We start from the raw sequence: 288,358 nt of genomic DNA, 5'->3' as shown, positions 1-288,358 counted from the left end.
ACTGGATTCTACATTGGGAAAAGTCCCGCCTCCTAAGAGTCCTCTACCTTCTTATAACACTAGCCTTGTACCTGCTGTTTAATGTTTTGCTCTCTCCTCTGCTTCTATAGATGGTGTGTGATTTAAAGGTGGATATTCTCTTTGACATTTCTCTGCATTGCAACACCCCACAGTCTTGCTGTCCAAATGGAAGAGGCTCTGTGCTGAGAGACCACAATGACCAAGATAAGCTTCACAGCACCTGTTGCTTGCAAGATCACTCTGGGAGCCAGGCAGAACAAAGGCATGGCAAGCCGGCTTCCCTGAGAGGCCCTCCCTTCTCCAAAGAAGGGCCCTCACCCTTGCTTCTTCATCACCTTGGCTTATTTTTTATTGTTTTGGGTTTTGGGGGGGATTTTGGGGGGTTTTTTGTTTGTTTTTTGAGATGAAGTTTCGCCCTGTCACTCAGGCTGGAGTGCAATGGTGCGATCTCAGCTCACTGCAATCTCACTGCAACGATTCTCCTGCCTGAACCTCCCAAGTAGATGGGATTACAGGCATGCACCACCGCATCTGGCTAATATTTGTATTTTTAGTGGAGACAGGTTTCACCATGTTGGCCAGGCTGGTCTCGAACTCCTGACTTCGTGATCTGCCCACCTCAGCCTCCCAAATTGCTGGGATTACAGGCATGAGCCACCGCACCCAACCCACCTTGGCTTACTAAGCCGTGTACACTGTGGAGCACTTCATGCTTCTTGCTCTTTCTCTATCCATGACAGAACTGCTGTTTAAAAACTCTCCTTGGATATTTAAAGCATTGTAAACATTTGGTTGTAAAGAGGTTGGCCCTTTATTTTACATTCCTGTAAGTCACAAGCAGCAGCTCTGACACTGTGTTTAACTATAACAGGGAGTAAGAAAGGATTATAAAATTGGATACTAGGTTAAATAAATCTTCTAAATGTAATTTCCTTTATTAGGAAGAGGGAGGAAGTCAAGGAAGCAAGAAGGCTACTTTCCTTTTGCTGCTATAACAAATTACCACAAACAGTGACTTTAAAAACACGCATTATCTTACAGTTCTGGAGGCCAGAAGTCTGTGGCAATGTCTCACTGGGCTAAAATCGAGGTCAGGATAGGGCTGCCTTCCTTTATGGAGGCTTCAGAGGAGAATGCTTTCTAGCCTTGCCATCTTCTAGCGGATGCCCACTCTTCTTAGATGGTGGTCTCCTTCGATTTCCATAGCCAGCAGCGGAGGGCTAAGTCCTTTTGACATCAAATGTCCTGGAGCTTCCCTGTGGTTACATTTTTCTCTGCCTCCCTCCCCTACTTTTAAGGACCCTCTGATTGCACTGAGCCCACAGGGATAATCCAGGTTGATTTCCCTATTTTAAAACCAGCTGATTAGCAACATTAATTCTATCTGCAACCCCAATTCCTCTTTGCCATGAAATCAAACTTATCCACAGGTTGCCAGGGTTAGGACATGGACATCTCTAGAGGGACCATTATTTTGCTTAGTAGAGTAGATGCAATTGCAGCTATGTCCTCCAAACTTCATGATCCTGGTATGGAGCTCTGAAATTGGGAAGACATTTTCAGAGGGATTGTATTCTGACCACTCCTCACAGCTTCCTCCATCCATAACGTATCTGCTGAGGTTCTAGACCCAAAGGCTGATCAAGACTCAGGTCCCACGGGTGTAAGCTAGAGTAGCATCCTCCATGATATGGAAAGAGCTCTGAGGACTCCAAGACAAACCTCTGTGGAATTCATTGATATGCAAGCTCTCTGAACTGCTCTGCCCATTACCAACTACTTACTTAGCAAGTATTCTCCATGTCTTTGGTAAGTCATGCTGACTGATGGCACGGCATGCTCAAAACTCTCTGCTAGTTGGCTAATCTCTGATATATACTAACGCTGTCACCTCCACCAGTTGAGTTGAATGCTCAGCCATGTCAGTTGTGATTGTATCCAAACCTATTTATGCCAGTTGTATGTACTCTTGCCATTATGTAATATAATAAAACGTCACTAAACCAATGAAAGATGAACATGAAAACAGAGTTGTTTTTATGTACACCGAACTGAACACCTTGAAAAGACTTAATTAAGATGAGTCACAGAAAAGAGACAGGAAAATTGCATGATGAAACAACACTAAAAGAAAATAAAATTATAAAAAGCAGAATTGGAACAAATAGTGGGTAACTAGCAATGGTTAAGAAACTGGAAGAACTGGAGCACAGTGGAAACCAGGTTGGGGAAAGCCCTGATTATTTATGCCAGCAATGGCAGTGTCCTAACCTTGCTTTTACTGGCTGAAGAATGGGTGAGTTAGGTATGACCAATGTGAATAACATATATAATCCACCCAAGGATGGATTTGAAGGTGTTTGGGAAGTGTCGTACAGAAATGAGAAATATTCATAAAAGACAAAACGTAAGCAAGACAGCTCTTTCTCAGTCATAGCAGGTGCCATTCCTTCAAATTCTCCCTGCCTCCCTGCCCGGAGCTAGCAGGAGTCTGGGAATCTCCATTCTGTCTGAAAAGCCTGTTACCCTGTGTGATCCCAAGATGACAGATAGGGCCATTGAGATAATGCTTCCTGAAAAACTACTTCCAGAAAATCCTGGCTTTTAGCTTGGTAACCTTTCCCCCTCCAGAGACAGCTATTAATTCAAGGAATATTGAAGAGCATCTGATGCCAGATCTTCTGAGCTGATCTTCCTTCCTGCTCACAAGTGTGTCGAAAGAAGATAGACACTTTCTATAGTCATCACTGTAAAGCCTTCATTGGCCTTGTACCCATATACTAGAAGAAGTCAGATCTGGGTCCTAAATGAATTCAAGATGCTGGAAGGCCCATCAGGAGCCCAAGCTACACATTTTCCCAACTCTGCCTTTCCTTTTGGTGTGGGTCTTCTATCAGTTGGAACACAGAGTCTGCTGCTCCAGCAGAAACAGTTGGTTCATTGAACAAGCTAGAACCCTGGCATGTACGAACAAAGCCATGCAAAGGAGAATCCATTGCCCTGTTCACCACCCCGGGCCCTAAAGGAACAAGAAATATAACAGAAACAATAGGTGTAATTGTATGTTCATGGGTCAAGAAATTGATATTTTAATATAATTTTAACATCAGAAAATAAACCAATAGATTTAAACTAAAATGTAATGATTGAAGGTTGAAAGGAAAAAGAAGTAGTATAAGTGATGGAAATTTCTCAAATACTAAGCAAATCACAAATGATACTTTAAGTTGGTAAATCATATCTAGGTTACTACTAGAAGAACTGAAAATAGAAATAGTTAAAAGAAGGTGTGGGACAGAAAAGAAACAATGTAACCTTTTTCTTTTCACTGCATACTCACATTTTTGACTTGTAAATAGTGAAAGGTCTAGAAAAATACACATTAAACTTTTTAAAATGTATCCAACCTGAGATGGAAGAATGGAAAGTGACAGAGAGTACTTTTACTTGTTGCTTTTCCTAACCTATGTATTGCTCCCCATGAACATGTGTTCCTGTTAAACTTAAAATGTAAAAATTAACAATAAATGATTTTACATTTATAAAGTAGAATATTGTAAAACTGTTTAAAAGAATGGTGCTGTAGAAGACTAATGGCATGGAAAATGTTCACAGCATGTGACCCCACTTGATAAGAAGAGCTTTAAATCCCATTCACACATTCACACATGAATCCCTGACCACATTCAAACCAAACTAGTTCAGGGCTTAAAATATTTATACATTATTTGTTTTATTAATTATAAAATTTTTTGAAACTTGCTGGAAATAATAGAGTCAAAATAGAAACATAAAAATAAATATTTCCTATTCCTTAGAGATATCATTCTATTGCATGATCTTTTTACTTTTTCCATAAATATATAGATTTTCACTCTCTATATACATACACATATACATAGATATATACGTATACACATTCTATTTTCTTAAGCAAAGATGGTATAACTCCTACTATTCTACAAGAATAACAGAAGTGGTTCAAAAATGTATGTATCATTCTTGCACTGGGGCTTTGTTAGTTTTTTTTTTAATATCCTTCTAAGGGCTTAATATGAACTGCTTTAGTGAGGATAGTGTTTAAAATATTATCAAAATTATAAAGACTTCTGAATTTAAAATGAGTTCAAAGACAATTAGCTTTAAAAGCCCAAAAGGCTTTATTGAGTTAACAGTGAGTTTAAAAAATGAAATTAATTTTAAACCATTGATTTTTTTTCTAAAAGAGTAAGACATTTAAATTGTTTTTTAATTCAGTATTTCAACTCAAAAAACTGAAATTAACTCAATTTAGCATTTCTATAGTGTTTGCAAATAGGTGTTAATATTCATATGGCCTAAACCCCACAGCATGCCAGCGTCTTGGACTGCTTGCTCTTCCCAGAAATCTGGATTGTGCAGTCAGCACTGATGCCCTGGACAGCATTGCTTGGGAGATCAGTAATAGGTTGGGAATACCATTTACTTCTAGAGACTACCAAAGCCCCATTCAGTGTGATGGTTCTATGCCACACATCCTGGAAAGAATGACATTGATGTTTTAGGCTAACCTCCATTCTAGGGGAATCTAGGCTTGGAAAAACTTCATCCACCGGCTCTAATTGTTGCCATGCCCTGGAAGCTTGCTTCCTTGACCACGGTATCAGCTCTCACCCTCTGTTGTGCTTACTCTTGATGAAGACTGACTTCACTGAGAACTGGAGAGAGAAGGCACCTCCTCTGAGTCCAGTGGCCCCTCCAGGACACTGCCATATGGCAGTCTTACATGAGAAGCAGAAGAGCAACACTGCTAAATGAGGCCATAGAGAGGAGAACCCAGGCACCTGACTGAGTTGTGTGATTCATGAAAGAATATTTTGAACCTCTCAAACATATCCATCAGTGAATCAGATTTTTGTGTTCCAACTCAAGGACTCCCCAGGAAATCATTAGATGACCTGGAGAAAACGATCTAGCCCCTATGTGACTCAACTTCCTAAATGTAAAACGAGGATAATAAATAATACTTATGTAATATAATATTTTTAAAATACTATCTTGACCTGGTTTTAGGCCCTGGCTAGAGACTGGTCAGTTCCCCTTCTTGAGCAGCCAATTAAGTCCATACTCACAACCATCATCCTTTGTTGGAATCTCACACTTCAGGCCTCTACACAGGCTCCCTAACTACACCAGGGCCACGTACCAGAGAGCCAGGAGCAGTTCTTATGCCTTAGAGCCTGGTGAAGTTATTCAAACTAGCCAACGCTAGGCCTGCTTGCAGCAGAAGCCATGAGAAAGTCGCCTGTTCACAGTTCCCCTCCCTCTCTCTGCCTTGTGACCCTTGTGCTTCTCCCCCAAGCGGCCCTGCCCGGCATGCTCTGTTCTCCCCCAGGGAAGTGTGAGATAATAAAACTGTAAGACTCTTTCTTGTTTCTCTTTCTTGATTTGTGTCTGGCTTCACTATACCTCAACCAAGGAAATATGTCTAAAACAGCCTGCATAACTCACAGATTGATTTGGAGACACATTAAGATAATGGATACAAAAGTCCTTTGAGGCCAGACACGAAGGCTCACGCCTGTAATCCCAGCACTTTGGGAGGCTGAGGTGGGCGGATTACATGATGTCAGGAGTTCAAGACCAGCCCGGGCAACATGACGAAACCCAGTCTCTACTAAAAATACAAAAATTAGCCGGGCGTGGTGGCACATGCCTGTAGTCCCAGCTATTCGAGAGAATGATGCAGGAGAATCACTTGAATCTAGGAGGTGGAGGTTGCAGTGAGTCGAGATGGTGCCACTGTACTCCAGCTTGGGTGACAGAGCGAGACTCCGTCTCAAAAAAAAAAAAAAAAAAAAAAGTCCTTTGAACAGTCAGAGGGATTACAGACTTACAATATAGTCTGAGATGCCCTCTTCAGCAGCAGAGAGAAGCATGGCCTCAGGTGACGGACACACACTGCGGTACACGTCACTAGCACTCATCAACACCAAGTTCTCACCTTCCTGGGCACCCTGGAGACTACGTCTCCTAGATCCCTTGAACCTGGGCAGAGCCAAGTAATAATTTCTGAGCAAAGGCTGTGAGAGAAAATGACAATGTTTCACTTCCAGGTTGAGGCAAGACAAACCCTGAAAGACACTCTAGTTCTCTCTTCACTTAGCAGTGGGCATGAAAATCAAGCATGGAGATTGCAGAACCACGAGTTCCAACAGCCTGGATAATTGATTCAAAGCATACTTGGGAGCCCCTGAGGGTTAATCTGACCTCCAGAAAAATTTTGCTTGGGTGAGAAATAGACTATAAGTACTGAAATTTGGGGGTACTTTTTCATAGCATAAGCCCAATCTAGCCTCTACAATACACAAACACATGCAATATTAAAATGCCCTGCAAAGCTTCTGACTTAAAGATACAAACAAATAGAACAGTTAGAACACAATTTTCCATATATAGTCTAAGTTACTAGAACTAGATAGCCAGGTGTTAAGTTGAAGAATTTTCCAAAGTAATAGCTTTACTATGGAAAGGAGAACAAGGGAGATTGAGAATCCTAGTAGAGACTTTTCTATGTTAAACAAATTAATGCTTGATCGTTCAAATCTAAACAAATATCTAAAGTAAATCACTGGAGGATTTTTATCACTGGCCATAAGGAAGTAACTGGGAGCAGACTTGCCCTCCCTCTGCAAACAATTAGAAAACTACAAAAATATGAAACAACGTATATAATTGGACAGTAAGAAGCACAGGATGGTGATCATGCAGAGAAAGGAAACAGAACAAAGACAGCCCTAGAATTGCCCCACTTGCTTCCTAGGAGCACTTTTTGGACTACAACTTAAGAAGGCAGAATGCAAACAAAATGTGGTTCTCTGTGAGTTGAAAAGTTAGTGATCAGAATTTTGGGAGGCTGAAGCAGCCAAAATTTGGTCAAAGTTTCATAAAGGAGAGAGATGTGCAGGAAAAAAAGATCCAGAAATCAGCATCGGGCCTCCTTGAGTCTTTTGCAGAATATTCAGCTGTGCATTCATGGAGGAATATCACACGGAGACAAGTGAGCTGTTCCATGCTGAGACATGGAACAACTCGCCATCTGTAAACTGAATAAATCTTAAAGCTTACATGAGACTGAGAGGCATTTTAGTCCCAAGAAGCCAGAGTTGCAAGATTTCACTGAACCTTCAGGGAACTCACTAGAGACCAGAAAAAGACCACGACTTAGAAATAAAGCTAAACTAGTCCTAGAGTAAATGTTATTCTATGCTTGCTCACAAAAGAAAAAAAAAAAAAGGAAAAGAAAAGAAAGCCACAAAAAAAAAAAACTTTAACAAAAAACATCAAAAGGATCAAGCAATTTAACCCATTTATGCTAGAGGTTGCAAATTTTTTTTTATGAAAAATCAGACCTTGGCAATGACCTTGAGCAGGATATAAATAATTCCCACAAGCTCAGCATTCCAATAATGGAACACTAGGCATAAATGGATTAACTGCTTGCCAAAAACAAACAAAAAAAATCTTAACACTCCTTAAAGAAGAAATAAAATCCATACATTCAACAATATAATAAACAATATCAGGCATCCAATCAAATATCACTGGACAAAATATGGGGAAGCAAATGTGTATGACCTAAAATCAGAAGAAAAATTAATCAGTAAAACATGCCCAGAAATCACAGAGAAAATAGAACTAGTCGAAGGAGAAATATACATAGAAGGAGGCACAAAACAGAAGATCTAAAAAGAAACAAAAGCAATTGTACTGCTGAAAAATAGAATACCTAAAAGAAAAACTCCCTACATAGGCTTTATAGCAGATTAGACACTGGGTAAGAAAAGCTTTGTGAATGTGAAGATATTGGAATTTTAAATCTACCAATATAACCACGAAGAGAAAAATTCTCCCAAAATAAATAAATAAATAAGCAGAACTTCATTGACCTGTGTACAATGACAGTAGGAGACAAACCATGGGAACGGAAAAATATTTGAGGACCTAATGCCCTAAATTATCCAAATTTGATGAAAACTACCAACCTACAGGGCTAAGAAGCTCAATGAAACCAACCAATATAAACACAAAGTAATACCAAACACATCGTAATATACTAGCTCTAAAGCAGTGATACAGAGAAAATATTCAAAAACTATTAGAGTAAAAAGACATACTAGACATAAAAGAGCAAATATAAAAATAAACACAGATTGGCCAGGCGTGGTGGCTCAAGCCTGTAATCCCAGCATTTTAAGAGACCAAGGCAGGTGGATCACAAGATCAGGAGTTCAAGACCAGCCTGGCCAATGTGGTGAAACCTGTCTCTACTAAAAATACAAAAATTAGCCAGGTGTGGTGGCACGCACCTGTAATCCCAGATACCCAGGAGGCTGAGGCAGGAGAATTGCTTGAACCCAGGAGGCAGAGGTTGCAGTGAGCCAAGATCAGGCCAGTGCACTCCAGCCTGGGCGACAGAGCAAGACTCTTTCTCAAAAAAACAATAAGTAAATAAACACAGATTTCAGGTAAAAAACAACACAAATAAGAAGAAAACGGAATAATAGCTTTGAAGAGCTCAAAAAAAGTCCACCTAGAATTATATATTCAGTGAAAATATCAATAAAAATAAAAGTAGAATAAAGATATATTCAGACTAACAAAAGCTGAGAGAATCTATTGCTAATAGAAAACTTTACTGCAAAAAGCAGTAAAGGAACTTCTTCTGTAAGCTGACCTTGACATAAAGGAAAGATGACCAACAGAAATGGTAAATACAGAAATAATTGTAAAAGATTGAATCTCATGTTTCCAATGAAATGTTTAAAGGCAAAAGTAAAATGTGTAGTAGGATTTATAATAAAGGTAGAAAAAGAAATTATGGCAATGATTGCACCAATAACAGGAGGGAGCAAATGAGAGCAAACTGTTTTAAAACTCATCTAGGCAAAGTGGTATAATTAAAGGTAGACTGTGAAGTGTTAAATATGCACATTTTAAGTGCTAGAGGAATGTTTTTCAAACTTTGGGATACATCAGATTCACCGAGATGGCTTAATGAGACAGATGGCTGGGTCATATCAACAGAGTTTTTGATTCAGTAAGACTGGAAATGGGCCTATGCCAAGGCTAGATAAACAAGGCTGATAAGAGAATATATCAGCTAATATTGACAGACTATGAACCACACTTTGAGAATCACCACCCTAGAGCAACCTCCAGTAGCAGAGATAAAATGGAATATTTCAAAATACTACATACAAATGAACAAAGAAGAGGAAGAAGAAAAGACCAAAGAAAACATGAACAAATAGAAAACAAAAGGAAGAATAGTAGACTTAACAAAGTGTTAAGTGATAACTACATTAAATATACTCAAATTAAAAGACAGGGATTTCCAGAACAGATAACAAAGCTAAACCCAATTGTATGCTCCACAAAAACTCATTTTAAATATGAAGATTCAGATAGATTAAATGTAAAAATAGACAAATAATAAAATAGATTAAAAGAAAGAAGGTGGATTAAAAGAAAAATATAGACAAATCACAGTAATATGAAAATTTTCATATTTTTATATTATCATAAGAAAATTGACCATTCTTGAGCATTCATTATCATAAATGTGTAAGCATCTAACAACAGCTTCCAAATACAAAAGCTGACAGAACAAAAGTAAAAATAGAAAACTCTATTACTATATCTTGTTTATACTATATCATAAGGATATAGAAGACTTGAATAACATTCTCAAACTACTTGACCAAAATGACATTCATAGCATATTATATTCAATAATGACAAAGTACACACTATTTTCAAATACACATGGAACAGCAACCAAAATATACTATATTCTGGGTGATACAAGTCTCAATAAATGTAAGATAATTTAAATTACATACACTATATTCTCTGACTAAAATGGAATTAAACTATAAATAACAAAAACAAAAAATATACAAATATTTGGAATTGAATGCATTTCTAAATATTTCATGGTTCAAATTATAAAGCAAAAGGAAATTTAGAAAATATTTTGAACTACATAGTAATAGAAGAACAATTTATCAAAATTTGTGAGGTACAATTAAAGTAGTAGAGTAAAATTTGTAGTTTAAATGCTACCTTAGAAATGCAAAAATGCCTGAAATCAAGAATCCAAATTTCCCCTTTGAGTCTAAATAAATGAGCAAATTAAACCCAAAGTTAGAAAAAGATAGGAAGTAATATATATAGGAACAGAAATCAATGAATTAGAAAACAAAGAATGGAGAAATATTAGTGAAATTAAAAACTGGAAATTTAAAAATCTCAATAAAATTGGTTAAAAGTAGAAGATACAAATTACCAATATCAGAAATTAATGATGGGATATTACTATTGTTATAATAGTCATTTAAAAAGGAGAGAATACTATGAACAATTACATGGCTATAAATTTGACAACTTAGATTAAATGGGCAAATTTTTTTTGAAAAATACAAATTAGCAAAACAGCACAAGAAGAAATGGAAAATCTAATAGCAATAATCCATTAAAATAAATGAATCTGTGATTTAAAGCCTTCTAATAAAGAAGACTGCCGACAGATACATATGTATTCACTAGTGAAGTCTATTAAATACTTAAGAAAGTAATTTTTTTTTTATTTTTTTATTTTTTTGAGACTGAGTCTCAGTCTGTTGCCAGGCTAGAGAGCAGTGGCACGATGATCTCAGCTCACTGCCAACTAGAAAATGGTGATTTCACACCCACTATAGGTCAGATCTTTACCATGCATTTTACATTCATTATCCCATTTAATGTACTAAGCCACCCTATAAAATAATTGTTAATTTCATCGTTTTAAGGATGGAAAAGCTGAGGATCAGAGAAATGACCTGTCTGTAAACACAGAACTAGAAGGCGGCACAGGGCCCATCAATATCTCTGTCTCGATCCTATAGCATCCTAATCACAGGTATCTCCTCTGCTACCTTGTACACTAGACTATATATATAAAGGAGTCATACATTATTCTTCTTTGTACTCATGCGGATAGCACAGTCCCTGTCACGGAGCTGCTATTTTTTTTTTTTTTTTTTCCTGAGACACAGTCTCTCTCTGTCACCAGGTTGGAGTGCAGTGGCACAATCTCAGCTCACTGCAACCTCCGACTCTCTGGTTCAAGCAATTCTCCTGCCTCAGCCTCCCCAGTAGCTGGGATTACAGACATGCACAGCCGTGCCCTGCTAATTTTGTATTTTTAGTAGAGACGGGGTTTCACCATGCTAGCCAGGATGGTCTTGATCTCCTGACCTCGTGATCCACCCTCCTCGGCCTCCCAAAGTGCTGGCATTACAGGCGTGAGCCATCACACCTGGCCGAAAATAATAATTTCTACACCAAGACACTTTCAAATGAGAAGATGTAAGAACATTTTATATTTCATGTTATGAGGTTGTCATTAATGTCATACCAAAACTAGACAAAGATATATAAGTAAAGCAAATTGAAGACCAATATATTTTATAATATAGAAACAAAGTTCCTTAACAAAATGTTAGCACATAAGATAATACAATACATGAAAGAGTAGGCCAGGTGCAGTGGCTCATGCCTGTAATCCCAGTGGTTTGGGAAGCCGAAATAGGAGGATTACTTGAGGCCAGGAGTTGCAGGCCAGCCTGCGCAACATAGTGAAGCCCCATCTCTACACAAAAATAAAAAACATTAGCTGGGCATGGTGGTGCACACCTGTAGTCCTAGCTACTCAGGAGGCTCAGGTGGGAGCATTGCCTGAGCTTAGGAATTTGAGGCTGCAGCGAGTTGAGATCATGCCACTGCATTAGAGCCTGGGCTACCCTCTAAAATAATTGAGTAATTAATTAATTTAATATACATAGAAAGTCCTAATAAATCTTTTTAATAGAGTTTAATAGAGTTACAGGAAACAAGATCAATATACAAAAATCAATTATGTACTAAAACAATTGGAAATTGAATTTTTAAAAAATATCATTTAGAATACATCAAAAATGAAATACTCAGAAATAAAATTAACAAAATACATGCAAGCTTTGTTTACTTGAAACTGTAAAATTTGGCTTTGAAAAATTAAGGAAGATGAAAATAATGGGTACACATTACATGTTTATGAATTGGAAGACTCATGATGTTAATTCTCTCCAAATTGATCTATCAATTCCAACTGAACCTAAAGTCTCAGCAGAATGCTTTAAGAAAGTGACTTGTTTCCCGAGTGTATATGAAAATTTAAGAAATATAGGATACTTAAAACAATTTTAGAAAAAATAAAAACAGAACAATTATACAACCTAATTTCAAGATTTACTATAAACTTATAGTAAGACATAGAAATAGACACATAGATCAATAAGAATTTCAAGCCTAAAATACACACACTATATATATATATATAGAGAGAGAGAGAGAGAGAGTCAATTAATTTTTAGACACCAAGGTAATTCAATTGGGAAATAATTATTTTCCCAGCAAATGATGCTGGAACAACTAGATATCCATATGGAAAAATACAAAACCCAACCAGTTACCTCACACCTTAACTATCACAAATAAAAGCTAATGTGAAGTGATCATGGGCTTAAGTATAAAAGCTTAAAACTCTGAAACTTTGGAAGAAAGCATAGGAAAAAATCTTTGTGACCTTAGATTGCTTAGATAGAATCAAAAAACTTATGGTTTTGATAGGACCAAAGATTTCTTAGATAGGACAAAAAAAAAACACATTGATAATTTGGATTTCATCCAAATTTCAAACATCTGTTCTTCAAAATGCGCGAATCAAATAGCGCTAATAGGCTATGTTCATATATTTTCAATACATATATCTAACAAATGATTTCTATCCAGAATATATACCATACTCTTATAATTCAACAATATGAAGACAAACAATGCAATTTTTTAAAAGGGCAACACATTTAAACAGAAATATAAAAGAGAGAAAGAGAAGTAAACCTGAAAAGATGCTTAAAACCCTTAGTCATAAGGAAATGTAAATTAAAACTAATACATATATTAGAATGGCCAACACCTTAAAAGGCTGGTAATACCAAGCATTGGTCAAGATGTGAAGCAACTTGCATTCTCATACATTGCTGGTAGAAGTATACCACTTTGGAAAACAATTTGTTGGTTTCCTATAAAGTTATGCATACTTTTACCATATTAACAAGTAGTACTACTCCTAGATATTTACCCAAGAGAAATGAAAACATATGTTCTCTTATGGAAACATCTGACCTGAAATACATTGAAAACCACCCAAATATCTATCAACAGGCGAATGGATAAACAAATGTATATTGTGTTGTATTTATACAATGGATAGTATTTTACCCCTCTCCTATAAAAAGAACAAACTACTGATACATGCAACAAAACAGATTTGTCTCAAAAACATATTCTGACAAAGAAAAAAAAGCCAGTCACAAAGAATATGTATTGTACGGTTCCATTTATTTAAATTCCTATCATAATGCAAATCAAATCTAAAATCACATTAAGCAGATCAATGATTGCCTGGGCCAAATATGTGGTAGTAGAGATCGACTGCAAACAAACAGGAAGGAGCTACTGCAAACAGAAAGGAACGTTCTGGAGTGACAGAAATCTCTAACTTTGTTGTGCTTGTGGTTAATGAGCATATTTATCCAAACTCATTGAATTGTATACTTAAAATGAGTTCATTTAAGTGTATGTAAATACCCTGGTATACTTTTACTTTAAAAAAGGTAACCAATTAAAGGTATAGGCTGTTTGTCAATGTGAAAATAGGAAATGTATTTGAATCTCTCTTTTATGGTAGAAATACAGACGAAAGGACTCTAGCTCAAGTTCAGATGCCTACATCCATCTCTGGTTAATATAACAATAGAAGGAAGTTAGCATGTCTGCCCAGCTGTCCCTTCAAAGGACCATCTGAAACAGAAATATCAAAGGACATCTATGAAACAAAATTTGAGCATCTTATTTTACCTAATTAACCCAGGCTTTGTGGAAGCAACAAAGAACATGAAGAAAGATTTCTCTTCTTCCACTGATGCCACTCAACTCCTTCAATAAAGACAAACAAAAGAAATGAAAGGAGAAGATAGAGGGGAAACCTAAGTTCGAATCCCAGCTCCTCTACTTACCAGCCATGTGACTTTGGTAAGGTTCTTACCTCTTTCAGACTTGCTCTTCACATTTGTGAAATGAAAACAGTGTGTAACTCTGTCTTATTTATTATTTTAATGAAATAATACATGGAAAAATACTTGGCAATATTTGAAATGTAATATGCTTATAGTAAGTGGTGGTTACGGAAAAAGAGGTGACCACATAATTCATTTTTTCTTATATCAATATATGTTACTGGGAATTCCTGGCATTTCTAAAAAGTTTACTGTATTTTTCAAATATTTCAATGCACCTTTAAAGTACTCTAACTTTTGCTATCAGAATATACTCAAAATAAAATATTTATATATTATATATACATTGGTAAATAATATATTTACGAATTAAAATAATACACAGAAGTTTTATATATTGTATTGCATTTTTCTTTTATCTTTTGTTTGTTTCTCCTATAGGAAAACTTTTAGAAATGCAAAAAGGATGCGTGGATGATGAATTTCAAGTACTTAGGGAAACCAGAGGGAACAGGTCAAGCAGTTTAAATTTAGTCTGGATTTCCTTTCTCCTGCAAAGTTTTGGAAGGAAATGATGTCACCACTTTAAATATGAGAAAATAGGAAATTCTTATCTGCCCTTGTGGATGATGAGACGTGAACAGATCCATATCTATAAGTCTTAAATAAATGTAATGGCTGACCATCCTCAATGTTTAAATCCTACAAATCATCCAGGTTTATTCAAAGATATATTTACAGTTGCTAAATTTATTGAAATCTGTTCAACTGTTGACAGGCAACAAGCAGATGGAGTTTAGGATTAGTGAATTCAAATCAAGCTCACGAATTGAAAGAATGGACTCAGTGTAAGAACAGACTGCACTGTTGAAGATAAAATGAAAGGGTAACCTTTACACACCGGCATTTTACTGCTGGAAAGTTCCAAACACTGATGAAAACAGTTGGTTGTCCATCTGGAAAAAGTATTTAAAATTAGTTTAAATGCAGACTGCTATTTGAAGGTAACAATTGTTTTGCATAGATGTCCATCCTGTTCACATGCAGTCCTAACACTGGAATCTCAGTTACCTTGATGCTGACATATCTTCTTTAACTCTAAAAGCTACCAGTGAATGACTTTAAAATTGAAACAGTCTGCAGGTAGTAACTAATGTCAGCAATTTATGTTGAATTCGGCCTATGAAATGCCAGATGTTAGGCTATAAGATATATATGACTGCATTTAACAAGTTTTTCTTTTCACATAATAATTCTAGGCTTTTAATAAAGTCTTCTAATCAATAGTAAAATGCCTGACCAAAGCTATTAGCCTTAGCATTAGAAGGCTAAAAGGTAATACTATCCCAATTATATCATAGCTGCTAAGATGGCATGGAAGCAATTAGCCTGGAAATATGGTTAAATTACTTAAGTGTTACCTTGAATAAACCAGGAAGCAGACACACCAATTTCCAGAATTAAAGTCACAATGAACCCACATACCAAGTCTATAGCTGCTTAGTAAGTCCTTTTGGATATCTTGTTCTGCCCGAGAATATGAAAATTCATAATCCTTTCCACAGACTTACTGGCCAGAAGGGTTATATCAAAGTAGTATAGTCTCTTCTCTAGCTATTAGGTTTCCTTGTACATTCATTAGCCAGGCACTCACTTTAGGAAAGGTAAGGCAGACACGTGCCCACCAAAACATCCATAGGCTCCTCTACTTTTCATAGCTTCCCTTGATTTGTGTTGCAGCCATATAACTGGGTTCTGGACAATGGAATAGGAGTGGAAGTGATAAACCACATGGCCTGACTGTGAACATCTCATCATGATGGGCTCCTCCAGCCCTTTCCCTTCTGTGGTAATGCCAGGCAATTAGACAGAAGCAGCCTAGGACTCAGAACTCACTTCTTGGAGGAAAGACATGGGAGAAATACCCAAGACACACTGAGTAGCATTGCCTCAGAAAGATATGGACATCCTCCTTTTTGTTGTTATTGTTAAGCCACTGGGATTTCAGGATGTACTTGTTATTGCAGCATAGCCCACCATATCCTGACAAATACAGAGCTAATAAAAGCGTCTTTCTGTTTTGACAATAACACAGCAGACAATACTTTTGGTTCCTTTTTATGCCTGATGCATTCCCGAGAGACTTCTGTTATGAAAGAGAACCTTGCTTAATATTCAACCAACAAGAGGATTTGGATGTGTAAGAGTAATTTCAGCCACTTTCAAAAATTAAGAATAATGTCACCTTGCATTTGTGCAGCATTTTCATTCTTTTTCATAATGCTTTCAGTACAAATCTTCTTTACAACAGCCCTAGAACGTTTTTGTGGATTTTTTAAGTATGTAAAATTCCAATTTTACGATTGAACAAAGTGTGTAACAGCAGGATTTTAAGTGAGGTGTCCAGTAACCCAGCTAGTCAGCAGCAGAGATGAGACAGGCTGCTGCCTTTAGTCCTTTTGTAATCAAGAAATGCTCCAAGCTTGCAGGCCTGTTGCAGATTTTTACAAGCTTCACTTTTAATAACCCTTCCTCATTGCATTCCTGACTTATAACCTCCCTGGCTCCCAGCGATCTTATTTATATTCAGACTCATTCCGGCTGCACATCCCTAGGTTTATGCTGTGTTTACTGTGTTGTCTCCTAACTAGAGTCCATTATCTGCTGAAACAAGAAGGATGTTCACGAATAAAACTCATCTTGCCTGTAGCTGCCAGACTAGTGGAGCCCATCACAGGGGGCAAAGATGTATCTCTGCTGCCAGGGGTAACCTGCTGTTTTCATATAAGCATCCCCTTTGGTGAAGAACTGGCTCCAACACTAGGAGAGGGACTAGAAGGCTTACTCTAGGGAAGCATGCCAAGCAACTTTTCAAAGCCTCACTTCCAGGCAAGCTTTGCCCTCTGGCCAGGAACCAGGCCTCAGGGTAGATAACCCCATTCACCACTGCTGAGTAGACCCTGCATCAGAGAGGTTGCACATGTAGTCTTGACTTAAACAGAAGAAAGCCTTTAGGAAGGTGGCTGAAAAATACTTGACCTAAATGGACTACTGGAATCTTTAACACAGCTCAAAGCCAGGTTCAAAAGCTGTCCACCACTTCCTACCTGGATCGTGATCTGGCCCATTTAAAATAAAATAACAGGGGAGAGGACTTGCTTAGGCAGTGCAGGAGGGCCTGGAGGAGGAGCTGCACACCAGGGGATCAGCTCTCACCAAGAGTCATAGGACAGGTTGAGGCCCTCCTTCCTCCTTTCTGCCAGGTATTTCTGGCCATGACAGAAGGTGGTGAAACATGGGCTGAAATGTAGGGATAATGCACACCCTCTTGGCTTTGAAGTCAGACAATCACCTTTTCAAAATCTGGCTCAGTACTTAATAGCTGGGTGAGCTGGGTTAAGTTATTTAACCTCTCTATGACTTGGTTTTCTTGTATGTAAAATAGAGAATAAGAATGACTACCTTTGCTGAGTTAAGGAATCGCTATTATATATACAAATGCATATATATATAAATGTATATACATACACACATACACATAGAATGCTTAGTGCAGCAGAAGGCCTGGCCTATGATTGGCCTTCAGTAATAAAATGATTCTGTGCTCTTGGTCTGATTTCTCCCTCCCTATCCCTGTGAAAACTCCCAATCCCTGAAACAAATAGGCCTTCTTTGAGTGGATCTGAAGCCTAGCACAGTGCCCAGCATTTAGTAAGCACTCAATATATATTCATTGAATTGAATTGAACTAAATTGTACCCAGAATTTTATATACATAGGCAATTTCCTTAGTTTATTTTACTGGTTTCCATATTCCTCTAAAAAATAAGTTTGACTTAGCCCTGCCTAGAGCTTCTGAGTATCTTCACTACATTTATGAAGTGTTCACAATTTTTTGTATATGAGTAATTTTATATATGATCCTGTGTTTTCATATTAATACATTAATACCATGGTGCAATTTTAAAAAAAGAACAAAATGGATCATATTAGTATCTAAAGCCATGCATTTTGGACTGGTATTGACAAAAAGTGGGAGAGACTTCCAAAAAGTCTTTAGCATTATAGCTCTACGTGGAGGAGGGTTGACAGTTTAATGCTGCAGAATATTAGTGTCATGTCATCTACGCCTGTCATGGGATCTTAAGATTGGAAGGGAACTTAGAGGTCATCTAGTTCTACCCCTACCCAGGCAACGTCTGCCAGCTCCTATCAGGAAACCTATGAACAGCTCTGGCTCCACAGGCTCTGGCACCAACCCCAAGTCATACCGCCAGGCCCCGGGGCAGCAGGTGCCCACAGCTAAGGGGGAGCTAATGGGTCTGTGCAGACGGTGTTGACCACTGCTCATGAAGGAGTCCTGCCGGGTCCTCTTCATCTTGCAAAATTAAACAGGAACGTTTGAGGTTTATTGAATCAGACGTACTTCTAGGGCATAGAGCCCTAGAGTGTTACATATGCACATATGTACCTCCAAAGACTGAGATGCAGTTATACCCACAGGGAGGGGACTCAGTGGGCACAAAGCACAAATCACAATGTAGTTCACAGACAACCTTGTATTCCTGGAGGTCACATACAGTCATGCATTGCTTAACAACAGGGATCTGTTCTGAGAAATGCATCCTTAGGAAATTTCATCGTCTGTGTGAATGTCATAGAGTGTACTTACACAAACCTAAGTGGTATAGCCTACTATATGCCTAGGCTATATGGTGCAGCCTATCACTCCTAGGCTACAAATTTGGACAGCATGTCACTATGTTAAATACAGTGAGTGATTGTAATACAGTGCAAGTATTTGCATATCTAAACACAGAAAAGTTACAGTAAAAATACGGTAATAACAATTAAAAAACAGCACATCTGTATAGGGCACTTAACTATAAATGGAGCTTGCAGAACTCAGAGTTCCTCTGGGTAAGTGAGTGAGTGAGTGATGAATGTGGAGGCCTAGGACACGACTGTATACCACTTTAGACTTTCTAAACACCATATATATATATATATATATATATATATATATATATAAGGCTACACTCAAGTTATACAAATTGTTTTCTTTAATACTAAATTAACCTTAGCTTTGGTAAATATGTAAATTTTTTACTTTAGAGACTTTTCACTATTTTAAAACTTTTGGACTCTTTTGTAATAACACTTGCTTAAAACATGAACACATTGTAGAGCTGTACAAAAATATTTTCTGGGCCGGGCGCAGTGGTGGCTCATGCCTGTATTCCCAGCACTTTAGGAGGCTGAGGCAGGTGGATCACCTGAGATTGGGAGTTTGAGACCAGCCTGGCCAACATGGTAAAACCCCATCTCTACTAAAACCACAAAAATTAGCCAGGCATGGTGGTGCATGCCAATAGTCGCAGCTACTTGGGAGGCTAAGGCAGGAGAATCACTTGAACCCTGGAGGTGGAGGTTGCAGTGAGCTGAGATCATGCCACTACATCCCAGCCTGGGCAACAGAGACACTCCACCTCCCAAAAAAAAAAAAAAAAAAAAAAGTTCTTTCTTTATATCCTTATTCTTTAAGTTTTTTTATTTATCTAGTTTTTTACTTTGTAAACTTTTTTGTTTAAAACTAAGACACAAACACTCATTAGCCCAGGCCTATACAGGATCAGGATCACCAATATCACTGTCTTCCACCTCCATGTCTTGTCCCATTGGAAGGACTTCAGGGGTAATAACCCATACAAAGCTGTCATCTCCAATGATAACAATGCCTTCTTCTGGAATATTTCCTGAAGGACCTGCCTCAGGCTGTTTTACAGTTAATTTTTTATATATAGAAGCAAGAGTACACCCTACAATAGTGATAAAATATATAATGTAGCAGATACATAAGCCAGTAATAGAGTCATTTATTATCATTATCAAGTATTTGTATTATATGTAATTGTATGTGCTATACTTTTATAAGGCTGGCAGCGCAATAGGTTCGTTTACACCAGCATCACCACAAACACACAAGCAATGCATTGTTCTACAATGTTCCCACAGCTAAGATATCACTAGGCGATAGGAATTTTTCAGATCCATTATCAGCCTATGGACCACTGTAGTATATGCAGTCTGTCATTGACCAAAACCTTGTTATACAGTGCATGACTGCATTACTTTTTTAAGAACATCTGCTTTGATTATTAACATAGACTTCGTGTACTGCATACTTCCTTTATGAAAATGTATCTTCAGGCAGGCATTTGTAGTACCTGCTTTACATCTTTGGGAGCCAGTGGGTGGAAGTGGCATTAAATCCTGTAAATATAGGTAGTCAAAGGCCTGGTCCAGCCAGTGACCCAGTAAGCACATGAGCCTGTCCCTTGAATGGCTAAGATTTAGCTTCTTCCTCAGAAGAACCAGGCTTGGGCCATGGCTGGTCCCTTATCTGCATGACTAAAGGTCTCATTTACATTTTAAATCACTGTTGTGTCATCGGGTTCCATTTTGATAGCTGCGAAGTACATTGAAAATTTTTCCTCTGAACAGTAAATAGTTTACTTCTCAAACAGCATAATTTTTGAAGCTTTTATTCCACGCCATGACTGTGTTTAAGAAAGCTGTCAAGTTTTGGAATTTGGTGGAGAAATGTGAAGTGGCCTTTGTAAACTCCGGAGGAACCTTCTGAGACCTGACATTTTGAAGGTGATGGCTCTATTTACATATATATTGTCCTTCCAAGGAAATGCTGTAGGTTTAGATTTGGGATTACTGTAGGAGGCCTTATCTTTCTTATGTTCATGTATGCATTCATTCATTCACTCACTCACTCATTCATGTTTTCATTCCAAAGAGTGTATGGTTTTGTCTTTGATATCCGGGGAGGGCAGGCTTGTGTCCTGTCATGGAGGAGAGAAACAGAAGTCAGGAGCCATGGCTGCCTAAAGTAGAGTCCAGGTACCCAAGTAAATAAGCAACATGTATTTTTAGCAATTATGCGTATCTGGACTCCTTCTAGAGGCCGCCTCGAGAAAACCAACTTGCATTTCTCCCCCTCGTAAGACTTTGGCTTTGACCTCTGCCTGTTGGCTCCTTGGCTTGAGTTGCTGAGGCTAGCAAAGCTCTAGGCAGTTTGTTCTTGCCCTTGGCTTGAGAAATAGGGCTAATGAGGGGAGGAGTCTGGGAGAGGAGGGAACAGGGTTTCTGTGAGCACCACTTCTAGAAAGAAAAAGTTACCCCTGCACCCAGTACCTCCCATGGCTGCCAATCCAGAGCTGCTGCAGTGACTTTAACTACCATGGTCTGAGCTGTAAGGACATCACAGACCCTGGACTAAGAGCATAGAGGTGCCATCCTATGGGACACTCACACCCACCCTGAGAGGCAAACAGCAGTGTCTCATTTTTGCAGATGATAAAACTGAGGGCACAAAGGGCACAGAGGTCACCCAAGTCCCTCTCAATTAGCAGGTGTCTGGGTTGGGATACAAATCAATTTCTGGGCCACACTGCCTCCCTCAGCCAGCTACCATATTAGAAAGAAGCCGGGAATGGGAGCCAGGACATGCCTGAAATTGTTACCCTTTTGTAATTTCAGTGGGGTTAGAGTATGTATTACTTGTTTCCCCATTCCACTTCCACATGGTGATCATCAGTAAAAGTCATCGGGCCTAGGGCATATGGTGCCTCCCACACTGAATAACCTCAAGGGATATAATGGAGCTAGGGGAAGTCAAAAGAAAAATCAAGACAAAGACTGAGTTAGTGGATCACATTTAAAGAAAAAAAAGCAGTGTTTCCTGGATTTAGGAAAAACTTCTAGGATACAGCTATCACAAAGGTTCTGTTTGGCCACAAATGCCTGAAAGTTTAAGCTTCTCACTCTCTTCACGTGAGGTCCTCCAGCACAGAGGACTTCAGGTGAAAAGAGTGAGTAGCTTAAACCTAAATATAGGTTATGGATTTGTTCATTGTTTTCCCTTATTTGACCTACTTCAGTTCCCCTTAATCATGAAGTATACATAGCCACGCACCCAAGAATGGGCATATACATTGAAACAGGGAGGAAAGCCTCTGGCCATTGTTCATTCAGTTCATTCAGTGAGCACACAGATCCCGAGTCCCATTTCCACGCTAGGGGCAGGCTCAGCACCCTCGAGGAACTACAGAGAATCTCGTATCTGGGAAGACAAAACTCCAAAGCAGAGACGCACAGAGGGCCAAAGGCTGTCACACACGGGACAGAAGGCACCGGCTTCAATGTCTGCCATCTTTGATCCTTGGTGACTGAAGAAGAGGCTCACATTTTCAACGCAGCTATGCAGATCTCTCAGGTAGGAGTGGAGAAAACCAGAATGCCAGTGCTCTGCATGAAGCAAGAGCTAGGAAGAGAGGCTCAAAGCCCACTCCTTTCTGTGACTAGTAGAAAGCAGCACGCAGGGCCATTTCCAACAGGCCACAGGTCCACAGATGGGATAAGGTTCATACTCTCAAAATAATCTGGTCATAGATGTCCCAGGAGATTATGGTAACTTTTATGTATTTTTTAGTCACATAGAGTGACAATGGAGAGATGAGATCTGGCAAAGGATTCATCAGGGTAACAATATTTAGTGTGGGTACTGAAAACTGAGAAAGAGTGTATGGAGAAAGGAAAGGAAAGGTATTCCAAGTGGAGAAAATCACGTTTGCAAAGGTCAAGGCCGTTCCCCCTCCTGACACTGGGGGACGGGGAGCTCCTTCCCTCAGGGCCACCACAGATAAAGAAAGATTCCACTAGGGGTTGGTACCTCAAGATGTGTTTCCAACAATAATACTGACAATAAAATAGATGTGATTATTTTTCTTTTGCACAGGATTGTATCTCAACCACCTAGTTCCCACAACTGGAATGTATATCATTTATTTTTAAAATGTTTCTGAAGCACCTGTTATATTCCTGGCCCTATGTAGGTAAGTACCAATGTGGGAAGGTGAGAACCTGGGGTGGGAGTGACAGACCTGATGTTCTGCGTCATAGGGCATCAAGCTAAGGGTCCAGTCATGTAGGCAGGAGGCACTCACATCTCTGCAAACAAGGCAGTGGGTAATAATGTGAAGTGATTAAAACAAACCAAATTCTGTAAGATAGCAGAAGTTAGGAGGGTGGGGGCACCCTTTCTTTACCAAATGACTTGACAGATGAAGCAAGGAAGAGGGTGTTGCACATTCCAAGATGAGAATATGTTTTATGGCAATGCAAGGAGTCACAAGTGTGGTGTAAATTCGGGAACGATGAGAATTACAAAGTGTAGATGAGGGACTGGCAGAAAAGAGAGATTAGAGCTAGATCCCAGAAGGCCTTAAAAATCAGGCTAAGCTTAACTTTTAGTAGACAAAGGGGAGCCATCGAATTTTCTTGAGCAAAGCAGTGACAAGATTAATCTGCCAGAGAGGACAGGATAAACTGGTGTGCAAAGAACAGAGAGGCAGAATTTCCAGATCAGCCACCATCATCTGAGTGTGAGATGATGAGAGCTGGACCAGGGATCTGCTTGTTGACATGGAGATTAGCGATACAAATTGAGAGATGATTAGTGGTGGTGATTTACACTGTGTGAAATATCTAATGAGATAAAATGTGTGAAGAAGGGTGTAATGTTATGGGAAAGGTGCTGAGGTGTAACAAGGAAATGGATGTTCTTAACAACGTTTACAATACTAAGCATGACTTAAACGAGTTAGGGAGAGTGTTATTTTAGAAGGAGTAGGGAAAGCACTCACAAGTGACACACGCACAACCTTGCCACAATAGCAAAGGCACCTCCAGGGGAGGTCAATACTCACTGCTTCTCTTTCCCTGGACCTAACTAGTCATCTCCTTTCCTCCACACCTCCCAAGATATAGGGCCAAAGAAAAGCAATTCCTTTCTGAGTAGCCTGTGGGATGCCATTTAATGTGTAGTTCATTCGGGGCAGTCAGGCCAGCAGGAGATGAAATATCAACTCATCCCAAACCTGTCCCTGAACATGAGAAAAGTATTTGGCAGCTACACAGGATTCTATGTGAAAGCAGGCAGGGAATGCTTTTAGATGGAGGAATGGAGAATAGTGGAATAGAACCACCTGGAACCACATCTGTTTCCTGGTGCCTCACTGTCAATATCATGGCTATTTGGAGGCCTGCTGATGACCTCAGGGATGAGAGATGATGTCCGTGCTCCAGAAAAAGTGTCTTGAAAAACCAGAAGGTATTTATGAACATGTTGCAGTTCTGTTCTTTCCGTTGTAAGAAAAGTGGTTTCCACTCTCCATAATTCGTTATCTACCTCCTTCCAGAAGGCTAACTTCCCAAAACAATAACAAACAGATGTTAAGTGCTCAGAGGAAGACTGCAGGAGCCTCTGCCTCTTCAAGCTGAGCACGCACAAAGACTTCTGCTGAATACTTGAGGTCTCTGAGCTGGCATGGAATTAAGCTCTTGCCTAGATTTTCAGCCTGAGCAGCAGACAGCTGTCTTGCAGAGGGCCCTTCTGCTGCAGACCCACAGCCCTGCAGTAGCTTCTTGACCTCTTGCAAGTCATGGAACTTTATTGACTTCAGGATGATTCATTAAAAATATTCCAAAATCAACAAACCTAGGGTTCCAAATAGTCAAATAATAGAGAAGGTTTTCTAAGTGGTTCTTTGCTCCGTGCTTCCAGTGATAATGAGGCATCGGTCTTCAAATGGTTTCTCAATCACCTGGCAGGGTTTGTCTGCAGAATCCCCATCATAAGTAAGTGCTGCCTCTCTGAAGACAAAACTGGAAAGCAAAGCTTTAAAAGATGACATCGGGAGCCACAAATTCTTGGAGGTTTGTGCTTCTTTACAGATTATTGATATTTAAATCCCACAGTTACATACTGGGCCACCTCAATTAATGACTGCCTTTGTCAACTTGTTTAGGCGTGGGTCTTCTTTAAGCTAAGACAGATTCAATTACCCCTGAGATGCACTGTTCCAAAATCAATGAGGGCCTACAACTTATATTTATATGCAACTCAGTGAGAGAGAGATTTTTGAATCCTGGTGGCCAGGATATAATATTATCTACCTTCAACTCATTAATTAATTATTGCTATTAAATAAGTGCCTACTCTCTGCAGTATGCAGAGTAGTATCTAAGTGCTGGAGAATTTTTTTAAAAAAAGAACATAGCCAATCTTCATCTCCAAGGTAAGTACAGTCTCACAGTGTATAGGAATCATACAAGGAAAACAGAGTAGTGACCCAAAAGCAACAGGAGAGGAAATTTTGAGATAATAATAATAATGTATATATATCGTATAGTATGAGCCAAGCACTAGTCTAAGTAATTTAGATATGGTAATTTTATTCATCTTCTCAATAGCCCTGTGAGGTTGGTGTGATATTTATTTTCATTTTAAAGATCAGGAAACTTAGGCTCATGGAAGTTAAGCTATTTACCTGAGGTCATAAAACTAAGTGGCAGAGCTGAGGTTTGAACTAGATTTCTACAGTCTAGCTCTGAATGTCATTCTCCAAATGACTGTGCTATTGGAGTCTGGAGCCAGTCAACTGCAGTATGGTGCAGAATGTTCAGGAAGGCTCCATGTAAGAATTAAGTTGGTCTTGAAAGAGGAGCTGGTTGACTGGGCATAGTGGCTCACACCTGTTATCCCAGCACTTTGGGAGGTTGAGGCCGGTGGATCTCCTGAGGTCAGGAGTTCGAGACCAGTGTGGCCAACACGGCAAAACCCCATCTCTACTAAAAATACAAAAATTATCCAGGCATGGTGGTGGGTGCCTGTAATCCCAGCTACTTGGGAGGCTGAGGCAGGGACAATTGCTTGAACCCAGGAGGCGGAGGTTGCAGTGAGCAGAGATTGGGCCCCTGTACTCCAGCCTGGGTGACAGAGCGAGATGCCATCTCACGATTTAAAAAAAAAAAAAAAAAAAAGAGGAGCTAGGATTTAGAAGCATGAAGAGAGGGAGAACAGACATTCTAGATAGAATAGACTGTTTGGGCCAAGTTAGAGTGGCAGGAATAACTGTGGAGGAGAGAATGAATGGTACAGTGGCCAAGTTTATCATCCCTGGAGCCAGACATCCCAACTTCAAAACGTGTGATGAGCATTTACTTGCTTCTATGACTTTGGACAAGTTTCCTAACCTCTGTTGTCCTAGGTTTCTTATTGTAAAGTGGACATAAAAAACAATGCATAAGAGCAAATTGGTAAATGTTTGTAAACCATTTAGAACAGACCCTGACACAGTAAGTGTCATAAGAGGCATTTTCAAGTGAATAAATGTAAGTTAGGGGCATTGAGAGACAGGCCTGGCTAAAAGGCTAAATGGTATTCAACTGCTTGCCAGCATGTGTCTTTCTTATCATCTTCCCCCTCAAGGGCCACCTCCTTGGCCTCCTAGTGTAGTTTTTGCTTGGGAATAGAATTAGAGACAGCTCCTGGTCAAATTCCATTATATAGGACATCAGTGCAATTGACACCAAAATAACCACAAACATTTACCCAGATCTTTCATGTGCAAAGCACTTTTAGGTTTAGTCAGTAATTTAGAAAAAAAGAAAGTGCAGTTAGAATGCCTCCAAGTGGAACCAGTTGCATTGAAAGCCTGCGGCTATATCAAACCCATGGCTGGCTGCAGTACGGTGCAGATATGGCTGGTTCCGAAGCTCAGAGCACTCCTGGGAGTGAAAGAATGAGTCAAAGGGGTCAGAAGCCCTTACTAGCTCATTAATACTATCTGGATTTAAAAGAGAGATTCCCAAATCCCAGGAGGTGGCTCACTGCTTGGAACAAAACCTGATGCATTAACATCCTAGTATTCCAAAATGATCCCTGAAGCTCTGCAGTTATGCTGCTGGAATGTGATTTATACTGAAGCTAGTGCTGCCAAGACCCAGTGTGGGGAGGCAGCCTAGCAAGGGAATAATTGAGAATGCAATGACCTTATCTAGTTTCGAACCTTTCAATTAAATAGGAGAAGTGCATCTCAAGAGTCCTGGGCCCCCAGCCCCGGGCCCCTGCTGACCTCTCTGTCACCATACACCTATGGATGGCAGACCTAACATGTTACCACATCAGATCTCACTCTGAGCAGCTCAGCAGGTTTTGGAAAGTGTCACAGAGGCCATCTACAAAGCCTACTCTCCGTGAACTTGCTGCCTTCGACCTGAGGATGAACCCAGGCAATGATCCTAGATCCAGCTCAAAAGCGGTTTCAGTTTATTTTGGGAGGTTATACTTTGGGGGATGAGATGGGAACATGCTGGTGAAAGGAGAGAAAGAATTCACCCGATGCAACAAAGGTGCCCATATGCACTGTTTAAAAATGTTCTACCAACTTAGGAGTATGATGAGTTAGGCTTTTTCCTTATGCTATCGCACAGCATCCTACGGCTACTACTATAGCCCAGAGTATTACAGAAGAAATGGATCAAGATCATGCTCTCTGGAGTCAGAGAGACCATGGTTTGCATTCATAGTTCTATGGAATTAGAAAATTGTACTATTAGTGTTCCCACATCCGGGAGCATGTTCAGTTAGAAATCAAATGACTCATTTCCAATCTGAGAGTCAATCACTTTATTCGTTCTGAGATGCTAATTGCCATAACAAGAAACCCCCAACTCTCAGTGGCTTAGCACAATAGAAGTTTCCTTCTTACTGTTGTCACCCTATCTGTCTAATGTGGGTTGGCAGCAGGGGGTTGGGGGGGCGGGTGCATGGTTCTACTCTACACAGTCACTAAGGGATCCAGGCTTTTTAGATGTAGCAGGTCTCTCCAGCTCCAAGGACCTTGACATTTCATACTAGTTCCCTCTACAACTCACAGACAAGCTAAAAGGAAAGTGTTAAGATCCAGGTTTGGAAAGGACCTACATCACTCCCACCCATGTTTCTATTGTCACGTGGCCCCATCCAGAAAGGGACATTTCTGATATGGTTTGGCTGTGTCCCCACCCAAATCTCACCTTGAATTATAATAATCCCCACATGTCAAGGGCAGGGCCAGGTGGAGATAATTGAATCATGGGGGTGGTTTCCTCCACACCGTTCTCGTGATTTTATAATGGGGAGTTCCCCTGCACACGCTATCTTTCTCTTGCCTGCCTCATGTAAGACGTGACGTTGCCCCTCCTTTGCCTTCCACCATAATTGTGAGACCTCCCTAGCCATGTGGAACTGTGAGTCAATTAAACCTCTTTCCTTTATAAATTACCCAGTTGGGAATGTCTTTATTAACAGCGTGAGAAGGGAATAACACAATTTCCATGAAGGGAGGGTAGGCAAATGTAATCTATCTCTGCATGCATGAGGAAAGGGAATGAATGGGGCTTGTTGCACATTTATGTTGCCTGCCACAGTTACAGAGGCTTCATGGAGGGAGTAATATCTAACCTCCCTGAGAACATATGTCCGTGCAGCCTGCCCTGTCTCTCAAGTTGGAAGTAACCGCAGAGGTCATTTCAGTTGCTGTCTCAGAGTTCAGCTAAGCACGGAGTTGAGTGAGCAGTAATTGCTTGGAAAACATTTGGTGGTTGATCTTAAATGGGATCTACAGAAAAACATTGCAGACAGGGAGGTTGAGGGTGGAGGGTGGGCCCAGCATCCAAAGCCAGAGTGATGATGCTGAGTGGGTGTCAGAGGGACATTGGGAGGATTCCTACAAATTAACCCTCATGGTTGGGGAAAGGAAGGCAAAAGAATCTGTCCAGCATTTTGCCACTGTCATGTGCATTAGAAGCACTTCCTGTACAGTACAAATGTCTAGACAACCCCTGTTAAACATCATGTGTATTTGACAGGTACCTAATTTGGATTCACTAAATGGTACCTGAAATATGTAATCTGAAATACAAATAGATACTTTTTACAATTACCCCACTGTTGCTTCTTTTACGTGGAGTTAAAAGATTTCTAATCTTGCAGCTTAAAAAAAATCCCAATAAAACATTTTCAGTGATAAATCTCTGTTGTTCCAGTAGGTTAGAGTCTTATGATGACAATGGCCTTGAGAGGTTATTTGATCCCTTTTCCATTTTCCTGGGGAGACTACAGCAAATAATAAGGAGTACATGTCTTGTTTTAGCACCTCAGAAAAGGATAAAACATAGAATATCAGAGTCAGGAGAGCCCATGGCTGCTCTGTTCTGCTGAGACTCACCAAGTGCAGACCACTTGCCCATATCAGAGCTGGTAACAAGAACTTGCACCCCTGGCCCTGACTCCCGCTGTACTTGTCCTGCCTGAGACTCCGGCCCTCATTGTCAGCCTCCATCCTCTGTGGCTTGGACTGCCATAACAAAATACCACAGACTGCATAGCTTAAATCACAAAAATGTATTTCTCACGGTTCCAGAGGTTAGAGTTCCAAGATTAAGGTGCCAGCAGGGTTGGTTTCTAGAGGCTTCTCTTCCCTCTTGCTTACAGCCTCTTCTTGCTGTGGCCTGTTCTCTGTGTGCTGGTACAGAGAGAAAGAACTCTGGTATCTCGTCCTTTTCTTAGAAGGAAGCCAGTCCTATCAGATTAGGGCTCACCCTATGACCTTATTTAACCATAATTACCTTAATTACCTCCTTAAAGGCTCTACCTCCAAATACAGTCATAGTGGGGGTTAGGCCTTAAAGCAATTTTGTTTGGGGACACAGTTCAGTTCACAACAGCCCCTCACTCCTAAGGACCACCCTAAATCCCCACGCCACCGTGCGAAGCTGGGTGCTGGCACATAGGGGCGTTCCTTTGTCTCAGGGCCCAGTCAGTGCCTGAGATCTGCGTGTTGCCTATCCACGATCATCCCCTCCTCTGGTCCTCCCAAAGCTAATCACAAACTCCTAGGTGTGCCAAAACAGCCTTCCATGAGACATTGACAAATATTCTGGCTGGACATACTTGGTGGCAGCCTGTGTCCTTGTCTTCTACCTTCTTCAAGGCTCTGACCCTAGAAAACAGGGACACAATGGCTTCGGGGTTCTGAGTGTTGACCCTGCCTGGACCAAACACTTCCCATGGTCACATGGAACTATATGAATTAGATTTCTGTATTCTGATCTTACTCATCACCTGGTGGAGATCATTTAGTCACTCAACACATTTTGCTGATTTTGACACATCCACTGCCTCATGAATAGCATGGCTCTTGTTTCTGTGGTGGGCAGAGAGCAAAAGCAAGAGAGGACACTGCCCCTGATCTCCCTGAGCAGTGTGAAGCCTCCTAACAGGCAGTGTAGGAATCATTGCCGCATTTCCTTTTAGATCGAGCCAGGACAGCTGAGTGGAAGGCAGAGAAGGGAGTGCTCAGAACGAATGCCAGTGTTCTGTTTCCTGCTCACCATCTATTCTGTGTCATTCTGGGTAAGTGACAGCCCCTGCCTGAGTCTCAGTCCCTGATGTATTGACTGGGAGGGCGGTCTAAATGGAAGTTCCAGCCTCCCTCAGATCTGGGGTGCCACAGAGGACCAACCTGCTGTCGCATCCCTTTTCCTTTCTGCCCTGGGATGTCCCAGAGTAGCCAATTCCAAGCACTTCGTGCACTATGCAGAGATTCCTGGGAAGTTTTGTAATCACACTAATTCCCTAGATTTCCCTGGATAGAACTGTGACCCACGCACCTTTTCGTCAAGGGCCTATCTCATTTTCCAGGTCCAAGAAGATGAATGTTCTGCATTTTCACCAAGGGAATGGAGTATTTCTTCCAGGAAGTTAATAAGATTGTATATTTTAGCCTCAGGGCACCGGAGGAGGGAAAGAAAAATTCCCTGAAACAACATGTCTCTTGTTTAATAAAGTTTTATTATTATTATATATGAGTGTGTGGGAACGAGAAATCTATATCCGTTCTTCGCCGTCACAGCTTTATTGGTTCTGAGCTTAAAAAATCAGTTTGGTGACTAACAGAATAAAGAACTGACTGACCGGTGATTTTTAATATTTTGCTCTTCCTGGAAGCAATCTAATAGAGTAAGAGCTTATTGGAAAGTGTAGATGATGTGGAAATGAGTTACACAGAGAGGTGGGCTGTCTGGGCTGGCACCTTGGGAAAGACAGGCAGATATGACAGGGGACTCTGAGTGCTGGCAGGGCCAGCTCAGTGCAGCACCCTGGCCTTGGGGAGCAAAATGAAGCTGGCAGTTTTGCTTTTTACTGATTCCTATCTCTGTTTTAAATTCTCCAGCTGAGAGCATCATTCTGTCTTCCTCCCATGGTGAAATACCTTCCTTCAGACAGGCCCGCCACCGACTTCTACCTTTGTGTGTGTGTGTGTGTGTGTGAATGTGCATGTGTGTGCATCTGTGTGCATGTGTATGTGTGCATGCACCTGTGTCTGTGTGCATTGAGCCATGGTGCCCCATCCCCTGGGGCTTGCAGTCTCAGCTGGGTTCTCTCTGAAGGAACAGTAAGCCCCGCTTCCTGCTTGGAGCTGGGCAAGGGGTCTAAACAACCTTAGCCTATCCCTGGGACTCCATAGCCTCCTACACCCCAGGTTGACAATGACAGTCTTCTCTGGTCTAGAGATGGTGGTTAATGCCTTTTTTAGGAAACATCAAAATCTGATTCTGGAACCTCCACTCTGGGGTCAGGCTGTCTCCCCTTAATTTCCTGAGCTTCTTTGTTAGGAGTCACAGCAACTGACTTTGAAAACCTTGGACTAGATGAAACGTAAAATATTTTGAAATTAGCTGTTCCAGAGTAAAGTAGCAAATATGATTTTCCTTAGATGTTAAAGTCAGCAACCATATACCCAGGAGACCATGATGACCAACGGGGTGGGTTGGAGAGTGTGCAGTGTTGAGATGATAGAAGACACGGGGTAGAGGAACAGAATTTGTATAGGATCAGCACCAGGGCTCGAGCTATGAGGTACAACAGTGTGTCTCTGTTATCTCCAGCGTTACCCTGGTGCTGTAGAGCATCTTCCCAGATCTCAGGTGCCAGGGTCCCTGTGAACCATTGGTCCTTGCCCTCTGCACATCTGATTTCAGCACATGATAGGTGTAATGATTGATGAGACGTATAAGGCAACCCACACAAGCCTCAAGGGAATACGCTTCTAATAATGGAATTATAAACATCAATTATAGAAGATGGATACTGATTTGGATAAAGGAGATCATGTAGCAAAAGCAGCCACTCTCTCTGCCTCAGCCCAAGGCTAGGGAGGATGGGCTTTATCTGGTCCCTGCATAGCTGCGTCAGCTATATATGGCCTTGCTGCTTTTTTTCTCCAGCAGAAGAGAGTGAGAAACAAGCACCTTAAAACCCAGAAATGTTAACTGGAGTCAGCAGACGCTTACTTGGAACTAGAGGCTGTTCTTCCTGCCTGGATCTCAGAGATCCAGGTTCTACTGCCCAGAAAGGGAGTAAGTATTTGGTTAGCAACATTCTAAGCTTCTTTCAGGGAAACGCTGACCTGTATTACTTTTGGTAACAACATGCAGGAACGCATCACAGTTCAGCAGGTTGAAGTGACTGTCACAACCACTCTGCTGGGTAAAGGATTTGGGTCAAGGTTTTGGATTGACCTTCTAAAGGGTGGCCTCCTTACCATCTAACACCTTCCTTCCAGACTGAGTTTCCTGTGGGGGCACCAATGAGGTGAGCGACAGTGCCATGGAGGTAGCCTCATCCCTTTCTGCTTCCACTGCCCTCTGTCCTCTGCCTTAGGGCTGTGTGTCCTGGCGATAACCATTTAAAGCCCTGAGTCTTCTAATTTTTTTGCATTGAGTTTTCATTACACTTTGAACATTGCCATGGATGGAATTACTAAGCAGAGTCCTGATGGACATCCAGCCAGAATTCTCAGAACCCCAAAGGTCTTGACTCCGAGAGTTTGGAACTACTTGTCGCTTGAATGATCTGTAATTTTGTCTCTGATTAGTACAGAGTGGTACCCTCAGTTTCTCTGGGGACCCCTCAGCCTTCTTCTTGGCCATGAGCATGTTTGACTCACTCTGCACTGTGTCTTAAAGGCAAGATTCAGGTCTAGAGGGCGGGAGGTTATGACTCCAAAGGACATGAGCAACTAAGGAGACAATTCTTTTTACAGGACCATCTTCACACAAAGGAAAGCCAACAGCTCCTTGCATGGATAACCAGAAAAAGCCTTTGGCCCCTCAAACTTTCCCCCTATGTCCTTAGTGCCCAGAATTATATTACTGGAACTTGACTCCTTTGGGATTATAAGGCATTTTGGTCTCTCAAAGTTCTTTATTAAGATGCAAAGTCATCTAGGAAGGTTGAAAACTTATATTACCAATAAGAATTTGAAGTCATTGAGGGCAGGAAAGATGGCTTAAATGCTTCTTCTTATATATTAAATTCTTAGCTGCCCGTGACTTTTAGAAGGTTAAGTCATTCTGTATAATCAAGGTACTCAGCTTGCTGAATGCTTATCTCTTCTAAGTCTAATTTGAGCAATATGAAATATTTTGGATGGAGATCTCATCTTAAATGTTTCCCTCTACCCTACTTTCTTAAATGTGCCTATCAAATGCAATGAAACATTTTCTTGATAACTCAAGGTCATTACGATGAACTCCCATGACTTCCCTCTGTATTGATTCTCTGGAGGTCCATTATGGTAGGTGGGGGTTGCTTGTAACCTGCGGTGGCACTTCTTGCCTTTGTTTTTAGGCTTTGTGTCTTCTCCCTCTCGTTCAGGCTGCTTTCAGTCTCTTCTTGCTCATGCCAAGGTATTTTCCTTAAGGATTCCTTTCTTCCTTCTAACCTATCCTTTCAGTTACCTATGGGTGAGAAATAAGATACCCAAGCTTTTGGGGGTCTGCATGAAAAACAAGAGAAGACAGGCTTTAAATAAGAATTTCTTCCATAGACAAAGGCAAAAATGTTATTACAGAAAAAAATTGATTCTTACTACACAGGTATTTTTGCTTTTCTCTGGTTCTTAATTATTTGGATAAGTGATATGGCAAGATATCCTCATGCATGATCAGGAAGGTAAGTTGCTTTAGAAAGTTAGAGACAGCCATGTCCTCCCCTAAAGCATAAGGGAGTGGGCAGCAGTTGGCAATCTCACTGCTCAATTTCTGCCCAGGGTGCAAGCTTCCTAAAAATAAGGTCCTGTCCAAAGTGGGACAATTTGGAGAATGAAAGGGCACAATATCAATAATTACTTCAAGACATCAGGCATAGACCAGGACCTTCCAGGTAAATCAGGACCTACGATCTCTGTATTTCTAGGAAAAATTTTGGTAACATCAGCTGATAGATAGAACTAAAAATGCAGTGGTCTTCTGCAAGTTGTGATTTTAGTCATGGCAGCAGTCATAGACCCAGGGTGGACAACTTCTCCAGCTGCATTTAAATTTAAGGTCACGAAGGTCATGAACTCTGGACAATGGCACAGGATGACTGACATCCCAGCAAGGCTCAAACCAAGATTTTATGGTTTCTTTTATACTTTATATGCCTACTCTTCTGCCTTTAAATACCACTTAGTATCTTGGGTTGACAAATGAAATGTGGATTATTTTTCTTGGAGTATCTGCTATAATAGTGTATGAGTCAGTGGTTTGCTTGGTATGAAGAGTTACAATCATTATATTGGACAATGTATGCAAAGCACTTAGTCTAATATCTGAAATATAGTAAGCACTCAAGGTTAGCTAAGGAAAACACATGTGCACTCATGAGTAAACACACACACACACACACAGAGAGAGAGAAAAATAGATAATTCCACTTGAAAACTAAAGTACAATCTGGCAGTATGTATCAATATTTAAGACATCCTTTGGCCCAGATATCCAGCCTCTAAGACTTTGTCCTAAGGGTAAGCATTTTTATCACAATGTTGTTTATAATAGTGAAAAATTAGAATAAATCCAAATCCATCAATAGATTAGTTAAAAGAATAGCAGGGCATCTAAAAAATAGAATGTGATATACAGCTACTAAAAATAACAAAGAAGAATTATAATTATTGATATAAAAAGTCAATGGCATCAAATTAAAATGAAACTTGCATAGTATTTATGGGGTGCTTTTTTGTCAAAAGAATGAAAGAAAAGAAAAATCAAAAAATATCTTAAATATATATTCCAATGTATTTTTAGTTATTATCTTTAATTATGGGAAAGGGGGTAATCTTTACTTTCTTCTTTTCTGAATGTTCTGAATTATACACACGCATACATATATACATTTCATAATCAGAATGAAGTTATACAGCTATTTAAAAATAACTCTTAGCTCAGATCCCAGCTCCTCTGAGAGGCGCTCCTTGGCTCTCCAGGCAGTGTTCAATGATACAGCTCTTCTGTGCTCTAATTCCCTGTGCATATAACTACTCTTGCATTTATCTCTCTGCATTATAGTTTTCCTCTTATATATCAGTCTCATCAACAAAAACATGTGAATTTGAGGGCAGAATCTTTGTCTCATTCACCTTTGATTTTCCCTTATATAGCACTTGACTTATAGTTTATGCTCAATAAGTGTTTGCTGAATGAATAGTGGAGTAAATAAATGAGCCTCCCAGAGCTTTCATTAAAAGGCTCTTATGTTGTGAATTAAATAAGTCTGCAGAGTCTAGTAAAAAAGTAAGAATAGAGGTGATGCTCAACTAGCTCTTCATGATCTGGTTGTATCACCTGAGACACATAGACTGGGATCCCCTGAACAGGTGCCCCCAAGTACACAGAAAATGCTCAATATTTGTTTGTTAACAAAAACAGTAAGGATTAAATGGATGAAAATGAGCAGAAGAGATTATAAGGAGACCAGCTCCATCCTAAGCAGAGGATTTACTAACGGCTAGTACCAAGGCCTGAGAATTGCTCTGGTATCAGAAAACAGAGATGCAAGGAAGACTTAGAGATCACATAATCTACATTCCTCGTTTCACAGATGAGAAGTCTATGGCCCAATGAGAGAGATAATTTACCAAAAACATGGGGCAAGTTAGCAGCAAAATCTAGGTTAGAACCCAGAGTTCTCACTACCCAGCCTGGGGATGCTTTCTGCGAAGATGCCCCTTGCCTGAACCACAGCCTGAGGTTTCCGTTATTTCAGCATGCTCTGGTTTTCTAGTTGGATAAATAGAAGGTGAAATCAGGATGTTCCTATTCATCTCTGTTTGCCTTTTTTTTCCATCTTCCTTCCACTCTATATGCTGTTTGAACTGTACCCCTTCCCAGAGCAACTGCCCCTCTGTCAGCAATCTGCATGTGTCTAGAGACCTCACTGCCCTGGGTGTTGAATCTCACCTACCAGGGTTTTGTTCTGTTGAATAAAAGCAAATCCTGCATCAGGCAACAAATACTTTCCAATTCTTGAATAATTGAAAGGCTGGGCCCCAAGCCGCAGCAGGCTAAGAATTGATTAGAAATGGAGAAGTGGGGAGGCTAGGAATTGATTAGAAATGGAGAAGTGGGGAGCCAGCAGCCTGCATCACCCCTGTGGGTGTGGGGCACCCTGTGGGTGTGGGGCACCCTGTGGGTGTGGGGCACTCAACCTCCTCCCTCAGGGACTGGGCATGGGCTCATGCTTATTTGTGGGACAGCAGCAAGAATTTTGCAAGGATTAGCTGCTCTCTACCTTCATAGCAAGCATGTGTTTCTGCTACCAAATTAATCTATATGGTAAAAGCAATGAAAATGCAGATTGCTTATTCTCCATCCCCAAGCCTGTGATAACTGACCAAGGGAACTGAGAGTATGACTCAAACAAAGAGCTTCTAATTTTCTCAGATGGAAAATTAGTGAGAAGTAGGCCCATTTCTCACCTTAAACATGAGGACCAAGAAAATACAAAGTTCATTTTGATGCTGTCCTTTTCCAGGTCAGATAAAGAATACAAAATGCATGTCACATTGACAGCATTTCACATCCTGCTATGGACTCTCCAGTCTCCTTTATTTCTTGTAACAACTCCACAAGGCAGACAGGATAGAGGCCTCCTTTATCGGTGGGAGGTTGGGGAGCAGGGCAGGAATTGGACCCAGGACTCTGGCCTCCCAACCAGACTTGTGTGATGCTCTGGGGTCAGCTGCCTCTAGTCAATACTGCAGCCACACCCATCCTTGCAAATTTCAAGTAGGGTCATCTCACTTCTCTGTTTAAATCTATCTTTTGTCAGTTATTTCCCATCATCCTTGGCATACAGACCAAAATCCTGACGGGGTTTCCCCACAATCCAGTCTATCCTCTATTTGTCCTGTAGTGGTCTGCCCAGCGATCGTCATGGCCCCAACCACAGCAGCTTAGGTGTTCATTCTTGGTAGAAGTACCAAGTTCTATGGCTCTGGTCTTTTCATGTGTGTCCACCAGGCCTGGAACATTTCTAGTGCGCACCTTCTCATCACTCAAGATTTTAGTAGATGCAACTTCCTCTAGGAAGTTCTCTAATCCCTAAGGAGATGAGTACCCCATGATGCACACTGCGATGGCATGCTCTACTACCCATTTATCTCCCTCATAATCACTGCTCCAGCAACGCCTTCCCATCAGCCTGTGAGCTCCATTCTAGCCGGATCATGACTGTCAAGTTCATGTCTGTAAACCAGCACCTATTATAGTGTCTGGCTACCAGGAGGGCTTAGTAAAATGAACCATGGACTAAAAACCAGAAACAGAAACAGAATCAAAACTGTGCCACTAAAAGTGCTTACTGAGTATTTTTTCATTTGTGTTTTTGTTCCAATAAATATTCATTTCTTTTGTCCACTATGTGCCAGGAACTGCTCTAGGCACAGAAGATACAACAGTGAAAAATAACAGGCAAAAATCTTTGCACTCATAGTTTGGCTTCTGTTCTAGTTAAAGGAGATAGACAATGAAGAAAATTATCAAACAAAATATATAGTTAGTTACATGGTGCCTGACATCATCGTAGGGGTGGTATAGGGAGGAACTAGGAGATGTTTAAACATAGGTGCTGACCACAGGTAGCTAGAATTAATTCTCATGCTACCTTAGAGGTCCCTGCTGTCTATATTCCACTAAATTTCTTTTTTACCCAAGTCCCCTAATGGTGTACATTTAATTAGCTTTCTATTTTAATGCTACTTTAGCTCATTCTGGGATGATATATGGGTCAGGCATCATTTTGTTCCCATCAAATTATTTCCTTTGGATAAATTCTTAAATGGAGAATTATTTAATCAAAATGTACATTTTGTAAGATCTCACAGTGTACTTCCATTTTGTTATCCCAACTAATTTTAGGAATTTATAAGGCCATTTAAGCAAAAATGGGTGTACTATTTTTATATATCATCAGCGGGACTGAAAACAAGTGTTGTTTGTTTGCTGTTATTATTTTAGTAGATTTGAAAAAAAGGTACTTCAAGGTTGCTTTCATTTTGACTTCTTTGATTATCTCATTTTTATTTTTAAAATCTGATTGCCTGAATACAAAACACTGCTTTTTTACCTTGTGGAAGGCATAACTTTATTTATTAAACCTGAGGTCTTTGTATTTTCAACCAGAGAACAGAAACTGCATCAAAGACCAAGACAGGGAAGTAAATTACACAAAACAACAAGGTTTCTCCATTTGGACAACTGAATCATGAAAGCTACTACAGTTGAAACATGAAAAAGACTGGTGGAGTCTGCAAGGCAAAATTGCCATGTTGGCACCTTATTAAATACTGGATTACAAAATACTTAAGGTAAATAAGCAATATGCACACACAATACTAAGGCCTAGAGTTGACATGATTCCCAAGGGTTCAGAGAATATCAATAATTTTTGACCAATTGAAGAGTGGCCCTAAGGTAATTTTTTTAATCCTTTATTTGCTTTTGCTGAGTAAAAATTTTGGGGTTTACATTCTGAAGGCTTGATTATTCAGATTATTTCTATATAGCTAAATAAATTTGTAAGTAAAGGCTTTCTCAGTACATTATTTCATTTTAAAAATGATAATAGCTGTTTAGACCACTTATGACTCTATTTTATTGCTATGATTAGCTTTAATATATAGCTTCTAAAATTGACTATGGGCTCTATCCCAACCATCTTCAAATTTTTACTTTCAGAAATAGTGCTTGGAAATTTCAATTACTAATTTAATTCTACTATCAAATATGAGATGCTCTGCACAATTTATGTTTTCCTTATTGTCTGCAAATTTTATATCAATTAGGTATCATGCCTTTTAGTTTCAACTAGATTTTATGTACCTGTATTATTTAAAAAAAACATAAAGCACAATTTACATATAACATCAACCATTTTTGAAGTGCATTTCTACGAGTTTGAAAATAAGATTATAAATAATGTACCAGCTTCCAGAATCAAGATGTAGAACAGTTTCATTACCTTCAAACATATTCCCATAGTCCTTTATAGTCAACCTCTCCCCGTCTTCAGCCCCTATCAGCTACTGATCTGTTTTGGCCTTTTCTAGAATATCACAGAAATGAAATTATGCAGTATACAGCCTTTTGAGTCAGCCTCTTCCAATTAGCAGAATGCATTTGAGTTTCATACAGGGTGTTCCTTTATTTTGCTAAATATTGGTAAATAGTATTCCTTTGCACGTATATACCACAATTTGTCTATTTATTTTACTTTAAGTATATTTGCATCATTTTCAGGTCAGACCAATCATGAATAAAGTTACTATAAACATTCATGTACAGGTTTTTGTGCGGTTGTAAGTTTTTATCTCTTCTGGACAAATAAAACTGACAAATTGCTTTCAAAATGGCTGAACATGTTTTATTTTCATCCTGTTGCCATCCGTGAGCATTCCAGTTGCTCTACATTCTCATCAGCACTTGGCATTGTCTGCTGTTTTTATTTTAGCTTATTTATTTGGTGTGTATCTCGTTGTGATTTTAATCTGTATTTTTTACGACTAATTAAGCTGAGTAATCTTTCATGGGCTTATTTGCCATCCATATTTTTTTAGGAAGTACCTGTTCAAATATTTTTTCATATTTAATTGGATTAGTTGTTTTCTTATTATTGAGTTTTCAGATGAATTTATATATTCCAAATACAAGTCCTTAATATTTTGCCAACGTTTTCTTTCAGTCTGTGGCTTGTCTTTTCATTTTCTTAACAGTAGTTTTTGCAAAACAGAAGTTTTCAATTGTGAAAAAGTCTAATTTATAATCATTTTTAACAGTGTGCATTTTTGTGTTTTTGTTTTTTGCCCCTATCTTTTTTTACTCCTAGTGACACCTCCACTGACCATGTTCAGCAGGAATGGTTTGGTCTGTTTCACTAGTACATCCAGTGGCTACTGAATCTCTTTAACATGAAGAAAGCAATTAAGAAGACATGGAAAGAACATCAAACTGAGAGTCAAGATGTCTACATTCTTGTTTTGCCTTTAACCTTCAGCTAATGATTTAAGTTCACTAGACTTCCATTCCTTAACCCACATTTTATTTTTATTTACTTATTTATTTAAAGATAGGATTTCTCTCTGTTGCCCATGCTGGAGTGCAATAGTGTGATCATAACTCACTGCATCCTTGACCTCCTGGGATCAAGAAATCCTCCTGCCTCAGCCTCTGAAGTAGCTGGGACTGCAGGCATGAGCCACCACACCCAGCTCTTATCTATACTTTAGAAATAAAACCTGCTTTACCCATCTCAGGAATAATGAGGATAACATTAAATAAAAGATTCAAAAGTACTTGCAAAGTACTGGAAGGATTATACTTGCATAGAACATCACTAAAGAAACATTTTCTGCTTCTAAAAGCCTCCCATCAACTTTGATGAACTTACTTGGACCCCATATTACCAAGGTATTTCTATAACTACAAACACAAAAACTCTTATATGTTAAGTACTCGGTGCATTCCTATTTTTCTCTAGAGTATTCTTTAGCAACTTCAAACTTCCTTTTCATTCTATCAAATTTCTTTTTTAAAGTTCCATATATTTAACACTGGATAGTACTAGGATTTTATTTCAAAAACTTATATTTTTTTAAAATTTTTTCAAAAAGTAATGCCCTAACCAGCAACATAATTGAGATTCCTTCCTTTGGACATTTGGCAGAAACGTCTTCTTTCATGAAATAGTGGTGTTATTCAATAATGAAGCATGATTTCTTCCCCCTGTCTCTCAAAAGCGAAAATTGAAGTATAGCAGAAGATTCAACATTCTCTAGGATATACATGTGTGCTTTTTCTAGTAAAACTAGATTTTAAAAAACAATATTTCTGTGAACAGGAATATTTGTGGTTAAGCATTTTATCTATGTGGTTCTAAATATTGAAACTAATAAAGGAATACTTTTAAAGAAAAAAGGTTTAGTCTGTATAAGCACAGAGAGTGGATAATATGCCACTTTCACAAAGTTTTTAATACATTTGCTTAATATTTTTAAGTAAACTTTTTTAATGTTAAAAAGTCTTTTTTCTAAGTTGTGTAGCTAATTATGGCAAAATTGCTATTAGCTTATTTTGGGAAATAGGTAAATCTCACATTGAACTCTTGTGATAATGAGTCAGCACAAACCTAGAATAATTATTTTTAAATGAAAATCAAATTGTGTCACCTCTCTAGTCAATGGCTTTGCCATCTCGCTCGGAGTGAAAGCCACAGTCCTCCCAAGGGCCCAATCTCGACGCCCCCTGCCATGTCCTCTCCCATCACTCTGTTCTCTTGCCTGCCTGCTCCAGTTGACTGGTCCCCTTCCTTTTTCTTGTTCATTTCAGGCCTTATGCTCTTACTAGTGTCTTCCGCCTGGAATGCTCTTCCCTGGATAACACATTCCTGGCCCAGGACCAGCTACATAACGTTTCATGCTCAGTGTAAAATGAAAAATTTTTTTTGTTAAAAATTGGTAAGAATCACAAGATGGCAACAGCAGAGCATTAAACCAAGTGTGGGGTCCTGTGCAATTGCGTGACTGGTGTATTAGTCCATTCTCCCTCTGCTATTAGGACACAGCTGAGACCGGGTAATTTCTAAAGGAAAGAAGTTTAATTGACTCACAGTTCCGCATGGCTAGGGAGGCCTCATGGAACTTACAATCATGGTGAAAGGGAAAGCCAACATGTCCTTCTTCACATGGTGGCAGCAAGGAGACGTGCAGATTGAATGTGAGGAAAAACCCCCAATAAAACTATCAGATCTCATGAGAACTCACTCACTATCACAAGAACAGCATGGAGGTAACCACCCCCATGATGCAATTACTTCCCACCAGGTTCCTACCACAATACATGGGGATTATGGGAACTACAATTCAAGATGAGATTTGGGCAGGGACACAGCCAACCACATCAGATGGTGTGCTCAGGGAAGCCTAACTGCCTGGCTTCTTACTTCCTTCATCTTTGTTCCAGTGTCACCATATATTAGAGAAGTCATTCTTCTCTCCATTCTATGTGGGACAGTTACACCTGTGGCACTTTTTGTTTCTTTCCCTTGTTTTGCAGTTCTCCTTAGCACTTGCCACCAGCTAATCTACTCTGCACTAAATCATTTACTTCTTTCTTTGGTGTCTATCTCCTCCTGTGGAAATATAAGGGCCATACATGCTTTATCACCCAGGGTGTAGAATATGCCCAGCACATAGTAGCCACTCGAATATTTGCTGATTGAATGAACAAATGAATAGATGACAAGTAGTGAAAAGCGAGGCCATATAAATAAAAAGCAAAGTTTTTTTTGTTTTGTTTTTGTTTTTAAGGATTCAAGAGTCACATAAGAATTTAAAACAGAGAATACAAAAACTCTGTTTTGTATGCATACGGGGGGTCCAAATTTAAGAATGCAAATTGGGGAATGAGGAGAATGGATTTTGCTTCAGCTCTAACACTGGCTGGCTCTGCGACTTTGGAGCGGTCTCTTGACCTCCCTGAATCCCATGTTGTCACCAGTGTAGTGAGGGGCCTTCTAGCATTCTGTGACTTTATGGAACAATCTTACATACTTGTAAGTCCAAGCTCAACATTCTAAATAAACATTGAAGTAATCTTGTCTGTTGAAGCTATTTTCTGTATGTTTGGGTCAAAACCCAAAACTGCAGACACTCTTTGTATTACCAGTCTAACATGTATACAGTCTTTTTCCTTCAATATGATAGTCTAGTTATGGCCTCAGAAAATCATTTCCCCACGGAAAAAATTAGTCTACTTTGAGGAAGAGCTAGAATTATTATAAATGGCTTGTGCATCAGAGTTTGTGGAACTTAAACCCTTAAATGGGGATATATGGATAAGCTTATTCATATCCATAGGATGTTATATGTTGGTTCCTTAGAAAGAGCTAGAAACGTAAATGTAGAGCCTGCTGACCCTCTATTTCCTTACTGCTGGTTGAGACATTCTGGGATGTCTATTGCTGAATCCATTGTAGAAAACAGAATCCTCATTTAATATGCCAAGCTCCTTTTTTGTATTATTAATTCCAAAAATCATGAAGAAATGTTCTGATCATAAATTCTCTTGGCATAGATGATATAAAAACACAAAACATTAAAATGCCTTCTGGCTCTGTATATGTCTGTGTTGAAAAATATTTGTTTTCCAAACCTCAGCCTCTCTCCTTTTTGGTCAATAATTGTGCAGAGTATTTGCTTTGTAGTTTGTTTTTCATGTCCATTTTGCTTAAGATAATGTCCTGTGTCCTTTTTTTATACTTCTAATACATTTTTCCTCTGCTCACTGTGTTATTTGCAAAGAAACAAACAGATTTTTCCCCAGAATTCACATTAATCCTTCCCACCGAAATATTTTTCCATGTGCTTTTATCATTATTTTAAAATAATCTTGTTTTATCTGATGGAATGGGAGCAAGATGGACCTCAATTACATAAAAATGGACAGAGGCAAAATGAACCAAAGTGAGACCCAATACAGATGCTGAGAGCAAGGTTATAGACTTGGTCAATTGAATAGGGAAAGGCTTGAGAGATCTATAAATCTCAGTACAAGGTCGGAATAGGAATTAAGAAAGCAGAGCAAGATAGCTGAAGAGAAGGCTCCACCCATCATCCTCCCTTACAAAGACACTTTCATGTGCATCCATGTGAAGAGACCACCAAACAGGCTTTGTGTGAGCAATAAAAGCTTTTAATCACCTGGGTGCAGGCGGGCTGAGTCCGAAGAGACTCAGCAAAGGGAGATAGGGGTGGGGCCGTTCTATAGGATTTGGGTAGGTAAAGGAAAAAGGGAGGTTGTTCTCTAGCAGGCAGGAGTGGGGGTCACAAGATGCTCAGTAGGGGAGCTTTTGAGCCAGGATGAGCCAGGAGAAGTAATTTCACAAGATAATGCCATCAGTTAAGGCAGGAACAGGCCATTTTCATTTCTCTTGTGGTGGAATGTCATCAGTTAAGGCAGGAACCGGCCATCTGGATGTGTACGTGCAGGTCACAGGGGATATGATGGCTTAGCTTGGGCTCAGAGGCCTGACAGACACCAGTTTAACAACTATCTGCATATATTTTTTAAAAACATGCTCTTAAGAACCAAAAATCAGGTGAGCAGTCGCAGTACCTGGTTCTAGCAACTTTGTATTCCTGAAAGAGGCACTCAAGAGGTAGGAAAAGCAGTCTTGAATTGCAAACACCACCCCTCCCCAACCCCAGGTAGCTGCTGCCTGCTGCAGAGAGCATCTCTGTGCACTGGGGGAGGGAGAACACAGCGATGGTGAGGCATTTAACTCAGTGCTGCCCGTTAGAGCAGAAAGAAAAACTGGACCAAATTCAGCTGACTCCTGCCCATGGAGGGAACATTTAAATCAGCCCTAGCCAGAAGGGAATCCTGGATCCCAGAGGTCAGAACTTGAGTTCTGGCAAACCTTGCCACTGGTGTCTAAAGTGCTCAGGGGCTCTAAATAAACTTGAAATGCAGTTTAGGCCACAGGATCTGCAACTTCTAGAGGAGTTCTACTGTTGAACTGAGCGCAGAGCCAGTAGACTGTTGGGGGTGCTGGGGGCAGGGGAATGCAACCTGCTGAAGATACCCGCTGGGGCAGCTAGAAGAGTGCTGGCATCACCCCTCCCCTAGCCCCAGGGAGCAAAGCTCACTGCTCCAAAAGAGAGCCCTTCTTTCTGCTTGAGAAGAGGAGAGGAAAGAGTGGGGAGGAGTTTGTCTTTTATCTTGGATACCAGCTCAGCCACAGCAGGATAGGGCACTGGTCAGAGTGTTGAGAACCCCATTCCTGGCTGTAGCTCCTGGACATTTCTAGACACAACATGGGCCAGAAGGGAACCCGCTGCCTTGAAGGGAAGGACCCAGTCCTGGCAGCATTAATCACCTGCTAACTAAAGAGCCTTTGGGCCCTGAATAACCAGCAATGATAACCAAGGTACTATGATGAGGGTCTTTCATAGGACTCTGAGACAAGGTATAGGAGGAATATACCTCAACATAATAAAAGCCATATATGACATATCTACACCTAGTATCATACTGAATGGGGAAAAACTGAAATCCTTTCCACTGAGATCTGGAAAATGACAAGGATGCCCATTTTTTTCACCACTGTTATTCCACATAATACTAGAAGTTCTAGCTAGAGCAATCAAACAAGAGAAAAAAAAGGCATCCAAATTTGAAAAGAAGAAGTCAAATTATCCTGTTTGCATATGATATGATCTTATATTTGGAAAAATATGAAGACTCCACAGATAAACTGTTAGAACTGATAAATCCAGTAAAGTTGCAGGATACAAAATCAACATACAAAAATCAGTAGCATTTCTATATGCCAACAGAGAAAAATCTGAAAAAGAAATCAAAACAGTAATCCCATTTATAATAGCCACACATAAAATTAAATACCTAGAAATTAACCAAAGAAGTGAACAATCTCTGTAATAAAAACTGTAAGACACTGATGAAAAAGAAATTGAAGAGGACACCAAAAAATAGTCCATGTTCGTGAATTGGAAGAATCAATATTGTTAAAATGTCTGTACTACCCAAAGTAGCCATCTACAGATTCAATACAATCCCTATCAAAGTACCAACGACATTCTTCACAGAAATAGAAACAACCCTAAAACTTATATGAATTCACAAAAGACCCAGGATAGCCAAAGCTATCCTACACAAAAAGAACAAAACTGGACGAATCACATTACCTGACTTCAAATTATACTGCAAAGCAATAGTAACCAAAACAGCATGGTACTGACATAAAAACAGACACACATAGATCAGTGGAATAGAATAGAGAACCCAGAGACAAAACTGCACATCTACAGTGAACTCATTTTTGGCAAAAGTGCCAAGAGCATATATTGGGGAAAAGACATTCTCTTCAATAAATGGTGCTGGGAAAACTGGATATCCATATGCAGAAAAATGAAACTAGACCCCTATCTGTTGCCATGTACAAAAATCAAATCAAAATAGATTAAATATTTACATCTAAGACCTCAAACTCTGAAACTACTGCAAGAGAACATTGGGGAAAATCCCCATGATACTGGTCACGGCAAAAATTTCTTGACTAATACCCTGCAAGCACAGGCAACCAAAGCAGAAATGAACAAAATTAACATTAAGTTAAAAAGTCCCTGCACAGCAAGGGAAAGTAAACAATTGATAAAGTCAAAAGACAACCCACAGAATGGGAGAAAATATTTTCAAACTACCCATCTGACAAGGCATTATTAAACAGAATATATAAGAAGCTCAAACAACTGTATAGGAAAAAATCTAGTAATTGATCAAAAAATGGGCAAAAGATTTGAATAAACATTTTTCAAAAGAAGACACACAAATGGCAAACAGGCACATGAAAAAGTGTTCAGTATCACTGATCATCAGAGAAATGCAAATCAAAACTACAATGGGATATAGTATCATCTCACCCAGTTAAAATGGCTTATATCCAAAAGACAGGCAGTAATAAATGCTGGGGACAAAAATGGAGAAAAAGAAACCCTCATATGCTGTGGATGGGAATGTGAATTAGTACAACCACTATGGAGAACAGTTTGGACGTTCCTCAAAAAAACTAAAAGCAGAGTGTGATGGTTAATACTAACGGTCAACTTGATTGAAGAATGCAACATATTGATCCTGGGTGTGTCTGTGAGACTGTTGCCAAAGGAAATTAACATTGGAGTCAGTGGGCTGGGATAGGCAGACCCATCCCTAATCTGGGTGGACACAATCTAATCAGCTGCCAGCACGGCTAGAATATAAAGCAGGCAGAAAAACGTTAAAAAAACTAAACTGGCCTAGCCTCCCAGCCTACATCTTTCTCCCATGTTGGACCCTTCCTGCCCTTGAACATCAAACTCCAAGTTCTTCAGTTTTAGACTCAGACTGGCTTTCCTTGCCTCTCAGCTTGCAGACAGCCTATTGTGGGACCTTGTGATTGTGTGAGTTAATACTTAATAAACTCCCCTTTATATAAATACATTAGTTATGTCCCCCTATTAGTTCTGTTCCTCTAGAAAACCCTGACTAATACCATAGAGCTACCATATGATCCAGGAATCCCACTGCTGGGTACATACCCAAAAGAAAGGAAATCAATATATCAAAGAGATATTCCATGTTTGTTGAGGCACTGTTCACAACAGCCAAATTTTGGAAGCAGCCTAAATATCCATCAACAGATGAATTGATAAAGAAAATTTGGTATTTATACACAATGAGTATTATTCAGCCATAAAAAGAATGAGATACTGCCATTTGCAACAACATGGATGGAAGTGGAGATTATTATGTTAAGTGAAATAAGCTAGACACAGAAAGACAAATGTCACATGTTCTCTGTTATTTTTGGGATCTAAAAATAACAACAGTTGGATTCATGGACATAGAGAGTAGAAGGATGGTTACCAGAGGCTGGGAAGGGTGGCAACAGGGCATGGGGAAGAGGAGTATGATTAAAGGGTACAAAGAAATGTTGCAAAGAATGAATAAGACCTGCTATTTGACAGCACAACAGAAAGATTGTAATCAATAACTTAATTGTACATTTTAAAATAACTAAAATAATATAATTGGATTGTAACACAAAGGATAAATGCTTGAGGGGAATGAATGTCCTGTTCTCCACGATGTGATTATTACACATTGCATGCCCATATCAAAACATCTCATATGTGCCACAAATATATACACCTACTATGTACCCACAAAAATTAAAAATTTTTTAAAAAGTAGGACTTAATACTGGACTCCATTCATGTCGATTCCTTGTTATCCCCTCAATTAGAAACTCTATTTCTAGAGACTAGGAATATAGGTCCTTACTTGTTATAGTTAGGAAGATGTGGATGCAGGAGGCTGGCTTGTTCATCAGAAAGACAGGTTTGGCAGAGCTTGACCTTAGTGCATTAAAGATAAGTCATAATTGAGCGCCTTGTCCCTCAGTGAAGACAAATAAGCAGAAAAAGTGCTGTATTTATATAGTATGCCTACATGTGTCACCAGCATATCAAGAGCATCAGAGAAGCATGCCAATCCAGAACAACTCTTGGGATACACATAGATTCAAGGTTAGTTGCTGGTTTATGAAGGAAACCTCCTCCTTCCTTCCCTCCTAAAAGCTTGAATAAAAGCAGAAGAAATCTTACCACAGAAAATTAAAACAGATTTGACTATCTCATGTAAAAGAAACTATGTCTTTAGTAGAAACTAGAAAACCTATGTCTAACTCCAACCATTTCACTAACCAGCCCATCTGTCAGCTAAACACCATGGTTAGGGTGACCTAGTTGATCACATAGAACAGAAGAATCACCCAGCTAAGCCCGTCTCAAATTTAAGAAGAACATTGTGAAATATAGTAATATATTTGCTGTTTTAAGCTACCAAATTTTGGGGTAATTTTTTATACCTAGATGTAGTGCTAATGAAACAGAACCCTAAAGAATGTGACATTGACTTTGAAGCCAAGACGTGGGTGAAAGATAAAGAAGCCTTGAGTAGACTATTGGCAAACTCTCAAAGGACAATGACAAAAGTGTTTTTGGAGGCTGGAGAAAAGATGTTAGTGATGGAAAGTTTAGTAAAACTGCCATCTATAGTAATGTAGAATATAGAAAACCTGTGTAACGAACTGTTAGATCTGGCCAAAGAGATGCCATGGCAAAGCGTCAAAAGTAGCAGCTGGTTTATTTAGACTATATGTGATAAAGCACTGATAGAAATGAGATTAAGCAAGAAAATGTATAGCTTCCAAGTAGAATTTAGAAGAAATCTAAGGAATCCAGTACTCGCTGATTTCAAAAACAAAAATATGTCTATTCTCAGCTTCTCTGGATGGTGAAATGATCTCAAAGTAAGAATGGTCTCAGGGCAAAGATCTTAAAGATATTGCAGTAAGACTTTTGTTGAAACCCAGAAAGATTTAAGTGTGCCTAGTATGGCTTCTAAGACTCTTAAGGATTGCCTAGCAGACTCTCTTTGATAGGCAAGAGAGCCTTTAAGAATCTTAAGGGCAAAACATTGTAAAACTCTTTCATCTAGACAAAAAGACTTTAAGAATCTTTTTTTCTCCCTGAGACATAGTCTCGCTGTGTCACCTAGGCTGGAGTGCAGTGGTGTGATCTCAACTCACTGCAACCTCTGCCTCCCGAGTTCAAGCAATTCTCTGCCCCAGCCTCCCGAGTAGCTGGGATTACAGGCGCCCACCACCACACCCAGCTAATTTTTTTTGTATTTTTTTTTTATTATTATTATTATACTTTAGGCTCTATGGTACATGTGCGCAACGTGCAGGTAAGTTACATATGTATACATGTGCCATGCTGGTGGGCTGCACCCACCAACTCGTCATCTAGCATTAGGTATATCTCCCAATGCTATCCCTCCCCACTCCCCCCACCCCACAACAGTCCCCGAAGTGTGATGTTCCCCTTCCTGTGTCCATGTGTTCTCATTGTTCAATTCCCACCTATGAGTGAGAATATGCGGTGTTTGGTTTTTTGTTCTTGCGATAGTTTACTGAGAATGATGATTTCCAATTTCATCCATGTCCCTACAAAGGACGTGAACTCATCATTTTTTATGGCTGCATAGTATTCCATGGTGTATATGTGCCACATTTTCTTAATCCAGTCTATCATTGTTGGACATTTGGGTTGGTTCCAAGTCTTTGCTATTGTGAATAATGCGGCAATAAACATACGTGTGCATGTGTCTTTAGTAGAGACAAGATTTCACCATCTTGGCCAGGCTGATCTTTAACTCCTGACCTCGTGATCCACCTGCCTCGGTCTCCCAAAGTGCTGGGATTATAGGCCTGAGTCACCGCACCAGGTTGCTTTAAGAATCTTGAAGTCTTTGTAACATAGCATCTTGTGGCACAACAAGCCAGAGAGAAGCTTTTGTGGAAAATAACTGTGAGTGACTTTTATCTAATGGAATTAACCCAAAAAAGAGTCATAGGAAGCTCACAGAGGTTTCTAAGAAAATTATATTTTGGAAGCATAGTAGCTACATAGAGACAATGCAAAATGGAAGACCCTTGTACTCACAACTTACTTAGGGCAGGAAGCCTACTGAGAAAGCTACTCAGCCTCAAACACTGGCTATTTCTGTTGTGAAAGAAAAGATGACCCACAGGGTAGAACCAAGAGCCCAAAGAGCAGAGATAGAAACCATGAAGAATCATTCCCATAGCAGAATAAGAGGCCTAACTAAGAAGTGACAACATACGTTCAATTGTATTTCAGCACTGGCTGCATTTCTGAATTGGCCTGGACCTATGACTGCTAAGTGTCTCCTACTATCACCTTTTTAAGTGGGAATGTCTATTATGTTTGTCCCATCCATGCATCACCATTGTATTTTGGCTGTGTAGGAGGAAGATAACATGTCTCTTTATTTTATATATCTTCAGACCAAGAGGAACCATACTCAAAGAATCACACCTGGGGAGCCTCTTTAGCTTACATGCTTAGATTAACAGAAACCGGGGGCCTTAGTTTAAGCTTAATGCTAGAATAGGATTAGAATTTTGAGTCTTGAAAGGCAGTGAATGTATGTGTATGTGGAAGAAATACAAAGTTTGTGGCCAAAAGGTGGACTGTGATGGGTGAAAGATGGTCACAATTCCTTTGGCACTGCTTCCCTGGAAAGGAGGAGCCCAATATACTCCTCCCTTCTAATCGGAGTTGGCCTTGTGAACTTGTATGACCAATGAAATGCAATGGAATTGACATTCTGGGACTTTTGAGATGCTTTCACCTGGGCCTCTGGAAACATTTTCCAGGAGCTGTGAGCCACTATGCAGGAGGACTCCATTCGACAGTTTCAGCATAGCTCAGCCCTCCAGCTGCCCACATCAAGGGTCAGACATGGTACAAAGCTCTCTTGAACCCTCTCTCTGAACCAGCCCACCCAGCTGTCAACTATTAAAAGTGACCTCAACCAATGCCATGTACAGTAGAATTGCCCAGGTAGGCCCTGCCTGAATCTCACCCCACAAAGTTGTGAGAATATTAAAGTAACTTTTTATGTAAGCCACTAAATATTTGGGAAAATTTGTGATGCAGCAGTAAGTAACCAGAATGAGGTCTCTTCCTCCTTCTGGGTCTCAGTTTCCTCACTGACAAAATGTGAGATTTGAATCAGACCCCTGAGTTTTCTTCCAATTTTAACAAAATTAGCAAAACAATGCTTAGTTTTATGCAATTGCCACAATCTTTCTTGTAAAATCATCTAAAGGTAGTAAGCATTACAAAATTAAGTCACTTCTAACTTAAACACCTGAACCAGAGTTAAAACGCTGGGGAACTGTTGCCAGTACATACAAACCACCATTCTGGCTGAAGATAAGCTAACAAGGTTAATGTTTTTATAGACAGACAAAGTGATTTCTCCTCAATGACTCCATAGGGGTCAGCAAAATCCACCCAAGTTACCTTAAATCTAAAATATCTAAGTCTTTCAAACAAAAATTGCCATTGAACAACACATATGAAAATTGGTCTAGAAGATTAATTCCTATCTGCAAACAAATTGGTGACTATGTATATACAAGAGCAAATGCATGGACTTCTGTCTATTCATTTGGCATAGAAGTTCTTAGCTTGCAGTTTATGTACTCTCAAGGGGTCCATGGATAAAATTCAGGGGTCCATGTACTTTCAAGGGAATACAATTATTTATTTTTTAATGTTTAATTGAATTTAGAATTTCAATTATAAATACAGACAAAAAACCCAGAAACTATTACCGGTACCTGTGATTTTTGTCACCACTAGAAATCAACAATATGTTCATATAACAGCTGTTGCAAATATCTAAAATTATTATTTATGCTCATCACAATGCTGAAATTAGGTTTATTAATCCCACTGATGCAGCTACTATATAGTACATTAATAAAAAACATATTTATGCATATATACACACATATATAATATATATCCTACTATAAAACAAATTTGCTTTTCATATGTTGATAACCATATTTTACTATAATTGTTTTGCTTTTTAATGCTATGTGTTTTAGTTTAAATGTTTAAAAACATTATTCTGAGAAAGTATTCATAGGCTGCTTGGACAACCAAAGGGGTCCATGACGCCAAAAAAGTGAAAAATCCTTGATGTTCATCCCATAGTGTAGCTCCTAGCTCACTTAACTTTCCTGCCAGTCAGTACATGTTGAGCACCTGCCATCTGTCCAAGTGGTCTCAGAGGTCAGCTGGCAGATACATCAGTTTTCTCCCATTGTGCTTCCCTTTCCCAATTCCTATAGTTGCTCTGAATATCAGCCTGTGTCTTCAGACCCTCTTCCCACTCATGGCCCCCTCATTCTTCACAGACGTTTCTGCTCCATACTTCATTACAGAAAAGGTAAAACTTCCTCGTTTTAATCATGCCCAATATTTCTATTGTTACATGTGTTCCACTATCTCTCCAATATATATTTCCAAACCCATCTCTTCTGAGCTTAACAATCTAAATTTCCCACTGCCTACTAATCTTGAATATTGTTCACATACTTCAAATTAAGTGGCATCATACATGAAAAGTTCCTGCCATCATAAATGCTGACTCACACTGACCCCTAGGCACATATGGCCACAGCAATTCTGCACGTGAGGCCCTTTGGTGTCACATCTGGATTTAACCTCCTCTCCCTCACCCCCAAATATTTCTGAAATCCACTTCTCTTGACTCAGACTCTGCTCAGCTCTTGCACTGACCATTTGACTGGCCTTTTAAAGAATCTCCCAACTTCTAGTATCTCATTTTTTTCCAATCCGACTAGAATTATCTTTCTAGAACTCAAATTTGACCATTTCACTTTTCACCTTAAAAGTTGCACTGCGTAACCTGTTAGGTCTCACCTGGGCGATTCGTCGAAACACAAATTGCTTGGCCCCAACCCCAGAGTATCTGATCCAGTACATCTGCTGTGGGGCCTGAAATTTTGCATTTCTAACCAGTTTCCAGGTGATACTGATGTTACTGGTCAGGAAACCACACTTGAGAATTCTGGCCTAGAACATCGTCCTTAAAATCTGTTTGATTTGCAGTTCTTCCAGTAAAAATTGTTTCAGACCTCCAATATAGGTATGCCTAATTATTTATAAATTACTTACAGGTTCTAATGCATTAACATTGCAGGTACATTACGAAACACATTACAAATAATCATTTTAAAAGATAAAACAAAAAAGAATAGAAAATTTAAGAATATTCTTTCTGCACCCACATGGATGTTAAACACCCCACATCAGAATATTCTGGGAGGGACAGAGATTAAGAATGAGCCTTGGGCTGAGATATTAAGTCCTATACTCTTTGTCATTCTAGTCAATCATAGTCAGTCTGTTTGCTTTCTAATCCTGGCTCCAGGCTATAGAAAGTTACAACCTTAGGGAAGGTCCTTCACCTCTCTAAGCCTCTATGTCTTCCTCTGTAAAATGGAGATAATATTAAGTAACAACCTTATAGGATTGTTTTTAAGATTAAATAAGTTAATATGCATAAATGGCTTAACAAATTCTTGGCATATAATAAATGCTTGATTAATGCTGACTATTATGATTGCTCCCGGTTAGTACCTTATGCTATAACCATGCCGCTCAGTTCTCTATTTCCTGAGTAAATATCCATAACTCGGTGTCTTTACTTCTGTTGTAGCCTCTGCCTGGAACATCTTTCCTTTATCTCAACTTGGGAACATACTTCTCATCTTTCACAATCAAGCTGAAAATGTTACGTCCCTTGTGACAGTAACTTACCTGAACGTCCTGGCATAATTAATTGCTCTCTCCTCTTTGTTCTCATAGTACTGTTACAAATCTCTAAATATTCCTTCCCACAATGTATTATGTACAGTTGTTTATATGCCATTTCTTCCAATATTGTGAGCTCCTTAGTATGGAGTTCATGGTGACCTGTGTATCCATCACATCACCGGAGAAAATGCTTGGCACATAGCAGTTGCTAGATATTGATTGTGAAAGAGAGTGAAGACATGAGGAGCTGGAGACAGAGGAAAAAAATGTAGGAAAAGAAAGAAAAAGGGAGAGAAGGAAGAAAAATGAAGGGGAAAGAAAGGAAACATTGGTCATCAGCTCTTCTCAAGAAGTTCATGCTAGTATTTGGAAAAGCGTGACAATTTAGTCCCAGCCCTATAGCCTAACCCAAATGCAGATAATGTCTTTCCCATGTGACTCCCCTCTTCAGCCTCACTTTCTTTGGTCCCTTGGACAAGAAGCCTGAGATATGATTTAAAAAAAAAAATTGTGTGTGCTCCTGGATTCTAAAAGCCTTTGAATCTTCAGAATGATGAGTATCTTTTGTATACCAGTAGGATGACTGGTGACTGGGGGCACCTATATAGCTTCAGGATGGGAATTGGACCCCCAAAAAACCAAGTCTTGACTAGAATCTTAGAACTTTCTGCTATACACCCCAGCTTTTGGGGAGGGGAGAGGGACTGGAAATTGAGTTCAATCACCAATGGCCAATAATTTAACCAATCATGTCTATGTAATAAACCTTCACAAAAATCCCCAACCAATGCGGTGAAGAGAGCTTCCAGATTGATGAACACATCCACGCGTTGGGAGTACAGTACATCCCAACTTCACCAGACAGAATCTCCCGCACCCAGGACCCTTCCAGCCTTCACCTAAGTACCTCTTCATTTGCCTGTTCATTGGTATCTCCATAACTAAAGTGTTTCCCTGAGTTTTGTGAGCTATTTTGGCAAATTAGAAGGGTGCTGTGGGAAATCCTAATTCATGATTGGTCAGAAGTACAGATGGCAATCTGAGACTTGCAACTGGCATGTAAAGTGGGAGCAGTCTCATGGGACTGAACCCGTGGGGTCTGCCTGAACTCTGGGTAGTCTAGAATTGAATTGAATTGTGGGACACCCAGTTGGTGTCCAGAAAGTTGGAGAATTGGTTAGTGCAGATAAAAACCACACACACATTTGGTGTCAGAAGTGTCTAGAGTAAAAAAAGTTCAGAGAGGCCAATCAGGTTGCCAATGGAGTCTTCAGCTGTCTTATAAAAATATGCTAGCTAACCCAACAGGCACTACACCCTGAACTATTCCCTCATGGCCCCACATCCCGTTCACCTGAATGGAAAGTCCATGCAAGGGTGACAGAGCCACTAGAACCGATACCTCAGTTCTCCTCTCTGGTTTCTGTAATTTCTTGGCCTTAGGGTATCAAAAATAAATGCCCGTTCTCAGTCTGAAAACTCTCCCAAACCCCATTAATAACATTGCTTAAGCTCACAGGCCCTGAAGGCATCTAATTATGTTTCCTTGAGTCAATCTTTAAGTCCTTTTTCACAGTACATTCCAGTACACATCCACATCCATTTGAACCCTGAGTACAATGTCTCAGAGTTCATACTCCCTGCATTATCAACAAGATTCCTGGCTGGGTGTGGTGGCTCACGCCTGTAATTCCAGCACTTTGGGAGGCTGAGGCAGGTGGATCACGAGGTCAGGAGATCGAGACCATCCTGGCTAACACAGTGAAACTCCATCTCTACTAAAAATACAAAAAATTAGCCGGGTGTGGTGGTGGGTGCCTGTAGTCCCAGCTACTCAGGAGGCTGAGGCAGGAAAATGTCATGAACCTAGGAGGCGGAGCTTGCAGTGAGCCGAGATAGCGCCACTGCACTCCAACCTGGGCAAAGGAGCAAGACTCTGTCTCAAAAAATAAAAATAAAAATAAATAAAAAAGATTCACGTGTTGTCTTCGGGACTCGACAGTTCTTGCAGAGTTACTACTCGGTTGTCTGAGTAGGCCTGCTCTGTAAATCCTTATTGCTTGCTGACTGTGTGAAAGGAAAAGTAGAATCAAATTACACTGCCATTTAATAAGCTTATCAAGGCCCTCTACCACCTGCTAACAAGGTTCACATTGTCACCCTACCTCTGCCCAGATTCCCCCTTCAATGGAGCTCCGTTTGCATGGGCTCATGATTACTAGGCTATATTACTGTGAAAGAAAAGCTGGCTTCATGTTATATAAAGTACATTCTTAAACTGTGGCACACAGCATAAGGGAGCTGGATATACCCTTGTCAGCCCTAATGAAAGAAGAATATTAGACCCATTAAAAGGCTAAAGTCCAATCACCCTTCAGTGATTTTTCTTCTCATCAGCAAAAATGCTCATTAATTCTAATATCTTTGCTTTCAGGCATGAACTATGAGATCTGAACAAAAATTTCATTTGTAATGAATACATTTTGTCAGAAGTAGACTTATGATAATTCTACTCGTGATAATAATAAGCCATTTCAAGAGAACAAGAGGATTCTGTGTTCTCAGCTGGCAGGGGGTCTGTGAGACCCTCTGTCCATGACATGGTCTTGTGATGCTCCATAGCATCTATATAAATAATGAGACTACAAAAACAGGAGGTTGATCTTCTAACCAACAGACCATAATGCAGACATCCATAACTGACTGCATCTGATGATGAGGATATGGTCTCTTCTTCTGAATAACCCTGACAGCCTATTTATGAGCCTACATTTACAGGGATGTGTTTTCTGGAATGAAAGTTTACTGTAAGGATACTTCAACAACTAGGTCGATGGCTACAGAGTCACCTTGGAACCCACAGCTTCCAAGCCTGGGTCATTCTAAACAAAGAGATCATAGCTTTCTGTGGTTTAGGAATTGACTCTCATAACCTGGATCTTCTTGTTTGACTTAGCCTGTATATTTTCCATTGCAGGAAATCTTGGAGCTCTGTATACATGTACTTAGAAAAACTTGTTTGATGAGTAAGTGAAGATGTTCAGCCTTGCCACAATCCAACACTATCCAATTGCTTTCCTGGTCCTTAAGGAATAAGGCTGTTTATAAGTCTGGACAATTGTGTCATTCTCCCCCAAACCGATCCTAATCCCACCGACATGCTGAAGGCAGGGGAAGACCTCATGGAACTGCCATGAAAGCATAGCCTACTACTTTTTTTAAGCCACTATATTTGAATCTCTGTACTAATGGTCAAGTACAGTTACTAATTGATAATGACGTATATTAATGTTCTCATTTAAAAATAAGCAAACTGGTTAAGCATGCTTAAGACACAGGCACCAAATCACACATCTAGATAGCATGAAGTCAGGCTTTTAAACCTTGGTCCCTGATAGCAAAGCCCTGTTCTTCCTAATGTGCCCATGACTATGGTAGCCATGAATCAATAGAGTAATTAGAATTGTTATGTCTATTGTAATATTGAGTTAGAAAAAGAATTTGGTTTCAATAGATCAAAGAGAAAAGAAATTAGAAAGAGAGCCTGTGGGGAAATGTGTATGTGGAGAGTTGCCAGAAGAGAGGCCAGCCAAAAGGGATTTAACACAATTGCTTATCAAATGGGCAAAGGACAGGACATGCAATTCACAAGGGAGGACACATAATTAGAAGACAAATGGGGAAAACATATTATGTTTCTAGATATCAAGGAAAGGCAAATTAAAACAACAGTTTTATGCTCTCTAAGACAACAAAGAAAAGAATGTCAGCACCCAATAATTCCAAGGGTGTCATGAAACCCTGCACACAAATGTACCCTGGTGAAAATATAATTTGGAAATCCCATTTAACACAAATTTACCTGTATTTATCAAGAGTCATGCAGATGTTTATGCTTTTTATCTTAAAGAAAATATCTGAAAGAAATATTTTATGCATATGAAGATACAAACCATGACAATATTCAGAACAGCAAATGTTTAAAGTTAATTTAAGTGTCCCTGAACAAGATGTTTAGGTTATATGGAATGTTAACATGGTAGAATATTATCTAGAGTTAGCTCAGGCACTACCCTCTCTGATCCGGACCACTGCAATGGACTTGTTTCTTGTCTTCAGCTTTGTCCTCCCAAGTCTAGGCTTTACCCTGCCACCAGAGGGATTTTATGAACATGGTATTCCTCCTACCTGCATGAGAGCGTTCTGGCTCCTAAGGCCTCTGTGGGTTCTTCCCTACCTTCCTCTCCAACCTCATTTTTTGCTGTGGCCCCACCTGGAGACCTCTGTTCCTACTGCACTAAACAAATCATAAACACACACATTTCCTGCATACACATCCATAATTCAATGTCTTTGTTTGTCTTGTAGCTTCTATCTAGAATGGCCTTTCTTCATCTCCTCTTGGTAAAATCCTTCTTGTCCTTAAAACTCAGCTAAAAATATTAGCTTGGCTTTGCACATACATCTTCAGAATTAGTGGGGCCTTATCTGTGCAAGAAGTGCCAGTTTGCCTTCAAAATTGAGCTTACATATTGCCTATTTCTAAATATTTTCTTGATTTTTTACATCTCTATTTCCAGGTGAAATCTAACATGCTTTACTCAGGGCCTCCAATGAAGCCTGTAGAGATATTTATAATAGCTCCTGTCATTTCTTGTTGTGTGTATGTACTGATGTATATGTATATACATCACCCTTTATTAAACTTCTTGAGGTCAAGTCCAATAATAGCATCTTATTCACCAGAACTACTTAATGATTATTATATGCCAAGCACTATGTTACACATTTTGCATTTTATCTCCATAGCTCAATACAATTTTATAATTCTAATAATGTCTGTTATTATTATTCCCAATTTAACAGATGAGAAAACTGAGGTTCAAATAAGTAACTCGCTCAAAGCCCAAAGTAAGTAAATGGCATAGCCAAGAATTGAAGACTGGTCTATTGATTCCAGCTGTCTGGCCACCATACTGTCTCATTCCCTTTTCTAACACAGTAGCTTGACACATACTAGGTGCTCAATAGTTGTTAGAAAAATTAAATATGTGGCAGTAAAAATAAGTATAATAGATAGAACGTTAAGTTGAAAAATCAGAATGTAAAAATGTATCTACATGTTGATTGCAACCCGATTGCAATGATAGGTGCATATTTGGCAAAGACTGCATGGGAACCTGGCAACAGCAAAAGTCAATTTGTTAGAGAAACAGAATTATGGCAATTTTAAAATGTATTTGTCCCTTGCACAGTATTTTTTAGTTGCTTACCAAGACTTTGTTCATGAGAGACTGGCTCAGCACTGTTCCACCATCAGAGCTCCTAAGAACGTCAAAATATTGACTGATTAGAGAAACCCAGAAGCCAGAGGTCCTAACTGGCCAGGTATCAGAATGTTTCTGTTGGAAACTCTATACACATCAGCAGGCCAGGCAAATGGATATGCAGAAAGGAATAAAAATGTCGACTGTCTTTTGTATTGAATTATCATACATAAAGAGGACTTGCACAAAATATTAATTCTATATTAAAAAGAAAAACCAGACTCTCTCAGTACCATTTCATAGAAATAAATTCCAGAGACGAATATCTAAGTGAACTCTCCACCTTTTGAAAAGAACGTGTTGAAAGAGCATAAGAGAAAGGAGAAAGAGAAAAAAAGAAAGAAAAAAAGGGAAAAAAATTTAGATTTGACAACAAAAAAAGAGACAAATTAAAACTGAAATAAATCCATCCATTGGTTTTTCTTAAGAATCATTCCCTGAAATTTTGCATTTCAGAAGTTGCTGTTGTTTAATTTCACCCTAGGAGCAGGAAAAATGAGGGTACCTTTAACAGAAACAGGAAATTAAGGGGAGGAGATTTTTGGTGAAGGAATACAAGCCAGGAAAGCAGACTCAATAAATGCTTATGGATAGACCATTAAATGAAAGAATCTTATTTGTTGAGTTTCAGTTTCCAACAGAACATTTTTCATGGCCTGCCAAAGTTAGGCACACCTCCTCTCGAGGGGCAAGACTGCATTTCAGTTAATTCCCTAATTCAATGAGATAGAAATTTCAAGTCAGCAAGAAACAGAGACAGGCTATGCAATTTCTTTAGCTTTTTTATTCCCAATCAAATGCAGGGCCAAACAATACCAGGATTTACCTGTGCTGATCTCGCCGTCTGCCTAAGGGTGGCTGATGAGGGTGATTCCTCAATTGTCCAAGTAAACCTGGACTCTCTACTAATTCAAAACATGTTGGGTTCAGATGAGGAGTTTCCTTGCGACAGAGCTGAGCCAGTCTGAGCAAATTCATGCTACTACCTTATATGAAGGGAGTGTCTGACCACTCCAATTGTTTCCCTCAGAGTAGAAAGGTGAGTGCATTGTGGCACCCAGTGATTGCTTGGGACCCCAAGGTTTAAAATTCTTTATATGTTAAATGAAAAAATGTAAACTAAGCATGCATGATTTCTAAACAAAGAAAATTTTTAAGCAGGAAATTTGGAATTGTATAATCCTTGTAGCAAAGGTTCAACTTTGTGAAAGATATCTCTTTTCTCTGGGGAAGGGCACACAGAGCTCTGCATTATTGTTTAGAAACAATAGATGATATTCACATACGATAATCCCATTTGCTTCCCTGAGCAGGAAAAACTTGTCTTATGGGAGTATCAGGGTCTCAGCTCATTAGTGGATTTTTCTCAAAGTAAACAGAAAGGCTGAGGAGGCTAGAGCTTGAGAGGTTAGATTGGGTGGGGGTAGATTAAGGATACGTTGAGGATACCCTGGCATTGAAGCCCAGTTGAAAGATGACCATATACACCCCTCTCCAAGTCTAACCTTTTCTTACAGAGGCTGACTCCCTCCTCCCATTTGCCAGCACAACCACCTAATCTTTTCTCTACTTTTATAAGTCAACAAGAAAAATAACATTCCCTAAATAAGAGATTTCATTTTTCATCAAAACAGAACCTTCTTTCATGTAGCTACACATAAGCTTCCTTACTGAAGCACCAAATTCAAAAGCAGCTATAAGTAAAAAGAATTTGCTCTTATCATAAATAAAAGATTGTATATGTGAACTTATTTGCAGTAAAGCCTTACAATAAAAATATAATTTATAACCTAGTTTCTCCTGTGTATTTTATGTAATATCCTAGTAAAATATTTCCATTTTACAACATGTACCTATTAAAACCATTCCTTATAAAACTGTCGGCATACAATAAAATAACAAAAATTTGGAAGAAAAAGCAGAGGAAAAGAAAATATATCAAGAATAGGTGATGAAAGGCCACTGAAATATCCTTGTGGAAATCCTCCCAGTGAGATATAAATAAGAGCAATAAAGAGGCAGTGGATGATGCTGATAATTAACAAGGATATTTTAAGGTGAGAAATACTTAAATCCTTCTTAGAATGTCATTTTCCTCTATGCTAAAAAGGAATTCTATCGCAATAAAAATTGGAGACAGGACCCTACTACTGAGGTGGAATGACTTTACCAAGTCAGTCAATTAAAATGTCCTGGAAATGGCAAATATTGTCTGTGAAAATGCTGCCTGACATTTGATTGGCATTTGCTCTCTGGTGTACAGATGCTCCTCCCACCTGTAGGTGGAGTTGTAGCCTGTTAGCCAAGGACCTCTTAAAACCCCTAATTAGATCTGTCATTCTTTGTTATGGTCTTAACTATTTTTAAGTGATTTCAAATTTACAGAAAAAAAAAAAACAAAGAATACAAGAAGAACCAAAGGAACTTCAGATACCCTTCTTTCAGATTCGACAACTGTTAATGTTTTACCACATTCCCTCTTTCTCTCTCTCGTGTGAGTGTGTGTGTGTATGTGTGTGTAAGATAGATAGATAGATAGAATAGATACAGATATAGATGTATAGGTAGGTTTGATCATTTGGGAAGAAGCTGCAAATTTATCTAACCCTAAAACTTCAGTGTATATTTTGGGTACTCTTTTTCACAATTAGAATAAAATTATCAAAATCAATATGTATCTAATCTATAGATCTTATCCAAACGTTGCCAATTGTCCCAATAACAACTTTCATATTTAAAAAAAAAAAAAACTAAAGAGAAAGGAAAAAGGAAATTCTTGTCCCAGATCCAATCCAGGATCACACACTGCATTCCACTGTCATGCCTCTTTGATTTCTCATCTGAAACATTACCTGAGTCTCTTTGTTTAGTCTAACCTTTACACTTATTAAAGAGCACAAGTCGGTTATTTTATAGAGTGACTTGGTTTTGTCTGATGTTTCTTCAGAGTTGCATTCAGATTACACATTCTTGGCAGGAATACACAGAAGCAATCTGTCTTTCTCAGTGTATTAGATCAGGAAGCATATACTAATTTGTCCTAAAAATCTCTTGGTTAAGGTGAGGTGATATTCATCATAAAATTGCTATTTCCTGTGTTTAATAAGTGGACATATTTTGAGATTAAGCAACTATCCTGTTTCTCATCAAATTTTCACCCAATAGTTTCAACATCTGTTGATGACTCTTGCCTACATCAATAGTTACTGTGGTGGTAGCTGAATGAGAAGCAACACCTTGCTACATGGAAGGGGTATACCAGTATCTCTGGGGAATGGGATAGTTTAATTCTTTACTTGAAAAATAAAGCAGTATCTATTTTTATTACAATCTACAGAAAGTAAAGGTCAACAAAATTGTCCTAGTTAATGGGAGTAGCCAGAACATAAATCCATTTTCTGTGCATCAATAATTCTCAATGGAAGAGTGAGGTTTGTATCGCTATCAACAAGTTCAGAGGTTTAGACTGAGAAACAGTCTGGCAGAGACATTTCTTTCAAGAAAAATTAACCTCCAGTTTAGAAAATGAAATGACTGTTTTTATCCTAGGTAATTGTTCTGTTTTTATGGAAAGACACTTCGAATTATGTAACAACCAAGTATTTTTTTTTTCTGTTGAGAACACCTGCTAGGAAATTTAGAGCCTCCACTGTGTCCAATTCACCGTGGTAGGTCTTCAGAATCTGTGTTCTTGGTCTCATTCCTGGACCATGCTATGTTTCCAGCTAGTTTTTCTTTCTTCTTTTACTCTGACTTACTTATGTATCTTATTTCTGTAGCTAGACTGAAACCTTGTGGAGTAAGGTGGGCATATGAATGAATTAACAAAATGTGCTTTCTTTGTTTCATCATTTGCTCTATCTCAAATCTTCAGATATCTAATTTCTCATCAACTAGAGCTGTCTTATGTTGTCCCACTTGATACGCCATTTTGGAGGATGAGAGTGATAAAAGAACTCACAGGAAGCTTTAAATCAGTGTCACTGGTAGATTCAGCAACTTCCTGGTTTCTGATTGAGTTTGGTTATTGTATGTCACATGGAATGGTCTTTCCCAGTACAGGTAAAAGAACACTGGGCCAGGGGTCAGAAGGCTCATGAATGGGACAGTTCTACCTCTGCCATTAACCAGGTATGTGACCTTGAATAAGTTGGTTCAGCTCGCTGGCTGCAAAATCCTTGTCAGAAAGTGGACATAAAAGCACCTAAGCTGTCCATTTCCCTAAACTGTTGGAAAGTTTAATATCGCAGGGCTTCAAGAACTGCAAGACCCAAGGATTCTTTATCTTGCCTTCTGGTAAAAGAATCAAGCAGACATTTAACAGGAGAACAAATGTACAAATAATTTAATTTCAGATAATGGTAATTTCTACAAAAACTGGATAGAATAAAATATTCAAAAATGATTGGGGAGTGCCTTATTTTAGATAGGATGGCCAGTGGAGGCCTCTGTAAGGAGTAGATATTTCATCAGAGAACCAAATAATGGGAAAGAGAAAGCTATGCAATGAGATGAGAGCCTGTGAAACTGCAACACAAGCCCTGGGGCAGGAACAAACTCAAGTACCAGCCAGAGGCTGTGTGGCTGTCTGCACCTGTGCAGGGTAGGGGTGAGTAGGGAGAGGGCAGCTGTAGCTTTGGAAGCCAATCCCTCTGCAGCCTGAGTATTAAGAGCATAGACTCTGAACACCTACAAACCTCAGTGCACCTCCTGGTTCTGCTTCTTGCCCATCTTGGTGCAAGTGCTTAACCTCTCTGGGTTGCAGTTTTCTAATATATAAAACAGGACTAATAATAATAGCAGCTACTTCAAAAAATTGTTGTGAGAATTAAGTGGAATATTGCGTAGCACTGTGCCCGGCACAGGTAAGCTCTCAAGAAGCATTAGCTATTATTTTCTGTTCTACTCTGACTTCTCCATCAGTTGAACATCCGTGGCCCTCACAGAATAAACTGCACAACTCAGGATTCAGGAATATGTTCTAAAACTTTTCTATAAGGATAAGCAGGAAACTCCCCAAAGGTAGGGACCATGTCTACTTTGGTCCCATGGCACCTAGCACAAAGATGCACATAGTAGGTGTCCAATAAGATACCTGAGTAATTATTTGTGAAAGGTGGTTTCTGATAGTTGTAACAAGCCAGCCACAAAATGCAGGCAGTAAATCACACTCCCTTTGCCCGGCTCTCTATAAAATTCACAATGAGCACAATTTGTTTTTAAACTGAAGCTATGTGAAATGTTTTTAGATCACACTAACATATTCAGATGCATGCTCACCTTAAGTAATATGTTATCTCAGGAGTCAGTCCCTGGATCTGCCATAGTAGCTGATTTTTATCAACAATTAGGAAAAGAGGCATTTGTTTGATTATGCACCCAATTTCTGAACAAGCGGCTCCTCAGCCAACCATTGCAAATACTTCCCCACCACCACCAGCATTTCCAGGTTCAGACTTCTCATTCTGATCATGCTAGGAATGTAATCAAGGCCCTCTGTGGAGATAAGTTAATTATCTCCTCAGGCAATGAACAAACACACGGGTTTGGTTTCTGACCATGTTGCCTAATGAGAGGACACCCCAGAGGAGCTGAGAGCTTGTCAGCTACCACCCCAAGGCCCTTCGTGGCATCTGGGAGCCATGGCCCAAAGTGATTCTGGCCCCTCTGTCCCCGGTTCTGCACTGCACCTGCTTTTGGTGATGCAGCACTGGACACAGAACTTGGCTGGCCCTATCCTCGCTCTCCCCGAGCCAGCCCAGCCATGCCCTGCGTTACTGGGGTTGGGCTCCTGGAGCTCACCTGGCACCTCCTGCAGCACAGGACGCCCCTCTGGAAAGCTGATCTGGCTCTGCTGAGCCTCCCAAGATAGATAAGGAAAGAAATCAGCTTTTCTGTCCTCCATCACTGGGCTGCCAGGGACAGCGAGACCCAAAGACTCTAACAGAAATCACCTGCCTATCTCCATGTTTTAAATTTCTGCTTTAATCCAGCTCAGAGTGGGATTAGCTGCCTCAGAGACTGCTAATTGCCAGATGGTTGCTGATAGCCGACTTCAGAAGCGTGTGTGTCAGAGCCTGTCATGGGGCCTTAAGAAGTCAGATCTGAAAGGGATGTTAGAGAGCCCAGCGAACCCTTCATTTTCTCCTTATGACAATGGGCAAACTGAGGCCCAGAGGGGCAAGGTGGCTTGCTCTTGGATACACAGCGAGTTTACAGCATGTGCCTGTGGGTTGCATTTGCATTAGGAAGAGCAAGAAAATAGCATTGAGAGACCTCAATATACCCCTAGCTGATTATGCCCTGCTGCCCCTACGGAGAGGCAGAAGCAAGAGGAAGGAGAGCTAATTTATTGAGTATCTCTTATATTCCAGACTTGACGGCAGCTGCTTTCATGGGTGATACCTGCGTTCTAGCCCTCAATCTGACAGGGCATGCGATCTTGGGTAAATCACTTCCCCTCTGGGCAGGGGGCTGGGGGGTTCTTAATACTTTATATGCAGATTGAGAAAAGTAAACTGAATCATCTTCAAAACAGTGGCTCTCATTCTTTAATGTGCACCGTAATCTTTTGGAGGACTTGTTAAAATACAGATTGCTGGGGCCCAACCTGTTTCTGATTCAGTAGTTGTGGATTAGGACCTGAGAATTTACATTTCAAATAAGCTTCCAAGAGATACTGATGCTATCCAGCCATGGGCTACACTTAAAGATGTATTGCTCTAAGATGCAGCCCCCAACTCTAAAGTTAAACAGCATGAGTGGGTCTGTGAACAAGAAACACACACATACATACACGAACAAACACCTTTTTAAAAAGAGTAATCAAAAGAACCCAAACTAGTAAATTAATTCCAATGGATCCAGGCTTTTATGTTTTCTTAAATTCTTCAAAAAAAACTCCAACATTAACTTATGGAAACCCAAATATGAACTCAATTTTTTGTCCTGTACCTCAAGTTTTTTCCTTGGAGAAGAATCAAGTACCATCTTACACTCAAGGAGCCTACAACCCTGAATGAGAGGAGTTCACCCGCACAGTCCCACTCAGAATGAGACCCTAATGGCATCCCAAGAAAGCATCTGAAGTGCCTTTAGCACCTGGTACATCCAGACATGTGCTATATCCCCCATGAGGACCATAACTAGTGAATGTACCACTGAGACAAAGGCAGGTCAGAAGCACTTCCCGTCATTCCTGCAGTGTGTCCAGAGGTACACACACTGAAATCCCCACCTGGAACATGGGCAACCTGCCAGGACATCTGCAGATTGTTTCCAGGAAACTTCTCAAACATGCATCCACCCAAATAAAGATGGAAGAAAATACATAAATATTGAAAAATCCTGGGAAAATACCTGGAGTTCTTCCAGGAGAGTTTGATTCTTAATAAACTGTACTCGTCTTGCTCCGATTTGAGTGAAATTTTACATACTAGAAACTTCATCCCCAAGTTCATACGTTGATTGGAGATGGAGCTTTTAGGAGATAATTAGGATTAGATAAGGTCGTCAGGGTAGGGCCCCCATGATGGGACTGGTGGCTTTATAAGAAGAGGAAGAGAGAACTGAGCTGACACAGGCTCTTCCTCTGTGGCCATGTGATGTCTTTGCTACGTTACAACACAGTAAGAAGTCCCTCAGCAGATGTAGCCCCTTGACCTAGGACTTCCCAGCCTCCAAAACTGTAAACAATATATTTCTTTTTAAAATAAATTAACCAGTCTGTGGTATTGTTGTAGCAACAGAAAATGGACTAAGACAGTACTTGTGAGACAAATATCCAAGACCAAAGCTACCTTGGAAGGGTCTTATGGATCTTGCAAAGAATAAATGGGCAGTAAGGAAGCTAGAGAGATTTGACAGGGCTCTGCCTCTCTGTTAGGATGTGTGGTGACTCAAGCTTAGGAATGGTTGACATTGGTCTCATTTTTAGCCTCTGGCCCTATCAGCAGGTCTGCTATCATTGTAGACAGAGTAAGTCATGTGGCCAAGGATACCACATGTGGGGAGATGAGATAAAAGATATAAAGACACCTTTCCCAAATCTCTATGAGGCACCCAAGGTACTTGATCTAGGACTAGAGCCAAGGTCTCTTGGCTAGAATGTAAACTAATGTTTGTCTGTCTCTCTAGCTCTCTTCCTCCTACCTTTCTAGGTAAGCACTGAAAGAATTTACACTAAAAAGTAGTTCTATGTAACTGTTATAAATGTAGTCACAAAACAGAAAACAAATGTCATAGATAATCCTTCTAGTAGAATATACATAATGTAAAAAAAAAAATCAATTTAACAACATGAAACTTAGTAAAAAGTAATAATTTATCAACATGCACTCCAGAACAGAGATGGGGGATCAAGTGCAGGGAAACAGTGGGAAAGAAAAGTAATAACAGGCATCTGAGATGGCAGAGAGTTCATGGATTCTTGGCATTGACAATAAATGATAAATAAGATTTTACTGTGATATAACCATTAATAGAATTTAAAAGGGTTTATATTCCATAGAAATTTTCAGAAATAAAGCCAGAAAATATGGATCAGAAAGAAAAATATAGCAAAAGAAACCCCCCCAAAAAGGAGCCATAAATAAGACAAAACCGAAAAATAAGACAGCAGAATTAAGACAAAGCATGCTTTCCCTAAAGACAAGCCAAAGCCAAGAAAAACAAAATCAAAAGCATTACACAATGCTATGAATATTTAATACTTCTGAAATGTATGCTTAAAAATTATTAAGATGACAAAGGGGCAAGGCATTTCACCCTGGAGTGATGGGAATGTTTTGCACTTACGTAGAGATGAGATTGCACAACATCGTGGATGTGCTAAATGCCACTAAATTGTTCACTTTAAAATGATCGATTTTATGTTCTGTGAATTTCATCTCAATAAATTATTTTTAAAGAAAACACACACACACACACACACATACACACCCCAAAACCACTGCTCTTTTGGCAATGGCACAATGTGGCTTTATAACCTTTCCCTCCTTTTCACCTCCATTTGCCTTCTTATCTTTCTCCTCCACTTTCTCATTCAGGCACACACAGGACTTTTCCTCTGAGTCCTTCCATCATTCTGGGTGGACACAAGATCCTGATCCAATACAGAGACCTTGGTTTCTTCACCTCTACTTCATCTTCATTGACCTTCTCTTTGCCCCAGCCACCCATGGCCATTGTCACTGATTGGACGTGTCATCACTAAAAGTGCCACACCTCCAAGAGTCACTAAGTCAAACTGCATGCCACAGCTCTTGACATTTCAACTGTGAAAGGAGACAGTGCAGATCCAAGAAAAGGCTTTTGTTTGTTTGGGTTTTTAATAGGAGAGAATGAGATTTTGAAAAAAAAAAAAAATCCAGTGGAAAGAATTACAATCAAAGGAAGAGGATGAACACACAGGAAAGAAAAGGGAAATCAATAGTGGCGACTTTTGAAGATGGCAGGAAGAGATGGGGTCAGAAGAAAGGGTGGAGACACTGGACTTTTGAGTTCATTAAGCCTGCAGTTTATAACTACACATCAGACTTAGAGAATGAGACCAAAGCAGTACTCAGAAAAATTTGGAGACTCAATTTTATTGCTTCAACAAGGGATTAAATACATAAGCTAAGTATCTAGCTCAAGAAGTCAGAAAAAGAGCACAATATTATCAGGAATTTTTTTTTAAAAAAGAAAGATATTACAAATGAATTATTCTTAATAAAATCTCCCCCAGAAATGAATATTTTTAAGAGTTGACTTTTTAACAGGACAATATATAGTTGATATAATTAAGAAAAAGTGATTTAATCACATTTAAATCATTTATATTTAAAGTAAATATGAAGCTTATATTTTAGAAATTAAGTATTATTTCTACTCTATGAATAAATTTGATAATTGCTATTAAAGTTTCTAGAAAATGTATAAATTACCACAATTGACTCAAGAATTAACCCAAGTAGCTCATTAATCAGACAACCTGAAAGAGTTGCCACAGAATATACACCTGTACATACATTTGTACATATGTATATATATTATGTATACACATATTAGGGTTCTCCAATGAAACAATACCAATTATATATATTTATAAATATATATATAAGCCTTATTTTATGTAATGATAGATCTTTCTATATATCTGTATGTATATAGAATTTAAAAGAATTTATATTCCATAGAAATTTTGGAATGCATAAAAATATATATTCCATATACATACAGATACATAGAAAGATTATGAGGGATTGGCTCATGTGATTATGTAGGCTGAGAAGTCCCATGATCTCTTGTTTCTAAGCTACAGGCCCAGGAAATCTGGTAGTGTAGTTCCAGTCCAAGCTCAAAGGCCTGAGAACCAGGGAAGCCAATGGTATAAGTCTCAGTATGAGTCAGAAGCCCGGATAACTGGGGGACTGATGATGTACATCCCAGACCAAATCCAAAGGCCCAAGAGCACCAATATCTGAGGACAGGAGAAGACGGATGGTCCAGCTCAAGCAGCTCATCCACTTCTGCCTTTTTTTTCTGTTCAATTCATCAATGGATTACACGATGCCCACCCACATTGGTGAGGACAATCTGCTGTATTCAGTCTACCTATTCAAATGCTAATCTCTTCTGGAAACACCTTCACAGGTACCTCCAGAAATAAGATTTTACCAGCTATCTGAGCATCCTTAGCTCAGTCAAGTTGATACATAAAATCAACCATCCCAACATGTATTTTATATGTATATGTGTGTATCTATATCTACATATATATATATATCTTTTTTTGAGACAGTCTCACTCCATCACCCAGGCTGCAGTGCAGTGGCACAATCACAGCTCACTGCAGCCTTGACCTCCCAAGCTCAAGCAATACTCCTACCTTAGCCTCCTAAGTAGCTGGAACCACAGGCAAGTGCCCCCACACCCGATTATGTTTTTTGTTTTTATTGTTGTTGTAGAGATGGGGTCTCCTTATGTTGCTCAGGCCAAATGTATCTGTTTTTAAGCAAGCTATACCCAGGTGAAACTTTCATGTTCTCAGGGGAGAGGGAATCCCACTGCCACCCAGGCTTGCAATTCCTTATTTACAATTCTAAAATTTCAAACATTCTTTTTTCATAAAACATTTAAAGGCAAAATCTGACTAGAACTCATTTAACAGCAAAATTTGACCTGAATTTATATGAAGCTATGTATATGGTCTTTATTCTATTATTGTTACATATTATACTTTGAAATATTAATGTGCTTTATTATGCACTCTTGTCACAGACCCCACTGGGCAAGATACGTGTTCTATAGTATACGTGTGTGTGTGTGTGTATATATGTAGTATATGTTTAGTACATGCTATTACCTTCCTAAAAACCCAAATGTTCTGATTTTGGAAACATATCTCAACCCAACGGTTGCAGGACAGGCCTTGTCAGCCTGCATAAACTGTTACAGAGCATAGAAAAAGATGAAAAGTTTGTCGACTACTTTTAAGAAGTTAGCATGACCTTGATCTAAAATTAGGCAAAAGAGTTTATTCCAAAATGAAAACTGCAGTGTGATTTCATTTGACTGTAGAAGCAAAAAGCTTAAATAAGTGGTACTTTTCACTTTCCATCCTGGCGACAAAAAATATGATCACTGTATGGGCTTGATTGTTTCTCCTTAAAATTTCAACAGTGCTAATGCCCAGTACCTCAGAACACGAGTGTATTTAGAGATTGAGTCTTTAAAGAAGTAATTCAGTCATAATGAGGTCATTAGGGTGAGTCCTAATGCGATATGACTGGTGTCCTTATAACAAAAGGAAATGTGGACCTAGGCACAGAGAAACATAGTGAGGACATAGTGAGAAGGACATAGTGAGAAGGCAGTTGTATTAGTCTGTTTTCACACTGCTATGAAGAACTGCCAGAGATGGGGTAATTTACAAAGGAAAGAGGTTTCATTGACTCACAGTTCAGCACGGCTTGTGAGGCTTCAGGAAACTTAACAATCATGGTGGAAGGCAAAAGGGATACAAGGCACCGTCTTCACAAGGCAGCAGGAAGAAATGGTGAGCAAAAGAGGAAGAGCCCTTTATAAAACCATCAGATCTCATGAGAACTCACTCACTATCACGAGAACCACCCCTGTGATTCAATGACCTCCACCTGGTCTCTCCCTTCACACCTGGGGATGGTGGGGATGGTGGGGATTACAATTCAAGATGAGCTCGGGGTAGGGACACAGCCTAACCACATTAGCAGTTATCTACAAACCACACAGGGCTCAGAAGAAGCCAATCCTGCCAACATTTTCATCTCAGACTTCCAGCCTCCAGAGCTGTGAAAAAATGCATTTCTGTTGTTTAAGCCACCTGGTCTGCCACTTTGTCGTGGCAGCCCCTAGAAAACTAATACAATCACACTTTAACCTTCAAAATTAAAAAAACAAAAAAAGACTATTAGTACCCACCCCACTATCATAAAAATACCTCTTTTCCTTCTCTCTGGGCACTATCTTCATGAAAACTCCAAAAATCCCAAGGACACTCACTGAGTACAAACAGTGCTGATTACTAGTTTTACAAGAAGTCCACCAGAGGGCCAAGTGTACTGCTGCTGTTATTCATGGTACACACACAGCGTCTCCATTAAAAGCATGTGACCCAGTATCAGGGGTCATCGTTGTCCATGCATCAAATCTCATTGGCCCAGACAACAGCACCAGGTAGTCCAGTGTGCAAGCATGGAGTGCTTGAGGCCAGTGCCGTAGAAGTTCTCAGGACACATTATTCAATATCTGAGCCCCCACTGCTGCTATTTGACTATTCACCCCCTTCTCCATACACCTGGGCATTTTCCTTAAAACACTTGCATTGTGCCAAAGTGACTGAGCCCAGGACGTTCCAGGCTCAGGCACACACTCTGACCCAATACCTTGTCCCATTATCTATTTCCTGGCTCCCAGAAGAAAAAGTCCTTCCTTCACTCAGCCCAAAGCCTGCCTATCCTGTCTAGAATTCTTTGTACTATTTTTAGGGGGACATTTGACTTTGCAGTAGCAAAGTAAAACCTTACCACATAGGATCATGCAAAGCAAAAACATTATTTATTGCCCCATAACTAAGTAAGGATTGTTCTAGGAATACAAAGAAAGTTCAGTATTAGTGGAAAACTTAAAACCTCAACCTTGTATCACTAAGTCAAAGGAGACAGTGTAATAAGTTTAACAAAAAAGAAGAAAAGGATGTTCTACCACAAGAAATAAGAAGGTACAATTATTACCACTTAAGGATGAGATAACTCTAGATAAAAGAATCAATTGATAAATGATTAGAAATATAATATTTTTAAAATAATTAAAATGATCATTTAGAAATTAATGACTTCTTTCTATGCTAGTGTTAGCCAGTTACAGAGTTGTAATGGGCAAAATGAATGCCATTTACATGTTCACAAAATATGTAATATACGTAAGAATGAATTGCACATAAAAAGTAAGACACCTATACAAACAAATGCTTTTAAGCGGCTTCAGCTGTGCCTTTGCCCACAATTTAGAAAAGAACCTAAGTTGCTCTCTGCAATGAACACTGACCTGCACTCAGGTACATCTTTCACCCACGACTGGGCAGGTCACAACACTCATCAGACTAACAGTTTTTAGTTTTTAGTGGCTGTTGCCCTAATATCCAGCCTGAGTGACCATTTTCCAAAAGTAACATGTAACCTATAATAAAAGAACATCAAATTCACTGTTGCTCAGTGTTGAAAATAACACTATTGATGAGGGGAATAGAACAGCATCTTTCCTCCAGAGACTAAAATCTTCTTTGGGATCAAACCAGATGGTCAGATAATCACGAGTCTGTATTGCATCATTTGTTTCTCCTTGGTGACTGCTTTAAGGGGCTTCACTTTGGTGCTGCAGTGGCCTATGCTGAGGAATATTATAAGGAATGACTTTATACTTGCAACCACGTGTACCATTAAATGTCATAGCACACACCGTTCACTGTATCACACCGTCTCCTTCTTTTTTTTTTTTTTTTTTTTTTTTTTTTGAGATGGAGTTTCACTCTTGTTGTCCAGGCTGGAGTGCAGGGGCGCAATTTCAGCTCACCACGACCTCCACCTCCTGGGTTGAAGCGATTCTCCTGCCTCAGCCTCCCGACTAGCTGGGATTACAGGCATGCGCCAACACGCCCAGCTAATTTTGTATTTTCAGTAGAGACCAGGTTTCTCCATGTTGGTCAGGCAGGCTGGTCTCGAATTCCCGACCTCAGGTGATCCACCCACCTCAGCCTCCCAAAGTGCTGGGATTACAGGCGTGAGCCCCCACGCCTGGCCTGTCTCCTTTTCACTTGCCTTCATGAAGAACTTTTGTCTCTGGACTCAAAAGCAGAACTTCATTGGTTCTTCTGAGTAACTTTTGCTTTTGTTGGTTTGGGGGTGGTGCAATTCATGCAATTGAATCTCTTTCCTTCATCATTGGCTGCTAGAAAACTTAGGTCCAAATACGCCTCACATTTCTGCCAAATATAGTAGAATTTACAGCACATAAGTTGAGTAAAGTCCTTGTTTCTGGACCCGTCTTACATTTCGTATCCTCATATTTCTTTCATTTCAATCTTTACTTACTTGTAAAACATGCTACATCCATCATATTATGCACTGACTTCATGGTTTGTCTTTTCCCCTATCCCTTTAATTTTTGTATGTGGGGCTAGTTCCTCCTCTTTTCCCAGATGACATTTCTCACTGAGCTTGTAACACTTTTTCAGAGACAAGCACAGTCTCCGCTTCTACACTTCTGCTTTGTCATCTGAACAGACATCACTTCCTTTTAATTATACTTATTTGAAAAATGCAACTCTTATGACTTTCAATTATGGCCAATAATGCAGATACTGAGAGATATTTTGCCCTGTGATTTATCAAGGGCAGTCATGCCTATGCTGAAGTTCAGTAAGGATGTGAAGACATTCCTTAGTCAATAAACTTTGGCTGGCTTTATCTGGATGCTAACATAATGTCATTTAATATAGCAGGGTGTTTGTATATGGTTTCTCTGAATCCTTAATAGTGCAGTTTTAAGAGACTGGAGAGGCAAGGCAGGGAGACCTGGGTCCATGGCAGAAGTCCACCTCCTTTCTCTTGTGTTTAGAACAAACCTGAGACTCAGGGGCGCTTCCAGGACCCAGTGCCTTTGTGATTTTTTCTTGTCTGTTATTCTGGTCTGAGGCTTGGGACTTTCTTATCTTTCAGATGAAAGAGTGTCTTTGGCCCTTGGGAAAAAAAAAAGACCCCATAGAAACCCAGTGGGACAATTTACAAAGGCCCCAACTCATGGGAACTTTGTGGTGTTTTTCTACTCTAGACATGGGGACAGGAATCACCCAGAACCATTTTTTTCTGGGCAAGGGCCCAGGGAACAGTTGGCTATGGGAAGTCGGGGAGACTGGGGATTCAGGTTCAGAGAGGAGGGGTGTCATTTCCTAAAGCTTAAAGTGATGAAGAAGCAGCAGATTTGAATGATGAGAAGTTCTGTTTGGGATCTTTTTCATTTGAGGTGGAACCACCAAGTAAAGATGCATTCACAGGCATTCAGACCTGGAATTCTGAAGGGACATGGCAGCCTATAGACACAGGCATTAACAACTATAAACCTCAAATCCAGCAGTATTTGTTGTTTTCCTCTAGCAAGTTACCTAGTTTTCATTTTCAAGAGCACACAGAGAATAAGCTTCAGATGACACACAGGAGGATTTCAGAGTAACAGCACTGAGCCCTTCATACAATGCACATGACCAGGAACTCCTGAGTGTTATGTATCTTTTCTGTTATTGCACAACAAATTATCTTAAATTCAGTGGCTTTACAAAGCACACATTTATCATCTCAAAGTGTCTGTGGGTCTGCTCAGCTGAGTTCTCTTCTCAGGGTCTCATAAAGTGCAACTGAGGTATCTGTCAGGCTGAGATCTCTTCTGGAAGCTTAGCTGGGGAAGATTCTGCCTCCAAGCTTGTTCTGGTTGATGGCAGAATCATTTTCCCTTGTGTTTTTGGACTGAGGGCCCCAGATTCTTGTTGGCTAATGGTTTGAGGCTGCCGTCAGTAACTAGAGGCCCTCACCATTCATAGAGCCCTTTGTGGGCTTTTCCAACATGACCACTTATTCCATCAAGCCAGCAAGGAGAGTTTCTAGTTAAATCTGCTAGCAAGAAGGAGTCTCATAAAATGCAATGTAATCCTGGGAGTGACACCTCATCCATTTGCCATATTCTCTTGGTTAGAGGCAAGTCACAGGTCCTGCCCACACTCAAGGGAAGGGACTATACAGGATGTGAACAGAAGCTGGGGATCATGGAGGGTCACCTCATTGTTTGCCACGTTGTCCATGGATGGGAGAGACATGGAAAAATAATTGAAAAGCCATCTCCAAGGGACAAGCATGGCAATATGAGGTACAAGTATATTCAACATATATTCTGGCATGGAAAGCCAGATAAGACCTGCAAAAGATTAGAAGTTTTGGCAATATGGTGGGGAAAATAAGTTTTCCAAATGCACCCATTCATCACTTCACTAGTGTTGCTTCTTGGTAAATAATTTCATTGGTATAACTTCGTGGATAGTCCCTATCATCTCTTTTAGATGTCTTAGGGTGAAAGAGGGAGACTCAAATAAGCCAGCCTGACAATAATACTCAACGTGTATTATCTGGGGTATTCTTGAAAGATTTTATTGGCTTTGGAGCTGAACATCGAGTGGGCACAGTGATTGGCCAAAGAATATTTTAGTTGATTGATGTCCCCACTTTCAAAAAGAATGGAGGTGGTGAAATTCTGGAAAGGGGAAAGATCTAAAACTATTTACAATTTAATAATCAAAGACCTATATGAAATATCAAATACTTGCTAGGTGCTAAAAATCAGATCACAGACATCCAATTCCTCAATAGCCTCCACAATAAGATGCCTATCCACTAAATACATAAAGCTTTGGTCTCAGTTGTTCCTCCTGTGGCCTATCTAACCTCCCATCCCAGCATTTCCCCTGCGAGAGCTGCTGGAGACTCTTCAGAGCTGCCCACGCAAGGGGGTTATGCATTTTCATCTCAGTCTTGTCTCCCCCCAACACAACCATCTGCTCCGCAACACACACCTTGGGCGCCAGGGACAGGACACTGATTGGGATGTGAAATTGAGTCTGGGGACATTTTCTCTTGACATCTCAAAATTCATCACGCTTCCAAAACAATAAAGACAAACATGCCTATTTATCAGGGGCCCAGCTAGCATGGCTGCAAATATTTGTTTCCGTAATTCTGAGACTTCAAATACGTTTGATAGTGACTGAAGCCAGTCTACTTGAGTGACAGCTTCTGCAAAGCTAGATCCCACAAGGTAGGTGATGGTGAGAAGGCCCTGTTGCCCCACTATAGACCAGCAGAGGACATGCTGATTTCTATCTGTCCATAGAAACAAACATGTAAGAAAGCAGGCAGATCCCCTGTCACAAACAAAGGGGACAGAAGCTGCAAGAAAAATCTGTCAAGCCAGCCAGGGTAGAAGAGGTGCAATGTGGAGGACAGATAGATAAACATTTCATTTCAGGCTTTGAAGAGGGACCTTTTAGATGTCCTTGTCCCTTTTTGGTTTGTTTGTTTGTTTGTTAGTTTGTTTTCCGAATGCAGGGGTGTTTGGGGAAACATGGTACCATTTTGCAAAAAAAGTAAGTATGAGATTTTTGTTAAAAGACAGCCCCAGGTCTAAACGCTAGCTTTGCCAATTATTTGCTGCCCACCTTTCAAAAAAACCCACGCTTATCCTTTTAAATCTGTTTTCTCATGTGCTTAGAAGGGAAATTTTTAAAAAGTACTTAATCTCCCAGGGTTATTGCAACAGGAGCATGTTGTGATTAGCACAGTGCAGAAGTGTCCTACACTTTGCAGAACTGCAGGACTAAAGCCAGCCTTGGTCCGTCACACACACTTTAACTCTCCCTATGCCTGGAAATTGAAGTCTGTGATGAGAAAGGGACTGGGCCAAATTCTCTCTACCAGGAAGACTCAGTATGGGTAATGCCTCCTGTCCATACCTGACAGGCAGGGAAGACAGAGCTGAAAAGCACAAATGCCCACAGCCTTGCCTGTGGTTGAGGAGCCTGATAGTTGTGGGTGGGGCTGAAGGGGAGAGGGTCAGTCCTACAGCAGGTGCAGGACTGGCTGGGGCAACTTCACTCTCATTCCCTGAAAGGACCCCCCAGACCCAGCCATTGACAGCTCCAATTTAACCTACAGCCACCCCTAGATCTGTGTGCCACCTCTTGTCCTCTGCTGCTGGGCAGCAGAATGGCCCATTATCTCAGGTGCTCAGACATGTTGCAGAGGAGAGAGATGGCAGTGGAGATGGCCACGGGGCTGGCCAAGGGTGCTCAGCCATTCCCATGCAGATTGGCAGGTCTGTGTCTGTGTATTGGTACAGCCCCTCTCTCTGTGCATCCAGAAACTTCATGGACATATTTGTTTACTCCATTTGCCGATATGCAGTTTGCATAATATTGAATCTGGAAAGGACACTGCATCCACTGACAGGAGTTTTCCCAGCTGGAAAAAAGAACAAAAAAGAATAAAAGAATCCAGCTTTACATTTGGGGGTAAAAATAAAGACATCAACAGTATGTGCCAGGCTGTCTGACGGATGGTTCATGGCATGGGGAAGGCCACGTCTATGGTCAGGCCATGCTCCCACATCCAAAGTACTGTTGGATGGCTTTCTCGAAAACACTCTTGGCAGCCCCAGGGATGGCTCTTTTGGTAAAAAGGATGTGCTGGGACAAAACATGGGCCTTCAGCCAAGACGCATTTCTTCCTATAAAATGGAAAACATGCACATGTCAGGATGCAAAGAGCCAAGCCTCTCCAAGAGTGGAAGTATCCCCCTCCTTAACATCCCTGGAGGAGGAGAGGACAAGAATGAGCTGGGCTTTGACCTGAGATGCCCATCAGGGAGCAAACAATGCATAGCAGCTCCTCTGCCCCGGGGCAGGCTTTTCCATCAGGTGCCTTTTGCCAGCTTGCTTATATTCCCAGATCGCTTAAATACCTAGCTCAATCACAGGGTACAATGAGGCCCTTCCAAACTTGTAAAAGCAAAGGCACAAAAGCACAAAGCCAAGGTCAGTGGAAGGAAGCCCACCAGGGATATGTTCCACAGGCCCCAGACAGCCATTCTCCTGGATGCTCTCTTCTCACTTAGACCAATTGCAGCCCCTTCTCGCCACAGACCCCTCCTCCCCCCACTGCAGGTGCTGGTGAGCTGTGGGGACTTACGCCTTGTCCAAACATCACTCTATGCACGATCCCCTGGGCCCTTTCTATGCAGTTTGTAGTCCTTGGAGCAACATCAGCATCCCCTGACAGTTGGTTAGACATGCAGTCTCAGGCCTCGGCCCAGACCTGTTGACTCGGGAAGGAACTGCTGGTTCGAAGATGCCTGGGTGATTTGTGTGCTTACTAATGAGATAATAGTGCATGCTCATAATTGGACATGGATGCCTTCTTCAGGGTCCTGCACCTGAGGAGAATGGATAATCAGCAAGGCATGAAAGAGGAAAGTACACCCACCCCAGGTCACAGCCCTGAACTTAGGTAAAAGGTACTTTGGACAACAGGCCCCACGAACCCCGGATCCCAGTTATCCCAGCCATCCAATCTCTATAGTAAGGAAGCATCCACTCACAATCCTGCCCCATCTTAAAACCTTCCCAGAAGAGGGCAGACTGTGGAAGAAAAATCCAGGATGATTTATGACCATGCTTGAAAGTTCAAATGAGGGGGGAAAAAATCAGATCTGGGATTCTTTATTGTGAATTTCTCAATCTTTAGCCAGAGTTTGGCTTTACCTCCTCTAAGGACAAAAGTTCAGGTCCTGCGCAGTCAGGGTGAAGTTTGAAACTAAAGATAGCTGTGTCCATTGGCGAGGACATCCACTGCCCAGGCCACACTGCAGAAGGGCTGGCCCAGCATCAGAGACTCTACCCGGTACCTTCGCTTGGTTCTTTCAATGCTGTTGCTCTTGTCTGTTCCCTGGAATCTGCAGAATATATGAGCTCATTCCTGGGCAGATCACCAAGCTCTGCAGATGACTCAGAGACAAGCCCTCATCAGAAGCAAAGTAGCCCTGCACACTAGCAAGGCTCACAAACCTGAAGCCTCCCTTAACACTTATCGTGATGATGACAGAAGGGCCCATCATGACCCATCAATGGTCATTAAGCACAACTGTGTGCCCACAGTGTTATTCCAGGAGAAGCATTTCTCCACAGGCTCCCCACCAGGACCTCGGCCATGAATATTATAGCCATCTCACTTTGTATAGTGGGCGTGGCAGCTGGAAGTGCCTGTTCTGTGATTTTACCTGGTGCTCTTGTGCTTATAACCTTGCAAGAGCAATGGGAACAGAATTGTGTTTACGATAGACATGACATATAAGTATTTTAGAGTTTGTTTGGCATCATACACATAGATTGTAGAATTGCAATTCCGGCCCGTCACATGCATTTAACATTCATCATGCTTAGAAACTAAAGCCCAGGATAAGAATGGGACTTGAATAAATACCCAGAAATGGTATTGCTGGATCATATGGTGACTCTATTTTTAACGTTGAGGAACCTCTGTACTGTTGTCCATAATAGCCGTACCAATTTGCATTCCCATCGACAGTGTACCAGGTTCCCTTTTCTACACATCCTTGCCAGTGCTTATCTTCTTGTTTTTTTAATAATAGCCATCTTCATAGGCATGAGGAGATATCCATTGTGGTTTTTATTTATATTTCCCTGATCACTGATGCATGTCTTTTTTGGAGTAATGGCTGTTGAGGTCCTTTGCCCATTTTTTAATGACTTAACTTATTTCGTTTAGTTGGTTTTTTGCTATTGAGTTGTATGAGTTCCTTACACATTTTGGATATTAACCCCTTATCAGATATATAGTTTGCAAATATTTTCTGCCACTCTGTAGTTTTTTTTCATTTTGCCAATTGTTTCCTTTGCTATACAGAAGCTTCCTAGTTTGACACAACTCTGCTTGTTTATTTTGGCTTTCGTTGCCTGTGTTCATGGTGTTATATCCAAAAACGTATTTCCAAGACCACTGTCACAGAGCTTTTCTCCTGTGTTTTCTTCTAGAGGTTTTATGTTTTCAGGTGTTACATTTAAGTCTTGAGTCCATTTTGAGTTCATTTTTGTGTATGTTATAAGGATCCAATTTCACTCTTTTGCATGTGGAGATCCTGTTTTCCCAACACCATTTATTGAAGAAACTATTCTTTCACCAGTTTGTATTCTTGGTGCTCTTGTTGAAAATCAGTTAACCTTACATGCATAGATTTATTTCTTGGCTCTTTATTTTGTCCCATTGGTCTATGTGTCTATATTTATACAAGCACTATACAGTTTTGATTACTTTAGCTTTGTAATGTAATTTGAAATCTGGAAATATGAGGCCTCAGCCTTCTTCTTGATATTTATTCAAAGGAATTTAAATCAGCATTAGAATCTCAAAGACATAACCACACTCCCATGTTCATTGCAGCATTATTCACAATAGTCAAGAAATGGACACCACCTGAGTGTCCATTGACGGATAAATGGTTACATAAAGTGCAGTATACGTATACAATAAAATATTATTCAACCTTAAAAAAGAAGAAAATCCTGCCATGTGTAATAACACGGAGGGACCTGTAGTACATTGTGTGAAGTGAAATAAGCCAGGCACGGAAAGACAAATACTGCATGATGTCACTTATATATGGAATCTAAATTAGTCAAACATACAGCAGTAGTAGAAGGGTGGTTGCCAGGAGGTTGGGGGAGAGGAAATGGGAAATGGGGATAGGATGGTCAAAGGGTACAGTTTCTGGAGATCTACTATACCATATACAGCTTATAGATCACGACACTGTACTGTATTCTTAAAACTTGCTAAGAGGGTAGATCTTATGTTAAGTGTTCTTACCACAAATAATAATAATAATAATAATAATAATAATAATAGCAAAGGGGGCATGGAAGACTTGGGAGGTGATGGGTATGTCTGTGGCCTTGAGGAGGGTGATGGTTTTATGGATGGACACTTATTCCCAAACTCATCAAGTTGTATACATTAAATATACATATAGTTCCTTACATGTCAACCATGCCTCAATAAAGTAGTTTTGTTGTTGTTGTTGTTGTTGTTTTTTGAGACAGAGTCTCGCTCTGTTGCCCAGGTTGGAGTGCAGTGGCGCGATCTAGGCTCACTGCAAACTCCACCTCCCAAGTTCACGCCATTCTCCTGCCTCAGCCTCCCAAGTAGCTGGGACTACAGGCGCCCACCACCACGCCCGGCTAGGTATTTTTAGTGGAAACGGGGTTTCACCGTGTTAGCCAGGATGGTCTCGATCTCCTGACCTCGTGATCTGCCCACCTCAACCTCCCAAAGTGCTGGGATTACAGATGTGAGCCACCACGCCTGGCCAATAAAATAGTTTTAAAATAAAAAAGAAGGGGACTTGGACAGGTAAACCGTGCAAGTTTTGTTTTGTTCTTAAGGGCACGACAGTCATAGGGTTACAGCTGTTTGACATTTTCTTTCAGGCAAAAATTATTAGAGCAGATTTCACCGTATAAATCTGTGTGGCCTTGGTTATCATTGTCCCATGTGTTCAGGTAGATCCAAAATGACTTTCTGAAGAGAATCTTGGCCTTACCCACAGGTACATCCTGGCTTATCTCCAAACGGAGATATAAGAGCTTTCTATTCAGGCAGGAGTTCTTGTAAGGTGACACAATTTTGACAAGAGTATGTTAATTCTTACTCCCACCTTGGGGGACTGTTAAAACATGAGGCTCTACACCTCCCCACTTTCCTGCAACAGAGAATATTTGCACACCTGCTAGTTGTCAGGGAACATAACCTTGAACTTGGTGCCACTCAAACCTTTCAATTCCTCTTGATTGAGAGGAATTGTGTTTAGGGAGCATTTCCCAACAGGGAATTGTATTCGTTAAGGTAATGCTAGCTGTTCTAACAGATAAATACTGAATTCCCAGTTGCTTAACACAATGGAAGTTAGTTTCTCCTGTACATCACAGTCCAATTAAGGTTTTCCAGCTCTGTGTCCTTCCCCCGGGCCTCCAGGAGCCCAGGCTTCTTCTTTCCTGTGACTCCACCCTCCTGTGGGTCCTGATATCCTTTTCCTTCCAGACAGCAGATAGGGAAAGGGGTTTTAGAGAGAACACATTTACTTTCCAACCACTTCTGCCCACATTCAGTCTCAAGGCCACACCCAGTTGCAAGGAAGGCTGGGAAAAGCACTCATGGTAAGTGTTGAGGAGGGAAAGGAGACAGGCTTTGGTGAACTCACAGTAGTTCTGCACAAAAATGCATTGATCTAAATCATTTAAACTGACCCCAGGTTAAGCCAGTTTATCTGAATGCTGAGTATCTGGGAAGCATTGTATGCTGCACAATAGCTTTAGAATAGCTAGAGATAAGCCCTCAGTCTAAATAGAGGCAGGAAAGGAAACTCTGGGTGCATGGAAGGGTAGGGAGGATTTTATATCAGTGTCCTGCTGAGGATAGCATGGAGACTGGATGTAGTCTCTTTTCAAGAAGTTCAGATAGCCTTCTCTCAGGCCTCTGACTCTAAAACAGTAATGTCCCCCACCCCGCTTCTAGCTCCTGCTTGTTTTTGTTTAATGACACTGTGATTCCTGTAACTATTGTGCTTCCCTCTCGGCCTAGGCTGTTGGGAAGCTTCCACTGCAATCAATACATCCCATCTCTAGCAATTATGCAAGACCCTAAGGGATGCACTTTTTGAACCCACTTCACACCTGATTCCATTCATCTTTCCTATTCTTACTTTCCCTCTGCCTCATGTTTTGGAGTCTTTTATGTCATCTTGCCATCATCCAACTATCTTTGTAAACTACATCTCATCCATTCAAGGAATAAAATGGAAAACAACAAAATAAATAAATAACAAAAGACTAATACCCAGAATAAGGGATAGTTAAGATGCAGGAGCCACTATTTTTTTCAGTGTTTTACAAACAGGTGAAAGCGTTGCTGCCTCTATCACACCATGGCCCGTTTTCCATCATTATCACTTTTTGGCTTTAAGATGGGTGCTTTATTCTGATCAGACATCCAAAGTGAAAGATAAATAATCCCCAGGAGTCACTGCTTCAGACATGATCACCTAACACCTGGGTAGGAATTAAAAAGACTAGAATTAGGGGGGAAGGGACCAGACACCAACAGGCACCAAAGATCATTTTGTATTTATCTTCCTTCTTAGGAGAAGACCTTCACAGGTTTCCCCCACCGTCTTCAGTTCCACCTTGACCCTGTTCATCAGACATTCAGTGAACATGGTGTGCTAGAGATGGACACACTCCAATCCATTTGAAGCAGGCTCTCTTCCCACTCCTACAGAACAAAGGCAGACAAGAGCTCACAGCCTGAGAAATTGGGATCTAAACTCTTATATCAAGATCCCCAGGCACCTACGTGTGATATCTTTTCCCTCTTCCTGCCCAAGTTATCATTTGGCAATGACAATCCTCAGGCAGAGTACAAAGGCATTCATGTCTCTGGCCTTGTACTCCTTTTGCTCTCAGATGGGAATAATAATTCATGCTATGTCATAGTTTTATCACAAAGTGCTAATAAAACAACACGCATGAAAGTGCTTTGACATAGTGCTTTGACATCAATGAGGTTCAAAGGACAAAGAATAAACCCGCATGTGTCCCTTATGTTTTGAGACTCTGTGTAATTAGCATTTAAGAAAACCCTGCCTGACCTGCTTTTCCATTTCTCCCAGTGAGGCACTGCAATATTCTCTTCATCGTTGGTAATTTTAAATTGTCAACTGGGCCACAGTTCTCAAGGTCACCTTGGTGGCCTTCTTCTGGCACCTCTCATATGGAATTTTCTCAGCCCCCTCCTCGTGCAGTAACCCAGACACTCTCATCTTACCTCCCATGTCACACTTTGCTTCCTGGTGGCAGCACCTGAATCTGATTTACTCTGACATTTGCCTTCCCTCCTGACAACAGTGCCTAGTACAGTGCTATGAATAGGAAACACCAGCAAATATTTCCTGGAGAAAAAAGCAATACAGTCCCCAAAGAAAAAATAAGCTCTTCTGCATCTTTGGCTATGGTTTAAAAAGTACAAGGTCAGCTCTTACATACATGCGCGCGCACACACACACACACACACACACACACACACACTTCATTAGGAAAAACAGGGCCTGTGGGCTCCAGTTTACCTGGAATTGTATCTAATCTCTCACCACAAAGCTTCTGATGGTCACTTGGTCATTAGGGTTTGGCCTGATGTCTTGAAAAAGCCTGAGCTTCGTGTTAAAAGGGAGAAAGTGAGGATTCCATGCCTCTGCCTGCACTCAGCTCTAAGTCTTTGTTAGAGAACAAAGACTTTAGGGAACTGACTGCCTGTATTGTGTGGGTTCTGTTTTCAAGGACAAAAAATATTAACTTAAGGGGAAAAAGTCATTTTGAGAATTTTCTTTAGTAAAATTAAATCTTACCTAGAGCAACTTTTCTTTCTCAAGCAGAGAAGTTCAATCACCCACCCCCAGCCCTCTGAATAGCAACTAAGAAAGATAAAACCATTTTTCTGCTCTGAGATTATTAGCGATCAAGGGCACTAATGAGGGGGCATATGAGCAGCTGGCTTACAGATGTGTATTTATGATGCTTGAATCTGCTGCTTAGGAGAAGCTGGGAGGGGCTGTCTGGGAAGGAAATGGGCAGTGGGTGAAAATGTTCTAAGTACACATGATGACACTGACACCTCGCTCATGGAGAACACGTGAAAGAGCAAGAACTCACAGTGTCCAGCCAGGTGTACCTGACAATCCATATACTTGCAACACCAATCATGGTGTAGCATCCTGGTGAGCTTGAAAGAGGCCCTACCCTGTCCCTACAGCCCAAAGGGGCTCAAGTTCAGGTCTGGTGGTTTTTGTGTTCCAGTAGCCCACCTTCCACCACCTCCTTTACCTTCCGATATGCCCCACCCCACATGCCTGCACCCTGCCTCTCCCCTAAGGTTCTTCCCTCTCACCATGTGACTTGGCCAATTTATGTCTTAAGAAGCCACACTTTCCCTTCTGGGAGGCATGGGGCATTCAGTGCTCCTGTATCATTCCTTGGCCCCATACGCAAGCTCTCAGCCTTCTTTCCACACAGCACAGCCCAACAACTTAGTACTTTTTGTCTTGCACCTGGTATACTGGGGGTTCTCACTCCATTCCTATTCTCTTCATCCTTTTTCAATCCCTTAACAACACAGGCCTCAATGACTTCAAGAAACCAACAAAGAGTGGCAAAGACTGCCCAAGTAAATTATAGAAGAATTCAGTAGAAGACACAAAGGTTCAGTTACATTCATAAGGAACCCACTTATTCATCAGCAAAGACTCACCAAAAGATCCATGAAAAGAATTCGGAGGTCCAAGGAACCTTGATGAGAAAAAAAGGCTCTCTTTATTTTCACAACCTTCTCACTGAACTCTAGCATTTCCTTCAATTATGAATGTAGGCAATAAACCACAGTTTTAGCAATATCTATGATTTGCCAAAGTAGAAATCAGATTTTTTAATATATTATGATTGTTAAGGATTTTTTCAAGCATATGACAGTTATTAGACCTCCAAATAGATCTTGCTTTGTAATGACTTGATAAAGAAGCACACATATGACTGTACCACATACTTGTTTTATTCATATTTTTGATAACTGTATTTCAATATAATTAACTTCCTTTGCAACTCTATGTATTTTATTATGTGCATTTAAAAATGTGATTCTGAGAATGAATCCACAGGCCTCACCAGATGCCAAAGGAGTCTATGGAAAAAAGGAAAGCATTGGTTGAGAACTCATCCCTCCCCTACTCTCTATAACTCCTGTGCATGCCCCCACCCCAAAGACTCCTGTGACAGGGTCTTAAGCTGCACTGTAGGTCTCTGAGCACTTGGACTTGAGTTCTCCTAATGCCGCTAGAAGTGATCAATATCCACGCTAGTGTCAAAAGCAGGAAACTCAAAAAGTTTATATGCAGGCCGAGTGCAGTGGCTCATGCCTGTAATCCCAGCATTTTGGAAGGCCAAGGCGGGTGATCACCTGAGGTCAGGAGCTCCAGACCAGCCTGGCCAACATGGTGACACCCTGTCTCTACTAAAAATACAAAAATTAGCCAAGCATAATGGCATGCACCTGTAGTCCCGTAGTCCCTGCTACTGGGGAAGCTGAGGCAGGAGAATCGCTCGAACCCAGGAGGCAGAGGTTGCAATAAGCTGAGATTGCACCACTACACTCCAGCCTGAGCGACAGAGTGAGACTCCATCTGAAAAAAAAAGAAAAGTTTATATGCAGCACAGGAGTAGGAAGAGAGGAGTGGGAAGGACTGAGGAGCCAGGAGCCTTAGAGCTCTGTTTCTCTGGAGCGGGGCTAAGCAGCCTCTGCCCTGACACTGTGGCAGCCAGGCCACCTGTGTCATGCCCACAGGTGGGGAGTCAGAGGGGTCCATAGGAAAAGCCACCTCTTCAAAGGCCCAACCCACCTGAAAATACACCTCCAGCCATGAGGTACCTGCTGATTCCAGACCAATGAGGGCAATGTTCTCATCCCTTTCAGGAAAAGAAGAAGAAATTCTTTTGTGAACATAATTCTAAACTGGGTGAGAGACATGGTTAGCTACTCAATTCCCTACCCCTCACACTAATTAAACAAGTACTTTGGGTTAATTAATTTGTAGGAAAGGACTATATTGCTGAGTGTACATTTTTTTTCTGGGTTTAAACTGCTCTACTTCTCAAGTTAAAATTACTTTGCTTCAACTTTTCTTTCTTTCTCTCACCTTTAACTTGAAGTCTGTTTGCATGTTTTCTTTTTGCAGTTTGGAAAAAAATTTAGGGGGAATAGAAAGAAGGTTATTTGGTCCTTTGAAGAGAGAAATCCTGCTCATGGATTTTCTGCATTTAATTCATTGGAGAGAAAAGAGCGATTGAGTGAACAGAGTGGGAAAGGGAGGGACGAAAAAAGGCAAAGGGGGCTTTAATCTTCTCCCAGTGGAGGCAGGGCAGCTGCCTCCAAAATCCAGGGCACCTGGGACCCACGAGCCTTTGGAGACCCTTCCACAGCCAAGCCATGCTTGTCTGACCAGAGAACACTGGGCCACAGCTTCCTAAAACAGCCCAGAAGAGGGGAGCATTGGGCTCAGCCAGAAATGCTCCTGCCCTCCCGGTGCTCACTGCCTCAGGCACTTTGATCAGAGGAAGAAAAGCTGAGAACTAAGAAATCATTCTGAGCTCAAGCTGAGAGGGGGAGAGCTGATAAACCAGGGAAATACTCTTTGTAACATGAGCTTATATTCTTCCTTCATCTTTAGGCATAAAGAGAGGAGGCAAAATACATGGTCATCAATACTGGGTGACAAATACTCAGAACTTCTGGGTCAGCTCAAGGGCTCACTCCAGCCTGCAAAAGGGAAAACACCTAACATAGGGCATGCATCCAGCTGAATACACGCAGACTCCCACCGCTATTTCCCACTGCAGAGCCCTCTGGAAATGTACTCCTGACTTTGGGCAGGACCAAGATGTCAAAGGGCTGGGAGTCCCACAGGTCAGTAATTGGGATTCATTTCAGTTCAGTTTACAAAAATCAGAAACTTTAGCACTTAATAAGTGATAAGCGTTGTGCTATAGAAATCTAGGACCAAAAGATCTATAGCAGATGGGGTGCCCACACACCTGTAAACTGCCTGAACTGGGCCTGGTTAATATCCTTTACAACTATCCAATTATAACAAATTGATAAATATATTATAACTAATTGATAAATGGTATAAAGACTGTACTCACCAGGTCAAGGATGGCAAAGATGATTGAGTGATTAACTGGGACGAGTGATGTCCAGGATGACTTCATGGTAGAGGTGATAAGCTGAGTTTTGATGAATGAAAAGGAGTTCCTCAGTAAAACACAGGGGGAAATGATCCTCTATACAAGAGAAACAACCCATGCTAACACACAGAGGTGTGAAACATCATGGTGTGTACAGTAGTTAGGGTTGACTAGAGTATGATGTCTGGGGAGGTGGAAAGACAAGAGAGATGAGTCTGGGGTCAGGTCAATAAAGGCCTGTGCCACGCCAAGCCTTGTTTTCTGGGGATTTTATCCTGGTGGAGTGGTTTTAAACAGAAAGTCACATGATCAGAAGTGTATGAATGTGAGTGTGCTATGCACACGCATGCTGGCAACAGAATCAGAATGGTATGCAATATAATGATTTTCTTTTCGGACATGCTGATTTTAAAGCACCTCCTAGGGACATAGAGGGAGCAGTGGGATATGAGGTCCCACGGCTCAGGAAGGGAATCTGTGCTGGGGATGCAGGTTGGGGAGCTGCCGGACTGATAGTGGTGGCAGAAGTCACAACAAGGAAGAAACAGCCGTGAAACCGCACCTCTGGACTCTGACTCAGCTGGGTAGCTCACTGCTCTGGAAATTCCTAGAACATCGGGCTTTAAAGAGTCCGTAGAGAACAGCCCTCAACCCTCATTTTGCAGATGCAGGAGCTGAAGACCGGTGGCAGCTCTGGCCCTAGCTTTCTGGTCCCTGACTCCCACCCTGGTGTGAGACCTGACCTGCTGCCCCACTGTATCTAAAATAGGACAAAGGAAGGAAGAGAAAGGGGAGATAAGAAGGACGAGGTGGCAAAGGTTTGATTTAGAGGGAGTCAGTCACAGCCAAAAAGATGAGGTGAAGACAAAGGATATTAACCAGTCCCAGTTCAGGCAGTAGGAGGAAGAGAAGGAAGCTATAGTCCCCCACTAAATGGAGGAAAGCCTCAACCCCTTTCCTGCACTGAACAAATCTCACTCAGCTCTGATAACGGAGCTGCCATCTCTTCCAAGAAGCCTTTCCAACAAGCAGAGACGGAGCCACCTTTCCCTTCCCTAACCTGCATTGGTATTTCTTGCATGGCGGTTTCCATATTTGGTCATGAATTGAAATTATTCATAGGCACGTCTCACGTTGCTCTTGACTGTGGATTGATGGATATCATTGTCTGAGCCCCTAGAACTGAGCGTGGGCAGCCCTGCTACAGAGTGGGGGCTCAGTAGATGAAGCTGGAGGAGTGGAGGCTCACTGGCAGGACACGAGAGGGCAAGGCCGGCAGAACCAGATCCACGGATGAAAAAAAGTGAGTAGACAGACAAGGAAAACCAGAGCAGAGTTAGAGAAAAACATGGGGTTGCCATCTCCCTGGAGGCCTATCCCAGCTCCCCCTGTTTGTGTCACAGGCTGAAGAAAGCCCAGGTGATTTGACACCCATCATACCAGCTCTGGCAGAGGCAGGACGGGATGATCTAATAGGTATTTTCCAGCCTTCGTGTCTATTATCCCCAAACAAAATGACATGTGCTTCTGAGTAGCTCCTCTCTGGTTATGTACACTATAATTAAGCACATAGTACACACCCACCTAAGTCTGCACAGAGAGGGTGGGGAAGCCAACCCTGGCACAGCAAAACTGCCTCACTGAATCAATGCGAAGTTTCTACATCGGACTGCTGGCTGTCAAACTCATCTGTCCGACGATGGCCTCTGAGAACTCTCAGTTAAGCTCCATTCAAGACCCCAGGGAGTTGGGGAGGGGCACTGGGCTAAGAAGAGTGGTACCAGGACTCCAGCCTCTGTTCTGTCACTAAATGGGGCCCCTTTTCTCATCTTGGAATCTCCATTTGTTCATCTGCTCTACCCACCTGGCTACTCTCCCTACTCATGAGTCCTGGTTGTTCACGGTTACTGCCCCTGCGTGGCTCTGAGATTGGACCCTTAGGGCCCCAGCAGTCCCCAGAGACCCATGACAGCCCCACCCAGGTCTGTCCAGAGGTTGCTTTGTGGATCCCAGCAGAGGCATTCAGTAGGGCCTGGAATCACAGCATGATTCCTCTCCCAGACCCAGTCCTAGACCAGGCTGGAATCTATGACTCTTATCAGGGGCACTAGGTACTGTGTTGACTCAGTCTTGTCCACCCAGAAAACCCAAGAGCCTCTGCCAGGCTGCAACAAGCTGAAGAACACTTATTGCAGACCCTCAAAGAGGTCCCTGGTGACCAACCTCCCAAAACAGTCTGCTGATTTCAGGCACCCAGACGTGCCCTGGGGCTTCTTCACCACAATGTAACCAGACTCAGGACACCTAATGCCTTCAAAGCTCCTTCCCTGCTAGGTCTTTCAGGAACAGATCATGTGCATCTCCTTTAGCCCTAGGCTAACCCCAACATCTCATGCCAACTGTTCCCCAGAGTCTGTGTGATTTTGGCTGGCCAAGTGCAGGCCAGACTTAGGGAAGGAAGATTGTGGGAGGAGAGACCAAGTTGCATCCAGCAGTGGTAGGAAGAGATTTGACATCTGTAGAGTGTCCCTAAGCAATCAGGCCTCCTGTCCCCATCCTGGAAAGTTGTCATATGTGCAAGACAGTGAAACAGGAGACCATGGCCCTGCCAAAACCCAGAGAAACACCTTCAGACTGGGGAGTAAAGCTCAGTATTAAGTCCTGTGATTCTTCCTCCCTCTCTGACATCCATCCCCTGTCTCCACCCCTTAGTCACAGCCCTCTAGGCATGAGGATTTCAGGCTCCTTCTTACTCCAGCACAACCCTACTGCAGCAGCCAGAATGACCTTTACAAAGTGGCCTCTTCACAATGTCACCTAGCTATAAATCACAGGAGCTCCCCATCTCCCCTGGGAGATAAGATCCATGAGCCCCTTCTCCACATCCCCATGGTCACTCTGACACTGCACTTCTACTCTCATCCCTTACTCCTCCCCTCCTGTATTCTGCTCCCAGGCCAGCCCACAAGTTCTACCTGCATCCTCCTTTTGCCATCCCTAAATACCCCATGATGCCACTTCCTCCATGCCCAGCCACACCTTGCCTCCCCCTAGGAAGCCCACCCTGACCTCGCCAGCTCATTCCTCTGCACAGTACTCTACCTGGGCCCCTGGGGGACAGTACCTCTTGGCCATCTCTTACATGGTCTTATGAATTACAGTCTCAAGCTCTATCCTCCAACTCTACCTCCTACCCCTTCTCCAGGCTGAAGAGATTGTTCAGCACCCCTCATGTTGCCAGAATGGGATCACTTGTTCTGCCACTGCCCTTACTATCTTGTGAGCATCCCTGCTGGTCTCTGACCAGAGACCTGCCGCAGCGGGAACCCCACACGGTCCAGTCTGGTTTTTTTCCATTGTCTTTTCTGCCTTCCGACATAGTATTTATTTATTTATTGTGTATTTAATTTATGTCTCTTCTTCTCAAAAAATAGCTGCATGAGGAGAAGAATATTTGCGTGTTTTTGTTCACAGCTGTATCCCATATCTGGCCCAGTACTTGACCCATGGCAGGCACTCTATAAATATCTTTAAACAGGGCCAGGCATGGTGGCTCCTGCCTATAATACCAGCACTTTGGGAGGCCAAGGTCAGAGATCACTTGAGGCCAGGAGTTCAAGATCAGCCTGGGAACATAGCAACAGTGTGTCTTAACAAAAGATACAAAAATTAATCAGGTGTGGTGGCACGCACCTATAGTGCCAGCTACTTAGGAGGCAAAGGCGGGAAGATCCCTTGAGCCCAGGGTTTAAGGCCATAATGAGCTATGATTGTGCCACCACACTCCATCCTGGGTGACAGAGTGAGACCTTGTCTCTAAAAAATAAAAATAAAATGTCTTTGAACAAATGAATGAATGATTGGATGAATGTATGTTATCATAAGCAGCAGCCATGCAACATCCCAGTGTAGGTAGATTCTTTCCACGTGAGATCCTGGGAGAAGCTGAGCTGAAAGATTCTTGGCCTAGGTGTCAGGTTCCCTGAGATCTGGGTGAGCAACTTTTTCTGTCTGTGCCCTCAGTTTACCTACCTAAAAAAATCAGGAGCTGACAGGTGCACCACTGCTGAGTCTGTCAAGAGCAACTCCTCATCAGCAGCCCACTCCTGCCCACTTGCTGAGATCTCAAGGCCTCCCCTGTAAACTGCCCACAGGCCCTCGCCTAAGACTCTAATTAGTAGCTAGTCTTATAATCATTCTCTCTGGTCAATACCACATTCATTATGGGCTTTCAGTCATTTTATTTCCCAGACCAAGGCACACACAGAACAGGATACTCCTTAAAGGGAGGAGGCAGCCGGCTGATGAGGCCCAGTGCTTGGGCTGCAAGGCCGCCTGGCTGCCAGAGGGATGAGGGGCCTTGGGGTCGCACCCCCCACCCCTCCTTCCACAGCGACAGGTGGATGTCTTGCTCTGGAACGCAGTGGATGTTCCCTGGTGGTGGTGGTGGTGGTTTCCTGCCCCAGCCCCTCACACCTTCCACACACACCTCTATAATCATTGGTTTTCCTTCTTGCCTAGACCAGAGTTGCTGTTCCCTTCTTTCTGTGCCCTGTAGGAAGAATTCAAACAAGGCCCAGACTCCGGGGGTGGGCTACCCCTTGCAAAGTTTCAAGGGAAGTGCCAAGAAGGGCACTACTAACGTGTATGTCCATCCATGTCTTCCCATGGGACAGAGAGAGCCCACCTATGTGATTCGATTTTTTTTTTCCATCTAGACTTGAGGTTTATATTATTATTTCTACTGTGGGAATCCAGTTAACCCACCAGATCAAATTGAAGCTTTTCCCCAGAGAGCACTGCTTTAGGGGTAGCCCTACCCGAAGTCTCCATGAGTGGGTGGAATGGGAGCTGAGGCCTTAAAGGGCAGGAGGCAGGATTTGAGTGCACAAGAGGAGAGAGGCTGGAGGGAATTTCAGCAGGGTAGGGTGAGAGGTTTGAACAAGGACATGCAGCAGGCTTTGGGAAACTCTTTTTGAGTTGGAAGGTTCTTGACACAGACTACAGCTGCCTCCATGAAGCCCATACTACTGTCTAAAGGGTTGCCTACGAGGCCTGGCCCACACATCAGGCATGGTGTCAAGGCCAAGAGACAGCTTAGGAAGAAAGTTAGTATGTGCAGAGGTTAGGAACACAAGCTCTAAGCCAGACCACTTAGGTTCAAACCTGGCTGTACCACCACCTACTGGCTAGATAACTAGGCAAGTTTCTTAACCTCTCTTCCCACCTGAGAATGAGAATAATTGAGCACCACCTCACAGGCTTGCTGGGGCAATTAGATAACAAAGTATGAGCAAACGCTTAGGCCCGCACCCGGGACAGAAGAAGTGCTCAACAAATGCTAGCTATTAGTATTGTTATAATTAGATATTCCTTCCCATCACTATTGCCCTTCACCACCACCACCAAAGATAGCCAAAATGATCACACGTGGAGCCTCAAGACACACCTTGGCCTCCTCTTCAGCCAGTACACCTCCCCCAACTCCTCTATCGAAATTCTGCAACTCCTCTGAAGGGCCAGGTTCTGGTTCCAAGGCAGCCAAGTCCCCAGGCTCTGTCTGGAGTCCTCACTGTCCTGTCAGTGAGAAATTACAAGGTAGCCTCCTATCAGAAGAAACCAGCTACATGGAAGAGGAGATGCTCCCTGAAGGATGCTGGGAAAGTTATCAGGCAGCCACTCTAGGAGGAGACCTGAGGATCTGACTCCCCATTTGGGTTGCAAAGTCCTTCCCAAATCCCAGGCCTTCCCCTTTGCCATCTCTTCCTTCTCTGGAGAAGCTGAGGTCAGAGCCTTGCACCCAGGAGCACCAGCAGTCTGTCCAGACCAATCAAGAATCCGCTTCAGATGGAGAAAACCCACTACTACCCATCTCCGGCCTCTAGTCTCAATGATTTCAACTGCCAGAGAAAAAAAAAATTATGCAAATCAGGGCCAAATTGAAAATCTGTTCATCACTTCTTCTGGTGCCTGGGGTCCCTTGTTGGGGAATTTTTAAATGGCTCAGCTCATCTGAAGCCAAAGAAGAGAGAGGAGACAGATGGAGTCATGCATTTTTACAGAGATTCTTAAGAATTGTCCTTGTGGAAACCCCTCTGCCCATCTATGCTGCAGTGGGGAAGTCTCATTCCATGACCGGCTCTTACTAAAGATATTGCTCCCTGCACCTGACAGCTCGGGCATGCTTCTGTGGGGACTGGCTTGCACGGTGGCCTTCAGGAGAGGCATTTCTCATACCACTGGCTCAGAAAAACCCAACGCTTGCTTATTGAAAAAGCAATCTTTCTGCTGCCCAACAGAATGCAGAGCATCGGTTTTAACCGCTCCCCCCCGCCACCAAAAAAAAAGTCCACCTGTAAAGGCACTTCTTGTCAATTAAAACTGACTCCACCCAAAAAGTGGAAAAAGTGGTGTGAGCCAGGCTGTAGCCAACACGTTTTTCATGTGTCTGCATAAACAGAAGATCTGATTTAAGGAGCCCTGGGGATTCCCTTTGCATGACATCTTCTGAGCAGAAAGTCTTATGGGCATTGAATTTGGCTGCAGAATTTGACTCAAGGTCTGGTCTTCAAATACCCTGCAAAAGGAGCGGGCTCTCAGAGGCTGCCCTTGGGACCATGATCACTTAGCAAAGCCCTCCCTTCACTTGGTGTAGTAGTCAGGGCTCTCCAGAGAAGCAGAATCAATAGGATATAAATATATACAAAGGGAAAAAGAGAGATTTATTTTAAGGAATTGGCTCATGGGATTGTGAGGGGCTGGCAAGTCCAAAATCTGCAGGGTAAGTCAGCAGGCTGATAATTCAGGTAAGAGTTATGTTGTAGGCTTGACTCTAAATTCTGCAGGGCAGCAGGCTAGAAATTCGGGCAGAGTTTCTATGTCACAGTCTTGAGGAGAGTCTTCTTTTTCTCTTTGAAAAACCTTTGTCTTTGCTCTTAAAGCCTTCAACTGATTGGATGAGACCCACTCACATTACGTAAGGTGATCAGCTTTATTCAAAGTCTATGATTTAAATTACACATTTAATAAATACCTTTGAAGCAACATCTAGGCTGATGTTTCACCAAACAACTGAGCACCATAGCCTAGCCAGGATGACACATAAATTAACCATCACACTTAGCATGTTCCTTCCGCAGCCTGGCCACACACCTAGCCAATCTGCCCCACCTGCACCCTGGCAGTGCCTGGCTCCCTCTCCTTGGGCACACATGCTCACTCACAGCTCTATGCTTTTTCAAGCTGCCTCTCCCTCTCCCACTGTAACGCACTCCTCCCTCATCCCTTGCCTGTTCAAACCCTCCCTTTACCCTCTAACACCCAACTCCAGCTCCACTTCTCTGATGGAGTCTCCCTCCTGGAATGTCCATAGCCTGCAGCCAGACTTGGATCACACACCTCCTGAACTCCTTTTTCCTCCTTTTGTCTCATTTCTGAATTAAGACATTGGTACACACACCTCCACCTCCCATCTAGAGGAGGGCTGGGAAGATGAAATGGATGCAATTACTTCACTGGAGAGGATTTTCTCTGCGAGGAAAGCATAATGATGGTAAACGTTGGATTAAAAAACAAATGAACAAAATCAAAACAGAAAAAGGGAAAGCCATGAAAATCCGAGGTTGTTCTGACTGAATTGAGCTATAAACACAAGTTGAAGAGAGGTCGGTTAAAGAAGGTGGGTTCATTGTAGATAAATACATTAAATAGCTCCTATTCAAGCTAATCTGTGAAAATGCAAATTATTCTCTGGCCCTGCAATGGGAGTCACCTCAGAACTGCCGATGGGGCTTCCGGCAGACATGGGGACAACATTAAGGGAGGACTCCGTGAGTCACTCCATGGAGACCTCTCCAAGCAAATGAGTTCAAAGTTCTGCTTTTAATCGATTCAGCGTGTGATATCACTGGGCAGCATTTCCTCTGAAGATAAGGACAGCATTGATTATCAGACAGGGAGCCCTGAGGAGCAAGGGGCCTGCGCCAGAGCAGAGGGCCAAAACCAGCTTCAAAAGGGGCGTGCTGGCTGCTTTACCAGGATGAGTACAACTCCCAGCTCAAACCCCAACCCCTGACAGGCAGGAGGGCCTAGAGCCAGCCCACTGGGAGCCAGTCACCAGCTTGCAGGAAGGAGTGGGAGAGGAGGGAGATCCGCAAAGACTAGGGGCATTTCTGAATGACAGAGTATGGCAAGTCTCAATGTTTGCTGTATTCTCTATTAATTATTAATATTGTTGAGCATGAAAAAGTGTTACATGCCCTATGCTAAATGCTGTGGAAATAGCAGACAACCCAGGATCATGCCTGTAGGAGGTGCATTCTATAGCAGGGAATAAAGACACTGGGCAAGTCCAGGTTGAGAATCCCTTATCCAAAATGCTTGGGACCAGAAGTGTTTTGGATTTCAAATTTTTTCAGATTTTGAAATATGTGCATACACCTAGTGAAATATCTTGAGTATTAGATCAAGCTTACACTCAAAATTCATTTATGTTTCATATACCCCTTGTACACAGAGCCTGAAGGCAATTTTTCAATAACTTTGTGCATGAAAGTTTGTGTCAAGTACTTACATGTGGAATTCTCCACTTGTGATGTCATGTTGGCACTCAGAAAATTTCAAGTTTTGGAATATTTTGGATTTCAGATTTTTGGATTAGGTATGCTCAATCTATACTACACATAATTGCCAAGATAAATCAGGTGGAACCACACACAGCTTTGTTTTTGTTTCCTGCATTTTGTTTTTTGAGACAGGGTCTCACTTTGTTGCTCAGGCTGGAGTGCAGTGGCACAGTCACAGCTCACTGCAGTCTCAACCTCCTGGGCTGAAATAATCCTTCTGACTCAGCCTCCCAAAGTGCTGGGATGACAGATGTGAGCCACTGTGCCCAGCCCGTACACAATTTTTAAAGGGCAAAGCAACATCATGGGAGCAGCAGGCTTGTCCTTGCTGAGGATGTGGAGTGAATTGCAGGAATGGTTACTTTTCTACAAACAGGAGGCTCCCAGCACTGCCTTTGCTCCTTATCCCTCCCTGCTCCCAGTCAGCTTTCAGAGCCTCAGTCTAGCCTGGGGAGGGATGGTGGCAGATCTTAGACTGGATTAGATATCCCTCCTACATGTTCCTTTTGTGATCTGTGATGGCCCCCACCACCACCATCCTTCCATAGAACTTCCTGTGCTATATTTTAATTGTTTGTCTCATTGCCAGTCTCATCCATTGAATAACAAGCTCCTTGCGGGCAGAGGCATGTGAGTCTCATTCAAATTTTACCCCCAGGACCAACAGAGAATGTGAGACTTTGTTAGCCACGACTTCAAGTGCTACCTGCTTAATGCATGTTTAGAAAAACTTCACTAATAATGATAGCTGCCAGTGTTTGAACAGGCATTGTGTGTCACATGCTGCTAAGCACTTGGCAAATATTGGCTCATTTAGCCTTTGCAATAATCTTTTGAGTCTGGCATTATCATCCCTATCAAGCAATTAAGGGATGCCCCGAAGTTCAGAGAAACTAAGTAATCTGCCCAAGGTCACACAGCGTGAGACTAGATTCAAACTCAGAACTGTCCCTGGACCCCACAAGTGCCAGTGTGAGTTCTCCTGGAATGAGAGCACAATCTCTGCAGATGCACAAGGAGAGAAAATTCCTTCTTGCCAGATGCAAAAAGAATCCAAGGAGCTTCAAGTGCTCAACAAATGCATCCACATGGAAGGCAGAAGGATTTGCAGTTGTCAAAATTGAAAGCTCCCAGAAATGGGGCTCCTAAGCCTGCAAGATCCTCTGTAAGGAGGTAAAAGCATGAGCCAGACTCCACTCGTCTTCTCCTGGAGAAAAAGAAAAAACCTAAGCCGGGACATAGGGAGGCAGCCAGCCAAATAAAGTGGAAGGAGGCAGAGGTATACGTCATCAATGTCCGTCCAGGTTATCAGCATCCCTCTTAGTCTCATCAGAGCTTCTCTCCAAAACTCAGGGGCAGCAACATGCAGCAAATCCCAGAGCTACTTCCAGACTCAATTGAGTCTGGGGAAGGAAGCAGAGAGAGAAACAGAGCATGTCACAGGTGAGGGTCAGGCACAAACTGACAGGCTAGAAGCATGGGCACAAAAGTGGCGAGTGATTTACCTGCTGTCACACTGCAATCCTTAAGTGGAATGTGCTAAAACAATCTAGACTGTTCTGCCTGTGGAGGTATGCGTCTCCCTTAAGAGCCACTTCAGCCTGCTGCTTCTCCCTGTGGAAAACTAAGAGAGGAGTTTGTCATCACGGAAAGAAAGAAAAGAAGCCTGCTCATTTCATCACAAAAACTTCAGCGAGCCTATGGCAAATGGTCTCAATTCTTCCTTCCACCTGATTTATGCCAAAGCCATTGTTCACCCTGATGGTGTTCAATATATCACTAGAATGAACACTGTGCATCCTGGCATTTCGCCCTCCAAAGCCTTATAGAAAAATGGATGCTAATGAAGAGAGCTTCCATGTTTTCCTAAGAAGACTATCACTTCTGATAATATAGAGTGCTTCAGCAGATCAATAAAAGCAATAAATCAATGCAATCTATTAAATACAACAAGCGCTTTCCTAGACAAGTGCTCAGAAATACTCCAGAATAGCACGTCACCAGCACTCAGCATGAGAGCAGGTCCCAGTGGCCACTTAGCATGAACAAAGATTCAACAAATAGTTGAAGAACAGATTTATAGCCAGGAACAGTGACCTTCTCAATCACCCCACCCCACCCCAACCCCAAAAGGGGTCTCCCTAGGCAGATTCTCATTGTTGCTCTTTGGACAGAGCCCCACTTACCATCCTTTCCACAGAAACACTCAGGTTGGCCCTTGAGACAGAGCTAGCCAGAGTTCCAGTGAAACAGGGTAAGTTCTATCAGGCAAAGAAAAGCATGGATGAGGCGAGGTCAAACATAGTGAGTCTGGAGAATGTAGGGATTAACCCTTCAGTCTGCCCATTCTCTGCTCAGAGAAGAAGCAGAGAAGGGGTCTTCATCCAGGGGTCTGAAAGCCATTCCAAAGGCAAGCCTGCATCTCAGCCCTGCTCTGGACATTTAGACAGAGCTGCTTTAACAACTCACTGGAGTGTGCCGGCCACTACTTTTCACTTCCTCCTCAAGCAAGAGTTCCTAAAACAGCTGCTAAGCTGAGGAAGATGAGAGGGTACCTCTCTCCCCAGCAATGGGAAACTGGAATTGCCATTTCCTCACCCAGATCCCTTCTGATCTTTCTCTCTAGTAAGGCCACTGAAAAGAGAAGGGTCATGGCAAGGCTCCTGTGAGGTCATGGTGCAGGTTTAGACACCCAGGGTATGACCTGAGAGCAAGCTCCTCCCCAGGCAAAGAGCCTTTGTGAAAACACTTACCTTCCTGTGTCATTCATTCCCACCACCTCCTTCCCTTCCTCCCTCCTTCCATCCACCCATCCATCAATCCATCCACCCATATCTCCCTCCATTCATCTTTCCACTCACCAATCCACCCATCCATCTATCCACCAATCCATACATTCATCTATCCACTCATCTATTCACCAACTCACTTATCCAACAATCCATCTACCCTGCAAACGTTGAGGGCTCCACTACGTACAAGGCTCTGTGGGGATGCAGAGAGTCTCTCAAGGATCTAGGGTGTAAAGCAAGTGATAAAACAGCCTGTTGACCAGCCATACGATGGAATAGACTGAGCTTGGCAGGCAGTTACCCCTGTGTCCTCATCTCAGCTGTGAGTCCTTGGGTAAGTTATCAAGCCTCTCAGTGCCTCCAATGCTAAATGTGGAAAAAAGGAATAACAATATACCTACCTAATAGGTTATTTGTGAAGATTACATGAGATAATGAAGTGTTTCCCAAAGGGTGAGAAAACACACTATCAGTGGTACAGGAACATTTTAGTTGGCACAGGGCAAACTGCTATTTAAAATAGGTAGCTATTTTAGAAAAAAATTAACCAAACATCAAACTTATAACTTCACAGATATTACTACTTAAGATAAATCTAAAGTTTAAATTTAGTTTACACAGACTGAGAAAGTTAATTGTAACTCACATTACCAAGAAAAGGCTTATATCCAGAATATATAAGAATTTCTGCAAATCAACAAAAATATTTTTTTAAAAAAAGAAAGATAAAAGACTTGAACAGACACTCACAAAAGAAAGTATCCAAATGGTCACTGTGAAAATATAACTAATCTCATTAGTAATCGGGCAATGCAAATTAAGAACACAATAAGGTATCACATTCCCAGGATGGCTACATGAAAACAAAGATAAAACTAAGTCTTGGTAAGGATGGAGGGCAATAGAAGCTTGCATACTTGCCTAAAACTTGTACTGTAAATTGGTACAATAATTGGAAAACCTATTTGGCACTATCTACTAAAGCTAAACATACCCACATTATAACCCAGCCAATTTACTCCTAAGTACATGCTCAGCATAAATGTGCTTTAATAAATATGGAGATGATGCTAATACTACTATTATTTCTAATAGCCAAAACTAGAAACAACTAAAATGTCCATAAACAGTAGAATAAATAAATAATGTGCTGATACACACAGTGGAATACCACACAGCAATGAAAATAAATGAACAACAGCTATATGCAACAACAGAGGTAGATTTCTCAACTATATTACTGAATTATAGGAGCCAGACTGTCTTAGTCCACCGATGCTGCTATAACAGAATACCAGAAACTGGGTAATTTATCAGAAGAGAAATTTATTTCTTACAGTTCTGGAGGCTGGGAAGTCCAAGACCAAAGTACCAACAGATTTGGTGTCTGGTGAGGGTTGCTCCCTGTTCCCAAGATTCACCTCCTTGCTATGTCTTCACATGGCAGAAGGGATGAACACTGTGTCCTCACATGGAGGAAGGCAGAAGGGCCAAATGCCTAGCTAGTCCCCTAAAGACCCCATCTCTTATTACTGCCACAATGGGCATTAAGTTTTAAAGTGAATTTTGGAAGGGATACAAACATTCAAACCACAGCACAGACACACACAAAAGTAAATAGACTATATGATCCCATATGTACGATGAGCAAACACAGGGCAAAATAAACAATAGTTTGAAGGTTAGAATAGAGTTACCTCTGGAGAAGCAGGAAGAGGACCTCAGAAGTGTTTCCAAGGTCTTGGCCCTGTTTCTTGACTCGAGTATTCATTTCATGATAATTTCTTGATTTCTACATTTATGCTTTTTGTACTTTTTAATATATCTCTTTTATTCATAATTTTAAAAATATTTTACAAGGTATTTAAATACTAACACATGGGTACATGATTATAGCAAAATTGTGAGGATAATAATGATCAAAGGGATGTTAGGAAGAATTAACCTTCACTAGATACAGATCCTGTTCTGTACACTTTACATAAATTGTCTCACTTAATTGTCACAACAATCCTGTGAGATACATAATATTATTAGTCCCATTTTACAGATGGGAACGCTGAGGCATGGAGAAGTTATATGACTAAGGACACTCAAGTCATCAGCAGAAAGCCAAGATTCAAACCCAGGCAATCAAGCACTGAAGTCTGTGCTCTTGGCCATCACAGCATGCTACCCTCACATAAAGGACAAGCACATTAACTGGCACAGAAGAGGTCACACTCATTCTGTGATGACTCTTGTTGTTACAAATAATACTCTTTCCTTTTGCTTCACTGCGTTCTGCTCAAGAGCCTGCCTGTCATTCATCACTCCTCTCTCAATTTGTTTTTTGCTTTGGTTTTGACACTCTTTCCTTCCCCTTAAATGTTGTGTCCCAATTTCAAGAAGTCTAATAAAGCACTGTCCACTTGGGATCTAGAGGATATCAAAGGCACAATAACAAAGTGTTTTGAAGCATAAAATAGCCAGACTGATATCCATGAGCTATTAACCACAAGCTCAAAAGGTGGGATTTGGCTTCACCTGACAATGGCTATCTCAGGGAGACCACCAGAAGAAGGTTCTGGCTTAGGAGTGGGGTGCAAGCATGGACTCTGGCTCCTCTGGATCCTGCAGGAATTTGGTGCTAAAGGTGGCAGGATCACAGGGAGAGCGTGCTGTAAACAGTGGGCATCTTTCCCTCCTAGGAGAAAGCTGGAGGTGGATGATGCAAGTGCATTTAGCATGAAGCAGGAAAAAAATGGTTCACAAATGTTAGGAAAAGTAAGAAGATGCAGCCGGCATCCCAGGCCTTGAGGATATTACCTGAACTAAACTCAAGCTGCATCTGCTCCAGGGAAGTGTTGCCCTTTGCGACTGTGGGGTCATCCACCAGGGAAACGAACCCCTCCCCTTAGCTCCTCCACGGCCTGTTGGAAAGCCGGTTGATTTGTCATCAGAAGACCGCTATTATGGCTCCGAATATCTGCACAATCCTTTTGGTGCTAAATTTATTTGTAATCATTGCAGTGGCCTGTTTAATTATAACTAATGGGCGTATTCATACTAAGCGGTATGCCATTGGAAATCCCCCCCAGCTGAGAATATCCACAAAGATGCAACAAAGATGCTGGGCGAGGAAGCAACTATATCTAAAGAGACCAGGCTTGTGCACTTAAGCCCCCACCTTGGATGGAGAAATTTTACCAAACAAATGTCCCTACCAGACACCTGTGTGGACAGCTCCTGTACCGTCAGGCTGTGGGGACGGGGTGTCCTATTTGTGAGCTGCCATTTCTGAAAGCTTGATGACAGGGGCAGAGCCCCCCTCTGCAGGCCTCCTGCAGAGGATGTGATTTACCATGCACATTATTAATGAGCTTCATCCTAAAGTTATTCTGGCTGCATGTGGAGCTTAGAGGACTTGGGAGCACAACTTGGCAGGCAAGATAGGGTTTAAAATGCAGAACTTCTCTAGCTTGTTTAAAAAAAAGACCATAATATCAAAGAGAAAATCAGAGTGGGGGGCAGTAGCAAACAAGGGTTGGGAAGAGTAAATGAGGAAACAAAAAACTAAATATATAAATACACACACTATATGGATATCTATATCTACAAACACACACACACACACACACACACACACACACACACACAGAGCTCCATTTCTGTTCTGCTCTGTTCCTTCCAGCCTTGGGGCCACTCTCTTGCCGGGACCTCTCATTCTTCTCTATCTGGTCAAAAACTGCAGGTCCTTCCAGACTACCTGAGTCATCTACAAAATTCTCCCTTGAATTTCCCAGATCTCAGCACTTTTTCTCTTAGACATTCCTTCCTAGTAGCCATTTGGCACTTCATTCATTTAATTATTCATCAAAACAGATATGGATGCCTTGCTGTGCAAGTAATTGTGGCAGACGCTAATCCCTGGGTCTTAGATAAGTCAGCTTTCCCTGTGGGTATCTTGTCTTTTTCAAGCAGCTGAGTTCCCAAAAGTAGGAAGCACCACGGGTTCATAGTCGTGCTGCTCAAGGCCTGGCACAATGCTTGGCACACATCGGACCCTCAGTAATACCTGCAGGATGACCACAGTGGACTCAGCATGATGGACAGTGGCCTTGCTTGCTTTTCCACACTGACCCCTGACCGGATGTTGTCAACAGCATCATTGCCCATCTTCCAGAGGGCAGCTGGAGGCAGAGGACTAGTCCCTCAAGAGGAAGATTCTCAGATGCTAATTCAGCTTTGCTTGTCTAAGGATCTAACCTCTGAAGAATCAAAGCCCCAAACATCATCCTGTCTCTTTAGGTCTCCTGTCTGGGGACTCTGCCTCCAAAGAACCAGGCCAGAGACACTGACAGTGATGGAGGTGAGGAGGGCAGCCACCGATGGCTAACAACAGGCTGGCTGCTTCCGAAGATGAATGGACATTCATTCAGTGAACAAGTAAGGGCTACAAATGAGTTTGATGAATGGGATTTCAAGAGATGATGGGAAGGGGCAGAGATTGAGACCTGGGCCCTGCCCTGTCCTCTAAAAGAAAAGACATTAAAGGTACGACATTGGAAGAATAACCAATCCTGACATGACATGAAGTGACATAGCTATCTCAGCCCAAATCCAGGGAGGAGCTCTGAGAGGAGGCACCACCCCATTCCCCAATAGTCACAAAGGAGTCTGGTCACACAAAGGACTTATGCAAAGTGTCCAGATACAGCCTAAATTTTTCACCATCCCAAGGGCCGGTCCAGGCTGTGAGATTCTGAATGACAAAAAATACTGTTTCCTCCAAGCTCTCGGCTACACCCAGATTTCTATCGTAGATCATTTCTGCACTTCAGAAGGAATGGAAATTTCACAGCCAGACACACTGTTCCTATCATAAGAGGTGACAAAACAGCAGTTTGCTGGCCAAGGTAGAAAGAACCGGGGGCCCTTGGACCTTGGGCTTCATTCCTTCCTAGATCACTTCAGGGAACTGTGAGGGAAGTTTTCTTCCACTGGCAGACATCCTACTCCAAATCCCAACAGGAGTTGCTTTCTCCAAAAGAAAACTTTGGCAAACGTATCACTATATCAGCAAGTGCATCAAAATCAGAGATGACCCAGGGTACATCTGTTTTGAGACAATCTCCTAGTTACATCTGACAAACATCAACAACTCTGAACCTTTCCCTGCATAAGGCTTAAGTCTAGATTCCTGAATCCAGCAATAACCACGAATCTCCCTTGCCTTTTATGAAAATCTTGATGTGTGCCCAGGACTATGCTTGGTGATAGGAGGGGTCCCCTACCCACTCTGGCCCTGAATGGAGAGACAGCACAACAGCTCATCTTAGAGTGTGCATGGATCTGTCAACTTGTCCTCTTCTTTTCTGGGAAGGTTGCAGCCAGGGTTAAATAACAAATGATTACAAAACGCCTTTCTCTTTGAGATGAGAATTAATATTAATGCAATTATATGCTGATGGCTTCAGTGCTCTGCTGAAATGGATCAACATTTAAACTGTCATTTAACAAAAATAAAACTATCCTGCAATGACTATAACAATATGTCAAAAGGCAAAAATGCACAAAAGACTCTACTGGGTGCCATTTTTTGCAAGACTATTCTAAGAATTAGAGTAGAGGAGGAAAAAAATGCAACTCTCCCAGTTGAAAATGTTTATTCCCATAAAAGGTAAAAGTTGGTTTACTTTTGTGAAATATTACAAATATGTTCTTAAAGTCACTGAATTCCTCAGCTACCTTACCCAAAATCATTGCTTTATGGAGCTTTTAAGTCCATAAAAATACCACACTGTAGCTAAAATAGGGCCATTCACCAAGCAACAGGATTGTAAACAGGATGGCAGAGAAAGAAAGGACTCTTTCAGGGCAGTGGAAAGCCACTGTCCATTTCTTACAATGCAGATGGTGTGGTCTGGGGACAAGTGAACTGCATAAGACTCCCCACTCACAAACATCTGTGTTCCCACTCTCCAAGCTCCACATTGAGAAACGTCCCTTTGAATCTCCATCAGTTCGTTGTCAAAACAAATGGATCACTCAATCCTTAGACCTGTAGTGCTAGAAGGGACCCGGGTGGTCATCCAATTTAATCTGTCCAATGCACAGCTGCAAACTGCAGATCTGGAGACTCAGCCAGAGTCACACAACCAGTCATTAATAGAATGGGGATCCATTCCAAAGCCTCTAGATGCCAAGCCTGGTACCTTGTCCATTACCCAATATTATGGGTTGAATTGTATCCCCTCTAGAAAAAGATATGTTGGAATACTAACTCCTAGTACCACAGAATGTGCCCTTATTTGGAGATGGGGTCTTTACAGAGGTAATCGGGTTAAAATGAGATCATTAGGGTGGGCCCTAATCCAGTATGACTGCTGTACTTTTAAAAAAGGAAATTCTGGATACAGAAACAGACACAGAGGGAAGATGTAAGGAGACAGAGAGAAAACAGCCATCTACAAGCCAAGAAGGAAGGCCTTGAACCAGTCCTTCTTTTACAGCCTCAGGAGGAACCAGTCCTGCTGAGACAATAAACTTCTATTGTTTAAGGCTCCCAGCTGCAGTACTCTGCTATGGCAGCCCAAGCAAACTTAAACACAAATATCAACTGTCCGGAGTGCAATATGTGTCTGTATAGATGTCTACATACACATGTTGGCTTTATTCCACAGTTCAGATATCTATTAACCTTGACTTCCTTAAAAAATGAAAGAACAAAATTTTTCTAAAAGTATGTTTTATAAAGCTTAGCCTTTAAAAGACACCACCTTGGTCCAAACCAAGGATAGGCCAACAGCCCTATGAAGTAGAGATTATTATTAATTCCATTTTTGAGATGAAGACACTTAGACACAAAGAGGTGGCAAAAACTGCCAGAGAAAAACCAATTAGTAAGGGGCAGAGCTGACTGCAAACCTAACTGTGTTTGGTTCCAGAGTAGGAGTTCCTAAACAGTACATTACATAAGAGGTCATGAACTGCCCATCGCTAGCAGTATTCAAGAAGAAGTTGGAGGCCCACAATGAGAGATACTTTCTAAGGAATTTCTTCCTTGAAGAACAGGGAAAATAGAGTGACTTTTTTTTTTTTTTGAGATGCAGTTTCACTCTTGTCACCCAGGCTGGCGTGCAATGGCACAATCTTGGCTCACTGCAAACTCTACCTCCTGGGTTCAAGTGATTCTCCTGCCTCAGCCTCCCGAGTAGGTGGGACTACAGGCGCCCACCACTATGCCCAGCTAATTTTTGCATTTTTAATAGAGACAGGGTTTCACCATGTTGTCCAGGCTGGTCTCAAACTCCTGACCTCAGGTGATCCACTCGCCTCAGCCTCCCAAAGTGCTGGGATTACGGGCATGAGCCACCGTGCCCAGCCTGGAGTGATTTTTAAGACCCTTCCCGCCTTGAGTTTCCCTGAGTTTGTGATCCTATAATTACTGCTGGTTTGAGTAGTCAAGGAAAATTTCCAAGAGGAAATAAGACAGGAATGAAAGTCAGAACTGGTGTGGACAAAAAGGAAATTAACAATGGGGGTGGCAGATTTCAGTAGACAGGAGGAATAGCAAGGAAAGTGTTAATAGTTTTGAGTTCTCCAACTTTCCTAGTTATAAGATGCCCATAGCTTCAGACCCTCCCAGATTTATGCTGAGTGTGGAGTCATTTGAGCCTCACAGTTGAGCCTCCATCCTTTGTGCAGCCTGATTATATTATGCTGAACACTTTCAACTTCCAAAAGTCACATGTTATTATGGATGAATGTAGGGTCCAATGCTCTGAGCTCTTAATTTAGCATTTTTTGCAGCCCTAAGTTAAACACAGGCAGACACATAATGCCTCTACCATGCTATGAGTTAAATTCTGCTAGCATCTGACTGCCCACGTATCTTATATTATCCTTAATGTGAGCTACTAGCACATGCCGTGGAAAGAAAGTAGGTTTCAGAGCCCTCAGTTCCCAGAGCACCCCCCAAATTTATGCAGAGTCAGAATCATAGTTATTGGAAGGACGGCTTTCTGTCTCTGCCACAGTTCAGGCAGCAGAAGTGTGTTTCTGATGAGGTAGCTGCAGAACATAAAACTTGCTCATTTTCAAGCTAAGTTTTTATTTTCTCTGATTTCAACAAGTTGCTGTGCAGAATATCTACTCAGCATGTGGCATTTTCTTAGCATGCTTTAGAATAAGAAAGGTAGACTCCCAAACACCCCAAAAGGGTGTCTAGATCAGTGGGAGAGAAGAGCTACTCAGAAGCCTGGTGCTGGATCTCTACAGAGGTTCTATGAGGTGGCTGCTTAGGGGACAGGAGGGGATTCCATTCTGGCTGCTTGGCAGCAGAGGGGAGAGCAGGGGATGAGGGAAAGGCACGGATTCCACATGCAATGGGGAAGAAATGGTGCTCACCAGGGTCTGGGGAGAGGAGCCTGGGAAGGGAGGCTCAGGCTTCACAGCCATCCCCGAAAGAGCCCTCTCCCACTATCTAAAAAATGCTCTAAGCAAACCTTAAATTCGTCACCCTTCATCAGTTTCTGAGACACATTTGCTCATTTCTGCCAAGGAAAATAGGAATTGCTAAAAGAGAAAACAAACAAAAGCTGGATGATTAAATCTTGCATCTTTATGGAAGTGCTGTTGATGAGTGGTGTCTTCCAGTGCTCTTTGTACCTCTTTCCAAGGTGCCACCAATGCCCGGCTCTCCCATTACACAGGGCTCCCTCTGAGTGGCGGATGGGACCCATCCCCCACTGACAGCCAGGAAGGTCAGAGCTCTCCTTTAGTGCTTACTTGGAAAAGCCCTCTTCATCCAAGGTTGGGTATGTGTTGTACACCTACCACCACCACCACCACTACCACCACCACCACCACCACCACCTACAAAATGACATTTGATCATTAATTGCCTTGTTAATGATTCCATTGTAACCACATCTCTTATGGTAACCTGACTCCAAGCCTCTTTTGGAAATAAGTCGGTTATAAATAATAAACACCATCAAAAATTGCTTAAGATAAAACAGGAGGAGGGAGGCAAACTTGGGGGAAGAACCTTCCCAGTGACTATATGAAGAAACTTGGAGCTAGAAGAGAATGTCGAGTTTGGTGGCTCATTTTTCAGATGGGAAGGCGGACGTCCAGAAAGAGAATGAAACTTGCCCAAGGTCACATAGCCAGTCTGTGGACAAATGGACTGACATGGAGGGCACCCGACCCCAACACCATGCTCTTCCCTCACAACCACTGCATTAGGATCCATTCTGATCCATGGGGCTCCAGCCACCTCCACAGATTCGGTGACAGCCCCACTGCTTGTATCCAAAATAGAGAAGAAAGATGACTCCTTTTTTCCCTTTTATTCTACCTGCTTTTTCTAAAGCCCTTACACAGATTGCAATGGGTTTACTTTCTGTTGAAGATTAACGTTGAGGAAAGGGGATAGCATCATCAGCCATTGCTGGAGATGTATCTGCCACAAACAAGCCGTGACCACAGCATTTTCTATGAAACCATGCAGGATGTAATTAAGCATCCACAAGACCTCCCAATGCCCTGCAGTGATGTGCAAAATACACTGTTTGTCCCCAAAGTCCCACATAACTTGTGTCAAGTTTCCCTTCCTCCCAGTCCGCCAACAACACTTTAGGGAAAGCACAGATTTCTCTTAAGAATTTGTTGCTCTGCTTGTTCTCAACTTGAAGTGACAACTCCTTGAGTGAAGAGCCTGAGGCTGCCATGAAAACAAAGAGACAGAGACAGTGTGCACCTAAGGACAAGGAGCAGGGATGGTGAACTCTCAATGAACCTCAGCATGTCCCTGCCCAGTGCCCTTTGAGCCTCCCCATCCTACACCCTCACAGGGTCAAGTTCAAACACCATGCCTTGCCCACAAGGTCATTCCTGGCCTGCCCCTGCCTGGCCTGCCCCTGCCTAGCCTGCAGCCACAGCTGGCTGCCCCCTGCCCTTCTCCTGGCATTCCAAAGACAATGAACTGCTTGGAGCTACCCAAACACACCAAGCCTGCTCTGCCTCTGGACCTCTGCCCCTGTGGCCTCTGCTGCCTGCCTGCCACCATCCTGATTTCTCCCCACACTGGGGCCTCATGAGACCACTTCCCCTTGTCCATGTAGCTTCAAGTTTTTCTTCTGGCAGTATAATATTATTCCAACTACAACTATTAGAAAGATCTGTTTCATTCTAGGACTCTTCAGCTTTCCTTCAAAGTTCAGGGGTCCCAGAAAGTGTTCAAAGTGTTGACACTTGTAGGTCCCAAACCCCAGGGTGGCCTCCTGGCCTCAGCACCCCATCCTCTGTGGTCTCAAGGGAGGTCCCAGGTGGGAAGGGATTAAAAGTCCTACTTCAGCATCAGGGAATTCCACTTCTGGTCCTCTTTTCCCACAGCCACAAAGCCAAGAAAACACCTTTATTTCTTGGTTTCTGGGAAAATATTTCAGGACCATCAGTGTACACTTCTCTTTTCTACACCCCAGGATGTTTGGAGCCTCTTAAAGTCCCGAGGGTCAGCTGGTTCTGGCAAAACTGAGGCGTTGATAAAGGGCAGAACTCCAGAGATCTGACGGTTTCTCGAAGCGTTGCCAATGAGTAAACACAAGTGGGCAGGGTAAGACCCAAATGTTTCCATGGACTGAGTCAAAATCTAAGAATTGCATTTTGTTGATAAGACCTCAAACTGAATCATCAGAGACAAATTTATTTTAAAATTATTTGGAATAACTCTTTATACAGTTATAGAATCATAAGCTGCTAGGACTTGTGCAAAATCTTTAATCCACCCACCTTTTTCAGACTGGTTGGCCAAGGCCAAGCAAGTCAAATTAACTAAATCAAGTTTCCTCACTAAAGCCAGACTCTCTGTCCCCCAGCCCCACCCACCACCTCCTCATGCAGGGATCTGGCCTCCGTTCACACTCCTCTACGTTACACACAGGGAAGGAATCTCTGCTCTTGCCATGAGGTCTGGAAACAGCTGCACAAATCCTAACTGGGGATGCTACAGTGAACATGACTAGAAAGACTGCCTGACAACAGCAATAGCAAAATCTTATCTTCTCCCCACTCTCCCAAAGTGACTAAATGACTACAGAAGGGTGTCAGGTCATCTGAAGGCTCTTGTCCCCCTTCCCTCTTCATCCTCCCACCCATCACCTTGAGCAAGACAAAATAAGGGGGATCTAGGGACACACCTTCCAGGCAGATTTTTCTGCCTAGTAGAACCTCTCTTATAACCAGGATCTTCTGCAGGATTAAAAGTCCCCTAGGGACAGCAACCAGAGGCTTTCAGAGTTCAGCACAACTTCCAAATTGACTTTGCTACTGAGCCTTGAATTCTTGCGCCTCAGTATGTCTTCCCAAAGACCCAGAAGTTTTTTTTTTTTTTTTTTTTTTTTGGAGACAGAGTCTTACTGTGTCACCCAGGCTGGAAGGCTGGAGTGCAGTGGCACAATCCTGGCTCATTGCAACCTCCGCCTCCTGGGTTCAAGCAATTCTCCTGCCTCAGCCTCGCAAGTAGCTGGGATTATAGTCACCTGACACCATGCCTGGCTAATTTTTGTATTTTTAGTAGAGATGGGGCCTCACCATGTTGGCCAGGCTGGTCTCAAACTCCTGACCTCAAGTGATCTGCCCGCCTCAGCCTCCCAAAGTGCTGGGATTACAGTCATGAGCCACCGTGCCCGGCCCCAGAACTTCTGATTCTGTAATTCAGAGACAAAAGAAATACACAAGACCTCTGTGATACATCAGAGCTTCAGGGTTCAGATTCATTATACCCTAAAGAGAAAGATCTAACTAAGTAGAACCCCAGAGATGACTCTGACATGGGAAGTTTGATAAGTGACTCTGTCCTTATTGACAAAAAGGCAGCTCATTCCTAAGAAGCAACAGCACTGAGACTTTGGAGGTCCCTACATTCCTACAGGGCAGTCTATATATTCAAGGCATTAGGAAAGATAAAGGTGACTTACTAAATCTAACAGCATTTAAAAAGAAGTAGCCATAGGTCCAGCAGCAGTAGTGTCTAACATTTTTGAGTACCTGTGCTTTGTGTGAGATATCTCATTTTATCTTCAGAACAATCTTATGTAGTCATACGATTGTGGGAGGTAGAATAATGCCCCCCAGCAAAAAAAAAAAAAAAAAAAAAATGTCCACAGCCTAATCCCTAGAACCTTTAACAATGTTACCTTATATGGCAAAAGGGACTTTGCAGATGTAGTTACATTAATGACCTTAAGATGGGTGGCTGTAATGGATTAGATGGGTGGACCCAATGTCTTTATAAGAGTCTATAAGAGGGAGACAGGAGATTCAGAGTCAGAGAAGGAGACGGGATGACAGAAGCAGAGGTAGTAATGATGTGGTTGCTGGCTTGAACATGGAAAGGGACCATGAGACACAGAAGGCAGGTGCCCTCTAGAAACTGGAAAAGGTAAGGAAACAAATTCTTCCCTAGAGCCCCCAGAAGGAGTGTGGCCTTGCCACATGAGATTTTAACCCAGTAGATCCATTTTGGACTTCTGGCCTCTGTAACTGTAAGTAAATCTGTGTTTTGTTTGGTTTTGTTTAACTTTTATTTTAAGTTCAGGGGTACATGTGCAGCTTTGTTATATATGTAAGTTTGTGTCACGGGGGTTTGTTGTACAGATTATTTCATCACCCAGGTATTAAGTCTAGTACTCATTAGTTATTTTTCCTGATCCTCTCCTTCCTTCCACCCTTCACCTCCCGATAGGCCCCGGTGTGTGTTGTTCCCCTTTATGTGTCCATGTGTTCTCGTCATTTTAGCTCCCACTTATACGTGAAGACATGCGGTATTTGGTTTTCTGTTCCTGCGTTAGTTTGCTAAGGATGATGCCTCCAGCTCCATGCATGTCCCTGCAAAGGACATGATCTCATTCTTTTTTATGGCAGCATAGTATTCCGTGGTGTATATGTACCACATTTTCTTTATCCAGCCTATCACTGATGGACACTTAGGTTGATTCCATGTCTTCGCTGTTGTGAATAGTGCTGCAATGAACATACATGTGCATGTCTCTTTAGAACAGAATAAATCTGTGTTATTTTAAGCCACTAATACCAAGTTTGTGGTAATTTGTTATAACAGAGATGAGAAACTAATACAACTATCATTATCCTCATTTTACAGATGAAGAGACTAAGGCACAAAGTGGTGAAATAGCTTGTCCCAAATCACATGCCCAGCAAGGCAGATTTAGTTCTTGAGCCCAGGTAGTTCCACTCCAGAGCCAGGATCCTTAGCTGCTAAACTACACTGCCAACTACTAATTGAATCCACAAATTAATAAGTGAACAAATGATGAAGAAGATGCTGTCTTAGAGGTTGCAGAGCTTAGAGTTGAGCTAAAAGATGATGTGTAAACAATGATACAAATCCCACAAGGCATATAACATGGGAAAAAATACAATAATTGCCTTTGTAAAAGAGTTATGATGAAAGAAAATAATCAAGGTTTGCTGCTGGTTATGCGAAATGGTATAGTTGCTGTGGGAAACATTTTGATGGTTCCTAAAAAGGTAAACATAGAATAACCAAGTTACCCAGAAGTTCCACTCCTTAGTACCTACCTACCAGAATTGAAGGAAAAGTACTGAAACAAGTATTTGTACACAATGTTTACAGAAGCAATATTCACAATAGCCAAAAGGTGGAAACAGCCCAAATGTCCATCAACAGATGAGTGAATAAATGTATTTCGATATACACAAACAATGGAATATTATTCAGACATGAAAAGGGATGAAGTGTAATACTGATACATGCAACAGGGCAGACGAACCTTGAAAATATAAAGCTAAGTGAAAGAAACCAAGCACAAAAAGACACATATTGCATTATTCTTTTTATGTGAAATATCCAGAATTAGTAAATCCATACTGACAGACATAGATTTTTTGTTGTTGTTGCCAGAGGCTGGGGGAGGGGGGAGAGTGGAGAGCAACTCTTCAGTAGATATGGGTTTTAATCTGGGCAGTGATAAAAATGTTTTTGAATAGGATGAAGGTGGTGGTTACACAACAGCATCACTAAATTTTTCACTTTAAAATGATTAATTTTGGGTATATACCCAAAGGATTATAAATCATTCTAGTATAAAGACACATGCACACATATGTTTATTGCAGCACTATTCACAATAGCAAAGACTTGGAACCAACCCAAATGCCCATCAATGATAGACTGGATAAAGAAAATGTGCCACATATACACCATGGAATACTATGCAGCCATAAGAAAGAATGAGTTCATGTCCTTTGCAGGGACATGGATGAAGCTGGAAGCCATCATCCTCAGCAAACTAACATAACAACAGAAAACCAAACACTGCATGTTCTCACTTATAAGTGGGAGTTGAACAATAAAAAGACATGGATATAGGCAAGGGAACATCACACACCAGGGCCTGTAGGGTGGTGGGGGACAAGGGGAGGGAGAGCATTAGGACAAATACCTAGTTCATGTGGGACTTAAACCTAGATGATGGATTGACAGGTGCAGCAAACCACCATGGCACATGTATACCGATGTAACAAACCTGCACGTTCTGCACATGCATGTATACCAGAACTTAAAGTAAAATTTAAAAAAATGATTAATTTTATGGTAGGTGAATTTTGCCTACCTCTCCCCCTTCCCCCAGCCTCTGGCAATGACAACAAAAAATCTATGTCTGTCAGTATGGATTTACTAATTCTGGATATTTCACATAAAAAGAACAATGCAATATGTGTCTTTTTGTGCTTGGTTTCTTTCATTTAGCTTTATATTTTCAAGGTTCATCTGCGCTGTTTCATGTATCAGTATTGTATTTCATCTCTTTTTATGTCTGAATAATATTCCATTGTTTGTATATATCAAAATATGTTTATTCATTCATCTGTTGATGGACATTTGGGCTGTTTCCATCTTTTGGCTATTGTGAATATTGCTTCTATAAACATTGTGTACAAATACTTGTTTCAGTACTTTTCCTTCAATTCTGGTAGGTAGGTACTAAGGAGTGGAACTTCTGGATAACTTGGTTATTCTATGTTTACCTTTTTAGGAACCATCAAAATGTTTCCCACAGCGACTATACCATCGTGCATAACTGGCAGCAAACCTTGATTATTTTGTACATTCTGCACATGTATCCCAGAACTTAAAGTAAAATTTTAAAAAATGATTAATTTTATGGTAGGTGAATTTATTTTTATAAAAAAAAAAGGGATATTGCAAATAAAAACTACAAGGAGGGCTTTCTAGAAGATGTAGAACTTAATCAGAGCCTCGGATGATACTAGGATTAGGCAGGCTAGGAAGAAATGAAATAGTAAGCAAAAATACAGAATAATTCTCCATTAATCCCATACAATAGATACTCTTGCATATCAGCAAGTTCCTGCATAGCTGCCCCAAGTTCACCTGGCTTTGCCTTCTCCATAACTCCACCCAGCACCCAGTGACTCCATAGGAATTAACAAGAACCGCATTTACAGAAAGTTTTATATAAATGATGTGAAACAGAGCACTTGCTGGAGAGCAATGTACTAATATCAGAAAAACTGGAGCAAGTTCCAAATAACTGAGAAAGCCCCACAGCTCCCCAAATGTATCTAGGGCTTGCAGGCAGAAAACACAGGTGCTTGTGCACCAGGTGACCCTGCCCAGTCCCTAGAGGCACCCACAGTTCTGCCTTGCTGCCCACCATAACCTGCCTGGCCCTTTTCCTCCCCACCAAGTCACCAAGGATTCCCATCAAGAGCACAGGTCAGAGGTCCCAGCAAAGTGGAAAGGGCCTGGGGAAGGCTATCCCTGGAGAAGATAAAGCTGTTCCGCCTTTCTCTGGGCCACCACCCACACAGCCTTGGGGGCAAAGGAGATGGCAGTGGCCTCTCTGAAGGTAGAAACCCCCGACTATGGTGCTGGGCTAGACTCACGTTTCTTCAGTGAGCAGAAACAGGGGAGGGGCCCAGGAATAAGCGAGGCCTGCCTTCACTGCAGCCCCACTAGGGAAGGATCTGATGAGCAGCTCTGAGGAACCCTGAGAACAACCCATGTCTCATCCCAGTTCTTTGACTCTGGGCTCCAAGTCACTTCTGTGGGAGCTTCCCCATGCTGCCATCAGTCACACCGGGGTCTCTGGCTCCTTCCAACAAGCCTGAGCCGTCAGTCACCGTGGGATGGAAGGCTGGAGGTGGGGGAGGTCATGAGATAGACTCTGCTCTGTTTACAAATTGCTTTTAGCCCTGTGGAGAGAAGTACTTCCAAATGTGAAGGTGTGTGTGACTGATAGCTTTACCTAAAACCTACTAAGGTTAGTGACAAAGCCATTGCCCCTGCCTGAGTCCCTCATTCCTTAAGCAGAAACAGGGATCCTGGCAATATAGTCCATCTTTTCTCCAGGAAAATGCATCATGCATCCAGGCCTCAGATCTCTCCTCTGAACTCCTTCCACCTTCCATATTTGCTTACTCACCAGGGCTGGTATGTCACAGAGAGCCTTGTTACCTTTTCCCAGGTATGTCTTTCTTCTAGCTCCAGCCTGTCAATTCATCCAGGGCTAGAGCTTGTCTTATTCATCCTGAAGTCTCTCATTGAACTTGTCACAGTGCCTGCACACCTATACGCTGGTCGAACAAATGTTGTGCATTTATATTCTTGCTCCTGTGTCAACAACACTGCTGGCTTTTATGACCTCAAGATTTATGTAGACATGTTTTTAAAATATAAGCATTTATTGCATGCCTATTGTGTGCTAGGCACAATGCTGTGTGCTTTATATACACTTTCTCCGACCCTTCTAACTACCCTGCAAAGCGAGTATTCTATCCTCAAGGGAAAAGTTAAGAGCCATGGCCATCTCTACATCCTCTGCTCATTTTCTCTCCAAGCCACACCAACCGATTTCCACTTCCTCCTACTACTCCACAAAAACTGCTTTTTCTGCTGTTGCCTATAACCTCTATGTTATATCTGACCATGCGGACCACCCCCTCCACCTTAAAGATTCTTCTCTTCATTTTCTTGACATCACACTCCTGGCTTCCTCTGACTGCTCTCTCTCTCTCTACCTTCTGACTCCCCTGGCTACTCCCCTCCAGGCTCCACAGGGATTAAGGGAAAAAGTTTTGTAGCCAGATTGCTGAGTTCATACCCTGAGCTCCCCCATCTACTAACAGTGACTTGGGCAAATATTTAATCTCTCATGACTCAGTTTACTTCATAGGGTTGTGGTAAAAATAAAAGGATACACGCAGCACAATTAGAACAATGCCCAACACATAGTGAGCCCTCTATTAGAGCTAGCTCCTTTTATTATCACTATTACTACAGTAAACTATTATTACTCTTTCTCTAAGTGGAGAAGTTCCTCGGAGCCTTCTGATCCTCTTCTCATCTTGCTCTCGCCTAAGGCAACCTCATTCATCTCCATGACTTTCAATGTCATCTATACGTTGGCATCTCCAAATTCATATCTCTGACCCAGATCTCATTTAAGCTCCAGACTCATTTATCCAATCGCCTACTTGACACATCCATTTGGATGTCTCACAGGCATCTCAATTGACGTGTCTAAAACAGAACTCCCTTCCCCTGGCCTGTCCTCGGTCTTCTTTATCACAGACAATGGCACCATCATCCACTGGTGACATAAGTAAGAAGCCAAGGAATCATCCTTGACACTTCTCTTTCTCTCACCGCCCATATCGAATCCATTACCACAAACTTCCCATTTCACCTCCAGGATATCTCTCTTACTTCCATTCTCTTTTCTACATTCCTATCACCATCATGCCAGTCCAGGCTGTAGGTGTCTCTGTGTCATCTCTAAACCCTCCATTCCTTTCTTCACATGCGATCATGAAGAGGTGGTGGTGCTTTTAGTTTTTAAGATAAGTCAAATTATAAAGTCGATCTCTGCTGAAAACCCTCCCATTGCTTCCCATTGTCTATACAAGAAAATCAAATTTTTGCAGTGGCCCTCAAGGCTCTTCAACACCTGGATCTTCCCATGGCTCCGGCCTCACCTTGCCACCTTCTTCCTAGCTGAAGCTACTCCACAATCCCAGGGCTGCCATCCTTCCTTTCCTTCAGGGACTCAGCAGGTTGCTCTTCCTACATCCTGCTATCTTAATCCTTTGCATGTTCTGGACTTCTTTGGCTGCCTGGTGAAACCTATGGAACCCTGCTCAGAGTGTTTTTAATGTGTAAAATAAAATGCATAGGATTATAAAAAATATATGAAAATACAGCTGCAACTGTGAGGTACAACTTTGGTGCAGGATTTTGATAGGAGAGAAAGCCATGCATATGTAGAGGGCAGGAGATATATGGGAAATCTCTGTATCTTCTGCTCAATTTTGCTGTGGACCTAAAACTGCTCTAAAAATAGTCTATTAAAAATACATTTGCCATATAGTAACAATATATGTGCTTCTTTATCAGTGCATTTGCTGACAAGATCTTGCAAAATTTCCAGTAACTACCACAATTTCAGCAAACATGATATGAAAACAGCTGTGACCCCTATTGGTGACCAGCTCACAGCCACCACTAACACTACACTGTGAAATAAAGTGGAATTCCCCTGCAGTTGAGAGCCTCGTTTGTACAAAGAAAACTCTCCTCCAACATTCTTCCCCTGAATAGCTCCTATTCATCCTCTAGCACCACAATGAGCTTCTTTGACACCCACCCCCCACCCCGCAATTAAGTGAGGAACCTCTTCCCTGTTATCCTGTCTCATCAAATCTAATTTTTACAACTCAATTTGTCTCCAGTTGTAATTACATACGCTTTTGTTTGCATGATTAGGATCTTTCAGTGTCACAAGATTGAAAGCTTCCATGAGGGCTGGAACCATGGTCACCCTGTTTAGTGAAGGAAATGATTCAATGAATGAGTGAATAAATGACTTTGCCCATCACTGGTAAGCAGTGGAGCATGGCTACAAGAAACCCATCTGTCTAACTCCACAGCTTTAATTCTTTTGCTGTGTCACATTGAATGAAACTTATTAAGAGATGATTTCTGCTGCACACACATACCTTCTAGTACCATCTTCCACTGGTGTCTCTACTTAACAGAAAAGTTGTCTACATAATTTTGTTCATCTTGGCCCTCAGGAAGGCTACTTTTACAAAAAATGTTTATATTTACAATGTTAGCTTTTGCTGAAAACTGATGGTGAAAAATTGGGTTCACATTTTTAACTTACTTCATTTTCGGAAAATTTTAAATGACTTTAGATATATTCAGGGTTTAAGAAATAGAAAGACGATGATGATGGTGATGATGATGAGCATTTATTGAGTGTTCTAAGCACTTTTCATACATTATCTCGTTTAATCTTAAATGTGAAGTGTTCCTACTTCATAATTTAGAAAAGTGAGGCATAGATAGATGATGATCTCAAACAGAAAGCTATGCCTTCCACCACCACACATAATGATTTTAAGATTTTCTTCGCCTGCCCCAAGAGCCTGGGATTAGATAACTATTTGAAAACTAAGAATTCTTTATGCAAATAGATTCTTAGGGGGTAACACCTTAATCTATTCCCTTCAACTAATACATTACCCAAAATTAGTTGATCATCAAATCAACTAGTCTTCCACCTTAGAAATCACAAAGCAATTATATAAGTTCAAAGTTCAAGACTCAAAACCCTTCCCGGGAGACAGGGGTCATCACATTAAGGAGCCCGGAGCGGCAGACATGAGAGTGGAAGGACAAGTAGAGGAAGAATCATAGATCAAGGTACCAGATCCCAGCTCAGAAGAGCCAGACCTTAAAAATCATTTCTGGGTTGGGTTAGTTTTAAGGCTAGGTCAATATTAGAGTTTGAATCTGTATTGGCAAAACTTAGTAATACTTAATGTCGGGTCAAGGTTAGGGTTAGAATTAGACTACAGGTTAGGGTGAGAATCTTATTTACAATAAAGCGTGGTGCCTAAGTTCCAGTTAGGGCCTGGACTTCTAGATAGGCCTTAGGGTTAGGTTATGTTTTAGAAGCTGCTGAGATTTGTTTTAGAGCTATTATCAGAGTCCAGGTCAGCATCAGGAAAACAGGTTGGAGATTCAATCGAAGGAACTATTTAGGTCTAAATTCAGATTGTGAGGAATAGAATACTTCCCAGTTGCTGACAAAACCCTGGGTAAGGATCTGTGCTCTGCCTATGGTCTTGGTAGAGATATGACACAGGTATGAGTGTGTTGGCAAGATGTAGCTGGGAGTCTGGGAGTGTATATGATACAGATGTTTCCATCCACCTAGAGAGTAACTGTGGACATAGCGACTGCCCAGAGCAGCTTTCGCCCCTGCATCCCTGGTACTGCCTGTGGCTATGAACATGCCAGGGTTTCACACCCTCTACCACCTTGGAGTCCTGTGAACCCAGCCCTTCCACCCTGGCTTACTCACGCTTCCTATGCTCCCATCAGCAGCCTTGATCCCTCAGAGAAAGTGAGGGGATGCGCTGACCTCTAATGAAACCAGCTTATCAGGCCTTAGTCAAAGTCTCAAGAGAAAGCCTTGTTTATTCCACTGATAAAAGAAAAAAAAAAAAAAAACAAGAAATTGCTCTGATTCCTTCAAACCCAATGCAAGGAACAGGTCCAGGCCTGGATGGAATCTGTGAGCTCTCTCCTCTATGTCCCAAGACACCACCTCCTCTACACTTCAGTCCTTGCCCCAAACAGCCCCAGTCATCCACCATTCTAGCTAATGGAAAATGCTCAGGACAGTGCTTGCCTCAATCCAGATACCACAGCTCTCGTTCCTCCAGTGGTGGTGGGTGGACATTGTCTAGAGCAAACAGCAAGGGAACCTCTTGAGTGGAATTCTCAGCAAAGGTGAGATTATAGGGATCTGGTATGGTTTGCATTTGTGTCCCCACCCAAATCTGATGTCAAATTGGAGGAAGGGCCTGGTTGGGGGTGATTGGATAATAAGGGCAGATTTCCCCCTTGATGGTCTCATGATAGTGAGTGGGTTCTCACAAGATCTGATGGTTTAAAGTGGGTGGCACTTCCTAATTCGTGCTTTCTCTTTCTTTCTCTCTCTGTCTCTCTTTCTCCTGCTCCATCATGGTAAGATGTGCTTCCTTCCCTGTCACCTTCTGCCATGATTATAAGTTTCCTGAGACCTCCCAGTCATGCTTCCAGTTAAGCCTACAGAACTGTGAGTCAATTAAACCTCTTTTCTTCATAAATTACCCAGTCTCAGGTAGTTCTTTATAGCAGTGTGAAAATGGACTTAATACAGAATCCTTGGTCTCTCTTAGGAGACCTCAAGTTTGCAAAGGGTCTTATCTTGCTGAGGGAAAACAGGATGTGATTTGCACAAGAAGTACCCACACTTTTTTTCATGCAATTCTCCCAAAACCCAAAATCAAATTATAAATGGAATCACCCTATTCTACTGGGCAAACATTATAACTGGAGATACATTCCTCACCAAAGCCAGTGCAAAATAAGGGAAAGGGTACAGGGGACCTAGGTTCTAACCTAGAAAATCCCACTAACTGTGCCACCATGAAAAATCCATTCCTTTAGGACTCATGTCAGTATCTGTAAAATGGGAATCACTGGGCTAAGTCCACCTCAGAGGAGTACCTGGGCAAAAACGAAAGGGAACGATCACTATGAAAGCCAAAGAGCTGAAACAAACACATCTGCTACCCTCCAAGATCTCACTTGTGAGGTTCTTAAGGTGCAGTCACCTGGGGGAAATAGCAGTGTGCAAGCACATCTCCGGTTCACCCCTCACCCTGCAGGCCTGGTTCTGAGGGGTGGTCCTCCCCAGAGGTAAGCTCCTGTGTCTAATTGACTTGCAGTCACAAAATGCGCTCCCCACGTGGCCTGCATTTGTCCTTTCCTAATTTGGGGTCATTTCTCCTTGTTGTTCCTACACTGATGACTAAAATTAATCTCTGGCATTTCCCAGCAGCTAAATCACCATAATCAAACTCTGCAGCTGCCAGATTTGCTGACTCAAACCCCCTATGTATTCATATGATATTTGCCGGGTAATTACAGAATAGAGGTAATTATATTCATGACTCCATTACTTTCATAATTCCAGAAACCCAGAAATCACTTAAAAAAAAAACCTTACAGAGCCCAGGGAAGAAATTCCTTCAATAGCTACCCTAAACTACCTCTTATCCTGTCTGCCTTTTCACATCATTCTTGCCTCAAAACTTTCCCATTCAATAGTGGCAGTGCCTGAGCTCCTCTGCGAAGGGGCAAAAGGACAGAGATGAAACACAGACTAAGATGGGGCGGGCCACTTGTCTTGGTTGGGACCAAAAAGGCATTGGGTGATTTAAATCAATATGCAGTGGCTACAGTAACACCAGTTACTACTGTAACAATTAAGCCTTAAGTGGACTTAAGGCGCTTACTTCAATGGACTGTCAGGCGCTTACTACAATGATGATTTGTTTCTTATTCATGCCACAGTACAGTTCAGGTACTTCTTATGATGCACCTGTCATATGCTCATCCAGGAACCCAGGCTCCTTCTGTATTGTGACTCTGTCCACTCTAAGTCCTCAACAGTTTCTCCAATCAGCTAACAACTAGGAAAAGACTTTGGTAACTCCCTAGACCCAGACATGACACTCATCAATTCCTCTCATCAATTCCTATTAGCGACAGCTTGGCCCAGGGCCCCACCTACATGCAAGGTAGCCCTTGCCAGAAAGCAACTTCCTGGCAGCAGCTCTATGCAATGATACAGAACACATACCTTTGGTGGCTACCTGGCCACTTCTGCCAACAGTGTGATACTAACAGGGCATAGGGAAGCATCCCAGGGCATTTGGGAAATGATAGATCATCACAAGCTGTGTGCCCTGCAGTACAAATTAAAGTGGTAAAACAAATGCAGTTGTCCCTTGGGACAATCCGGTACTGGCTCCAGGACCCCCTGAGAATACCATAATTTGTGGAAGATTGAGTCCTGTAATTGGCCCTGTGGAACCCAAGAAATAACAAAGGAAATTCACCATCTCTATTAAATTACCTTCTGTTAATTTAACATCCAGAAAGGATCCCATCACAGTGGCATCCTAGTGTGATCCCTGAGTCATGCCTGGGCAGACTATTTAGTCTCCTTTCCCATCTCTTACTCCCACCCAGCATTTTTTGTGTGCTGCCAGATGGTGTGACAGTGCTGCCCTCAAAATTCTCCCCTTATAACTCCTCCCTAGAGATCTGTCGACTCCTCACTGCCCATAATTTGTGCCATGGCTGTCCCTCTCTGCAGCTCAGCCTGCTGGGACACTCACAGAGAGGAGGTCATGTATGTCCAGCAATGGTGAGAGATGCCAGCAAAGACTCTGGTCACCAATCAAAGGGGCAGGCAGCGTGACTGCTAAGCCTGATCAAAGCAGAAGAGGCCAGTTGTGAGGGCAGAACTCAGGAGTCAGGATGCAGTCAAGTCCCACACCTTGAGGGCTGCCCCTGGGGATGCTTGTCCCAAGATTGGTGGCAGCAGAGGAGACCCAGTAGCAGAGACACTGGAGAGTTTAGCAGGATGACTGGGTCCCTGGGCTTTGGGTCCTACCGAGTCCCAGGAGTGGCACAGAAGCTGCTTGTAGACTTGGAAGGGTTAACCTGGGACTGAGCCTGAGGCTGAATGGCATCAGCAGGTGTGCCCATGAGGAGTTTAGAGCTGTGGGGAGGGGAGATGCAGAGATGAACAGGGGACTGACAATGAAGCCAAACAAAAGAGAAACTCACATAGTGGTCCTTGTGAAGCATCTCACCCACATCAGAAGAGCCCTGAAGACCGGAGTCCACTGACCATCACCCAACAGATAGGTGGCCCTCACCCATGCAAACATGTGGAGTACACAGGTGTTCTTTTCCGTTTTTAAAACTCCAACCTAATGGCTCTCCTGTATTTTCCATTCTGAATTTTCCACTTCAGCAGTTTTCTTTTTGTTTGTTCCAGAAAAAGGATAGAATTAAGTTTTACTGTGTTTTTCACACTTGAAAACCTCTACAACAAGATACAGCTTTTCCCCAGAACTGCTTTTGTGGTTGATCATGGCAACCCATGAGCAGGAAAACAAGGGGCAGGCTTCCGGCACAGCAATCAAAAGCCCAGGGTGAGCACTTCTCTGAGGCTGAGCTCCCTCCTTGGGAATGTGAGGAAGGCAGGTCACAACCTCTTAGGTAAGAATAAGAATTCCCCAGTAGATATGCCATCCTCCAAAGCACGATTCTACCTCATCCACTTTCTCATCTGGGAAGACCTTGGGATTTCCAAATACTGATAGAAAAATATTTTTGTAGTATAACAATTTTTTTCAGAATGCAGTGTTTAGAAGCATATATTCATAAACAACAATAAGATGAAAAGGTCTGGTTTCATTTTTTATTCCCCTTCAAGTAGAAAATGGACCTCTGCCATCCCCTACCCCCTTTTTGGAGCCTCATTCTTTGCATCCTCTTTCTGCAGTTCCATTATATCCCATCTATCCAGAACTCAAGCATCCTCAACCATCCAGAGCAGAATGGAGAACAAAAAAGGTGCTGCAAGGGAGCTGAGCACCCAGGCTAGAGGTCTCCCTGTCCACCCAGAGACATTGGCAGCCACAAGGAAGCCTCATAGCCTTCTTGTTCGTACATTTTTTTTTTAGGGAGATACATTTTATTCATGAAAAAGTGCATAACTTCAGCATACGGCTTAGTCATTGGTCAGTTTTCATCAATATTAAATAATTATCTGGTATATTTGTTAGAAATAGGTGGGCTTAACACGCACACATGCATGCACACACACATACAATCGTGGCTTAAACCCAGAAGAGTTTATTCTCTAACATAAAATAAGTTCAAAAGTAGAAAGTCCAGATCTGATGTCATCAGAGACCCTCTAAGCTTTTGCATTTTCATTTTAATATGTGACTTTGCTCTTCAAAGTCCAAGGACCCTCCCCAGCAAGAGAGAGAAAAGGGAAAGAAACCAGTGGGGCACATTCCCTGGGTGAGTCAGTCACCTTTAAAGAATTTTCCCTGAAGGTCCACACAACAATATCCTTCTCATTGGCCACTCACGTAGCCATATTGAGCTGCAAGGAAGCTGGGAATCATAATCTTTAGTTGGACACATGCTGCTCCTATTCAAAAGCAGTGCTCTATTAACACGTAAGAAAAGGAAAATGATGATTGTGTAGTGTGGGGAAACTAGGCTTAATCTAACCTCACTGAGGAATGTTGAAGAATGTGACTCATCATATGTGATATGTGCTAGGTACATTGTCAGAGATAGCCACAGGAGACACTCAAGAAGTACTGACTACGCTAAAAATTCCCACACAGAAGACACACTATCCCTGAAATTCTGGGTATCAATCTATGAATTAACTAACACCAAATGTTTGGCTACATGGCCCATGTCTGGGCAGTGTTTGAGCACTTTTAGCTCTGAGAAAAGATATTATCTCACAGACCCATTGACAATGGTGTAATCCTAGAGTCAGAATTGAGGTATTTTCTGTCTGAATATATTAACCAGTCTAGAGACCAGCTCCATCTGTTCAATATCACTTATGGCACAAGTTGTGAGTTGTCTACCATTAGGAAAGAAAGTGAGAGAGAGAAAAAAAGGAGGGCGGGGTTAAGGAAGGAAGGAAGGGAGGGAGGGAGGGAGAGAGGGAGGGAGGGAGGGAGATATTGAGACCCAAGAGCATATGCCAATTCATAAATATAGAATTAGATGATTTTATTTTTAAACCTACATTTTAAACACTAGTGAGTTTGGTTCTCAACCCATGGCATACCTAGGACAGTGCATTGGAACAGGGAGAGGGACCACCACAGGTGACAAAGGCTCTGAAAGCACAGTAGGTGAGGCTGCCCATGCCTGAACAAACAATCCAAGGTTTTGCAAGAGACTAGGAGCATTTTGGAGGAAGGGGTCTGACTCAAATGAACCAAAGGGGGCAATCCAGTCTGGCAAAACTCCACAATGAGCTGGCGTTTCTGCTTAGAGGAAAGGCAGAGGAGAGCAAGAATGGAAGGCAAGGTTTGGAAGGCAGGCCAAGCCGGTAGTGGATGATTTGAACAGAGAGGCCATCTGACAAGGTGTTGTGTGCGGAATTTGGGTGTGGAAGCCCGTGCATCATGAATACAGTAGCGATGGAGGATGCAGGTGATGTGGGGAGCTTCTGGGAGAGGGGAGGCATGAACATCCGACAGCAACCAGGAGCACCATAGCTTCTGAGTGAGGATACCATCAAGGGATGAGACCCTGCCTTGCCTGGGAATTCCAAGGCTTACCAGGCAACTCAGAATGGCAGGGCTGGGAGGAACCTGAGACATCAAAATCCACTTCTAATTTTTCACACACTGCTCTGAGACCTGGCTAGGAGTGGTGGCTGTGGTAGCGGCAGGTCCACACTTTGACAACAGGTGAGCGGGACAGCCACGGCTGCTCCCAGACCCTCGCCTCCCAGCCCAGAAATCTCTCCTGCACTGGGCTGCCTCTCATTCCCTCCCCACCCCCATCCTGTGAAGTGTCCAGCCACTGTCCTGGCCCTGTGTGGGGGTCAGCAGGATTTCTTATGACCCTGTGCCCACCCGGGGAGCTGGCCTCAACCATTTAGCTTTGACTGAAGTGGGTAGTGGGACGCCTGCCGGGCTGGGGAGTTGGGAAGCTTCGCTAATCATGCTTTCAGAGCACTTTGCGATGCAGAGATGAAAGAAGTCTGAGGAGAGCAAAGTACAGCCATTACAATCTCCATCTTCCTAATTGAGGAAAATGAGGTTATTTCCAAATCCTCTGTGATGCGATGGGAAATGTGCTTGATAGGCCCTCACTTACGCCTCTCCCCTACCACGGCTGCTCAGAGCTGAGATAGCCGGAGCGCTATGTGTGCAGAGCACCCAGGTTACAGCCCTGCCACCCAGACATGCCCCAGGTGCCCTGCGTCACTCTTGATGCATCAGCCCCAAGAAGGGTAACCTCAACAAAACATCAAAGTTGGGCACCTTTGCACGGCATGGAAGTCCTCCTCCTCTGCACTGAGTAATTGGAACAAAACGACCCAGGTAGTCTTGCTGTAACATCAAAGCTGCATATAATAACCTCACAGATGAATTTAAGAGTGAATACATTCACAGTCACTGCTCAAGTTTGAAGTATGCTGCAATGTTTTTCAGCTTCAGAACCAAGCAAGAAGAAGAAGAAAAAAAAATCACCTGCCATTGCTTCCTCTATTGGCCCTTCTGGGCTGCAGTGGAAGGTGTGCGTTTATCATCTTTACATAAGAAGTCAGTCTAAGAACAATGACGAGGATAGGAACAACCAAGAATAGGACTGGGGGGGCAGGAGAGAAATCCCAAAGGTAACATATATGTTCATAGAAACCCCAGGCCACCCACAGGCTCTGTGAGGCACAGGGTAACGCTGACCAAAACACCTGCCAGGGTTCCACCATCAAGGTCAGTGGGGAGGCGCGGGTCACTGATCTTGAATGAATGGCTCCCTTTATTTAGGTTAGAAGACTAAAAGTGAGTATATATTTATGAACATTAGCGCTACCAAAGAGAGGAGTTCAGAAATGGTTCACGAGATAGTAGGTTGGTGTGAAAGTAGTAGAAATTTTGCCAAAGTAGTAGAAATTACTTTTGCACCAACCTAATACTGATGGCCCATCACTGTGGGGCAGCTGAAGTCCTGGGACCTTCTAGGAGCAAGTCACAGGCTCCCATTTCTAGGAGGGAACTCAGAGGTCACAGCTAAGGGGACCCAGGACAGGATTGTGACATGCACTGTGGCCAGGAAGTGCCTGTAAAATAGCATCCTCTGGAACAACTGAAGGCAAAGATTCAGGACGTGTCATTTCTCAGTGCTGACCCGCACAGTAACTGCTCTACTCCCTACCTGAGCACATCTAGTCAGGTCCACTTCTCTTGTCCTCACAGCCTAATGAAACTCCCTGGGTCTTCTATTTCTAGTTGATCTTAACTCCCTGGCCCCTAGATCTTGACATGCCCTGTGGTCAGTAGATACATTGCTACCCTTTTGTATAGCCACCACGCTGTGGGACTGCATGTCAGGTTAACGCACTATTTATTCAACCCACTTCACAGCTGAGAAAACGAGAATAAGGATATAACTTCTCCCTTCAGTGAGAGAACATGTAGGTGGCACATTATTGCTATAACAACTGATATGTGCGTCCTCTTCAAAAATCAAGGGGCCTGTAAATATCACCCTCACACTAACTCTGTGAAGCAGCATTCACCCTGAAACCCTGAAACCATGTTGCAGGGCTACACTCCAGCCTGTTCCTAAAACCCACGCCCTTCCTCATTCACCTATGACCCAGTGGCATCATCATCCTTCATTATGGGTCAAATTGTGTCCCCCAAAAAGATGTCGGAGTTCTAACCCCCAGTACCTGTGAATGTGACCTAATTTGGAATGATCAAGTTCAGATGTCATTGGGGTGAACCTCTAATCCATTATGACTAGCATCTTTACAAAAGGGGAGAATTCAAACACAGAGGCTGACATGCTCCAGGGACAACGCCACATGCAGATGAAGTTGGAGACGCAGGGTGGTTGCATCTACAAGCCAAGGAACACCAAAGACCACCAGCAAAACACCGGAAGCAGGGGCTGCCAGGGAGGCCTGGAACAGACACCTCCTTGGAGCCCTCAGAGGGAGCCAACCCTGCCACGGACAGCTTGATCTTGGACTCCTGGACTCCAGAGCTAAGACCATACATTTCTTCTGTTTTTTGTAGTGCCACCACTCAGGTTCTGGTATTCTGTTAGGGCAGCCCTAGAAAACTGAGATGCCTCCTTATATTCACTCCAGTCTTTTTGTCCTCATTGCTCATACTAAGGCAGCAGGTCTTTCCTTAGACCTCCAACCCATCTCTCCAGCTGGCCTCCCTTGCACTGAAAAAGGTAAGAGTGGGCCGGTTTCTGGGGAGGCTTTCATATGCCCTTTTATTCCAGGTCCTGCCCACCCTATACACACACACACACACACACACACACACACACACACATCACTCCCCTAGAATGGAGAGGCAGGGACCAATGGGACCAGAAGGCCTGGGCCAACCTTGGCACATTGGATAGAAGTTGGAAAGTCAGGGGAAGACTTCCTTGCTTTTGTTTTGAGAGAGGATCTCGCTCTATCACCTGGACTGGAGTGCAGTGACACGATCACAGCTCATTGCAGCCTCGACCTCTGGGATTTAAGCAATCTTCCCACCTCAGCCTCCCAAGGAGCTGAGACTACAGGCACACAGCACCACTCCCAGCTAATTTTTGTATTTTTTGTAGAGACAGGGTTTCATGGTGTTGCCCAGGCTGGTCTCGAAATCCTGGACTCAAGTGATTCTCTCACCTCAGCCTCCCAAAGTGCTGAGACTAAGGTGTGAGCCGCCGCGCCCAGTCCCCCTTGTTTCTTGAGGCTTCCCCCTGCCAATATCAGCACCTCCCTTTGTCTCTGGGGTCAGCAGCCAGGCTCCTGAGCCAGCACACTTTTCCATCCCATACCCCACATGTCACCCTGGGGAATCCTTTCTTGTCCCATACCTACCTCATCAAGAGGACAAATTGCTCTAGGCTGCCAAGGCTGGTCATCTCTCCCCACCACCTCCCAGCAAGGAGCTTTGGTTTGAGTGTTTGCTATTAGGTGACTCTGGAAGGCACAGACCTCCTTGTCCCTGTGTTCCTCAAAGGGCCCAACAGAGCATTTCCTGATGCATTGTCTTCCCCTGGGAACTTTTCGCTACTTCACATCCCACTGCCATCACAGAAATTCACTGCTACTTTTCACGGCGACTTTGCCTGGTCCTCATGCCCAAATTTGGAGGCTGTGTGGGAGTGCCTGACTCTCTCGCTGTTGCCCTCTGCTCCAGTTTGGGCATCTTCACTAAGCAAAATAGATGTCCTGTGACATCCTTATAAAGCTCCAAATGAGGCCAAGGCTGCCAGTTCACTAGATAAAGAAGGAGTCAGGACAGGAATGGGACAGTCTGCACAGGCACAAGCTCGTAACCCACCAGTCCTTTTCTGCTAACTGGGCCCCTGCGCCTTGAGCTCTTCTCCTCCCCATCCAAGGATTCCTCTGACATCGTTTGCAGGTCCTCAGGGCCTCAGAGATGGGGAGTTGACTGGCAAGTTCAAACAATGAGAAAAAAAGCATTCCCTTGGATGCAAACAATCAGGCTGAAGAGCTTCTACAAAAGCCCTTGCCATAACATGATTTTTGACCTAGACATTCAGTTTTTAAGTTTTTCTTTTCCCTTAAATTTTGTGCTTTATTGTGACTAGCAAAGCCTTGTTGATTTAACTTTGTGCATTGTTATTTTTCTTACAAAGGGATGATTTTTTAAAAGCTTGTCAGTTAAGTATGATTACATCCTATATAAACCAGAGTTACTTTTCTTCCTACAAATAGATATCTGATTTTAAAATGTGCTTCATAGAAATTCCTGTATAGCCCACTTCTCTCCCATGAAGTGAGGCCTGGAGTTTGATTTACTTTGTGTTCCGTCAGTACCTGGCTCCTGCACATGGGATACCACCACTCACATACACACTGGAATTAAATGAATTAAATGCAGGAGTGGATGATGAAAAAGCTTCTCCAGCAAATGAAGTATTTGGAGATTTATCAACATCTCTAGGGCACTCTGAACCTCTCCAGGTTACCTCTGAAATGCACAGGATTTATAAGGGATTAAGAGAAACCTGAAAATCTTGAAAAATGCAAGAAAACAGTAAATGACTTGAAAACAGGACTCCTAAAAAAAAAAAAAAAAGAAAAGAAAATAGGACTCCTTAAGGTAGGTTAGGAATGTGGTCATGTAACAGGAGACAGTGGAAGAGACAAGAATACTTTAAGGGGCCTTCGAGTCTAGAATGACATCATCTACATCTTATCTTTTCCCACTTTCATCATTAAAACAAAGCAACTACTTCTTCCCCATCAGCCTCTTGCCCCTTGATTTCTACTCAGTGGCTCCCATCCCAACTATGTCAACTTAGTGTTCACCAACTCAGTGATGTATGTCTTGGTAGCTTTTCAGTGGTTCACTGTCTTAATTGTCATAGCACTGTAGAGATGGAAGTGTAGGGAGTTCAGTGGAGCAAGATCAGATAACCAAGTAATAACCACCCAGCCACCTACCAGTCACCCCCATTTCTGCCTAATGCCCCCAAAGCACCCAGCATTGTGGCATTGCCTACATCATCCCCAGTGCAGTCAGGCTTTATGTACCACTACCTTATCCCACACCCCATAATATACACCACATCTGTCCCCCATGTGCTCACTTCTACCAAGAAGACCTTTTCCCTTTCCCCAGCCACATAACGACCTCATCCTGTCAGGTCTAGCTCAAGCTTCTAACTGTCTGTGGGTCCAACTTCCTTCCAGCCCTCAGGGAGCAATCCTTCCTCTAAGTGCCTGCACCAGGTATGCAACAAATTGTTCCCGAAGCACTTGGACTTGGGTGAAAATTGATATTTTCATGTGGATGTACTTTATCCTCACAACTCAAGTGTAGCTTCCCAGAAGTCAATGTGCTGAGCACATAATACTCAGCAAGTATTTACTGATGTGAAGGATTGTGGTCAATCAGTCCCTATCAAGAATACAGTAGGGGGAATTGAAATAGGCTGCATGTGGATGAAACATAAGAAAACAATTCTGTGCATTAGTAGTTGTACTACTTCTGCTGGATCATACTTTTCCAGCATTTTGGCAGATATTCCAACACAAGTATCCAGAGAAGCAGTGCAGAAACTATGTTGGCCTCCATACTAAACTCTTTACCGGGTGCTAGGAATACAAAAGTAGTCCAGATCTCACTCTCACTAATGCATTGTGGCTGACCTTCATCTAGTACCTGTAAGGCAGTAAGGCAGGCCCATCTCACCCACTCTTTCTCAATCACGCTTCTCCCAGAGTTGTCCTAGGTCTTAGGCCTTCCCTGCCTGGAGCTACAGGACTTCCACCCATCTGTATCACAGGCTGTCAGCCCTTGCTGTTTGGTTCCCCACTCCTGGAAGCAGTTGTAACCAGTCCAGGTTGGGCCCAGACACTAGTGTTTTCTAAAAGCCCCCACTTGTTTCTAAAGCGCATCCAAACAGAATTCCTGCACCATACACCGGCCCCACCACCACCACCACAGTCAGGGCAGGGGAGGGCAAAAGCGGCCACACGCCCCTTCCTCTCTGGCCCTTCCCTTTGTTCTACAAAGGCTGGAATTATGGATAGACTCTATGAAATGTTTGTGTGCAACTCTGAGGAATAATAGAGAGGTGGTAAAATGTAAATGAGACACAACGCGATTGTACAAAAATACGAAAGAACTAATAAGCTCTTTACAGGAGTTATTCTCACAACCACACCCCAGTTCCTAGCATTGCTTCCCAGAGGTGAGGTCAGCTAACCCCTTCTTCTGAAAGAGAGTCCCTCTTCTGTCCTTCCATTTTTAACATGCCACACACTTTATCCCTGGAGACTGGGCTCAGCCTTTCATCCAGCCCTTCTGCTCAACGACAATCCTTGAGAATCCACTCTTTCCATGATTTAACTTATTCTGTCTGGAATAACCTCACTGGTGCCTTGAATCAGCCCAGGACTCCCCATGATCATTTCACTTTATAAAGTCCTGGGACTCTCCTTTCCTATGAGACACTTGGGCCAAATCTACAAATACTCTTCCCTGACCGCCATGAGGATCCTCTGTACATCATCACACAAAACAGCTAGAGGGCTTCTCTCCTGCTTCCAGACCACTCCCAGGGGTCTACCAATGCATCCGAAATGACTTGCCAAACAAGTCACCTGCCCTCGAGGGTCACCCTTTTTCACCCAGAAATCCTGAGAACTGTGGTTTATCAGTTCTGGCTGCACATTAGAATCACTTGAGGAGCTTTAAAAAAAAATCTATGTCTGACCCATGAGCTAGTCAAGTAGATGAGAAGCCCTGGAGGTGGAACTCAGGCATGGTTGAGAATCACACTTGCAGATACTTTGAAAGTAAGTTTTCTTACCTTGCAACAGAAATTCATATACAGGACACTTCCCTTCCATTCTCCATAAACAGAATGGGAGACAGCCGGGCGCAGTGGCTCACGCCTATAATCCCACCATTTTGGGAGGCTGAGGCAGGCGGATCACCTGAGGTTGGGAGTTCGAGACCAGCCTGACCAACATGGAGAAATCCTGTCTCTACTAGAAATACAAAATTAGCCGGGTGTGGCGGCGCATGCCTGTAATCCCAGCTACTCGGGAGGCTGAGGCAAAAGAATCGCTTGAACCAGGGAGGCAGAGGTTGCGGTGAGCCGAGATCATGCCATTGCACTCCAGTCTGGGCAACAAGCCTGAAACTCCGTCTCAAAAAAATAAAAATAAAAATAAAAATAAACCAGAATGGGGGACAACATGAGATTTACTTTTTGCCCCTCACGTATTGAGCAAATATCTGGAGGCAGAATAAGTAGATGTGGTATATTTACGTGGTATATTTACATTCCCAGTTATACAAACAGGGTTCAGATGCAATCCTGTTATGGGCTGAATTGCCTCTCTCCAAAATTCATATGTTGAAGTTCTAACCTCAAGTACATCAGAATGGGACTGGTTTGGAGATAGGGCCTTTAAAGAGGTGATTAAGGTTAAATGATGTCATTGCGCTGAGCCCTAACCCTTATAAGAATCAGGTATCCTTATAAGAAGAGGAGATGAGGACAGACACACAAAAAGTGAGGACCGTGTGAAGACACAGCAATAAGACGGCCATCTACCAGCCAAGGAGAGAGATCTCAGGAGAAACCAGTCCTGACACACTTGATCTTGGACTTCGGCCCCCAGAACCGTGAGAAAATAAATTTCCATTGTTTAAGCCACCCAGTCTGTTGTACTTCATTTTGGAAGCCCTAGCCAACTACTACAAGCTCCTTCCTATCTTCAAGGAGCTGGCAGCAAGAGTGTAAAGCCCCAAGAAGACTCACAATGAATGAAAGACAAGACTCAAACCTAGCTCCTGACTCCAGGAGCTAGGAGCACATAAATATCTCTTTCTGTCAGGAACACTTTAGTTGGAGTCTCACTAGAGGCATAAAGAACGAGTCATGTTTCTGAGTCCCCAGGTCACCTACATCCCCAGGGGCCTAAGAACGCTAACTCTGTCCCCAAAAGCTCTTCCCATTCCCTCCTAAGCCCTGGCTGTTCCTGGACCTTGATGTGATGGAGGGCTGCATTCTCCGCCCATGGGAGCCGCCCCTCTCACTCTGCAGAGTCCGTTTCCCATTCAGACTGTATTCAGAAGCTCCCCGTGTGGGGTGTGACATGCTTGAATGCTCTCAATGGAACAGCTTTATCCCAGAGCCTGAAACTGTGACAAAGAGGACACCTTCACCTGTGAATTAGCTTGATTTTTCCAGCTGCTGCTGCTAACTTCTCCATCAGAAGGCCGGCCTCTGTACAAACCACATCTCTGAAAGCTGGAGCAACATTCTCCAGCTAATAGCAGGCTTTTTTTAATTTTAATTTTTATTTTTTTTAACTGTGAAATGTCCTCTTTTAGCGGTAACTTGAAAAATGCCCTTCCAAAGAACTGAGTTGTCAGTATAAACGTCTAAATGGACCTTTATTAGAACCATAAAAAAAGGCTACTTAACATGTAATTGGCCCATTCTTCATGCTTAAATACACTGTTAAAATCGTGCCAATAGCTAACTTTGAAACTCATGGTAAAAGGCAAACGTTTTATCTACAGGCTCCATTTTATAGCCTGGTAAGATGAGATCACATCAATCTTTGTGTCTTTCAAAAGATGATAGATAGAAATTTGCCAGATACCTTTACACCGTTCACTTTTCCCTCTTGGATTTACTGAAATTAGCTAGTGGACAAGTCACTCTAACAAGATCATCCCATAAACACTCGCTCCAAGCAGACTGGAGATATGAACTCAAGTCCCCCTTAGCCCAATGTTGCTCTGCTTCCATTTCCTTCCTTAATCCTAATGCTCATCATACTGTTTATTATCAACCAGTTTATAGATCTCTAGTTAATATTTGCTCAGGGCTTATGCTGATTTCTCAATACATGCAATTTTCTGGTTTCATCTTTATCTTCAAGGATTAGATTGGATCGAGCTGCCTTGTAGTAATTTAGTTTTTATCTTATGCCTTACAGTTTTATGTTCTTGTAATAGCACTTGCTTTTCCTTTTTTATTTAATTAAATATATCTTATTTCACCACTACAGCATTTTTTACCAGTTTATTTATTTAACAGCTGGCAGGGTGCTGGTGTTTTGTAGAGGGAACCACGCTGGGTATTTTTAGACATTCAGAAGTTAGGGAATGCTCCAGCTGAGAAGCGGGAAGAAAAATCTGAACTTGAGAGATGAATGCTCAGAGATTAAACTTGGATTGCTTTGGTTGCATGATAGAGCTCCATAGATTAAGTCCTTAAAACAAAAACAGAAACAAAAACAAACAACAACCAAAACAGTATATTTAAAAGTATGTTCAAGAAAGAAGCTGCAAGACTTGATCCTTGGTCTTCTGAAGAACAGCTGGCTCTTCCCATTGGCTCAGCCAGTACAGAAATACCAGGTGTTGCTAACGCCTTAGGAACACGGATGCACATTCCCCACAGAAGGCTCTAGACCTGCAAGACTTACCAGCCATCTCTGTGCTCAGCTCCATTCAGCAACCCTGTGCATACAAGGTTTGGATCAATACAAGTTGTGTGCAGGAGCATGGTAGCCTCTGGCTAAAGGGTGATCTCGTTGGTTCTAATAAGGACTGAAATGCCAATGATGGGATTCAATACCAATGCTGGGCTCTGCAGCCATCCTTTCACCATGCTGACCTCACTAGGCTCCTTCCAGGCTTGAAACAACAGCAGCAGCATCACAAAACCTTGTAGCTAGCGTGAGTCAAGTGAGGCACCTAGGTGGTAAAATTTAATGAGGAGCTCATATTCAGAGTCAGGCAAAGTTTGCACGACCCTGACAGTAGGTGTCTTCATCAATTTTATACATTAGACACCCTGCTTAACTCACCCCAGTGCTAGCTCTGTGGTACCTTCCTGGAAATATTCCCTCTTCAGGCCACTACTGCACCACAAAGGCCCAGCTAGAATGCAGCCACCCACCCTAGGTTTCTTGCACCTGCACCTGGGATCATTTGGAACCATCAGCCAGAAAACTTTCCTCCATCCTGACCAGGATACCTCTATTCCATGCCCTTCCCTAAGAGAAGCACTATCACACTTCTCACGTTACCAGTGGGAAAAACATTGGAAGAGTCTCCAGTATTTCCCACTCATCCAGTTGGACCATCAAATGTTACTGATCCTTCTTCTGTGGTATCTCCCCTTCTTTCTAGAGTCACAGCTTTAAATCAAGCTGGCATCATCTCACAACTGGATTATTGTACCAATTTCCTAAAGGGCTCCATGCCTCCAGGCCTACCCACCCCCAGGGCATCCTCTACAGAACAGCAAAGTGTAGTCCTTGAACCAGCAGCATCAACATTACTTGGACACATCATAGCAATGTAAATTCTCAGGCCCCATCCCAGAACTACTAAATCAGAAATTCTAGAGGTAGAGTTCAGCACCCATGTTTCAGCCTGCCTTCCAGATAATCCTGATGCTCAATAAAGTTTAAGAACCACGGCTCTATAGTATACAACTTAAGCCAAAGTCCATGCTACCTTCTAGCTTAAAAATTCTTCATTGTCCCCCTTAAGGTGATGTTCAAACTTGCTAGCCTAGCTCTCCACGTACTTTGCAATATATCCTCATTCTACATCTCTGGTCACATTGCTTACTGCTCCCTGACCCATATCTCAAGCCCAGCCACGCTGCTCTCCAGACTGAACCCCAGAGTGGGGCAGCTTCCTCCTTAGCTACCTCCAGGAATAACATCCATGTGTCCAAGAACTGTATTATTATCCTGTTGAAAGCACACCCACAGCAGGGTTGACCATCCTGAGGATGGATTCACCATGCAGAGGCAGTAGACAAGGCTGACAGTGGAAGGAGAATGGCCATGTGCTGACTGCCTGCTACTGGCTGACCCTGTAGTGGGTCAACTTCCCTACAATGTCTCATTGAATACCTACAAAAAATTTTTAAAAACCTGTGAAGGGCTGATGGAGACAGGAGGTAAGTATACCCAAGCCCAAAAGCAAATGTGAGCAGGAAGACCTTCCTGGAATCAAAAGTAGAATAAGAACAGCTGTAAAAAGACAAAAAAAGCCCACTGCCTTTCTTCAGGGCCCCTCTAGGGTCCTGGAGCCCAACAACCAGCCCAGGGTCCATCCTCTGAAAGCCTCGATGCATTTTCTCCCTTTGCTGAAGCAAGGGAGAAAGACAACAAAGAGCTTCTCTCTTTGTTGAAGCAAGAAATCCAAAGGCCACTTGTTGCAAGCCCTTGATCCAAAGACCCAGCAGTACTGTTTTTGCTGAGTCAGGATAAACAGAACCAGTCACAGAAAGAACATGGGGACATCAGGGCCTGTAAGTGAGCACAGAGTTCAATGCTGGGAGCCCAGGTCTCCCAGCCACAGATCTGTCATTCACCAGGTTGGAGACAACATCCAGCCCCAACGCATGCCCATATCCCAGGGTCTAGACTTCTTTTGCTGAGTTTATGCATAATGAGGTCACCGAATCAACCTCTCTCTAAAGGCCCATCTGACATATGTGAGCACAGCATACTGGAGAGGCAAATCCCCTCTGTCACCAGGCATGATAAAGTGGTCACCTGAAGTTTCAGTGTCTACAGAGAAACTGCTATTAAACCAATTTCCAAGTCCCAGATGGGGTCCCTGCTAGGGACCACCATCCTTCCCTGCTGGGGTTCAGCATCAACTCCTCCTCTTGGGGCGATGCAGGGAGAGGGCCGCTTTTGAACTTTTTCTCTGATAGTCTGAGGTTTTCAAGGGTGTTCTGCCTTTCAGATTTATTTCAGCAAGTTGCTGTTAATTGTGTTTTCAATTAGTTATGTTTAAAACATCTTGAGATTTGGGCAACTGAAATTGCAGTGCATCAATAATTATTAAACAGAGGTTCTAATCCATTATTTATTGAATAAATTTTTAATACTAATGCAGAATCCATTGTCACTGACACCATGAGTTTGGCCATTAAGAAAAAAAGCTGACGAAAGGAAACTGAAGCTCCAGGATTCTTAAATGAAGGCCTGTGGAGCAGAGCTTCCTGGAGAACAGATTGGCAGCTGTTTCTCTGTTATGTCTGTTTAATCAAGGCTTTGTTGCCTAGGGGAAGGGAGGGGAGTTCCCACATAGTAGGTACTCAGTAAATGTTTGTACAGGGAGCGAATGAATGCATGAATAAATAAATGAATTTAAGAATAATTAAACCAGGAGAGATTCTTTTTTAAAGATCTAAGCTCCTTTCTATTTTAACCATTAACAAATACTTACAGAGCATTCAGCTTGGTACTGAAGTGTCTGTGATGGATAAGACAGTAATCCCTTCCCTCTCAGTCTGACAGATCATCATAATACACATTTAAATATAATTATGATAAAATGTGGTAATCCAAGGTGGCACGGAAGCCCACGTGAGGGGGTGACCCTGGTTGGAGCAGTCAGAGAAGGCTTTGCTGAGGAAATAATGCTAGGTCTCAGAGGCCGAATTTTCCAGATGTAGAAATGAGGAAAGGGTAAGACAGCATATTTGGGGGCACAGGCAAAGACAGCATGACACATAGGCGGCACATTCAAAATCATCCAGAATTGGCTCGGGCATGAGGAAGCAAGGCTGGAAAGGTAGATGGGAGCAAGAAGGTGAGGACTTCACGAGCCATGGTTAGAAGCTTGGTTTTCATTCTACAGACAAATCCACCAGCAGGGGATAAAGCAAGGGACTGATGAGAGATTTTTCTTTCAGGCCAGCACATCAACTTATATTCTACTGAATAACCTCAGCAACCTGCTGGCTAAGCTTTGCCAAAGTTGCAGCAATGCAGGGGAAGAAATGGCAGGATTAAGTTATTTCATAGCTAGAAGCGTGAAACACATCCCAACTCTAGGTAGAAGGTAAGCAAAGTGAAAGAAAGAGCCAGAGATGCCCTAGTGTTTTGGCTATGCTGGTTTTGAGGAAGGAGGGTTAGGCTGATTGCATGTGGTGAGGTGGGGGGCAGTGGTGACAGAGATGAAGAAAAGTTTTAGAGCAATAAATTTGAAGTACCTGTGGGCTACACAGGTTAATATTCAGCACACAATTAGATATGCCAGTCCAGAGATCTGCAAAAAATACAGATTGAGTTATAGATGGGGAGTAATTCATAGAAGGTAGTCACTTCGAGCATTTGTTCAGAATATACTATGCCCAACACTTGGGTAAATAAACCTTATGCTATGGAGAGCCATTAAAAATGATTTCCAATAGAATTTTAAAAAATAAAATCTAATTAAACACGGGGAGAGTCTACTATTTCTATTTAGGGCAAGGAAATGAACACAATGAGAAAGTAAAGCAGTGGAATGAACAAGAGACCTTTGGGATTCTCTCCAGTCTTGAACTCAACCCAAAACTCATGCATTGATCAATCAATATTACAAAGCACCACCTCTAAACCTGGAGGAATCCAGAAACATGAAAGTGACATCATGCAACCCCTCTTAGCCTCAACATCCCTCAGAAGCTTTGATCCCCACCTTAACTCTCTGTCCTGACCTTTTTCCAAAATCTTCTCTAGCCACTGCAGACTGAAGAGTCTCTACTCCTCTGAGCACCTTTAACCTTGCCAAGCTCTCGCCCACATGTGGCCTGGGGATTTTTAACTTGTCCTGCTCACGCAGGTATTCCCACATACTACCCCTATGCAGCTTGGACTTCTGGAAGGCCACAGCCCATCCCCACCCCACTCACAGACTCCAGCATGGCTCAGCACAGAATTAAGCATGTAGCATTTTGCTCTGCTCATTTCTGGTTCCCTGGGAGCCTCCACTCCACCACTGCTGCCCCACCTCCAGCGTGCTCAGCTTGGCCAATACGAAAATGAGTACACATTAGGTGCTCAGTGAAGACCTAGGTATAATGGCCCATTTGATCTATGTCCTAACACTTCCTCTTTCAAGTTCACAACAGCCCTGGGATTCAGAAAGTCTCAAGCATCCCTCCATCACCAGCAGGACTCTGAACCCTTGGTTCATGCAGCCTTGCCAGCTGGAGAGAGGAGGGGTCAGTGAAATGGGTTAGATCCAGCCTGCCTCTGCCTACGCTCCCAGAGGCCTTCCTGGAAATACTTTGGAATCCCTAAGAACAGATACCCAAAACCTATAAGTCACAGCCTATAAGTCACAGTCTCCATGCTGGGGAAGGTGTAAATGAGAGCTATAGCATCCAAGACGGGAGGTGGCCACATCCACCTGTAGTTGAGAGGCCTCTGGGCCAGCGGACTCTGAAGTGAGGTCTGTAGGAGTGAGCAAACCAGGGACACAAAGAAGGATGTGGAGTGGTAAGAAGTGAACCACACCAGGAGGCCGTCTCTGTCCTTCCAGGCAAAACCCACCACTCCCTTTATCTTCTCACACATTTTCTAGCCATCTGCTTGTTTTTCTATCTGCTTCCTAGGTATCAGTTCCTTGAGGCTAAGAACCTGAATTTTTCACCTTTTCATTTTCCATAATGCCTAGCAAAGGGCATGGCACATGGTAAACGCTCAGTGAATTGTTGTTGAATAAACAAATAGATGAACCCTACTTTTGAAGACACTATAATTGCATGATTTTTAAATTGTGTCTGCTCTTTGGGTCAGTGTATTTCAGGAGAGACCAATAATCCATTAATAACATTTGGATTTTAGGAAAAAATCTGTTTAAAGGAAAATGTTGTACCTTGTAAATATTCTGTGTTCTCAGGGAAAAGAAAGTCGGGGGGAAAAACTGCAAACAGCCTACTCCAGAACAATTGAATTGAGGCCAGGAAATTAAAATTAGAATGAATTTAGCATTGGTGTTGTTATAACCAATTATCAGGAAGATTCTTTTTACAATTTTTTATGAGATGGAGGGAGGAAGGAGTGGTAGGCTTCATTGAAATTATACCAGCCAATGAATGGCAGGATTAGAATATTCTTTTTTTAGCTAGTGGATGTAGTAACGTCATCCTACAGAGAGGCAGACCATGTCATGTTTGATGAATAAATCTAATGACTTTTTAAATAATGACAACAACATAAACAATAAAATATGTAATGTTCTTAAAGATTACTTTATCTAATTTGACTTACACACAATCCTGCAAGTACCACTACTATTGTCCCTTTCTAAAGATGACAAGTTGAAGGTCCAAAAGTTAACCAGTATTAGATCTGGGACTCAAACATGTGCCTTTGGACTTTGATCCTGTGATTTTCTTCTCTGTGATAACTTTCTGGATAACTTTCTGATAGAAAATTCCCTGGAGGTCTAGGAAATGGTAAAGGTTCTTCCTGCTAGATAAAAGCTTAGAGGACTGAAGTCCCAGCTCACACAGAAAAGCAGAGTTATGGAGGCACTTGGGTCTCATCTATCCACTTGGGACTTGAATCCCATAATTAGCAGCCTGAAACATCCGCCTTTTCCCAGGCATGGACTCATGGTGAAGCTGGCCCTACTTAGGAGCCACAGAGGGGTTCAGTCTGGAACAGGGCTTCCTGATGGAGCCATCAGAGGGTGGTTCATAGCCAGGACTCAAGTATCAGAGAGGGAACCTCACTTCCGAAAATATGAAACCTACAAGGGGCAATGCCAATGGCTTATCCCTGGATCACACCTGCAGCCCTGTGACCCCCTGCTCTCCTAGCCTGCTGCTGTACCAACTTCCTCACTGTAAAGTGGGGAAGGAAAACTGTCACAGCACAGGCTTGTTGTGAGCCCATGCTGGAAAAAAGCAGCATGAACAAGCACTTGTTAGTGCAAGTCACACTGTCCTGGGAAGACAAGTCTGAAGACTGTCACACCCCTGCCTCTTTCCTCCTTACAGCTGACCTTGAACCCCAGTGACAGCGTGGGAGGGAAGGCAAAGATCAGGGACTTGGGATGCTCTCCAGCCTCACATCAAGCTTCCATCCTTGCTCTGTTCAACCTGCAAGTGGTTCCTAAGCAGGAAGCAGATCTGCCTGCTTGTGCTGCTTGCATTTATGTTGTTCCACTTCTAATCAGGCCCATCCTGCCCTATTACAGACAATAGAATTGTGTTTTAAATGAAAGCGCATCTCTTTTCCCCTGACTATACTAAGCCTCTTCATTTCTCTTTGCCTCCTCTGCATTTAGTAACTTAAGTCTGCTTGGAGCTAAATGACCCAGTTAATACAGCCTAGATGGCTGACTGTCCTGTGCTCACTTAGGAGTGGCCCTCACAACACAGAGGCTATTACACATTGCATCAGTTTTTATTCTGTTTGTAGTTTACATCTCTAGACTGGGAACCCAAGAGACTGGTGGGTCTGGATCCCCAAGGGGAGCCAGCATCACCTTAAATATGACCTCACTTGTCAAACGATCCACTTCCCCACAGGCTGGGATGGATGAGCAAGAGGTTTATCTTGTTTATTAAAGGAGCAATACTTTATCTTTTGGAAAAACACACTGAAATACTTATAGGTGAAATTACTTGATTTATGGGATTTCCTTCAAAATAATAGGAAAGGAAGGAAGTGTGCCCAGGGCATTGGTGCGTGGATGGGGCAGGCTTGTCTTAGGTAAATCACCATCGAGACTGGGTGATGAGAACAAAGGTGTTCAGTTAAAGATTCCGTCTACCTGCGCATCTGCTTACAATTTCCCACAAGAAAAGGCCACTGTTTAAACAGCAAGGTTTAAATCTGAAAAGCTGGAGTAAATAGTTCTTTAAAAGTACATTTTTAATTAAATAGAATTTCAAGATGTGCTTGGTGTCGCTCTCTATCTTGGATGGTTCTATATTCCTTGTTTAACCTGGTTTTTATTTCCATTCTTAATCAGAGGACTTTCTTCTAATCTATCCTAAATCTTTATTTCAAAAACAGTCCCTCCAGAGCAGCCCCCAAATTGCAAGCCAGATTCACATCCAAAGCTGTTTTGGCAGCTTGTCTGCCCGCTTTGTCTAGCCTCACCACGAGCAGATTGTTTTCCTCAAAGGCCAATTTAGATCACCAGCGACCCCACCATTTTCTCTAGTTCATTTTCACCAGGTTGTGCTGCACCTCCCTGCTCAGGAAAAAGCAGAAAAAGAGAAAAGCAGTGATCACAGTCATGCTTGTGACTTTAGTCTCCTCTGGAAAAGGTTTTAATTGACTGGAAAAACATAAGAATCTTCTTCTCCACTGACCCACACCTGCATATAAACTGCTGTTTGGACCCTGGGGCCATTTCTCTGGTACTTCTGTTTACCAGCCCACAATATACCCAAATTATAGGGCTACATCTAAGAGAAAGGAGCATCCTCACAAGCCAAGTATGGCAAACCTGATTCTATTAAATCACAGACAAGGCCTCTCCACCTCTCTGCCTTTTTCTCTCTAAACCTAGCTAACTGCTTAATCCCATTCAATCTCTGCCCACAGCTACAGTTTTGATATCTTCCTGTTCTGACTCTAGCACTTTCCAGCCATGAGAGTGTCACCTTTCAGATAGCCCATGCCTTTCCAACAAGAATAATCTTTCTAAAACCAATTTGTATACAAATTAACTGAAACTTTGGCCAAAGAAATGCATGCATGTGTAGGCATACAAACTGCATTGCCTTGGAAGACTGTGCCTAGTTTCCACCCACTCACACTCAGTATCAGCACTGATAACCTTCAGCCCAGCCACTTGGAGCACCATACCTGATGCCACCCTGAGCATCATGAGCTGGCACAACTCAGGAGCAACTACCGTAAAAACAGGCTTCGTTTCTTTGCCCTCTTTCTTCATGTCTCACTGAAGATGACAATTGACTCTCAGAGGTGTTTAATGGGGGAAATAACTCACCCTGTGCCCAGTGTGCTCCAAACCAGCCAAAGCAATGGTGGAGAAGGAATATTTTTGGAACAGAGAAAGCAAGACACAGAGGGCTGCACCCCTCCAGGAATAATTTCTCCCCTGATAGATATCTTCTCCTTCTTCTCCCTTGCAAGGCGCCTATTACCTGGTTAGTTGATCAAAGTGTCAAGTGGAGAAGCCAGAAATAATTGACAGAAATATGGGGAACCCCTGGCCTTTACTACATCCTCATCCAGGAAAGAAAAACCTCCTGTCCACAGCAGCACCCGAGTGGATCATGGTCAGTACAACTGTGTGGGAGTACATTCACACATGCTGATTTTCTGAACAGGAAACAGCTTCCTGATATTTCTTCCAAACATGCTTTCTATACTACGTTCTACATCCACCTGGCACAATGACAGGTTCAGGCAAACAAGAAGAAACATGGCCAATCACGACTCCATTTGGTCTCTCCCTCAGCCCCCAAGATTCACTCACTCTAACTTAGTAAGAGCCCCTGTCATAGATTCCACAAAACAAATCTTTAGGACATAAGCCTTGATGTCAGTAAGCAGGGGACAATTAGACTTCTAGTAAATCTAGGTTTCTACCCAAAAAGTGAATGCATGCTGTTGGCAATATGCTTTGGCAACTTCCAAGTCCTTCATCCTCACTGAAGGAGTCGGGCCACTTTTCCCAAGCTCAGCTGCAACAGACAAGGTGAGCTTTCCCATACCTTTCACTTTTATACTAAACCAACCGCATTTGCAGTACTCACTTGCCTCCAAACAACTGAAGCCACTTCAGTCTGCTGGTCTTTGGGGACAGGGACATGTAAGCAATCTAGTGAGCAAGGCTTCTTACAGAAAGGGAAAGCAACATGACTACAAAGAATTGCCAACCAGTGTATCCAGGACATAACTTCAGTGACAAACCCCCTGCTCCTAAGAGGGCTTTACCTGGTGAAGGAAGTTGGACTTTTTTTCCTATATATTTTTAAAGATGAGGCAACTGAGATTCAAAAAAGTAAATAATTGTAAAGTTTTAAAAATAGATCTCAGCAGAGGGCTTGCAACATAGTAGGCATTCAATAAATATTTAATTAATTGGCTAATGAAAATAAGACAATCAGAAAGTTCTATCAGCCCTTGCCCTCTTCTTTGCATCTCCTCTTTTCGAAGGGCGCTAACCTCTAAATGTAGGATATGGTCACAGGGAAATTCTTTTTATCATGACTTTATCTGATTTCAAAAGAGATCCTACTTGTTTTGAAAAACCATCTGAAGTATGTTCAGATTCTATCCCAGAAAAAGCTTCCCCATTCTCAACTCTGCTGGTTATAGCCTGGTCCTAACCAGAGCCTTGCACAGGGCCTTTTTAAAATAAGGATCCTAAGTTTCTGATAGGGATGTGTCCTTTGATGTTCACTTTCTTCCAGCTAAGCACCCAGCCAGTTACAAAGGCAAATTTGCTACATGTTTCTCCCACCTAATGAAAGTGAGCTTAACAGAGAACAGACTACCAGTACCTGCCATCACTATTGCATTCAGAGAGAGAATCAGATACAGTACCTCATAGGTGTATGCCTAAATTGGAGATTAAAGACAGGTCCCCAAGCTACTGAAATTATTATTAAGTTTGGCACTGATTCCAGTTTAGCCCCAGCCCCCAGCACCACCAAAGCCCTCACTTTTAGGGAGTGTCTCAAGAGAGATGGGAAACCTGGCTGTTTCTGATGTTCAGAACCTGAGTGTCACTATTCACATTGAGTGTCTTGGTAAGATAGCTGAAATGTCACCTCATTGCTACATGGTGGCTTTATTTTTTTCAAGGAATACTCCCATTATGTTATCAGACACTTGTGACCCCCTGTGAGGAGGGTGGGATGGGGATTAGTGGCATCCTCACCGTGTATGTTGCAATCCTGAATCATTCAGCATCATTCTGCAAGTCACCTGCAGTCAAACATGAGTCACTCACAGAGGCATTTCCAAATCCCAGCGTTGCCTCCACCTCTTCCTGCTGAGACCACTCTGTCACTCACTGCCACTGATTCACTCCTCCAGGCCCCCTGCAAACTGAGAGATAAGTAAAATTTGCCTTTATTTTCCCACTTTTCTCTTTTCACTGTGCTCCCAGAAATGGTGTGGAACTCACAGCAATGAGGCCAGTTCTGCAGCCTGCCACCTGAGCTGTCTGGGGAGAGTACCCTGTAATGCATTCATAGATTAATTTGGAGCAGAATTACGTTCATAATGAGTGACTCACTCATATATAGTGTGCTTTTTTTAAAGTCTTTTTATATGTCCTTTGATAGAATTTTTCATTTGTCTTTTATGCATTCTTCATCTGATTTTTATATATGTTATACTTTTGTTGATATTGCAAATGACATTTTATATTCTATTAGATCTTCAAGTACATTATGTCTAATGTAGAGGGATATTACATATTTTATGTCTATCTTTTTTCTGGAAATATAAACCAGAATCTTATTGGTTGTTATAGTTTTTTGGTTCAGATACTTTTTCTAAGAAAATGATAGCAATTTTGTGTTTTTCCTTTTGATGTGTGTGTATGTGTGTGTGTGTGTGTGTGTGTGTGTGTACCTTTGTGTGTATGTGGTAATGTATCAGCCAGGACCTCCCTAACTATGTAAACTGTAATGTTGATAGTGGGCATCTTGTCTTATTTGCAATCTTAAAGGGAGTGAGTATAAAAGGAGGCAAATATTGGATGTTTGTTGTAGGTGTTTAGTATAAGACTTTTACCAAATTGAAGAAATTTCTATTTTTTCTAGTTTTCCAAGAGAGTTGTTATCATAAACAAGTATTGGATTTTTATCCATTGTTATCATAAACAAGCATTATCAAAATGCTTTTTCCTGCATTTTAAAAATAATATTGTGATTCCTTTTTTAAAAAATAACGTGGAAAAATACAGATTTTCTGATGTAATATCTGCTTTAAAATATGCGAGTTAAATATCAGGGGTCCTAGGACATCTGCTTCCAGCTAGGATGCTAGGATAGAGTTGTGTAAGCAGACCAATGTTCCTGCTGAACAGCTAGAAAAGTTAGGAAAAAATACCAAGAAATAAATCAATTTAGGACTTGAGGAGCCAAAATCTCTGAGCAAAGAGAAGCAGACAGAGGTTAGCTGGCCACGTTTCCACTAGGAGAAATAGCCAATTCTTGACACACATACCTGGCAGAGAACCACTGATAAAAAGCACAGAAAACAGTAGAGGTTTTGGCAATCTCGTGGGGCTGAGTGGATAAAAATTGAAGAAAGGTAGAAAGTAAATGGGTTGAAAAAGATAAACCCGGAAAATACCAACTAAGAGAAGGCTGATATCCCCTATATCAGATATCAACATCTACTATAAAGCTACAGTAATTAAGACAGACAGTGTAGTATCAGCATAAGGGTAGACAGATCAATGGAACAAAATAGAAAATCCAGAAGCTGACTCACATAGAGTCACTTGGCTTATGACAAAAATACCACTGCAGTGCAGAAGAAAAATATTGATCTTTTAACAAATTGTACTGGATCAATTGTATCTCCATATAGAAAAAAGTGAATCCTAAACCCTACCTCATACTACACACAAAAAAAAATCAGATGGATTGTAGAACCAGATATGAATTATGAAACAACACTCTTAGAAGAAAACAGGAGAATATTTTCATGACCTTGAAACAGACAAAGCTTTTCTAAACAGGACATTTATTTAAGGCTTCTTTAATTTCTTTCAAAATATTTTGTAACTTGCAGAGTATACATTGTGCATTTCATTTGTTAATTTATAATTATTTTCTTTTTGATGCCACTGCAATAAATTGTATATTTCACTTTTGGAGGGTTCATCACTGGATTATGAAAATACAATTGTCTTTTCATATGTATCTTATACTCTGCAAGCTTGCTGAACTCATTTATGGGTTCCAAGAGTTTTTTAGTGGATTCCTTAGGATTTCATATATACAGGATTATGTTGGCTGCTAATAGAGATAGTTTTACTTTTTCCTTTACAATCTGGATGTCTTTTCACTTTCTTGAATAATTGTCCAATCTAGAATTCAACAATGTTGAGTAGAAGTGATCAGAGTGGACATCCTCATTTTGTTGTTGATTTTAGGGAGAAAGCATTTAGTCTTTCACCATTAATTATGATATTGCCTATGGATTTTTAATAAATGACCTCTATCAGATTGAGGAAATTCCTTCTATTCCTAGATTATTGAATATTTTATGAAATTGTGCTAATTTTGTCAAATGCTTTTCCTGAAATTATTAAGATAACTACGTGGTTTGTCTTTTATTCTATTGATATGGTGTATTATATTAATCGGTTTTCATATGTTGAGCCAACCTTGCATTCTTCAGATAAATCCCATTTGGTCATGGTATATAATCCATTCTATATGTTGCTGGACCAGGTCTTTCAGTATTTCAGTGAGGATTTTGCCTCTGTATTCATAAGGAATGTTCATTGGTAGTTTTATTTTTTTTGTGATGTCTTTGTCTGGTTTTGATATCAAGATAATACTGGCCTAATAGGATGACTTGAGAAACGTTCCCTTACCTTTTCTGGAAAAGTTTGTAAAGAATTAGTATGACTTCTTCTCACCAGTGAAGCAATTTGGGCCAGGACTTTTCTTTGTAGTTTTGTATGTACTATTTCAATCTCTTTGCCTGTTAGAAGTCTGTTCACATTTTCTATTTCTTGTTGAGTCAATTTGATAATATGTGTCCAAGAATTTGTCCATTTTATTAAAATTATTTAATATCTAAATTGCTATGCAAACGTGCATAGTGTTCTAATTCTTTTGATTTTTGTAAGGTCAGTAGCAATGTCCCCTCCTTCATGCTTGATTTTAATAATTTGAGTCTTTCCTTTTTCTTGGTCAGTTTAGCTAAAGATTTGTCAATTTTCTTGATATTTTCAAAGAAATAGCTTTTGCTTTTGCTTATGTTCTCTATTGTTTTTATATTCTCTATTTCATTAATTTCTGTTATTTTTATTTTCTTCCTTGTGTCTGCTGTAGGTTTGGTGTGCTCCTTTTTTTCACTGTTTTAAGATGAAAGGTTAGGTTATTGATTTGAGATCTTCTTCTTTAATACAATTTTTTAAAGCTACACATTTTCCTCTAAACACTGCTTTAAGATTTTTTATGTGTGTTTTCACTTTCCTTCATCTCAAAATATTTTCCAATTTCTCTTTTGATTTTTTTGACCCATTGTTTATTTAGAAGTGGATTGTTCAATTTCTCTATATTTATGATATTTTGCTATTATTATTTCATTCTATTGTGATCAGAGAGCATACTTTCTATAATTCTAATTCTTTTAAATGTATCAAGTCTTATTCATGGCTTACCATATGGTCTATCCTAGAGAACGTTCTATGTTCATCTGAGAATAATTTGTATTTGCCTCTTTTGGGGTGGAGTATTCTATAGAGGTCTGTTAGGACTACTTGATTTATAGTATTGTTCAAGTCTTATCTTTTCTTGTTAATCTTCTGCCTAGTTGTTCTATCCATCATTGAAGCAGAATATTAAAGCCTCCAACTACTGTTTTTTGTATTGCCTACTATCACTGCAATTCTGACAGTTTTTGCTTCAAGTACTTGGAGGCACTGTTAGTTGTACATATGGTAATTGTTATATCATCATAATAGATAAACACTCCTCTTATCATTATAAAATCTTCCTGTTTATGTCTATTAACTTGATTTCTGCTTTTTGTCTATTTTGTCTGAAGTTAGTACTGCCACTCCTGGTTTCTTATGTTGATGTTCACATGATAGATCCTTTCCTATCCTTTTCCATTCAGCCTATTTGTATCTTTGAATTTAAAATGTTTACTCTGTAGACATCATATAGTTGAATCATGGTTTTTGTTTTTAGCCCAATTTGACAATCTCTACCTTTTGATTGGGTTGTTTAATCTGTTTACATTTAATGCTATTATTGTTATACTTGAATTCATGGCTGCCATTATAACTTTGTTTTCTATATGTCTCTAACTTTTTGTTTCTCTATTCCTCCTTTACTGCTTTCTTTTGCATTAATCAAATACTTTCCACTGTAACATTTTAATTCCTTTAATAATTTTTTACCATATTTTGGAAGTTATTTTCTTTCCTTAAATTGTGTATTTTTAATTTTTGTGGATACATAGGAGCTGTATATATATATGGGGCACCTGACATATTTTGATACAGTCATGCAATGTGTAATATTCATATCAGGATAAATGGAGTATCCATCACTGCAAGCATTTATCCTTTGTGTTACAAATAATCCAATTATACTCTTTTAGTTATTTAAAAATGCGACATTAAATTATTATTGACTATTGTCACCCTGTTGTGCTATCAACTACTAGATCTTACTCATTCTTTCTACTTTTTTGTACCCTGGAGTTATTTTCTTAGTGGTTGCTTTAGAGCTTACCATATTCATATCAATTTATCAGAATATACTTCAGACTTATACTAATTTAGTTCCAGTGAGACAAAACAATATTACTCCTATATAGCCCTATTCATTCACTCCTCCCCCTTTTGTGGTATTCCTGATGTGCATATTACATCTAGATATATAATACACAGTTATTGTATTACATCATTATACAAAAATACATAGTTATAATTACCTTATATAACGTTGACTCTTAAAGAAGATAAGAGAACAAAGGATAACAAGTATTTATTTATGGAGTGTGTTGTATTAGCCTTCTTCTTTTTTTTTTTTTTTTGAGACGGAGTCTCGCTCTGTCGCCCTTATTTGCCATTTCTGGTTCTTTCTTCCTGTGAACTCAAGTTACTCTCTAGTGCCATTTCCTTTTTCCAATACAGCTTTGCTCCCACATATCTGTTTTGTACTTGTATTGCCAAATACGTTACCTTTCTATATGTAATAGGTCTGATAATACAATTATATGCACAGTTTAACACAACTGCTTCCTAAATCAGCTAAGGAAAAAGAAATATGATTTTATACTTTATTTTATAGTTGCATAATTATCTTTACTCTTGGTTGTTGTTGTTTCCATGTACATTCAAATTATTGTTTGGGATCACTTGCTTTTACCTGAAGAACTTCCTCAGTATTTCTTGTAAAGCAGGTCTGTTAGCAGCAAATTCTCTCAGCTTTTGTTTATCAGGGAATGTTTTTCTTTTATCTTCATTTTCAAAAGACTGTTGTGTTTGCTATAAGATTGTTGGTTGACAGGTTTATTTCTCTAGCACTTTAACTATGTCATTCCATTCATTGTCTTTGATGGAAGAAAGTTAATTGATAATCTCATTGAGGTCCCCTTGTATGTGATGAGTACTTTTCTCTTGTTGCTGTCAAGATTTTTTTGTGTGTTGTTGGTCTTGCGGTATTTTTACTGATATGTCTAAGAGTGGATTTCTTTGTGTTTATTATATTTGGAATTTATTGAGGCTCTTAGGTGTATAGATGAATGGCTTTCATCAAATTTCAGAGGTTTTCAGCCATGATTTTTCAAATATTTATTCTGCTATCTTTTTTCTGTTTTCTTCCTGGTACTCCAGTTACACATATGTGTCCACTATTTCTCTGAGGCTCTGTTTATTTTTCTTCATTTTTTCACTTAATTCTTTAGACTGCGTAATCTTTGTTGATCTATCTTCAAGTTCTCTGATTCTTTGTCAGCTCAAATATACAATTAAGCCCTTCTGGTAAATTTTTAATTTCAGTTACCATACTTTCACCTTCACAATATCTATTTTCTATCATTTCTATCTCTTTGTCATTATTCTCTATTTTATGAAACATCATTATGCCTTCCTTCCTTTGCCGCTGTAAGCATAGTTTCCTACGGTTCTTTGAACATGCTTATAATAGTTGCTTTGAAGTATTTGTCTGCTAAGTCTGACATCTAGGCCCTTCACAGTTTCTATGACCTGCCTTTTTTCCATGTATCAGTCACACTCTTCTATTTCTTTTCATCTCATAATTTTTTATTGAAAACTGGACATTTTAGATGATATATTCTAACAATTCTGCATGCTGATCCCTTGCTCTGTGGCTTGATGTTGATGATGTTGTTGTTTGCCTGTTTATTTTAGTGCCTTGACTAGGTTATTTTAGTGGTCTGTTTCCCCTAAAGATGCAGCCTCTGATGTCACCACTTAGAGGGGGCATCCTTGGGCATGTACACTGTCACCCTGAGATGGCAGTGGTTTTATTAGTGCTGTCTTTGACTGTCTCTTTCCCTGATATCTCTGTTGTCTGGCTCCATTTATATCATGCCCAGCTATTAGCCCCCACTAATTGCTGGCTAATTGTTCTATTATGTTTTATAGTACCCTGAGGCGTAAATTGCTCCAGAGTCGGATGCAATTAAATTTAGGTCCCTTTGCAGGGGTAATCTTTGAGGCCAGCCTTTGAAGAAACTATCTGTTAGCTGTCTCTTTCCATAATTCCCTCCAGTAAATTTCTAGATGGTCTGAGGTTAAGCTTGTTGCTTTCATGGAGCAACCAGTCCCCTCTTAACCGCATGTCACCAAAATCCCCATTGTTTCTAAGAGCACTCTTAGGTTTGTACTTTCTTACATGGTGGTAAAAATAAAGCCCCTAAGCCTTGGGAGAGCTTCAGTGCTTTTTGATCTTGTGCCCTGCCTCTCCCCTTAGGTAACAAATCTGCAGCACTGCTCTAGAACTGAGGGTCAGGGACAGAGAACTACTTCTCTCAGAGTCATACACCTGCTTTGCGAGTTTTATGCATGTCACCTTGGGGTGGTATGGCAGCCTCCGGTCTTTGTGGTTTACCTCTCCTTGCATAGAGACTTTTACCCAAGCTAGGGTGAGGTGATGGGGCCTTCTATTCCTGGCTGCCATGCCTGGGGTAGATCTTCTGCCCTATTAGTATGGCATAGGTGGAGGAAGACAGCCCCAGATCTCTCAGCCATTCTTAGACCCTCTGATACACAGAGATGTGGTGAGGATGTAAAATGCTGGTGGCCTGCCCCTACTCCTTGGAGACAGTGGAGCCCTCCACTGGAAGTTGAGTGAAGAGGGAGTCCTTTACTCTTGATTGTACCTGCCCAATGTGGAAATTCCCTCATTGTGAGCTGAGAGAGCAGGAAGGGAGGAAGCAAATTGTGGATCAAATGCCATGGACTCCTGTCCTTACCAAGATGCAGTAAACTTTCTTGAATAAATATTTCTTCATCTGCTGTACGGCCCAAAGACAATGCTCAGTGACTTTAAAAAATTTTAATGTATATAATTTTCACCAGTTGTGGTTGTTTCACTGGGGAGAGGGCCTGTGAACACTTCCATTCCAGAAATGATGCCCCATAAGTCATTCTTAGCTTCCTAGAAATGCATGGCTGACAGGCACTGAGGGCTACTGGTTGCAACTGAATCCTGGGCCATTGAGAACAGAAACAAGATAAGGAAAGGGAGAGGTAAATAGAGGATGTGTGGGAAAGAGAAGAGAGGGTAATGAGGTCTGTCTCACCATGCCTCTGACAATAGAGCAACAACAAATAAAAATTAATCTTGTTTCATCTAGGACAACATTGGACACAATCTTGAGGTGTGCAAACTTAGTATTTGGCAACCCCGCCTTCCATCTGTGAATGTCTCATACCTAGTATCCTCCAGGTGAGGGTAGTCTCACTCAGGACTTTTATCTCTCTCACCTGTTCCTTTTTCAGCTCTTTGTTTAATTTCTAGAGGAAGTTACCAGCCCTTAATTCACACCAAAATACATGTCATTGGCTGGGAGCTGCTTAATATGAGATCTTGCTAGAGGAATTTGCTTTTTAAAAGGGAAAACCCTATTCATCCTAAAGGCATGATCCCCTAACTGAGGAACTTGAGGCTACATCACTAGGTCAGCCCAGGTTATATGAAGCCAGAGAGAAGGGGGATCTTGTAGAACCTTAACTAAGGCTGCTTCACATATTTCTGAGGCCTCTAGAGCCAAACATTCTTGCTAAAAAAAAATTCTGACATGTCCACAGATCTGAGGAGGCACACTGTCTCAGTAAGCACAGCTGCTCTCCATTTGGTTAATGATAGCCCATCTCAAATTTGGTGTGTGCAAACAAAAGAGCCAGCAGGCCCAGCTCCACGGAGCTTGCCCACAGAGGCCTCTGAGCTGCAGGCTGACACAGGATCTCTGGTAGAAACAGAACGATCTGTGTTGCATCTGATGTGATAAGGCTGGTCTGTGTCAGGTGAAGGCCAGGTATAGACTTTGGCTTATACAGTCATGCACTGCACAATGACATTTCAATGTCTGACAGCATGTATGACAGTGGTTCCATGATCTTATAAGACCATGTTTTAACTGTACCTTTTCTACGTGCAGATATGAAAATACCTACCATTGTGTTACAATTGCCTACAGTATTAAATACAGTCACATGCAGTACAGGTATTCAGTCTAGGAGCAATGAGCTCTACCGTAAAGCCTAGGTGTGTGGCAGGCTATTCCATCTAGGTCTATGTAAGAACATTCTACGATGTTTTCACAATGACAAAATTATCCAGTGGTGCATTTCTCAGAACATACCCATGTCATTTAGTGACACATGACTGTGGTACGATGTGGCAGGATTTGGTGGCAGACAGGCCAGTGAAGGGATCCTAGAAAGATACCAAAGGCTGTGCCAGTAACAATGCAAATGCAGGAGTAGAAAGGAGGAAAAAAGCATTGGAGGAAGATGCAGGCTACAGACCCTCAAGCCTAGGACAAATCTGTTCAATCTTTGTCATTCTATGTGGTTTTCTTAGGCACCTCTCTGTTATCTCAAAAGTCAGCCCAATTTTCAGTCAATCCAATATTGACTTACTCTTTAATCCCATATTTGAAAGAAAGCTTTTTCTCTCTGAAAGTCCATTAAGTCACTGTCCCTGAGAAGCCTTCCTGAATCTTTTTGGCATTTGGTCTTCTCTGTCTTCTTGGCTCCCATTGCCCTCCATATAAACTCAAATGGTCAAGAGCCAACTGAAAAAGCCATCCCACCAGAGATCCATCCCACAGTAGATGCTTCCATTCCTGTCCTCCTGCTTGAATCTGGTCAGCTGGCTATGATCTGGTACTTCAAATCCCTCCCATTAATGGGGTCCGATACACTCTCATCTCTGATCCAAAGAATTTCACTAAAATCTATTGAGAGCGATAAGTAGGGAGCAACCTCTGGAGACCAAGCCACTGAAATGACCATTCTATCTGTTTCACAAGTGACCTCCATGATGGCGGAGGTTTTCATCTACCTTGTTTACTGCTGTCTCCCTAAGGCCCAGCACAATCCTGGTTCACAGTAGGTGCTCAAATAGGAATTGATTGAATAAACAAGGCTGTTCTTGCACAAAGAGGGGTGACTTCTGGGCTGCCACATTTCATACAAAGGACAACTCACATCCATCTTCAATAGACTCAGCTGCTTAGAGATACCTGGAGCTGGTTTAATTCCTTGCCAAAGCTCCTCCCCAAATTCAACCACTCTCTGAAGGTGCTTTATACTTACACATTCTAATCATTTCTATACACTGTCTGAATATGCCCAGGTCAATGAGACAGCTGAGCTGCCATGGTCTATTTTAGGGTCTACCTCACAATCACTACCGCCACTCAACTAAAACCAGCATGGAAACTACTTTTTATATTTGAAAGAATATAAGGGGCTATTGTGTCAGTTATAGGACCAGGCGCTGACAAACCAAACACCCAACTGCAGGTCTGTGTTAGTCCATTTTCACACTGTTGATAAAGACATACCCAAGACTGTGCAATTTATAAAAGAGAGGAGTTTAATGGACCTACATTTCCACATGGTTGTGGAGGCCTCACAATCATGACAGAGGGCAAGCAGGAGAAAGTCACATCTTACATGGATGGCAGCAGGCAAAAAGAGAGAGAGAGAGAGCTTGTGCAGGGAAACTCCCATTTTTAAAACCATCAGATCTCGTGGGACTTATTCACTATCACAAGAACAGCATAGGGAAGACCCACCCTCATGATTTAATTATCTCCTACCGGGTCCCTCGCACAACACATGAGAATTATGGGAGCTACAAGATGAGATTTGGGTGAGGACTCAGAGCCAAATCATATCATTCCACCCGACCCTTCCCAAATCTCACATCTCCACATTTCAAAACCAATCATGTCTTCCCAACAGTCCCCCTAAGCCTTAACTCGTTTCAGCATTAACTCAAAAGTCCACAGTCCAAAGTCTCATCTGAAACAAGGCAAGTCCCTTCCATCTATAAGCCTGTAAAATCAAAAGCAAATAAAGTTACTTCCTACATACAATGGGAATAACAGGAATTGTGTAAATACAGCCATTCTGAATAGGAGAAATTGGCTAAAACAGAAGGGCTACAGGCCCCATGCAAGTTCGAAATCCAGTGGGGCAGTCAAATCTTAAAGCTCCAAAATGATCTCCTTTGACTCTATGTCTTGTATCTGAGTCATGCTGATGCAAGAAGTGGGTTCCCATCATCTTGGGCGGCTCTGCCCCTGTGGCTTTGCAGGGCATAGCCTCCCTCCTGGCTGCTTTCACAGGCTAGCATTGAGTGTCTGCAGCTTTTCCAGGCAAATGGTGCAAGCTGTCAGTGGATCTACCATTCTGGGGTCTGGAAGACGGTGATGGCCCTCTTCTCACAGCTCTACTAGGCAGTGCCCCAGTAGGGACTCTGTGTGGGGGCTGTGATCCCACTGCCCTAGCAGAAGTTCTCCATGAGGGTCCTGCCCCTGTAGCAAACTTCTGCCTGGGCATCCAAGAATTTCCATACATCCTCCGAAATCTAGGTGGAAGTTCCCAAACCTCAATTCTTGACTTCTGTGCACCTGTGGGCTCAACACCACTAGGAAGCTGCCAAGGCTTTGGGCTTACACTCTCTGAAGCCACAGCCCAAGCTGTACCTTGGCCCCTTTTAGTCACAGCCAGAGCAGCTGAGATGCAGGACACCAAGTCCCTAGACTGAACATAGCAGAGAGACCCTGGTCCCAGCCCACAAAACCATTTTTTTCTCCTAGGTCTCCAGGTCTGTGATGTGAAGGGCTGCCACAGAGGTCTCTGACATGCCCTGGAGATATTTTTCCCATTGTCTTCATGATTAACATTTGGGTCCTTGTTACTTATGCAAAGTTCTGCAGCTGGCTCAATTTTTCCTCAGAAAATGTGATTTTTTTTATTGTATTGTCAGGCTGCAAATTTTCTGAATTTTTATGCTCTGTTTCCCTTTTAAAACTGAATGCCTTTGATAACACCCAAGTCACCTCTCGAATGCTTTGCTGTCTAGAGATTTCTTACTCCAGATACCTTAAGTCATCTCTCTCAAGTTCAAAGTTCCACAGATCTCTAGGGCAGGGGCAAAATGCTGCCAGTCTCTTTGCTAAAACATAACAAGAGTTCTGGTTTTCAACAAGTTCCTCATCTCCATCTGAGTCCACCTCAGCCTGGACCTTATTGTCCATATCATTATCAGCATTTTGGTCAAAGCCATTAAACAAGTCTCTAGGAAGTTCAAAACTTTTCCACATTTTCCTGCCTTCTTCTGAGCTCTCCAAACTGTTCAAGCCTCTGCCTGTTACCCAGTTCCAAAGTCACTTCCACATTTTGGGGTACCTTTTTAGTAGCACTCCACTCCCAGTACCAATTTGCTGTATTAGTCCATTTTCACACTGCTGATAAAGACACCCAAGACTGGGCAATTTACAAAAGAGAGGGGTTTAATGGACTTACAGTTCCACATGGTTGGGGAGGCCTCACAATCAAGGCAGAAGGCAAGGAGAAGCAAGTCACATCTTACATGGATGGCAGCAGGCAAAGAGAAAGAGAGCTTGTGAAGGGATACCAGTTTTTAAAACTATCAGATCTCATGAGTCTATTCACTATCACGAGAACAGTAGAGGAAAGACCTGCCCCCATGATTCAATTATCTCCCTCTGGGTTTCTCCCACAACATGTGGTAATTATGGGAGTTACAAGATGAGATTTGGATGGGGACACAGAGCCAAACCATATCAAGGTTGAAGCTGACTTTCATATATTCTTGCCTGAGGCTCCACATGATGTGCATATATGCGTCTTGTGTGCATGTGCATATGCATGTTGAGAGAGGGAGGAGAGCGGAGAGGAAAGAAGAGGAGGAGAGAGGAGGGGAGATATTATGGTTAATATTGAGTGTCAACTTGATTGGATTGAAGGATTCAAAGTATTGTTCCTGGGTGTGTCTGTGAGGGTGATGCCAAAGGAGATTAACATTTGAGTCAGTGGACTGGGAGAGGCAGACCCAACCTCAGTCTGGGTGGGCACCATCTAATCAGCCGCCAGTGTGGCTAGAATAAAGCACACAGGAGAAGATGGAAGAGCAGATTTGCTGAGCCTTCTGGGCTTCATCTTTCTCCCACACTGAATGCTTTCAGCCTTAAAACGTCAGACTCCAAGTTCTTCAGCTTTTGGATTCTTGGACTTATGCCAGTGGTTTGCCAGGGGCTCTCAGGCCTTTGGCCACAAACCGAAGGCTGCACTGTCAGCTTCCCTACTTTTGAGACTTGGACTGGCTTCCTTGCTCCTCAGCTTGCAAGTGGCCTACTGTGGGACTTCACCTTGTGATCCTGTGAGTCAGTACTCCTTAATAAACTCCTTTACATATATACATCTATCTTATTAGTTCTGTCCCTCTAGAGAGCTCTGACTAACACAAGAAGGCAGAGGAGAGGAGAGCAGAGGGGAGGGGAGGAGGAGAGGGGAGGGGAGAGGACGGGGGGGAGAGGAAAGAGGAGAAGAGAAAGAGGAAAGAGGAGAGAAAACAGGAAATGGAGTAAAGGATCCCCTCATATCCCACAGAACTTCCCTTAACCTCATGGCTCCTCAGCCCACTCACCTGCATAGAATCCTGTTTCATCAGCATCAGAAGGTGAAGATTGAAATCATACAGGCTCAATTTCTTTATGTATTCAGTGATAGCAGCTCCCAGATGAGAAACCTAAACAGAAGTGAAATATTAATTCTCCCACAAGTACAGGTGTCTCTTGGCACAAATTTAGCATGAACACCATCACCAGATGCACCCCCATTGCTGAGGATCCGAGGTCTTTGGTCCAGGTTTGGATGCCGGATCCTAAGAAGACATGGCTGAATCTGTAAATAGAAAATCACAAATCAAGAGATTATTATCCAAAATTTGGATGACTAGGTGGGTTCATTTTGTATACCTGGAATTCTCACAGGACAATTTCATTAAAAAGAATAGCAACTATGGTGTTACTGTTGACTGCTGTCAATTTTTTTTATTATAAAAACAGATCAAGACCTGATTATTCATCCAGAGTGATAAATAAATAAATAAATAAATATATATATATATATATAAAACTTCGAATGATACCCCTTCACTCACACCACAAGGCCCAAAGTCTGCAGCCTGGCACTCAAAGATACCAAGATAAATCTCTAACCTACCTTCCCAGTCTCATCTCTCAATACTTGTACATAATGTTTCTTCCACTTCAAAGTACTTGGTATTTTTTCATGATCAATCCCCTATGATTTCCTACTGCCTTGTGGTTCACACCATATCTTTCAGCTAGAGACCCACTTCCTTTCCATTTGTCCATGACCAAGTTATACCCCTGCCTCAAGGCCCATCTCAAATGCAACCTCCTTTCTGAAGACATCTCCTTTCAGCCCCCAAGACAGCAATATCTCACTCCTCCTGTAAACCCCATATGTAGACAGTAACTCATCAAACTTGATAGTATAAATAATAAAAACTTACAGTAAACTCATCTAACAAATATTAAATCCCAATTATTTGCCAGACACAATATTAAATACTTAATATTTATTGATCCACTTAATTAATGATTTTCATATATGTTTTGTGTTCCCCAATGCCTGATGGCAGTCTTTAGTCTAAATAATATTTCTCTGCTATAATCCTTAACATTATGCCTAGATACAGTAAATTATCAATAAATGCTTATTGAGTATAAATGAATTAATGTACAGTATGTGAATATATAAATGAATAAATGAAGCAAAAGGATCCCTGTTTAGAGGCACAATTTCCAAGATCATTAGGCTGAGCTTCTGGATTTCTATGCATATTATCTGAGTTCTTTTCCATTCTCAATAAGATTCCAGAGTCTCATATAGCAAATCACAACAAGCCTGCAGCTATGATGTGTGGATGGTGAGCCTTTTGCATAGGATCATGAAGAGGACTCCTAGCATTTAATTCTCTAAATTACACTCACCCCTTCAACAAACCAGAAAACAGTATAGCAATCTTTTATCCTTTCTTCCCTGGCCCACTCTCCCTAGCTCTAGCACCCAGAACGTTTATGTTTTTCTGTCCCACAGTAAGTGATGAACTAATTCAAACATACACAGTTGTACAAGAGAATAAATCCTCTTCCAAGGGTGCTATAAGTCTTTGAGGTCAATGCTTAATGCAAAGGAATGGAGTGATTTCAAACATCAACAACGAGAAAAGAAAGTATAACCAGAATTATTGCATGGCTAGTCCCTGTCCAACTTTCTACATACATTATCTCATGTAATTTTTACAGTAATTTTATTAATTATAGTGATGATAATGTAGCACTTACTGTATGCCATATACTCTCCTAAGAATTTTTCATATAATATCTCACTTAAGGCTCCCATCAACATTTTGAATAAAGTACCCCTTTCACCTTCTTAAAAGATGAGGAAACAGCCATAGAAAATTTAAGTAACTTGTCCAAGATCCCAAAGTAAAGAGTAGAGCCAGAATGTAAACTCAACTTAGAGTACACTCTACATCTTCTCAGGGTAGTAGTTTCCCAAACATATCTGTACAGCAGAAGTTGGTTCTTAGAAAGTTTACCAGGCACAAAGTCATGTACCTAGGAAACATAAAGACTGGAATTCAAATCTTAATATTTTTATTTCGACGTGAATGCTTTTTAGTAAAACTTATTTCAGCTCAGGTGTTCATTTAGGGCAGCAAAGGTGTCCTGTATAGGGCTTCTCAACTCATAAGACCATTCCTGAGAATAAAAGTAATCATTTTGTGTGCTACTAAAACTTCCCCAGGCAGGGTTTTGCTTCATGCATCCCTGCCCCTAATCTCCTCTATCCATGGTGCTGAATTTAAAGATCAGCATAGCTGGCCTAAAGAAAGAACTGACAAAATAATCTGAATCTCTATGGTAAAGGATCTTAAATACTTCTCTGCACCTGGCCATTGAGAACCAGTGAAATCTTTTCCAAACCTCCCGCTTTAAGCCCAGAATCTCTTTTCCGTCTTCCAAGATCATTAAGTTGAAAAAGGTAAAATAAGTGAGGCTTACGATTAACAAGGATTGTTCAAACCAATATCTTTTCAACTTCATAATTACAAAGATTATGTCATCTGAAAATAAATCAACGAAAGGAGAGCAAGAGAAAGTCTATCTCATAAACATCAATGCAGATCTAACAAAAGTTCAAACAAAAAAAGGAATCAGAGACTAGAGACCCTGAAGCAGGTTCGAAGCTACAGCACTGGGCCAACGGAGGGTGCTGAGGCTAGTGCTGAGAACAAAGGCTTGAGACAGAGAATGTCTTTATATCTGGTGCTGAATTGATTTTCAAGCCATAAAAATGTTAGTTAAGGTAACACTGACATGAAGTAGGGCAGGGTGGGGGGGAAAAATGTTGGAAAAAGCAACTGCAATTTCAGGCTTATGAGAAATGGAATTAAAGTTAAGAAAAGGAAGGCAATCTATTGTTGTCCAGAAACTGGCAAACAAAACAGCCACTGCATCATTATAGTGGCAACGACCTGCTGTGTTCATTTGTCTCTGAGCTGTCTGACCTAGGAGCTGGATGATTTATCTCCTTTCCACAGCTTCATCTGGGCCAGGCCAAGAGGATAACTTGGAGAAAAGGGTGGAGGTGTGGGGGTGGTGACACTCAAGCACCAAGCCAATGAACTCCATATGTCTTGTACTAGAGGGCATGCTCATAAATCAACCAATATCACACACTTATTTCACACCTACTATAAACAAATCTCTGTGCTAGAAGGCCTCTGGTCATACAAAGATTGAAAAGGGCAGAGCCATTGGCCTTGAAGAGCTTACAATCTAGTGGAAAATACTAAGCATGAAGAAAACTAATTAAAAGGGTATGCTAGATGATGGCTACAGAGAGCAAGAACTATCAGAATACAGAGGAGGACTGTTTACTTTCTTTGTCAGGTAAGGCTTCTGAGAGCAGGCAACACCTTGATTGAGCTTAAATAATAGGATATGCAGTCAGAAAAAAATGGGAGTAAGTGTTGCAGGATGATAATTCAATTAACAAAGCCTCAGAAGCAGGAGTGGGTCAATTATGTTTTGGTGAGAGCAATATTTGGTGGAGGATATCTACAAGGTAGATAGTCTCCAAGCTCTCCATATTCAGGGAGAGAGTTGAGGCAGCAGGGAATGCTCAAGGATCTGTACATCACTTTTCAAAAAGTTGAATGACTTCCAATATAAAAAAAATAGATTTCTAGATTTCTGGCCACAGTGGTACATGATTCTAAGGTAAAGAGAAACATCCAGATCAAGCATTCTTTTGCCCTATGAGGCCCTGAAAAAGTTGTCTATCTATATATTTAACCAGGATAGCATTTCTCCCTCAAGTGAGCCTACGCCCATCCTGGTAAATAAGAAAATGTGGTAATGAGGATCAACTCTGGCAAGAAAAATTGAGCATTTGTAAGGATTTTTCGAAGTTAGACAAGTAACATGTTGTTTACCTGTCCTGGATTCAGTGACCTCATTGCAGAACCTGCCATTCCAACTACACATCACATCCTTATTACAAGTTAGACTACGTCATAGAGCAGCCACTACAACATAACAATTTACAAAGTCAGAAAACAGATAAGAGAGAGGAAAGAAGGCTGAGGAATGCTCAAAGTACAAGGAAGAGAACACCTTATTTCTAACTCTAAACATATTTCCAAAACATATCTAATTTTTAATTCTAGCTTATAGAAGGACTGCAGGGAAGAAAGTCAAGATGAAAATTAAGATGACACATCTCAGAGCCAGTGGTTTTAAAATAACAGTCTTGTTTGCTTTACAACAAAAAGGACTTGGATGTAGGGAGGAGAAGGCAGGAGGAAACAAGTACTTTGGTGTTGCAGACATGTCTGCTACAGAGGACCCATCCCGAGGAAAGACCAAAGAGTAGTATGTCTTCAGGCAGATAGAACTAAAATAAACAAAAGCAAATAAAAAGATCTCCAGCAATCTGATACTATTCGACTAACAGAAATTCTAGAGAAAAAATACAAACTTCACTCAGAAAAGAGCACATCTGGACATAGACTAAGACCTATCTGATGTGCACCACTGAGAACATGTTCTGGAATCTGCTCAGTGGTCACGCAATTCCAATGGCTGAAGCAGTCACATGTGTGGAGCATTCAGATAAGTCATCACACGTGAGGACTTCAACTCTAAGATTCCCTGGTCCCTTGACTTCAGCCGGCTGAAGTTCAGATAAGCCAGCAGCTGGGATAACTGCAAATCCCACTGTTGCTCCCAAGAAATGTCTCAGTATGCTATTTAAGCATGAAGGCTCTGAAGTCATACTTCCTGAGTTCAAATCCCACCTTAGCCAGTATTACTTGCTCTCTTTGTCCTTAGGCAAATTGCCTCCAATTTCTCAACTATAAAACAGAGATGTTAATAACATCAACATCATGAGGCTCTTGTGATTTTTATGTAAAACAAGACATAGTTTATCTCAGACCTAATAAATACGGAAAAAATATTTGGTTTTATTTCACATAGTTACAGGTGGTAACAATAACTCAATTATTCAACAAATATTTAAGAATTGGGAATCCAGTTGCTCCGTGAATGCAAATACAGAGAAACCAAAGCAAAGATCTCAGATTTATTAGAGTCTGGTGTACAATATAGATAAGTAAATAATAGTAAACTAATACATGCAGTGTGGCAATGAAACATTTCAGAGGCACAATGATGCATCTGAGGCTGAAGTATGAGAGGAGAGACTGGGTGAGGGCAGAAGGCGGGGACAAAAAGAGAAGTGTCAATGCCCCTACTCAAAGGACCCATGTAAGGTCTTTGGGAGCTCATTCATGTATATTAACTTCTTTTGTCCTCACAACAGCCTTGAGGTGGTTGGACCCATCTGCTTCATAACTATCCCTGTTTTATAGAGATCAAAATTAGGTCCCAGAGAGATATGTGAAAAAGACTGTCACAGAACTGAACTTGTCCTAATCAAACTATATTAGTGCAAGGGTGAAGATCTTAGTGAAGGAACAACAAAGCTGTATCTTTGTATTTGGTACTGAATATAGTTTAGCTTTATTGATGCCATGAAGAGGAAAAAAATAAATTCCCAGTGTAACCTTAAAACATAAAGAAACAGCTAAGCCATATCCCTAAAAAGACAGTTTGGAGGCAAAGAAAAAAATGTATAATTAGAAAAACACAATAAGGATGGTTAAATATGGGCCTACATTGGGTTATGCCAGCAGATAAAAATGAAAACTTGATATGATAAATGCATTGAAGGGGTTGTGGATGTGTGGGTGAACTTAATGAAATCTGTGTATTCTTCAAAGAAGGAGAAAGGTGAATAGTGAGTCAAAACTACTCCCTTACTCCTCAAATGTTTTCAGTGGTGATTTAAGCAGCCTCCATGCCCCACACATTCTCCTTAAGGATAGCAGGCCTGAGATGAGCTCTTTGAAATGAATCTGCACTGAAGGAAGGCTTCCAAAAAGTCACCAAGTTAGATCAACATCTCACATGGGGACAGGATAGGTGTTTTTACTGTTCTGATACACTCTAGTGATGGGACACTGGGTAAGCTAACTAAATCTGTGTATTTTCAGCTTCACCTCATTTTCCTCCTTATAAGATGGGGCCTTATTTAATGCAAGACTTAAGAGGGCTGCTTCTGACTTGGAGGCTGCAGAATCCTTCAGATACCATCAGGCTCCGTGACCACTCCCAACTTTGCACTATGCAAATGTACCATAACAGATCAACACTTCCAGGTCTATGCACTCCCCAGAGCAGACAAAGACAGCTGGCAGCACCCAGAACCACACTCCTTCTTTCCAAAATAAGCAAGCTAAAGTCAGAAGAACCAAGTGACGTCAAGTAAATATATTTAAGCCTGCCACTGGACAGTTCCTAATAAGTTTTCCAGTGATTCATTTGGTGATGGGAGGCATCTGACTCACCCAGCTTGCCCTTGCACACATCCACACATTTGATAGACAACTTGTCTCAGATCACACTATTTCAGGGCAATCTAAGGTATTCTTTCAAGGCATTGGAAACACAACAATTACTCTGCTAAGAAATGATGTGAAACAACAATAACAATTATATTATCTTCTCCAAGACAAGAGCACTGGAAAGATGAAAACCAGTAAAGGGAAGATATGCCAGGAAGAGACATGCTGTTTGTCAAGCCTATTGGGGTAAACACCAAAACCACCAGACTCCCCCTGGAGTTACTGTCAGTGGGTTGCGCATGACTGTATAGACAGGGAGTGTCCCATTACAGGAAATGTCACTAAGCCAAAGTATCTCAGACAGGACATCAAGTTTTGAGCTAATTCTGAGCAAAGCTAGTGGCCATATCTGGCTGGACTCCAAAAGAGAGCATCTGGGAACACGATCTTGTTCCATGGAGCCTCGAGATAGTGAATTGAGAACAGCTTGCCAATGACAGTTGAAAAGTTACCATGGATAACCCTATGCCTTGTGATATCTTCCGGTAACATCCCCAATGCTTCTCTTTACTCCCACACAGACTCTGGCACTGTTCAAAGTACTCTGGGCTATTGCATTATTTGATTTCCACTAAGATAATGCTTGTAAGATTATACAAATGTTCTGTGTCCCTTCCTAAATTTTAAGCCTTCAAGGGCAGCAGGAAGCCATTCTCCAATTTCTCTCCTTCTCCAAATCCTTGTCCCAGGCCTAGCTTCAGCCCTAGCCTCAGTCCAGAGCACCACACCCAAGGGCCGCACACTGATGCTGGTGGTGTGACCCAGAGGACAGGTTCACGTTCGCTTCAACCTCAGAGCACATGGAACCCCCATGAGAAAGGCCTCATTTACAACACCGATCAAAGCAACTTCCATGCAACAGTGTTATCACAGTGCTTACTCTTGCATATCAAGCTCCTGCTTATTGAACTGATTTGTTATGTTCATTAGCATGGTATGCAATTTGCCTACTAAAATCTGCAATATGTGTGAGGGTTTGCAGAAAATTAGAAACATGGAAAATAGGGAGATGGAATTGGTTTTAGTTAGTGCCAGGTATCAGCGGTGAAAATAATGAGCATAAGAGTGTGATAGATTTCTCTGCACATTTGCCTTCTCATTTCACACTGGTGCTGCTGAATGAAGGAGACTAAGAGACTTTGAGCGGAGAGGCAGAGAGAACATTTTAAAAATGCAGAACTTCCGCATCCACAATCATACCATAGACAATTACACAGGTTCAGGTTCCAAACTGCAGTCCTAGGTTTTAAAGGCTTAGGAACTTATATGAGTCTAACTGCTGCTACTAATAGGCTTCCAAAATAGTGATATCCACAGGGTAGATGTTAAGACCTGGGAACACCCCTTTGCACACCACTAAGCAGTCCTGAAAAAGCAAGAGATAGACAAGGAGAGAAACAGTACTTTCCTCTCTCCTGTTTTCTCTCTTTTCCAGATATTTTCTCCCTTCCAAACTCCACGTAAACATTGATACTCAATGCATACTCAAAAAGAAGAGGTCAAATCTCACCAACCCTGACCTCACTCTTGGATTATTTGCACAAAAGCAATAGAGGGCAAATGAAACCAGAAACTTTACATGTTAACTACAAAATTCAGCCTTTTAGTGAACTATAAAAATTAGTATTATTTTAAAAATTAAAAACAATGCAAAGAAGAAAGTAAAAGCTCACAAGTATGTATGGTATATAAAGATCTCACAAATGGAACAGTCAACATTCTCTCTAACTTCTTTAGCCACAGATTCTGACTTACCATCTGAAAGACTCTGTATGATTAGAACATTTCTGGAAACACAGCCAAGACATTGATAACTGTAGTTTCTTCTTAGAATGGAGAAAAACTTTTCATCACCTTTTAAACTATTTGAATTTTTTGCTCTGAGGAATGCATTGCATTTTAACAGCAACAATATAAACAAATTATACAGTTAATCAATTGATGAATTGTTTAAAATTGTTCCTATTAATAAGGCATCAAAATAAAGTTCCTCAAATTAAAATTCTTTTCTGGTTTAAAAATCTGAAAATGGAGTTTAGTCCCAGCCCTCTCATTTGTCCACTGATTTGTGTTTTCAACTCATAAACACAGAGTATCTTTCCAATTATTAATTTTCCTTGATTTTGTTCATCAATATTATAGTTTTCCACATATAGGTCTTGTATGCATTCAGTTACATTTATACATAAGCATTTGACTTCATGTAAATTGATTTTTAAAATTCCAAACTTCAATTGTTCACTGCTGGTGTACAGGACAGCATTTGACTTTTGTATATTAGCCTTATGTCCTACGACCTTGCTATACTCACATATTAGTTCCAGGAGTTTTTGTTTTGTTTTCAATTCTTTAGGAATTTCTATATAAACAATCTTGTCATCTGGGAGCAAAGACAGTTGTATTTCTTACTGCCCAATATGTATAATTTTATCTTCTTTTCTTCTCTTATTTCATTAGGTAGGACTCTAGTACAAAGATGAATAGGAGCGACGAGGGAAGATATCTTTGACTTGTTTCTGATTTTAGGGAGAAAGCATTCCGTTTCTCACCATTAAATGTCAGCTGTAGGGTTTTTGTAGATGTTGTTTATCAAATTGAAGAAGTTCCCCTCTAATCCTAGTTTGCTGAGAGTTTTTATCATAAACGGTTGTCAGATTTTTCCAAATGCTTTTGCGGCACCAATTTATATTATCATATGATTTTGCTTTTTTATCTGTTAAGATGGTTGATTATATTGATTAATTTTCTAATGTTGAGATAGCCTTGGAATAAATTCTATTTGGTTGTGGTGTATAATTCTTTTTATACAATGCTGGATTTAATTTACTAATATCTTGTTCAGGATTGTTGCTTTTATATTAATGTGAACTATTGATCTGCACTTTTACTTTCTTATAATGTCTTTATCTGGTTTTAGTATTAGGATAATCCTGGCCTAATAGAATGATTCGGAAAGTATTCCCTCTGCTCTTATTTTTATGGATGAGATTATGAAAAATTAGCATCATTTCTTCCTTGAATGCTTGGTAGAACCCACAACTGAAACTATCTGGGCCTGTTGCTTCTTTTTGAGAAGCTATTAACTATTTAATTTGTTTAATAGCTATAGGATTGTTTATATTATCTATTTGCCTACCCAACCAACATTATAGTCACATCTTTAAGAAAAAACACTCCCCCAACCGAAGCAAATTCAAAAATGAGAAGTGATTATTGCTCCATATGTGCCTATATCAACATAAAGAAACAAAAAACATGAAAACGCAAGGTAATATGACACCCTCAAAGGAACAGTTATTCATCAGTAGATCCTAGCCAAAAAGAAATCCTCAAAATGTCAGATAAAGAATTCAAAATAGGCCTGGCACAGTGGCTTATGACTGTAATCATAACACTTTGGGAGGCTGAGGCAGGCAGATGGCTTGAGCTCAAGAGTTCAAGATCAGCCTGGGCAACATGCCAAAGCCCTGTCTCTACAAAAAAAATACAAGAATTAGCTCGGTGTGGTGGTGCATGCCTGTATTCCCAGCTACTCAGGAGGCTGAAATGAGAGGATCGTTTGAGCCCAGGAGGTAAATGTTGCAGCGAGCTGTAATCACACCACTGCACTCCAGACTGGACAACAGGGTGAGAGCTTGTCTCAAGAAAAAAAAAAAAACAAGAATTCCAAATATTTATTTTTGAAACATGTAATAAGATGCAAGAGAAATCCAAAAACCAACACAAAGAAATTAGAAAAATCAATTCAGCATATAAATGACAAATTTACCAAGGAGATATATATCTTAAAACACACACACAACAGAAATTTTTGAAAAATTCATTGAAAGAATCACAAAATACATTTGAAAACTTCAGCAATAGACAAGAAGCAGCAGAAGAAAGAATTTCAGAACTTCAAGACAGGTTTTGAAATAATCCAGCCAGACAAAAATAAAAAAGAATGAAAACAGCCTTAGAGACGTTTGGGACTACATAAAGCAAATAAACTTGTAACTTATCAGTATTTCTGAGGGGGAATAAAAATTTAAAAAGTTTAGAAAGCCTATTTAACAAAATAAATGACACAAATTTCCCAGGTCTAGCAAGAAAGTTAGACATCCAGGTGTAGAATACCCTAAAAGCCCTGACTTCACCGCTATGTGATTAATGCATGTAACCAAATTAAACTTGTTCTCCATAAATTTATACAAATAATACCTAGGTGATGAGTTGACAGGTGCAACAAACCACCATGGCATATGTTTACCTATGTAACAAACTTGCACATCCTGCATGTGTACCCTGGAACTTAAAAAAATAATAAAAAGCAAAAAATAAAAATAAAATTAGTCTTCATTTTTGGTATAGTAGTTTTGATTTATAGTATTGCCTTTTGATTCTTTCTCAGAGTTTTTATCTCTCTGTTTATAGTACTAATCTGTTCTTGCACGATGTTTACTTTTCACATTAGGACCCTTAATATATTAATCATAGGTATTTTAAACCCCCTATCTGATGATTCCAACATGTTTTGTGTCTGAGTCTGGTTAATGCTTACTTTGTTTCTTCAGACTCTTTCTTCTTCCTTTTTAGCATACCTTGTGGTGTTCAGGCAAAAGCCAGACATGAGGTATGGGGCAATAGGAACTGAGGTAAATGGGTAAATGTGAAGTTTTATGTTAATCTGGCTTAGAGGTGGGTTGTGTTTAATATGTGCTGTAGCTGTAGATAGCAGAGACTTTAAATTTTTCCAATGCCCTTGTTTTTGTCTCCTCTGCTGTCTTTGGGCTTCCCTAATAACTCCATCTTAGATGAAGTTTGCATGTTGTGGTTTTTTCAGCTGTAATCCACTGTGATTATACTGGAGCCCTGTTGGTATAATAATAAGATGTGAGGGAAGGGAAGCATTCCATAATCTTGTGATTAAATCTCAGTCTTTCAGTGGTTCTGTGTCCCTGGGTTGTGACTTTCACAAGTGTTTTTAGCTACTCCCCCCTACTTAGGTGAGACAGAAAGTCTAGAGGCGGCTGAAGCCAAGTAAATGTCCTCCCTCCAGGTGAGATAAGTCACTGCTAAAGTCTTTTTCCCTGGAAAGTAGGCTTTTTTTTTGTGGAGATGCTTTGAATTTATTTCATAATGGTGACTTTTCATCCCTGCCTGCCAGAGCCAAAGAGAGATCTTTCTTGGCTCTTTACTGTGAGAATCTAGTAGGGTTCACAGAGGCAAAACCCAGAAAAACTTAGGATCCCTGCTAAGACTGTAGACCCCAGGAGTTTTTCATTTTGATACTAGTCCACACTCAGCCTCAAGCAATTCATCACAATTACCATTTAACTGACTTCTCCTCCAGGTAAGCAGATTTCAACTGTGATTTTGTTTGATATTCACTTGTTTCTCTAGATTTCAAAGTGCTGGTTTGTTCTGTGACCTAATTCTCTGATGGGCCCAAGAAAAGTCATTGATTTTCAGTTTGTTCAGCTTTTTTTCTTGTAGGAATGAGAGTGATGACTTCCAAACTGTTTACATGTAAGAGCTGAAACCAGAAGTCCCTTGACTTGTGTTTCAATACTCTCATCTGCAAAATGGAAAATAAATTCGCCCTGGGAGCTTCCAGGGCAATGGCGTCATACAGGGAGAGGGCTTTCAGGAGAATTATGAGTCAGAACATTTTATGTCATCTATCAGCCTCTTTCATTTTATCAATTCTGATCACTTTGTCATTCTACCCATTCAGAATACTACAGACTTACGTAGCTTTGTCAACAAGGCTTTCTAAATCAAGCCATAAAAGTACTAGATTATGTATTCCTTTTTGTCTCTGTATAATTTTTTAATTTACCCTGCACTCTCATAGGGAAGATTCTACCTAAAATGAAGTAAGGCTCAAGTTGGGAATAACAATGGAGGATGCATGAATCAGATGGGTTATGGGTTATGGTATTAAAAGTACAAAGCTCCAAGATGGCAGGGGCAATAGAAACAGCATATTTAGTCTTGGAACTGAAGCGCAGCATAAGATGAAGAAAGAAGAGCATCAAAGGGTCTGCATTCCTCAGTACCCCAGAAAATCTTCTCTTCCCTTGGGATTCCAACTTAACCTCTGGTTAGCCTGCCTTCTTTCCACTCTTTGAAAATTATGACAACCACTATTCCTAGCACTATAAAATATCAAATATGTAAGGAACATAAGAATTCATGCAATCCAGTCATCCATCAAAGGTAAGAATCTTCTCAAGCACAGTGACATTACTAAGACAGCACCTAGTTTTGCCCTCAGCCAAATCTCATCTTACAATTTCCTAAGCTCATGGTGTAGGACTTCACATTATCAGAGACTCTTTCAGAATCCTCTATTTGAGAATCATCTGAAGCTTTCGTTCACCAGGATAATTTACTCCCCATCCAGCCATGAGCAGGATAAGCTGCCACTGCCTTGTCTTTTGCCGCAGTTTTCCAGACACTCCAGATCCATCTGGCAAGGGCCCATATAGCCAAGCTACCTCAGCTTTGAAATAAATGATGTGAACCCTGGTGCCAAATGTGTGAGTAAAGTTCAAAGATTTATGCTATCTTTTAACATTCAGCCAACTCCTGTGCACAAGAAAAAAAATCAATTGTTGGACCTCCTTTGTTCTCGAAAAAAATCAATCATGGTTCTTGCCAATGACCCCATTACCCTCTGGATGCCAGGGTCCCTCCTTCACATCCCCCATTGCATGTTGACATCAGCCATATTGCACTGCATTTTCATAAGCCTTCTGTCGTGGTTCAAGATTGAAACCACCTTTTATATTCTCTTCTCTTCTTAGCATCCTTAGATCCCTATTACTTTTCCCCAAAATAACTGTAAATGTGTGAAGTAATTAGCTTAGAGAGCACAAGCTCCCTTAATGCCTTCAGAATCCTGCCATCCAACACTGATTTCTCTATATTTGGAGCTGCAAAATAGCCCCTTACTTGGTTTAGGTTTAATTATTCTTCAAGGTCATCCCTGTGCCACTTCCGTTCATGATTCTTTTCTTCTCTGCTTCTGTTTTTAAGAGGATTTTTAAATAGGTTCGGCAGCTCAGCCGTTTTTGAGTCATTACTAGCTTCAATCCCCTTTCGCACTTATTACTTGGCCTATTTTTTTCTCCAGCCTCGCCTCTTTCTCTGCTATATTTGCAAGAGTGTTTCTGATTCTCTCTAAGCCCTTTGTCAGGTTGGAATTGTTCCGTGTTTAGGAGGCCTGTATCTTTTCCCTTCAGTTCGAACTGATGGTACGTGGCCTGGATTTGATAATTCTTCCCCTCTTTGGTTTACAGCACAGGTGGGTTTCTTCCTTCAGCTTCTGATTGCTCCATCAGGACTGAACTGATTGTTCCCTGGATCTTCAGGATGTTCACTGGATAGGCAGGAGCCCCAAGAAGACAGCTTCCCTGCCTGTGGGTTGTTCAACAGCACCCGGCCTTCAGGAATTCTGTACCACCTACTGATTTATTTCCATGTTCAACTTTGGCAGAAACCATAATCCTAAGGTGAGAATAATAAAACAAACGCAACAATTATCATAATAATGTTACCTCCCACTGGAGAGCATTGTAGGCCTTTCAAGCACTTTCCTATAAATTATCCAATTTAGAAGACGTTGCATAACAGACTTTATTTTTTGCTTTCTTCTAATTATTAGTCTAATTATTTTCTATTTTTTTCCCAACTCCTATTGTAATTTTTCTTTCCCACTCATTTTGCATTTTTAAGCATTACCTTAAGGAACTATAGGATGCACTTCAGCGATGGATCCAGATCAGAGGCTTTTGATCTTTTTGAAGTAACAGAACACAAAGCTCATACTCTAGCCAAGGTCTACATCTTACCAGGCATGTGGAGGGATCCTCAGAACTCCTCCCAAATGAGCACACCCAACAGAAACTGGGGAAATGCTACAACTCGGAGGCACCCAGAAGACCCAAACATCATGTGGTAATTCCAAAACCAGGCTCTGAACAGCACCTCTTCCCAGACATCCCAGCTGGAATGGAAATGGGCTCTTAATTGAGGATAAGGCCTAGACAGGGTTTCAGTTGGAATTGCGTCTGCCGAATATGGGCTTCTGTGGATAAGGGGTCTGAGCAACCAATCAAAATAAAATACCATGCAGAGAGGGAGGAGAAAAGAGACACTCAAGGACACAGCAAGGCAGAAGGCCGAAAGGCCAAGAAAACAGGAGGTCTTCAGAAGTTTATCCCCAGGATAAACCAAGCAGAAGATTCTCCCCTCAAGACTTCCTGGGTTTAAATCTCATCTTCACCATTCACTAGCTATGTGGCCTTGGACAAATTAGGTAACAAATCTGTGCAAACCCATTTCTTCATCTATGTAAAATGGGGAGAATAATGGTACCTGCCTCACAGAGTGCCACAAGGATTAAATGACTTAATCCTTGCAATATGCTTAGAAGAGTATCTGGCACATGATAAAGTGCTATATAATTGTTCACTGCTGCTATTATTACTATTATCTAAAGTACCAGGATTTTTCAAGGGTTTCTGGAGAAGGAGAAGAAAATCAGTGAGACTATGGCAGACATGTAGAGAGAAACAGATTTTTGAGGCAGAAAGTTTGTGACCTAAAGCTTCTACCAGGCAAATATCGATAGATAGTTCTAGGAAATAAAGACAGTCCCGGAAGATGGAGTCTTTTTCTTCTCTTTAAGTTACACACATTGTCTGATGTATGAGCTTCCAGGAATTTACAAACATTCCAGCAATAAACATCAAGCACTAGCATCTTCAATAGCAGGAATAAAAAGAACAATAAAGATAAATATCATCAGTGCTTATAAACTGTGGGGCAGACTTTCTACTATCATCATAGTTCAAAACTAGGAGAGAGAAAAATTCTGGAGTCCTATCTTTTTTTTTTATTTCAAATGTTTGATGTCAAATTTCTTTATGTTCTTATCTAGTTGCATATAACAAACTATGGATGGCTTTTCCCTTGTAAAGAAGGGCCCCGGGACAGACATGAAATGGGTGGGAGTTAGAGTTCAAGTTGCTGGACAGAGGTGGAGTGAAACTTGTTTTTTAAGCAACGATATCTGTTTTAGACGTAAAGTTTTTTTGTGTAAAAGAAGTAGATATAAAAATTGCTTGTCTTAAAAAAAAAAAAGTAAGCACAGCCTCTGTGATGTGCTAATAACATAGAGGACTAAATATTTGGCCCTTCAAATTCCCCAGTCTTCATTTCAGCCTGGCTAGAAGGGGAGATTGAAGCCACATTCCCAGAACTGTCATATTTATTGGCACTGATAAATTTGGCAGAGTCTGAAGGATGCTTCTGCACTTACTTTAGCAGCAAAGACTCAGAAAATGGGCAATTGCTTCCCCAACATGAAAAAAAGCATCCTGGAGCTGAGCAATTGATTGAAAAAGATGAGACTATCCTACCAAAGATGAGAACTCTGGGAGATCATTCACGTTCAGAGAAAGAATTTCAGCGTGGCTAAGAAAGGCAAGCTGACTAGTATAATGAAAGGAACTGAGTAGCCTGCATACTACAAATAGAGGGAGTACGGCTCATGGTGAATTTTTTTTTATTTTTTCCATTACTTAGAAGACTGGAATCAAACAGCATATCTTGGAATTCTACAGGTCTACAAATCCATCTCAGAATCTCTGGGTTTGGTTTTGCTTTTCTAAGGTCCAAGAAAGACCACTCTCGGTTTGAAAAAAGAGATTGTGTCAAACTATTTTAGTCCAATCCACTGAGAAATCAGATTTTCCAAAAATATTTCAATTAGATTTGTATCCCTGTGACCCTTTGACCCTAACAACAAAGTCTAGGAGCTGTAAATTATGAGTCTGCCAAACAGGTTAAGGAAGGATCTCTAATAAGAGCAAGAAGGACTGATGGCTTGGTAAGGCAGGTGAGGAAGGAAATGCATATGCTATTCAGTGGTTCAATGAGTTTTTGAGGATGTTTGCCTTCTACAGATGTAAACCACACTGTGAGTGGCTCCATTCCACATCCTGATTGATAGACTAGTTGATCTATCATCCACTTCGACTCTAAGCAAACTTGGCTAGGCCACATAGCTAACCCAAGCTCTACAAATGTGAAGGCCTGTTGGCAATACTTTTCTCCCCCTTGTTTATTATTATGTGTTGACATCCAGAGAGATTCTCAGTCAGGTCCTGAAGACTTCGGATTTTCACAATATTACAATTTCAGCAAGCTGAATGTTAAAAAATGGAAATTGGACAGACTGTTATCAACTTGAATCGACCATTAGAGCATCGGAGCCTGAAGGCACAGTGTTTAACAGTTGGAATGGGGTGGTCAAGTAAAATGCTGTCTCTTTCATTTGGAATCTGGGAATAAAGCCAACCCAGATAAAAAGGGAAAAAAAAGCCATTACTTTGACAGCTGTGGCAGAGCACGAGGATCAGTGTTACAAAGGAGGCCGAGATGCAAATAGTGCAATGCATTTGGGCAAGGTTTGTCTCCTGAATTCTGGTTTTGCAGATTTTGTGCATAATGGAGATAAATAAGCCAAGGAATAAGATACTGACCTATCAGAATGAAGGCTATTATCTGATAACAAAATTGGGGCCTGTGACATCATATTGTATTGCCAGACTTGGCCTCAATATGTCATCACCTTTCTGTGTAGCAATTGCTGCCTTCTCAAAGAGGCAAATAATTTGCTACCTTGGTTCTGCTTCTCTGCTTTAGCCCCTGGGCATGGTACACTGTGAATGCTTTAGAGGAGGATTCCGGAATTAAGGTTTTTAATTACACCTGACATTAGTGAGCTTTCACCTCTTGGCAGCCATCTTGTTAAAATCACCCACGGCAGCAGAAGTTGTTTTACTGGAAGTTAAGGCCCCTTTCCCCTTGATGCCTCTGTTGGCCATGCCACAGATTCCTTCCCGACACCATTTACTCTGCTAATGTGATTTCGCACATTATGAACTTTCAGAATGTTAAACTGAACACAGTTTTTTTCTTTTAAACAAAATATATTATTTATGTAAAAAGTCTAATGGCCCATAGCAATCCAATTTACATGTAAAGTACAAGATTTCGTATCGAATCAGCTTTATTACTTCACATATGAAAGATATTGAGCAGTGGTAGGTATATTGTATTTGTATCAGAAAAATACAAGAACAGATTTATTGGGCCTGTGCTTAATAATATTAGAATCGATTATCCCAATGAGAGACAGACATCTATTCACCGTAGGGGAAAACATTATTTCCACCACACTACTGATGCCCAGTAAACCTTTTCCCTCTTCACTCAATGAAATCACCAGTTAAAGGGTTAATAAGGCTTCCCAAAGTGGCAACATTAACTCTCTGTCAAGCCACAAGGGAATATTGTTGATACCACTTAAAATTTATTAAGCATGTTTGGTTTGCTGGGCATTATACCTAACCCGTAAAACATAAGATATTTTATCATTGGTTGCTTTGTATGCTAATATTTATATGCACTCAGAAACTAGATTTAATCTTTCTTGTATTTTCTACATTATGGAAACCCCAAACCTATTTTTCTTTATATTTTATCTTTCCTTTTATTCCAATCATTAAATGATCTCTTTGTGAAGTAACCTGTACTCTCATAAACGGTCAACTATCTGTAATATTTTAGGAAAGAGTAAATAACTTTTTTATTAACCTGGAAAGTTATTCTATAAGCACTCGTATTAAGAAAGAAGAGCCAACTCTTTTGAATGTTCCTAATAGATTATCTTGATGGCCTCTTTCCTTTTTACCACAATAAATTTCCATTTAATATGATTGAAAACACCAATTTACTTATTTATTTTTATTTTAAGTTCCAGGGTACATGTGCAGGATATGCAGGTTTGTTACATAGGTAAAGGTGTGCCATGGTGATTTTCTGCACAGATCAACCCATCACCAAGGAATTAAGCCCAGTATGCATTAGCTATTTTTCCTGATGCTCTCCCTCCTCTTTCCCCCCTTGACAGGCCTTAGTGTGCATTGTTCCCCTCCCTGCGTCTATGTGTTCACATTGTTCGGCTCCCACTTATAAGTGAGAACATGCTGTGTTTGGTTTTCTGTTCCTACGTTAATTTGCTAAGGATCATGGCTTCCAGCTCCTTCCATGTGCCTGAAAAGGACATGATCTCTTTTTATGGCTGCATAGTATTCCATGGTGTATATGTAGCACATTTTCTTTATCCAGTCTATCAATGATGGGCATTTGGGTTGATTCCATGTCTTTGCTATTGTGAACAGTGCTACAGTGAACATACACATGCATGTATCTTTATAGTAGAATGATTTCTATTCCTTTGGACAGAAGTAGAATGATTTATATACACAGTAGTGGGATTGCTGGGTCAAATGGTATTTCTTGTTCTAGATCCTTGAGGAATCACCACACTGTCTGCCACAATGGTTAAACAAATTTATATTCCCACCAACAGTATAAAAGTGTTCCTATTTTTCTGCAGCCTCACCAGCATCTGTTGTTTCCTGACTTTTTAATAATCACCATTCTAACTGGTGTGAGATGATATCTCAATGTGGTTTTGATTTGCATTTCTCTAATGACCAGTGATGTTGAGCTTTTTTCATATGCTTGTTGGTCGCATAAATGCCTTCTTTTGAGAATTGTCTGTTCATTTCCTTTGCCCACTTTTTAATGGGGTTATTTGTTTGTTTCTTGTAAATTTCTTTAAGTTCCTTGTAGACTCTGAACATTAGACCTTTGTCAGATAGATGGACTGCAAAAATTTTATCCGATTCCTAGGTTGTCTGTTTGCTCTGTTGATAGTTTCTATTTCTGTGTAGTAGCTCTTTAATTTAGTTAGATCCCATTTGTCAATTTTTGCTTTTGTTGCAATTGCTTTTGATGTTTTTGTCATGAAATCTTTGCCTGTGCCTAGGTCCTGAATGGTAATGCTTAGATTTTCTTCTGGGGTTTTTATAGTTTTGGGTTTTACATTTAAGTCATTAATCCATCTTGAGTTAATATTTGTATAAGGTGTAAGGAAGGGGTCCAGTTTCAATTTTCTGCATATGGCTAGCCAGTTCTCCTCACACCATTTATTAAATAGGGAATACTTTCCCCATTGCTTGTTTTTGTCAGGTTTGTTGAAGATCAGATGGCTATAGTCTTATTTCTGACTTCTCTACTCTGTTCCATTGGTCTATATGTCTGTTTTTGTACCAGTACCATGCTGTTTTGGTTACTGTAGCTTTGTAGTATAGTTTGAAGTCAGGTAGCATGATGCCTCCAGCTTTGTTCTTTTTGCTTAGGATTGTCTTGGCTATTCAGACTCTCTTTTGGTTCCATATGAATTTTCAAACAGTTTTTTCTAATTCTGTGAAGAATGTCAATGGTAGTTTAACGGGAATAGCATTGAATCTATAAATTACTTTGGATAGTATGGCCATTTTCACCATATTCATTCTTCTTATCCATGAGCATGGAATGTTTTTTCCATTTGTTTGTGTCCTCTCTGATTTCCTTGAGCAGTGGTTTGTAGTTCTCCTTGAAGAGGTCCTTCACTTCCCTTGTTAGCTGTATTCCTAGGTATTTTATTCTTTTTGTAGCAATTGTGAATGGGAGTTCATTCATGATTTGGCTCTCTCTTGTCTGTTGTTAGTGTATAGGAATGCTTGTGATTTTTGCACATTGATTTTGTATGCTGAGACTTTGCTGAAGTTTCTTATCAACTTAAGAAGCTTTTGGGCTGAGATGATGAGGTTTTCTAAACACAGGATCATGTCATCTGCAAACAGAGATAATTTGAGTTCCTTTCTTCATATTTGAATACCCTTTATTTCTTTCTCTTGCCTGATTGCCCTGGCCAGAACTTCAGATACTATGTTGAATAGGAGTGGTGAGAGAGGGCATCCTTGTCTTGTGCTAAAAACCCTAATTTACCTCACATACACGAGATGGGAATAAAGCATAGTCTTTATTTAACAAAAACTAAAAGTAGGAGTCAATTCTATGAGGGATACACAATAATATGAAATGAAACTAATGCAAAAGTAAATTTTCTTATAATATCCTGCTAGAATTTTTCTCATATTTTTGGATACAAGATTTTTGCCTTATTAGTTTTCACTTGTAAACATTTTTTCCCATTTTTTCAAGGTTGGAAAGAGCTTTCCTTTCCACCCTAACTTGCTTCTTGGAGTGAAAGGTGGCCCCTAGCTGTCTAGGGCCTAGTTGATATGATTTTCCTTTTGGATTTAGTTAGAAGGCACACATTTTCCACAGCTTTCCACCCTCTGGGCATGCGAGCAAAGTTCAAACACAACATTGCAAGTAAACAAAAGTAAACTGAACAGCTAAAACCTTCTTTCAGGGAAAGGCAAACAGATTAGTGAAGGCCAAACCACAGTATGATTCTTGCCTATGCCCCAAAGGTAAGTCAGCCATACTCACTCTAGAGAGAAAGTGTACATGTGTTGTGGGAGGGTGTGAGTGTGTGGTGTAGCCCACACATAATTTGCCCTTCATGGGCCCTGCACAATATGGCCTGTGATATGGATTAGTTCTAAAATCACTGATACTAGTCCTGTCTCCCTTCAGCAGAAAAATAACATTTAGCCAAAATACTTAGTTTATGTTTTAAAAAAAATGTTTCCTACACAAGAAATCTTTCCCCTTCCCAATCCCTTCCCCTCCTGCAGATTCCCAAGTCTAGACTTAGCTATCAAATCCAACTTTTGCCACCATGGGTACACACCAGGCAGTGAGGGAAAAGGAGCAGCTGAACCTCTCCCCACACAGCAAGTGAGCCACCTGGGTAATAACTGCATGATGACTGGTCTCCAAAAATGGCAATATGCCTCCATCAAATAAAGGAGCACTCAGGTGACCCTTTCTCTTCAGACTTCAGAGACTAGCATTCACAGGGGAGGGAGGCACACATCTAATCAGCTAATAGACTTACTTTCAGAGGCTCTCCTTATGCCTTGACAAGGAATTTACATTTTTAATGTGTTGCCATTTCTATTTTTTTAATTTTTAAGTTCTAGAGTACCTATACAGGATACACAGGTTTGTTACATAGGTAAACATGTGTCACGGTGCTTTGCTGCACCTATTAATCCATTACCTAGGTATTAAGCCCAGTATGCATTAGCTACTCTTACTGGTGATCCCCCTCCCCCAACCCCACCCCCTGAGAGGCCCCAGTGTATGTTGTTCCCCTCTCTGCGTCCATGTGTTCTCATTGCTCAGCTCCCACTTATAAGTGAGAACATTTATTGTTTGGTTTTCTGTTTCTGCGTTGGTTTGCTGAGGATAATAGCCTCCAACTCCATTAGCTCCAGCCTCTTTTCTTGATCACCAACCCTTATGAGGCAAGCATCCATGGTACCTCACTTATCAGAAAATTAAAACAGCCCAAGAATTGGTGTTCCTCGGCCATTCTAGTCTGGTTCACAGTTCTTTATGGATCACTGCTAATGTCCAAGCCAATGGGCTAGGCTTTGTAGGGGAGGCCAAGATGTAGGAAATACATTCTGCCTCCCTAAGAGTTCACAGACTCCTTGGGGAGGTAAGTTTTATATATGATGTAATTAGTAAATAACAAAAAGACCCGTGTGATTAAAACATTAAAACGTGAAGCCATTGAGGTTCAGGGAAACAAATATTTCATTATCTCCACTATACTCCATTACCAAGGCAGAAAAGTAGATTAGAATTTCTTGAAATATTTTCAGTGACAAATGAAATAAATAAAATTTTCTCTTCCTAGCTTATGAGCAGAAAAGTCAAATAATCATATTATGTTGGTACCTCATCATTCTGTTAACTTGATAGAGCAAAAAAAGTATCAACAAAGCCACCATTTCTCTATGAATCCAAGTATGTTCGGTTCCCACTTTGCTTTCTTTATTAACTCAGAATGCTTTTTTTTAAAAGAAAGAATGTTATACACCTGTTGTATTTTAGCCCTTTAAATGTATCTGACAAGTCCATGTCAACTGTTAGGCTGTTAGGAGAAACCATAAAAAAGCAACCCTCCCAGGACATCTCTGGGCTCCTTCTAGCCCGCCAGTGCCAGTCATCCCACTCACTGGTTCACCAGTTCTGCTCCCCTCCAGTCTCTTTGATGCCAAATCTTGGTGCTGCATCTATCAGGTTCCTTGGATTGGCCATATCACCCTTTCAGAACACAGCATCCCACGAAAGACCCTTGCTTGCCTTGCTGCACCCAATACTCGCCCAGAAAACACAGCGCTGCAAGACCCAAGGGTGATGGTTAGGGTCTAAGGGTCATCATAAGGGCCAAAGGTGTGAAAGTAAAAGACAACATTCTGGGACTTTTTGATGTCAGGGTAGTATATATTTTAAAACATCTGTTTACCTGCATATAGCCCTCTCCTCCAACCCCAGTGACTGAGCTCTTCACGGTATGAGGCAAGGACTTTCTTAGCTCCTCATTCTAGCACAATGCTGGGAAAATAACACACAAGTGGTTGCCTAATTAATTAATTAATCCATGCTTCAAGGTTAATTTACTCCCCCAAACAAAACTTTCATTTATTCCATGGTCTCGACTAGAGTTGAGAAGGAAAACAATCTAATTGAATTAATTCACTCAAAGGCATAAATTATTTTAAAAAATACATCGTCCTGAAGTAGGACTTGGCAATGGTATTTTTAAAAATCTCCCCAGGAGGTTTGCATGAGTAGACTGGGTTGAGAACTACTGGCGTAGAAAGTCCTGTGTGTTCTCGCCCTGCTTCTCTCTTCTGTTGCTTCTGCCATCATCCACTCCATGCCTGCATGTCTCTGGCTGTGCTACAATAGATGCACACCTTGCCCTCCCACACCCCCACACCTCTCCACCATACTTGGAGAAATCAGAAGTAAGGGATCATATTACTGTCTCCCCAAGATCTTCCCATCACTATTCATATTTGCCTCCTGAATTATTTTTTCCTTAGAAATAGATGTCAGAAATTATGTTTCATTTGGAACAATAGTTAAATCATCAGAGGAAAATACCATCTCTCCATAGGGAAACTACATCAGTAATACTTGGAAATCATGGGAAATTTGATTAGACTAAATGAGAAGAAAATACAAAGATGTGGCAGCTCATCTCAGTGGTAAATAGATTTTGTTGGTGTTGATTTTCTTTATCTTTGGGGTGAAACCCATTTTCTAACTACAGAAAAAGATTTATCCTAGTTGCCAGAGCTGTGAAAGGGTGTCATAATATCCAACGCCTCTCCCCATTGCATCCTCAACTTCTAGCATGAAATAGCCACACAATTTGGTAATGACTTAGGAGGTGCTGATGGTAGACCTTAGAGTTCCATTCTGATGGATTCAAGTCTGACTTATCCTGCTGGATTTCTGTAATAGCAGAGGAGGTCTCAGTGACCAAATAGAGTGAGCTCAGGCAGTTTTCAAGTACATAAAAATGGATCTTTATCATGAAGTCATCATAATTGTATTTTCTGATGATGGAGCTGCTGTACTCATGACTCCATCTGAAATATTTAGGGCTTATTCATTTAAGATGATCCTGAAGCAGCCCCTCCACATACATGCATTTTCCAAGAAATATTGATGTGGTAGGGGAAAAAGAGTTATGGGTATTTTTTAGGATTAATTAATACACAAGAGGAAAGAGATATATGTGATTAAACTAACTTCCCAGGTTCATCATAAATATTTTATTCATTTATATGACTCTGCAATTCTGTTTTTGTCCCTTAGAAAACAGCCCTAGATGTGAGGACTTGAAACTTCCTATGAGTGAAAACAGGGTACAAGGATTCTTACAGCCAGGGCTGCAGCTGGAGACCTGCAAAGAGGGAGCTATCTTTAGTCAGAAGACATGACACTTCCAAGGAAGATAAGAAGGTCACACCATCACTGCATGCCTTGGGCCAATTCTGGCTCTCTGAAGACAACATAAGGTAAGAAAGGGGCATCAAAAGTTCTCTATGTATCAAATGCATAGTTTACAGTAATATTTATGAAAACTCTCTTTTTAACTTCCTTCCAATCCCAAAGATACTCCAGCAGCACACTCTTTAACTCCTCCCTAGAAAACTCTTCATCACCCAGCCGGAGCCTTGCTTTCTTCCTTTATTTCAGGGGCAGGGTGGGGGATTCTGGTAGAGACCACATCACTGTGCCCATTGAGGCAGAGATCCTCTTGAGTTCTGGGGAAAGGGGAATGTCTGTGAACATACAGGTCTCATGAATTTGTATCCCATCATACACTCATAATGTACCCTTGTATTTTAGATATTTTCCTGTTTTCTTAAATTAATTATAGATTACTTAAGGCAAGAACTATGTTGTATTAACCTTTAGTGCAATGTAGGTTTTCAATAACGGTTTGTGAAATGAAAGAATTAAAATATGTACAAATAAAAGTCAAAGATTAAAATTTGTATTTCATTAATTCTGCCTGCAAATACCACACACTACACCCTCAATTCATATTTTCTGATGATGATAAAATAGGAAGGCAAACCAATCTGAGTGAGGAGGCAAAGGTCTGTGCCCTGTTCACAGAGGACTCACTGGTATTTTCGGCCTCTGCCACCCTTGCTTTCCCATGCTGCCTTCAGTCCAAGCCAGTGGTGTCCTTCAGGGCAAGCCAATGGTGCTGATGCAAGGTCATGGAATTTATGACGGGCAACTAGCTTCCTAGAGCATCTTTGGCTTGAAACCAATGGTCCAGAAGGGTGTCTCTCAGCTGATGAATTTCCAAACAGTAGGAATTTCATCAATTTTCAAAACCGCATAACACTAAGGGTCTCAGGGGTTATTTATTTCACTCTAAGTCACCAAACATTCCTTTCTGAAGGATCTCCAGCAAGTACTGATGAGTTCTCACTACCCACAAAACATCCCAAAATTCTGCCACACAACTCTACATATTAGATAGTATTTCCTTGAGTTCTACCAAATCATTCACCATGAAATTTCTATCCAATAATTGTAGTGTTGTTCTCTGGGGTTACCCAGAAGCCTAACAGTCCCAACTGTTCTGTGACTCTTTTCTCATCCCTTCCATCAATTCATCATTGTATATTCTGATGCTTCTCATTGTCAAGAATTGCGAACATCTAAGATTTCACCCTGTTTTCAAGCTAACAAGTCAGCCTTTTCATTTCATAGATGCTGGCCAAAGACTCAAGACTCCTCGGTCAAAGAAAAAGGTCTTTGTTACTCACAGCATAGAAAGAAGCATGAGCTTCATGTTTGCATCAGTTCTTGCTCTCCAAATCCCGAAGTAGGCAAGGTGGAGATAGGCTAAGGTGAATTCTGTGAATCCAGTGAGTTTACGACACAGCTGAGGAAACCTGAGCTCAAGAGACCCCCAATATTATAAGGGAGCTGCTAGAAAGCTTACCCAGCATTTTCCAGAGGGAAACATCATCTTTATTATCCTGGTCAGGAAACAAATCTGCCCTTTTCTCCTAGAGTGATACTCTGTCCCCATCTTCAAAAGCTGTTGCAGATATATTATATCTTTGAAAAGCTGGTCCACAACAAAGCAATGCCTCTTGTTCAAAAGATGAGCACAAATGCAGGAGACACCTGGAGAATTGTCTCCCAACATGTGTCTTCTTCATTTCCTTGACTCCTTTTCATACACCCAAGTTGAACAATGTATTTCTGTGCCACCCAGAGCTGAGTGTCACTTTCTAGATGAGCTTGACCAGTGCAGAGGACAGAAGGACTGTCCCTTCCAAGGTCTGAACATGCACCTTTACTAATGCAGTTGACAATTACATTTTTGATTTTGGGATGCCATGGCTTTCACAGGGACTGAAAATGTCTCATTAGAGATGTATTACTTTGGAACTGCGGGCACAAAACCATTTCTTTGTCAAGGGAAAATGATCTAGGAAGGAAAGCACCATGTCAGGAATTATATAACTTTAGCATTGCTGCATTGGCCTGCGTGGAGGAAGCCTAGGAGGAAGGGGAGGAGACAAAGGTTTGCCCCAACCCTAGTCTTTCAGTCAGATTGAGATTGCAGTCAGCCAAACTTCTTGAGCTTCTTCCCCCTAACAGTAACTCAGCCTCTTCTCTCCTAGACTTGCACAATTTGTTATATGTGTGTGCATGTGTGTTTGTATGTGTGTGTGTGTATATATATATACATAGTTTTTATATCTGATCTGTTCTTGTTTTTTTTTTTTTTTTTGGAGACAGAGTCTTGCTCTGTCACCCAGGCTGGATTACAGTGGTGCGATCTCAGCTCACTGCAATCTCCGCCTCCCAGGTTTAAGCTATTCTTCTGTCTCAGCCTCCTGAGTAGCTGGGACTACAGGCGCACACTACTGCTCCCGGCTAATTTTTTGTATTTTTAGTAGAGGCGGGGTTTCACCATATTGGTCAGGCTGCTCTTGAACTCCTGACCTCAGGTGATCCACCCACCTCGGCCTCCCAAAGTGCTGGGATTACAGGCGTGAGCCACCGCACCTGACCATCTGTTCTTTCTTTTAGTTCTTTACAACCCATTTGGCTCCTGGGTTTGTTAAACATCATGATCCCTACACTCCAAAGAATTGATCAACTTGGTTCCACAGTTGCCTTTTTATTTTTCATTATCAGCAACATCATACAAGAAACTCATTTTAACCACTGAAGGTTGCCATTTGAGTGCTACATACATATATATAAAGGCGTATATACACATATAAATTCATATCAGCAGACACACCAGAAATGTGCTTGCTTCTACACAAAGACACATGGTATGGACTCTTCTCCCAACACACACTCTGACACACACCTCAGGACAACACAAAAATGGGCTCAAAGCACACAGCAGGCAGGGAGTAGTGTGTGCTAAGTACTGCTTGGTTGGAGCTGAGAACACTTGCTGGGGTCAGGCGGGGAGGGGCGCACAGCACACAATGAAACAGGAGGAGGTGTAGCTTCTCCAGGCATGTCTTAAATATCCTAGACCAGATATTGCTCTCATGGAGCCCCATGGGCAAAAACTTCTCGAATAAGAGACCGGGGCCAATTTGCTGAGCTTCTGTGGCAGGCCAGCACTTCAGATTAATTTGCTCTGATTGCTACCACAACACTGCAGCATAGCGCATCATCTCATTTTGTAAATAAGAAAACCAAGGCCCAAATAAGGCCATATGACCATGTCATAAGGTTAGAAAGTGCCAAACCAGAGCCTGATCTGAGGGCTGTTGATCCCGGCTCACACTACCACAGGAGGCTGCTCTAATCCCAGAGAACCTCTGAGTGAACCCCCAACCTGCAACCCAGACCTCAGCCTGCCCTTGCCCTACCACAGGCTGCAGCACATGTCCAGAGGAAAGCCCAGCTGTAGAGTAACACCCAGGCAAGCCCTTGTAGGCTAACCGGGACACAGAGGAAGGCTGCCACCTGCTGCAGACAGTCCACACCCTTTCCCACAGTGACACCGCCAGGTTTCCGTTACCCTACCTTAGCCAGCTCCCTTTTCTACTAGGTCAGGAACACAATGTCTAATTTACTTGGCTCAGTTTTTGCCAGTGACTTATCAAGAGTCAAAATTGTTGTCACAAAGAGTCACTCAGGAGAGCCAGGCTGAGTACAAGTCTCAGCCCCTCCATTTTCCAGTTGCGTAATTTCAAGTCTTTCTCAGTCTCAGCTTCCTCATTTGTAAAGTGTAAATAAGAGCAGAATCCACCTACTGGAGATCCTGGGCAGTTTGAATGGATTGATAATAAAACACACTTAGAGTAATACCTGGCCCACAGGGAACACAAGATACATGCTAGTTCCTATTCATGTTAGCCTAGGAATCCTCCACGACGAGACATGCATAGCCCCTGCCTCACCACCAACACTGGAGCCGATGCTAAACACAAAATTGGACAAATTCATTACAGTGAGATGAGTGCAAAGAAAAAGGACAAAGTGCAAAGTGCAACAAGAGCACGTACCAGAGGGTCAGAAGGAGCAGAAACCGGCCAGATCAGGGTCGGCAAACTTCATACAGCAAGGCTAGTTCTAATAAAGTCTATTGCAACACAGCTTCACCTTTTCATTCACAGATTGTGGCTGCTTTCACTCTACAACAGCAGAGTTGAGTGGGCAGGACAAAGACCTTCCAGCCCACAAAACCAAAAATATGTTCCACCTGGCCCTTTAAGAAAGTTTGCTGACCCTTGAGCTAGAGGAAGAAGAAAGGGAGGCTGTCCACACAGAGGGTGGAGGGAGGCTGGGCTGGGGTGGAAGGAACTTGGAAAATGTGAGTCCCTTGGGCATGCACTCCCTAAGAACCCGTGTCTCAACACGCATTGACAAAGACACCTTGCTTCATCTTCTTCTCTCTGGCCTCTGAGGAAAAGGCCAACCCTCCCCTCTGCTTCAGATCCCCTCTCTGCTAAGAACATTCCCTTCCAGGCATTCTGTCACCTGCGTCTTCAGTCTCTCTCTCTACTAGACCCCTTTCCTCACTGCCTCTCTCAATGACAGCCATCATCACCCTCCCCATTCACCCAGGCCAGAAACCTTGGAGACATTCCTGCTAGCTTCTCCTTCACAAGTCCCATGGTTTCCTCCCCATAACCACCCTCCTACTGCCCCATCCCCTCCAACTCCATTGCTGCTGCCTACTTCAGGCCCTCATCAGCTCATACTAGAACCATCTCCTTCTGTTCCCCCTTCCCCAACAGCCAGTCATCCTGCCTCCAGCCCCAGGCCTTCACACCCAGCCTCCTCACTCTGCCTTCAGGGTCATCACTCTAAAATGCAAATCTGATCAATTCACTCCCCTGCCCAAAACCCATAGATGGCTCCCAAATGTTTATGGTTAAGAATCTGAACTTTTCAGCTCCGCATGATCTGCCCCAGCCATGTCTCCAACTTTACCTCTTGCCAACTAGAATCATCTATCCTATTGCGACAATTATTTCTCTTTCTCTTCGGCCACCTAACAGCTTTGGATGCCACTCCATTTTTCACAAGTTCCTCACCTCACAAGATTTTTGGCAAGAGAACAACCACCAGATACTCATGATCCCAGCCTCCATTGCAAGGTGCATGTTGCCTAAAGTGACCTAAGTTTCTCCAGTCGGATAAACCCAAGTCAGATTCTGAATCCGAGGCTAGACGCATGGAGGAAGAGGCACAGCCCAGAACCCATTCTGGTGTGTGTGGAGGCGGTGATGTCAGACTCTAGGGGTATTTCCAGGGCCCAGCACTGTGGTTTCAGTGGTGAAAGCCCTGATTGCTGTGTCCAGCAAAGGCAACGCTACCTCCTCTAGACTGCACAGTCTGAGGTGCAATTTTCAACATGGTTTCTGCATCCATAGCACCGAGCCTGGGTTTCTACACTCCTAGAGATTCTGTGATTTCTCTGTATTTTAATAAATTCATATTTTTCTGCTTAATCTAGCCAAGTTAATTTCTGTTGTTTGATACTAAGAATCCTGCCTGCTATGCCTCTGAAGTCTTTTTTCATATCCTATTTCCACCTGAGAAGGAAAAACTAAGCTCTCTCTCTTCTATGCCCCCACTGTGTGCATGTGCATGCACGCACGCACACACACACACACACACACACACACACACACACAGAGAACTGCAATACATGTATGACATTTATATTCCTGTCTACCTTCCTCTGGATTATGAACTCATTCATTTATTCATTTATCAAACATCATTATGTTTCTACTAAATACTAGATACTGCCCTAAGTCCTGGAAATATAGTGGAGAATAAGATAGAAAAAGTCTCTATCTTTATTGGGCTTATATTTTAGAAGGCAGAAGCTGCATTAACTTATTAATCTTCAAGCACCCACTAGAATGCTGGACACAGAGAATATACTCCACACATGTTTACTGAATGAATGAATGAATGAATGAATGATGACTTTTGAGGCCTAAGCCATTCCCTTGCCCCTCTACAATGCAGACTAAAGGCTAAGATCGTATGATGCCCATGACTTCCACTCTGAGCTTTGTTTCCCCGCCAGCACATGGCTATGAAAGGGGATTGACTCCATGACATGCCCTGATCCCGTTTGCCTTGTATTAAATCCCTGTAGTAAGAATAACTACCTTAACGCTTTTAAGCAGTGTGAAGTGAACACTGGCTGGTTGTGTGTTCTGGTTATTGGAGTTATCAATGACCAAGGGTTTTGATTTATTTCCTTGTGTTCTCTTTAGCCTAACTCATCCCAGGACTGGGAACATAGTAGATGTTGAATAAATTGAGATTGAACTTGACTTAGTTGTTGGATCTACGTACATATATACTCACAAACAGAGCACGTGAAGAGAGCCACAGGGTCTAATTCTTGCAGAAAAATTCAGAACAGCCTCTGATTAGTGAGTTTGTTCCACTTCCCAAGAAATCATTTTAACCTTTAAACACAGAAGGTCAGCGTCTCCTCTCTCTGCTCATGCATAATTCCCCTTGCCCTCTGCTCTTCAGTGCTGCAGCTACCTGCTGGAGAGAGAGCACTGGAGTTACCCTGAGGAAGAACACAGGGGCTCAGAGGCCCAGACCGCCTCCCTGGGATTGACGAAGCCCTCAGAATATGTTGTCTCGTTTGCTACATTATTAATAAAATTGCAAGAAGTTTGGGAGAAAAATTTCTCCCACCTAGAAAAATTAGCATTTATGCCACACACTGTGCAAAGTTAAGAAGATGAACATCAGTAAAACAGAAAATGTTCCCTTTGAATCTTATTTGCAGTCAATGCCAGCAGACGACCTGAAACAAAGGAAAGAGTGGGATAGGTCCCGTTGGGTGAGTGAGGGTTCCCAGGTGGGCACTGTGGGTGGGCCTCACATGGGGGCTGGAGGAAACCCAGCCAGCCCCAAGCATTTGAGGGTGATCCCAGTTGGTGAGTGGTGATGGTGTTGGGTGTGGTCAGTGATGGGTGTCCTACAATGGACAATAGCTCACAAGAGACAAAAAAAAAATGCACATTGACTGACCTAAAGCCAAGGTCAGAGAGGCTGGCTTGGTAATTTCCTGAAAGGCCTCAACTGGCCTGTGGGGCTGGGCCTGCTGCTAGAGGAAGTCAGGTAGGTAGAGACATCTAAGCGGGTTGTTCTAATAAATGAGACTAATTAGTCATAGGACCTAGGATCTCAGTCCTTTTGAGCAGCCATGTCAAGCAGCCAATGGTATAAACACTTCCTCCTAGAAGTCTTCCCTGACTCCCCCATCTCTCACAGCACCTCATCATCCCAGTTCCCATTGCCCTGCTTTATCTTCTCCTCTCACCTCTTACTGCCAGCTCATACAGCTACTGATTTGTATCGCATATTGTGGACTGTGGATTGGATCACATTATGATAGTAGAATACAAGCAATATGAGGATGATGTCGTATTATTCACTGCTGTGTTCCTAGCCCCTAGCTTCTGGATCAGTGCCTGAGACCCCACACATATTTATTAAACTTGTAAGTAACTATATCCTGAACTAAAACTCTTAACTCTTTTCACTTAAACTGTTCATAGGCTAAGTAGTTTACTTGTCCCATATTTGTGCAATTATTAGCTTTTTTTTTTTTTGAGAAGGAGTCTTGCTCTGCTACCAAGGCTGGAATGCAGTGATGCGACCTTGGCTCACTGCAACCTACACACCACCATGCCCAGCTAATTTCTGTGTTTTTAGTAGAGACAGGGTTTCACCATGTTGGCCAGGCTGGCCTTGAACTCCTGAACTCAAGTGATCTGCCAGCCTCGGCCTCCCAAAGTACTGGGATTATAGGCATGAGCCACTGTACCCAGCCAATTACTAACTTTTAACTAAAAATGCAGCATTTTATCTTTCAGGTTTTAGACCTTTTTCCAGCCTTTTATGGTTCATACATCTTGATTCCAATACAGTTTCAGTTTCTCTCAACGTTGGTCAGTTCCCCCAAAACCAAGGCCGCATACAGTCACCCCTCTATCCAACTGGTTGACAGAGACCAAAAATGCAGAAGGAGCCTCCTGACAGGCCAGCAGATAGGTCCCTGCAGGCCTCGATTAATTGTTCCAAATCATCTGAGTTAGGAGTCCTGAAGACAGAGGCTCTCCACCCTGGAAAGCAGCTTAAAGATCAAGTGACTAGATGCCTCCATTTTACAGACGGGGTAGTGACATCTGATATCATCCAAAGTGCAGTGATGAGTTTAGAAGCCGTGCCCAAATGAAATAAATGATTTCCAAATCCTGAAAATAGCCTGTTGGCGTTGAGTGGGAGCTTCCACAGTAACAAGCTTCCAGGGTGGTCTGGACTTCGATGGGCCAATCCAGAACCTGAATTTGCCATCACCCACACTGGATGGGTGGGATCCACCCACAAAGTTCGTCTCCTTTCTCTTCTCCTCCTGAGTGTGGTCCATGCACAGCAGTGGGAAGCTTGGGAAGCCTGCACAGGGATTTTGTTCTCTTACTTTTTCACCCTTTCCTTTCTTCTCCCCCCTCCTGAGGCAGCCAATGCTCTCCTGATCTCTTCGTTTTCCACTCTACTAATATTTGTAAACTTATTTCGATGGGGTGCTTATGTCTAGAGGCACCGATGAACTAGGGCCAGTGGATACTCAAAAACAAAAGAGAGGTTTCTTGGCACTCTGGAAGCACAAAAACCTTTGGCTTTCAGTGACTAGTTGAGAATTTACAGAAAATGTGTCTTCAAATACCCAGAAATACAAAGGTCATGGGAAGATCCAATCATAATATGTATTGTTGAATAAATGAATGAATGGATGACTTCAGTAAATGAAAAAAAGTAAGTGCACATAGTAATGGAAGCTATTGGTTTTCTCTTGGGAGACTTACTTTGGTCCAAGTGGAGACATCAGGGGAAATCCCAAACAGTATCTCTAAGAAAAGCCAGGCGGGGAGAGTCCAACACTGGGATGCAATTTGTACTCCAGGGCTCATGGTGGAATGAGGGAATGCTGGTGTGTGGCTGAGACCACATCCTTCCCTAACTTTCTTCCCCCGCCCTATCCTCTTTCCCTCACTCCCTGAGAGTACTCCCTCAGTAAGTCACTTTCCTAAGAATCTCCTCCTCAAGCTCTGCTTCTAGAGACCTAAGACAACATCCTTCTGCCATGTGTAGTGGAGTGTTTTGTATTTGATCTGGCCCTTTACCATCCTTTTACTTTCCTCCCACCCTACCGGTCATCTCCTGCCCCAGATTCCACATCAGCAGACTTTCCTTCTGCACACTGCTCAGGGTTAACAGCTGAGACATTCCTGGTGGCCACAATCACTCGCATATCCTAACTTGAAGATGCGCAGATGTGAACGGTCTGGAGCCACACTTGTAGACACAAGGGGAACAGCTTTGTTTGTGAAGCCAAGAATGACATGAGAGTTTCAAAGCTGCCAAGAGGTGTCTTCAATTACATGAACAGAACCCGCTGTTACAGTCATTAATTATGTATGGAACAGATTTGGGGAGGAGGACTAGGCAGGTGGTAAGACAAGCAACACCATGAGGGGGACAGAAAGAGGGAATTGCACATGCTTATTTTACAAGCTCATGGGGTGGTCTCCTTCCCAGAGCAGCTGGCCACTTCCCTTTCCCTTCTACGAGGCCTGGAAGAAAGAAGGTGCTCTGGAGGCCAAAGCTTTAACCATCTTGGCCTGCTTGGTTCTAGATTCAGAAGGACTGTGGTCTGAAATTGCTCCTGCAGCTCTGTGGCCCATGTGCAGAGACCCCCTCAGTGCTACCAGAAAGTCCCCTGGCCAGCTTGTTCCTTCCTGCTTCACATGGGCGACAGCAAGCATTCTCCACTCACCAACCTCTTTTTCCCACCACCTCCTCCATCATTCCCAGGAGATCCGTACCTCCAATGTCACATACATGTAGCAGGCAGCAAATGCAAACTCCTGAGTCCCTTGCTTACACATACACACAACACACGCAGACAACACACAACATATACACACAATACACATATAACACACATGTATGCACCACCTGAATCTCTACCCACTCTCTCCTCTGAAAAGATGGCTGAGGTGGCCTCCTCTTCCCACAGCCCACTCCACTGCTTCACCTGCTCTCCCACATCTGCAACCCCTCTAGCATGGCAGCCTCCTTCCTGGGAGTATTTTATTGTGCTTGAGTTTCACTTCTTAAAAAAAGATGAGAAGAGTCATAATGAACAGATTACCTCACCTCCTACCTACAGAGAAAATAGAAAGCGTCAGATGGGCATTTCTCCTCTTCCCTCCTGCATGTAAACAAACCTACCTGGGCCACTCCGAGGGAAGCCATGTCCTCCTGCTTTACCTGAACAGCATCACCTGCGTTCCAGATCCACGTCCCCCTGCCCAAGGCAATTCACTTTTCCCTTAACTATTTCCTCTCCTGAACATTGTACTTTTTGCTCTGCCATCTCCTTTCTTTTTCCCATCTTTAAATGTGGTTTTCAGTGGTAAATCCTCAGCTCTCCTTTCTACTCATTCACTTTCCTGCCTTACTGTGTCTATGTGTCACAACCTCTTCACTGGCATCTCCAGCCCAGATCTTGTTCCTAAGTACATCACAGGTGTTAACAAACTTCCTAATGGACAAGAGCCTGCAGCAAAACAAAACCGACCCAAAACTAAAAATCTCACAATGCTCCCCTACCCGTTTGCTTGTTTGCTTCTTTTTTTTTTTTTTTTTTTTTTTGAAACAGAGTCACATTCTGTCACCCAAGCTGCAGTGCAGTGACGCGATCTCAGCTCACGGTAGCCTCAACATCCCTGGGCTCAGGCAATCCTCCCATCTCAGCCTCCTGAGTAGCTGGAACTACAGACCACACCACCACACCCAGCTAAGTTTTATATTTTTGTAGAAATGGGTCTTGCCATGTTGTCCAGGCTGGTCTTGAACTCCTGGGCTCAAGTGAACTGCCTGCCTCAGCCTTTTAAAGTGCTGACATTACAGGCGTGAGCCACTGCAACCTGCCCCTAGCTCTTTATCCTTAATGTCTCAGAGTAAATTAGCATTTCCAGCCAGCCAGATGCCCAAATCAGAGATATCTAGAAAAGGTTCTTGACCCTTGACCTTTAGCTTCCTTCTTCCTTAACCAGCAAACCTCCATGTCCTATGTCTCCTAAGTGTCCTTCAAATCCATCTTTTTCTCCCTCACATTCTAACACTGGAATAGCCTCTGTCCTAATATGCAGCCCACCCCACCCCCACTGCAGCCAGGTGTCTCTAAAATGCAAACTGGAAATTGCTACCCTCTCCTTAAACCCCTTCCTTGAATATCTGCCCACACTCACAGTCCTCTTCCCAGGAGAAATAGACTCAGAGAAGAGAAATTGAGCACAGTACAGCAAATCCAGGGGAAAGGAAATTATCGATTCGTACATTTGTTTGTTCATTAAATTATACCTTCAAAACTTGGAGTTAGTCCTTCTGGGAGTCTCCAGGTACAAGCACTTAGTTTCCTTGTTTATTTTCTTTATGTTTACCTCCATTTGTTATTGTTTTCTTGGATTCACTGTTTCTGTGCTTTCTTTAAAATCTGTCTCCCCTTTAAGAATGTACATTCCTCAAAATACTAGACACTGGGGATTCTAAAAGGGGGCTAGTGGGAGGGAGATGAGGGTTGAAAAATTACCTATTGGGTGCAATGTTTAATATTCGGGTGGTGGGTACACTAGAAGCCCAATGCCTACTACTAAGCAATATATCCATGTAACAAGCCTGCACTATGCAATATATCCATATAACAAGCCTGCACTATGCAATATATCCATGTAACAAGCCTGCACATGGACCCCCTGAATCTATAAAAATAATTTTTAAAAAGTTTTCAAAACTTTTAAAAAGAATGCATGTTCCAAAAGATCCACCATTAGTCTGACACGGTGTCTCAGTCAGCTAGGGCTGCTTATGTAAGATACCATGGACTGGGTGACTTAAACAACAGACATTTATCTGTTATAGTTTTAGAGCCGAGAAGTCCAAAATCAGGGTGCTGGCAGGTCTAGTGTCTGAGGAGGGCCTGCTTCTGGGTTTGCAGATGGCCATCTTCTCACTGTGTCCTCACATGGCAGAGAGCAGAGAGAAAGGAGGCAAGCACTCTCAACTCTTATAAGAGCACTAATCCCATTCATGAGGTCTCCACCCTCATGACCTAACTACCTCCCGAAGGCTCCATCTCCTAATACTGTCCAGTTGAGGTTAAGGGTTTCAACATATGAATTTAGATGGGGGAGACACAAATATTTGGTCCATAGCATACGGTAAGCACAGCCTCTAGTACAAAGTGGGGCACATAGTCAACACCCAAGAAATATTTATGGAGTAAGAATTGAATAATTGAAGGGACAGATGAATGGCAAATTGGCACATGGTAGTTGGCATATGGCATTCTGGCCAGAGTCAGCACTATCAACGCTAGATTTTGCCATTATCTATTGTCGAGCATTTATCAAGTAACCCCATGTTCAAAGTACAGGTGGAATGGGCTGGGCACCAGGTAGACAGATGCAGAAGGTTCAATTCCTATACTCAAGTCCCTCTGGGGAGGCCTAACACTGAGGTACAAAGGACAAACTCCCAGCAGAGTATGAACAGATCTCCCCATGCCCAGGGCCTGACTAAGCCTGGGCTGTGCCCCACAGAGCTGCCTACAGGAGCCAGGCACTGAGGAAAGTTCTCACTCCTCTGCCCTATGTTTTTCCAGATCCCATACACCCATTCCATCTGCTCAGCCTTGAGCCTGTGGGAGAATGTACCATGACTCGGGTCAGAGACTGTCCTATGCCCTTAAAGGAAAACACGAGGGTGTGCAAATGTATAAGGAGAAAAGGAGGGGAAAACAGAATTGGGTTACAAAAAAGAAAGAAAGAGAAGGAAGGGGAAAGGGAAAACCACTTGAGTCAACATTGCTCATCTCTCCTCCACCTTCCCAGCCCCAGAGCCCAGCAGGGCTCACTTGGACAATGCAATGTCCTTCTCATCAAATTCCCTGCTCCCACACTCCCCAGCTGCAACCCAAGCTCCAGCCAGGGTCTGCAGGAATCTTTTAAAGCATACTTCAGGTTGTGCAGATGTGTCCCTCCCCTGCTTACCATCCTCCTTGGCTTCCTCTACATTGAAAATAAATCCAAAATTCATGCTCACTCTAAAAAAATCCCTATCTGACTTGGTTTCTGCCTCTGTAGACACTTCCAGCCATGCTATTCTGCTTTTTGTACCTGGAAAACACCAGGCTTGGGGCAGCTTCAGGGCCTGGACTGCTCTTTCCCCTGATCATCACCAGGCTGGGTCCTTCTTGACACCTCCCCAATGCCTCACATGACCACCCCTTCTAAAGAAGTCACAGTGCCCACTCTATCTTACATTCCTGGGTTTAAATCCTCTGCAAAATTCTTACCACTATTCTAATCTTTCATGTCTTCTTTTTTCTATATTCCTCATGTATTAATTTTCTATTGCTGCAAAACAAGTGACCACACACTCAGCAACTTAGAACAATACCCATTTACCAGGTCACAGTTCTCTAGGTTAGAGTCTGGACACAGAGTGGCTGAGTTCTTGGCTCAGGATTTCACAAGGCTGCAATCAGGTCATCAAGTGGCTATATTCTCATCTACCGCTTGGGCTTCTCTTCCAAGCTCACATGGATGTGGCAGAATTCAGTTCCTTGTGGTGGTGGGATTAAGGCTCCCATTTCTTTGGAGGCAGTCAGCCAGGATCTGCCCTGAGCTCCTGGAGGCCACCCACATTCCCTGCCACACGGCCCCTCCAACTTCAAGGTTGGAAATGGAAGACTCTTCTCCACATCAAATCCCTCTCACACTTTGAATATCTCTCACCCAGAACAGCTCATGCCATCTGAAGGGATCACCTGATTACGTCAGGCACAGCCAGCAGAATCACCTTTAAAGTCAACCGTGGCATGTAACATAACTTAAACATGGCAGTGACTGTCCGATCATATTCACAGCTCACCTCCACACCCAAGGGATGGGAGGGTTACACAAGGCATGCTCACCAGCAGGTGGGAATCTTGGGGGCTATCTTAGAATTCTGTGTACCATACCCCCACTGGAGTATTTGCCTGTCTTGTTATCTCTGCATCCCGAGGCCTGGTATACTACCTCCAACCACATACAGTACATGCAGAAAATGATTGTACTACAGAGTGCAGTGTGGTCAACCAATGTGACTGCTCAGCAACTAAAGATGACCAAAGCCCAGGAGCCCCACCAACCCAAGCAGGTTCTGCTCATCCAGCCCAGGAACTGAGAGAACCAAAGTCCTGCATACCTGAATCCAGTCACAGTCCCCCTAGTGTGCCACAGCACATTTCAGGAAGCCTCTGGACTGGGACACTTCTAGCACTTAGAAGATGCTTATTAGGCCAGGCGCGGTGGCTCACGCCTGTAATCCCAGCACTTTGGGAGGCCGAGGCGGGTGGATTACGAGGTCAGGAGATCGAGACCATCCTGGCTAACGTGGTGAAACCCTGTCTCTACTAAAAATACAAAAAATTAGCCGGGCGTGGTGACAGGCGCCTGTAGTCCCAGCTACTCGGGAGGCTGAAGCAGGAGAATGGCGTGAAGCCAGGAGGTGGAGCTTGCAAGGGAGCCAAGATCATGCCACTGCACTACAGCCTGGGTAACAGAGCAAGACTCCGTCTCAAAAAAAAAAAAAGAAGATGCTTATTAAATATTTTTATTTATTAATGGAATGAAAAGGAAGAGAATTCCTTCCAGAAACTAGAGATGGACAGAGTTGGAAAGATCGAGGTGTTGGAGGAGGACAAAAGGAGCCCTGAGCCAATCAAGAGCCTCTGTCTCTTCCACTCAAGGCCCACCCTACACCCAACTGTACCCAAGGCCCAGCTTGCACCCAAGCCAATCTCCTTCAGGAAGCTCCCTCTGATACCCAGCCTGTAGTCCACTGCACTGAATGCCTGCCTAACTCATTTAGCCTTTGTAGGTGGACTGCCTTTGGACATCTATTTTCTTCTATGGCAAAGTAGATCAAATTATATTTGCTGCTTAGAATTTGCCATGCCTGAGTCTTCAGTCCCTGTCTCAACTACATTCCCCTTGAGGAAGTTCACCATTTCACCTGTCTTTGTCACTACCTAGTACAGAGGGAGCACATTCTGGCTGTGCAGGTCACTCAGGACTTGCTTGGTGGTTTGGAATTGAGATCCGCAGAAAGCAGCAAATGGGAGTTAGTCTGGGTTGGGGTAGGCACAGGGAAAAGTGTGCTCGGGGAGGGGCATTTAGGACTCACCAGTGCTGTTGAGGTAGCAGGGGCACAGTATGAGGGCCCTGGCACCCCCAAAAAGAGCACAGAAAGACCAGAAGGTCAGAGAGGGCAGAAAAGAGGAAAGGAAGGAAAAGCAACCAGACCAAGAAGGTGATTCTGCCTAAATCAGATGTGGCACCAGGCTACTGGCTCTGTAAATGCAGGTTGCTTGCTTTCGTCCAAACCTTCTAAAAGAGCCACAGGCATTCAGAACTGCCATCATTCTGCCTCATCCTTATTTCTGGTGGTGACAGCGGTCAGTATTTGGTGCACATTAAAGGATGCAGGGCCATTTGTGGGGAAGATGATACAATTTGCCCTGAACATCTAAGGAGAGTAAAGAAAAACAATTTAGTATTCTGGTGGGGTAAAGGGTGACCACGGCCCATGAATAGGACTGTCACTAACACACAAACCCCTTTCAAGTGCATGAACAGGAAGATGCTGTCCACACCATGGGCTCCAAGAAGATTCTCAATATACCTAAGGTGGGCCAGAAACGTACTAGACTCCTGTGCTTGGTCTAGGCTCCCCACCAGGGAAACTCACACTTAGAGGGAATCTGAGGGCGGCCTCAAAGGTAAAGAGCAGGCTGGGCTGCAGGGCCTGGGAGAAAAGGAAGCTGGGATTATTCATCAGGGAAGACAGGCAGGCAGGATTTCATGCAATCTTCAGGTATCAGAAGAGTTCTTAGGCAGTGCAGGCTAAGTCTTGGCAGTGGCTCCTGAGGATAGAATAAGAAAAGGAGCTTAATCCCCAGTATAAGGGATTTAAGATAGCTATGGGGGAGAAATTCCTGATGGTGAAAGTTGTTAAAAGTCGCAATGAATGGTCTCGAGAGAGATTCGGGTCTGCTCTGGAAGCTTTTACAAGTAGAAGAGATTATCTTCTGGCAGAGGCAGCTTATCTCTAATCCTGCCTGAAGGCAGGGGAATGGACACAATGACCTCGGGGTCTCCTTCAGACTTGTAAAGAAGGCCTTCCCATCAGCAGGCCAGCCAGCACCGGGATGCGCTTTGAGGAAGGCCCAGAGTGTTCCCAGAAATAAGAGGCCAAAGAATGTGAGATTTCCTTTCCTTTTTCTATTTTTTAGCCACATCTGCCTTGCAGCAGTGGCCAAGTTCCTCTATAATCTCAGGTCTAATCAAGGGCACCTTAGACAAGAAAGCCAAGAGCAGCTGCAGACCACAGCAGAGATGGATTATGCCCTACTCTGCAAATCACCCAGACAACAGGGGCACGACTGCAGTCCTCTCCATGGAGAGCTCTGCATTTAACAAGCCAGGTGAAAATCTTGATGCCCCACCCAGGCAGAAGCAACAGAAAACCTGAGGGCATTCTCAACGTGCCGCTGCCCACTAGGATGGCCAGAAGGGCTGTGCCGGCTCCGGCTTTCCCAATATCATGCTTCCACTTCCTGTCAGGCATGCGACAGGCCTCCTGGGACACCAGTCTGTGCCCAGCTGTTCACCCTTGAGGATCAGGGAAGAAAAGGATACGTTTTTAGACATGATGTGGCCAGACAGTGTGGATGACGTGGTGCAGAATGACAGCGTTAGGCGCGCAGAGCACTGGCTGCCACATCCCAGAAAGCTTCTCTACTTGTGCAGTGCTGGAAGGAAGGGGACGATTTGGGTAGAGAGAAGACTGGAGAGCTTCTAGAGTGGCTTTCCAAAGTGCTTCCCAAGTATATGAAATATTTAAGGGCCACAGATGATGCAAGGTTTTCGGCAAACCAAAAAGCCAAAGAAGGAAAGACCTTTGGCCTTCCGGAAACTAGAGTTGACTCTGTGCAGTGTTCAAAGCTACAGATAAAGTTGGAAATGGGTACAGCTTTTACTTTCAGGTCTATTCCTCCAATGAAGAAAAACCTTCTTAACGCAAACCTAATACCTTCACAGAGCTTGATCTAGAAAGGTTCTTTATTCCTGGTATTGCTTTCTTAAAACACAGCTGATGTCTTTCAGTGCCCCCTTCTTGTCCTCCACATCTGTTTTCACTCTTCTGAGTGATTTTCTCCAGGCCCATCCCTGATTCCTACCATTCAGAACTTGATAAAGTGTGTTAGTCCATTCTCATACTGCTATTAAAAAAAACTCCCTGAGACTGGGTAATTTATGAAGAAAAGAGGTTTAAATGACTCACAGTTCCACAGACTGCACAGGAAGCATGGCTGGGAGGCCTCAGGAAACTTACAATCATGGTGAAAGGGCAAAAGGAAAGCAAACACGTCTACCATAGTGGCAGGAGACAGAGCAAAGGGGGAAGTTCTACACGCTTTTAAACAAGCAAATCTCATGAGAACTCACTATCATGAGAGCAGCAAGGGGAAAATCTGCCTCCATGATCCAATCACCTCTCATCAGGTCCCTCCCTCAACACTAGGAATTATAATTCAACATGAGATTTGGGTGGGGACACAGATCCAAACCATATCAATAAGTCACAACCTTATATCCTCCCCCACAAAAAATGGCCCTGGGGCCAGTTCCCTTCACTTCAAGGATGGCCTTCCTTCTGGAGCCTTAAAACACCAGCCCTCTGTACATTCCTACCTAGACTGCGCCACCCTCAGCACAGGATGGAGCTGGAGCAAATGATCGTGAATATGTAGGAAAAAAAAAAGAAGCATGAAAATGTATTATTCTGTCCATTGCATTATACTAGAAACAGAAACTTGTTGCAAAAGCATATTAAGCATGCAATCAGCTGCATTCTCATGACCAAATAAAGCTATTTTCATTTCATAAAGCAAAAGAGCAAGTCAAGTCATTAGGGAAATAGAAATGGGGAACTTAAATGCCTAATTGGAAGCTCTACTGCGCTTGCAAAGTACCTTTGGTTTGTCTAAAAATTCAAGGGAAACACATTGAGCTTATAATTGCAGATAGATCGATGCCATGTTCCTTCCTGCATGAGCACCAAAGGAAAGTCCCTTCCTGTGGGTTCATCTCAGTCCCAGCTACACTGTGTAAACAGCAGTGACAGCCCAGAAGGAAGTGAGTGGGCTCCTGGAAGCAGGGAAAATTGAGAGGAGACCAAAAATCTCTTTCCTTTCCACTGAAGGCAAAAACCTAGGTTCACAGCACATTTCTGGCTCTTTTAGTGTAACTCTTCCACCTCACAGTTAAAAAATGGATGTGTTTGATTTATTTGTTGAGCATTTCCTATGTGCACCGTGCAATGCAAGCTAAAGTAGTTCTCGGAGCCCCAGTGACTTCATCTGTGAAGTGCAAGGGTAAAGCGTGGCAAGTGTGTTTAGCCCTAGGATTCCATGGAAATGCCCTGGGAGCAGCTGCAGGGAGAGGATCATGTGGGGATGGACAGGCAAGGGAGGGCCACATGGTGAGACTTTAGTTCTCTACCCCTTCCTCCACTTCAGTGAGATGGCCCCACTTTTATGTTTAATATGTAGGCATTCCACATAAGATAAATGGGCAGGGAAAGGTTTCTGTTGCTTAAATACATGCACGTGTGCAGACACACAAATCCACTGAGCTAACTAATCTCTAGGTCTAGTCCCCTAACCTTACGTAGCAATGAGAGAAGCCCTTATTCAACAGCTCCATAGTTTGGTTCGAGAGCTCAGTTGCTGGTAGGTTCTCTGGAGTACGTATCCCAGGAGTTCAGAGTGAAACACGTCAATCATTGTTCTTCCTGGGAACGTCAGCCTTGACCTGTCCCTGGATCCTGCACATGTGGTTGTTCTGAGGTTGGGCAGGAGCTTAGCCTTGACTTTGCTCATCCCTAGGATGGGTTCACGCTGCACTCTTGGTAGCATTTTCCTCAGGCCATGGAAAGTCTGTGCACTCCCACCCCTTTATCTTCATAGAAAAGGAGATACAAAGATAAAGTTAGAAAGCATGCTCTACCCTGTTCTTCAGGAATGACACGCCAGTCTCAGGCCTGAGGTTCATGAAATGAAGAGTGATTGTGAGTAAAGCACTGTCATGCACAGGTGGACATCTCTAAGTATGATTAGGTCCCTAATTGTGTTGGAAACAAAACCTCAGGCATATCATGGAAAACATGGGTCCAGTCCCACATGTCATCTGTGCAACACCACTGAGCTTGGCATTCAGGTCTCCATCCTTAAGTGCTGTCTGTCGGAGGCATTACAGGATATGAAACTCACTCGCTCCTGCAGCTTAAAGATGTTGGGATTTGCACGGGCAGCAGGGACTGGTCTGTAACTAACAAAATTCTAGCTTATCCCCAAAGACTGAAACCCCAAATGGAGATAGCATGTCCCTGAAGAAATGGAAGGATTTGGGGAGAGGAAGAGGAGAAAACGGAAGTAGCAGAGAGTGATACATGGCTAGTCTGGTTTCCTGAACTAGTTATTACTGAGCTGTTTGCCATCTGATCCCATGTATTTTTAAAGCATGCAGTTAAGGAGCATTTATTAAAATGTTTTCAAGCTGTCCTTCTAAAGAAGAAACCCTGACAGGCCACTCAGTATACTGCAAAGGTGGGTTAAATACTATTATCCCTGCTTCAAAGATAGGGAGACAACAGTATAATGGATTACCTTAATTTCCCAGAGACATGCCGTGAATTCATTACTGGGGTGAAAAAAAAAGAAAAAGGAGAAGAAAATTAGACTAAAGAATCCTGAAGCCTAGGCGGTCTTGCCAAAAAGCCAACCAGTTTGAGGGAAGGAGAAACAAGCACCAAACCTCCGAGGGAGCAGCTCCAAAAACACAGTCCTTACAAACACAGACACCTTCAGGAGCTCCGAATTAAAATGTGCGGTAGAAACAAATTCACCACACAAAAAACCGTGATGGCTCACCACTCTGCCTTGCACTGCAGATTGAGAGAGAAGGGAAAAATAATCCAGATCCTAATTTAGTTCAGGAGCTTGTTTTCTTACACTGACAAATCTTTCTAAAAATGATTTCCTGATTAGAGTCAAACGGCTGAGGCCAAAATTCTCCGAGATTGTTGTGCTGTCAGCATGTTAATGGTGTTCCTTAGCAACTCCCTCCCCTCCACTTTTAGGAAGAAACAACACCTCTGCCAGGAATGCAAAGCTGGAGAAGCCACAGCACCTCTGATGATTCATGGCTTGGAAGGGAGGCACAGACAACTGAGGCTGACAGGAGGCTGGCACGCTGGCCAGCAGCGGCAAATGCAAAGGCAGGCGCTGGCCGGGGTGGGGAAACTGGGGAAGGGGAGAGGAGAATGAGCTGCCGCCATGTCTCTGTATCTCTTAGCTACTTGCAGCTATCACCTGCAATTGAATCAGTTGAAATGTAAAAGGCACAGTAGTGATCTAGGATTAACTCAGCATTTCAGTTTGCAGAACTCTTTCCTTTACGACAGAGGGACCCCAATACTTGCTCAGAACCAATCTTCTTTTCACCAGACTTAAGGATGCAAGAAATCGTCAAGAGAGATCAAGTCAGCAAAGAATAAGAAAAAGAGTTTTCTGAATTCATTTTGTTTTCTTTATCATAAACTTGGAGCAACTCCAACTTGGAGAATTGGTTGGAAATAAATGAACATCGTAATTTTATCCAGCAAATGATGTTATTGATTTATTACACATTGACAGGATGCCAGGTCTTGCCCTTTGTAATTTCAGATCACTTCTTTTAGCAATGAATACTACTGAACAACCTTAAAGCTGGAAGGAACATAAACTCCAATAATCTCATTGTCCAGATGAGAAAACTGAGGCCTTGGGAAGTTGACTTCCCTGAGGTCATGAGTGATTTATTGGCAGATCTAGATCATGAATCCAAGTATTTCCATCATGCCTACTAATTCTCAGACCAGATGCTTCAAACCTGGGCTTAGACAGTCTCAGTTTGAGAAGGGGAGAAGTGAGATTCAATTTGCCAATATTCTCATCCTTGGAGGAAGTGATATTTATCCTGAGCCAAAACATATTGGTAAATTCTCTAATTTAGTCAGATGATGTCTCACTTTACATGATAAATGTTTCTAAAAAGTTGCATGCAAATCAAATTTTTGTAAATTGAATTACTTTTTTTTAAAGCACAAGACAGATTGCTTTGTAAAGGAACCCTGGGCTGAAAATGAGAAATATTTCTGCAATTTAAATAATAACTACCTCTATAATTTATCTCTTCTGTAAATTTATAATTTAATATTTCTTGGTTTTGTTTAGCATCTCTTGTTTAAAACAAGAAAGATCTATGTGAATGCAGCTAGTGTCATCAAGGAGTTTAAAGTACATTAATAATAACTAATACTTCCTTCTGCATATCCTTAAGAACTGATAAAGAATTGGTATTCCCATTTGGCAGATGACAACAGTGAAGGCTTAGAATAAAGATAGATCCAAGACCATGGAGAAACTCAATGATGTAGATAGGTTATTCACATGGTTTTGCTTATAAATCCTGCACTTTTATCTATTGTGATATGTTACTTCCTGCTTAGGAAACTGTGGGCATCTAGTATCTCTGAGGGAGACATTCCTCACATCACAGATGCAGGGACTCCAAGGAAATTCATGAGCCCTCTCAAAGGCCTAGGCTTCAGGAATCCAGGAAGAGCCTCATACCCTCTGTCCAATCACTTGACTCACCTAGGAAACATGAAAGCCAAAAAAGAGTTTGCTTGATGACATATTCACAAATCAATCCAGGACAATGTGTCTTTACTAAGCACCCATCATGCATTCAAACCCTCCTACTGTAGGGAAGAAAATGGGAGAATCTGGAGGTCTGCCCACAGAGACTCATAGTCCACTTAAAGAGGCAAGTCTCACACACAAAACTGAGTCCAAGTTTACCTGGGTCTCCCTCACTCAATTGTAGATTGTTTTTGTTTTATATTTTTTAAAATGTTATTTCATTTTAAGTTCTGGATACATGTGCAGGACGTGCAGGTTTGTTACATAGGTAAATGTATGCTCTGGTGGTTTGCTGCTCCTATCAACCCATCACCTAGGTATTAACATCCAAATGCATTAGTTATTTATCCTGATGCTCTCTGTCCCCCCTGCCCCCCAATTGTAGATTGTTAAAAAGGGGATCTCCTTCATCTTTGCAAAGTTAGCATCCTGCCTTGGAAAAAATCAGCACCTGGTGAATTTTTGGTCATCGTGAATTATTGCAACTTCATTTTATCAGCCAGAGAGATTGGGAAGGATGTTACCTGCAAACATCTGAAGAGCTGATAGAGACTAGATGAAAGAAACACACACCATTTGTATCTCCAGGATGAAATGATCTCATCTGCAAAATATGAATGATGACAATACCAAACTTAGAGAGTTGCTGAGGCACTTGAGTGGTAAAATAGAGCTAAAGTATTTAGCACGAGTCTGCACACAGTAAATGTACAATCAGTAATGCCTATTATTTGCATTATAAGCATCACATACTATAGTTACAGAGAAACTGGTGATAGGTCAATGTGGGAAAGAATTTTCCAAAATTATTAAGGGCTGCGCACTACTGGAAGCTACAACATGGGCTGTGCTCCTTACCCCAGAAGCTGGATAAACATCTCTCATGAAGGTGTCAAGAAAAGTGTTGCTCTAGATAATAGCTGGCTTATTGCACTGGTTCACTAACCTGGTTGAGAATCAGAATAACAGGCAACGTTTTAAAACTAAAAGTTCTGGCTGGGCATGGTGGCTCACGCCTGTAATCCCAGCACTTTGGGAGGCCAAGGCGGGTGGATCACAAGGTCAAGAGATCGAGACCATCCTGGCAAACATTGTGAAACCCTATCTCTACTAAAAATACAAAAATTAGCTGGGCATGGTGGCTCACGCCTGTAGTCCCAGCTACACAGGAGGCTGAGGCAGGAGAATCTCTTGAACCCAGGAGACAGAGGTTGCAGTGAGCTGAGAACCACTGAACTCCATCCTGGCAACAGAGCAAGACTCCATCTCAAAAAACAAAAAAATTCTGGGCCGAACCAGACTTAACAATTGCGGAAAGGCCCAGGAATCTCTATTTTAATGAGCATTCCCTGTGATTATTATGTAGTTGATCAAACATGCATCTAATTACTAGTTTGAGAACCACCCTTGTAGAGAAAGTTTATGGTTTCTTCCAAATTCTGAGGCTCTAGGAGTTCCTTCATCCATCCCTGGTCACCTTCAGAATAGTGTCATGGAAAACAATGCAAATTGCTAATATCAGAAAGACTGAGCTCAAGTCCCTGCTCTACTATTTCCTACTAGTATGAATTAAAACATATTGATCAGCCTCCCAGAGCCTCAGTTCCCTTGCCTATAAAATAGAGATTAAGATGACTACCTTCTGCAAAGGTTCTTGGGGTTTTCCTGGCTCATAATAGGTCCTCAATAAATACTTATGAACTTAATAGAAAAGTACCTCTCATTGTGTGAGGCAAATAAGGACTTAACAAATAAAAGTACCTTTTCTTACCACCATCCCATGCTTATGCATTATGTAGAGGAATGTGAGTTCACCTAATTCAGGGAGACAACAGGAGACAAGAAAGTGAGAAAGGAAAACTATGCCTAGGAGAAGACGCCAGAGGAGCAGGAAAATAGCTTAGAGGATTCCCGAAAGGGAAGTGGATTCCCCAAATCTAAAGTAGAACAAATAGAGAAAAAACACAATGTATTGAACTTCAGTGTAAAAGTAAAGAAGTATGAAAGTATCATAGATCTTTCTGGATTTTGTTGTATACTCCAATCATTAAGTCTGCATTTAGAAATATTTATATTTGCTGAAAACCAAGAGCCTTGGCACACAGGGAGAATAAAAAGAACAAGGGACAGGGTCTAATTCATCATCAGGGGGCTGTCACCTTGACAACTAGAAGAATTGGAAAGTTACAAAGTACCAGCACAAAACAACATCAATCACCCAACAATGGTAAATAAATTAATCAAAAATCATTGGGTACCAAAAGGTCTGGGGGAAAAATAAAAGGCAGAAGAGAAAAATGATCAAGAGCGACAAGCAAGCAAAATTGCAGAGCCTAACCCTGTTAGAGCCTAAGCCATGTACACTGGCTGATTGCCAGCCACTCTGCCTTCAAGGCCTCACCCCCAAGCAGGGTGCCAAGCATGACTGGGTGCAAAAGTAACCATGGAGGCTGTTGTCACCACATCTATGACCCCTTCTGTATTTGGACAGCAGATCCACCCAGAACCCACCACCTACCCCTAGCAAAAGGAGAAGGTATCATCTTTGACATACAGCTCATCCTAAATATCACAATGCTCAAAACCATGCCCTGGCTCATTCCTAAGCTGTCATATTGTGTGTTTGAGTTAAACTCCCCAAATCCCCAATTGGTCTGCTGAGAACCATTTATCACCAGCCCCAGGCCTTGGCTGAATATATAACTCTCCCCTCTGTGATATCAAGGACCCTTACCCACCCAGAATTATGAACACCTGGGCTCACTCTCCCCAATCTAGCCTCGGCTTCTCCAATTAGTTAGCTTTTTCTTTACTTGGCGGCAAAAAAAAAAAAAAAAAAAAAAAGTGGCTGTAGAGGATATTAGCCAGTTTACCAACTTCCCCACTTTTTTTCCAATCAAGATGTACATAGCTGGCCCTCTAGTTTCACAAAAGACAATGATTCATGGGGCTCAGCAATGAATTAAAAGAATTTACACGCCTGAATTTTCTATGGATTCACACAGGTCATGAAATACCCCAGCGGAGTTTAACATATATGAGGGTTCAAGTCCCACCTTTATATCAATTTGTGTGTGTGTGTGTGTATATATATATATATAGAGAGAGAGAGAGAGAGAGAGAGAGAGAGACATGCTAGATCACATATCCTTTAAAATTCACCTACCAGTGATAATTCACAATTTAATTCCATTTAACAGATATTCACTGAGTGCCCACAGGGATAACAGAAATGAATGAAGCTGTATCTCTGCATTCTGAGAGCTCATAGACCAGTAAGAGACAAAGGCACCATCACAGATGACATGATCCAAGCAGATGCTGACCATGGAGAACGCACAGAGAACATCAACAATGTGTTGTAGGAAAAAGGACAGAATCAACCCTCATGTGAGCTTCAGGAGAGGCTTCTGGTTTGGGGAAGGAGGACAAGAATTTGATGTGACTTTGGAGAAAGGACTTGGAAAATGAACACAGGAGAAGGACATTTAAGGCACAGAGATGAGCTTGAACAAGCCTCAGAAGTGGGTAAATGCAGGACATACCCAGGGAATCATGAGGAGGCTGGCTTTGCTGCACATAGAAAGCAGGTCACAAGTGAGGGACATTGAGGATAAGCACTAGGGAGAGTCCTGTAAGCACAATTTTTCTGTCCTGAAAAATTCTGAATGCCTTGGTGCACCATATTCTCCCTTCTCTAGACATCCAGGGAGGTCAATAGGGTGAGCTTCCAGAGCACCAGGAAACCTTCCCAGCTGTCTCCTCTATCTTCTGGTGGGCTGGATTCTCCAAATATGAGGGCGGCAGCAGTAACCATCAGTGGGTCCTCAGAGCTAGTCCCAGGTGTTAATGGCCACATCTGAAGTCCAGCAGGGGAATGAACAAAAAAAAATTACTTTGGTCTCAAACAGGTTATGCACAGATCACCCGTGTCCAATCAGGTGACGGGTAGGTAGGTAGCACACAGATAATGCATATGAACAAATTTTGAAAAGTGAGGCACTGTATGCTTGTAACTGGTTAACTGAATGAATCCACCTCAACAGAGTACAAACAAAAAGCACTAAATTCTTTGTCACAGAGGCCCCTTCCAGCCCGTTCTATGAAGCAGTTCCTCCCTGCTCCTGAATGAGTACCCAATACGTCTCATAACATTTTTTGTGAACGCTCAGGTTAAAAGCAAATAATCTCTTTGGAGCGGGACATTAAAAAGTCCAATTCTACGTAATATTGAAATTCTAAAATCTCCTCCAATGTACAACTGGTCAGGCCCACCACTGGACCAGTCTCAGAAGCCCAAGGGGAGAAGCCAGCATCCTCACTGTTTCCTTTTGCTCCCTCCTCTCCAGCTCTGCAGCTCTGAATGGTGGCCCTATGAGTGAGTGCAGGTGGGAGAATGGGGAAGAAGGGGGCAGGCAAGGTCCTCCTGGAATGAGGAGCACTGATGCTCTCAGAATACAGGGAATGTCCAAAGCTCACCCTTTCCTTCATGAGGGGTTGGATAGGAACCCTAACCCTGCATTCTCTTGCAAGAGCAATGCTTCCTATAGCCTGCTGCACTCCCTCATTCTCTGTCATCTTGCAATCTACCCCTCTCTTTGGGTCCCCTCATCCCCTCACCTCTCCAGCAGGTCCCCTTGGTCAGCTAGACTCCATGCAGACTCGTCCTTGAAACTTCCTTTGCTCTATTAGAAACACACACCCTAGACTGGTTACACCCTGGAAGGACAGGCAATTTCCCCAGCCTCATTCTTCCCTCTCTGCTGCCTCCACCCAAGCTGACCAACGGAGTCCAGACCCTGTATCCACCAAAGGCCAGAGAATACATGTCAAGCTTCCTGGGCCTCTACCTCTCTTCCCACAAGACCTGTGGGGGAAGCAGCTCACTAGACATTCACAACTTTCCCCAAAGGGATCCTTATAGTGAACTCCTCTTTCCCTCCTTTTTTTCTTTATACATTGGAGGTAGGTGATGAGCCAATGTGGCAGAATAGTTTGGGGTCACTTATTTTTAAGGTGCTTTGTAGATGGACTAGCATATTTCTTTAAAGTGTGAGGGTACTTGGCACATATCTTTCTTAGCCACTAGAAAAATTCTAAATATTTAACATCCCAGAACATGCCTATAAATCACAGATTTATAGAAGTTCAAAAGCCCTTCAAGATCAAACAATGCTACCCCTTCATTTTAAATATTAGAAAACTAAGATCCTCTCCCACATTTCACCTTATACTTCTCTTATATCCCCCCATGGAGCCTACTAAAGGCTAAAAAAAGACTGAACAAGACTTGCAGGAAATGGCTCCTCCCTGGCTTCTCAGATAGTGTCTTTCTTGTAAGACTTTGTCACAGAGGCCCCTTCCAGCCTTCTGGAGAACAGCCCTCCTCCCAAGATAAAGGGCCTTTGAACAGATAGGGCTACAAGGAATCTGGGAGATTCAAGCCCATGTATTAATCAGGTAGGTTTTTGCTATGGTAACAAATAAACCCTGAAAATATCAGTGGATTAAGATAATGCAAGTGTATTTTTTGTTCATTCTGTCTTAGCCTGCTTGCACTACCATAACAAAATACCATAACACAATCAAAAATGGGTGGCTTAAACATCAGAAATTTATTTTTTCACTGTTTTTGATGCTAGAAGTCCTAGATCAAGGCCCCAGCAGGGCCAGTTTCTGGTGAGGTCTCTCTCCCTGGCGTGCAGATGGCCACCTTCTTGCTATGTCTTCACAGGGCCCTTACTCAGGGTGTGTGCTTGGTGGAGTGGGTGGAGAGAGACAAAAAGCTCTCCAGTGCCTGTTTTTACTAATCCTGTCAGGTAAGGGCACTAACCTTATGACCTCATTTCACCTTAACTATCCACATAGACCCTGTCTCCAAAGACAGTAGTCAGTAGCTGGAGATCAGGGCTTCAACACATGAATATAGAAGACATAACTCAGTCCACAGCATACTCCAAGTTCTATGTGTGTTTGTAGATCTCCTAGGCAACTCTCTTCCAAGCAGCAATTCAGGGATCCAAGCTGCTCTTCTCTTATGGTTCCCCTTTATTGTGGTCTTATGGTCTTGAGGTTATCCTTCAAGGTTGTCAAGGATTCAGAGATGGGGCTGAAAAAGAAACCTGGTAATGACCATCATGGCTCATATTACTTCTGTACACATTTCATTGGCCAGAATAGGTCACATGGTGGACCTAAATCAAGGGAGGCTGGGAAAAGTAAAGAAGCTCACAGAAGCCCCAAGGACCAAGTCTGTGCCATTTTCTAAGCACCCATTTCATTCTGTGAACAAAGGGATTTCTTCTCTTTGCTCCAGTACTGAAATCCACCCTTTCCTTGCCTAAATGCTCACTCCTCCCCATGCTGTGATTTGATAAAGAAGAGGAATTTTATACTCTTAGTTACGGATGGCTTGGCATTGAGTTTAAGAGCACAGACTCTGGAGTCAGAATGTCAGGATTTGAATCGCAGTTTTCCCACTTGTTCGCTCTCACCTGTAACATAGGGAGAGTAATAGTACCAGCCTCAAAGAGTCATTGCAAAGCTTCAATAAGATAATATACCTATAGAACTTAAGACTGGCTCATGAAAATCCCTATATCAGTGTTCACTGGTGATATCTTTGGTATTATTATCCTTCATACAAAACCCTTTGTCCCATTAATTCCAGTTGCTCTTGGCTATAGAGAATTCCCTATTAGCAGACAGCACCTCACGGAAAGACAGCAGAGCACTGTAACCCATTGCTTTGGGGAAGAGGATGGCCCCATTGCCTACTCAGCTTCCAGGTCATTTTTTCAAATCACTTTTCTAAGACCCAGCCTGATCATCACAAAGTCTTCACAGTTATATTCTAGGCTCCATGCTTCCATGGCTCAATGCCCTCACACCAGCTTTCAGTGGCCTGCAGCTCTCTGAAGAAGGAATTATGTCCTAAGGGTGAAAAGTTATTTAGTTCCCCTGCCTGACATTCTAGCTTCTGGCCTTCCAGAAACAGAGAGGCTGTTGTCAGCATGCCAGGACATGATAAATGATGTGAGGGGGCTGTTATGATACAGCCATCTATTCTCTGTCAGAGGCCAGGACCACAAGGCAATGGAAAATGAACAGGGAAATTGTTAACTGTGTAGCTCTAAAGCCTGCCCAGAGAAACTTCAGAGGGGAGCATGTTTTTCTCTCACCTGGAGAGGCAGAACACTGAAAGCCTCTAGGAGGCATGCTGCCTAGCAAGGGGACAGGCAGTGCTAGGGGCAGGAAACTACCCCAGAGATAGTACAGGGAGCAAGAGGAGGAATACTGCAGACAATCATTGAAAAAGCCACTAATATACTTGGAGAGAGAACTATGGTTCTGTTTCCATCACACACTTATGGGACCCTATATAAGCCCCTTAACGCCTGGAGTTGCCAGTAGATGTAAAATGAAGAAGAGAGTGTCTGACTTTCCTAAAGGCAGAGGGCTATTCTTGAGGACCTTCCAGCATTTAAGACTAAGCGATTCTTGAAGCATTTGATGATCTTTCTTTTCTCCAATTCTCTTTGCCTTTGACATAGAGTTGTTTATTTGATAAATGTGAAAAGTGGGATTTCATAGTCCTGGATTTAGTCTCATTCACAAACAGTTATAAGTGAAATGGAGGCTAAATACATGTATAACGAAATTTCCTTGTGCAAATCACCTGCTCTTTCTGGAGCGGGCTCTACCGTCACACGTGAACATCTGCCATGCAGTGAGGTTCCAGTGCATGGGCTGGATCTTTCTAAAGGGAAAGACCTAACACATGTCATGTAGCCTTGATGCTTTCATTCTCTCTGGACCACAACAGAGATGCCCTTGAAAGGATTAGCAGTTTGACTCTGACATGAAGCCTACAGAATCCACATCAAAACAACAGTGCAAGATTTCTGCTTCTGCCCAAGAAGGAATAAGAGGAAACTTTATTCTCTTACCTAAAACAAAACAAAACAACAAGACAAAGAGTATAGGTGAAGCAATAGCTTTCAAGGCACGGTGCATGAGGCAATGAAGGATGGTGATCTCTGAAAGCGGAGGAGCAAATGAGAAGAGTTTTATGATTGCCCTGGTGCACTGCCTTGAGAGAGTCTCTAGGCCATGACTCAAGGATAGGGAACTTAGGCATGGCCCAGCAGATACCTCCAGGTACAGCAGGTGGAGCTGAAAGTCCAGGGAGACCTAGATTTTACCATTACAAGGATTTTTTCCATACTTGAAGTGGTATAATATACTTGAAGGTATGCTATAATAACTTAAAAGTGTTCTATGAACCTTAAAGAAACCACTAAAATAACTAAAGAAAGAGTTATAGCTGTAAGTCAAAAAAGGAGATAAAACAGAATAATTTAAAAATACTAAACAATCCGAAATAAGGTGGGAAAAGAAGAAATGGAGACATAAAAATAGATAGAACAAATAGAAAACAAAAGGCAAGATGATAGATTTAAACTTAACCATATCAATAATCACAATCAATAAGGTAAATTATCTCAATACTCCTTTAAAGGACACAGATTACCAAAACTGACAAAGACAGTACAAAAAGGAGAAAACTACAGACAAACGTCTCCCATGAACTTAGAAACAAAGATCCTCAACAAAACATGAGCAAATCAAATCCAATGATGTATAAAAATAATTATGTAGCACGGCCAAGTGGGATTTAGTTCAGGTACGCAAGGCTGACTCAACATTCAAAAACTCAAGCAATGTAACCCATAACACCAACATGTTAAAGAAGATAAACCATATGATAATATCAAATGATGCAGAAAATGCATTTGACAAAATCCAATAACCATTCGTGGCAACTCTCAGCAAGTTAGACATTGAAGAGAATTCAACTTGATAAAGAATACCTACAAAAACCCCACAGCTAACATCATGCTTAATGGTGAAAGATGAATGTCAGAAAAGGAGAACAAATTAATGGTTGCCAGGCATTAAAGATGAGGGTGGAGTGGAGGGGGAGGGGCAAGACAAAGGATCTTTGTGTTAGTGGCACTGTTCTACATCTTGATTTCAATGGTGAACACGTGAAACTATACATTTGACCAAATTGGGCTGAACTATAAACACACGTACAAATAAGCCCAAGTAAAACTTGGGAAATCTGAACAAATTTGATGGATTGTAGTGATGTCAATATCCTGGTTGTGATATTGTAATGTGGTTTTGCAAGATGATACTGAGGGAAATTGAACGAGTGGAACACAAGATCTCTCTATTATCTCTTACAACTACATATGATCTATCACAAAATAAAAGGTTTTTTAAAGGCAGAGATTGTCAGATTGGATGAAAAATATATAAGATCAAACTTTTGCTACCTATAAGAAATGTATTTTAAATATAAAGACATAAAGAGCTTAAATGTAGAAGAATGAAAATACATACAAATGAAAATTCAAAATCCAAAGTGCTCCAAAATCTGAAATTTTTGAGTGCTAACATGACACTAAAAGGAAATGTTCGTTGGAGCTTTTCAGATTTTGAATTTTTGGATTAGGAATACTCAACTTACATGTATACACAAATATATGTATATACATATATATACACAAACATATGTATATACATATATATACACACATTACATATGTATATATTATGCTCATATTAATCAAAATAAAACTGGAATGGCTATATTAATATGAGACAAAGTAGATCTCAGAGCAAAGAATATTATCAGGGATAAAGGAGGTGATGTCATAATGATAAAAGGGTCAATTCACCAGAGTCACATAACAATTTTAAAAGTTGATGCAATTTATAACAGAGCTTCGAAATTATTTTGTGCAAATAATTTTGCACCTGAAGCAAAAACTGATAGAACTTCAAGAAGAAATAGACAGACCCCCAATTATAGTCAGATAGATTAACATTCATCTCCCAATAACTGACAGAACAAGTACAAAGAAAATCAGGAAAATGAGGAATCCAATACTAGAACAACACTGTAAAGACAAATTTTTATAAGAGCTTTATTTGTATGAACAAAAACTAGAAATGTCCCTCAACTTGTAAACAGAAAAACAAATGTTGGTTATAATCATACAATGGAATATTACTCCGCAACAAAGAGAATGAACTGCTTATATACATAAAACGTGGATGAATATCAAAATAACTATGCCCATGGAAAAGGCCAGTCAAAAGAGTATCTACTGTTAGATTCCATTTATAGAAAATACTCAAAGATGCAAATGAATCTGTAGCAACAGCAGATCACTGGGCTGCCTGGGGATGAGGAGCAGTGAGTGGCAGCAGGGAGGGAATTACAAACGGACTCCAAGAGCCCTTTGTGGTTGACAGATTGTTCATTATCTTGATGGTTGTGACCGTCTCATGGGTGCATACATTAGTCAAACCTGATCATACTGTGTACTTTAAGTATGTGAAGTTTATTGTATGTCAATAAAGCTGTTAAACATATAAATAGAGATGCATACACAGTATGACCAGCACTCATCAAGGGGCATCAACCATGGTCTCTACCTGGTCTCCTCTGCCCTAGCCAGACCTGTGTCTTCACTGTTTCAGACATCTTGAGCCTCTTCCTTCTGTCTGCTGCTTCAAACTGTATCTGTCCTTCAAAAATCAAAATGAGTCCAGCTTCCTGCAGAAAATCTTTCGTGACCTCTCAGTCCTGACTCTCTCCGCACATACAGACTACAACAGTCTGATGTGAGAGTGCCTTCATCACCCAAATGGAAACTGAGCTCCCTGAGACCAGGATTCCTGACATCAGGATCCCTCCTCTACCTGCAAAAGCCTGAGCCCAAGAAGTTTCAATCAATACCTGTTGATTGTGTTGTTGATGAATCTCCCACTGAGAGATCTCCCTCTGTGATCTCTTTGATAACACAGCATTAATTTTTTTTTTTAAAAAAAAAAAAAAAAAAGAACATCTCATGCACCTTTGGCCTTTGCCTCTGCCAGGGACCTCTGTATTTCTAATCAGAGGTTGCCTTGGGAAAGGTCCTGTGTGCTTGCTCATGTAAGAGTTCCCTGCAGCTGGCTTCAGTGCAGAGCTCACTGCAGCAAACCAGAGACTAAGGACTGCTTCAGTCTCCTCTGTGCTTCCCATACCCCATGGGTTCAGTAGCCTTTGCAGAGAAACCATGCAGTGCCCTGTTGTTCCCACAGCCTCAGAACATAGGACGACATCTGGTGTTAACTAACTCCTTGCCCGCATGAGTAAACCAAGGCCAGGGAGGTCATGTGGCCAGTTCTGGGTCATTCACTGAACCTTGCTTTCTTCATTTGTGCTTTCTTTGTGTTAGGCTTTATCAAGAGAAGAGATCATAAGATAAACAGTGGATAGCCCTCAACCCCCTGCCCTTTCACTAGGCAGAGAAGAGCCATCACAAGTTCTCCATGCTCTTCTACAGATGTGTCATGATCAAATTCTCCATCGTTTGGTTAAAAATCATTTCTTCTGCACCTCACACTCCAATCAACTGTTTTTCTAAAAAAGAAAAAAAAAAGTCAATAGGCTGACAGCTTTAGAAGAGGATAAAGATATTAGAAGGAGGCCTGCTGTTTGCAACGAGCATCAGACAAATAATGATCAATAGTTTTTATCTCCTAATGACTGGATGGTGATCGTGTAGCCTCCAGATAAGAACTTCATTGACAACCCCAGTGCTGTGTCTAGGACAAAAGGGAAGCCAATTTTTGCGAGGTCTGAACAGAAGTGTACCCTTCAGAAACACCTGGATCCAAGTCAGTATGATGCTAGGAATTGAATTGAGCTGGATTCTTCTCTCTATACCTTGTGACTGCCTAGTGTGTGTCTCTCTGCCCCTTGTAATCACCAAGTTCTTCTCCCCAGTTGGCCCCACCCTCCCTCCCTGCAGCTGCCACTCAGGCCAGGAATTACCTCAAGTACCTCTGACAGCAGAAAAAGGGGCCATGGTCCATGAAGACTATTTGCTCTCCTTCATGGCCTCCCTGGGGATCTGTACTGAGGTCCCTAACACCATTCATGACTCTTTCATACTCTGCGGTGAGGACTGAGTCTCCTTCCCCAGATGTCCACTGAATCTCTCCCTCCACAATAATCTTCTTTCTTCCTTATCAACACTCTTCCCTGGTGCATCAGCCAGGACGCAGAACCTACTCATTCCCTACCACCTTCTATTCATTCCTTGCTTCTTCCTCGCCTTTGCTGAACTGGCTATCTCCAGTTCACATTCTCTTTCCCTAGAAAATCACATCAGTCATTTTCATAAATTTTCACTTACAAGCTCTACCAGATAGGCTCATGGTTCACTCCACCTCATTTTAATGACACCTTCCCCTGTGCTCTTTCCTGTTTCCTGACACAAACTGCTGGTTGTCTTCTTTCTCCAGGACCACACTGTTATGAGGTTGGTGATGTACCTTGTAAGATGAATTCTCAAATTAATTACCCAGTGAGAGAAAGCAGCTGTCTCCCAGACTCAGGAGGCACATAATGGGCATTTGGCATGATTGTGAGTAAATGCATAGAGCATAAACATTCATAGGTATGCCTTGTGGCTCAGCAAAGCACTTCCCATAGCATGCAAAATGGAGTACTAACTTTCCAGGATGCTAATGGGTATTATAGTCTTCTTTTCAACAAGTTCCATGACCAAATATGGATGATCAATGTTAAAGAAGAAAGTTAAAAAAAGATTGTTTTACTGCTGGAAGTCTCACAGCTTTCCATATGATCAGACGGAAAGTTTTCTCCAAGAAGGAGGCACACTATACGGCACTTCTAAATTATATGGTCATAGAGTACTTTATTCACAGACTATCTCAGAAGGTTACAACCTTCCATGAAGCAATATTTGGGAAACATTTTCCTGAAATATTCAGTACAAAGCTTGGGTCTCTGGGATGAGAACCTCTCCTATGCTTCTCAGTTAAGCAAATCACAATCCCAGTTTTTCTTTGCCTAGCCCTCACATAGCCTCAATGCACCATGTCAACCTGTGCAAACACACACACACACACACACACACACACAAAGAGTAAAACTACTCAGAAGCATTGAAATCAAAATTATCCCACAATGAAATTACAGCATAAAACACCTTTCAGCAATAAGCCAAAAGGCAGAAAACAGAATTATATCTAAAAATCAAACTGCTTTCCTGCCACCTGTTCAGCAATCAATTCACCATGTAACCCATCTACAGAAGTGGTTTGCAAGTAACCCTTCCCAGGCTGCAACAGGGGCAAAGGAAAGCTTGAAGAATTACATTGAATTGTTTGGTACCATGAGACCAGCCATACAGCCAAATGAATCCTTTCCACAGCTGAGAGAAGCTGGAGCAAGGTACCAAACTGGACCCTCGTCTCTGACACTTTCAAATTTATAGACTTGCCCATACTTTTGCATAAACACTCTATGCCAAACAAATGGCTAAAACACACACACACACACACACACACACACACACTTCTGAGTTATAGAAGACAGTTCTGAAAAAAAATAGAAGAATTTAGCACAAAGAGGAGAAAACTCAAAAGTACAACTGAACATCTTCCCATGTCTGAACAGTTCTCATCTCAGAATATCATTTGTGTCATTACAGTGGCAGCTACAAGGAGGCAAAATTGGACTTCATCATTAAAAATAAAAAAACCCTAACTTTGTGCTGAGCAAGGGTCGTATTACCCTTTAGGACCTAAACATATTGCCCTGGTTTTGAAAAATCTAATTGCTTTCCTAAGGAGCACTAATGTTATGCTCTTGTGGGAAGGGATGCTGGATTTTTACATATTTGAGCTTTTTCTAAAACTAAGCATACATGTGTTGACTATGCCCTTTGTGCTCCACCAAGAGGGAAAAATATACTGGAGAAGGTTTTTGCACACATGAACCATACTGAAAGGCATCCTTTGCATCAAACTTGCCATGAAAAATTTCCTGGACTGAGAGATAAGCAAGGTCCAACTTAGTGATGTGTGTTGGGATTCTGTTATTCTGTGAGAGATGGAGATAAATTCTCCCATAGCTCTAACTTGAGAATATGTGCTAGCAACTTCTACAAGTTAAAAAGTATCTTCTTCCCTACTGGAATGTTACCTTTGCTTAATGGAAATAAGAAATGTTCTATCAAAATAGCTCTGTAAATTTACACTTTGACACTAACACCCTGGCTCCAAACAGGTAGCAATAACACATGCAAAACAAAACAAAAAAATGTAGCCAGGCTTAGGAACAAGTGAATGTCTTAATGGATCAGAAACAGAACAGCAAGTGTAAAATATAAACTACTCTGAAATCATAGACTGCCGAACACCTTGACCCAAACCAAGGTATTCAATTCATCTGGGATAATAAGGGACTAGAAATAGGCTCACTGCTTAAAGCCAAGGAAGGGATTTTCCATTCTCCCCTCTCCAAAAACACATATTACTTGAGAAAGGAGGCAGAAAAGACATGCCCTAAAGTGCTCCCAGGGGCTCTGACCTATAACAGGTTACACGTCTAGAGAGGCACAGAAATACGAATCCAGCCCCAAGATCAGGAACCAACTAAGGTATGCACTAGCTCAGAGACAGGGTCAATAATTTCCCTGATTACACAATTGGGCAGGAAACCAAAACCACTATTATAGGATCTGTTCAGAATTAAGGATTATGTGATGTCAACTACATAACCACTCAGATATGAGTAAACATTCACAAGAGAAAAGAGCAAAAAAGAAAATAACACATAACTAATAGAATCTCCCCTGAAAATGAAGCCATAATCAGAATTACAAACCATGTAAAGAAATATAACAATAAGAATGAAAGCAAACAAAATGAGCAATTGAAACAGAAATCAATCCAGATCCCTTTATAGAAGTGTGGAAGTATGTCTAGGTGGATTAATGAAAGAATAACATCCTTTACATGAGCAAAAATCTATGTGGAAGAGACAAAAATGACACGCAAAAATGTTATGAAAATGAACCAGTGAGAAATCTTAGAAATGGAAATTATAGTAACAGATATAAAAGACTTTCTAAATCAATAATGGGATAAACTCTAGCCTGAAAACAGAGGTGGAAGCAAATTAGTAAAACAAAGGATAGTATCGAAAAGTTCACCCAGAGGCTGTGCAGGGAGAAAAACATAATATGAAAGATCTGCTAAGAAAGAAGGAGGGATAGACTGAGATGCACAACACAGGTTGAATAAGAATTCCAGAAGAAGAGAATGGAAGGAATGGCATGGAAATAATATTTGGAAAAGAATTTTCCAGAATTTGAGAATCTTGAGAACAATGTGCCCTCCACTTATATTCAGACAGAGAAAACAAAAATAATCTACACCTAGACATATTATAGTGAAACTACACAACATTAAAGGTCATGAGAAAAATTTTAAAATATACCTTTAAAAAGAGGGCTATCAAATTTAGATTGAAAGCAACCTTCCCACAGTCAACATTAGATGCCAGAAGAGAAGGGAGTAACATACTCAAAATGCTGAAGGAGAAAATACTTTCCAGTGTTTACAGCCAGCAAAACTATTATTCTAGAGAAAAGTCAAAAATGAAGTCACTCTTCAGACATATAAAATTGAAAACAGATGGATGATAAGATATATAAGAAGCACTCAGGAGGTGGACACAGAAAAAAGTTGATAAGATATAGCATTAAAAATGCATATATAGATATATATGTTATTAAAAAATACTGTCCCATTACTCTGCAATGAAGTTTATCGATAATATAATATTCCCTTTATGCATAATTTCAAAAATATCAATGTAGAGCAAACTCTCAGGGCTCAAAGAGGGAGGAATTTCTCAGCAGGAGTGAAGCAGCATGAGTTGACAATGCTTTGGCAAGGAGATAGCTCCTGGGCTCAGGAGGTTAGTTACAAACAACGTGATTGAGAAAACAAGTGAATTGATCCTATGAGAGCCAGGTTCCTCACCAGCGAGAATGGAAGTCAAATATGGAAAGAAGGAGGCTATAGAATAAACCACATAATGTTAGACTATGTTTAGGGATATTGATCTGCACTGTGACTTCTAATAGTCAGATAAATATGCATGTACGTAGATGTAGATATTCTAGCTCTGTCTGCTGCAAAGGCCTAGAAGCCAGACAAACCAGGAGTGATTAATGCATTCAGCACCAGATATTGATTCCTGAAAGGAGTCAGGCATTCGTGGAGAAATGGCTGACTGGCTGACTGCAGGGCTGGGGCAGGAAACATACAAGCCCTGGCCATCTTGTGCTGCAATGACAGGAGCATGGCCAAAAGACACAGAATCCATCTTGACAAGGGTCCCGTAGCCAAGTTGGGGGCAACGTGAGCATCAAAATAAATGATGATGGTAAGAGTTATAGCCCACTAAGTAACACAGGAACCCATGAGTCCATACTGAAATACATACACATATCGTACATACATAGGAGTTCTACCTTACAGTAGAATGCCAACTCATCAATGTAGAGAAAGATGGAATCAGAAAATTGCCATCTGACAACCATCATAGTAATAACTGATTCAGGCAAGAATCATTAATCCCTGCTAATGCTGGAGGGTGAGTGTTGATAAGAAGAGTTTACGTACTTATTCTCAAAGTATCTCTTCTTAAAAATACTCACTAATTAACTTTACAGTGGATGAACCTGGCAGTCACCACCTTAACTAAGTGACTAAAGTTAACTTTTTTATTTTAACCAGAAATGGGAAAACCCACATCATATCTCTTCCAAAATGATGCACTAAGAAGAACGCAGCATCACTTCTGTGACATTCCTGCCAGAAATGCGTGATCTGAACCTATTAACAAGGTAACATTAGAAAAATCCCAAACAATGGGATGGTCTCCCAAGTAACAGGCCCATGCTTAAAAATCATGATGGTCATGATGAAAACTGTGGAACTGCTACAGATTGAAAGAGGCTAAAAAGACAAGACAACTAAATGTAATGAGTGACCTTTGATTGGTTCCTGCACCTATAAAGAGCATGGCTGGCACAGGCAGGATCTGTGAGTGGGATCTGTGAAAGTATGCGTGTGGCAGGAGCATGATAGTCAATGCTAATTTCCTGATCAGTGAGGTGTACTGTGGTTTTTTTTTTTTTTTTTTTTTTTGAGATAGAATCTCACTCTGTCACCCAGGCTGGAGTGCAGTGGTGCGATCTCGGATCACTGCAAGCTCCGCCTCCTGGGTTCACGCCATTCTCCTGACTCAGCCTCCCAAGTAGCTGGGACTACAGGTGCCCACCACTACGCCCGGCTAATTTTTTTTTTTTTTTTTTTTTTATTTTTAGTAGAGATGGGGTTTCACCGTGTTAGCCAGGATGGTCTCGATCTCCTGACCTCATGATCTGCCCACCTCGGCCTCCCAAAGTGCTGGGATTACAAGCGTAAGCCACCGTGCCCAGCCTGTACCATGGCTTTGTAGGGTAATGTCTTTGTTTTTAGGAAACACAAACTAAAGTACTTAGGGACAATGGGGTATTGTTGTGTATTTAGTTGCAAATGAACTGGAAAAAAAAGAAAATGTGTGTGTGTGTGTGTTTACATATATTTATATACAGAAAGAGAGAAGACACAGAGGATAGTAAGGCAAACATGGCAGTGTGTTTTGGGGAAAAAAGGCAAAAAGCATACAGGTCACCTCAATAGAAGAGAAAACTCTTGGAAGGAAGTTGAATCTAATCAACTGATCTGTTGACAAATTGCCGACTTGTATTTGGCAAATTGACCTTCAACCAAGTCATGTGGCGGTGTAGAGAAAGAACCTGATACAGAAAGCTGGATACCCACGTCGCCCCACAAAGGGCGTGAGGTAGATGGGTGTGTTTTCTTCATGCCAGGCTTGGTCTGCACAGGGTGTCCCCTCAATGCCTCTCATCAGAACCCGGTTAGAGCCAATGCTCCCCTTGTATAACAAGCTTTTAGTAATGCCCCTCTCCTATCCTCATATGAAAGTCACAGATAATATATCCTAGCCATATAATTTTTAAATAGAAATATAATGTCCTAACTATAAGTTAAAGGAGAGATGAAATAATTTGCAATATTAAAAAAATCTCAATATGTAAATGAGAATGATTACACTAGCAAGCAATAAAATCATCAGATGTTTACACCTGTATTTGGAAGAATCACCATGAAAGAGGCATCTAAAACTGCAAGCTGTCTCAAGTGTCTTATATTTATGATTCAATTATCACGAGCACTGTTTCCATCAGAAAGCTGATTTTTCAAAATGGTGAACAACTCTTGGTAAAGTTCTGGGCAAAAGATAGTACAAGCTTTCCTCATTTAACAACATAATTGCATTCTTAGGCAAAAGAAGCATCAAAAATGTGCAAAAATGAACATCAATATAACATCCTAAGTATAATATCATGGAGAAATACAGGGAAAAGAATAAAATAACACACTTTTCAATCTGTAAATGGTCAAGAGGATGACTAACCTAGAAGACATAATGAAGTGGCCAGATGCTCTGTGTGTCTTTACACAGACTCAACAGGAATGAGATACCTAAAATGCATATTGTTACGGGTATGTTGTAGGACAGCTCCGATACCAGGCGAGGCATTGCCATTGGTGATCATGATTTTCCATGATCAGAAAAATGAACACAATTCTTGGTCAATTCCTGAACATAATGAAACACAATCTTCTCTCACTTTACACAGTAGTTACTTCCTCTGGGAAAGTCAGTGCAAACTGCAATTGCACACAAAACGCTTTGTGCTACATGCGGAACGATTAGAAGCTAGGCTCTGCCAATCAAAAGATTTTTCAACTACATCAATGTCCATTGAAACATTTGAGATTCCTGTAGGATTAGAGACAATTCTCCATGTACAGGAACCATCCCTATCCCTCCTCCCCATATCATTGTGTCAACCAAAGGCCTCTCTCACACATTTCCAAATCCCCCTAGAGATGGAACTTCTCCAGGTATCAAGGGGGCTCTGCAATCAACCAGTTGGGTGAGGAACCGAATAATGTATATGGCTGATGAACAGCATTCCATCCCTGTCCCAGCAGACATCAATCCTAAAGAAAGTTGAGCATTTCAGCTCAGAGCACTTGCTTTAAGCCATTCTACAATGATGTACCCACCATAGGCTACTGATACATCTCTATAAATGAATGAGCAGGTCACTTTTTTGATTTGCTGTAACAAACAAAACTGATGTTTTCTGGAAAGAGGTCAGAAAGTTCAAGAAATGGGAAGTATAAATAAGAAAGAAAACATGCCCTCAGATGCGCAGTTAGAAATGGTCAGTCATCACAGCTGGGGAACTGAGCCAGTTTCAAAGGCCTCCTTGCTGTAGCTGCTGTGGTCATTTCTCTGCTGTTTGGCAGCTCCAACTTTCTCAGGTCTGATGGTCAGTGACAGTTCTGCTGGCTTGCTGGACAGGCAGTCCCCAGACCTCTCTGGTTCAGCTTCCTCCTCAAGTGTGGTCATGAATAACTTAAAAACCTTACAAGATTATCCTCAAAACAGGAGGGCAGAGGGAGGAATCTTTCTAGAACCTGCCCTGACTTGGTGGGATGGGCATCACTGAGCACCACGAGGGGCCATTCAGGATCAAGACCTTGGAGTGACAGAGTCCCCACAAGTAGAATCACAGATTTTTCCATCTCTGTCTGTTCAAATTGATGTAAAATTCTGAGTGCTTACTGACATGTTATAGATGTTCAAACATTCATACCTATAATTGTTATTATTTCTATTACTTTCTGTCCATGGACTAATGAGAAAATCAACAGCCTCTCAACTATTTCCTGGGCCTCCAAAATCAGTATTTATAAGATGAACCTGGGTCTGTGAATCTGTGAAGATTGCTTTCACCTGATAAACATTTTACTGTCAATCTTTCTGTATCTTTTACTGAATTTTTTAAATGCAACAAATCCACAACAATCTCAGCAATTAAGTGCACTAAATAGAAGTAATTTCCCAAACATAGAGCCAAACAGATGATATGCATGAATAGAAGATCACAAACTGGATACCCTCAAGGGACCCATTTCCCAGTGGGAGAGGGGGAGACTCTCCTCTTTCTTTTCCAGAAAACTTGGATTCATCAAAAACACAGCCCAAGAAACTGGCCTCCTCCTTCCTATTTTCCCAGTTGGCTTCTATGCTCTGGGAGAGCCTAAAGACCAGTTGGTAAGGCCACTGAGCAAAGTCTCTTTTGCCTGATGCCCAAGTCTAGCTTAACCTCAGCTTTGGTTCAGGTGAGACCTCTGCCCTTCATACCAGAAGAAATGTTTCTATGAATCAATCTCAGTCAGCTAAGTGAGTCCCTCTTTCTTCGTGTCCCCCTGCCTATTAGTATCACTGCTGGGAACAATTTTGGATGGAGTTAAGGCCCTTTCCAGATCCCTCAAAGGGCTGGATCACATAGCATTGGGTAAATGAATCTATTGTTTATATTTCAAAAAGGAATGTTTATTTGCAGCAAATGCATCTTTTTCTGGGCCGGAGCCCCAGAAACTGTAGAATACATTCAAAAGACATTCAATAAAGATATGCCTGAGTCTTACAACACTGATGCAAAACAGATGGACCCCTGTTCTCTCCATTCCTGGATCCTGGTATTTAACATAAACATGAATATTTCTTTTCTTTCTCTGTGCTGATTTCTGCTCACAGCTAGACTAGTTAGGCTCAGCCTGAGAATGAATATAGGGCTGAAGACTCAGTCATGGCAAGATCCAGGAGGAGGTCACCTCTCCAGACTGACAGCCCCTCTCACCGGGCCTCACGAGCATCGAACAACTGGTGCTGCTTTCTTCTCACTCATGAAGTGTGTGGGGTGTGTGTGTGTGTGTGTGTGTGGCTGTGAGGTGTGTGTTGTCTCCTCAGTTTTAATGGAAGAGATGTTTTATGAAACTGTCTTTCCTACCCCCCCCCCATAGCTCTCAAAACAAGTAAAGACACACATTAGCAACCTAAATCATGTTGAACAAAGAAATGAATGAAATAAAGTACTTCTGGCTCTGTTCCCAACTATGGAAAAATAATTCCAAGCATATGTCTTCCCAGCAGACTTGCTGAAACCTCTCCATGAGATTCTGATGCTCGCTGCTGAGCCCACAGACCCTCATGCCTCTCTCTCTGTGTTGAACAGGAAGAAATCAGGTAACCTTGACAATCTCCAGTTCCAGGAAACAAGGGGTGCAGTCTCCACAGATGTGCTGACTGACCCTCAGAGGAGGAGGAGAAATTATTGAAATAAATGCTAATTTTGAAAAGCATCCCCTACATGCAAAAATGTTCTCATGCTACCCAGCATGCTTCTGGGATGTAGCAGGTGGCATATACTATAATTACTGCAGACCATACATGTACACACACATGCGTAATACCAGGGCAAATGAAGAGTGGTGACCCAAGTGCCACAGCAGCCTAAAATCTTGGAGTCACAAAAAGACTGGGAGAAGATATGCTCACTCAACCAAGAAGTACATTTGTGTGGCTGCCCCACCAGTCTACCAACTACACATGATACATGTGAATTTCATTGGTGAACACAGATTAGACTCAACTGTGACCATACTCCATAACACAGTGCCAGATTCACTATTGGACAATGATCTCTAATCCTCAAAAATCAAGCATTCCACAGACATAGAGTAGTCCAGGTGTGAGGCAAAGCAAGACATTTGCAATAGGCCCTACTGACATTATAAGCTGCCTTAGTCACTGATAACAATGAGCTTGTCAAGCCAAGTCTACTATTGAGTTTATGCCACTGACTGATTAGAAGTGAGATTTAGAGAGTGATAGTTAAGGGTGGATATGAAGTACAATGGACAGTCTGAGACTTTTGCATCTGTGAGATACAAAACTAAATGTTCATCAGTAGCAGAACAATACAATTGAGTTAGTGTTTTTCCATAAACCAGAGTAAGTCTTCTCAGGAAACAGGCACCAAGGAGTAAATGTGTCCTGAAGCAAAATTGCAAAATCTCTAAGTATAGCCTGGAGAGAAACTAAGTGCAACAGAGAGAAACTAAGTGCAACAGATATGCAAGAAGACACTGGGAGAGCAGAAAACCTGAACATAGTGCCTGGAACGATGTGCAAAAAAGAACAAAAGAAATGAAATGGGAGCATTCTATTAATCCAAAACTGCAACCAACCTGAAACTGCCCAGAGTTGGTCAGGCTGGAAGAATTATCATAGCTAGAACAACCTCCATGTAGAAAGGCGTGCTGAGTGGGTATATAATCACTTAACATGCACGGTGTCTCTCTATGTGCACATGTGAATGGTGTTAGAAATAAATGTAATCGTGAATGTGTCTGTTGAAAATAGAAATTTCATTCTTGAGCTCTAAGAATTCTTGAGCCCTTCCACAATTAGAACCATCAAATTCCCAGAAAGACTTGAGAAACCCCCACATGGCTTCCTGTTGGCAAAGAGAGGAACAGTGGGCTGGAGCATGAGGGAAGGTCATGACCAGCATTTAATAAAGTGTGAGCTGCAGTGACATTGTTAAAAGACACTTGTCTCAGCCTGCCAGCTCCTGAATGTATGTAATCATCAGAGAATTTTTCTGCATGGAAATGTTTCTTCATTGCCTCCTAATGTTGTTTCTGGATGTTTGATTCTAAATATTTGCTTCTGTTGCTTCCTGACTCCCACCACTGAAAAAAAAAAAAAAAAATGAATTCTCTTCCAGGAAAGAAACTGATGGGTCCCTCATACAAAGAGATTCCTTGTTGATGCCACTTACGAGTCCACCAAACACACATGAATATATTTGAATTCCACATAGCAGCACAGGTGGGACTCACGCTGTGACCCACCACACAGTTCTGAGTAATGCTCGATGAGTTCAGACTTGGGGATAGGAGAAAGGGCAGATGAATTTGTTCTGAAGCAAATTCACTAACTACAACCCATAGAAACCAGATGTGTTCTGGAGGGACAAAAAGCACAAGGGAAAGAAGGAGGAAGAGCTGAGGCAGGGCTTCTGTCCTAGGGAAAATTCAGAGTAATTAGGGAGAAAAGATGGACTCACCCAACAAAACAATTCAGTGCTAAGTGTCAGGTATCGACCAGGGACTTTCTACCCAGGCTGTCCATTAGAGTCATTGGAGAGCTTTGAGAAAACACAGCCACGCTGGCCCCACACCAAGATATTTTAATGCAATTGAAATTAGATGCGGTGCAGGCAACACTATTATTTCAAAGCTCTCTGGATATTTCTAATATGCAGCCATGCTTGAGAACAATTTATTCCAACTACAGTGCCTTTAAGAGCTCAGATGAGAGGGAGATTCCTGAGGGTAGGAGCAGTCAGGCAAGACTTCCCAGAGGGACAGGTAGGGAAGAAAAAGAGAACCAGATTGTAAGGAAACAGGGAAAGAGGAGGTCCGGCATGTGCCTGCTTGCAGTGGCTCTGGACACAAGCCCAACAGTGCATCCTTGATCTGATAGACCATAGGAAGTAAGAGGGCCCCCAAGATCAGTGCACTCCCATACGCACAACATGTTTCAGTCATCAGGGTGCTTTTCCATCCATGGTCTTTGATGTGAGGTAGGCAAGCAGGGAAAACATAAACATATCCACTGTGCAATGAGAAAATGGAGACTCAGAGAGTTAGAGTGACTCAGCAAGAGCAGTGTTTTCAGAAAATTAGTCCAGTGATGGCATGCAGTGTGAATTACAGTGTGGGAGAGAGAATTCCAGGAGGGCCCTTAGAAGACTGATATCTTCCTATAAATGGGAGGTAATATCAGGCAAAGGTATGGCAGAAGTCTTGGGAAACTCAGCAGAGAGAGGATCTAAGAGCCATCTTTCTGCTATGTATCCCTCTATTTATGTTTGGTGCATGGGCACCAATGTTTAACACAGAAGGTTAAAGTTGGAGCAGCTCTGTCTGCATTAAGAATTGGGGAAGCTGAAGAACAGAGAGGATGGAGTTCACAGAGTAGAGTGGGGATAGCTGAGAACTTGATCGTCCAGCAAGGAGTGCCTTCCTATGCACAGTAATTTTAGGGATGGAGGAAGCTTTTTGTCCATTCCTGATGTTTCTGTCCAAGTAGAGGGAACTCCCTTGGACAGAACTCCCTTGGACCAAAACGCTTTGGTCTCTGCCCCTCTCCCACCACTCCTTTGATTAGAAAATGTGAGAAAAATAACTCAGGATGCTCAGCTGAACTCAGATTTCTTTAATTGTGGGAACTAGCTTGTCCATGGAAAGCAGGATTTCTCCCAAAACTCTGACCTGGACAGCCCTTTCCCTGTACCAGGCCTTGCCCATTCAGTGCTGCCAGGCCTAGGGAGATGGGCCTGCCTCATTCCGAGCTTCAAATTAACAAGCCTACTTGGTTAACAGAATGGGACTCATGGCCTCCAACTTACTTGTTATCAGTGGTGTATTTGAAACCCATTCTTGCTCTTCAGTTCATAACTTATTCAGAGCCCAGCAGAAAAGAGGAGTTCTATTCATAGGGGACTTCCTCAGAAATCTCAATAGTTGACAACATTATTCTAGCAGGAAAACAAAGAGATTCTTGGCATGAACCCCATGACACTGGTTGTCTCAGGTGGGTTTTTGCTATTCTATAGCCCTGCAAGGGAAGAGACTGGTGACCATCTCCACAGACAATGTCCAGTGCCAGGAAACAAGGGTGGTCCACCCCCATGCCTAGTGGAACAAGCTGCCTCTGATTCAGCTCTTGGATCCACTCTGAGAAATACTATCAGGCTGTGCTATGGTTGAGTATTTGTCCCATCCAAAACTCATGTTAAAATTTAATCCACAGTATGGCAGTATTGAGAGATGAGACCTTTAAGAGGTGATTGGGGCCGGGCATGGTGACTCATGCCTGTAATTCCAGCACTTTGGGAGGCTGAGGTGGGCGGATCACCTGAAGTCAGGAGTTTGAGACCAGCCTGGCCAACATAGTGAAACCCCATCTCTACAAAAAATACAAAAATTAGCCGGACGTAGTGGCACGCACCTGTAGTCCCCGCTACTCAGGAGGCTGAGGCAGAAGAATCACTTGAACCTAGGAAGCAGAGGTTGCAACGAGCCAAGATCACACCACTGCACTCCAGCCTAGCGACAGAGTGAGACTCCATCCCAAAAAAAATAAAAAGAGGTGACTGGGTCATGGGGACTTTGCCCTCATGAATTAATGAATTAATGAGTTAATGGATTAATGGGATATCATGGGAGTGGGATCAGAGGCTTTATGAGAAAAGGAAGTGGGACCTGAGCTGACGCGTTAGCACGCTCACCCCCCTTCACCATGTGACATCCTGTGCTGCCTCTAGACTCTGCCGCATCCCCACCAGCAAGAAGACCCTCACCAATGGCCCCTCGACCTTGGACTTCTCAGCCTCCAGAACTTAAGAAATAAATTCCTTCTGTTTATACATTACCAAGTTTCAGGTATTCTCTTACAAGCAACAGAAAACTAAGTCGGGCCACAACAGAGTCAAAATTTTGCAGGCATCTTGTTTGGTTACAGACTGTTGACTCCATCAAACGCCTTCATCCACGCAGCCAGTAAATGATTGGCAGGCTCTGTTCTGTGATGTTTACAGCACTGAGAAAGTGCAGAAACCAAGGCAAATATTTTAATAATCTTTACCTGTTAAACAGCCTAACAAGCCAACTGATTACACAGTGTATCTTTAAAAGGCAAAGACAGTGTAAAAGATCATTTTTTTCTTTAGATGAGATGATTTTGCAGTTCAAGTTCCTTCAATAAAGCTAAAGTCTATGGCTTTTATAGAGCAAGGGCCAATATTTGTTCTCTATTTTTCACAGGTCTTGAGATTAAATGAGTAAATATATATATTCATATATATATATTCATATATATTTAATATATATTAAATAAGTAAATATATACTCATATGTATTTGATATATTTGAATATCTACACACTATATTTGAATATATATACACTATATATTCATATATGAATATATACACTATATATGAATATATAGTGTATATATAAAATATATATTTTATATATATATATTATATATATATGTATATTCTTTGAAGGCTAACCTTTTCACAAAGTCTTGGACTAAGCGACCTGGTCATCCAGAGGCTGCAGCTACCTGCTGATGCCAGAACATATGTCCCCTTGACATTTGGTCATATGCTCATTTGTCAATATAACTTCCTCGTACCTGAGACTCCTAGGTCACTTTCTGCCCTAAGAGGATGTGGAATAAGTGCACATATTCAGCCCAAAATACAGTTAAGTCATGTGATATGTAGAGAAAACAGAAATTCAATATTTTTTTTTTTTTTTGCTATTGGGACTTGTTTTTTAACAATATCTACTTTTAACATTTGTTTCAGTGATTTGCTCCCAATTTACAACAGTTACATTGCCGAGCCCCATCCCCCCTTTATTAGCCCACTTCTGTTGCATATCTAAATAAACTTGGCTGTGGCTCAAATGTATACCAATTTGCCAGTTTTGTGCCCACCCCCACCCTTTCCTACTCCTCAGGGCATGGGGGAAGCCAGGTGAGCTAGGTGGAGGCGGGGCTTTGGCAACTCAGGAGATGTGAATTTTGGCAGGCGTTAGTTCTCACTGGAAATGTGTCCCCAAAAGTGTGGCATAAGAACCTAAGTGACTACACCTGCAAAGAGAGCAATTCCTCAAGAAGCTCAGTGCTAAGGAATGGGGAGACGGCTGTGTCCTATTTCCCACTCCCCTCCACATGAGGCCCTAGAGAGAAAATTTTCTGCCCTAGTCAGAGAGGTAAGAGGGAGCTGTTGCCACTTCTGGGGTTCTGAGCCTTTTGCCAGCAATGTTGTACTTAACTTTCCTCCCTTCTCCTATTTCTTTCTGGTTTATCTATCTCTCAATGGCCAGTTCAAGTTTTGCCTCCTCCAGGAAGTCTTCCCTGACTGCTCCTGCCAGAAGCAATTGCCTCTTCATAGATAAGAAGCATCTATCACCTGTCCAGCCCTGTAGATGCTACCAACATCTGATTTTACTGTTTGAAGAACTTTTTCCAGACACAAATAATACAAGAGAACAAAAAACAATACAATTTTTAAAAAAGTATCCAGGAGCAACATTAAGTTCAAACTATGATGCTTTCAGGTGAAAACAAGGGACTAGAAAGGGCTGAGAGTCATGGAGGGACATCAGGGTTCATCAGGGTTCTCTATTTGAAGTCTTCTTTTAAAAAATCGTCTCTAACAAGCCCTGCATACAGATCCTACTCAAAACCTTGTAGAGGCAGGGAATGTAGTTTTTCTCCCTCACTCACTTTTGGAGCATCTCTGAAAGTCAAAAATAGTTCCTTAGATTGGCTCATAATGTATTTCCTTGTGTGATAATTGGAAAAATATTACAGCATTAAGATGAACTCTTCCATTCATTCTTTCATACCATCTATTTCTGTATAATATCACTGAGTATCAGATTCCATCTATCTGTCTATCTCTCTATCTAGTGCAAGTGCTCAACCAGCCGAATGAAACATCAACAACCAAGTCCTCCCAAGCACATGTAGCCTGCAGCCTGACAACCAGACACTAAAGCTATTTGTTCATTCATTCATTGAATCCTCTATTTAGAGAATAAACCAGATACCAGACATTGTTCTTGAGACTGGCTGTGCAAAAGAGAGCAAAATAAGCAAATAACCTACCTTCAGGGAGCCTGTGCTCTAATAAGGGAGACAGATTAACAAGAAATCATAAGCATATACACAGGATCAGGCAGTGAAATATGCTCTGAAGGAAAATAAAGCCATATTGATGGATAGACAGTGATTGAGAGTCGAAGGAGATGACGTTGGGGTGGTGACCTGAGTGAATTGCAGAAACAAGCCATGTCACTATCTGAAAGACGAAGCTTCCAGGGGGAAGAAGATCTAGTGCCAAGGCCAAGGCAGGGGTTTTCTTGGTGTATTAAATGAAAAAAACCAAGGCCTGTGCAGTTGGAAAACAGTGATCCAGGAAGGATGCAGGGAAGAAATGAGGTCGGGGGCTAGACAGAGCTTGATGGAGGCCTGTGGACCATGGTGAGCGTGGTGGCTTCATTCTTAGTGTGATAAGAAGCTGTTGCAGGGTTTTGAGGACAGCCATAGCCTGGTGTAAGTTTCACAATGCCACACTGTCTGTTCTGCAGGAAAGAGAACAGATTGTGCAGGGCCCAGAGTGGAGGCTGGGAGCCGAGGCGAGAGTCTCTCTTGCTTATTCCTGCTGCTTCCTGTGTACCATCTTCCCACCTCAGTTGCAATCTGTTCCAGGGCAGACTGTTCTGGTCTGTCTGGAAACCCTGCTGCTTGGCTCCAGGGAACCTTCCAGAGCCCGAAACAGCTCCCTACATTCCACCCACCATGTTCCCCTTTCCTTTGTAACCCAACCTAATATGCCTGCACCACCATTTTCCTGTCTTTGTGCTCTTCCCCAAACACTCAGCCTGCCCACTTTCAGGGTCAAACACTCGGCCCGCCCACCTTCAGGGTCAAACACTCGGCCCGCCCACCTTCAGGGTCAAACACTCGGCCCGCCCACCTTCAGGGTCAAACACTCGGCCCGCCCACCTTCAGGGTCAAACACTCGGCCCGCCCACCTTCAGGGTCAAACACTCGGCCCGCCCACCTTCAGGGTCAAACACTCGGCCCGCCCACTTTCAGGGTCAAATCCTGTTCAGATAGTGCTAGGGGACTAGCAAACTAATCTCACACAGTGGTTCTCACTAAGGTGTAAACAGCAGGTGTAATGCTATGAAGAAATGTCCAGGAGGCATTTCTTCAGTGCCTATTCCAAAAGAATAGAACTTTAGCAGTATCATTTCAGAACCCATAACAGACTTGACACAAAGTATTTGCAGGATGTTAGGCCCTCCATAAAATTACAAGAAAAAGAAATAAGACCATAGATTTCAACATTGACATTGTTACAAATCAGATCATGAACATAGAATTCATCCAATGCCTGCTATGGCAAGGCTATGAAAAGCTGTCTAATCAAGCCAACCCATTTTAGAGATGAAGGAACTGAGGCTCCCAAATTAGAAGGCTTTGGCAGAGAAATCATGGGATTGGTTTGCTCTAAACTGTGAAAATTGTACAATGCTTTAGGAGTGGCTAGCATGATGCTGACAACTTTTATCATCATTATTATTTTGCTAATTATGCTCCATGTCTCCTTCAATCTCTTCCTCTCTATGGAATCCATCACTTATGACTCAGAACTCACGTGGCATATAGAGTCAGGTCCCTGGGGCATGAGTAGATACAACCCTACTGATCCACATTTTGACTCACCTATCCAATGGACTCAGCCCCAAAAGTAGAGGTGATCTGGCTTGGGAAAGCATCAACAGTATGAGCACTGATCCCTAACACCTGTCATTGTGCAGGCCATCCACAGTGTGTTACCTGGGGACATTTAAGAAAGCATACATTTGTTCAAAAACAGTAACTGAAGGAAGGAAAGCTTCTTACTTGCCATTCACTGAACTCAGGTACCACTTGGCCGCTGGCTTCTCAGAGGACCCTGGCCACCTCCGAGAATGCTGGCCCTCCAGGGCATCCAGACAGAGAAGGAAGGATCCTATGATCTGCAGCCTCAAAGATGGCTGCACCACTGAGGCTTCAGATTAAATATTTTTGTGATTCCATAAGCAGAAAACAAACTGTTCTTGATGAATGACAGGCACAGCACAGATGCCACCTATTAAATAATTAAAATAAAGTAGAAATTAAAAATAAACAGTGGGAAATGATTTGAAACACACACAACCAAAGGATGCAGAAAAATAACTTGGGAATGAAGAAGTGAGTAAAATTAGATTTGAGTGATTTCTAAATTCAATTGCATCTAGATTAACTGGCTATCTTTCTCCCAGAGTCAGCATGAAACAAACAATACCTACACTGAGAAATCCTAGAAGCAAGTGCACTGCTAATGCAGCCACAGTGCCACTTCTGATGGTCCCAGCATTTGCCCATGAAGACAAGATGGGAAGGTATAAAGTGAGATACGAAGAAAGGAAAATGAAAATAGAATTTGTAGTGGTCAGCAAATGCTGTGTAATGAACAATCACAGAATCTTAGTAACACACAACAATAAACACTTGTCTCTCTCAAATGTGTGGGTCAGTTATAAATTTGCTGATTTACACTGGGCTTGGCTGAATGCCTCTGCTTCAAGCTGCAGATCAGGTTGTGCTTGACATATCTCAACTGAAGTTTGGGCTCTGGTCAATTTTATGCGTGCTTATTCTGGGACTTAGGCCAAAATAGCAAAAGCAATCCAGAGGAAACTTGCATCCTGGTAAAGACAGAAATTTCAAGGCAGATGGAAACACACAATTCCTCTGAAGCCTCAACCTGGAACTGGCATACTGCCACTTCTACCTGCATTCCACTAGCCAGTATAAGTCCCATAGTCAAGCCAATTTTGATGAGATGGGAAAATACACTCCACCTATTCTGATAACTGGTACTGCAAAGCCACAAGGGAAACAAAGTGGGTATGTAATTCTAATGTAAAAGATCATAAAGAACTGCAAACAATGATTCATTCCACTTCAGGTTTCATTTCACATGATGCTTTCCAAAGAAAATTGTTTCTGGGGTCCTTCAAGATGATGGTCTAGACCATGGTTCAGCAAACAGTAGCCCACAGACCAAATCCAGCTCGCCACCTGTTTTTGTATGTGCTGCAAACCAAAATGAGTTTTTATATTTTTAAATCATTGGGAGAAAAAAATCAAAAGAATGGTGGTTGGTAACACATGAAAATTACATGAAGTTCAAAAATCAGTATCTATAAATAAAGTTTCACTGTACCATAGCCATACTCATTTGCTTTTGTATTAACTGTGCTTCTTTTATATGACATTGCCAGAGTTGAGTAGTTACAGCAGAGACCATAAGGCCTACAAAGTCTGAAATAGCAACTCTCTGACCCTTCAAAGAAAAAGTTTGCTGACTCCTGGTCTAGACCACCATTGTCCAATAGAAAAATAATGTGAGCCACATGTGGATTTTAAATAATCTAGTAGGCATATTAAAAAGGTAAAAAGAAATCAGTGACATTAATTGTAATAATACATATATGTTTAATCAAATATGTCCAAAATAGTACATTTCAAAAAAGTAGAAATGAGAAATGTTATTCTTTTTTTATACTAAGTCTTTAAAATCTGGCATATATAAAGTACTTTATTCTGTGGTGTGTAAAATCTGGGGTGTATAAAATATTATATACTTACAGCACAGATCATTTCAGACTACACACATTTCAAGTGCTCAATAGCCATATGTATGTATCTGGTGGGGACCCTGTAGGAAAGTAAAAATGTACACACTTTTTATGCCCTCAGAAGATGCCTAATCCTGGTTTACTAAGGTTTTTTTTTCCAAATCCCCTCTGAAGTCAATTCGTTCCAAATGATCTTTTAGTTTGAATCACCACAGAATGTCTATCTATACTCAATATTATGTTACCTTGTGACTTGAGAAGAGCCCTACCTGCAGCAGAGGCTCAAAAAATGTTTGTTGGATAAATAAATGCATGAATGAATCATGCCTTTGTTCATATTATGCTTCTGAAGTCATTCTTTGGCTTCTGCCTATATTTGACTCCTGTCCCTGCAACTAAATTGTTTGCTGCTTAAGTATGACAATCAAGTATCTCTTATTGGACTAATTCTCCTGCAGATAAAACTATAAACCATGGGAAATACTTTTTTAAATAACTACATGAAGGTACTGAAGAACAATCAAAAATAAGAAGAACTTAAGGCCAGACACAGTGGCTCAGGCCTGTAATCCCAGCACTTTGGGAGGCTGAGGTAGGCGGATCCCTTGAGCCCAGGAGCTTCCGACCAGCCTGAGCAACATGGTGCAACTCCATCTCTACAAAAAAATACAAAAAAATTAGCCATGTGTGGTGGCTGATGCCTTAGTGCCAGCTACTCAGGAGGCTGAGATGGGAGGATGGCTTGAGATGGGGAAGTCAAGGCTGCAGTGAGCCATGATCCATGCCACAGAACACAAGCCTTGAGGGGAGACTGGACTTACCTTGGAAGAAGGGAATGGCACCTGATTCATCTGATTTATTTCCCATTTTTACATTGTTTTTAACCTGAAGGCAGGCTTCATTCGGCAGCAAGTGGTGCGGCTGAAACTTGAAAGGCATTCCACAGTCCTACGGCTTAAAGAACCAGAGGATACAGTTCAGGGTACCCACAGCAGTTGGATGCAGGGTCAAGAGGGTGGGGTTTGGGGTGGTGGTGAGGGCTAATGCAAATAGAAATGAGCCAAGGATAGGGAGCTGATATGGTTTGAGTCTATGTCCCTGCCCAAATCTCATGACAAAATGTAATCCCGAATGGTTGGAGGTGGGGGCTGGTGGGAGGTGATTGGATCGGGGGGCAGACTTCCCCCTTGCTGTTCTCATGATACTGAATGAGTTATCAGAGATCTGGTTGTTTAAAAGCATGTAGCACCTCACCCTCTCTCTCTTCCTCCTGTTTCAGCCATGTAAGAGAAGCCTGCTTCTCCTTCGCCTTGCACCATGATTGTGAGTTTCCTGAGACTTCTTTAGCCATGCTTCTTGTACAGCCTGCAGAACCGTGAGCCAATTAAACCTCTTTTCTTTATAAATTTCCCAGTTTCAGGTATTTCTTTACAGCAGTGAGAGAACAGGCTAACACAGGAGCCCTATATTCTGCACATAAATTCTGTCCTAATATCTGGCCGTCCCCTGAACGGTGCATGTATGAGACAGACATGAAGAAACCCAGCTGAGGGTAAAAGAAGAGAATTTTGCCACTGCCTGCAATATTGGAGCCAGTTTAGAATTTTAGTCCAACAAGCTAAACTTTCTGCTTTAAAAAACAAACAAACCAAGTTTTCTGAGGACCATAACAGAATAAGCCAGAGTGTCTACAACATATAATTTAGAATGTCCTGGATACAATCTGAAATTACTAGACATACTTAAAAGCAGCAAAATGAAGTCTGACCCTGAGATAACCCAGATGTTGGCATTAGGGAAAAAAAGGATTTTAAATCAGCTGTTATAACTGTTACAACTATGCTCAAGGACATAAATAAAAATGTTCGCCAAGTAAATAAAAACAGAAAATCCCAGCAGAGAAATAGACTGTTTAGAAAAGAACCAAATGAAATTGTAGAATTGAAAACTAAAATTACCTGAAATGAAATATTCACTGGATGGAGATAACATAATGTGCTGTGTAGAAAATTCCATAGACCCTACCAGAAAAAAAACCTACTAGAACTAATATATTCCAGGACACAAGCTCAATATTTTAAAAATCAATTATATTTTATTTCCTAGCAATAAGCACTCAGGACTTAAAATTTTAAAAAAGATATAATTTACAATGCTATTGTAAATAGCAACCCAATAGCAACTCAAACTATGAAACACTTAGAGATAAGTCTGATAAAACATGTGACATGTGTAGCTGAAAACCATAAACATGGCTGAGAGAAACTGAAGAGCACCTCAAAAAATGAAGGAGGTTCATGGGTTTCTGTTTCATGGGTAGAAAGACTCAATATTGCTAAGATGTCAATTCTCTCCAAACTGTTCTATACATTCAACACAATCCCAACAAAAATTGCAGCAGGCTTTAAGTTGAGAAGTTGATTCTAAAATTTGACTGAAATAGCTCAGTTGGCAGAGCATTAAAGTGAAGATCTAAAATTCATATGGAAACTTAAAGGACACAGAATACCAAAATAAGTTAGAGAGGAACAAAGTTGAATGACATACTACCAAGCTTCAAGATTTATTACAAGGTTACAGTAATCAAGACATTTAGTACTGGCATCAAGATAGACAAATAGACATGGAACAAAATATAGAATCCAGAAATAGACCCAAAAAATTGAAAATAAATCAATTTTTGATTGATTTTTTTACAAAAGTGTTAGGCAATTCAGTGAAGAAAGGATGGTATTTCCAACAAATGACATTGGAAAAATTAAGCATCCATAGGCATGCATCAATTAGTTAATTAATGAATTTCAATCCATAAATTATGTGAACTGAAATTATATGGTTTGCATCATATATACAAATTTACTAAAAATAGGTCATAGGAATAAACATAAAATCTAAAATTATAATACCTCTAGAAAATTAAAGCACAGGATGAAATCCCTTTTTACCTAGATTAAGCAAAGATTCTTCAAATGTGATGCCAAAACAAGAATTCATGAAAGAAAAAAATTTATAAATGGGACTTTATCAAAATTTAGAACTTCTGCTTTTCAAAGGCACTGTTAAGAAAATATAAAGAAAGAGGTTCCAAGATGGCCAAATAGGAACAGCTCCAGTCTACAGCTCCCAGTGTGAGTGATGCAGAAGATGGGTGATTTCTGCATTTCCAACTGAGGTACCGGGTTCATCTCACTGGGACTGGTCAGACAGTGGGTGCAGCCCAGGGAGCATAAGCCAAAGCAGGGTGGGGCATCACCCCACCCAGGAAGTGCAAGGGGTCAGGGAATTCCCTTTCCTAGCCAAGGCAGGCCATGACAGATTGTACCTGGAAAATCGGGTACCCTCATACTCCCACCCTCATACTGCACTTTTCCAACAGTCTTAGCAAACGGCACACCAGGAGATTATATCCCACTCCTGGCTCAGAGGGTCCCATGCCCACGGAGCCTCACTCACTGCTAGCACAGCAGTCTGAGATCAAACTGCAAGGCAGCAGTGAGGCTGGGGGAGGGGCATCCACCATTGCTGAGGCTTGAGTAGGTAAACAAAGCGTCCAAGAAGCTCGAACTGAGTGTAGCCCACCACAGCTCAAGGAGGCCTGCCTGCTTTTGCAGACTCCACCTCTAGGGCCAGGGCATAGCTGAACAAAAGGCAGCAGAAACTTCTGCAGACTTAAACGTCCCTGTCTGACAGCTTTGAAGAGAGTAGTGGTTCTCCCAACATGGAGTTGGAGATCTGAGAACGGAGAGATTGCCTCCTCAAATGGGTCCCTGACCCCCAAGTAGCCTAACTGGGAGACACCTCCCAGAAGGGGCCGACTGACACCTCAAACGGCCAGGTGCCCTTCTGAGACGAAGCTTCCAGAGGAACGATCAGGCAGCAACATTTGCCATTCTGCAATATTTGCTGTTCTGCAGCCTCTGCTGGTGATACCCAGACAAACAGGGTCTGGAGTGGACCTCCAGCAAACTCCAACAGACCTGCAGCTGAGGGTCCTGACGGTTAGAAGGAAAACTAACAAACAGAAAAGACATCCACACCAAAACCCCATCTGTACATCACCATCATCAAAGACCAACGGTACATAAAACCACAAAGATGGGGAGAAACCAGAGCAGAAAAGCTGAAAATTCTAAAAATCAAAGTGCCTCTTCTCCTCCAAAGGAATGCAGCTCCTCACCAGCAATGGAACAAAGCCGGACAGAGAATGACTTTGACAAGTTGAGAGAAGAAGGCTTCAGAAGATCGGAAATAAAAACTTCTCTGAGCTAAAGGAGGATGTTCAAACCCATCGCAAAGAAGCTAAAAACCTTGAAAAAAGATTAGACGAATGGCTAACTAGAATAAAAAGCATAGAGAAGACCTTAAATGACCTGATGTAGCAGAAAACCATGGCATGAGAACTACGTGACACATGCACAAGCTTCAGTAGCCAATTCGATCAGGTGGAAGAAAGAGTATCAGTGACTGAAGATCAAATGAATGAAATGAAGTGAGAAGAGAAGTTTAGAGAAAAAAAGCGTAAAAAGAAACAAACAAAGCCTCCAAGAAATATGGGACTATGCGAAAAGATCAAATCTACATCTGATTGGTGTACCAGAAAGTGATGGGGAGAATGGAACCCAGTTGGAAAACACTCTTCAGGATATTATCCAGGAGAACTTCCCCAACCTACTGAGTCAGGCCAACATTCAAATTCAGGAAATACAGAGAATGCCACAAAGATACTCCTCGAGAAGAGCAACTCCAACACACATAATTGTCAGATTCACCAAAGTTGAAATGAAGGAAAAAATGTTAAGGGCAGCCAGAGAGAAACGTCGGGTTACCCACAAAGGGAAGCCCATCAGACTAACAGCAGATCTCTTGGCAGAAACTCTACAAGCCAGAAGAGAGTGGGGGTCAACATTCTTAAAAGAATTTTCAACCTAGAATTTCATATCCAGCAAAACTGAGCTTCATAAGCAAAGGAGAAATAAAATCCTTTACAGACAAGCAAATGCTAACAGATTTTGTCACCACCAGGCCTGCCTTACAAGAGCTCATGAAGGAAGCAGTAAACATGGAAAGGAACAACTGGTACCAGCCACTGCAAAAACATGCCAAATTGTAAAGACCTTCAAGGCTAGGAAGAAACTGCATCAACTAACGTGCAAAATAACCAGCTAACATCATAATGACAGGATCAAATTCACACATAACAATATTAACCTTAAATGTAAATGGGCTGAATGCTCCAATTAAAAGACACAGACTGGCAAATTGGATAAAGAGTCAAGATCCATCAGCGTGCTGTATTCAGGAGACCCATCTCACATGCAGAGACACACATAGGCCCAAAATAAAGGGATAGAGGAAGATCTACCAAGCAAATGGAAAAAAAAAGCAGGGGTGGCAGTCCTAGTCTCTGATAAAACAGACTTTAAACAAACAAAGATCCAAAGAGACAAGGAAGGCCATTACATAACGGTAAATGGATCAATTCAACAAGAAGAGCTAACTGTCCTAAATATATATGCACCAAATACAGAAGCACCCAGATTCATAAAGCAACTCCTTAGAGACCTAGAAAGAGACTTAGACTCCCACACAATAATAATGGGAGACTTTAACACCCCACTGTCAACATTAGACAGATCAATGAGACAGAAAGTTAACAAGGATATCCAGGAATTAAACTCAGCTCTGCACCAAGCAGACCTAATAGACATCTACAGAACTCTCCACGCCAAATCAACAGAATATACATTCTTCTCAGCACCACATCGCACTTATTCCAAAATTGACCACATAGTTGGAAGTAAAGCACTCCTCCGCAAATGTAAAAGAACAGAAATTATAACAAACTGTCTCTCAGACCACAGTGCAATCAAACTAGAATTCAGGATTAAGAAACTCACTCAAAACCACTCAACTACATGGAAACTGAACAACCTGCTCCTGAATGACTGCTGGGTACATAACGAAATGAAGGCAGAAATAAAGATGTTCTTTGAAACCAATGAGAACAAAGACACAACATACTAGAATCTCTGGGACACATTTAAAGAAGTGTGTAGAGGGAAATTTATAGCACTAAATGCCCACAAGAGAAAGCAGGAAAGATCTAAAATTGACACCCTAACATCACAATTAAAAGAACTAGAGAAGCAAGAGCAAACACATTCAAAAGCTAGCAGAAGGCAAGAAATAACTAAGATCAGAGCAGAACTGAAGAACATAGAGACACAAAAAACCCTTCAAAAAATCAACAAATCTAGGAGCTGTTTTTTTTAAAAGATCAACAAAATTGATAGACCACTCACAAGACTAATAAAGAAAAAAAGAGAGAAGAATCAAATAGACACAATAAAAAATGATAAAGGGGATATCAACACCAATCCCACAGAAATACGAACTACCATCAGAGAATAAACTCCTCTACGCAAATAAACTAGAAAATCTAGAAGAAATGGATAAATTCCTGGACACGTACACCCTCCCAAGACTAAACCAGGAAGAAGTTGAATCCCTGAATAGACCAATAACAGGCTCTGAAATTGAGACAATAATTAATAGCCTACCAACCAAAAAAAGTCCAGGACCAGATGGATTCACAGCCGAATTCGACCAGAGGTACAAAGAGGAGCTGGTACTATTCCTTCTGAAACTACTCCAATCAATAGAAAAAGAGGGAATCCTCCCTAACCCATTTTATGAGGCCAGCATCTTCCTGATACCAAAGCCTGGCAGAGACACAACAAAAAAAGAGAATTTTAGACCAATATCCCTGATGAACATTGATGCAAAAATCCTCAATAAAATACTGGCAAACCAAATCCAGCAGCACATCAAAAAGCTTATCCACCATGATCAAGCTGGCTTCATCCCTGGGATGCAAGGCTGGTTCAACATACACAAATCAATAAATGTAATCCATCGTATCAACAGAACCAAAGACAAAAACCGCATGATTATCTCAATAGATGCAGAAAAGGCCTTGGACAAAATTTAATAACCCTTCATGCTAAAAACTCTCAATAAACTAGGTATTGATGGGATGTCTCTCAAAATAATAAGAGTTATTTATGACAAACCCACAGCCAATATCATACTGAATGGGCAAAAACTAGGATTCCCTTTGAAAACTGGCACAAGAATGGGATGCCCTCTCTTACCACTCCTATTCAACATAGTGTTGGAAGTTCTGGCTGGGGCAATCAGGCAGGAGAAAGAAATAAAGGGTATTCAATTAGGAAAAGAGGAAGTCAAATTGTCCCTGTTTGCAGATGACATGATTGTATATCTAGAAAACCCCATTGTCTCAGCCCAAAATCTCCTTAAGCTGATAAGCAATTTCAGCAAAGTCTCAGGATACAAAATCAATGTGAAAAAATCACAAGCATTCCTATACACCAATAACAGACAAACAGAGAGCCAAATCATGAGTGAACTCCCATTCACATTTGCTTCAAAGAGAATAAAATACCTAGGAATCCAACTTACGAGGGATGCAAAGGACCTCTTCAAGGAGAACTACAAACCACTGCTCAACAAAATAAAAGAGGACACAAATAAATGGAAGAACATTCCATGTTCATGGATAGGAAGAATCAATATCATGAAAATGGCCATACTGCCCAAGGTAATTTATAGATTCAATGCCATCCCTATCGAGCTACTAATGACTTTCTTCACAGATTGGAAAAAACTACTTTAAAGTTCATATGGAACCAAAAAAGAGCCCGCATCGCCAAGACAATCCTAAGCCAAAAGAACAAAGCTGGAGGCCTCATGCTACCGGACTTCAAACTATACTACAAGGCTACACTAACCAAAACAGCATGGTGCTGGTACCAAAACAGAGATATAGACCAATGGAACAGAACAGAGCCCTCAGAAATAATACCACACATCTACAACCATCTGATCTTTGACAAACCTGACAAAAACAAGAAATGGGGAAAGGATTCCCCGTTTAATAAATGGTGCTGGGAAAACTGGCTAGCCATATGTAGAAAGCTGAAACTGGATCCCTTCCTTACACCTTATACAAAAATTAATTCAAGATGGATTAAAGACTTAAATGTTAGACCTAAAACCATAAAAACCCTAGAAGAAAACCTAGGCAATACCATTCAGGACATAGGCATGGGCAAGGACTTCATGTCTAAAACACCAAAAGCAGTGGCAACAAAGCCAAAACTGACAAATGTGATCTAATTAAACTAAAGAGCTTCTGCACAGCAAAAGAAACCACCATCAGAGTGAACAGGCAACCTACAGAATGGGAGAAAATTTTTGCAATCTACCCATCTGACAAAGGGCTAATATCCAGAATCTACAAAGAACTTAAACAAATTTACAAGAAAAAATCAAACAACCCCATCAAAAAGTGGGTGAAGGATATGAACAGACACTTCTCAAAAGAAGACATTTATGCCGCCCACAGACATATGAAAAAATGTTCATCATCACTGGCCATCAGAGAAATGCAAATCAAAACCACAATGAGATACCGTCTCACACCAGTTACAATGGTGATCATTAAAAAGTTAGGAAACAACAGGTGCTGGAGAAGATGTGGAGAAATAGGAACACTTTTACACGGTTGGTGGGACTGTAAACTAGTTCAACCATTGTGGAAGACAATGTAGCGATTCCTCAAGGATCTAGAACTAGAAATACCATTTGACCCAGCCATCCCATTACTGGGTATATACCCAAAGGATTATAAATCATGCTGCTATAAAGACACATGCACATGTATGTTTATTGCAGCACTATTCACAATAGCAAAGACTTGGAACCAACCCAAATGTCCATCAATGATAGACTGGATTAAGAAAATATGGCACATATACACCATGAAATACTATGCAGCCATTAAAAAGAATGAGTTCATGTCCTTTGTAGGGACATGGATGAAGCTGGAAATCATCATTCTGTGCAAACTATCACAAGGACAGAAAACCAAACACTGCATATTCTCACTCATAGGTGGGAATTGAACAATGAGAACACTTGGACACAGGGTAGGGAACATCACACACCGGGGCCTGTCATGGAGTTGGCGGGGGAAGGGATAGCATTAGAAGATATACCTAACGTAAATGACAAGTTAATGGGTACAGCACACCAACATGGCACTGTATACATATGTAACAAACCTGCACGTCATGCACATGTACCCTAGAACTTAAAGTATAATTTTTAAAAAAGAAAATATAAAGGCAAACTACAAGCTATGAAAAAATATTTTCAATATTAATTTTGATAAAGGCTTTATATCAGTAAATACAAAGAACCCAAAAGTCAATAATAAGAAATCAAACAACCAAATGAAAAATGGCAGAAGATTTGAGCAAATAATCAGAAAAAAAGATTTGTGGATAGCACCTTGCACATGAAAAGTTGCTCCAACATCATTAGTTCCTGGAGAAATGCAAATTAAAACCACAATGAGATACAACTACATACCAACTAGAGTGGCTAAAATTAAAAACTGGCCATCCCATACCAAACACTGGCATGAATCTAGAGCAACTGGAACTCTTTTTGTTCTTTTTTTTTTTTTTTTTTTTGAGACAGAGTCTCACTCTTGTTGCTCAGGCTGGAGTGCAATGACACAATCTTAGCTCAGCACAACCTCCACCTCCTGAGTTCAAGTGATTCTCCTGCCTCAGCCTTCCAAGTAGCTGGGATTACAGGCACCCACCACCATGCCCACCTAATTTTTTTTAACTATTTTTAGTAGAGACGGGGTTTCACAATGTTGGCCAGGCTGGTCTCAAACTCCCGACCTCAGGTGATCCACCTGCCTCAGCCTCCCAAAGTCCTGAGATTACAGGCGTTAGCCACCACACCTGGCCTGGAACTCTTATAGACTGCTGATTGGTTGGGTAAAATGGTACAACCACTTTGGAAAACAGTTTGCTATTTTTTAAAAAGTTAAACATCCATCTACTAGATATTTATCCATGAGAAATGAAAGCACACTTCCATTCAAGGACTTGTACATGAATATTCATAGCAATTTTACGTAGAATAACCAAAAACTGGAAACAACAATGCATAAACAAACTCTGATATATTCTTGCAATAGAATACTATTGTGCAATGAAAGTGAATGAGGTGTTGAAACATGCAACAACATAGTTGAAAAGCATAATTATGTAAGTGAAAGATGCAGACAACAAAAGAAACAACTGTCCTATTTCATTTATATAGAATTCTAGAAAATGCAAACTAATCTATAGTGACAGAAAGTAGATCATGGTTTCCTGGGGGCAAGGGAGTGACAAGAGAGGTATTACAAAGGAGCATGAGGAAGCTTTTGGGATTGGTGAATATGTTCATTATATTGATTGTGGTGATTGTCTCATGGGTGTATATGGATGTAAACCTCATCAAATTATACACTTTAAATATATGCGTTTTATATTTCAATTATACCTCAATAACGCTATTAAAAACAAACAAAAATGCACTGGATGCACTTAATAGTATCTTAAAGACAACAGAACAAAGTCAGTAGAGAGAGCAATAGAAATTATCCAATCTAAAGAACAGGGACAAAACATCATTACAATAATGAAAAGAGCCTCACCAATCTATGGGACGATATCAAAAGATGATTCTCATAATTGAAGTGCCAGAAGGAAGAGAAAGTAAAAAAAAAAAGTGAACGATTTGAAGAAATAATTGCTGAAAATCTCGCCTGTTTGGTCAAAAACATAAATTTATCAAACTCAAAATATCTGCACAGCAAGGGAAACAATTAATGGATTGAAAATGCCACTTTTGGAATGGGAGAACATATTTGCAAACCATGTATCTGATAAGGGGTCAATTTCCAAAATATATAAGGAATACCCACAACTTAATAGCAAAAAATAATAATAATTTAAAAATCCAATTTAAAAATGAGCAAGGGACAAAGATAGACATTTCTCCAGAGAAGACGTACACATGGCCAACAGATATATGAAAATGTGCCCAACATCACCAACCATCAGGGAAATGCAAGTCAAAACCACAATAAAATATCACCTCAAACCTGTCAGGATGGCTACTATCAAAAAAAAAAAAAAAAAAGACAACAAGTGTTGGTAAGGTTATGGGGAAATTAGAACTCTGTACACTCTTGGTAGGAATGCAAAATGATACAGCCACAATGTAAAACAGATTGGCAATTTCTCATAAAACTAAAAATAGAGCTACCATGTATCTATTTTGGGGAATAGAGCCAAAAGAATTGAAATTAGGAATTTTTTTTTTTTTTAGACAGGGTCTCACTTTGTCATTTAGGCTGGAGTACAGTGGTGCAATCATTGCTCATTGCAGCCTCAAACTCCTGGGCTCAGCCGATCCTCCCACCTCCGACTCCCAAGTGGCTGAGACTATAAGCACAAACCACCATGCCAGGTAACTTTTTAATTTTTTGTAGAGATAGGGTCTCACTTTGTTGCCTGGGCTGGTCTTGAATTCCTGGCTTTAAGCAATCCACCCTCCTCAGCCTCCTTAAGAGGTGGGATTACAGGTGTGAGCCACCACATGCAGCTAAAATCAGGATCTTGAAGAGATACCCACATTCCCATGTTCATTGTAGCATTATTCACAATAGCCAAGATATGAAAACAGCCCAACTGCCCATGGACGGATGAATGGATAAAGAAAATGTGTTATACAGGTACAGTGGACTATTATTCGATCTTAAAAAAAGGAGAAAAAAATTACCATTTATAACAACATGGATGGACCTGGAAGATATTATGCTAAGTGGAATGAGTCAGTCACAGAATGACAAATACTGCGTGATCCTACTTACACGAAGCATCTAAAATAGTCAAACTCATAGAATAAGAAAATTAAATGGTGGCTGCCAGGGGATGAAGGGGGTGGGGAATGAAGCATTGTTCGGTGGGTATAAAGTTACACCTACACAGGATGATTAAGCTTTAGAGATCTGCTGTACAGCATTGTATAACAAGAGGGTAGATCTCATGTTAAGTGTTTTGACCACTAAAAAGGGGCATGGGGACACGAGGAAACTTGCTCTACGGTTTCAAGATTCTTTATATGAAGTAAATAGAAACTTCTAAGTAGTTTGTGAAAATTACAGTTGTATATTGTCATCCACAGAGCAAGATTTTTCAACCTCAGAACTGTTGATATTTTGGGCCAGATAATTCTTTGCTGTGTTTCCTGTGCACTGTTGGATATTTAGTGGTATCTCTGGCCTCTACTCACCAGATGCCAGTAGTACTTCTCTAGTTGTGACAACCAAAAATGTCTCCAGACATTGCCAAATTCCCCTGAGAAATAAAATCACCCCGTGTGAGAACCACTACCACCACACACACACACACACACACACACATAAAAACACTAACAAATAATGTAAAGAGGTATAGCTAAAAAGCCAATGAAATGAATTAAAATTGAATTCTATAAAATATTCTGTTAACCCAAAATAATTCAGGAAGAAGGGACAGAGGAACAAAGAGAAAAATGAGAAAAACATTGATATGGTTGAGGATATTTGTCCCCTCCAAATCTCATGTTGAAATGTCATCCCCAGTGTTGGAGGTGGAGCCTAGAGGGCAGTGTTTAGGTCATGGGGGCAGATCACTCATGAAGTGCCCTTCCATGGTAATGAGTTCTGACATTATTAGTTCACCCAAGAGCTGGTTGTTTAAAAAGGGCCTGGCACCTTCACTTCTCTCTCTCACTCCCTCTTTCACCATGTGACATGCCTGCTCCTCCTTTGCCTTCTGACACAATTGAAAGTTTCTGGAGGTCCTCACCAAGAGCAGATGCCAGCACCATGCTTCCTGTACAGCCTGCAGAACCGAATACACCTCTTTATAAATTACCCAGGCTCAAGTATTCCTTTATAACATTACAAATGGACTAATACCAATATAAGACAAATAGAATAAGTAGTAAAATATTATGTAGAAACTCAATCATATCAATAATTACATTAAATTTAATTGGACTAAACACTTTAGTTAAAAGGCAGAGATTTTCAGAATGGTTAAAAAAGTAAAACCCAACTATATGATGTTTATAAGAGATGGACTTTAGGGGCCGGGCACGGTGGCTCACGCCTGTAATCCCAACACTTTGGGAGGCCGAGGTGGGCGGATCACGAGGTCAGAAGATCAAGACCATCCTGGCTAACACAGTGAAACCCCGTCCCTACTAAAAATACAAAAAATTAGCCAGGCATGGTGGTGGGTGCCTGTAGTCTCAGCTACTCGGGAAGCTGAGGCAGGAGAATGGTGTGAATCCAAGAGGCAGAGCTTGCAGTGAGCCGAGATCGCGCCACTGCACTCTAGCCTGGGTGACAGAGTGAGACTCCATCTCAAAAAAAAAAAAGAGATGGACTTTAAAGATAAAGCCACAGATGGGCTGAAAATACATAATTAATGAAATATTTACTACGCAATCACTGAGCATAAGAACGCTGGACTGATCGTATTGATATCAGACATATTTCAAGACTAAGGGTATTACCAGAGATAGAGACATTTCATGAAAGCAAAAAGGTCAATCCATCAGAAAGGCATAACACTGTTAATTCATATCAGCCTAATAACAGAGCCTCAAAATACACTAGGCACAAATTGTCGGAATTAAAGGGAGAAATAGACAAATCCACAATTATATTTGGAGATTTGTAATATACTCTCAGCAATTGACAGGAAGTTCCACCTGTCCATCTGATGAGGCAGTTGCCATAAGAAAGCAGCCCACACAGTCTAACCAGTAGAGATCAAGGAAAGCAGTCAACGCTTCTTTCTGGGCAGTGACATATTGGTAACGTGAGAGTTACCAGTTTTGAATGTCTGTGGGGAGGCAGTTTTGTTAGTCACTTCAGTTTATTACAATGATTCTCCACCATAGCTGCACTTCAAAATCATGTAGGAGGATTTTGAACAAGACCTGGAGTTGGTCCTCACCACTAAAAACTTTGATCTGATTGATATGGGGATGGCTGTAAGTATCCATATTTTTCTTAAAGCTGCTCACACGATATTAATGTGCATTTATTGCTATATCATCTCATGTAATGACTTCTGTGGGCCAATTCGAATTTTAGGTCACATCATCCCATTGGGTATATGTATTGAATTTTTCAGTACATACCTCAGCTTGGCACTGTCTCCTCCACCCTATTCACAGGCAGTTTAGGTTTTGAATACAAGTACAGAAGTTTATATTCTTCTGTATTGCATGCCATTTTTTATGATCAACACTTCTCACTGTCAAGATTCTGTAAGATCCCACTTCTATCTCCAATCCTCTCACCCTTTTTATCCTGTTTTATGTGAAGAATACAAGAGTCCAGTGGTCTTTCCTAGCTCAGAGTCACTAAAATTACTATAAATCTGCTCCTTCTCTAGGGCTAAAATCACAATCAAGCTCCTCCATTTGTGTGTTTTCTTATTATCTGAACCAAGCTCTATTGTCTTTTCTACCAGAAATGCCCTTCATACCTCCATATCTTCCTGGACAATTCCTTCAAGACCCAGTGCAAGTATTAGTTTTACGAAGAAGCCCTTCCTGCCTCTACCTAATCATTCCCTCCCCTTCCCAATCTCTAAACCCAGGACATTCCTCTATCATAGTACACACCACAATTTAGAATAATCTATTTCTTTATCAATCTGTCTTCCTCGCTAGACTATAAGCTATACGAAGGCAAAGACCTGGTCTTGTTCCTCTTAGTATCCCCAGTGCCAAGTCCTCATAGTGAATGTCCAATAAATGTGTCTCGCATGAAGGGAGGGAAAGAAGGAGAGGTACACTTTTTTCTTGGAAACTGGGGTTCAAAACATCAAATAAAATCCTTTGACTCAGATGTTAGCTTTCCATAATTCTCCTAAGCCCAGAGTTTTGGGTAGCAATAATAACTCTTCATACTTATAATTATAAATTATAATTATAATAAATATAAATTATAATAAATAAATAAATAATATTTATTTTTTACACAGCACTGAACATAATCTTACCCAACCCCTTTGACAACCCAATTATGTACTGTTACCCCAATATTACAGATGAGAAATCTGATGATCGAAAACATTGATTTGTCCAAGATCTCTGACTAAAAAGGAACCAAACTTAGGTCTTCAGACTTAAGAATTGATCTGTTTTGTTTGAATTTAAAACATACAACCCCGGAGGATTAAATGAAGCTCTCTCCCACCTGGTGTGGGTGAAGCCTTATTGTGTCTCTCCCATAGATATGCAGATTATCATTGGTGATGTACAGGCTACAAAGGCCTGCTAGGTACACTGGGTGTGAAGGCTTCAGGGGCCCCAGGCACCACTGGCTCCCAGCCTAAGTCCAAGGTCCCCATCTAGGACCTGGCTCCCATCTCATGAGGCCAGTGCTGTTCTCAGGCTCTGCCGTGCAGAGGTGACTGCTAATTATATCATGAAGGCTTCATGGAAAATGGGATGTGTGGTGAGTCTTAGTGGACGTGTAAGCAAATACATGGAGAGGAATGTGCAGTGTGCTTTAACCAAAAAGAAAGATTTTTGTAAAACAAAGTTTTCAATGCAGGAAAGCCCATAGTTTACTCCCAGAGTTTATAGAGGCTGGCACAAGTGTGGCTACCACGGCTTAAAGAAGACTGCACCACCCACTTCCACCACTTCCACCCCGGCCTCTTTCTTTCCACCCAAACATGTGTTTTTCTTTTGTTTTGCCTTTTCATTTTGGAGACAGGGTCTTTCTCTGTCACTCAGGCTTGAGTGCAGTGGCACAATCATAGCTCATTGCAGCCTCAAACTCCTGGTCTCAAGCAATCCTCCCACCTCAGCCTCCCAAGTAGCTAGGACTATAGGCACGTGTCACCATACCCGGCTAATTTTTACTTTTTTTATTTTTCTGTAGAGACAGGATCTCACAATGGTGCCCAAGCTGGTCTTGAACATCGTAAGCATCTTCCCATGTGGGCCTCCCACAGTGCTGGGATTACAGGCAGGAGCCACTGCACCAGGCCTGTCTTCTGTTCTCCTTGGGCATAAACCTGAACATGGCTTTACATCAGACAGAACAGCTTTGTGGGACAAGGATGACATCTCCAGCTGTTGATGCAAAGTCAGAGGACATCTGTGAGATCACTGGAAGCCCCACCCTTGAGTAAGGAGCTCCCTGCAGCACCTGTACAAGTGCCTGCTTGAGTGCTCTAGCAAGTGACAGGGTGCTGTACCCCAAAAGGGAGCCCCAAAACTTTGTGGAGCAACTTGAAATAGCCATTCATTTTTAGAAAATGCCAGTCTGTGCACCAGGACCTGGCTGCCTCAGAATCACTGTGGGCCATTTTGTTTGTCTGTTTGTTTGAGATGGAGTCTTGCTCTATTGCCCAGGCTGGAGTGTAATGGCATAATCTTGGCTCACTGCAACCTCCATCTCCCAGTTTCAAGCAATTCTCCTGTCTCAGCCTCCCAAGTAGCTAGGATTACAGGCACATGCCACTGTGCCCAGCTAATTTTTGTATTTTTAGTAGAGACAGGGTTTCACCATGTTGCCCAGGCTGGTCTTGAACTCCTGACCTCAGGTGATCCACCCCCGCAACCCTTGGCTTCCCAAAGTGCTGGGATTACAGGTGTGAACCACCGTGCCTGGCCAGCCATTTTTTTAAGTATAGTTCCCCACACTTCTCCTGTGGTAATTCTGATTTCCTAGGTACAGAATGGGTCTTTCAAATATACAGATTCCTGGGGCCTGTGCCAGACAAGCTAAATCAGTATTACCTAGGGAGGGGAGTGGGAATTGGTTCTTTTTAAAACATCCCCAAGTGGCTCTATTGCACAGCCTGGTTGGGAACTGCTGAATTGGAGTATTCTCTTTTCCAGTCCAAATCTCCACTTGCCCCCTCCAACTGTCTCCCCCTGTTCTACCCACCGCAGCCACCAAGGCACCCAGGGCTTCTTCCTCAAGGCACCTGCTCAATGTTTGAAAAATAAAAGACATCTTCTTCCCTTAAGTCTTTTCTTTTTAAGACTAAAAAGAACATCACAGCAAGAGAAAGAGTGATTTGCCTGCTAGGAGCCTCCAGAAATTAGGCTCAAAATAGTATTTGCTTCAGGGACTTTTTTATTATTATTCAGAAACAAAGTGTTGAAAGTATAGGGAAAATGCAAACTGATTTGTTTCACCTGTGTATCAATGGATTCAAAATACTGAAGACTTTCTTTTCTCAGAGTCAATTTTGTTTTGCAAGTGACCCTGTGGAAAATCAAAGAAGGAAGTGGTTCAGGCAGATCCCTGAACTACCCCCAAGTGGAGTCACCTTGTGATGGGTCTGGGTTCCTGGCACTTCTTGAGAGGGAAGGGGTTCCATCCTGCAGAGACAGCCTTCCCACAGGACTGCACCACCGTGAGGTGAGATGTGTGGCTTCATTAGGGTTCAGCTCTGGATCTGGGAAAAGGGATCATCTGTAGATTCGTGTCTTGGGAACCTAATTGGAGTGGAAAGCAGAGAAGGAAAGCCGGGGGCTGCAATGTGTAAATCTCATCCCTCAATTACAGGTCTGGCCCGTGAGAATTAACTAGTACAAGGAAGGAAAGACTTGAAAGGCGATAGTTACCTGTGAGCAGCAGCTAAAATCACAATGGCATAATGTTAAAAGCAGGTGCTTGCACCTTACACTGGATTTATCTTTTCACTGGTCAAGAATTGGTCCAGTTAGCTCCAACTGGAGTGGTGAGTTTCTCCAAGGGGCATTCCCTTTGTGTGCTGACCTCATTTCTTCATTACAACTTTGATGTTTAGCAGGGGCTTAATACCAAATGCTGGAGAAATAAAGATGGATGTGAAAGTAAATCACCAGATGTAAATAATGTTTATTTATCCTTGGTGGAGACAGTCCACCTAAAACTGCCAGGCCTCAAAACCTCATTGCTGCCTGAGAGAAAGAGGAGGGGACAGGTTAAAAATTCCGGCCATGTATATGGCCTCTTCTGCCTAATATAGGTGGCACAGGTAGAAAATAGCAGAGGCAGGGCTTGAACTCCAACTCTCTAGATTCTAGCTAAAGGTTCCTTCAAAAAGACGAGCTTATTGTTGAAGGCAAAAGGCACTATACATCAGGGCACACCAGGATCCAAGAGCTTCATATCCTCAGGCCTCAGAGTGCCCATTCTAAAAGTAGTACCCCTCCTGTGTGGGGTTAATGTGGTTGGTGGTTACTCTGGCTTTGTTTCTAAGAGTTTCTTGGGTCATATCCTCCATGGAGGAGCAAATTTCTAGGGAGACAGAGCCTGGTGCCTCCTCTTTCCATCAGCAAATCTCATCCAAGACTTCTATATTCGTAGGCCTGGCATTAAGACTTAATACTTAAGGTTCTGGAGTCAGGGCAAGAGGTATAGCAATGTATACTGAGGATAGGGCATTTCTTTTGGAAGGAAGAGGAGACTAAGGCTCTTTGACCCCAGGAATATTTGACAAGAGAGAATGGATGGGGAAGGAGAAGTGCAGCTTAAGAATGCAGAAAGAGGACAGGTCACACATGAAAACTACCAGGGATGTGACTCCGCCCATCATGTTCCAAAACATGTTCCAAAGGGCAAAACTGAGACACGAAGCCCTTTACAGCTTATAGCTGTGTGCCTTCTCCTGAGGCTCTTCATTTTACCTCTCAGATTCCTTCAATTACTAAGGGAAAATCTCAGAGGCATACCAAGCATAGGGGTGAGGGAGAAGGAAGGATGATGTGGCAAGGGACCTGGAAGGAGGAGGCTCAGGGAAGGCTAAAGAGCAGACAGAGGAAGAGGCCTGGCCTGTAGGGTGGCAGCAAAAGAAGATGCGGTCTCATGGACCCCTTGCTAGCCGATATGGTGACCTTGTGCAAGTTGCAAAAGAAGAAACGGGCATTGCTTTCTCAAGACACTTTATGGCCATCTGCTGGAAAATTCTTATAATGGTGACGTAAACTTAGGATGACAATGAATGTGAATCTTGCTCCCTGGGGTTGTGTAGGCACATTGCACAAGCAGGGGTGGAGCCCTGCCTCTCAGGGCCCAGAGCAGGACCACTCAGGGGTGTGCCCACCAAGGTCAAAGCAAGACCCCAGTATTAATCATTATTAATAATTAGAGCAACAGCACCTGGATCCTGGGAAAGTTCAGACTTTCCCTTTAGGGTTCCCTTCAGCTCTTGCTCAGATAAAGTTACCTTGCTCCACAAGGAAGAAGGGAAAGGGGTATTAGGGCAGGGAACCAGGACCAGAATTCTGAGGTCCTTGTCTCTGATTCTACTTACATTCCTTCTTGCCAGCCTCTCCCTGTCCCAGTCTGTTCTGCTGTTTCAGACACTTCTTTCTACGTTCACACTGACATTTACAATCTTCCTTGCAAAGATGCAGCAAAAAGATGCTCAGAGGACAGGACACACTTCATCTGGATGTAAGATTTTGCTGTGGGGGACAGGGGATATGGGATTTGTCTGACCCAGCCCTCTGTTTACAGATGGTGAAACTAAGGCACATTGAGAAAAAGGTCCTTGCGCTATTCCTCATTTTCCACTGATGGGGAGCCAGGATTAACTTGGACCTCTTAACTCCCTGATCAAGAGCCCCCCAAACTGCATTCAGGGGCTTCAAAGTACACAAAGCAGCTCGTTCCAGGAGAGAGAGAAGTTGTGCTTGAAGGTTCACAGGAGCCACAAGCAGGACTTGACCCATTAGGCCCAGGCCTGTAGCCCACGGGCACCTGCCACAGGAAGAAGGGAAAGAGGTATTAGGGCAATGAACCAGGACTGGAATTCTGAGGTCCTTGTCTCTGATTCTGCTTACATTCCTTCTTGCCAGCCTCTCCCTGTCCCAGTCTGTTCTGCTGTTTCGGACACTTGCTTCTAGGTTCTACGTTCAACACACACCAACAGAAACTGACCACCCAGACTCAACGCCACACAGGCACGCACAGGTACACACAACATGTGTTTGCATGGGCTACTCTGAAGAGCGACAGCTCCCACATATTGAACTGCTCTAATGTGCAGGCTCTGTACTAGGTAATTTATAGCATTAGCCCCACCTCACAGTTAGGAAACTGAGGCTTGAAAAGAGAAGTAACACACCAAAAATCATACAAATACTGTGTGATTTGAGTGTCAGGGTGAGGTCTCAAACTGCCTGTCCACAAAGTCCATGTTCTCTCAATTATGCCATGATGTCTCATACGGAGGTACATTGTAATACGTAATGTTAATAGAAAATGGTTCTGATATATGATGATGATGATGATGACCATGAAGATGATGAAAATCATAGCTAAGTTTTAAGGTATTGTTCTAAGCCACTCATTGTTCTAAGATCTTTCCATGACCAACCCATTTAATCTTCACCAGTAACACTATGAATACAGCTGGGCAAATATCTGGAGGCCCCACAGCTTGTAAGTGAAGGAGCCTGGATGTGATCACAGCCATACAACCTCTTGCAGATCCAGATCAGGAGGAGACTTGTGTTCAGCACACCTTGGGCTCTGGATTCAGCCCTGAGGAATGACCCTTCCATCCTTCCAGGTAGGCTGTCTTGGGACAGCTGGCTCTCCTGGGAGGGCTGGCTCTCATAAGGCCATGCTTCTCAACTTTGCTCACCTTTGCTGAATTTGCAGCTCGTCAGTCAGCTCAAAGGCAGAGCTTTGGGTCTCCTGGGAGGGGACCACCAGCAATGCCAGCCCTAGACATTCAGCTTCCCCAGGGAAGGGAGAAAAGGCAGTCAGCACTGCTTGCTTGTTCAACACCTGAGAGCTTTGGCTGTCCAGAGCACATAGGCACAAGGCCATTTTCCAGGCGGCTGAGCTCGAGGCCTAGGGGAGACAAGGCTGCTGACTGCTGACGGGGCTGTCCCCAGCAAGGCACTGAGTCTCTCTCTTCCCTCGCCACCACATCACTGCACCTGGCCTCCCCAGCTTTTGTCTTCACACCCTCCCCTTTCCCCCTGAGACAGCCCCTCTCCAGCCCCTCTCTTTCAGCAGATCAATCCATTTTGTATGAGCAGAAGAAGGAGGAAGAGATCAAGCTACAGAGACTGAATGCACGGCCCGATAAGAGAAGCAAGAAGAACCATCTGTGGCACAAGGGGCTGTGGAGGGGATAATAGCCCAGACCCTGTGTTCTGTTCGGCCACACAACGGGCCGAATCCAGCAGGTGCCCTCCTGGTCTCTAATCTAGTGGGAAGGGCATATGTGCAGTCTATTAGCATTTATTTTCCCTTTCTGCACTGTACTGATAACCTAGTTTCCAACCCAACCTCTTGCTTTTCTTTTCACTCCACATTATAATTCTGCTTTCTTAAAATCCTATTCAGCTATATTTAAAAAAAAAAAAAAAAAAAACTCAAACTCTACGTTTTCAAAGCGCATCAGTAATTTTTTCCCCAACTGAACCAAGGTGACTCCTACAAAGAATTTACCATTCTGGATCATAATGATGGTTCAAGAGCTGAGGGATGGGTAGCATTCCTCAGGCTGTATTTATAAATTCACTAATAGAAATCAACATAAAGGATGAGCTCAACAGTGAAAGATACAGCTGTCACAGAAACCGGGTACCCAGGACAGGTGAATGCTCCCAATCAGCTCTCCTTTCCAAACAGCCTGAAACTGAGCACATCACGCACTGACTTAGGCTGCGCCAGCCTGTGATTGCACGGTGGTCAGCACTGTTATTCACCCTGTTATTTCTTTTTAACAGAATTTGCGCAAAGTAAAATGGGGAGTTTAATCAATAGTTAATGATTCTGAAAGCAGACATTTCATGAAACCCTCTTAAGCTCTTCTTCTGAGAAAACTAGCAAATTGCTTGTAATCGTAGAAAGTGGCATTCTCCGCAGCCAATGTCTTTTGTTCATTACTGGAGCCTCCCAGACAGGAGTGAAACATATTGATCATTGGATGTTCTAAAACAACAATCGGATAAATGAGAAGACGGCTGAGATATGACCACTGTGTGGAATGTGGAGGTTGCATCTGAGTCTGAGATTTATGCCATGCATGTGCTGCTTTCATGTTATCTATTTGTATTCCTTCTGTGACTTAGCATAACCCACCAATATAACAAAATGAATAGGCATTTCTAACCCAAGGGAAATCTCCTAGACTCCACAGCTATGCAGTATGGTTGTATAAACATTAAGAGAAATTCAGATTCACCACTTCATCTTAGGGAGTAATTTCTCATAGAAGTCTGACCTCCTGCCACCCTTGAGGGATACAGAAATCTCCAGGAAATTGGCCACATATTTGAGAGGACAAGAACATGGGATGAGGGACACCCCAACTCTGACCCAGGTATACTTTTTCTTTTCCTGGAAGGGTCCCAGCTTCCCAAGCATACAAGTGTGAAGGGGATGAAGGATTGATTGCAAAGACCCTCGTGCCTGACACTAGTGTTATGTTGGCCCAGGGAAGTGGAGGAGGAAATATCCCGGCTGGGGGTGACAAAGAAGGGCACAGCACTTGAGCCGTGACTCCTTCCAGTGAAAATAGTCCTTGGCAGATGACCCTAAAGACCAAATTAGCAGGTCTTAATTTTGAGTCATGTCTCCAAGAGTGGTGGCTGTGGTTAACACTAGCTGGGCACTCTCTCTTCACCATATTTTTTTGAAAATGTCTGGGACATAACCAGAGAATAAGGAAGATACTGGGTTGTGGTATGATGTGACCAGGCCTACGTGGGGACCAGGTACTGGCTCTCAAATCTCCATGTGCCCATTTAGAACTGGAGACTGACCCCAGGCTGATGATAAAGGAAGGGTGCTAGGGAAGTTCTTGCTACCTGTCTGTTCATAGGAGGGTCTGTAGAAATCCAGATTGACCAGGGTCTCAGGTTCAGAGACACACAGAAACCAGGCAGGTCATGCAAATTAGTGAAATGGGCTGGGACAGAATCTTCCTTGGCCACCTGGAGAATAGCACCTTGACTCAAGGGCAGCCACTTCTCAGCTCTAGCATCAGAATGTTGTTAGACAGGAATGCGCATCCTGTGTTGCCAGACAAACCACACTTTCAAGAGATACAGAAAATCCACTTTGTTTTATGTTTTCAAGTAACTCAACAATTTTATAACACTGTACAGGCCAGATCAGAACCTTAGACTGTCAGTAGGCAAACTTGGCCCAAAGAACATTAAATTCATGTTCTTTATCATTGCCAGGCATCTTTCCAGTATCTGTTCGGACTAATAAATTATTTCTCCAGTAAAATTAAGTAAATAATTCTGCCTCTCTGGAGCTTGGTGTCTCCTGTGTAGAACATATTTAATCCCTGACTACAATTCCAGATGTTTCTTTGGAGATTCATTCAGATATTCAAAGTGTCCTAAACACTAGAGAGACAAAGCTGATAGTCAAGATCTTCGCTCATATTCTACAGAAACAGTGAGGAGAGAGGGATAAAATATATATACTTATGTATATATGTATATAAACACACTTACACATATATGCACACATACACATGCACATTGCACACACATATGCATTCACATTGTGGATGGATTGGGGTATACATCGTAGGTAAAGCCAACAGGATTTGCACATGGTTTGTATATGGAGAATAAAACAAATTGTAAAAAAGTAAAGGTGGTGCTTAGATCTGTGGCTTTAAAACAGGTGAATGAGGGCTAAGGAATTGGGGCTAAGGAAGTCGGAGAAAGAATCAAGAGCTCTGAATTGAACTTGTCCAGTCTGAGTTGGGTATTAGACATCCAACTGGCAACATCAAGTAGGGCTCTGAAGACCACACTCAAAAAAATAGAAACAAGTTTGATGGCTTCCTCGAGACTACATAAGAAGTCAGTGGAAGTAGATTTAAAAATCTATGAAGATGCTTGTAACATTAGTTGACAATCACCGAAGCTAGTAGCAAAATTGACCTGGGGTCAGAGTTCATACTCTATATCACCAGCATCTCAATCGTGTTATACTAGTAGTTCCAGATAATTTTTTTTTCTGATTTTATGATAAAGTTGTTGGGAATATGCCTCTTTTAACTTTTATGGATCTGTTTAGACATACTACTAAAGAGTTTCTATCCTTCTCTAGAAATAGGCCTGAAGTTTGCTCTTCCTGCTTCTTCATTATAGGCCAAACCCAAGTCCCAGAGAGTGGCTTTGATACCAGGAGTGTAGAACAGGAGCGTGGAGTGGAATGGCCTCTCCAGCCTGCATGCATGCAGACACACACCCTCCTAAGTACATTCTAGGTGAATGCTCACATCTGTGAGTGTCAAGAACTATGCAGTGATCTTTATTAATTAAAATTATTACTATACTATGAAAAATGGTTCATTACCTCTGGCATTGTAACCATGCCTACCTACCTTTTTTTTTTTTTTTTCTCCTAATAGAGCTCAAGGGTTTACAGGAACTGTAGTACTCCTTGCAATAGCTGCGATTTTTGACAGGGTGCACACTTGCCACCTCCTCCTAATTAACTGAGCCCTTTTGCCCCCTAAGCTACCTTGTCAGTGTCTAGTGGTTCCTCAGCACTCCTCCCAAAGGACATTGTGGGATGTCAAGTTACCATGAGGAGTAGAGCCTCAAACCCAAACAAAGGCAGACTGGACTTCCAGAATAAATCAAACCCCAGTTAGAGTAGAAGTTGTTCTTATGTCAAATGGGTGGTGAATACTGGGGACCATTTAGACCAGTTGTCACTGACTACAGAAAAAATAAGAATAGAAAAAGACCTAGATACTTCTTCTACTTTATGAAACTATCCCCCTCCTTCCCCAGAGAATGGGCCTTGCCTTCATAGAAAAGGGCAAAGGGAGTGCCTTGGTCTCTGCTGTGCTGAAGAACTGGTTCAAACCACTGCTCAAAGTCAGAGAGAAAATAACTTGCTTTATCAAACCTTCCTAGCCAAAAATCAGCCTATTCAGATTAATATGCCTCTCGGTATTGCTTTCCAAATGTTAGGAGCAATGACCTGGAAAAATGAAAATCTTTATTTAAGAATGTTGATGTCTGCATCTATATGGCTGGATCTTTAGCTGTCAGAAGAATGAAACAACCATTGGTTGGAGTTAAATAATCTTCCACCGTTCAGATATGAAACGTGCTATTGCCTCAGTGAATGCTTCTAGAGAGTAGAGTTGTAAAGTATGAATGTCTGTTTAGGATGTAGAGTCACAAGGGGATGTCACTGCCATTCTAACATTGGAAGAAGCCAAATAGGCTACAAAATTACAGTTTTTAAGCCCATTAGAGAGCCAAGGATGTCAACAAACCTAAATGAGTTAAATTCCAGAAAGCAACGAGCCCTTTCTTGGAGAGTACAGACCTACAGCTGCTGTCATCCCTAGTGGGGTGGTAAAAGAAGGAGCACAAACCAAAGAATTTTATAAGCCTCCCATGGCCATGTGTGAGCTGGTAAAGATGAGAGGTCCATGGGATCCCTTTCACAGAACAACTCGGTATCCAGCCCCCAAACATTTCCCATAGACCTAGACCAAGTGTATGGGAGCAGTGTATTAAAGATTGGGGCAGGGCAGAGACCTGAAAGATATCTCCCCTCCCAAGGCACGTGAGGCCCTCTCTAAGTGCAACACACTGAGACACATTGCAGGTGGGGAGGGGCAGGGAAAAAGAACTGTGAAAATCTCCCTGAGACACCATAGACTTGCATCCAGTGATCAGAACAGCCGACTAAAGCAGGGACCGAGTAGGCAGGGGAAACCCCCTTAAAACTGTGAAGGTCTTCACATAGTGTCCTGCGGTAGCCATCCAAAGGCCAGGAGTGGGGTAGCCTGATGGAAAGAAACTTCCCAAGGAATAGAAAGCCAGGGGTGGGACTGGAAAAAAAATACAAAATTTTTCAGTGACCCAAAAAGTTGGTGATAGGGTTGGAAAATGGAGTTTCTCATTGTTCAGAAACCTATAAGGCTTAAAGAGATCTCCAAATCTCACCTCCTCTCAGATTGCAAGCCCTGCTGGAGGGAGAGTCTTGATGACACCCTCAAAACATTTAAAGCTAGAAGGGAACTAAATCTGACCAAAGCTGCAACAAAGCCAAGGCTCAGCTCAACTCCATATGGGATTAACTCATCCTTCCGCAGTACCAGCCTTGCAGGAAAAGGGGTGTGCCCCTTTTGGGGATAAAGTTTATTTCTACCCCTTCAGTCCTTTTATATGTATGTTTTTGCACACAGTAAAAAAAAATTAGGAGATACACAAAGAACCGCGAAAGTTTTACCATGGTCGAAGAAAAGAGCCATGAAATCAGATCCAGAGAAGGTCCAGTTGTTGGATTTATCATACAGGGATTTTGGGGGAAAAAAATATGATAAATACATTAAAGGATCCAAAAAATTGTGGACAATATGTGAAAAGATGGGGAATTTGTCTAGGGAGAGGGAAACTATAAAAGAGAACAAAATAGAAATGCTAAAAAAAAAAAAATAAAAGAACTACAATCTCAGAAATGGATAGTTCATTTGACAGAGTTACAAACTAGATATAGTCCAAAAGAGGATTTGTCAACTAGAAAACAGGAAATTATCCAAATTAAAATAGGTAGAGAGAAGACTGGAGAGAAAAAAGGAAACAGAGCATCTGAGATCTCTGAAACAATATCAGATGGTTTAACATATATGAAGTCAAAGTCCCAGAAAAAAAGATAGAATGAAGCAAAGGGAATATTTGAAAAGATGATGGCCAAGAATTCTACATCAACTGAAAGATTCAGAAAATCTCAATAAACCACAAGCAGGGGCAAAACAAACCAAACCATCACTTTGGCAACCAGTCAAACTGCCGAAAATCAAAGGAAAGACATAGATCCATGATATTCATACATGACAAAGAATGGCTGACTTCGTTAGAAACAGTGGAGTCCAGAAAACAATTTAATGAGATGTTTAATTAGACAAAAGTATTATAAATCATGCTGGCCTTGAATTCTTTATCCAGCAAAATATCCTTGCAAAAATGAGGGTAGGATACAGACTTTTCCAGATAAACAAAATCTGAATTTTTTGCCAACAGATTTGCACTATAAGAAATATTAAAAGAAGTATTTCAGGCTGCAGGAAATGATACCAGATGGAAACTTGGATCTTTACAGAAGAATAAAGAAGACCATAAAAGCTTTAAAACATGTGTAAATACTTTTCAGAGTTTTTTCCTTTATTCTCTGTCTCTCATTTCTTTCTTTTTCTTTCTTCCCCTCTAAATCTATCCATAGACACACACACACACACACACACACGCACACACACACTTTTAACAACCTACAGACCATATAAAGCAAAAATTTAAAAAACATATTATGGAATTAATACCATATGTAGAAGTAAAAAACATAGAAGAACAAAGTGTAGGAAGGGTAAATGGAATTTTACTGTATAAATTTCTTACATTATTCATGAAATAATATTACAGGTTGAGTACCCCTTATTTGAAATGTCTACGACCAGAAATGTTTGGGATTTCAGATTTTTTTTGGATTTGGGAATATTTGCATATAAATAATAAGATATCTTGGGGATGGGACCCAAGTCTAAACACAAAAGTTCATTTACGTTTCATACACACCTTATATACATAGCCTGAAGGTGATTTTTATGCAATATTTTAAATAATCTTGTGCAGGAAACAAACTTTTGACTCATATTAACTGAGACCTAAAAAATGACAGCAAGTGTGTAATTTTCTATTTGTGGCATCAAGTCAGCACTCAAAAAGTGTTGGATTTTGAAGCATTTCAGATTTCAGATTTTCGGATCGGGGTGCTCAACATGTAGTGCATAATTTCCAGAAGAGTTGGGGTTGAACCATCCATAATTTTTAACGGGCAAAAATGGCACCATGGGAGTGGAAGACTGTGATAAGTTAAAGATGAATAGTGTCATCACTACAACAATCATTTTAAAAATAGTACAAATAGGTATAACAAAAAGATCAATAGTAAAGGTACAATGGAATACTAAAAATGCTTCATTCACACAAAACAAGGAAGAATGAATAAAGGAGAAAAAGATAAAAAGACACAAAAGACAGAATGGAAAATACAAAATAATAACATGATGTTAGACTTAAAAGCAATCATATCAGTAAGTATGCATATTAACTAAATGTTCTTTTTAAGAAGCAGAAATTATCAGACTGAATGAAAAGAAAAGCCTTTATGTTGCTTTCAGTAAACATATTTTTAATATAAAGACACAGATAGGTTGAAAGTAAAATGTGGAAAACAATATACTACACAAACATTAAGTATAAGAAAAATAGTGTAGCTATATTAAAGTAGACTTCAAGACACAGAATTCTAGTAGAGATAAAAAAGGACATTTTATTATTATAAAAGTTTCAGTCCATTAAAGATATATAAACATCTTAAATGTGTATGCACCTTAAAACAGAGCTTCAAAATATCTGAAGCAAAAAGTGGCTGTGCTAAAAAGATAAATAGACAAATCCACAAAGACAAATGGAGACTTTAAATTCTCTTCTCTCAATAGTTGATAGAACAAGTTGACAAAAAAAAAAGCAGAGAGCAGATAGAAGATCTGCACAACTCAGTCAACCAGCTTCATGGAATTGACATTTATAAAACAGACCAAAAACTGTGAAATATACATTTTTTTTGCAAGTGCACAGAAAATGTCCCAAAAAACCATATGCTAGGCCATTAGAAAGTCTCAATAAATTTCAAAAGACCAATAACATAAAGAGTATATTCTCTGGTGACAACAGCATTAAATTAGATACTAATCTCAATAGCACACCAAAAAAACTCCCCAATATTTGGAAATTAAACATACTGCTAAATAGTCTAGAGATCAAAGAATAAATTACAAAAGAAAGCACAGAATATTTTCAGTGGAATGTTAACGATTTCAAATTGTGTAGGCTATACCTAAAGCAGTGCTTACAGGGAAATGTATAGCTTGAGAAGCCTGTCTCAGGAAACAGGAAACACATTAGAGCAATGATCTAAACCACCACCTTAAGAGGCTAAAAAAATAAAAAATAAAAAATAAAAAATAAGAATATAAGTGACATAAAAAAAAAAGAGGCTAAGAAATGAAGAGTAAATTAAACCCAGAGTAGGTACAAGAAATAAGATAATAAATAAGAAGACAAATGAATGCAATGGAAAGAGACAACCAATAAAGACAATCAGCAAAGTCAAGTTGTTTTTTGGAAAAACTTAATAATGTTGATAATCTCCTCAGTTTGAATGATCAAGAAATAAAGGAGAAAGTAAACCACAAATTGCCAGTATCAGAAGTAAAATAAGGAAGATCTTCAGAGATCCTATAGACAAATATAATAAAAGGAGCAACTTTATGCCTCCAAATTTGACTTAGATAAAAGAGAAACATTTGTTGAAAGCTCAACCTAAAATGTACACAAGAAGAATTTTAAAATATAAACAGCCCCATATCTATGAAACAAACTGATTTGTCATTAAAACTATGAATTTTATTAAACACTAAGGAGGAAGGAGTGCCAAACTTAACACAAACACTTCCAGAAAATAAAGGAAGAAGGAAAAAATCCCACCTTGCTTGATAAAGCCAGCATGACCCTGATATCAAAATCATTTGGTATCAGTTTTTACCATGTGTATTTTTCCAACTGCTTTACCTAAACTAACCCTATCTAATACTCACAATAGCCCTAAACTGTAAATATTTATTATTATCCCTATTTTACAGATGAGAAAACAGAGGCACAGAGAGGTTAGAAACTTGCCCAAGGACCCACAGCTAGTAAGCAGCGGGACCACAAGACTAATACAAGCCGACTGTTTCTCAAGTCTACTTCCTAAGCACCACACTATACTTTCTCCTTAATACTAAATTAGATCAAAACAGTGAGTGTCTGCAGCACAACGCTTGGGACAGCATGAACTTATTAAAGAAACTGAACGTCCGGTGGGAAGCTAGAAATACAAAACTGAAGCTCAAACTGGACCTACACATCGCAGCTGAGGACCTGTAAGCATTCCACTTCAGTTCTTGAATATGAATTCATTTGACCCAGTGCATAGCTGTGTGCACACCCATGTACACTCATGTGTGCAAGAGTCCCAGTGAGGCAGTTTACAATTTGAAAATGCAAGCCTACCACACTGGATAAGGAAACGGAAGACAACTGTCCTTATCTCTCTCTCTCCAGCCCTCCCTGATCCCTGCAGTCCTTGCCAATGCACTAAAAGACTTGTCACACGATAATGAAAAACTGAAATGTGACGGATTCAATTACAATTTATATTTTCACTTAACAATCAATTACCTTCCCCTTATTGGTGGAACATCATTAAGCGATGATACCAGCTCTGGAGAGAAATCCTCTTGGGGAGGGGAGCACCTAGCCCAGAGAGAGTTGAACAGGGTTTTGAGTCTCCCAGGAATCTGGGGAGAGGGAAGAGAGGCACGGAGCAGGAATAGTGGAAGGATTGACTTCCTGGGGCTGCCCAGGGGTGAGAAAAGAGGTGTTCTCTGCCTGTCTGTGCCAAGAAAGAAGGGGTTAGGGAATCCCCACCTTTCTCTGGACCCTCTTCGTCTACCTGTGGGGGCGTCCCTGGGATCTAAAATAAACAAGAAAGTTGAAGCTCCCCCTTGCATGTCACCCAGAGCCCCGGATCCTGAAGTTAAACATTTGCAAAGCGGGGGTGAGCAAGATAGACTTGCTGAGGACCCAGCAAGGGTGCACTAGGGCACAGGCAGCCTCCCCTAAGATCCTTCAAGAGGTTGGGGGAGGCTCCATGTTTACTTGCTCCCCAGGTGGGCTTTGTAGAACTTAAGAGGCTCTCTGAGGCTCTGCCTCTTGGAAACAGCAGCGATAAGCCCTGCACAGATGGAGCAGCCTCCAGACAGCAGCCGCCTGGGAGGATGAAAATTGAAATCCCAGCTTTCCTTCAGGAAGATGGAAAGAAGGGAGGGAATCCCAATGCAGTTCTCCAACTCTCTCGCTTTCTCTCTCTCTCTCTTCTCCACAAGGGGGCGCACAGCCTGAAGCATCTTCCCTTCTAACAACCCCCCAATTTTGCGTTTTCAAGCACGCAAATCTGACTATGTCATTTACGCTTAAAACCTCTCATTGCTATAAAATAAAGCCTAAATTATTTAGCATGGCATTTGAAGGGGATCAGAATATGCCACCCTGAAATATGCCCCTTTGGCATGTGGATTATTTTGAGCTGAAGGCAATTGAGAATCAACAGATGGAGGAAGAGTTCTCTGACCCCCGAATCTGCCTAAAAGCAGGGACAAATTTTCCTTTGTGAAGGTGACTCTGACCCTGCACTAGGAAGGGAGAGCAGAGTGACTCTTATCACCAGAGACGGGAGTCAATACCAAGATGAGTTTGCATAACAGACCTTACTAAAATAACCATTGTCTTCCATTAGTTCCCCCATGTATTTCCTAGTCACTTCCCCACAATTTGTCATCCCTTCAAAGCCCAAATTCTCTTTCCTTTGTTAAAATGGTATATAAACCCCTGAGTCTAACTGCCTCTTTGAGTTTCGCTGATTTTTTTCTGTGGACTCATGTTCACATAAATATAAATCAAAATTTTGTGCCTTTTCGCCTGTTCATCTGTCTTTTGTCAGGCATGCAGGTTTAGTAACTGAACCTAAGAGGGTAGAAGAAAAGTTTTTCCTCCCTGACACATTCAAAGTCCTTCTCAATCTTGCTTCTGTCTCACACACCTTCCAGGCCTCCTAAACTTGACCCCATTCTTTAACCATTAAGTGCCTCCTGGAATTTACAAACATTTTTTGCATTTTCCCATCTTCTCCACTTGACCTATTAAGCTTTTGAAGTTCCTTTAAATATTTCCCTCTCCTGAAGCCTTCCTTCAATGTCCCCAAGAGATTGATGCCTGCTTTACCTTGTTCTCAAGGCACTTTTATAATCCCACACCATTATAATAATTATGGCATAATGAATGTTCATTCGTTTGTTTATATCCTCTCTTCACAATGTTCACATTCTTTGTTTCATTAATTCCAAGTTGAAAAGTACACAGTAAAGAAAGAAAGCCTGAGAGCAGTAAGTTCTACTTCTATCCAGCTGTTTGCTCGGACAAATTGCTTATCAATTCAGCACCTCAGTTTCATCATCTGTAAGATGGGATTGCTATAACCTATCTCTTCAGTTGTAGCTGCATGAAATGGGTTGCCGCATGAAAACCCCTTGGCTCAAATCCTGACTCACAGTAAGCGTTCAATAAATGCTGGTTATTAGCTATTTGATTTTTTGTTTACTTGGAATTTCATGAGAGTGTCCATTAAATCTTAATGATCTTTGTACGCAACGTCAAAAAAGCTATCACAGAGCTTGGTGTTTCATAAGCTCTCGAAAGAAAAACAAGATGTGTACCGAATGAATGAGCAGTCACTATGTACAGATATTGTGAAAACAGTCACTGCTGGTATTCGGAACTGCAAATACATAGTTTTGTGTAACATTTCAACTGCTGATCCTGTCAAATGTGCTTACATGGAAGTATTGTGAAAACATTTTAAGGGCTGATACTGTCAAATGCATTGAGGAACCACTGTGAATGTTGACATTGTCAAATGGGGTGTCAAACATGGTTATATGAAAACAACGTAACAGCAGCATATGTGACATATAGATTTATATTAAAGATATTGTACCAAAGAGCAAGGTTAAAGCACAGCACAGTCCCAGTAAAATTCAAAGTCCTACCTTTCAGCTCATTATGTTAAAACTACAATGGATCCAGAAATTAGGCACATATTAATTCTTTTCAAAACACTATGTTATTCTTGTGGGGGGAGGAGCGTAAAATTTAGAATTAAGGGCTCCTAACTTAAGATTTCCCTAGGAGGAGTGGCAAAGGTGTCCCTCCTGCCGCACAGTGAGGCTTCTGCATACCTTTTAGTCTAACTTCATGGAGCTGGGGACTGCTGTGTGAGCAATGAGGTAGGATGGCCTAGGTGCTCAGATGGCAATCTGGGTCTTTGGTCATAAAGGCTGGAGTCTGCCATTACTCAGACAAGCCCCGGTAAGGGTTAGCAATGAGATGCCCTCTGTCCCTTTGCATAGGGGTTCTGATCTGGCAGTGACAGTGGGGTTCCTCTAGGATGGCCTGGATGACATAACCCAACCCATGCCTCACCCAGAGCTCCACTGTGATGCCATCCTAATTTCCAGGACCCTGGAATTGGCTTTCACCCATTATATTATTTTCTCTTTCTCAAAGGTAGCCATTGTTTTCCAGCTCAAAATCAAAATAAACACAAAAGGCAAAAAAAAATCCTTTTCTTTACATTGCATTAACTTGTCTATTGTATCCAGGAGAGAAAAATTATAGTTCTCTTTTACATCTACTAGTCACGTCATATATGAAATCAAGTGTTCAGGTTAGGAAAGGGAATCATAGAATTACCTAAAATTTTTGGCATCAAGAATCACAAAATGTTTTTCCTCTGTTTATATCCTCTGTTTACAATGTTCACATTCTCTGTTTCATTAATTCCAAGCCTGGGAATTAACTCGTAGAAAATTATCCCTGATGTGGCAAAAATTCCAGAGATTTTCATCAGAGCATCATTTAAAATAGGAAAAACGTTATATAAGCTGGACAGAACAAATATGTAACAACGATAGATTAGGTAAATTAAGAACAAATGGTGTAATGTGATATGGTGTGTGTCTATTGAAATGGGGTTTGAAAAAAGGTCTTGATATCAGAAAATATTTATAACATCAGTGAAAACCAGGAACACAAATTTTACACAAAATGAGTATGTTCGTGTATTTGCATCAGTGATATAAAACAATACAATGGTCCTACCTGGGTACTGCCATTAAGTAAGATTTTTAGGGTCTCTTCTATGTGTTTTCTGTATTTTCTAAGTTTTCTACAACATTTCTTCTTGATGCTAATATGCATCCTTGCATACTATTGGTGCATTTAATGCAGTGTTTCTTTTTTTTCTCCCTCTCACCCCAATTACTGTTAAATTGATGGTGTGTCTTAAGTCAACTGTATTAGTTTGCTAGGGCAACTGATAAAATGAAGTACAGCAAATTGGGTGGCTTAGACAACAGAAGTTAGAAGCTGGAGGTTGAAGAGCAAGATGTGGGCAGGGCTGTTTTCTCCTGAGGCCTCTGTCCTTGCTTGTCCTCACAAGGCGTTTCCTCTGGGCATGCACATCCCTGGGGTCCCTTCTTCTTATAAAGACACCAGTCCTATTGGATCAGGGCCCCACCCTGATGACCTTGCCTCACCTTAATTACCTCTTTAAAGTCCTATCTCCAAATACTGTCATGTTAGGGGTTACGGTTTCAATGTATGAATTGGGGGGAAACACAATTCTGTCCATAATATCAATGGGGTCTTAGAATCAAGAAAATGCAGCATAACTTTCACAATCCATGAAAAGAATGAGCATTTATTGAAGGAAACAAGAGCCATCACCACGCCTCCTCCTATGGCTGGGATGCTATGGCAGTCAGCTGACCCATCGCTGACCATTGCAGAGGCCAGGACGAACCATCAGGTGAGAGGTTAGACCTGGAATCCCTCTTCATCAACACGCCTCCCCCAGTTCCCCAGTTCAAAAATGGCTCCACCATATTCTTCCCTATCGTCTCAACAATAACGTGACACCCCTTCTGCATGCCCACTCTGACAACTCTCACAGGGCACTCAGGGCCCATATTTTGGCCCAGACCATAATGAGTCTTATATTATAATTTAACACTTACTGAATAAATCTTTTATCTCTAACCACAGAGTGAAATTCTCCTAGCTCACTCCTATTCCTCCTCAACCAGCTGCTATTTTGGAAAATATTCTTTTAATTATTCCCCATCCCAAAGCAAGTCTAGAATAGGTGCTCCCTTCTGAGCTCTCAGGGCCACTGTCAGTTTTGCTTTACCCATTTATTGGTCTATCAACCTTACACATATGCATGTGCACTCACACACAAACACACACACACACACAAACACAACATACACACAAACACAAACACACACACACACACACACACACGGTGTGAGCCCCTCAGTGCTAGAAATTCTGTCTTAGCCAACTGTCCACCTTCATGGCCCAATACAGTCACGTATTAGCTATGTGTCCTTGGGCAAATTACTTAATACTTAACCTCTATGCCTCAGTTTCCTTCTCTGTAAGTAGGGATGATGCCATTATCTACCTCATAGGATTGCTGTGAAAGCTAAATGAGATGGTGAAATTGAGAAAGTGCTGGCTCAGAGTCAGTGCTCGAATGTGACTGATGATGATTATGACGACCATGGTGCCATACTCAGAGCATGTCAAGAGGAGGGAAGGAAGCTTCATCTGAGCAAGGGGAAAGTAGCCTCCACCTTTTCCCTCTTCTGTGAGACCTACCACAGATCTATGTACTAGAGTCATTTCTCAAACAGGACTTAAAGTAAATGAATGATTTGGGCTTCATCTTACCTGGGGACCTTGGGTTTTGTCATGACAAACAGCAGGTGGGCTCTTAAGAGTTTAACCATCATTGATCATGGCTGGGAAGAAGAGATGGATAAATGTCCTGTATTCAATACGGAAAGTCAACCCTGTTCAACCCCAAATACTTGAACCTAAATAGTTCCTTCTCAGCTCCTTGTCCTGATCAATGAGTGTCCTGCAAATATCCAAGCATTTCCTTCTTCTGTGCAGTGCACCCTGCCTGTGACAGGCCATCATGGGGCACCCCACCACACCTCCAGGAATATCCCTGTCCCACTGTGAACGGCGTAAGTCAGGACCACGGCAGAAAAGCACTACAAGGGGCAACAAAAGCCACCTAATCTGACTCTGAAACTTCACCTCTGAGAATGTATCTTCATAACATTATTGAAAAGGAGGAAGCTCCATGTGTATGAAGATATTCACCGCACTAACATCTATAATTTTGAAGATACTAATAACCATACAAGAAAAGTTCAGTGTGCCCTAGCATTTACAATAGAATATTCTATCATTATGAAGAGAAGTAACTGGAAGTCTGCACTTACAGCTAAAGGAGAGACCAAAATTGTGTCTGCACTATGATTACAGTCATGTGAAAATATGTATTCTGTGGCCAAAACAGAAAGTATGCCAAGTATCCAGTTATTCTTTTAGGAAGGAAGGGAATTGGGGGATTAGGAAGTGTCTTCCAACACTAAAAAAGAAAAAAATCTCAGTGTTTTTATAGGAAGGGGTATAGGCTAAGATCTGCTTCACAGGTGGTTCCCAGATATTTGGGAATGCTTCCTAACACAAGGGGGTTTTGCACTTGGGCAGCCCCTGTTGACTGTCACTGTTCTAAATATTCCATAAAATCCCCAGGCAAAAAGTGCTTCCCAGGAACATTATCCTGCATGGATGGGACTCCTGTCATTGGTGGCTGCCTATTCCTTCTTCAGAGCTTTCCCAATTTTAAGAGACTTCTGAAATCTTTCCTTTTGTTTCCTCCTTGTTTTGTATACTTGAATTATTAATTTAACTAATCAATTGGTGCTCACTAAATGTTTTTGAAGAGCTTCTCCACTTGTTTCTATGACTTGGGTGACATTCAATTCTGCACTCCAATGGGACACACTCCAAGGGTTCAATGCCATCCCCTCAAACAAGGCACCCCCCGAAGCGCTGCCAGGGCCTGCCAGTTCACTCACAGTCCAGGTCAGAGCAGGGCTGGCTGGAGCCCTAATATTTTTCAGATTTTCGTTCCATTTCAATAATGTTCTAAAAATGTGTCTCAACACAGTGGGATATAAACATGAGTTTTTTTCGATTCACTGCCTTTAATCAAGCCTCATCTAATCACCCATTCCCATCTCTTAATAGCACCTTCATCAAATTTCATAACTTTCTGATCACTTTGGGTTATTAAAAGTCAGATATGTTTAAAACTTCAATCTCAGACTTAATTTAAATCGTTCTGCTCCCTTCCCCCAGCCCCCAGCAAGGCTGACAGGGACCCTGACTGCTTGGAGTGAAGAACTCTGGACCCTTAGTCCTCTCAACCCTTAAAGGCTTGGCTTCTCTGGAGCTCAGGGTGGAAAGAGCATGGAACAGGAATGCAAGCTTGGTAGTTATCTCTGCTGTTGGCCTCAACTCTCACCAACAAGCCTCCATCCGGGGCTGCTCCCCTACCCTGCACACTCCTCTGAGATGGGAGGTCCAACTCCAGCTCTTACCTCTCCGTGTACCTTGGCACACTGCAGTCTCCTACTGCTGGGGCCCACCACCCACACAGCAGCAGATGCCAAAACAGGCAGGGCATCTCAAGCCCACCCACCTTCCACATTGTCCACTGGACCCATGGAAAACTCATGTCCTCTTAAAACACTGAAATGCAGACACGCAGGCTTGTCTCTGGTCACACTGTGTTCATGCTGCCCTCTCTCCCTCCTTGTCTCTCCTCCTGCTCCTCCAAGCATAGGGCCAGACCAGAAGGTTGGTGATCTAAGCAGACATTTAATTCACAAGTTAGAATATGAGCTTCTTCTTCTAGTTATAGGCACCCTCAATTCTCTTGAGCCCCTCCTTTGACTTGGGGGATTAGAAGTGAATGGAAGGGCGAGAGGTTTGCCTCTCATAATGAACCCCATGCTGCAATGACTTTAGCTCACACTTTCTCTCCCCTCCAATCCCTTCTCATATACACACTGGGAGGGACCCGGGGCAGAGCTGGTGGCAGCAAGGCTAGTGCTGTATGCAAGTGCTGGCAGTTCCCTCTAGCTTGCACAGGACTTACCATCTCTTTGTCCTCGATTTCAGCCCCACTGACCAATTCTAGATCAACAGGAAAATCCACTCAAGTTCTTATTTCAGATGTGAGTTTAGATGTGGGTCCATATCGGCCTCCTCTTTCTTTTGAGCTTAGTTCACATTTGAGAAAAGGATAAAATCAGGTTTCACCTGGCTCTGGCTTTAGTTAAAGAGTGAAGATCAAAGACCGGCTAAACATAAAACAGGGCTGAGCTGAGCCAGCTGGAGGGCCCAGCTGCAGAGGGTGGGTACTGCATGGGTCGGGTGGGGAGTGAGAGAAACACCAGAAGAGCTCCCGTCCATGGACCCACCCGGCATGTGGACTCACCAAGAGATCTCCAGGGAGCCATAGCGCCTCCATCCTCAGACACTCCCCACTGACTCACAGCTGATGTCATTCCATTGTTCACCTCTTTGGACTTCAACATCTGTAAAATGGGAAAAAACATGTCTTCCTCAACAGGATGCCAGAGAACTTAACGAGACGATACTATATGTGAAGCACATAGGACAGTGTTTAGCACATAGTGGGCACAATGAATTCCCAACCCACCATACCCCCTAGAGAGACCACATGAGTAGGAGATACATGGTCCTTCTGCCTTCATATCTGTCAATGGTCCAGCCACTTCTCAGCAGTGCCACTGCACCAGGCCCACTGCAACGGTCTCCGCTCTGAATCCCTGCTTCCACCCTTGCTCCCACCATCTATTAGAATGATCCTGATGAAAGGTAAGCCAGATCATGACACTCCTCTGCACAAAATCCTGAAATGGCTCCTGTCCCCATCAGAGTGGACGCCAAAGTCTTCACAAGCACCAGTAAGGCCCACATCTTCTGTCCCTGATTACTGTCTTGTCCTATGACTCCTCCTTCCCTTTCTCCATCACACAGGCCACTTCAGATAAAGCAGACCTGTTCCTGCCTTAGGGTCTTTGACTGAATCATCCCTCTGGCTGCAATGTTTTTTCTCCCAGTATTTACCCTGCCATCCCTTACTTCTTTCCAGTCTTGCCTCAGATGTCACCTTCTGGTGCAGCCGTCCCTGACCACCCTATTTATAATTGCATCATTCCCCCACCTGCCCCATGACATGGCCCACCCCGTTCCCATTTTATCTTCTGCGTATCATTTTTTCTTCTAACACACCACATAACTTGCTAATTTATTTTCTTGCCTGTCTTCCCCTTCCCACACACATACATTAGCATGTAAGTTCCATGAGGGCAAGAATTTGTATCAGTGTGATTCACTGCTGTGTCCCTAGCATCTAGGGCAGTGCCTGGCACATAATAGGTGCTCAGTAAACATTTGTTGAATGAAGGGCTGAATGAACACAAGGACATGAGTACTTGTAAGCCGGAAGTGTAAAACCCAGTTAACTGCTCAAAAAGCCAGATCCAGTCTCTCCGCAGCTTAGGATGATGCTGAGAATGAATCAGAGGAAGGATGAAGTCAGTTTGGAAGAGAATCTCTGAGCTGAGTAATTGTTCTCCACCCCTGCCTCATCTCAATTTAGACCCAACACTGAAAATTCATTCTGAAAACATCCTCTTTAGTCGCTCAATCACTTATTTCCTCTGAACGCCAACTTGTCTGGGGACCAAAGTCCACAGCTCTTGCAAATAGAAGCTGTGCCAAGCAGAAGAAAAAGCTAAATGATTCTTTAACCATTTTGACTTCAAAGAACAAACGTGCTGCCTCAAAGCCTCCCCAGCTACTCCCCAGGCTCTCTCAGGTACCTGCCCTCTCAGACACTTTTTGCCCAGCACATTGACTCACCCCTTGGATTGAAGGGACACAATCCTTTCATATAGGTGAGTCTCTTCTCTGGTAAACTGCAAGCAAAGCAACAGTTAGGTGCAAGACTATGATTAACTGCCAAGTGCTTGCTCCATCTAAAGGCATTTAAACTAAAATAAATAAGTAAATTGCACTGTTCAAGTCAAACAAAACACTCTACACCTGCAAACTGCCAGTCTTGATTGCAAGCTTAGCCCCTACAGCAATGTGGAAATATAGCAGGCACTACATAAATACCTCCTGACTGTTGACTGACTCTCTTGGTATAAAGTATTCACCCAGGTCATGGAAAGCAGCCTAGACCAGTATTAAAAATACCTAATTCAGGAAGAGATTCTCCCATTTTGTAGACATAGTGTGTGGAATGTTTGTTTCCCATTCCTCTTTCTCCTGGTCCCTAATCCAAAGGGTCTGTGGGGTATCTGTGAACTCACTAGTCAGCAGACAGAGCATGAGGATGTATCTGTATATATGCAGGCAATGGTGAGCACAGGAATACAGAGGAGATCACTGGGGGTAGGGAAGGAAGAGTCAGCTCTTCTCATTCTAGTGGAACCTCTATGCTAGGTTGAGTTTTTAACTGGTGTTCAAAGCCCTTCCATCAAGTTCATAGAATCCATGCTTACCAATCACACATATGGGTACTGACCCACACACCCCCACATGCCTCTCTGACCAGCCTTCCTTCTTTCCTTTCCTAAATCCACTTTGGCTTAACCTACTCAGTAGCCTTTAGAAATCCTCAGGACATTTGCTGCGTTAAAACAAGTGTATTTCCATTTTATTGCACCTGTATTTCTTGTAAAGAGCAATTTCATTTTGTGTCTCCATTGTATTGAATCTGACTTTTGCACTCTGAAACTTCTTCAAACAAAGCTCTACTTGTGAAGCAGGAAACACAGCTGACAGCCTCCTGATCACCCAGTATTTTTTTTTTTTCAGAATGAGGAAATCCACATAGGGCTCAGCCTAGAGCAGGCCAGCCCAGTAGCAGCTTCATCCCAGTGAAGGGGAGAAACAGCAGCCTCCACCAGTTGTAAGAAGAGTTTTAAAGGCTGTAGGAGGCATTACCCCCTCTCCAACTCCTCGTCTCCCCACAACACAGAGAGGAGACTCAGGATCTGGATAGTGAATGAGTGAACACTAAATTATTACAACAACCTCTTCAATCATCTTTTGACTCTAATCTTACCTCCATTCAAATAATTCTCCATTTCAAATCATTCAAATCATTCAAATAATTTCCACAGAGATCTTCCATGTCACTCTTGTCCTTAAAGCTATTCAGTGCCCTCAAGGTAAATCCAGTCTTCTCAGCTTGGACTTTCCTCATGTAGGTGCAAAATAATTTCTGTAGTTCATCTCTGGCACTTACTCCCTCCCCCTACCATCCACCCATCCAGCCAGATCCACCTTCTTTCATTTGGGGCATAGGCCATCTTCCCTACCACCTTTGGCCCTGTGGCCCTGTGCCTAGAACATTCTTCCTTCCCCCACTCCACCCCTTTTTTGGTCAATCTTGTCCTTGGTTGAATGAAGACACAGGTGGAATAAGTGATGGGCTCAAGTAGATATACCCAGTCTGGGAGTTCAGGAGAACTATGTCTGTCCCAAGTTGGCCTTGGGGAATCACCATGTAGCCCCTGAGACTTTTAGCTCACGATTGAAAAAGCAGTGCCCGCTGGTGGGCAGAGGAGTCTCAGAGGGACCTCTATGGCCTAAGGGATGTCCCAAGAGAGTACACGGCAATGATGTGCCCAAGAGGAGCAGCACCCCAGCACTAAGCAGCTGCCCCCATTTCTTCTCTGGCTCCCACCGTTTTCCATGCCAGAAATAGCCAGCATCATTCCTCAAGCAAAGTTTCTCTTCCTTTCTCTAAGTAGCTACACCCCACTGTGTGTGAATGAGTTGGTTCTACCAGCAGGACCACAGTACTTAGGGTGAAGATTCTAACCAGCCCCATTAGCAGTAGCTACTAGCTTGGACAGAACTCACCAAATCATTTCATCTGTGCTGGGTGTTTCACCTGCAGGCCATAGAATATTCAGAACAGTAGAATCAAAATAAAGCCCATCGGAGCAGAACACCGCAGGGTCTGGAGAGAAACATCTCAGATCACTGGCGAAAGAAAAGCTTCACCCACACATGTGCTTTTGCCATGTCCAAGGAACAGAGGCCCGAGGAAGCCCTTGGGGATCTGGAGAAGACATACCCAGATGGCCTGGGGAGTTGCTTTACATGACAGTTAGGAGATGGGAATCAGTTCAGAATAGAGAGAAATGTCTACTTCATTTCATCAGGAGTTGCAGTGCAGAAAATGGTTTATAACAAGAAATGGAAAGAACAAAGACATTCCTTAAATAGTTCTTCTCAGTTTAAGAGCTGATATGAACAAAGCTGTTATGGGTTGAATTGCGCCCCACCTCCCCAAAATTCATATGTTGAAGGCTGAACCCCCCAGTACCCCAGAATGTGATCATATTTGGAAATAGAGTCATTGAAGATGTCACAGTTAAGATGAGCTCATTAGGGTGCACCGTAACTCAGTATGACTGGTGCCTTCATAAAAAGGAGAAATTTAGACACAGAGCCACAGACAGACAGAGAACTCCATGTGAGGATGAAGGCAGCCATCTGGGTGATGGTTTTACAAGCCAAGGAATGCCAAAGATTGCCAGCAAACAACCAGGACCTAGGGAAGGCACATGGAACACATTCTTCTTCACAGCCCTCCAAAGGGACAAACCTTGACACTGGACTCCTGGACTACAGAATTGCAAGACAATAAATTTCTGATGTATAAGCCACCCAGCTTGTGGTAATTTGTTATGACAGCCCCAGGAAACTAATACAAAATGCAAGCAACATATCCAGAAAATATTTTATTCCTTGGTGCCCATCTCAAGCACAGCGAAACCACCTTTGAAGCCTCTGTGCCAATGCCACTCCATTGGGTATTGAAGGCTTCCCAGACCTGCAGTGCAGATCACAGGCATTGCCTTACCCCGTACCATCTTGGCATCTCCCTGGTAGTCTCTGTGATGGAGAGACAGCGGAATAGAGTTGTCATGAGTGCAGGCTTTGAAACCAAGCAGACCTGTCTTTGAATCCCTCTCTGACCACTTAGTGCCCATCTGGCCACTGTTTCTCATCATTGAAATGGAGCAAACAACAATGCATGTGAGACAATGCATGGAAGGGGCATGTGGTGAGCACGCCCTAAATGGAAGCCAGTTTGATGTTGGCTTACTCATCAAGGGCCAAAGAAGATGAAGTTAAATTAGGGGCCATCCCTTAAATCAGCTAAGCCCTTAAAGTTAAAGGAAAAGAAGATCCAAAAATGCAAGAAATGTGGGTTACTGCTGCAGCCCAGGGGGCTCCTCAGCAGCATGTGCTGGCCTAGCAGAAGGTCCGCCCTGAGAGCAAGGAGAAAGTGTAAGCAAATGGCAGCCTTCAGCCGCAGAGCCTGGACAGAGGAACCATGTGCGCAGGAAGAAGGAACGGGGGAGCTGGAGGTCAGAGTGGTACAGCACATGTCTGACAAGCAGTACCACCAGGAATAGCAGCCATCACTTGAAGGTTGATGGGCCTTTCCGCTAAATGAGAGGATACAGAATCCCCGCCCTGCAGGGCAGACCACAGCAGCCTGCTGCCCACCTGCCAGAGTAGAGAAAAGAAGAGAATTTAGGTCATGCCAAATCAGGAGTGAGGCTGCCTGGAAGTCACTGATAGGAAGTACGCAAGTCTTAGCAAAATCTGGGGATGTCTAGCACCAAGCTAAGAAAATCCACCTTTGGGGCAATTCTATGTAGTGCTATGCTGGTAAATGTTTAACAACTGGCTCCCGGAACATTGCCAATTATTGCGTAAATATTCTCACCATGACCAACTGGAAGCTATCAAGAACACATCAATGAGTTCACCAAATTCCTGAGACTTTAATTGGTTCTCGTGCGCTTAGGAGCTGGCTGCAACCCGTGCTGAACGCTAAGTGACAATGCTACTCCATTTGCCTTCCACACCTGCCCTCTCTACCCACATCAGGCTAACAGCAGCATTTCCCTGTGCTCAGGGCTTGGCCTGGTTTGGTACCTGTACATGCTAACAAACAACGGTCCACTGTCCACTCCCAGGTGACTTGGTAGCTTGGGGTAAGGGACAGAGCCATTTCAGATATGAAACTGGGTCCCAGTCCTCACCCCGTGGGTGAGGAGCCACTTCCCCGGGCACATGCCTCAGAGAAAGCCTTGCTCAATGTGGGAGTAGGCAGGCCCTCCCGGGACATGTTATGAGAGTTGGGCAAGAGGACCCCTGCTTCAGCCCCTCTCCTGCATCCTTCCAGCCAGTTCTGAGGATGTGATGTGCTTGCCAGCTCCTTTTCGCACTGGGTTTCCCCAGGAAGCGGTCATGTTTTCCAGCCACTCTTTATTCATTGCCAAACCTAGATGTGTGTGAACCTCCACACTGACTACAGCTTGGAAGGTGCTTCTCTCAGGCATTAATGAAAAACCTGCAGAGCCGGGTTTCTGGACCCGGTAGGTCACACTGCATGGGACCATCCACACTTGATATTTTCCTTCTTGGGTAAAACTCCTCCTCAGCATACCTCTGCCTGCAGGCTGCTTAGATGGCAGTTCAGTGGATTTACAGTGAAATGTTCTTTTCTTCTCAGGTAATTAGGTCCAGAGGAAAATGTGATCACCTGCCAGCCTGCCCAGACAGCGGGAGAGGTAAGCCTTCAGCTCTGCCAGCCTTGGTGAACTCGTGGCTGCCTGCAGCCTGCCCACCGGTTAGCACTCATCAGCTGTGCGGGGGGCCCTGACCCGGGATAGAGAAGCTTCTGAGCTCTGCATTAACGAAAGTACTGAAGACTCCACCAGGCAGGGGCCCAGCACTGGGAGACTGGGATTCTAATCTGTCCCCCAACTAACTCACTAGAACCTAAGGTGAGTCAACTTAGCCCTCTGGGCTTCCATGTCTTCATCGGTACAAAGATTCCTCCTTGCCTCTCATGCAAAATTATTAGGAGGCACGCATGGCATGAGGGACGTAAAGGTGCATTGGAGATGATTTACAATCAGCTTTCTTTAAGATGTTGTTTACAAAGGCAAAGTAATGCTGTGAATTCGCTGGAGGCAAAAATGGAGTTTTATCTGAAATGCTTTATTGATCATCCAACCATTGCTGACCTCAGTAAATCCCCAGCCTATTTAGAGGTAGCCAAGACACTGAGATAGCAAACACTTCCCCAAGTGCATCTCCCAGCTCAGTAATACTGAGAGGACTACTACAAATACCACTGAGTGCCTGACACATCCAAATGGGAAAATGGTAGTAAATAAAAACAGGCCCTGCTGCAACATCTAAGTGATTCCTCCCTCCCCAGCACCCAGTCCCATCCTCCGCTCAACCACTAAAACAAAAATGGCCAATCTAAAGTCTCGCAAGTGGAGGAACAGGCTGAACTAAGCACAGTGAGGGTTCTTTAAGGGGAGACAGGGGGTGCTTTACTCTCTTACTCCAGGAGTGAGCTTAGCCAGGACCACAAGCCTGATGCCTCCATGCTAGAAGGAGAAGCAGCCAAGCAAAGGTCACTGCATGGCTCCCACCGACACTGACCAGTGCACAGCCACACTCTCACCCTGCTAAGGCCAGTTGTCCACCCAGTACCCAGGCCTAGCAAGGACATTTGCATAATGAGGACATCTCCTATGTGCACAGCCAGAAGCAACTGCCAAGCCTGTGGACAGCTGAGATTTCAGAGAACCATTATCCAACCCCACCCCCGATGTCCTCTTGGATTTTCCTTCAGCTGAATTACACGACAGCTTTGTCTTGTAGCTGGGCCCCCGCTGGATCCCAGAAAGTCTCCATAAATCAGATGGAAAACTGTTTTGAAGCAAAAAGTCTTTTCTACATAACAGTGCTCAGGCAGATGGCAATAATTTATTCTAATTAATAAGAAGAGTAGGTAACCTTACAGAGCATGTACTATGGGAAGACACTGTTTTCAGTGTTTTATTGGCTTGAACTCTTCTATCCATCATTACAACCCTGTGGGGTGACTACCCTTACTATTCCAGTTTATACATGAAGAAACTGAGGTAAGGCTGGGAGCAGTGACTCACGCCTGTAATCTCAGCACTTTGGGAGGCTGAGGCGGGTGGATCACCTGAGGTTAGGAGTTCAAGACAACTCTGGCCAACACGGCGAAACCCATCTCCAAAAAAAATACAAAACTTAGCCAGGCGTGGTGGCGGGTGCCTGTAATCCCAGTTACTCCAGAGGCTGTGGCAGGAGAATCGCTTGAACCCGGGAGGCGGAGGTTGCAGTGAACCAAGATCCTGCCATTGCACTCCAGCCAGCGCGACAGGGCAAGACTCCATCTCAGAAAAAAAAAAAAAAGAAACTGAGATAAGAAAGGTTAAGTAAATTTTCTCAAAGTTATAGAGTGAAAAAGTGGTTATATTAGTTAAGTAATATTAGCCGCTGTAACAGATGAACACTGAAATCTTACAGGGTCGATGTGATGGAAACCTGTATCTCACTCTTGGAAAGTCTTCATGTTGGCAAGAGCAGTGGACATTCAGGATCTGGCTCACAGAGCCGCTGCCTGCTGTCCTCACTATATGGCCCCTGGTGTGGCTCTGGGAATCTACCTTGAGCCAGCAGACAGGGAAGGGAGCCCGTGGAGGGTCCCACAGGAGGGGCTTATGGGCCATGTCACCTCACTTCCATCCACAGTCCAGGGGCTGGAGCTCAGGCACAGGGACAAATCTGGATGCAAGCAAGGGCTGAGAAATGTCAACCCTGGTGACACAGCCACTTCCCAGTCACCATTCTACCTTATGAAAAGGCAATGCAAAGCATGAGTAGTTAGCAAGCCACCTCTGTCACAGTTTGGGAGCTGGGACTCAAACCCAGGCAGCCTGTGTACCATTATGCTACCTGATCTGGGTTCAAAGGCTGCTGGGGAGGCAGTCCCTGGGCTCAGGAGGAACTGGGAACCAGGCCAGGGTAGAGATTGGGAGAGGGAGGTGGCAGTTGTTTCTCACATGCCCAGCACTAAGCAGTCTTTCTCAAGAATTTCAGTGAGATCCGAAATCCCACCATTAGATGGTGACACTCTTGGTCACAGCTCAGCATTATTTAGGAGTTCCTACAGTTGCCCACACTCCTGGGAGAGACAAGACTCCAAATCGTTGTTACTTTATAACTTCTCTGAGTGAATTTACAAATGCTTTTCCAGAGGGAACCACCAGATGAGTTCACATTCCAGTGGGAATTGGAGAGTGTCTGGAAGACTCTGAAAGTGCTGTGGGTAGCAGGGATCAGGGGAATACAAATCAAGGAACAAGCCTAGTGTGTCTGGGATTGGTGAGCAGCCCAGTGTACCTAAGCAGAGAAGGCTTCACCCCTGGGGGTGTGATGGTTTTAAAATATGTCTACGAATTCTTCAATACTTCTGCCTTCAAAAAGTGGAGGTCAACTGCCCTTCCCTTGAGTATGAGCTGAGCTTAGTGCCTTTGTCTAGTGAGTATGACGAGACAGATGTGACAGGGTATGACTACAGAGACTATGTTATAAAGGATGCCGAGGCTTCTTCCTTGTTTTTGCTCACTCTCTCTTATATTACTTGTTCTCAGGAGATTAGCTTCCATGTTGTAAGGATGCCCAAGCAGCTTATGGAGAAGCCTGCATGGTAAGGACATAAGGGCTCCCCCAGCAGTCATGTCAGGAGCCACCTTAGAAACAAATCCTCCAGGCCCAGGCAAGCTTTCAGATTACATAGTTATCCCTGACAACATCCTGACTGCAACCACATGCCTAACCTGGAGCCAGAGCCACCCACAAATCCACTCTTGAATTCCTGACCCACAGGAACTATAAGAATAAATCATTGTTGTTTTAAGCCACTGGGTTTTAGGGTAATGCACTTTACCGCTACAGATAATTAATATGGGAGTAGGAGGAAATCCGGTAGAAGCAGCACATTCCCACTCATGGAGGGCTTTCAACACCAATAAGCCAGCTTTGGTCTTCATGTCTTATGAGGAGTCAAGGAACATTTCAAGACATGAAATGAAATAGGAAAAAGAAACAAGAACACATTCCTCTTGGCCACAGAGAAGAGGAAAATGCATATTTCTGATGTCTCAAAAGCTTTCTCTAGCCCACTGGTTCTCAGCTAGGGTTGATTTTTGCCCCCTGAGGGACTTTTATCAACGTCTAGAGACATTTCTGATTGTTATAACTGGGGCAGGAGGGGGCACACTACTGTCATCTGGTGGAAAGAGGCCAGGGAGACTGCTAAGCATCCTACAGCACACAGGTCAGTCCTGCAAAAAGAGAACCATTTGGCCCAAAGTGTCAGTAGTCCCAACACTGAGAAACCCTAGTCTAGCCTTGCCTTGAACCACTATCTCCCTTGAAATGTCTGAGGATCTGAGCTTCTCCAGAGTTACAGTCACCATTTTTACTCTTATACTGAAACACTTAACAATTTTGAAAACTCAGAGGAGGAAAATAAATCCATGTTCAAGCAGGTAGACCTTGCCCAGTTTCAAGGAGTCTAAGACATGGCTATGGGCATAGACTAACCTCTTCCATGGCTTTTCAGAGCCAAGCAGTCAGAATAAGGTAGATTATGCCATGGTAACACATTAATTCTGAAATCTCAAGGCCTTGAAACAAAAGGATTTATTTCTCATTAACATCACAGTCCAGTGAAATCATAGGAGTCTCTCCTCCAAGTAGTGACTCAGTTTTCAAAGGTTGCTTCCATCTGTGGTGCTTTTGTCCTTTCTCATTGGTATCCTCCACTGACAGATAGTGGAAAGAGAGAGAAAGGAGGACCATGCTAGGGAGATGTTATGGCCAGTCCTGGAAATGCCTACATTCTATTGGCCAGAACAAGGTATACATTCTATTGGCCAGAACAAGGTAACTGCAAGAGAGGTCCCATCTAACTGCAAGAGAGGCTCGGAAATATAGTTCAACTCTGAGCCCATGCAGGCAAAAAAAGTGGACATTGGTCAACACAAGCAAGATCAGCTCCCTGGTATAGTCCCTTCTGGACCTCACCACCAAGGCCCCACACTCAGGACACAGGCCTGGCCTAAGCCCATTGATACAACTCCAAGAGAGTTCATTGATAAAGAAAGAAGCAGAGCCTGTCATCATGGGCACGTTGCCACAAAGGAGGGGAGAGAGCAAAGGATTCCTACCCATTACTTTTGCCTCCACAGTCAGCTGTACAGGGGACCTCATTACTCTTTGGTTCAGGAAGATAATGGGAGATAGGCCCCTTAAGCACAGACCCAAGTCAGGTAAGCCCTGATCTCTGGAAGAACCTCTTTTCAGACATCCTTGACTACAATTTTGTCTCTCAGTTCTCAATTCCATATCAAGGGCTTTTGAACTTCATATGTGCTTCCAAAATGAAAAGCAAATCTGAAAGTTACCTTGGAATACAGCCTTCTCATATCCTCAGCCCAGAACACTGTGCAGTACTTTACCATTCAGCTCAAGCAAAGGTACGGCTGAAGCTGTGTGAAGGTCGAAAGCTTAGTCATTTGATAAAAAGGAGAGGCTCAAAAAGGTGAGTGTCGAAGATGAAAATGGAAGTTCATCTGTGAATACTGTTTATATATGTTACTTTGAACATATATTTCGTTAGTGATTTTTTATGATCTAATTCTGTATTCTCAATTTAAAATAGTAAATATAACATTCTTGGGATACAAAAATAAAGGTACACCCATTTGACATGTGTACCCCAAATGGAATCAATTCACCTCAACCCAGTTCCTCATAGCCACCATTCAAGAAGTTTGGATTTCACTTCTTTTTCTCCTTCCTTCTCAGGCCTGAGAAGCTACACATCTCCCCCATGCCTACCCCAAACCTCCACTAGCTCAGCCATGGGGGTGTGCTCTGCAATCCTATAGCACATGCTGGAATGCAGTTTGAATACAAGATGCTACAGGTAATAAAGTTTATCAGAATGGCTTGTCATTATTTTGCATCATTATACAATTACTGCAGCTTTGGAAGGTAATAAATCATTGCACAGGTGACAAATTGAGAAGCTAAGAAGGACAGTTTTTCTCACAGATAAAGCAACCGCTGCCACTAACGAGATGTGGCAATTTGGTGGTCAAACTTTTAAAAAGTGTCCTGTGGTCCTGAGAGGGTCAGTAGGAAGGCCATCCACATCCGAAAGCATGCCAAGCCATTGCCAAGACCACAGAGGAGCGTGAAACTCCAACAGCTCCGAAAATGCGTGTCCTACTTTTACTCCTTGATTGCCAAGAGGGAGCCTTATACCAATAACTGAATTCCAGATAGTCCAGACTTCATTGGCTCAGACTAATGGCCCAGACAGCCCTTTATTCACTCAACTCAACTCAGAGATGTCTCCAAAGAAGCCTGTTTATGTGTGCATGCACATGTGTGTGCGCTTGTGTTTTAAGTAGTCTGAATGCTGAACTGCCTCTGTGTAATTTTCTAACACACTGAGTTTTCTGTTTTGTTTTGTTTTTTACACTTGGGTAATAAAAAAATAGCACAGCATATTTTCTGCAGACATAAAAAATAGATCTCCAGACTAAAATCAAGCAGGAGATGTTTTAGTCCAAAAAAACAATACTCTAGGAGAGAATGTATGCAAGATATGAGAGGTTTAGAAAAGGATAACTGGTTCCACTCCACCGTGGCATTGATGTCTGTGCTAGATGAGATGCTGCAGACGCTCTCCAAATTAATCAATGGGCTCCTAGAGTATGAGGAAGGAGTCAGCAAGAACCCCTCCCAGAAAGTTCCAGTAAAGCCTTATATTTGATGACTAACCTGTACCACTATATAAGAAAGTATTTTTGCTTTTGATGAACAAGCCAAGTAGTTAGGGCCTGGAAGTGGGACATTCTGGGTTGGGAAACTGGGCTCCAGAGAAAATGTTCTCAAAATATGGTCCCCAGACCAAGAGCATCAGCATCATTTGGGGACTTCTTAGAAATTCAAATTCTTGGACTCCACTTCGGATCTACTAAATTAGCAAGGCTCTGTGGTTGGGAGCTAGCAATCTGTGTTTCAACAATCCCTCCAGACAATTGTGATACATGCTCAAGTTTGAGAACCAGTGCTTGAGAAAAATAGGAGATTAGTTTCAGGATCCAAAGGACCCGGGAATAGAGACACCCAGGCCATGCACCCCTCCGATGCACTAGTTCAGCCTATTATTATAAATTTTCCCTTCATGCAGGGCTGCCACATCTGATTGTGCAAGTTGAGCATTGCATAAATTCTCCCTGACCAGGGATTAATTAGAAGACTAAAGTATAGGCCATGCCGGCTCCTAAGTCATGAACTTGATGGGCTACGTATCCCCTGAAGGAGTGCTTTTATCTAATATATGCAAAGATATCATATAGCCTGGCAGCTCATGTACCTTCACCTCTTTATTCAAATAAATCTCGACCTTCAAGATGAAAAGAAGATAAACTGCAGCTGGAAATCAGAATCTTATCCTTTCAGATAGATGGATAAGCAACTTAACTATGAATGGTGACTTCATTCCTCATAGTGACTTGAGTACATAAAGCCAGGTTCCCACGGCCAATCTCGACTCAAGCCAAAATGAATTACAAAACAAAACTCTGAAGTTCCTGGCCCTACAAGCCATCCTCCAGCCTGCACCCATCCTGCAATCAGGGTTCTTGATTTTAAAGTAATGTTTGGCTCTGTTGAATCCTGCTAAGGTCCAGAGCCAGGAAACCACCCTAAATGACAATAGGGCTGTGTGGGGCCTACACAGAGTTCACTCAAAGAGGTCCTTTCTCATCTGGGGAAAGGCATCAGGGTATATTTTATAGGCCTCTGTGACCTCCTACATAAAGCATCAATACTTTCACCCATGAAACTTCCCAAGGTCCTTGCATCTCTAAGGACAGGCAGAGTCTTCTCTCTAAGTTAAACAAGGTGGCTAACTGTTCTGGAAAAGGTTCTGTTTTTCCTCTAACACCAACCCTTCCAGAAGGAAGCCACCAAGAGGTGGTCCAGTCCACACCTGCTCAGCCCTATGGCTCTATTCCATCACCGAGAAAACCCACTGGGTTGAGGGGATCCGGTAGGGAGGTATTTCAAACCCTCTACTTCATTCCCATTGTTCACCACATGCAGAAAAATGATCATTTTGTGTGTTACACTCTGGGTAATCAATTCCAATCCCCTGGAGACTTCCTGGGTCTGCTAAGCACATTTATTCTCCCGGTTTCTAATCTATTCCTTTGATTTCCACAACTTGAACATACTGTCATCATTTTAAAGGAGGGGAAAGAACAGGAAATGAGAAAGCAAGGGCAGAGGGAGCAGAAGAGAGGGAGGGAGAAAGAGCTTGATCCTGCCATTCTCCAGCTTTCAAAGCCCCTTTGTCTGTAAGACAAAATGCCTGTGCCCCCCTCATTCAAGGTCTTAACAGCCTGGCTCCAAAGCTTGTCTGCACACATCTATGCTGAGTTTCCAAGGGTGAGTATAATGACAGTGAT

The 288,358-nt window shown here is 41.9% G+C and overlaps 2 long non-coding RNA genes across 2 annotated transcripts; both read right to left on the bottom strand.

Annotated features, from left to right (window-relative positions):
- Positions 1 to 86,320: 86,320 nt before the first annotated feature.
- Positions 86,321 to 266,652, bottom strand: LOC129030306 (uncharacterized). Its single transcript, XR_008500613.1, has 9 exons — positions 266,532 to 266,652; positions 158,827 to 158,928; positions 145,914 to 146,011; positions 95,930 to 96,061; positions 93,981 to 94,108; positions 88,490 to 88,598; positions 87,187 to 87,253; positions 86,841 to 86,970; positions 86,321 to 86,471 (listed from the first exon to the last, which is right to left on the bottom strand). It is a non-coding gene; the product is annotated as an uncharacterized LOC129030306 (long non-coding RNA).
- LOC129030305 (uncharacterized) lies at positions 215,101 to 236,421 on the bottom strand. The gene is made up of 3 exons (XR_008500611.1): positions 236,290 to 236,421; positions 234,514 to 234,742; positions 215,101 to 216,551 (listed from the first exon to the last, which is right to left on the bottom strand). It is a non-coding gene; the product is annotated as an uncharacterized LOC129030305 (long non-coding RNA).
- Positions 266,653 to 288,358: the final 21,706 nt, after the last annotated feature.

The sequence above is a fragment of the Pongo pygmaeus genome, chromosome 12 (assembly GCF_028885625.2).
Source record: "Pongo pygmaeus isolate AG05252 chromosome 12, NHGRI_mPonPyg2-v2.0_pri, whole genome shotgun sequence".
Taxonomy (NCBI): Eukaryota; Metazoa; Chordata; class Mammalia; order Primates; family Hominidae; genus Pongo; species Pongo pygmaeus.
Note: the sequence above shows the minus strand (reverse complement) of the source record. Positions and strands in the feature narration are given on the sequence as shown.